Genomic DNA, 237,536 nt, shown 5'->3' with positions numbered 1-237,536 from the left:
ACCCTTACCTCAGTGAACTCTTTCCTGGTGCGTTTATGGGCTCCGTCGCTATTTTCATCTCATATTGCATAGAAAATTAAAAGGTTTGGCCATTCTGTGTTTCACATAGGCCCACGACTAACGACTCACTGATAGTGGAGTTTTACAATCAGGTTCACCACTCACATATCACATCCAGTTTCAAAACACTAAGATGGCAGTGGTGAAAATGCTTAGCTCTGGGCTTTATAAACCAGTGGGTGACTTCATAATGCGTAGATACATCCTTTATAGCGTCTTACAAAATGAAAAATAAATAAATAAAAGTTCCACCATTTAAGTTTGAAACAGAGCCACGCAAAACGTACGAGAAACTCTTAAAAGTAACTCGTGAGCTAAGAAATGACATCTTTAAGTATATATAATCTAAACCTTCAAAACAAAAGAGAAGTCAGAAAGAAATGTAAAAGTTATTTAAATTCTTTAAAGCAATATGATATGATAATAACTAATAAGTGTGAGGTGGGAAATTAAGCAGGTTTCTGGCTGAAAACCTCTCTTTGTTATGGAAGCAGCAGGCAAGACATGCGGTGTTTTAAATGAAACAAGTAAATTTTTAAAATCAATTCTAAAAAGAAAAAAAAAAGAAAAAAAAAGAAAGGGCAGCCATTGAAGAATAATTAAAACTGCTGATAACTGTGGAAGAGTCATTATCGGTACTTCTGCTCATTTATACTAGAACACGGTGCAGCGATTCAATCAGGCAAGTCATTATGAAAAAAGGCAGGGCTAAAAACTGAAAGTCAAAAGCACACCTGTGAAACACCGCCCCCTGGTGGTGGAAGATCGGGTTAAATTGTATAGATAGTATTTACAAAAAGTACCTTTAAAAATAACATTTATTAGATAACAAGTATATTTAAAGTAAGTTTTAACAAATTACACACAACATACAAAGGGCTGTTTTATGTGCATGGCCCACAGACACACTAACTAATGACTATAAATCAATAGTGAGTGAATTTGTTGCATTTCCAAGCCTTTCAATGTGAGGCACAGAAATGTGTGTTTGTTTGGCACAAGTGAGAGGACACTGGTGGATTTGTTGTTTTCTTGAATATCTAAATCTGCAGCCAGCCTCTGTGAGGCAGAGGGAAACACTTGAGAAAGGACTGTGAAAAATAAATAGGGATAAGGCAAAGTTTAATCCCTCTAGCCTGTAGTTTTCCAAAAGCCAGAGCTTTGCAGAAACTGGACCCTAAATTTTGGGGACCATGTCGAGGATACGGCTCCTAAAAAGTCATTGAACCACATTATGGTGACTGACCTCTGATAAATTGAGGTCACCATCCTATACACTAGTCCTGACCTATTATGCCCCTTTCTGGCTGTAAATGAGAGCTCGAATAATACACCAGCCTTATTTCTGTGGTTGCTTGAAATTTGAAGACACTGATCATGCAGGCTGAAATATTTACCCAGATAAGTTAAGCTCTGTGTTTCATGTGCATGCAAAGCTAAAACAAAACACCACGTTTCCAACAGCATCAGAACACAACACCCTTCCCCCCCAGTGTGCATGAAGGCACAATTACTCCATTCATACAGACATGCTTGTGTGTGTGTGTGAGTGTGTGTGTGAGACAGAGAGAGCAGGCTAATATTACCAGAAATCTGTTTCTGCTTTTGCTGAAAATCACAAAGGAAGTAACATTTGTTGATAATTTAAAGTATGAATTAAACAGCAGGTCTGCTCATTGTTAAAAACAAGTAAAAAATAACAATCGAAAGGAACAGCTGCTGCACGTCTCCTGTTATATCTTTGCTGTTATTGATTAACAGACAAGAACTATTAGCAAATAAAACTGTTTCATACTAAACCTGAAAACATGCCCCCTTTAAGAGCTCATTGACAGATAATCAAAACCCCAGGAAATCAAATATTATCACTTTCTATGTTATCCTCTACATAATCAAGCTGCAGTGCACTACAGCATTATATTGATTCATTACTGGTTTTGAGGGCATTTTCTACCCCACAGTGGAGGCTTTGAATTGTACTGCAGACCTTTTATTGTCATCCCTATGATGTAAAAATGTCATATATGCACAAATAGTAGACAAAACTTTGAATGGGAGATCTGAGGAGTTTTTATGCTTAGAGCCAGAGGTAAGCACGCCAGGATGCCTCCAGTATAAACCAAAGCATCTAAACCTCTTGGCTCACACAGTCTTTAGAGGACATGACATGGTCATCGCCCAGCTCACTTCTGATCACACGTAGAGAGAGAAGCCCATCTTATGCTTCTCTACACTGAACCCCAATGATCACCAGTACACCGTTTTGTTTTGTTTTCAATTTAAATTCACATGTTTTATCTCGTATCATGCTGATTCAATCAAAGCGTCTTTACCTCCACTGTGAATCGTCTCTACCGCCGCAGTTATAATGAGGAAAGATTTGCAAAGAGAGGCATCTGCAGCAGAATTCAAACCCGACACTTTTATGGAAGCTTGCAAATTAAATATGAAAACAGATATATGCACCAAACAATATAATTCAGGATTTAATGAGCTCATCTGCCCAGGAGGGGGATGTGTGCAGTTTAAAGCCGGTTACTGCTGTTTGTTTTTGCTAAGCAGATTTATTGCTGCAGTGTGTTCACAGAAAGAGCCCAAACACCTTTTTTTCTAAAGCTAATGCAGACTAAGTCCTGCAGCAAAGCCTGCATTCATGAAGGTTGTAAAGTTCAGTTTTTGGTAAAGCCGTTTAAAGGAGTACTCTTTTCTCTCCTTTAACACTTTAATCTTTACTATGACCTTTGTGTTGTAGAGGGTGTGGATGGGATTGGACAGAGTATTATTTTTCTATTTTGATTTTATTTTTTTGCTGATGTTTGTACACTTTAATCAGGAGTTTTCTGAATAGTCTAATAGCAGCGCTGACTAAAGCTTGTAGTGTAATTTGTCATTCTTTTGAACACTCCATTAAACTACATTAGTTATTACTCTAATTTAAGACAGTTAAGACTATCTTTATCTCCCAAGGTGTCACGTGTTTACATTTTGAATTAGAAGCACAAACCTTACCTGGACTGATCTGGACCTGTTGGAGCGAACCCAGGGCCTCATCCTTCCTCAGCACTGCTCCTTCCTGGTTGAGACTGAGCGCTTCAGTGACCTGAGCCCCTGCAGACTGAGGGCCTGATACTGTAAGGGAAAGGTGAGCAGCACACAGGCACATTCACTGGCATCCCTCGGAGAACAGAGGCAGAGCTGCTGCTGCAACTGCACGCGAATCGATGCTGGAAAGAACAACCAGAGCAGCAGTCCGTATTTCCATGGAGAGCCTGTACTCAACGCAATGTCACAGAGTATACCGGCAGCATTAGTGTTACTGCTCGGTCAGCTGTGCATAAACCTATTAGAGCAAAAAAAAAAAAAAGACAAAAACAAAAGTGAATGTGGAATTGTCGATATATCTAATGGGCTACGGAAAAGGTGGCGGTGGTGGTGTGTGAATGTGTTTCTGTGTGGCGTGATGGGCTTGTTTGTGTGTGTGGATAACAGCTAGTGATTTGTGCTGCTCTGAGCGCATCAGCAGGGATCAATACAGGCGGGGACTCATGCTCGCCCCGAGGGCATCAGAACTACCACAACATCACTCATAACCCAATTGTTTCTCAGTCTTTAACCTACTTCTTATCTTAATCCATAAACCAGTAGATAACCCCCAAGATTTGGAGTCTAGGGTCTAAAGCAAGAAAAAAGACAGAAGGACAAGATAGAAGCACAGTTCTGCAGTCATACAGGCTTCTTTTTGATCCCAAAGGTTAAAGGTGAAATTTCTCATGTTTATATCATCATGGTACGATATCCTTTGAGGAGCACTTTGCAGGAATTCCTTCTGCAGGTGAAGATTTATGTGCTTCTTCTTTTTCTTCTTTCGGCTGCTTCCTTTAGGGCAGGGGTGGGCAACTCCAGGCCTCGAGGGTCTGGTGTCCCTGCAGGTTTTAGGAATTTTTGAACCAACACAGCTGATTTAAATGGCTAAATTAGCTCCTCAACATGTCCTGAAGTTCTCCAGAGGCCCGATAACGAACTAATCATGTGATTCAGGTGTGTTGACCCAAGGTGAGATCTAAAACCTGCAGGACACCGGCCCTCGAGGCCTGGAATTGCCCACCCCTGCTTTAGGGGTTGTCACAGTGGATTATCTATGAACCTCCTCTGAGGTCTTCCTCTTTTCCTCCTGCGATGCAGCTCCATCTTCAACATCCTTTTGTCCCATAAATCTCCAACCTTCCTCTGCACATGTCAAAACCATTTCAGCCTCACCTCTCTAACCTTGTCTCCAGCCTCTCAGCCTGAGCTGTCCCTCTGATGTACTCATTTCTAATCCCGTCCTGTTCACTCCCAATAAAACATTAGCATTTTCATCTGCAGCTCGACCTCCTGTTTTTTTGTCTCCAAATCACACATCATAGCAGGTCTCATTACCATCATCTCCTTCACTCTTGCTGCTATCCTTCTGTCACAAATCACCCCTGACACTCGTCTCCACCCACTTGATCACCTGTCTTGTGCATTGCTCATTGCTTTGTTGGTTGACTCCAGGTATTTAAACTCCTTTAACTTTCTACACTATCTGTGCTCCTTGCATCTCCAACTTCTTCTCAGTCACACATGTATTCTGTCCTGCTTCTACAGACTTTCATTTCTCCTCCCTTCAGAGCATACCTCCACCTCCCCAAACTCTCTTCCACCTGCTCCCTACTCTCACTAAAATGTGATCTGCAAACATCATAGTCAGGACTTTTCTAAGATTAAAAATCAATCAATCAATCAATCAAGTCCAAATTATCTCTTTGAACTTTAAGGCAAAACAGTGTGGAGTTCTTTCTGCAAACCTAAGACTCATTTATACTAAGTACAAACATACACTTTTAAATTAGTGAAAACTGTTTCACTAAATTTGATTATTGTTTTAAAAGAACCCCTAAAATCCACATTGTAACATATAAAATGTATATCATGTAATAACATGTATTATATAAGGTGTATATTATAATATAAATATTTGTTCCTGAGGTGTATTGACAGACTGTACAAAAAGAGAATATTAACAAATGATCAAAAATCAATATTTTAAAAACTGTGAAACTGGGAGGTGTGATTTCTCCCATGTGTGATATGAAAAATATTCAGCCTTCTTTAAATCAGCGTATAAACATTACTGAATAAAATATTTTCCTAAACCTGAAGGCGTTCAAAAAAAAGAAGAACCCAAACATGAGAAGCAAAACAAACAGACTCTCCTTATCTCCTCTTTGGTAGGAAGCCAGCTGTAACAAGTTGTTTCTCTGCCAATCCCCCACACTTCCTCCCACGATACCCTGGACTGTAATCTGGAAGGGATTACAGCCAGTCTGACCTACTGTACAGCCCTGTGGCTGCTCAGGCAGTCGGTGCAGCACGGAGCTCATAGCCAGCTGCTAAATGTGCACACTGACGTCATTTACATGGATTTAAAAGGAGGTACCAATGAAACAATGAAAAGCAGCCACCAGGGAACAACACTGGTCTTTCTCAGTAAATTCACAGAAAGAGCAGTTTTTAACAAGCAGTCACGACAGGCTGAATGTTCTTGTCTGTGAAAAACCCCAAAGAAACCCTGATGATGTAGCTAATGAAGCCCGCTTTCTGCTTTCCCAGAGGGTTAAACAGTTCAAATGTGTTGTGTAGTCTTTGTTTGCAATTAAACCTAAAAGCTAGAGATGAAATGCTGGAAACGTAAGGAAGAATTAAACAGAAAGACACCTCTTCACTCATTTAGGAAAATAACTGAAAATAAAGTTCCCCTCAAAAAGGCGAAAGAGAACTGAAAAGGAACTTTGGACCTACTCTGCAACACTGAGGAGAAATGAGTGCCATCCAAGAAGCTCCATAGATTTATCTGGACTATAATATTAGTTTGTAGCGCCACCTCTTGGCAAAGAGGTGAACATAACAACAACAAAGCCAAACATCTTGAGGATGGTGCAGTTTGCAGCTTTCTTCTAAGTCTCATTGCTCTGTGACGTCCTGCCAGGATAGACAGTAAAAAATAAAATTAAATCTATTCATGAACAGATTAGATGACAGCACAGTTATAGTAAGGCCCAGCAGAGCAACGTGAACATCGGCTTAAATTACTAAATATTGTAATTATTTGTGGGATACCACATCAGCTACACACAAATCTATTCATGAACAGTTAAACTGGATCAGTGGGGGATTATTAATTAATATGACTTAAGACTAAGAGAAACAGTTTTGAATTGATCTCAGATCTGTTTTGGTTTAAGAAACATTTCTTCTGAAAATTATTATATATAATTATTTTCTTTGCATTTCCGCACTTGACTTGAAAGTATTCTTGTTCAAAGGCAACAGAAACTTTAAATTGAATACCTCTTTCAGTAAGGATGTGAAGGCGACGCATGTGTTCCTGTAAAACTGTTTTTTCTGATCAAAAACAAACATATTTCAAGCTCTTTAATCATTAAGAAAGACAAAAAGGAAGCATGTTTACATTTCACTGTTTTATGAATTGAACTCAGTTACAAGGTTGAGTGAATATCATCTCCACAAGAGAAGTTACAAATAAAGTATTTTCACAAAATAATACTTTCAGTCTGTTATGTTCTCAGCACACCGGTTCTTTGTATGCATACAAGGCATTTACGTAGTAACGGTCATCATGTGAGATGATGTTAAAAGAGAAAAAGACAGAAAAGCACTCTTTGAGTTGCACCGTTATAAATATCAGCCGCACAACGAGATCAGACGTCCCATTTTTACACATTATACAGCCCAGATGAGGAATATAATGTAACAGCTGCCCACAGATTACCGCTATACCGAGCACAGAATTTTTTCTAACAGGCCACAGAGTCAAACTGAATGCCTTTAGGCTTTCCATGTATATGTGCGGAAGGACGGGAAGACCTCAAACAGAGCCACAGCGCCAAATATCAATGACTTGCGATCCTATTTCGACAGAACTGTAACTGTGGAAAGTAAAACCGTTCATGCTACCTCTGAAAGCACGAGCACGTGTTGCTCATGCATAGTGAAACTTGCTTGCTTTCACACGTGTGAAAAGGAGCTGTGGTGGTGCTGCACGTGATGCAATGTAAACACAGCCCATCCTCATCGCGAGCACTATCGGTGAGTTGGTACAAATTCACTCACGTTTCAATACAAAATGTGTTCGCTAGGTAAGAAAAGCCAAACTTCAGTCTCCCTGGCAAAGAGCTTTAAATGTTACACTGAGCTGAAGCATCTGGCCCGTCCATCTGCGAGTGAGTCGCGATAACAAGAAATCATTACCAAAGGGCAAAATGCTGCAAAATACTGCAAAATGCCTCGTCTTTAATAAGGATCAGCTGTTTCTGTGGCTCGTTAATACCAACTGTGGTGGTAAAAATCTGCTTTTGGCTTTTCAGTTACATCACGCTGACAAAAGGCAAGAAGCTGAAGATCATTTTGACCCAGGCTTTTCTTAGTTCAGTGATAAATGCACTCACATCAGGAGCTAAAACTCTCTCTGTCCGTTCAGTTTTAACGTTGGAAATGCAATTTGTCAGCTATTCTCACAGACAGATGCTGTAACACTCTTCACATTGTTTTTCCACCATTACAAATTCCACGCCGTATCTACCTGCATCACTTTCTTGGCAGTGACAGAAGAAATCTGGGAAAGCCAGCTTTACAATCACCAAAATCGCTTTCAGTGTTAACTCGGTCCCAGCTAACCTGACTGCAGCTTACAGGAGCTGACATCGCCTCACAGATTAGCTTCAGACATAGAAGCACTTGTGGTCTTTCAGGTTCCTCAGGTAGGAGAAACTCTTGCCGCACTTGTCGCACATGAACTGCTTCTCCCCGGTGTGAATCTGCTGGTGCGCCTTCAGGCTGTTGCCCTGGTTGAAGCTCCGCCCACACGTGTCACAGCTGAACGGCTTCTCCCCCGTGTGGATGCGCTGGTGTCGGTTCAAGTTGCCGGTGTTGCTAAAGCATTTCCCGCAGGTGTCGCAGCTGAAAGGTTTCTCTCCTGTGTGGACCACCTTTGGCAGAGAACATTGAAACAACATGTTTAAATCTTTACTAAATTACCCACAAGGTTCTTTCCACTGCAGCAGACGTGTTCAGCTACAGCTGCTGCAGAAGGTGGAACTGCAACACATCTACACAAAGTGTACTCATAAACATACACATGAAGTTAATCTCAGACCAGGTTGGTATTGCTTAATTCTAACAATCATCTGTCACTTTACGGGGTTACTCAGGGTGTAGCATTTCAATCTGGGCCTCTAACCATACCTTGATTACTGGACCACAAAGCAAAGAGTTATTTTTTATCTCCATCATAACTAATGAATAATGAGCTTCATTATTCTGATGCAGCTGCAGTTCACCCTCGGCTCAAGTATGGGACAAACCATAATCCCAATTATACTTATAACTACTGCAATCTCAATTATTTAACAGCAAATGCACATTTAATGAACTCTGAAAAGCAAAGGGAGAAGGGAAAAATAAGGTTGGTGCGGGTGAAGTTGTCTGGTGGGGACTTAGACCCAGAAGAGTGGTTGTTTTCATCCACAGAACCCATCTCGCAAGGGGCAACCACTGGTCCCTGCCAGCCTGAGATACCACACAATAACGGAAGCAGCAAACCTGCACCTCAGGAGACTGGCACGTTAGCTACGACGAGTCATGGAAAGCCGTTAGTTAACTAGTGCCTTGGATCTGCTGTGCCGAAATCAGACCATATCAGAGATGTTTAAAAGCAGCTGTTAATGATAGCTCTGCTTGGAGAGCAGATTTTTTTTGCAAAAATTAATGCAAAAAAGTAATCACTATATCCTGATCACAGAGTTTTTATAACAGCTGGAAGCCAAAATCATCAAGCACTACTCTCTATCTGAACACTCTTTGCAGCTTAAAGGGCTGGAGTCTGGGTTTCAGACACGCTGACAGATTGCTAAGGTGTCCGTCCTAATGTTGAGGACTTATTTGCATGAATGAGTTTCACCTTGTGCAACAAGCAGCAAAAACCCACCTGATGGGACTTAAGGCTGCTTTGCTGTGTAAACATGCGACCGCAGATGTCGCAGGAGAACGGCTTCTCCCCGCTGTGCGTTTTCAGGTGAATCTTCAGGTAACTGGACGACTTGAAACTCTTGCCGCAGAGCCCGCAGCTGTGAGGCCGGTCCACCGTGTGATGCTGCTGGTGCGAGCGCAGTTCGGTGATGGAGCTGAGCCGCTGGCCGCAGAGCACGCAGGTGCACGGAATAGTCGCCGCGTGCGTCTGGAGGTGTTTGCGCAGCGAGTCGACGCAGGCCACCGTGGTGCCGCACGCGACGCAGGCGAGCGACTTCTCGTCCACGTGAGAGGTCTTCTGGTGCATCTTCAGCGCGCTCTTCTGGATGAAGCGCTTGCCGCAGGTGTCGCAGCTGAAGGGGCGCTCGCCGGTGTGAATCCGCTGGTGGCCTTTCAGAGTGTCGGCCTGGTTGAAGCTTTTGCCGCAAGTCTCGCACCTGAACGGCTTTTCGCCCGTGTGTATGCGCAGGTGGCGCTGCAGGTTTCCTTGTATTGTGAAACGTTTGTTGCAGTACTGGCAGTTATAGGCACGCTCCCCAGTGTGGACCATCTGGTGCATCTTCAGGCCGTGCGCCCGGTAAAAGCTCTTACCGCACTGCTCGCAGCGATATGGCCGCACGTCAGCGTGGAGACGCTGATGGTTTCTCAGGAGCTGCTTCAGGGTGAAACCTTTCCCACAAACATCACAGGTGTGTGGCCTCTCACCTGTATGCAGAAAAGCAAAAACACGCTCACCAACAAACAACGATGAGTAAATTCTGATGTAATTTAAGCAGATTAACCGAATAAGTCTCATTATTCTCATCAGTGTAAAGAAACAATTTTCCAAAAACAGTCACGTGCTTTACATGAGGCATGACCAAACATTTCTGGGAGTCCACAAAAATCAACACACTGATTTAAATTAGCTGTCTAGCCTAGCAACTCCAGTTAAATGTCGGCTGTCTTGTTGTCTCCCTAAGATTTTCTTGATTTTGTAAACTAGCCAATATTAGTTTAACTTAACTTTACCAATACATAATTTCACCAAGAAATAAGAGTGTGTTAGTGATGGACGTCAGTCAGCTTGTGGATTCTTCCTGCTCCAAGTTCATCAACAAACCTGCCTTCACGGTGTGCACGGGTACATCGTACAGACTGTGCCTGCTTTAGTATGAAGGATAAAGCTGGAGCTCACCTGTGTGCAGTAACATGTGAGCACTGAGGCTTCGCTGGAACGCAAAGCCTCGGCCACACTGAGAACACTGGAAGGGCTTTTCCGCGCTCGCCCCGTGGACGGCCTGGTGGGCTTTGAGCTGCAGCAGCTTGGTGAAGGTTTTCCGGCAGTGTTTGCAGCTCAGAGGCTGCTCCTTCTGACTCTCCTTCTTTGCTTGAGCTTGGTGGGACTTTCCCTTTGCAACACGCTTGGATCTGGTGGTGTATCCTGGGTCAGCATCATCTGGATCGTCTGGTTCCGCCTGCCAGAGAAGAAAAGGGATGATTAAATGTTTATTCGTTTAAACGTTGTTGATTGTCAGGTTTAGCTCATCAAATGTTACCTTAGCTCATTCAATTTTATGGGCGATGAATATTGCAGTGAATAAACTAATTGTTTCCAGTGCTTGAAAGGTTTCTGGGTATCATAAATTCTTATTTAAATAAAAGGGTGTTAGTATAAGTGAAGAAATATGCCAAAAAACCCAACTCTGTCTAAAATGTTCATCAGCTGACATTAAATTGGACTTATCTCTTAATACAGTACAACAAAATAAAAACTTGTATCTAAAAGCATATATAAAAGTTATTTTTAAAAGCACATGCAATGAAATAATATAGCTGCAAGGTGAAAAAAGAAACAAGTTAATATAAAAACATATTAATGAAGCCAACCTGGTAGTCAGGGTCGTCCTCATCCTGCCAAAACTCATCTCTGTACTGACCAGAGTCAGACGACATCCGGTCGGCTGAGCACTCAAACCCTTCTTCTTTTATTATAACAGGCTGGATGCTGTCCTGACCAGAAGAAAGGATGAGGACAAATTTAGGTTGGCAGGATCCCTCCACACAGGATGTTCAGCTCTGCTTTATTTTTAAGTTGGTCAGATTTTCTGACTAATCTATGCAATTTGGAAACAGTGAATAAACATGTTCAAGTGATGCGAAGATGAGAAACAGAAATGGGAAGAAGAGGCGGGACAACGCAAGACTTTACATCATATGTTCTGCCTTTCCACAGATGAATTATGGGCGATCTCTTCACTCCGGCGTCCCTGCTAACCACACCTACACAGAACAAAAGACAAACATCAGAACCGGTTTGTGGTCACCTCTGCTTCGTCAAATACAACAGGGACAGAGTGGAGACATCAGGGGGAAAAGGTTAAAAATATTTTCCTTTCAGTCATGAAATTTGAGTTTTAAAACAACACCACAGCTGATTTTGACTTGATGCAGTTTGATTTAAAATATTTTTCTCTAAAAACTTGTGGAATACAAAAGCTAACTAATGTGTTTAAAAGGAAGAACTCCTCACTTCTGCGACTCTTCCTCCCTGAGCGTTGCTCAAGCTGAACAACCTCAACGTCCACCCTCCCCTCCTTTTGCCCGCTGCCTCCCTCCGTCAGCTCCTCCACGTCCTTCTGACGTCCGCTGCCCTCGAGCGCCAGCTTCAACGCCGTCTCCGCGACCTCCAGTCTCCTCTTCAGGTCCTCGATCTCTGCCACACCCTGCGTCACCTACAAAACAAGGACTACTTTAGGATTTCTTGCTGGACTGTTAGTGGGTGGATGAATTAATAAAGCACAAAGGTCGTGTACTTCTAGCCGCAGCGCAGAGGAACATTCATGGAAGAGCTGGCAGATCTTCTCCACAGCTTCTTGAGCCAGAGACGACATGAAGACGCTCAACTGGATCACCTGATGGGAAGAACACAGGCCACTGTCAAATAATGAACCTGATTTAAACTCATTCTGGAAGGTATATTAAATATTCCAAGTTGAAAGATAATCAGAAAATCTGAGACAGCGTTGTTCAGTAATGTAATGAAGTGAAGAGGACATTGCACTTTGTCACGCTGCAAGATGGTAAAACTTTTCCTGTCCTGACCTGAAAAAGCAGGTCTAACACTGATGTGATATATTGATCAGCCAATCAGATCCCGGGATCACAAGTATACAAGGAAAACCCCAAAACCGCACAACAGGGTAACACTATGTGGCAGTCATTATGATCACAGAAGAGTGTGTTATTGATCAGATATCAGCTGATAGATCGATCCTGCGCTCTGTGGAAACCTGTAGCTGAGGCGCTTCTAGACATACACTAGATAGATAAGCCCGGGCCTGCTGCCCAACCCAAAATGGCGCCCAGAGGTGGATTCTCCCAGACTTCGTGCACCAGCCCCTCATATTTACGCGAAGTTTAGCCTAAACACATGCTCCATACAGCAGGACAGCGCGGCACCCTGCTGCCATTTCGCAGCTAACCGGAGCTAACTGCTAGCTCTTCTATTTCTATGCTCGGCCGGTTGTCTGGACGACAGTTGGAGGAAGCGTCGGCTCGGGAGAAACCGGGACCAATGCGGGGACCAGAACCGGCCCGGATACCTGACGACCGTAAACCACCTTGTACCTTATCCTGTACCTTATCCTCCGGGGACCCGTGCGTGTCTTCGGCCACACACGATGTCTCTTGTGGACGCGGAGGATCCGAGGCGCCGATAACTTTGTTCATCTCTGACACCGCCGCGTTCACCATTATCTCCAAAATGGCGCAAACCTGCGGCTCCAGGTCCGCCATGCTGACAGATTGTGATGTTTATTTCGCATCTACAAATGCGTCATAAAACTTCTGCGCTGCCGCACTGTTGTTGTTATGGTGAAAAAAAACTCATGCCGATCATTCACAACACGAAGCCAAGTACTGTTTCCTAGTTCATACTTTTCAGAATAAAATCACGCGTTTCTAATTTGTCTTTTCAGTTTAAATGCTAATGACTGTATATCATTTATCTTATATTGTCAGCTTTAACTGCATTAACTTGCAAGAAACGTGCCACACTAATTTTGTTTGTTTGAATTGTGTTATTTGGATAAAAAAAAAAAAGTAACAAAAATGTATCCATCCTATTTGTTCAATATACCGTATACCATGTTTGATTCTATTGCGAAAAGCCCTAACGGAAACGGTATAGCATCGAGTTTACATTGAACCTCCCTCCAGTGGTCAAAGTGAGTAACTACAACACTTACAATTCCACGATCAGCAGAGACGTTAAAACGTTAAAATTACCCTTTAACAGTCAGAGTATTCACAGTCTGAAGTTAACAGAGTTGTAAACATTTATATAATTCCATGTTATCAAGCTATATTAAGCAAACACGGGTAAGAGGCGGTGGTATGTGCTTCTGATCACACTGTTTTTAATTTCAAAATTTAAAAAAAAGTCAATTGAGAGATTTTTGTTGTCTTGACCATTTTATTCAATACTGTAGGAAAACAGACTTTAAACCAGGTGAAAATATAAATATATAATGTATAAATACAAAATTTTCGTATTTTAAATCGTGCTGAGAGATCACTAAAAGACTGCCAACTATATCACAATCACTGGAAGGCAAAATGGAAGAAAATACAAATCTGAATAATGGCCCAGCCTTGAGCAATGCTCCCAGAATGCATCACTCATCTGGCTCTGTGGACAATGACTGGTTTGCTCGAGTCGACGCCATCAGGACGCTGTGAGTGCGTCCCCCAAAATTTTCTGGAATTTCTCGCTGCAGTTGTGTTTCTTCAGGAGCCTTGAGTCTGAGAATCCAAGTCCACAGCTGCTGCAGGAGTACGGTCTTTCCCCCGTGTGGGTCTGCATGTGAAACTTGACGTGCCCGAGCTGCCTGAACCTCACGCCGCAGACCTCGCACTCATACGGCTTCTCTCCGGTGTGGATCAGCTGATGTCTCTGGTAGTTCGTGTACATGCGGAAGGCCTTGCCGCATTGCTCGCATTTGTGCGGCTTTTCTCCAGAGTGCTGCAGCTTATGGATCTTGAGCGCCTGACGGATGATGAACCTCTTCCCGCACACGTCACACCCGAAGGGCTTCTCTCCCGAGTGGACCCGCTGGTGGTAGTCATAAGTGGCTTTGTAGAAGAAAGACTTCCCGCACGGGTCGCAGCGGTACTGCATGTGACCCGTGTGAATGAGCTCGTGTTTCTTCAGGGAACACGCAGTGTCGAAGCCCTTGTGACAGGTGCCGCAGCTGAACGGCGTCACGTCCACTATCGTCCTGTCCTGCCGGTAGATTACTCTGCGCCTGCCCTGCTCCCGCTCCCGTCTCCTCATGACCTGCCCGTGCTTCTCGTCATGAGTTACGCTCTGGTGTCTCCTCAGGTGGCAGTTGTACAGAAACGTCTTCCCACACAGGTCGCACATGTACGGCTTTGAAGCGCCGTGAAGGAGCATGTGTGCTTTCAGCTTGTTGGCCTGAATGAAACCCTTCCCGCACACCTTACATTTGAACGGCCTCTCGCCCGTGTGGATGTGCATGTGTCTCTTCAGGTTCTGAGGCAGGGTGAAGCCAGCACCGCACGTCTCACAGGTAAACATCTTCCCTCTGTGGACCGCCTGGTGCGTCCTGAGCGATCGTCTCTTTATAAAAACCTTGCCGCACACCGTGCATTTGTACGGGTGCTCTCCAGTGTGGATGCTTCTGTGACACTGAAGGGTGAAGGCGTATTTGAAGCTCTCTCCACACTCGGAGCATTTGTGCGGCTTCTCAGCCGTGTGCACGAGCTGGTGGGACTTTAGGCTGTATTTGGTCTTGAAGCCCTTCCCGCAGGTGGAGCAGGCGAACGGCCTTTCATCCGTGTGCACCACCTGATGCGTCTTCAGCCCCATTTTTGTTTTGAACTTCTTCTGGCAGAGCTCGCACTCGTAGCTGGCATACTTCTTCTCTTCGTGTCGCAGCAGGTGGTACTCAAAAGTCGCTGCGTTCCTGAACTTTCTCGGGCACTGGTCGCAGGTAAAAGGCCGCTGCTCTTTGTGGATGTTCATGTGCTTCATCAGGTGGAAGAGTCGGTTAAAAGTCTTGTTACAGATGTCACACACAAACACTCTGCCTTTCTTCAAAACCTCTGCTTCCAGACGCTTTTGGCTCTCGGTGTATTCGGGCTCCGCTGAGTCCGCGCAGGTACAATCTGCTGTGGCGTCTAAACAAAAGGAAAGATCGAAGTTCACACATATGATGCAGGAGAAGAAGCTCATTTATCATCACTTCTTACTGTGAAATCATCACGGCCAAACATTCGTGATTGATTTGTTAGCTAATGAGCAGACTCTGTATAATCCTCCTGTCTGACGGCAATATGTCTGTGAAGGTTCTCAGTCATCCAGGTCATCGTAGTCTAAGGAGCTTGGAAAGAAAAGCGTCTGGACTTCTTTAAGTTGCTTGAAGACGTTTCACCTCTCATCCGAGAAGCTTCTTCAGTTCTAGGGTCAAATGGTGGAGACGCTTTTCTTTCCAAGCTCCTTAGGCCTCCCGTCTGACTTTAATAATGAGAATAATTTACAAAGTTACCTTCATTTTCTGACCACCTGAAGCTCATAAACGAGGACTTCACTAAAGTCTTTACAGATGTCACAGAGCGGGAAACCCAAGTTTTCCCATTAAGACTAAGTTTTAGCAGCTTGCACACTGGCTTTACTTTTAAGACCCAAAGGCTAATTTAATGCTGTCTAAGGTTAGGATGCCCAGCCCCACAGCATTACAAGTCATCCATCCAGCCATCTAACCATCTTCTACCACCTATCTGGGTGGTAGATAAGCCCAACGATATCCTGTCAGTATCTCCTGACATCATGCACATGCTCCTTTGCTCAGGAGTTGATGTTCCAGGTGCCACAAGGTGATTTTGGAAGCCAGGGATCAGAGAGCCATAACCTCCACCTCCACCCAATCCACAAATCACCAGACCCTACAACCCTTCCTGTCGGCCCCATGGGCTAAAACCAGACCCCTCTACCCCACAAAGGCTCGTGGGTAGGACCACAGTAAACAGGTCCCATGCAGGGTACGCTGGACCTTTTTATACTCAGCACAGGGGATGTCTGAAGATCTGATCTGAACTGCTCTTAGTGTGAACGCTCACCCACGACCAATTTGTCATGTTTCTGGTTATTTTCTAATTTAAAATCTGAAATCACACATTATCGGAGTCTTTGTTAGTTTGTTTTACTGAAAATAATTTCTATATTAACCATTTAAGTTCTCACCCGGTCCATTGCCTGGTAAAGAAACTGCTTCCATCAGCTCCTCCATCGCCTCTCCACCTTCTGAACCTGAAGAATCTATACAGAATGAAAACAAAGACAGATTAACCATGGCTGAAATCAGCTGCAGGTTGAAAATTTGTTTTCCTTTCAAACTGAATTTGTGCAGGAAGCCCGTCTAGCTGGCAGCTGACGAGAGTTGTAAGATTTTCAGGGCTCGTATTTACACCTTGAACCAGGATTTGACACAACAGGCGGCTCAATGTATCTCATCAACAAATGTATCCACCGATCAGCTTTCAGAATGTCAACTGTGAAACAAACTGTCTATTAGCAGGCAATTTCTTTCTTGCTTCACTACCATGTTTTCAAAATAAAATAACAAGGCTTTTCTTGGTGCAGTGGAAAGCAGGAAGTCTGCGGCAATGGTGCAGGACTCCACAGTGCAAGCATTTCACAGGGATTTGTGACTAAAATAGATGTGTGTATACTGGGAAAAGCATTCAGGACCACTTAAAGCTGTGATGAGACAGTGAAGCCTTTTATTGAAAGGACAGCAGCAGCACTTGTTACTGTAATCAACATCAATAAGACTACTTTATCAACGCACCTGTTCAGCAAGTTAAAGGCAAAGCTCCAATCCACCACTGGTCTGTGTCACACAGTGACAAAGCTACAAAATAACAAACAAATATAAAAAATAAAAGCTATCTGATTGGAGATAATGTCCCAACTTACTTTGCTAGGATATTTAAATTTGGGAGATTTTTTATGACCCTTGCTGCAGGCTGAAAACCGCTCTGTGTTTCTAGGAGAGACACCTGCAGCATGCAGGGTGAGTCTGAAGAGCAATATGGGATGTACCACTGAAAAAAAGAAATAACCCATATTTTCATCATCTGGGACCTTTCATGGAAACTTACCAGCATCGTGTCCACCATCCACTTCAGCAGCAGGAGATGATGTGGAGACGCTCTGCACAGCAGCATCAGATGTCTGGTTGACTCTTTGCACTCGTGCAGCAGCAGCAGGAGGTGGTGGTCCTGTGAAACCCTGCACCCCTGGAGGAGCTGCAGAAGCAGGAGGACATATATGACCGACTCTTTGAATTCCAGCAGGAGCTGGTGAAGAACCACTGCCTCCCTCTGCTACTTTATCTGTCCTTATGTTTAACTTCCCCAGTGGCTTCAGGGTAAAGACCTGCCCGCTCTGCTTAAACAGGACTGGGCAGCCATTCAGGACGTTCTCTCTCCACACTCTGGCATTTTCAAAGCTTTCAGTCACGGTCTTTAGCTCACTCTCCAGCTGTCCCACTTTGGCCTTCAGAGTCCTGTTTTCAGCGAGCAGCAGCAAAGACACCTGGGAGAAAACGGTGCTGATCTTTCTTGTTGCCTCACATGCTAACATCTCCAGAGTGCTGTCAAAATCCAGCTGTGAGGATTAAAACAGAGGAAACAAAGTTTATTTAGGAACTAAACCAAAGCACATGTTATCAGTGTAAACACAACATCAGTAGAGCTTGTATGAAGCGTTATGATAAAAACCATAATCACAATTACTTCACTACTTATCCCTGACTGCGTGATAAGTAAATCTTGAAAGAAAAGCGAGAATTATCGCAGCACATCACTGTTTAATCACTACAATCTTGTTTTAAAAACTGCCGGAAGTTAAAGCTAACTGCGCAGCCCTGGAAATATTTGAACAAAGTAAACGCAAAGATTTAAACCTAGTACTATAATCCGGCTCCTGTAATCTTACGATAACATTCACTTTATTTAAAAAAAACAAAAACAAAACAAAAACAACTTTGAGGGCTTTTTTTTTTAAGCTAGCTTCAGCTTGACGAACGTCCGCCATCTTTGTTTTGCTTGGCGTCGTTGCCCTTCGTGATTTTACTCCATCCGTCCACTCTCACCCGAGCACAGCGTCTCTGGCGTTTTTAGCGTATCTGGTGTGCGTTGATAATAAACTAACCGCTGACTTACCTTACGGTTCATAGTCTGTTCCTCTGCGTCATTTTCTACTTTGGAATTTCCAATAACATCGACAGCGACCCGGATAACAGTCTCCATGATACACTTTGTTTCTGAATAAAACACCAAGTTTTCTGACATTTTCCCTCTGAGGTTAAAAACTGTTCGCTACAAGCGCAGAGAACTTGCCTCTGTGTTAGCCCCATTCATTCAGGAAATGGAAGTAGTGCAACTGTAGAAATTTCAAAATAAAACTCATACAAAGCGCTTTGACTGCAAATGTTATTTAATTGCAATTTCGAGCAAGAAAAATAGACATATCTCAGAGAACTGAAATATAAAGTTATTAGAAAGTCACTTTACACTTCGACTTCTATTTTAAAAATGATTACACCTTTCACTGGGATTTTTGGGAATTCACAAAACATAAATTACTACTTTAAGAATTCTTAAAAAAAAAAAAAAAAAAAAAAAAATCAATTAAAATGCCCAAATTTTCACTTAAATTTCAACTGGCAAACTCCCACATTACCTTCAGAACATTTGAAGATGTAATCTACCTTAATATCTCAAATTTTAGGTTTCATACAAGTAACTTTCATGTTTCACCAGATTTTTAAACAGCTGAGGTTAAAGAAACAAAATAATAATACAAAACATAAATGCCACAACAATACTGCTAACCTCTACTGATAAAAAAGCTGATATCGTATTGACAGCTATTAAATCACGCTTAATCATTCCCTTAACTCTAACATCTAAAGGGTGAGAGGTGCCAGTGTTATAGCTGTTTTTCACACCCACTTTCCCCACATCATAAGGACGAATGCACAGATCAGTATCAGCTGATATCAGCAAACACAAGGACAATTATCTACATCAGTGTCTGTCTTACATTATATTAGGCTGGCATAAACCTTTAGTCAAGTTATTTGTTGATGCCCAGATTAGTTAACATTAGTTGGTTTTAACATAGTTGCTGGTCCAGGATTTCACCAAAACTTTAATACCTCTTCAATCACAGGTAACCCTACCAGCTCTCCCAGTACATTTTATTAAGTTATTTCTGTGTCACACTGGAGCCGTTTTCATACATGCACTGCAGCTTGCAACTGATTTCCTAGTTGATTAAACTCGAGAATAGAAGACAACTAGTCAACTAATCTGATGGATGAATATAAACATTAATCTTACAAATGTTGTATTTGTATTAAAGAGCCATTTGAACCAATTATCAAATTATTTAAATGCCACTGAAATGTGTGACACCGTACACCGTGTAAAACTCTGCTCAGTTTTTTTGCAGACTTGCTGCATAAGGATAAGTCAAAAGTTCCTTAACAAAAATTAGTGGGAGGATTTTGCAAAGCCAGAGGTCCAAAGAGCCAATCAACAGCTGTACACCAGCAGCCACATGTGTTTACTCATTACTGTAGCAAATATGTAGTTTAGCATACTTGTGAGTTATATCTAGAGTTACTGTTTGCATTTTGAATCAACTCAGAGCTGTCTGGTAGCAGAAAACAGACTCTGGCTTGAACCCTTGAGCAAACACCGAGCTTGTAAAGCTTTTTGTAGCAATTTTTTTAAAACAGATTTGACAGGTGAGTCAATAAATGTACCTTCAAAATAAAAGCCCAGATTCATCCAGAGGTGGCTGTGAAACCTGTGAAACCATGCCTGTGCAGAATGTGCTTATGCATCGCCCCAGTGAAACAGAGTTTGATCTGACACAACATATAACCGTTCCTGTAGTACAAAGTCGTACAGCAATGTGCTGATTAGCGGGGCTGCCATCCATCTTTCAGTCATAGAGAGACATCAAGAGCTGAAATACAGTGCCGTGTGAGACCCAACAGCTAACTGGCATTAAATGAATAAAAGATAACGTTAGTTTAAATGATTAATATTGCCGGCACCATTTAGAAAGAGCGGCAACATTCAAATGTCTACTCTATTAACCAAGGACATGCCAAGATCAGTACCTCTTCTGGGTACTTTTTGTTATACCCATGTGCAAATTGTAACCAACCTCCAGGGGGCACTGTCTCACTATGCTTTCAGACATGAGCTGCTCTTCTTCTAACTTTCGATATTTCACATTTTCCTCAAGAGGCTTTGCACTTTCAAGGCTGCCACTGCCTCATAATGATTTGCCTGGTTTAGTCGCTGCATCGGCTCATGGTACAAATTCACACTACACAAAAGTACGACCCCAGCTGATCCCTCTTTAACACAGTACTCAGATGTTTCAGACATGAAGTCATAACAGCTGTTTTTTTTAACATTTTGTTAACTGTTCTAGTTGATGTTCGACAGTTTTAACCAAGAATTTACAGAGAGGGCGCTGTTAAAAACCACCAAGGTCACCGCAGAGTTATTTAGCAGTAGGATTAGGGTTAAGCTGCACAAGCATACAGATGTTACAAACTTCAACCCTACCGCTAACCAAAAGCAACGACCAGGTGGTTGAAGAAGAGGTTAACTGATGGAGGTGCTTGATGCAGTCTGTGCAGTATAGAGTCCACATGATGTGTGATGGGGTGCATGTGAGAGAAGAGCAGACAATTGTCCAGTGAATTCACAGCGAGTGAATGGAGGTCAGGCGTCCGGTCTGCTTCACTAAACTGCGAGTTTCTAGAAAAGCGAGGCAAATAATTTCCTGCTCAGTGCTGCAGTTAAACTACAGATGACGCCCCGCCTGATTCTCTGGACTTCATGTATGAAAACAGCTTTGTTCAGCTGAGCAAAATTGTAAGCAAAAAGGCACCGGGCCATGGGTAACTAATGCCTCCATTTCATTTATTAGTCCTACTTGCTATCAGGTGATAGCAGCCCCACGTCACCTACGACCCGTCACAGCTGTGCTTCTTGAGCTGCCGTGAATCAGAGAAGCCTCGGCCACACTGCTGGCAGGAGTAGAGCTTCTGCCCTGTGTGGATTTGCAGGTGGGACTTGAGCTGATTGGACTGGTGGAACTTCCTCTGACAGTACACGCACTCGAACGGCTTCTCCCCCGTGTGGATCCGCATGTGTCTGTAGAAGTTCCCGTCCGTTCTGAAGGCCTTGCCGCACTGGTCACATTTGTACGGCTTCTCACCCGTGTGAATGCGCTCGTGCTGCTTCAGACTCGCGGCGTGGAAAAACCGCTTCCCGCACACGTCGCAAACGAACGGCTTCTCGCCCGTGTGGCTCCGCTGATGATAGCTGAAAGAGTATTTGTTGTGGAAGGACTTCCCACAGATGCCGCAGTTGAACTCCTTGTGCTCGCTGTGGCCTTTTTCATGAAGTTTGAGCGAGCACGCGGCGCTGAAACCTTTCAGGCATATTTTGCAGCTGTACGGTTTAACCAGCGACTTGTTCTGCCGTCGAGTCTGGAAGAAATTCTGCGTGCCGTCCGACTGCTCACTCCTGTCGGCGTGCACGTACCTCTGGTGTATCTGCAGCCTGCAGTTGAAGAGGAAGGTCTTCCCACACAGATCGCACATGAACGGCTTTCTGGCGCCGTGGATGAGCATGTGGGACTTGAGCTTGTTGTTGTCTGAGAAGCTCTTGCCGCACTCCTGGCAGCTGAATGGCTTCTCTCCTGTGTGGATACGAAGATGCCTTTTCAGGTTGTTATTCAAGCTGAACCTCGCTCCACATATGTGACAGGTGAAGGGCTTCTCTCCCGTGTGGACCACACTGTGTCTTTTCAGAGCCGTGCCGGTCCTGTACGACCTGTTGCACACGGAGCACACGAAGGGACTGTCGCCTGTGTGCTTCCTCTTATGCACAGTCAGCGAGTGGGCATATTTGAAGGTCTCCTCACACATTGTGCATTTATACTTTTTGGTGTTTGTGTGAACCATCTGGTGGAAGCGAAGCGTGTCTTTGCTCTTGAACTCCTTCCCGCATGTCACGCAGCTGAAGGGCCTTTCTTCCGAGTGCACGGCCATGTGACACTTGAGCTGAACCGACGTCTTGCAGGTCTTGTCGCAGAGCTGGCACTTCAGCAGCTGCTTCCATTTCTCGTGGCGTAACAGGTGGTTTTCCAGAGACTGCTTGATTCTGAACGTTTTCCCGCACTGATCGCAGGAGAATGGCTTCGGAGGCTTCGACCGCTGGTGACGCTTGAGATGGTTCTGAAGCGACTCCTCTTTCCTGTACGATCGTTTACACTGAGGGCACGGGAAGGGCAGCGGGGCTTTAGTTGCCTCGTGGCGCAAAACGTGATTTTCCAGAGACGCCTTCTCTAGGAAACTCCTGCCACACTGATCGCAAGGAAAAGGCTTCTTGTGGACCTTCATGTGTTTCTTCAGTTCGCCTTTCCAGTGAAAACCGAGGTCGCAGTGCTCACAGAAGAACCGCCTCGCTGTCTGCGAATCCGTCTTTCTCAGTTGTCTGCCAGGCTCTTCAGCTGACTTGCTTTGTTTCTCCTCGCTGCCGTTGTCAACGGAAACTGGAAATTAAGGCGCAAATGTATAGATTGTTATTATCCATTTCCACCCACACAACCCCCTCCTAAATCTCAAATCAACATGTTTATAGTCACATCTGAAAGCAACACCGGTACCTGTTTCACTATTAGCAGGTGCTCTTCTCGTTCGTCTTGTCCTCCCAGAAGCTCCTCCTTCCAAAGACTTCTGTGACACAACAGAATAAATCTGAGTTTGCATGAAAAGACTTTCTAAGCATCTCAACTAAAACATCCTAACACGCTGAATCTGTGAATGCAGCTGACAAGAATTAGGATCTACTGTTTTCCAAATGGAGACATGAATGTGTCAAACAGAAACATCCGACCTTCTCCTGTGTCGAGTCGAGACCGCTGACAGTACTGGAGTCGGGACTGGGGACATTTTGAGGTGTAGAGCCCGGCGAGGCCGCTGGTTTGAGCACGATTGCTGCAGCTCCCGTCGTTTCTGAGACGGCCGATGACTGCGCTACGATTTGGCTGGCACCAACCAACAGCACCGTGGGAGCGGAGCTGACTCTGCCCACGAGCACCATGGGGGCGACCGCAGGTTTGGGGACGGTCACCGATGCAGCCGTGGAGGTGGGGACGACTTCAGCAGCTCCTGCAGAAATGGGCAGCGGGTCTGGATTTGATTCTTCTGCAGCCGATTCTGGGGCGTCTGGACTGGTGGACACTGACAGCACAGGACCTCCTGCATTTAAAGACAAAGTTACACATTGTTATTTAATGAACTCACTTGACTACTTGGCTTCTTCTTCTATGAAATATATGATAATCGACATTATGTTTAACATGTTTATCATCATCCCAAAAACTCTAATTTATTTGTAATTTAGTTGAACTCGAGCTGAGATGACTTGCTAAAGAGGTTCGATCTAGAAGAAGGTTACAATAAGGTTTCCACATCAGGAACAGCTGCCCTTGTAGATGAGCTTTAAAATAAATGTTTACCTACATGATTAACTGGTGTCCCCTCCAAAATTCCCTTTTTCCAACCACATGTTGAGTTCAAAGGGAAGAGACATGGTTTTAAATTCATTAACAGCATAAATAAACAGGCAGAATTATAATCCTGAGATAAATAAACACAAAAAGGAGACAGAATAAAGCCTCGCTACTAAAACTGTGTCTGAGTGGATCAGATGTACAAGTGATTCACTTTTAGAAACCGAATCACTTGGCTTATTGTAAATTGCCATTTTACTGCATATTGCACAATTAATCAGCACACCAATTAAAAAAGGACTCTGCCTCGAGGCCCAGTTTGAAGCTCGTGTGCTAAACTAACAGCATGTGGGGTTAAAACTTTAATCATATGTACACATTTTCAGCTATATCAACTTTTGTCGCAGGAAATTAACTAGACATTAATTCTTTTCTTTCTTTTTTGCCATAATCTTAACCCTATATTTGACAACAGCAAAATAAAACTGGAAATTATGTTTCTGGTGTGCCACCCCAATATTTTTAGTGGCCCCCATCTGGAAAAACGAAACATGAAAAAGAAAATGAGAATGCGTAGCGTGTGTATAGTCATATATCTGGCCCTTGATGTGATCTGAACTTCCCGGGTGAATTTGAGAAAATACCCCCCAACTCAAAGATGATCCTTCAGAAATCAATCTCGATCAGAATGATTGATCGATTAGTTGATATGTGACTGCTTCTCACCCATCACTGAGCCGTCTTGCAGCAGGACGTGAGTCGGGCCCTCGCTGATGGTCTTCAGCTCCTTCTCCAGCTGCTTCATGTCTCTGCCCAGCTGCCCCACTCTGGCCTCCAGCTCCTGCTCGAGCTGCCCGGCTTTCCTCTGGAGCACGTCCTCCAGCTGCTCCACTTTGGCCCGCAGAGCCTCGTTCTCCTCGAATAGCTCCGAGGAGAACTCCGTAAACACTTTGTGGATCTGCACCACCAGAGACTTCTCTATCTCTTGGATCTCACCCATCCTCGCCTTTTCCCACTCCGTGTTTGGCGCCTCTTTCGCCAACACATCCCTGAAGACAGACAGAGTCGCCTGGATGGCCACTTCCACAATCGACGCCACTTCGCTGCCGAATCTCGGCTCCATGTTTGTTCACATGAACTCTCCGCCTGCTGTGTCCGAAACTCCGCAGCGCATTTTGAGCCCCAGTGAGGGGTTAAACCGGGTCCAGCTGGACTCAAAACACAAAACTCCTTCTTCCGTATCAACCGTCCCGTCCTTTCGTTCCCTGTGCACCTTTGAAAACCTTCCGTGTTGCATTTCCGCCTCCGGGGCCACACACGCTTAGAAAATAAAAGCCCCTTCTATCTACTTCTCGTTTATTCAACTAAGATTCTAACTTAAAATAACTAAAATAAAAAGTAGCAGCTTTTTTTAATTAAAAGTTTCAGTGAATTTCCGAGATAATGCTTTTATTAATTCATAATATTCAAGTGAATGTTTTACACTTTTGTGCATAAAAGCCCCAAACACATTCAAATTGAGTGAATGAACTAACATAATTAATCTTTAAAATTTTAAAATAATAACTGTGGGTTTTTTTCGGAACGGTAAAGACCCGAATTCTTAAGTGTATAAAGCATAATCTGTAGTTTCTGATGCCAAAATACGTCTTTTATTTGTATTAGGCTAGTACTCATATTTGTGCATTTTAGGATCTCTCCAAACACATTCAGATATAAAATCATTGTCGAATCACTTACCTCATTTACATATCTTAAAATGATATTTCCTTTTTTAATTCATAAAAAGCACTTTGAAGGCTTAAATTCTGACCACGTCATATTTCCCCACTTTTCCCTTTTCTGCATCAATCTTAGATTTAAAGTGAACTGTACTCATTGATCACTGTGCAGAGAAACAATAAGAAAACCACATTTGGGTCTGTTAACAGTTAAACTTGTTGTTGATGTAAATTTCAAAGGGACACTTACATGTAGTCACTGAAATATGCTGAAGTTGAACCTGAACATCAGAATGTGTTTGGGTGATTTACGTGACTCTGAACATGGCGTGGTTGATGGAGTTAGCTGGGCTGGTCTGAGTATTTCAGAAACTGCTGACTTACTGGGATTTCCCCACACTACCTGCTCTAGAGTTGACAGAGAATGGTCTGAAAAGGAGAAAATGCAGTTTTCTGGGCAAAAATGCCTTTTTGATGTCTGAGGAGATTGGCCAGACTGCTCTGAGCTGATAGGAAGACAACTATAACTAAAATAACCAATCATTAAAAGCAAGATATGAAGAAGAGCATCTATGAATGCTTGGAGCAGATGAGCTACAGAAGCAGAAGACCACACTGGCTGCCACTCCTGTCAGCTATGAACAAGAAACTGATGAAACTGAGATTGGAGAATGATGAAGTCTGATGAATCTCAGACCAGGTGATATTCAGATATAGGGTCAGAATTCGTCAAGAACACTGTGATGAAAGTGTAGATCCATCCTGCTTTGTATTAATGCTTCATGCTGCTGCTGGTGTAATGGTGTGGGGGATATTTCTCGGCACGCTTTGGGCTTTAGTACCAAGTGAGCATTATTTAAACACCGCAGCCTACCTGAGTGTTGCTAACCATGTCCATCCTTTTATGATGACAGCTTACCCGTCTTCTGATGGCTGCTTCTAGCAGGATAATACGTCAGGATGTATCTCATATCATCTCAAACTGGTCACTTGAACATGACAATGAGGAACTTTAGAAATGAAATTAGTCAATATGGCTTTTTTTGTGTCTATAAAACTGACTGACACAGTAGGTAATGCGAATTATACTGACTCTCAGTCATAGTGGAAATAAAATAGGAGCCCCCAGACCTGCTTAAATGACTCACAAAAACACACACACTCACACACACACAAAAGATTATCTTTCAATCTGTACTTTTCAATTCAAAGAAACAACTGTACAGAGTCAGTAATTTGCAGTTGGTTCTGATCATTTTGTACATTATTGGGTCATTTTTTCACCTTTTTTCCATGTCGGTAGTTTGTGTCACCCCTGTATGTTACAGTGATCGTAGAATGGGACTCAAAGACATGCACAGCAGTACTGTAATAGAGACTATGTCATTCATGCAACCTCTTTGTCCTGATCTGTTTGTGTGCAGGAGGTGTACATCACTTTCATCTAGGCTTGTGGCACAAATAAACAGTCACACTTCAAGACAGACTCAGACTCCAAGATTCAACATAGAAAAAGACAAGGGGCGGTTTTCCCAGTGTCACCATGGATAAATTATTTTCACGTCTGTTTTTACAGAAAATACTTCTGAGCAAATAGATTTGTACATTTCCAGGCTGCAGGTTGCAGACAGGCATACAGAGAGACAGGCAGGCTGAGGGCAGACAGACAGTGGTGCTCAGGGGCTCCTGGGAGGGGACACGCTGTGGCAGCAGATCAGCTAAAACACCAATTTATATTCAGTATTTATTATTTTTTATCTTTGGCTGGTGATAAAAAAATGTCACCACATTAATGAGGTGGTCAACAGCACCAAACTAAAGCATAATATTATTCATGACGTGATGATAAAAGTGATCATTTCTAATGAGTATCCCTAAAGAACATCAATAAATTCAACCTCTCGTCCCACCTGAACATCCACTGAACTTAGCAGCCCTGATTGTCCCCGTTTGTGTCTGAGAAAATAACATTTCGCTTCAGTGTACGAGCCCTTTTAATGTCTGCGAGTTTTCTTATGACTTTCTATTCAGGCAGTGTGTTCACGAGGTCCAATTTTTCACCGCTCCTGACGTGGAAACAGAAGCATCAGTGTTTTCCTATCAGAGGCAACATATCAAGATCAACAGTGACACTAGTGGTGATTTTCACCCTTAAAACAATTAATTGTTTGGTCAGTAAAAGACGAGCAAATACACAATCCTCATCATTGTTACTTTGACAAACTTTCATATATTCAGTTAATCCTGTAATAAAAATATTTAAGAAATTTGAGCAAAAGCATGATGGTAGTTTTTTGGTTGTATAGAGAATTAAGACCTAAGTTATAACAGGGCAGTGCAGTGAAGCTAAAGAAAGAAAGAAAGGCGTGTCCAGGTTGGGTAACAAACAGACCATATAAAAGATGGACAAAGCTTTAAACCTGCATTCTTGCTGATGGCCAGCAGAGGGCGACTCCTGTAGTTATAAAAACAGGTGGAGTTGCATGGAAAATGTCCCTCAACTCGACTCCTCTGTGATCTCACTTTCCCGATTAGATTATGGGCTCAATCACTTTTTTTTCCCACTTTTATTCAACACAACAAGATGCCTTTTAAATTTTTTGTGAATTATGAATTATTAAAGTCACACAGTCCGAGTATGTCCAGTGTTGGTTTCACAGCGAGATCCACACCCCTTCTGTGACATCTGGTTTCAAACAACTAAAATAGCAAAGGTTGAAAATATCTTCAGGCTTCAAATCAGAACTTCACTCACTAGTGGCAAAGTCCATCTGTTATATACAGTCTATTTAATAAGTACATAGCACAGTGTTATGTGTCGCTAAATATTAGCTTCTGAACGAAAACAGGACTTCTTCCAGGTTTAATTTTTGCAGTAATGTCACTGAACTTATGTTTCAATATTAATTACAGTCAGTGCTGTCAAAAGAAAAATGTAGTATAACAAAAGTAGTGTTTGTTTAAAGTTTGTTTATAGATTTTTCTATAAAAGGCCGGCTCTGCTGAGAAGGTTCTAGGACCACTCACCAAAACGACGAACTGATTATTAAGCAGTTCGTTCAGTTAAAGGTTTTAGCTCTTGCATAAATGTCCATAAGCTGTACACGAACTTTGAAGATCAAAGTGAATTTCACGCCCTTCTCAAAGCCAAACTGCATGTGACTGAACCTGAAAAGGTCACTCATAATACTTTAATCTTCTCATTTTGGTAACTTTTAACTTGTCCGGGTCTGACGTCCCTCTGCTGGATCCCCAACACCAGTGAACACCAGCCCTCAGCCCTGCAACAGGCCAGCGTCCCTAGTGCAAAGAAAAGGTTGCATAAAGTTCCATTGCTACCACGGACATCATCCTCACCATCATCGGCAACATTAATCCCTGAACACACCGCTCTACAATCCTCATAGACTTCATATTACTGCATACTACTGAGTGCTTTTGGTGTACAAGATGCAACATGTCAAAGTCTGAAGTGTCTGAATGGCATCAGAGAATCTGCACCAGTGTTTCCCTCCGCTTAAAAAACAGTGCGTTTCATTTTTCGGGGCTTTTTTGGCCCCTGATCGTGTAAACAGGAGGAAACACTGATCCAACATGAAACATTTTCAACATCAATGATCTACATTCATTTCCAGGCAGAAAAGAAAACACTTTCAATACATTAACAACAAACCAAAAGGTATTTTTATTTATTACTTCGCGTCTGCCGACAGAATGAGGCTGATGTGAGCACAACAGACAGACGGGCAGGGTATCGGCACACACGCCCAAACCGTCGAGCTTTCATTTGTCCCAGTGTTTACCTTTCATATATTATCTAAATGTTTCTGCTCTCCAAAGTGTAAAGTTATTTGACTTGTTATTGGTTCAGCTGTACCCTGCGCGATCTGTTCTGTGTGTATCAGCAGAAACAAATCATGGAGGTTTATTATGATGCTGGATTCATAATCAGTCAGCCAGCTGGCTCGGTGTCACTTTAAACATGGAACTCTTTTCACTCTTGGTGTGTTTGTTGTGTCTGACATGCATGCAAATGATTGCACTCATGTGGCATTCTCATGAAATAAATTACAAGTTCTAAAGACAAATTTTATGAGAAACAGAAACGAGGTCTGTAGGTCAGGAGGGAATTTAAAATCCAGCAATGAAAACCTAAAATAAATAAATAAATAAATAAGACCCAACACAATCAGTTGACCGATAACCATATCTTTAACAAGCCTTAAATATGAACTCTATCCTAGCAAATATAGACACGAGCTGGATTCTTGGGCTTTACAGCCTTCTTACAAATAAATGTAAATGTTTTCTTGTAAAATATTACTGAAGTTATGTGAAGTCCTTCATGTTTGAGTTAAAAAATAACCTGGTCTATGATTTTAAAAATGTAAGTATTGGAGTGATGCGTCTTTGATGAGCTGGCAGACTCTGTGACATGCAGCAGAAAGGTGAGAGAGCAGGTAAAGTCCATGGGCAGACGGTGTTTTGAAAAGTAAAAACACCAAAAGGCTGCATTCGAAGCTCTGTGAAGCAACTGTGCACTGACCAAAAAATTTAATCAAAAAGAGAAAACACCTTAAAAAAGACAACCTGTTAAGCTCATTTTCAGCTCCATAGTTTTACTCTTGGACTCTAACAGCGTAGCTTTGCATGATTTACATTTATACCGAGCCCCGGTGGAGCCCCTTAGTTTATCTTCTGTCTGAAATAAGCTGTTGTAGCTCTTCTCCCTAAAAGGCCATGCTCTCTTTAGTCCTGATTTCTTTTGAATGGCTGCCGCTGGCAAACAGAAGATAAACATAAGCATTATCTCGATGGCTGAACACAAGCGCTTGTGTTTCCTGTTCTCCACTGTGGCTGCGGGGATTTTTTTTTTTTTTTTTTTTCCTCTTGCATCATTTCCACTTTAGAAGTCATAGTTTGATTGGTTCTAGGCCACAGGTGTGGGTTAAAATGCACCACATATCCTGAAACTGTGCCCACAGCATCAGGGAGCATCAGGAGCTAATGCTCCAAGAAACTAACTTGGACGTGTGCCCTACGAATGAGGCCTTTCTATTTTATCTAGCTTTCTGTTTCACATGCAGTACAGGAGCTGCAAATAATTAATTATTAAAAATAAAATAACAATTATGCAAATGCATTTCAGCTGAACTTTAACAGAGAGCATCAGAAACACGAGAGCTGGAATGAGTTTTCATACAGCAGCGGTGACAATAACGCACTTTAAAAGAAGTTTAAATGCAGTCTGGCCCGCATGCATCTAACGGGGCAGGAAATTAATGCCACCATCCACCGCTGGTGCCTCACAAAGCTGCATTTACCAGATAAACCAAACCGTGATGATTCTCATTTCCTGCTGTTTATGGCATTGTGGTGCGTTACCATGAAATGAAACATATACTTGTAACAAGGATGCTAAACTGCAAAGACGAGCTTCTTTAGATGAGTGATTTCTCTCCAAGAAAAGCATGCAATCTCTCACTTATGAAATATTTTGTCAGTGCCGTGTCAGCTCATTCGCTTTTTTAATTGATCGCTTCAGTCATTTCCACCTGATGACTTTTAAGACTCGTTTATAACCTCTAACATTTTCAGCCTGATGGGTTTTATGTGTGCGTGCGAAGATGTAAGTCTATCTTTGTGAGCGAGGACATATTTCCAGGACCTGAATTTGAAAGACGCTCTGAAAGGTTTATTTGAAGGTTCAGAATCAGGGTTAAATTAAGGGGTGAGGGAATGTAGCATCACAAAGATAGAAGTACAAATGTGTGAATGGGGTGTGTGTAGATGTGTGTTGTGAATGGGACGTATTGTATCCGGAAGACTGAGGCGGCATCTGAGGGGATGAACGTACTGACGAGTGTGAAGCACACACCAACACAAATAACCTGAGAGCTATGGAGACCCTGGGAGCGGAGAGCAGCAGCGCGCGCACACACACACACACACACACACACACACACACACACACACACACACACACACAAGATTTTGTTTTAAACTCTGTATAAAAACAAATTTGTATGTATAATAAATCAAAGAGAATATCCAGTAGTTTGATGTTGTAAGAGAATAAAAGAGTAGATGAGGCCTGTTTTCATCCCTGAAGGCCTCATTCATTAAAAACATGCAGATTTTGTGCTTATGACCAAATCATGAAAAACTGATCTAGATGGTAAAACAAGCAGATGACAATGAATGGTTTCATTTTTATTAGAAATATCAAAAATAAAGATTTTTTCCTATTTTATTCATTAATTTAAGTGGACCTCTTAAACTTAAACCACCACCTGGTAAGGCCAATGATCATACTAGGAATACCCACCTGCCCCGTGTTTAATATGAGCATTTATCTACCACTGTAAAAGTCTATATATGACAGAATATAAATAAAACTACAAGAGGTCCACTTTTAAAATCGTTTTAATGAATGAGGCCCCTGGGAACAAGACTTTTTATTTCTTCTGACCACCTACTGCTCACTAGAAAATCTATAATGCTAAAATAAAATCCTACCCAAGGGAAGGGAAACTGCTGTGTATGCCCTGGGATCTTGATTTGATACATTTCTTCTTGTTTTTTGTGTGCGTAACAAAGTTCTGAAGACCGACGTCTACTCTTCTCTTCTCTTAAACAGAGTCAGCACAAACCTGGAGATCAGTGCTGACTCATCCAGGGCAAGTGCACGCGTGTGTTTACAGTGCAGTTTGTTATCCAAGTAAAACTATTAGAATTTCTACATGTTTTCATGGCCAGACCTCCAGACAGATGGGATACAGCGGAGAAAGTAAAAGAAGGTCTGTAAAACATTTTGGCATAATTTCATTCTGTTTGTATTTCCAAGGAGTAATAAGACGTAGTGTAGGATGTCTCGACTTACAGACAGATATATACAGTAAATAGGACACACAGACGAGAAATACATACAGACGGAGCTCGTCTCATAGAAAAAACAAACATGGAACAGCATGAGCTACGTTTTATCGCTCTACCAGCCGTCAGCCTAACAGCCTTCCCGTTGACCGTGATGCGCGTCCCGTCTCTCTCTCGCGGCGACGCTGCCCGGGGCTCCGCAGCACAAAACGCCACCCTGCTCTCAGGCAGTTCTCCGAAACAGCCGCCAGGGGGCGTCGGTGACTCTGTGCGTTCTCACAGAGACACAGAAGAGAGAGAGAGAGAGATAGAGGGGGAGAGCGAGGGAGGTGTCTCCTGCTCCAAATCAAATCCGTCCCGTCTGTCCTATGAGTGAGCCCGGGTCAAACCTTCGATTTCCATCCAAACACGACTGCTCTGTTGACAGTGTTGGAGGCGAAGAGGAGGAGGGGGGCGTTCGCAACCAGTTTATGGCCCCGCCTCCCAGCCAGAGTTCATACTGTGAGCTTCAATCCCAGCTCCCGTCCAAGCTCATTTTTTCTTACTGGACTTTTCTGATCGTTTTGCGTCCGACTTCCCAGCCCGTTCTGACCTCTCCGACCGTTCGCCCCTCTCCCTCTCCTTCTCTTTATCCCTCTCCTTCTCCTTCTCTCTGTCCCGTTCCTTCTCCTTCTCAGCACGCTCGATTCGGTCACCCCGGTCCGAACGCTCGCCACCGCGCTCTGACCTGTTGTCCACCTTGCTCCCGTCGCGGCGCGTGCCCTCGTCGGTGGATGAGGTAGTTGGTTGGGGCTGACCCCATTTGGCAATCTCCTCGTGCTCTGAAATACTGGCGGTGATATTAGTCACCCACGTTTTGAGGTCGTCCTGCGATGGGAGAGAGGGGTGCACAGATGTCAGCTGGCCGGTTCAGTTGTTAACATGAATATTTTTAAGGTTTTCGATGACGTGCAGATGCACAGTTACAGCTGCTTTCACTATTCTGAGGCGTGCAGGAAACAGAAAAAATGTCTCACCTCATCTTTTGCATGAAACAAAAACTCGCTGCCGTCCTTCGTTCTGCAAAGAGAGAAGAAGAGTTAAACTCAGCCTTAGAGCAGTGGTCCCCAAACTGTGGGGTGGGCCCCATCTGTGAGCCACAGAACTACAGTGTGGAAAAGAGGAAAAGCGCGAGTCATTTGCTACTGCTCTGACTTTTACTTAACTAAAATTCAACTTAGATCAATTTGGAAATCCCCGTGTCTGTGTAGCTTAGACTACTTTAAGTTCTTCTTTAAGATTTGGAAAGATGTTTCACCCTCACTGTATCATGTGTTCTATTTTTAGATTTCTATTTTAGTAAAATATCTTTCTGTAATTATTATGAGGTGTCACACACTTTAAGGCATTTGCTTTTTTAATTTCAGAGAAGAAGTAAACAGCCTACTGATCTCAGTCACCTTTAACCAGCTGCTTCTTAAACACGACTCTCAGCTGTGGTTTAACTACGCTTCTAACGTCTAGTTATCGTCTGTAAACAGGTTCCATCGAGGGAGCTCATCACATCGTGAATCCTTAGCTGACCAATCAGCATGCATCAGCAGGATGCTAACGATTCATGGCCAAAAAAATGGAAGAAAGCGTTGTTTCGTTTCAGTTTGGAAAGAAGTGTCATATTTTTGAAAACTAAAAGAAAATGTGACCTTTTTTGTCTAGAAGCAGGTTTTTAGCTATTGGAACACCAGAATTATGTACAATGGGTTTACTAGATCAAATCTGGGTTTGTGGTTATGACCAAATAAATTACTCACACTGTTTATTTTTACAATGTGCCCAGGCCCTAAAGAGTGAAAACACACTAACGTGAAGCATGAAAGTGCCTGTCTGCAGTACATGTGAGTGCGAAAACAGCCGATTACTTGAGCGTGAAGACGTTCTTCTTCTTCTTGTAGCCATTGGTGACGTCGCAGTGGCAGTGGGAGAGGTTGAGCAGCGGCTCGTTGTTGTAGGGCGTCGTGGTGTTCTTGGCGTCCTTGTAGAAACCCAGCTCCCCTTTATTCAGCACGCAGTACAGGTTGACCCATGATCTGCTGTGGTGGGGGGAGGCGGGAGAGGAAGGGAGGGGAAGAAGAGGAGGGAAAGGTGAGAGGAAAAGAGGAGCATGGGGAAGGAGGTTGGGTGGAGGGGTGGGGGAGGACAGGAGGAGTCAGGAAGAGCTGCAGAATCACAGTCGCTACACTAACACCTCACTCACCTGACCAGAGCAGACAGGTAGGTAGGCGGGATGAAGCAGCCCCAAGAAGGGAAGAGGAAACACACTGCTGAACAAACGCAGACGGACGGACAGACAGACGGAGGAGGTGGGGGGATGGAGGTATGGGGAGGAAGGCTACGTACAGCTTGTGTGCACCTGTGTGCGAGGCTTACATGTGACTTACCTTGGAGGAGACAAGAGGAGCAGCCAGCAGCACCGAGGAAGAGAGGAGAAAAGAGACAGAGGAGTTTGGTTAAAATGCCATTTTGGCAACAACGCGGCTTAAAATCCAGACATGCTCGTTTTCCCTCTGTGAGCGTGTTTACATGCACACAGCATTCCAGTTAATAGCTGACATCGGCAGTACTGTGCACAAGTTTCAGGAACTTGTTTATATTTTTATCTTCAGTCGCCCAGACACACAGTCAGAGTTCTTAAGGGCAACTTTCAGCCACAAGAAGAACAAAGAGTTCTGCAGCAGATGGTGTGGAAGCCAGTGTGAGATTACATAAAGAGACAGCCAGGCTCCACAGATGATCTGTGGCAAATCTCCACAGACCTTAAAAAGAAGTTTCATTTTTGTTTACTTCACTTTGTATTATTTTATTTTAAACATTCTCCTTTTACTTTTAGCAACTAAAACATTTGCACAGTACTGCCAGTATTATTCAGAGCAAGTTTCCGTGTGCAGCTTAATATCCTGATTTCAAACTCAACAGTAGATACACGGGTAAAAAAAACAAAAAAAAAAAACAATGGTGCAAGTGATAAGTGATGTCTGAACTGCTCACAACACCCATTAAAAGTTCATTCTTGAAATGTTTTTCTATTGTTGGCTCTGTGTGATGGCGGGGAGTGCAGATATCCCAGACGTGGTCATCTCCAACCACATCCAGAGCTTTGCTTTGCAAGGCAGAAGAAAAATGGCTTAAAGGAGCGGTAAACTAAAGAGTTAATAAGGAAGAGCCAAAACTGTTGGGAAGAGTTGGAAATGAGCGCAACAGGTTCCCTTTAAAAACACTTGAGCTAAAAAAAATGTTCCTTTTAATATCTCTGTTCCTTGGTGTGGGTTTTTTAATGTATTTTCCTAGTTTACAGTAGCAGATATTACTTTTCTCTTCCTGTACATTATGAACAGGACACCTCGGGAAGAAGTTTAAACTTTTTCAGAGGAAATTTGACATGTGAATGCGCTCACAGCTGTAACCTCAATTTAATGCGAAGCATAGATGTGGAAGTTTGTCGTCCACTTTCATACACCTTTCACAGGCACCATACCCTAACAAGGTACCAGAATATTAATGTGCACATCAACTTACTTAGTGTCTCATCGCGTAGAGATGTAACAGAGACAGGTTGAATCTCAGTCCTTCCCTAAATGCATCCTCGCTTTCTTTCTCGGCATCAACCGCTAACAACGAGGAGCACTTTGGAGATTCACACTTGTCCGGATTTAAGCCATTCGACATTGTGCTTTACCTTGCCATGTACATAACAGGGCATGTACATACGACACACTCATCCATTGCCTTGAGTAGGTGCGTGAGCGGGACTCATCCACAGCTGGGAGGGGATGAGCTTTTAGCTGTGCAAGGTCAGCCCAGCCCTCAGGGGGCAGTGCAGAGAGAGACTTTCTTGCTGGTGTCTCTCTGGAAGAAGCAGGGTGGTCATCAGTGGAGGGCAGGCTGTGTGCATAAGTGTGTGTGTTTGACCAGCAGCTCCATCCCACAGCATTCCTCAGCCAGTCAGTCAGTCTCCTGTGTTTTATTCTGTGGGCTCGCGTTAGATCAGGAGGCATCGTAAGCGTCATGCATGAAGTTTTCACATGCGGTGGGAATCCTGCAGGCCTCTGATCTAATAAAGTGCTCTAATTACATCCTAATAATCAGCACTGACAGACATAATATATTCAGAGGCTGACATAAGATTTACATTAGTGAATCCTTTTCCTGCTTCATGTACTCATCACTGATTTTCTTACTCTTCAGTACAAATTAACAACTGGAGGACTGGGCGATATCTCAGTATCTGCTATGAACGAAGATCTTTATAGCAGAAATGTGCAGTAAGCCTTCAGGTCCTTCACTACATGTGCAGACTTATCAGTATAAAATGCATTTACAAACCATGTCGGACATGGTCATCAGCAAAATGTAAAAGAGCCAAAGTTAGTTTGTATGGTATATTCAGTGTTGGGGAGTAACGGAATACATGTACCTGCGTTACGTATTTAAAATACAAAATATGAGTAACTGTAATCCGTTACAGTTACCATTTAAAAAGGTGGTATTCAGAATACAGTTACTTTGTTGAAATAAAGAAATTACACAGCGGTCTTCTCCTGTTTCATATGTTCGGCTATGCCCTCTCTATTTCTGGTAATTCCATGCTGGCGGAAACCCAAACAAAACACGCATTAGGAGGCTCTAATGTCTGTGTCTCAATCCTGCGGCCCATGTCAGCTCTACTTGAGGCCCGCATAATGACATGAAGAAATATTTTTAAAAATTATTGTTCAAAAATTATTTAATATAAAGGCAATAGGCAGAGTGTTCGGAGCCGCAAACCTGTTTTATATACACGCGGAATAGTTTTAATACGAGATCGCTGCTAAAAGTGCAGCCTTACCTAACGTCCACCCTACTGTTACTCATTTATATTAAGATTGAAACATCTAGTTAGTATTGGTATGGAGAGTAACCTGCAGTAATAGTAATAAACCACACAGCAATAGTACATTCATGTAGTTGTAAAAAGTATGATAATATATTAAGTATTCAGAATACGTTACTCTCATTGAGTAACGTAACGGAATACGTTACAAAATACATTTTGGGGCATGTATTCTGTAATCTGTAGTGGAATACATTTTAAAAGTAACCTTCCCAACACTGGGTATATTTAACCTCCTAGGACCTGGCGTCCACATATGTGGACATCACATTTTGGGTTATTTAGACCAAAATAGTCAATTTTGCTCTACATGGTCCTGATATCCACTTACGAGGACATTATACTACTACTGCTCTATCAAAATTTTAAACAAATATCCTGATATGTGGCTCTTATTTTTCTTAAAAACAAAAATAAGGTAAAAAAAAAATCTTGTAATTCTTTGTTTTTACATTCATTGGGCCCCAATATCCCCAAATATCAAATAGAAATTAAAAATGCATACTGTGGAAGAGTTCGGGTCTTAGGAGGTTAATACATTTTCACCACTATATTTCCAACCCCAGGGAGAATAGCTGCTGTGTTGCTGCAGCTAATGGGGATCTTAATCTATTACACTAAGCTATACCTGCCTTCAGACAGATGTTTCCAGCAAAGAACTACTACTCTTTACCCAGCTGCAATGACCAAAACAGTTATTTACCTTGCAAAACATCTACTGCTACCTAAATTAATTTGTTAGTGTAGCTGTGTGATTATTCTAAAGCTGTAGCTCAGTTTGGCCTCAAAAAGGTAAAAACCCTGTTTTTGAGGTTCTGAAAAGAACATTTTATTGCATGAACTAAGAAGCTTTGATTTGTCTCACATTTTTAACCTTTAGTTAAATAACTCCTTCAGTTTTTATTTTATTATTCATTGTTTGGCAACGCTAACATGACTTCTCCTCGCGGCAGGAAAACCTTAGGAGCAAGCAGAGGTTGCATGCGCGTGCTGACAGGTTAAAAACTCGATATATCGCCCAGCCCTAAACAGCTGTAATCTCCCACTGCCAGGCACAGGCAACACCACAAACTGTGACTACCTCCTCCTTTCCACCACATACAAACACAAGACAGTCTAGAACTTTTTTATTTCAGAGAAAAAGGTAAAAATTCAAACTTCATCTCAATAAAAATATAAAAAGGTAAGATTTCCTGAGAAACGCCAAAGCTCTTCTGAGTATTTTCATGTTGAACACACGATGGAATCAACCTGTGAGCCTGTGTGTGTCATGCATCTGTTCAACATGTCCGTGTGTTAGCCTGTTAGCTCAACATGCTAAAGTCATGCCTCTGTCACTCCTGTTGAATTATTAAATGGAGGAAGCAGCAGTGTCATGAGAAAGTGGTACTTAGAGGGCTGGAAATGCTTTGTTCAAACTAATATTTAAGAATAAGTCGATGAAACAATCATTTTTTCTGCACCTCAATAACCCCTGTGGAACATAAATAGCTTTGAATTGATTAACTGGAATCCCTAAAGTTTGATACTCATGACATCACTGTCCATCCTCCTTCTCTATAACTCCTATCAGGTATCAGGTATCATTATGACCCTGAACACCCACCTATTGGTGCTCTTCTTCAGGCTCTCAATGTCCAGCTTGCGGAAAAGGAAGCCCTCGTGGTGTGCCGTATGTGTGGGCGGTTGGGGGACGATCGGGCTGCTCTGGGCTGGTGCAGATCTGGACCGCCGCGTCGTTTCCCCGGGCTCTTTGGGTCGTGGCCGGCGTCGTGGTTTGGGTCTGTCCCGAGCTCGAGGGCGGTCGGGACGGGAAGACTTTTCTGGTATCCCATTAGGCAGTCGGGGCACCTCACCGCGGGCCTAAGGGTTGGGAGAGGCGATGAATTTGAGTTATGGCTCAAAAGTGAAAAACGTTATTACTTATCCCAGTTTTCTCTTTTTAGGAAGTTTGGTCAAAACTTAGAATTAACCCCTAAACGCCCCCAAATATCACACTCTTTATTTATAAAGACTAAACCCAGACCTGCGCTGCTTCTCTTTCTTGTAGCTGCTCTACGATCTCTGCCATGGTGGACCTCTTGTCTCTGTGGAAAAATACCTACTGTTCACATCACAATTGATTCAACTCCAAAATTGACTACAATAACATTCACTTCTTTTCTGCATAAATATCCACATCCAGATTAAAATGCACTGCAGTACTCTCAGTCTCACCCTCCTGCTGAGCGTCTGTCTGATTGCTCCTTCCCTGTGTCGTGCTCACTGGATTCCTGTCTCTCCAGCCGGTGCCTGTCCCTCTCTCTCCGCCGGCCCTCGTGGCCCCCGTGACCTTCTTGTTCGCTGGAAGTTTGCCTCTCCAACGTCCGTCTCTCCCGCCTCTCAGCCTGTTCCCTCCACACCTCTTGAGGCAGCTCATCCCTGCGCGCCTGGATTAGCTGCTCGCTGGACAGCTGCCGTTCTATCCTGTGGTGATAAGTGTGTGTCTGGCCCTGAGGCTCAGCGTGGCCCAAAGGGTCAGTCCTGGATCCTCGAGGCCCTCTGGTGGGCTCGCTGTGCAGACGCTCCCGGCTCGGCTCCTGAAGCACCACCTCGGCCATCACTGCTACCTCTGCTCTCTCTGTCCCCATCATCATATCTCTCTCCCTCCCCCGCTCTCTTGCCTTCTCCAGCCGGCTGGCCACAATCAGAGGCGTCACAGCATCATCTAAGTGTTTGATTTTGGGTTGCCGGAGATACGGGGAGGATTTTGCCTCAATTTCCCTCGCCGCTTGTGCCGGATGCAGGTGACTCATCACCTTTGCTGTCTGTTCCCTTGCTGTGCTGGCACTTTCTCGTGCCTGGTTGGCTGACACTAGCATCGCTGCTGTGGCTATAGATGCAATCGAGGATGCAGCCGGGCGGCCTAGACCTGCAGCCACACCCACTACGCCTCCATCCCGGACATCCAGAGTGTTTCGGTAGCTGGAGCCGTTCATCACAGGGGTGTAGTTGGCGACTGTTGATCCCAGGCGCCGAGCTGCAGATGATGGAGAAGGTGTTGGGGTGGCCGGCGAGGGAGATGGAGGAGAGCTGGCTTCGTTCTGTTCATATATAGTCTGCCTCATGACGGGGGAGACTGGGAGGCGGGGGAGAGTGGGTGGACTATGTGAGGCATCTTGGGGATCCAGGAAGACTTTACGACCCAGGAGGGGAGTTGGGGGCAGTTTACTTTGCTCTGCTTTTAGCTTTTCTACCTGCAGAAAGAAAACAGAACCAGAGATGAAACTACCAAGTCTTCATCAACAATTTGAGCATGTTTGGAACGTGCTACTGAGTTTGTCTAAACTGAGGACATATTTGCACAGTGAGGATGATGATAATACCGTGGTGAGCCGCCGCAGTGAGCTGAATCGCTCTTCCCAGGTGGCAGCTGCTTTGCGGAAGGCTTCATGTCGACGAATCAGCTGTTCCACCTCATCTACGCTCCCTCCAAGCTCGTTGCTGTTGATAAACGGCTCCTGAGCAGTCAGCCATGCCTCTGCCACCACCGCCTCCTGGGCAAACTGGTGAACCTCCAACACTGCAAACAGGACAAATAAGAACACCAAAAAAGAGAGAAAGCATCTTAATTTACTTCTAAATGCCAGATTCCTGCACATCCCTGTCTTTTTTACTTTTTAAGCCATTGCATCCACTCACATTGCTGCAGGACTTCCCAGTGCTTGTCCCACTTCTCAGACAGCTCACGCTCCTTAGCGATCACTTTGTCCAGCTTCTCTTTGATCTGAGAATAAAGATATCACAATTACATCATGGGTCTGTTTAGCTCTATGGATGCTCAGAAAAAATTGAAATATTATAGGGAATCGATTCCTTCTCACACATAAAATATAAAACCTTATGTTTCTTAACATGCATCTCTAAAGTTTTCTGTCATGCATATACTGTCACATGGGTGCAGTGAGATCAGTGTAATCATTAAGAGGAAAAAGCTCAGGCTTCATTTGGTTTTCCACACTTAGTTTCATTGTATAGCAGGCACATCCTTGCTGGTCAAACCTTCTGTTTGCAAGAGGCAGCCAATTAGAACAATTTTTCCTTAAAGGGGGAGGAGCTATAACAGAGATACAGGATGAATTGAGAAGCTGCACCAAGCCCCAGCACGAAAAACAAGGGTGATTTTAGTGAATCATGTAAAGCCCCTCTAGTAGAGCCTAAAACTAGCAATATGACTCTGCAGAGGAGGCTAATCGACTCGTGAGCCCACTCAACCAGAGTCTTCAAAGTTATAAACAAACTGAGGTTTAGATATCAGTGTTTAAATTGGACTTAAAGTGACAGTCTTTATCATGTTTACTCATCTCACCTCTTCAGCTGCAGGGTTTCTAGCCGCCAGCAGGGTTTTTCCCATCTCAATACACTCCAGGATGCTCTGACTGCGAGCCTCTACTTCACTCTTAAGACTCTGGTGATAGTTCATCAGCACCTCTACTGAGGACACGTCCCTGCAGGAACCACACAGAACCTGAACTCACTGAAGACTTTCACTATGCCCACGAATGCTGACCATCACATGCTATTATAATGAACCATAAAAAGCAAAATGATATTTCATATGTACATTTTTTTTAAAAGAAAATAAATGAGTTTGATCTTAAACAGTGCATGTGGTGAACAGATATTGAGGCTGCTATGCAGGGTGCCACATGCATATGTAGAAGGTATTGTAGATACCTGGGCTTCTCTCCTGTCCCTATCTGACAGATGATCGAGTCCATCCACATGATCTGATCTCGGACCATGCCGAAGAACCTCAGCTTGTCAGTCTCTGTGGTGATCTGCACCCGACACTCTTCGCAGGATGTTAGCAGCTCTTTCCAGCACTGCATCACTTCGTGCTCACGGCACGCGATGGCTTCGGCCTTCTCGCCAGCGTACACCGTCCTCAGCTGGGCTGCGCTCTCTTGCAGCTGACGCACCTGGCAGAGCGTGAAGGCAAGCTTTAGTAAACAGCTCAACTGAACAGGGACGAAACAGAATTGAAAAAAGGAAAGAGAGAGTTTGTTTTCCGAGTGACGCACGAAACACAGCTGCCAAGACAGCTGTGTTTCGTCAGGGCCAAGTGGTGCAGGCTCTGTCACCTGAGTAGGCACAGAACATCTGTGCTTTTGCATCTTTCTTGAGTAGCACTGTTCCTGCTGCCCAGGTGCACGACAGAGACTAGATCAAGCAAAATTAAATGCAGAGTAAGAAGATGGTGTTGCCATGAAAATGGCAGACTCACAAAGAACCAAAAACTTTACTATCCAATGAAATAGATTTTATGTGAATTTGATTTAATTTAAACAAATTCACATAATTTGGTTCAGTTCAGTGTTTTTTATTGGTTATAAAAATGCATTAAAGTCTATCATTTCTGGATTCAGTTTCTGATATACTGATATTCTTTACTTTTTAAATCCACATGGGGGGTCACTGCACCAATTAGGATTACTCAGTTAGCCAGGTAACTTCTAAAATAGCATGCAAAAAATGATTTACACTTTTGTAATCAATATTAACAGTCAATGCTAATGATTAATTTTTTTTCAAATTCCAGATGTTATTCCTTTCACATTTAAACTGTTTGCAGTCAGTAGCACAAATGGCTGTTAGCTACTGTCACGGGCTGCCGGGGCAGACCATGTGGAGAGAGTAGAGGACCCAATTGCAGACAGAGGCGAGGAGACAAAAACTGGACATAACGAAAAGCAAGCCTTTATTTAGGGCTGAAAACTCACGAAAATACAACATGGCTAAAGTGAGGAAAAACCTGAACATAACCTGGGAAACTATGACTCTCACTGTGACTTTATACTATGACGAGACAAGATAACAACTATGACTTGACTGGGAAACTGTGACAATGGGTAGGGAAGGTAACACAGACGATGCGACAATGAACAAAGGGAGACAGAGGACTTTAATACACACATGAGGTGATGAGGGGAAGAGGAGACACACGAGGACACAGTTGACTAGAATGAGACATAATGACAAAGGGGAGAGTAAAACTAAACGTAAAAAACCAAGAACACAAAACTCTTTCAAAATAAAACAGGAAACGTGGACATGACATGAGCAACATGAAAACACACAGACAGAAAATACATGACACAGAAAACTGGGACAGACTCATAACTAAGGCGACGTAAAAGGACCTAAACTATACTGCAACTCAAGACGATAACAAAGCAAACACTTAATATAATTTCAGAATTTCATGAACAGAGCACAATGTAAACATAAGAAAACAATACAAAAATAAGACAAAACGCTGGTTCAGAGACCCAGCCCCTGACAGCTACTCGCCATATTGCATCTGTTATGGATTTACAAATAAAAAAAATCACTAAATAAGTTTCTATAAAGATTCCTGCAGACCAAATATAGATAATATCAATCTTCTTCCTTTAATTCTCCTTTAATTTTTCCTTAAATGAAGATTAGAGGAGGGTCTGTTGATCGATGTGCAGCTGTACCTGTGTGACAAGCAGCTGAATGTCCTGCTCGAAGGTGTGCAGGAGTCTCTGCAGGGTGCTGGTGTTGGAAGTGCTGCCCTGCCGAGCCCGAACCTCTGGCAACCTTCGATGTTTGTCATCAATCTGGGCTAAAACCTGAAAAAAGGCAGTGGAGAAATTTTGCCTGTTTGTAGGGCAGAAATGCTCTATCGGCACCTGATTTACATTTTTCCTATTTTCTTTCTTTTTCAAGCTGTTCTCATCACGAAGGCCAATGTACACTGTGGTGACCCGACATAAAAAAAGATAAAAGTGTGAAATTAAATTAAATGAATCTGCTCTTTATCATATCCGGCATTATATGTGTGTGTGTGTGTCCTTTGGTTTAATTTGTGGCCCGTCTTGGCTTTGCTCCTCTTACCTCTCTGCAGTCGAAGAAGAATTTGTGCAGCTGGTGTGAAGCAGCGAGCATCTGACCGCGGGTCTCCATGAGCTCCAGCAGGTCGGCCCAGGCTTCGTTCACTCCGTCCTTCCATTCGGCGATGGTGGCTGCTTCTGAGTGGCCGTAGTCGATGAGCTCATCCACCATCTGATTGACGGCTGTCACTCGCTCCTGGCCCACGCTGCCCGTTTCTGATGCAAACTCTGTAAACTTCTCCTGTAGGACCTGGAAGTGTGGCATGTTTTATTTACTGCAGCAAATCGGTCTGCTAATTTTAATGTATTCATTCATTCATTCATTCATTCATTCATTCAAGTCAAATAAAGAACATAATTAGACATTACAATCAAATGAAACCCCTTTTGAGATTTTACTTGTAATATTTAAATTTCAGGTAATAAAATCTGTTACCTGAATCTATTATTCATGTGCAGAGGCCATCTGTCGACACACTTACTGTGACATGCTCATAGTCTTGACCCAGTTCAGGCGAGCTGGCGACCACCTCCCTCTGAGCGATCCACTGCTCCAACTCATCCACCTCCCTGTTGAGCTGGTACAGCCAGTACTGCTGCTCCAGACGGCTCTTCCTCTCCTCCACCAGGTCCTTCAGAGACACGTACAGACGGTCTATCTGTGACTGACGCTTGCTGATCTGTTCGCTGTGGAAGAGAGGAGGAAGAGTGTAAGGTAAGGCACAAAAAAAAAAAAAAGCTAGGAGGAGTGTAGCAGTAACTGCTCCCCCAGCTCGAGAGACAGACATCGCTTCTACTTTCAGGATTAGGATTTAAACTTTCCTTTCGGATTATTTATGGATCAGGATCTCGCCATCACTTAGTGCTTCCCCACTCTCCTCTTTTTCTTTCCCCACGTGGTTTTATTCCATTACTGCAAGTCATTAACGTCTACTTTTTGCTGATTGTGTCTGTCTTTTCTCTGCTTTCCTCTCACACCTCCACACGGTGGCAGCAGACGACTGCCCCCGAGCCTCCTCCTTCCTGTTATAACAGAAATCTTTCTCCCCTTCAACAGAGACGATCGTTTTAAGGTTGGTTTTCTTTCTCAGGTTTCTTTACCTCATAACACAAAGCTCTTGTTGTGAAATACTGCTATAAAAATACAACTGAAGTGAATGATGAAAAACCTTTTATAATCCAGAGATTCGGTGCTTTTCTGTATTTAAGATGTTGTGACAGAAATTTCTGTCAGATTTTGTGCATGTGTTTAACTGCTCACCAGTCTGGATGTCCCATCTCCAGCAGCTGCCGGCACTGCTGTGAAAGCAGGCCGATGGTCTCAGCGTAGTCTTCGATGGTCTGTTCTAGGACCAAATGCTTCTTCAGCAGCTGCAGCGTGCTCTGCTCATCCTGGCAGGAGGAGGAAGAACACACGAGAAATGACACTTTAATTTCAGTATACACACACAGAATAAAACTGCATGTAAAAAATCCTGCTCACATTAGAGTCCAACAAACACAGTATCACATATTCAGATGACAATCGCATATTCTGCAGAGAACTGTGTGTGTAAGACGGCTCCTGTGATTTTAAAGAGTTTTTTTTTTTTACTTCAATGATAAATATTTCAGACAAATAATTTTACCTTTCCCTTCTCCTCATTCATCATGTGCAACTCCTGCTCACTCAGCCAGGCCTCGACCTCGGCTGTATCGAAGTAGTACTGCTGGGCCTGGTACATGGCATCCAGGACCAGCTGCCTCCTCTCAGTCTCGGCCCAAAGCAGAGCCCACAGCTGGGACAGCTGGTCGTGACCTGCCCTGATGCAGTCTGCCTCAGGGCTGCGTATGGAGCCAATGATCCCCGCCCTCTCCAGGACATCATCAATTCTGCTCCTGTGGCTCTGCAGCTCCCTCTGAAGATTCTACAGCACAGGCAGAAAGAGCTATTTAGATGTTGAGAGTGTAAACGGATGGATCAGAACTCAGAGGCTGGACATTATCTTTATCACAAGTCATCAGTTATTTAGTGACTTGAGCTCTGCGTTTAAAGCTTTAGGGTGCAGGGGGTCTATCGCGAAGAGGAACGGGACCTCTGTTAAGGTTTCAGGCTAAGGCTGCAGTTTAATTAGCAGCTATTCAGGTTTTCTTACCTGGTTCTTCTTCATTAGCTGCTGCACAGCCTGCAGAGTAGAGCCGTGCTCCTGAGACATGGCCATCGGGAGGCGTTCCTGGACCCACAACTTCAACCGCAATGGTATGACGAAAAGAAATGAATATTTGTACATGTATGAATATGTGAACATGCATGTCCACACCTCATGTACAGATTAAAGAGAAGCCTGGTATATTTCACCTCAATTACAAATAGATAAAAAAGTAACAATAACAAAATTAGAACATGCAATAACACGACTCCTGTGTTTTGTGTAGTGAGTGTGAATCTGGTTGTGTTGTCAGCTCACAATCTCATCCTCCAGGTCTCGCCCAACTTGATGAACTTCCTTGGACGCCAGCAGGATGCGTCGCCTCTCCTTCAGCGGCTCGATCAAACGCACCATCCTGGCCTCCACGGCGGCCTGTCGCTCTGCAACCGTCTCCTTGACCTGCGTCTGCTGCGGGATGGAGGATGCCTGCACCTGAAGCTGCCCTACCTCCTTATACCATTCCTCCATCTGGGTCTCCAGGGTCTGAGGAGGAGGAAGAGGAGAGGGTGAGTGTAGTTACCGGGCAGAAGAATGTAACTGAGGCAGGAGAGAGGAGACAAGAGAAACTGGATGGAAGAAACATGTCATCATGTGAGAGAAGATAAAAATGACATGAGTGAGATGAAAAGAGTGTGGCAGGAAACAAAGTTTACATGATTTTAGTTTTTTTCACTTTAATGTAGTTGTTTTATTCCCTGTAATACTGATTTTATTTAACTTTTTAACTTACCACGTCAAAGTTTATAAAACATCTTTTTAAAAACTGTAATAAATTCAGTAGATTTATATGTATTAAGCAACAGATGGATAAGATGAGACTGAGGATAACCCAAAACAGCACAAGAACAGGTGGTTAACAGACATGAAGTGTAGTGAAGGTTACTGTACCCCTTGCCAGGATGGATGCTGGGTAGTGGAGTTATGATGATGTGGTAAAGCAGTGCTAATGGCGGCCTGTTAAAGGAAGCTGTAAGCGGCATGCTGTGGGAGAGGAGAGCGAGAGATGTCTGGTGAAATGATGAAGCAATGAATGGATGAATCTGTGCGTCAGCCCGGGTCGAACCTGCTGTATAAACGAGTTCCCGCCTTGCCCAAACCACCACGGCTGGAGGGCAAATTGCGAGTTACATCCCAAGATCACACGTTGACTGGCAGATGTAATGCAAGTGTGCCCAAATTTGGATTCTTTTATTGAGGTGACAGACCAAAAAAAGAAAGAAATGCATATTCATCAAACTAGTAACCCAGCTATTTAAGAAGCTCAGGCTCCAGACTTTTCTAAACACTCAGTTTTCTTTCACTCTTGGTTTTGTATGAGGGAATATCTCTAATATGGTTAACAGGTTGCTGACCCCATTTGCAGTTCCTATCCTAAAGGGAGGGGAAAGGAGCTACAACAGTTTTTCTTCAGTGACTAGATGAACAGAGGCGCTTCACCCAGGCCCAGTGTAAGATAAAGGAGGACACATGCAAAGCTTTAACCTTGATCTGATGAACGTTCAGCAATTTGTTCTCTATGCAAACTGTCATGCATGCAACAGGCATTTTTTTTTTACTAGATCTATCGACCAGTCCACAAATGTGAATAAAAATGAGTCCAGTGCTGTAACAGAGACCCGTAAACTGTCTGACTTGCACAAATCTATTTATTTGCGATGTTCCAAATATCACCTGGGTCCTGGTTCATTGACCAAGCGTTTTGGTTTCTTGGGTTTTGTTTATTATTAATGATCCTCGTGGCGATGCTTAGGTTGTTTATTTTTTGCGTACAGCTTTGCCCTGTGTCATGCCTGTGCTCAACCTGTTTTATTTTGGTAGTCTCACGTCTCTTGTTCCCAGTATTAAGCTCCAATAAATACTGATTATGATGGTGTGTCTCCACTCCACACAGGTGTCTCCACTCTGGCCAAATCGCCCTTCAGTGTATTGTATTCTATGTATTGTATTATGTACTGTGTACTGTTTGAGTCTCCTCTTGTGCTTTGTCGAGTGGTCCCTCATTGCTGTAATAATAATAATAATAATAATAAATTTTATTTATGAGCACCTTTCAAGTCACCCAAGGACACTTTACAATAGGATAAAACACTTAGTAAAACAATGGCAGAATAAGAACAATAAAATAAAGCACAAGATAAAATGAACAAACAGTGGATTCACAGTGAATATGCAGATTTGAACAGATGAGTTTTGAGTTGGGATTTAAACTGGGGGAGAGAACCAATATTTCTTATTTCAGGGGGCAGAGAATTCCACAACCTGGGAGCAGAGCAGCTGAAAGCTCTGCTTCCCATGGTGGTGAGGCAGAAGGAAGGTACAGTAAGCTGGACAGAAGAAGAAGAACGAAGTGAACGGGCAGAACAAGTGGTGGTTAACAGGTCAGAAAGGTAAGAAGGAGCGAGGTTATGAAGGGCCTTGAAGGTGAGCAGAAGAAGTTTGAAAATTATCCGGAATTTCACAGGGAGCCAGTGAAGTTCCTGAAGAACAGGGGTGATGTGCTGGTAGGAGGGGGTTCTGGTGATAATGCGAGCAGCAGAGTTCTGAACCAGTTGAAGCTTATGGAGGGATTTTTGGGGGAGACCATGCAGAAGAGAATTGCAGTAGTCAATACGGGAGGTAACAAGACTGTGGGCAAGAATGGACGTAGACTGGGTGGAAAGAGAAGGAAGCAATCTGTTAATGTTACGTAGATGGAAGTAGGCAGAACGGGTGAGGTTATTGATGTGTGATTTATAAGAAAGTGAACTGTCTAGGATGACACCAAGGCTCTTAACCTGAGGAGAAGGGAGAACTGTGGAGTTATCGATGGTGAGTGAGAAATGGTTTGCCTTCAAAAGGTTGGATTTGGTGCCAATAAGGAGGATCTCAGTTTTATCCTCATTGAGCTTTAGAAAATTAGAGGTAAACCAGGATTTTAACTCGGATAGACATTCTGTAAGGGAAGAAGGTGGGAGGGAGGAATCAGGTTTGCAAGAGAGATATAACTGGGTGTCATCAGCAAAACAGTGAAACTGAAGATCAAATTTGCGGAAGATGGTACCTAGAGGGAGGATGTATATTATGAAGAGAAGAGGGCCTAAAACTGAGCCTTGGGGTACACCAGAGGTGATGGGGAATAGACGAGAGCGGAATGATCTTAGTTGAATAAACTGGGAACGGTCGAGGAGATATGATTGAAACCAGGCGAGGGGTGTGTCAGAGATGCCGAGAGAGGAAAGTCTGCTTAGAAGGACAGAGTGAGAAATGGTGTCAAAGGCTGAGCTCAGATCTAAAAGGACGAGAATGGTGAGAAGACCAGAGTCAGCTCCGATTAAGAGATCTGTACCCTTGTTCCATGTTCCTGAACTTCTAATATTCCTGAAATTCTAATGTTTTCTGGACATTTAAAGCCTGCTCTTTATTTTGGATTCTTCTGGACTTTAGCTTTTGCATCAACAGCATTAAAAGCTGATGCTTTGAGGCTAGTTTCTCTGTCCTGCAACTCACTTCTCACACAGCAACACATGACCAGAGTAATTTCACTTTCTTCATGGTAAACCGTGTGTGGACGTCTGCTGCAACACTGGATCTGTTTGCCTTTCTGACTTGCCTTATGAAAAAGATGTGCTACACCGTTCTTCAAATATTTAAAAATACCTGGAGTAAACAGCTACAGTGATACTAGTACTAATAAACGTAACAGGGGTCAACTGAACATTGAAACTTACTAAAGTTAGAGTATATTGTGCTTACAAATAAATAAGCACTAGCTGCATCCACTCACAGATGCCATGTTTATGAATAAGCACAGATTACTATTTTTACTCAATAAAACATCAGTTTTCCCACTACAGAGGGCTTATCTCTCACTCTGATAGAATTATACATGAACCAGATGTCTAGTGTTTAAAATTAAGATAAATGAAGATTAATTATGACCTTAATGCTAGTGTGTGCCATAAATAAATTATAACAAAATAACCAAATACGCGACAAACACAGATTGAGTCCAATAAGTCACAAACAATCAGCCTTTAACCAGGCAGAACAATCAGCATGATACTGGCAACTATATGTGAAAATATTAAAAACTTGTCACCGTCTGTATTTGTAAAATGATCTTGGGATGAGACTTGTGTTAAAGCTCACCTGGTTTGCACGAACACTGACGGCTTACGTTGTGTCCAAAAACCATCAGCGCAAATTAAAGATTAATGCTGGCGCGAACTTATGAGAAGCTGACTTTGCTAAAATGAGATGGAAAGCAAACAGAAAGCTGTGCAGGCGCAGTGAGAAATGTTGCTGTTAGTCATTTTCAAACATGAGGTTTTGTTTGAATATTAATGAGCTGAGGCCATCTCTGTGTAGCGACAATAACGTAAACAGTGATTCACTCTGAGATGGTTCAACATGCAAGGAAGCAAAGATGCAGAATTACGTTAACAGTTTAGGGCAAAACTGGGCTAAAACTACGGAAAAACTAAGAAAAAACCCCAAAACTCCCCAAAAAATCCACCCAAGAATACAGTTATATAAGGATAAACCTCAGTTAATTTGATTTTCAGTTCATTTACAGTTAAATATTTATTATTATCAGGTTAAAATTCAATAAAAGTCTAAACTCTGGAAACCAAGAACTCACTACCTGACAGATGAAACAGAAAAAGCATCTTTGTACAAAGAAATCATAACTTAAGCCACTTCAGAGGTTAGAGGAACGCATCTGTGGGTGAAATGGCTGCAGCAATGTGCCAAAAACCACTTGAATGTTACGTACATGCAGTTTTTTGAGCTGCTTGTTGACGGTGGTGAGGTCCTGTCCCTGGTCGACGTAGGCCAGTTGACCCTCGAGCTGGCCCAGTCTCTGGTCGAGGCTTTCGTAACTCTGCACCAGCAGGTCGGCCTTGTTGGCTTCAAAAAGCTGGCGGGCTTTTGCCTGAGTGGTGCTCTCCAGATCCTGCCAGCACTCCCTGATCTCCTCCAGCTTCTTCCGCACCACCGGGCTGAGCTCCGGCTTCTCCTGGATCAGTTGCTGGCCCTCCTGGATGGACAGGAAATGAGGGGGAACACAGAGGGAGACGGGGGAGAAAATTAAGACCTTTTATGTCTTAATGCGAAAGGATTATTCATTAACATACCGAAAATGTATAATTAGCCCAGAGTACACGTAGATCAGAGGCAAATGTGCAAATAGAACATTTACTACTGAAAACAAAAGGCAATTAAGCTACAAAATGACACTTCATAATCACAAAGGCATTAAAAACACACAACCTATTATGATAATAAGGCCATTATGTAGTTTAATTAACACATCAATCAGTGAATCGACATCTCTAATTAGCACCTGGGGAGTACCAACATAAACGTAAAATCTCTGAGAATATATCGTTTTCATGCAGATCACTTGGTCTGCACCGCTATGCAAATTTTATTTAAGCAAAAATCTAAAATGTTTATGGAGATTGCACTCATAAATCTAAATCTAAAAGTTTATGTCAAGCGGACATTAAAATAGCTTTATGAAAGTGGGGTCGATTTCTCTATTTGTAATAAAAATAATTATTGATCTCTAATCCACTTTTCACAATAAAAGCGTGGTTGAAAATCTGTGCAGTGTAGGATATCAATGACGTTGTACATAAATAAACGAAACTATGAACCTAAAGCATTGAAAATGAAAAAGTCATTAGTATACCAATTTAGTATTCAACCACCAGAAAATTAAATAGTAACAATTTTAAATATTTTTAATAGAAATATCACACTCTTTAGCGTCTTAACTCTTAATTTCATACATTTCTAGCTGTTTATGGGTTTTATAAGTCATTTTTGGAAGCTTTGGACAGACATTTAGAGACTGCACAATAAATTGAGAAAATACTAGTAAACAAGAAAAAATAATAATCATAATCATTACATGGAGATGTGACGTAATAACGTGTAAAAAATAATATATAAAATACAAAACATATAAAAAATGAAGCAGGTATAAATTTATAAATGTGCTTCATCGCATTTACAAGTCTTCCTGTGTTTGAATATTGATTCTGTGGAAATGTTGTGTGTGTGTGTGTGTGTGTGTGTGTGTGTGTGTGTGTGTGTGTGTGTGTGTGTGTGTGTGTGTGTGTGTGTGTGTGTGTAAAACCTCCTCCTACTAAAATACCTCATAAATTACCCCACACGTCCCTTCCCCCATCTCTCTCGCCTTTTCATATTTCTGCCCCTTTTGTACCTCATCCCATTCAGAACCATTACACACACACACACACACACACACACACACACACACACACACACGCACACACGCACACACACTCTGTATGAATATCAATTAGATGGGGGAGGGATTTCACTGAGGAGGCGAAATGAAAAAAGTCTGGGAGCAGGTGAACATGAGGTGCTGGTTTGTGTGTTTATTAGAAAGAAAGGGACCTAAAAACATCCCCCAATATGAACAAAGAACAAAGGATTTCCTATAAACAAACATAGAAAAGCATTAAAAATCTAAGGAATTAACTGTGGGCCAAACTTCCAAAGTCCATTTTAGGAACACGGACTTTAAATTATTTGATATACACTGGAATTAAAATTCCAGCTTAACTTTGAAAAACAACAAACTGGCACTCGTAGCTTGCCAACTTGTCTTTATCAAAAAAATAAAATAAATAATACTTGGTAATGTGTGGATTACTGTGGATGACTGTGCTTTTCTTTGCATCTCAGTTCCTTGGTCAAAAGTTACGGACTGAAGCCTGCTACAAAAACTCCTCTGACCGCTACGGATAATCTCCCTCTTTATAACAACGTAATAACAAATATACAGGGGGTGAATACTTTTATAACTTATTCATTTGTATCCTTTTAGTTACATTAAAGATTACGCTTTATCTGACTAAAACTATGGCTTGCTGTGTGACACAGACCATCCACAAAGCTCTTGCTTTAGTCACGAATTAGCTGATATGTGCATATGTGTGTTGGATGCAGCTTGCTAACATTAGCAGATAACTTTGATGAACAATATATGGTAAATCCTGCATAAAAAATTAACATGCAGTGGCTAAATTGCTAATGTTGAAGCTTCGAAATGCACAGTCCAAAACCAAAAGTTGACATCAAAATGCGTCTATTCTCAGATTATATCTAAAGTCCTTTCAGGTTCCTCCGAGGACCACAAACATGGGTGAAAACCGCACCTGTTGGAGGGCAAAATATGAGACAACCATAGCCTGTAAGGTTCATGTCCAGTTTGAATTTAAAGAATAAGTAAAAAGGGTTAATCGTAAAGATGTGAAAATGTGCAAAACTTTATTTTAGATTTGATTTTACTGTGCAACAGAAACTGAAAGGACGGACATTTTTTAAAAATATTTTTTTGAGTTGTCTGACCTATTTTTCTGAAGAAAAGGTTCAATTTTCCACCATTTGGTTCTTGGTGGGTGGTACTTTTCAGACTGCCTCGAATTTTCACCAGGATGCTAAAGTATCCTTGAGCAGTGACTCATCATCCACAGAGGACAACATCCTGTCTCACTCACTCGAGTTATCATAAAATCTGCAGACATACAGAGCTGCATCATGACTGGAAACTGGAGCCCAGTGATGAGATAAGACAGCTTCCGGTCCAGACACCGAGATAAGCAGGGCAGTTACGGGAACCTCTAGGCAACACCGAGGTGTAAATGTGAGTGAGAGTAGGTCATAAAAACATCACTCACTGAAGGTCAGCCCAAACCAACAATCTACCGAAAAATACATTTTGATGAGGTAACAGTACAAAGCTAGGTTTGATATTTGAAAGTAAAATGTATTGATGAGCCTGGATTTATGAAACAATAATCAGATTTATCTCAATGCTCTACTATTTACTGGTTGTTTGTGCAGCTGTCCATTAAAATATAAAAGTATATTTTAGATCATGCTTAGCAATAACTGCCCAAAGAAGTGCCCGGCGTTTCCCGATGGTTGCTGAGTGGCCAGACTTCCTTCTAGAACTAAGGAGGATGGAAGACAGTATACTGTAGTGCATATGGTACTCTATATCTGCCGTATACACACCATATCTGCAGCTGCTAACTTAATTGCCACTATCTGGGTACAAATGGAGAGGTGAGAAGAAAAAGAAGCAAATATCTTCACACAATCCTGCACTGTTTTTACATCAACACACACAAACACAAAGAAGGAGAAGTGGAATTGTAAGCAGACAGACCACTTTCCGATCCTTTCCACTGCTAGTGCGTTACGTCAGCGTTCATTCTTGTGTGGTGTCCCTCCGGCTGCTGGTGCGTGCCATCCTCTGCGGTGAGTGGGAGGGTTTGTGTGGGCTCGAGCAGCTTCACCCACTAGCTCAGAGCTGCTACTCCACACTACTCATACTGTGTAAACTGAGTCTGCAGTTCAGAGAGGAGCACAGTATTCCACAGCGCATACAGACAGCATCTGTAGACATCCCACGCCAAGCGGGGAAATCTGTGTGAGCCCCACCCCGTACACTGAGCTTGGAGTACCTTTACAAGATGGGTCAACTCACTGTAGAAATACTCAGCCTGTGAAATCAGTTGAATAATGTCTTGTCATTAGATCAGATTACAGATGCCAACAGGAAATAAAGCATTAACCTTTTTTGGAGATTGAGACTTCACGTTAGGATACTGTTGCACTGATGCTAACTATTACTTCTCCCTTTAAGTGAACATCCTTGCTATCAAAAATAATAATTTATTTCAGTAAATAAAATTATAAAATAGTTGTTTTTGAGGAAATATTCCATTACTGAAGGCCGATTAAAACCCCTCAGTCACAGTTAGAGTTAAATCATCTGTTACGCAGCAGCTGCCTTCAGTCTGAGTCAGAACTGTCAGGATATTTTTATTCTGAAAGGACTAAAGTCAGAAATATGTTGCTTATCGTTTTCCTCTTCTTCAGTATTTGCAGTAGTGATTATGGTGTGTCAATGTTTAGCATAGAGAGTGCAATCTCCATAAACATTATTAACAAATATAACATGCCAGCAGGGAGCGTGACAATGAATTATTTAACGTGGAACATTATTATTGTGCCGTGGGGCTTCAGACTCAAATACACAGTGGTACTGCTCCATGTGGGAGGGCCAGTTCACCAGTGACCAAAGCTGCCCATGTGCTGGAAGCTGCCACACAATGTTCATACGTAACTCCCCTCCACAGCCCACAGTGTGTCTTTTTCACACTGAAAACAAAAAGTGGAGATAATTAGGCACTAATATAAAATACAATGACACTATCGGTTGGTTTTCCTCCTGTACTGTTCAGTTCTTTCAGGTCACCACCCACCTCTGCTCTGTTACAAAAAGGCTGAAAAAGGTGTTTAAATGGACATATTTCACTTCTCTTTCATGTCTACTCATCCATAATCTTAACTGCTTTCAAAGCTTAGGGTTGCAGGGCAGCTGGAGACCAACCCAGCTTACATCATATATAGTATATAGCATTACAAATGTTGATACTATTATTATACATACGTTTCAGATAATGAGGGTAGTGTATATACAAGTAATCCAGTCAAAGCCAAAAGCTCACTCTTCAGACTGCTCTAAAGAATTGTTTACTGCTTTTAAAAAGACAGGGGCTCCATGAGATCCACGTATATGGTAAAAATAATTATTTCAAACTAGAGATGGACCGATCCGATATTACGTATCGGTATCGGTCCGATACGGACCTAAATTACTGGATCGGATATCGGAGAGAAATAAAAAATGTAATCCGATCCATTAAATATCAAAAAAGCACCTCACAAAACTTGCGACATGGCATAACTCGGCTCATAACCGTAGCACGTTGGAGCAGTGTGCATCAGGTGATAGAGCGGCTGTGGCGTGCGAGACCTGTCGGTGGTCTGGTTCAGCATTTTGAGCCTCGCTACCAATCCGGCATTTCATCTCCGAGAAAGTGATCCCAGAGAGAAGTGAAGCAAGTGTGTAAGTTCATCTCTGAATGTTTGTAAAGCATTCCAGCTTTAAGCTTAACAACCGAAATATGGAGCGACTACCTCTTCTCTCCCCCTCCCTCTCCCGCTGCTACTTCAATCATGAAACTGATTAATGATCAGCTGATCGGCTTTTCTGTCGCGAGTCCGTCTCTCTTGTTTGTTTATTGCTCACTTTGCGCCAGAAAGAGGAAACCAGCGGCTGAACAACAGCAGCACGTTTAAGCTTGATAAGCTGTTGTTAGAATTTATTTAATATTACTTTCTACTCGAGGATCTTTTTCTACGTAGCTGACGGCTGGTAACTGTGCAGGGGCGGATCTAGCAAAGTTTAGCCAGGGGGGCCGATAGGGCATGAACAGGGAAAAGGGGGCACAAAGACATACTTTTCTTTCTTATTCTCATTTAAAATGTCGAGCTTTTAATGAATAATTATCTGACACCCAAAGTTTTAATCTGATGTAAAATATATAGAAGTCCATTACTGTATATAGTAATTGTTAAGTCTAATATAACCTAGTAAGCTATAGTACTTTTTCCTTTGGGAAGGTACCATCTGTGCAGTCTGCAATTCTGTTGAAGAAAGATGTTGAATCTATTTAATTATTCTTGAAAAAGAATTGATTTCTGTGCATTTTTTTTTCACACTTCATCAAATTAAAGTTGATTACGTCGATTAAGCATCATGAGGTGGAGGGTGGGGGGTGGTTCCCTATTTTTTTTTTTTTTTGCTGGGAGTTTTAGAAGCCTATTAGTTAGGTTGCTTACTCTTTAAAATACCAGAATAGGGAGGATGGAGTAGGCTTAAGTTTATTAGATTGATCAGTGTTGCTGAACTATGAAATATTTTGGGTGCAGTGTATTTTTTGCATACAGGTATAACAGAATAGCTTTAGTGTTTTGTTTTGTTTTTAACTTGAGTTTGAACTTATACAAAATGCAGCAAGATGTTAAAAAAACAGTTTGAATTCATATCAGTATTGGCCGATTTCAAATTTATGATATCGGTGTCGGTCATAAAAAAGTGGTATCGTGCCATCTCTATTTCAAACTACAAGTCACTTTAAAAAGGAAAAATATTGCTTTAAATCTCTTTTTTAACCTCCTAGGACCTGGATGTCCACATGTGGACATCACATTTTGGGCTGTCTAGACCAAAATACTAAATTCTGCTCTACAGGGGCCTGATGTCCACTTACAAGGACATTATACTGTCACTATTGTATTGAAATGTTCTCATATGTGGATCTCATTTTTCTCAGAAACAAAAATCAGGTTAAAAAATAAAAAAATAAAAAAAATAAAAAAAAATCACATAATTCTTTGTTTTTACATTTATCAAAATGCCATGAAAGAGTTCGGGTCTTAGGAGGTTAAAGTACTGATGATGAAAAGCACCATGTTGATGTGATTAAAGATTATTTAAATACTAAGACCCAGAAGGATGTGAGAGAATATGTAAAGTGAAGAAAAACAGGAAGTACAGTCGTGCAGGACAGACAGGGAGAGTCTGATGGAGCACTGATGCTAACAGCAACAGATCATCCTCATTCTGCTGTCTGGTGTGCGCTTCACAGCAGACATCTGCTCCCGAGCCTCCCCTCTGCCGCTCTGTTGGTCAGTGGGTCTGTCACGCTCAGGCCACTGAAGCTACCGTGTCAATATTTACATGTAAAAAAAATCTGCTCGTCCAGCCAAATGGAACTGCTTACTTCAATCCAGGTTGAAGTTTTAATGTCAACTCTTGGTCAACTCTGACATAAGGTAAGAAACCAAACACAGGGTCCAATGAAGTCTAAAGACTGAAAACATATTTATAATATTTGCTACGTGTCCACAGTCTTCAAGGAGATACAACTACAAATCAACATTACTTCTTCAAAAGAAATATCCAATGGCAGCGACCTGGGGTGATGGAAAGAATGTGATGGCTGGTATATATAATATGAAACTGAGGCACTGGTCATGTGATTTTTTGACACCTTGCACTTAAATGGAGACCTGCGTGACCGTCGCAGGGTTTCTGTAGGGTTGCACACTATGCAGAGGGTATATTTTCCTCCAAACTGTAATTGCAGACTCATTTATTCATATCAACACATGATTCCACTACTCATGCTGTTGCTCATAAGAAAAGCTGATGATAAAGGCAGCCTGCTGTGGGGTACTACATGCACTCACTCACACATGCACAAATGTCCACATACCATCCAGAAAATGCACAAATACAGAGAAAGAGGACGGCTGTTCTTCCATCTACCTTAAAAATGCCCCCATTTGTTCCTCTGTGCTGCTGTAAAAGCGTCACTTTGACTGTAGGAAAAGAAGGACTTCATCCATCTGCTGAGTGCCCTTTTGGCTCGAGAGCATTAGAAAGCCAAAAGTGCTCCAGGACTGGGCAGGCACTTAAATTGTATGAACCTAATAAGACTTTACTCAGACTTAACTTGGGTTAGCTACCTGTGTTTCATACATCCTGTATTTTGCTAGTTAGCATTTTAGGTTTATCTTTGCAAACATCCACTTCATAAACAGGAGACGAGAGGAATTAGTAGGACGCTGTTTCAAACCGTTTTGCCTGATGAAAGTCTAACACAGAAACATTAAAAATAAATGCATTTTTTCCCATTTCAGTTACACAGCATGCAGGACTCTGTTTGCTATGTTTGTTCTCACTTAAAAATTAGCTAGCTTCAATCCTTCCTGTCTGCTGTTTTGGAGGTCTTGGAAGTCATTCAGCTACCTCTCCACAAGGTCTTTTTTCTTGTGGTCGGGTGGACTCCAGCTCCACCATGGAGGTCTACAGCAGCTGACAGGAGCCCTTATTCTGCTTTAGAGATGTGATGTGAGCTGGAGGGCTGCTCCAACCACAGAGAACAGGTTTATGTGCTGCTGCAGAGGCTGCAGAGCAGAATAACGACTGTCTCTTGTTACTTATTGCTTATAGTATAAACATGAAGTATGAGTAAGTCATTCAAGAAAACACCTTTGGCATGCACACAAAGATTCAGAGCCACAATAGAAGGATTTTAATCAGAAAATGTAAATAATTCTGATGCATTACTGCTTTCAGACATTTCATATTTGAAAACTTAATTGGACAGTTTTGCTGATTTAGGTTTACACCATCTGCTAGTTGACACAGAGCTGTCTTTGAAGGCTAGGAATATCAGGGTTGCAGTGCAGATAGTGCAGACAGACAGACCCTATGGCTTAGGAGCTCTGTAATGAGCACATAGAAAGACACCTACAACAGGTTCCCTGCAGAAATAAATAAAAAGAAGCTCCACATAGTGATTGTAGGGTCAACATCATCTATCCAGCTGGGCTCTATAATATGAAAACACCTATCTTATACTATCTTTCAGGTCTAGCACCTTCCTCAGCATTATTCTCTGTGTTCAGTTCAGTTCTGTGTGCTTTAATGGGTGCAGCATTGTCTGAACGGTGCATTTAAATATAACTGGAATTGATTGGGTGGAATAAAAATATATACTGTCAGATCTCCATCTTAGCTTAACATCTTGCTCTGAGTGCGAGGGCCTCATTGATGTTTTGCTGCACTTACCCACACACAAACCTGCCCATACTCCCTCATTCACGCACACATTCTCTTATATACTGCAGCACCACAGGTCAGAGCTTAATGCAAACTGTATACTGTATGCAACTCTATATAGTATACAGTTTGCACTCGCATACAGTTATAAGGAAAGTAAAAAGGTGCATCAATGGCCAGACAAAGTCGTATTTTTTGCACAGCTGGTAATTTGTTTTGACTTTTATAAAGCTGTACCGATTGCCACCGAAGCCACACAGATTGTTTTATTCTATGCATTTCAAGCATTCAAACCTAACAGGCAATTTTTAATCAATAACATGCTATCGTTGCTTCCCCACACCCCCTGGACATCCTGGGGAGCATAACATAGTATGTCTTTGGACAGTTTGCACAGGAAGGTTCAAACCTAAAAACCTCTTGATATAACTGTCCGGGTTATATAACTGTGTCGCAGGCAAGACTCGGACCCAAATACAGGACATTAAGGACTTTTACCTTTAATGCTGAACTCTTCCCAGACATACAAAAACACCAATGGTAGCTGAGCGGGAGAATTCAATCCAAGAACTAGGAAACTCCAGTGAAACATGGAAGGAGGTATTATGTCTAATTGTTGAATGTTGTCATTGTGTTTCTTAAATTTGTAAGGTCTGAGTTCAATCTATAGGATCAAGACATTCCTTTGTCTCTGACCACCTCTCCAGCCACTCTGTGCTGGGGGAGGTTTTATTGCAGATACATTCTATCTAGAAGATCTGTTTCTTGTGATGTTGCTTCCTACTTTTATGATCCTTTTCGTGAGCAGGAAGTCATGCAGTGAGACACACACACACACACACACACACACACACACACACACACACACACACACACACACACACAGTGCCTTGTCTTAGAACCATTGGGGGGTTTTACAGAGGGAGGTGCTTTTGCTGTGGTGTGTATTGTGTGAACTGTTTTCCCCAAAAGCAAGAGGAGGCCGTCGTCGGGGTCATTTTGCGGTAGGATTCAGAGTGCTTCCTGAGACACCGGCCGGTGCCTCCCTTGCTAGCAAGTAAAAGATGTTCGTCTTGTTTTTGTCGTTAACGAGAATAAGTTTCTAAACTAGCGGGGATGTGGAAACACAGACCCAACAGGAGGAATCACACAGGTCAATCTATATCTATACACAAGCCAGGTAACGATGGGAGAGGAAACAGGTCAGAAGACTGCTGACACTAATTGGGAAAATGAGACACAGGAAGTGAAATCTAACACAAATCACAGAACAGGGGTCAACCACCTGCCTCCAGCCCAAAGAAACTGATTCAGCCCGCCTTAACTAGAGGGCAAAACAATATAAATGGATAATGGACAACATTTCCATCCTTCTGTTCTTATTCATTGTATTCTTTTAGTCTTTTAGTGCTCATTCTGAGTGCTTAGACCAGTTTGGTCTAAGCTTTCGATACACTGCATGTCATTATCCACTTCTAACATCAACACGACAGTGAAAACACAGAAGAAAACACGAGTCCAAAAAAGCATGCAAGCGTATCGAAAGTGGTTTCTCAATCCTGTAGCCACAATTAAACTTGACTCATAGAGAGAAGTGCACAATACACAAAACAAACCCTGTTTTACTTAACAGGAGATTATAGATTTTCCTGATATTTCTGTTTTATGCTTCAAACAGTGGATGCATCATGACCGGCATCACAGTGACTCAGTGGTTATCACTGTGTAGAGCCCTTCTCTGTGGAGTTTGCATATTCTCCCTGTGCTTGTGAAGCTTTGGTCCAGTTTTGGATCATAGTTCTCCCAGATCCCACCTGCAACCCGCCTCCCCCATTTATCATTATTAATATTTATAGAGTCATTAATTTCTTTATTATTATTACTATTATTGTTATCACTACTACTAGTAGTAGTAGCAGCACTAGTGGTGGTGGTATTATAATTACTGATGGTATTGGTCCTATTATATTGTTGTAATTGTTTGAATTATATGTCTTAAATATCCACATAATGCACATTCACATACATACACATAGAACTCACACATAATTTTCATTAAATATGCAATTATGTACAAATGTTTTGTTGCTGTTGTTATTAGTTTTGAGATTTTCAGCGCACATTTTGTCCTGTCATCTATTCCACAGTTTAAAAAAAAACTTTATCAGTGTACAGTTAAGAATGAGATTCAATATGCAACTTTTCTATACAATGAAATAAAGAGATATAAATGAAATGACAGAAGAGAATAAAAATATGCACTCTAAGAGAAAAACAGGGTACAGTGTGCATATAGTGCAAAAACGTTACTAAAATTGCTCAGGTTATGCAATATTACAGCTGCAGAGCAAGTCTGAAGTGTAGTTAAAACCACACTTAGTTATTTCTCCAACCATATAAAAACAGTGCTTTCTGTGTCGACCCAGGACATAGTGAGATTCTTACTTTTGAGAGTTTTGCTTCACGGTCTAACGTATTTTTTTTTACATTTTGATCTTACTTCAAAGGATGTCAAAGCCGGAACTGCGGGTGAGATATAACACAGGCTACTATTTGACTTTTCTTTGTTTTCTGGTATTTGCAATCTATTGCATTGGTGGATGATTAGTGATTTTTTATTTCTATTGTACTCTTGGTACATTCACCACAAACCAATCAGCTCCAGTCAGCCGTGATGTAACGTAGAGAGTGTGTGAAACTTGGTTCCAGCAGCAGACGCTCAGATTGCCATTCTTAACGAGTTAATGAGGCCAATTAACTGTCAAGGATAATAAGTGACGAGGACAGGATTCAAAAGCCCAGTGGGTTTTGGGCGAGCAACTGGGTGGGTTAAGAGGGTATTTTGACTGTGCATTCACACATCCCCCCCCCACACGCTCACGCACACACTGATAAGCACAATCTGCTGCAACTGAACCAAATCTCCACTAACAGCGAGCAGCCTCTGTTTTGGATCCATCACAGTGAAGCTACATCACAGACATTACAGAATGACTCGGCAGCTCTTTACAAACAGTACATCGTCTTAAAGCGCGCAGATGGCAGTTACATCAATTCTGACCCTGTAAATAGAAAGTCGCAGGTTTTATTTGCAGTCGGAAAGAAGAAACCTGCACTAGTAGCTCAACAAAACCATATTATTACATCTGTGCTCTTTGTTTCTGTTTAGTACACCCCTTTTGTCTTCAAGCTTTCACTTTTAATTGTCACTCAGGCCATCCATTCACAAACTTCACTACAGAGATTATAAGCCACACATATTTAGATTTGTTTATCCGGCCTGTCATCAGGAAGCCCAGTCATCCTGCAGCTACAGTACAGCTATTGATTAGACACTACATTATACATTCAGAACACTGCAAACCTCAGCTTATTAGATTTGGACCTCTATACTACACTACATTAACATCTATTGCAGCAAGCTGAATGCCAGTACACCAAGACCTTTGTGTCTTACACTGAGACTGAGCGAGAGGGAGCTTTACATATGGCTATAATGGCTCGTCCATCTCAGTCGTCTCAGATTTTCTGACATTGACAGAAAGATGGAGGAAGAGGAGACGCAAGAATGGAGTCAGTGTGATTAAGAATTAGGACGTCTTTCTCTCTCCTGAGTCATTTTGAGGAGATGCCACCTGTCAAATGTTTAGAAATGAGAAAAGATGATTGTTTAAACGCAAATGTCTGGCATCTGATTACTGATGCTTCTACACTGACTATGGACATACCGAGGAGTCATGGCAACAAACAATATCATTTGGCAAAAGTATAACCAAAGAAGACAACAAATGCATTTTTTCTTCAGAAGAAGTCATATTTTAAGTTTATATTTGGGGATTCTGGCAAAAGACAAATTCTAAATAATACTTGGAAGGTCAGATTTTTGCCAAATAAACTTTAAATCTCACTCCACCTGAAAACAGTAATTGCATCATGTGTTAACCAGCCAGATGATACCTGTCGGACTGAAAAGCAGCTGCCCACGAGCACTTCAATCCTCCCTTTGTTTATTTTTGAAAGTTAAATCAGAGTATAAATGATATAACCAGAATAAAATCACTTGTGACAGATAGTTCGGTGCCCTTTTACTACTGTTTAAACAGCTAACAATAATAACCACAACTGTAGAAATGTATACAACAGTGAGCTGTGGCATTAAAACTACAGACAGGTGGAGTAAATAACACTGATTATCTGTCAAGTTCCTGATCTATGTTTTTGATTTTTATTATCATTCTCTCTCATGTTTCTTGTATTCATGTCCTTCTGGTGTGTCTTCCATGTTTCCTCGTCCAGTTTCATTTTGTGATTTTTCCCTCCCTTGCATGACTCGTGTGGCCTCTTATTCTTGTTCCACCTGTGTCAGGTTTCCCACTTTTAAACCTTTATCAGTTTGTGTGTCTAATCAGCTTCGTGTGTATTTGTAGTCGCGTCGTTCTCCCTGTCACATTGTTGCCGTGTGTTACTTGTACTTCTGTTTTCTGGGTTTCTGTTTCGGGATCTCCTACTAACAGCAGAGGTGCAGGTGGTTCCTTTTTACTGTCCGCTCTGATCACATCACTCATCCTTAATCTGATTCATATCAGATGGGTGTTGTGAATTACTTTACATGGGATGAATTTGTTTCCTCACTCTGTGCTCTTCATCTCTTATCCAACATTTTAAAAGGATTTAAGCATCCTAAATGATGGTGGACCTCAATCGATTTTCCAGGTCACAAAGCCGCAAAGGCAGACACGAGGAAGCAGAATTAGCAGAACGTAAAGCACCCAGAGTGAGTGAGAAGGGGAGGGATGGAGGGATGACCTTCACACATGAGCTCTACGAGGAGAGGAGGGAAGATGGGGAGAAGTAAGAGGGGACTGGGCAGCAGTTGCTTGGCAACCGTCGCCAGTACAGGAAAGAGGGGACGCATTGCTCCAGTTGCTGCTGGCGGCTTGACGTCACAGCAAGCTGACGAGGCACACAGTGCTTCGTGATGATCTGCTGGGTTATCCCACGTCACCCAGTCGCACATCCAAACTGAAGGAAGATCGATACTTTAGTCTTCATCGAGGTCTTTTCCCACACACACAGTCAAGTCCTGAGTTTTACAAAGATATAATCGCACGGTTTAGTGGTTAAAAACACTTCTAAACTGAAATGCATTGTGGGTGTGTTGCTAAAAGACACACAGAGCTGAGTAAACATCGTTTGACTCATAGAGTTTATTTTTAAAAGTCTTTTCGGGGCTTTTTTAGGCCTAGATTTACTGTCTAAGTGCAGCAAATTAGCAAAAAAGAAAAAAAGAGGATGGGATTGGTGAGCTTCTAACAATAAGTTAATTTATAAACACAGACTCAGCCAATTCATTTCACTAATGACCAATGCAATCTATCAGCAGCACAAATGATCAATTCAGACTTGATGAAGGAGCATCTAATCAGCCAATCAAATGATTACAGTGTAAATCCATGTTTAAACTGCGTGGACACTCAGATCAAGGCAGCTGATGGAAAATCAATATATTTATATTTTAAGGGCAAACTGTTCACTTTCAGGGAGCTGTCTGAGGTCTGAGCACGTCCTGATAACATCTCCCCCTGAAATATCAAATAAATCAAAATTCTGTGTTCTCCCATAAAAGGTTTTGAATAATCAGACCGCATCTTATCTTAAGGACCCAGCAGAGTAGTTTGCTCTCAGATGCTAGTTTAATTGTGGTTCACGTAATATTTAAAAGTAGAATGGGAGGCAGCGCCTTCAGCTTTCAGGCCAAACACCCTCTCTACTTTTAAGATTAGGCTTCAAACTTTTCTTTTCGATAAAGCATATAGTTACTGCTGGATCGGGTGACCCTGGATCCTGGGGGATTCCCATGATGCACATTTTTTCTCTGGCTCTCTTCCACAGCATGCCCCCCTCCCCTCACTGTCAGGCCCTGCCTGAGCATGGTTTTGCCGGAGGTTTCTTCCTGTTCAAAGGGAGTTTGTTCTTCCCACTGTCACTACATGCTTGCTCAGGGGTCATTTGATTGTTAGGATTTTCTCTGTAATAGTGTAGTGTCTTCAACTTTAAATAAAATGTTCCTTGAGGTGACTATTGTTGTAATTTGGTGCTATATGAATGTATTTATTTATTTATTTGTTATTTGTACGTTTATTTTGAACATCCATCCATCCATCCATCCATTTTCTTCCGCTTATCCGGGGCTGGGTCGCGGGGGCAGCAGCCCAAGCAGAGAAGCTCAGACCTCCCTCTCCCCAGCCACCTCCTCCAGCTTATCCGGGGGAACACCAAGGTGTTCCCAGGCCAGCCAAGAGATATAATCTCTCCAGCGTGTCCTGGGTCTGCCCCGGTGGGACATGCCCGGAAAACCTCGCCCATCCTTGTCAGATGCCCGAACCACCTCAACTGGCTCCTTTCGATGTGGAGGAGCAGCGGCTCTACTCTGAACCCCGCCCTATCTCTAAGGGAGAGGCCAGCCACCCTTCGGAGGAAGCCCATTTCCGTCGCTTGTATTCGCGATCTCTTTCTTTCTGTCACTACCCACAGCTCGTGGCCATAGGTGAGGGTAGGGGCGTAGAGCGACCGGTAAATTGAGAGCTTTGCTTTTACACTCAGCGCTCTCTTCACCACAACAGACCGATACAGCGTCCGCATCACTGCAGCCGCTGCACCAATCCGTCTGTCGATCTCCCGCTCCCTTCTCCCATCACAAGACCCCAAGATACTTAAACTCCTCCACTTGGGGCAGGAACTCGTCCCTAATCGGAGTGGGCACTCATGTTCATAATTTGAACATGTTAAAATATAACAACAACAACAACAACAGAGAAAAAAAGAGACCAACAGAGAAAAATAAATAAACAAATAAACAAAATGAATTGAACTGAATTGAATACTGCTTCTATTACAAGCACATATTCATATACTGTGTGTGTTCTTTCAGTCAGAAAACTGGCACTGTGCTTCTTTGGTGCAGCCCAGCTGAAGCTTTTAAATGCTAAAAGAGGTTCTTGCACCATCATAGAACATGTGTCATGGCATGCTTTGACCCTGATGGTAGCAGTAGGAATAAAAAAAGGAAAAAGAGCTGGAAACTTGGCTTTAACCTGCTTTATAGAGGCATGTCAATTTGAAACACGTGATGTAGAACTACCAAAGACTCTCTGCGGCATTTAAGGTGCACAGGTCAGATAACACGTTTTGGGCAGCATTTCAATCCCATGTTAACTGTGCCAACTGAAATACAGACACACACGGCTCCACAGATGGAAGCAACTTAAAAAAAAAAAAAAAAAAGGACACTGTACTTCAGTTCTCTATGACAAAAAAGGGGTGCATAAAATAAGTGCAAAAATAAGCTGCAGAGTCTCAGAGGACCCCACACAGAGACACAATGAGGACACAACCTACAGACTGTTTGGACAGGAAGTACTACAATGAGCTGGAGCACGAAAAGCTTCACGGCATTATAGCTCGTCTTTCCTAAGCTTTCAGCGTATCCTTCTATGCGTCTACTTCTTTGTCTGTTTAAATTGTTTTAAAAATTTCTTGCAAATGTTATTATTCTCTAGACCTTTTTATACAAAGAGAGAATAAAACCTTTCTGGGGGGCTATTTTGCATTGCTTTGACGGTAACTGAGCTGAGGGTATAAAGTGAAGGTGATGACATACAACAGCACTAATAAATTGTACCAGTTAGATGGCATGACTGATAAAGATTAGCCCGGGATGCCTCTAAAACAATATTTTTATTTCTAACACTTGTCAGGAGTGAGTACAAATCCTTATCAGCACTGCCATTTAAAAAAAACAAAGCCAAATACTGAATATTATCTTAAAAAAATGCAAGTTGCTAAGCAACAGCCACTGAGAAGTCTTGTGGGGTGAACATGGCTGCCACATATGACTTCAGAAGCTAAACCCTGTCTATCTGCCAAAAGCTAGACATCCTGGTGTGACTACAGTCTGCTCCTGAAGAGCAAGACTTGGGATACTAGTGCTGATCACGTTGGCATTACACATCACTATCCGACCTAAACTAACATTTCTGACACGTAAACACCTCTTTGAAGAAGCAAAGAAGTGACGATGAGCCAATGAAATGTTTCACACAGCAAAATTTAAGAAGTACAGAAACACAGCAAATGTCTACGGTCTGTTCACTGCAGTGTTTTGCAAGCACTTCTTATATATATAGGTCACACATTTCAACAGCGCTGTGTTTCGAAACACTTCAGGTAAACTACTCTTATATGCTCGCACTGGATTAAAGATGGGTTAAAAACAAAAAGCAGGAACACATGCTGGCTGTTAATGGCAAAAATACAGAAAAGAATTCATTCATATTATTATATTATATTTTTTCCAGCATGCTCAAAGTTGAATTCATTATATTTCTATTTCTATTTTACACTCTTAACCGTCCCGCTAATGAGAAACTGCCAGATTAACCATTGGACATGCTGGAAAGGACTGGAGAGGAGAGGAAAGAGGCTCATCCTGCAGTGTGAACAGGCTTCACAGATGTCTCGCCACACTTTTAATTTAGTTGCATGCTGTCCTGTTGGTCCTGTTTTAGCATATATTATCTTTTTTTTTAGTATATCTATCATTTGGATAGAGAAAATCTAATTTGTAAAATTCAAAGAGAGGAGATGCTGCGAGAGTCTGTAGCTCTCTAGGTTGTTTTGTGTCTCCCGGTGTCGTGTATTATTTGTCCTTACATGTCACTTTTGTGTGTATTTTTAAATCTGCAAAAATAAAACCAAACATGTAGGCTGTTATTGTTCATTACTGACAGCCGGACTACATATTTTCCTCTGAAGATGAAAGCAAAGAAATGCACTTAGCATTATTCTGATACTTCAGCTTGTGGGCGTTAAAACTGCAGAGGACGCTTTTATACATCAAAGTGGTAGCATATGTGGTGTGTCTTAACAACAGCAACATAAGCTACCTTTAAATTGTTTTCCAGTGTAGTCACAGTGTATTTTTTGTCTAATCATTATTTACACTGATTATTTATCCCAGATTGCGTTACAAACACTAACAAAAATACGCTCCATTAGTTTTTTTCCTCGAGGACCCTGGTTTAATATGTGATATCAACTCTAAAAGGTGAGTGACTGGGGCAGAAACATGGTCTCAATTCGCCACTTTTGCTTATTATCAAACAATTCAGAAACTCTCTGTTTCTCATCTGTCTCTTCATCATCTCCTTCTCCATCTGTAAGCATTGTGCAGTAACCTAAATCTACCCTCAGAGCATGTTCCCTAAATGCATGTGACCCCTAAATGTGCAACAGAAAGAGCTCTGTGGTCAGAACATGCAGTGCTGCACCCTCAACAGTGAAGCAGCCCGTGTTATGATATGTTAGGACTCTGCAACCTGGCTCATGTGTATTAGCATATACCAACCTCACAGTTCCCACTGTAGGAGAAGAAAGTAATCAGACAAAATGAGCAGCTTGAAGGACAGAAATATGTGCAGCTGCCTACGTTACCAGCCATCATCCGCTATCTTACATCGAGCTGATTGGACGAGGACACAGACATAATGTAAAATGGTAAATGGCCTGTATTTGTATAGCGCTTTACTAGTCCCTATGGACCCCAAAGCGCTTTACACGTTCAGTCATCCACCGATTCACACACTGGTGATGGCAAGCTACATTGTAGCCACAGCCACCCTGGGGTGCACTGACAGAGGCGAGGCTGCCGGACACTGGCGCCACCGGGCCCTCTGACCACCACCAGTAGGCAACGGGTGAAGTGTCTCGCCCAAGTGTCTCGCCCAAGGACACAACGACCGAGACTGTCCAAGCCGGGGCTCGAACCGGCAACCTTCCGATTACAAGACGAGCTACCAACTCTTGAGCCACGATCGCCCACATGAAACATGAAAGTCACACGACAGCAACAGCATTTTGTTTTTGAACGGTGACCTTTATGGTTGTGCAAATACTACTCATCCCTAACGCTGCGTAAATGCTTTGAGGCTGACTATTGGTTGCTTCTGGACATTCCAGGGCCTGGTTGCCTAGGTAACAATATAATGTATTTACAACTAGGTCATATGTCAATCCATGGTATTCTGTCCTTTCATTGGTGGTCGCTTCAAGTGCTCGCCTGAAAATTTATAAAAGTTTATCTCCGGCCCTTCCTACTTCATGTCGCTGGTGTTATTTCACCCGCAATTGGCGATTTTTATTTTGACAGTCAGTTACTTTTATTAGAGCCCATCCATCCATCTACTTTTGCTTATCCACTTTAGGGTCACAGGGGAGCTGGAGCCTATTCCAGCTGTCACAGGATGAGATGCGGGTAGATCCTGAAATCCTACTCACTATTCAGTAAGATAAGGCAGAGCTACAATTTCTCATATTTCATCAGGTGGAAATTTCAAATAATTTGCATTTTTGTTGGACAGTTATAAGACTAGTTGCCACTTAACTGTCTTTAAACAGATACTTAATCATTTCTGTTCTCGTCCCAACATATCAAGAATTTATGCTTTACAGTACAGTATGTGCACAAATATGAGTGTTGTGCCTTGATTCAGTTCCCTCTGCTTCCTGCAGGGGCGTTCACGTTTAGCCCTGCCCAGTATGACACTGCAGAGGATTGAGCCACTATGCCATGGTCAGTGGTGCCCCTTCATTGTGATGTGATATGACTGAACCACAATACACTCGGCATAGCCTTTTTCAGGTTTCAGTTATCAGCATAAGAGCTCAGACTGATGATAATAAATGTAGTGTCAATGTTGTCGCTTCACTAGAAATACTGTATCTCTCTGTATTTCCTCAGAGCAGATGCACTGCCAGGATTTGTTTATACCATACAGTCCATCAGATATAACTGCAGCCTGCTTACTAAACAGTTGCATGTTTCATTTTCTACAACAGCCCATATGGGTCCATCGATGTCCATGTGTCCTGTCAAATTTCTTTTGGCTGTCATTCTGCAGGGCCATCACATACAATATCTAATTTTCTACTGGCAAGCGCCGAACGCAACCATATACTTGCCCTGATGGTGTTAATAAGCCTCGGTAGATCAGAAGAGTATCAACTTCATCGCAATATCGACCATAATGGATTAAAATGATAATTTCCGGGCACAACAACCCGAAATTAGCATTTTGCATGAGTGATTTCTTTGTCTCAAAGTCACTGTTTTGTTTTGTTTTTTACATAGTGTTTAAACACAGCAGCTCAGCGGTTAGCACCACTGCCTGACAGCGAGCAGATCCTTGTTCCAGACCAGGCAGAGTTCTTCTGTGTGGCATTTGAATTTCTTCGTTTAATCTTCAAAAGTATGGGGAAAAATATGTGTCAGAGATGGTTTTACCTTGGCATTTAATAACACACTAGGTTAACGCTGACCAAAGATATTCCTTATTTCAAGGGTTTCACTTTCTGATTAAATAAAGGTTAAAATAAGAAAAAAGTCTGTGGTCAACATAAGCTGCAAAAACAAAAGTGTCATAACAAAGAAAAGTGTCCGCTGCTGGACTATTGTGGCACTTTGCAAACCAACTTTTCAACTATTCAGCACTCATCGTATGCAGAGTGTCATCATCTCTTTTTGAGGGATTGCATGGAGCATGTCCCCGTAGCCTCTGTGTTTATTGAGTTCGCACAAGCCCAATGCAAGCAGGCACCAATGCAGAACCACAAATTGTGCATGAGTATCATAAACATATTTTACACAGACGATAATCTCTCTGGCTTTTTATCAGAGATGACCAGAGAGATTCCATGTTGGCCGATAAACAAAAAAAGTCATGTCAGTTACTCATATTATTTTTAATTTATCAAGTTTATTGGTAATAATAATAAAAACAAAAAACATAAGAGCAACATAGTGCGATTAAACTGAAAGCTTTCTGTGGTATTACAGCATATTCCAGGATAAACATATGTCTTGAAGTATCACCTTCTTTACTCACAGAAGCACACAAAGTAGTCACAAGGAGCCACTAAACACAGTGATGCGATAGCGACTGCTAAATGATGCATGGACTACAGCTCTACTGACCAGTGCATCCAGATTTATGTCACTGCAGGCAATCAGAGCCCTTAACACAACCGCTCAAAGTCAAACATGTGCAACCTTGACATGCAGCCTGGGAAACACTGGCTAACCCAATTACATCCGCAGCTTTAGACGAGAGGCTGATGTGCTGTATAAATCTCCTTAATACGAAACAGATCGTATCAGGACAGCGAGCAGCACAGAGGGCTGCGGCGCTCCCCTGCCTATTTAAAAACCCCTCTGTAATACTTTCTGCCCTTGCCACAGGCTTCGTTACGCTTTGATTAAGTAAGTTTGTACTTGAGTGTTTAATACAAGGACTAATGCATGAATCAGTTTACAACAAATATGGCATTGAGGGTCATTTTTAATCTTCAAAATGATTCTAATGCATCTGAACCTTCTGCAAAATCCTTTAACGGGTGTTTTTAAAACAGAGATATATCACCAGCTAATACAAGACACACACACACACACACACACACACCTTTTCCTTTGTTCCCATATGTACAGCAGTCTTCATCTTTTGTTCCTAAAAGTTTTTTAAACCGGAGGCTCATTGGTAAAATTGCAAAGAGGCCTAGTTTTCACTTTCCAGAGCAACAAGCTACGTGACAGCAAACAAAACAAGAGCAATTTCCTGGGAATTAGTTCATTATGTCAACCACATTTCTATTATTTACTCATAATCTGAACCATTTTTTTGTTACGTTGGTATATAATTCTACTAAAAATGCCATTTTTATCAAATGTGCATGTTGTATCTGTTCCTGTGTTTAACTTAATCCGACCTACGTACAACAAGCCTGAATTTGGAACCCATCGTTTACATTTCAAAATTAAGATGGAGAGGGAATTTCAGGAACACTTCGAGACAGTTAATTCCTGAATAATTTTCCAAATAAAAATACACACGAAAGATGCCATATTCTGTAGTATAAACAACAGAAAACCATTGATGCCTAAAGAAATTTTAGAAACACAACTCTGTGTAAACATCTGCTTTTCCGGTGTTGCACTGAGAGCATTTGTTCTGCTCTGATGACGGCACGCATCGATGAACGAAAAACGCTCCAATCTTTTCAACTTTCTCACAATTTGCAACTTCCTGTATCCATTATTGTGTAGGTAAGTCATGCTGACTAGAGATTTGACCCTTCTGTCCACCTGCACAGAGATTAGCTGCTCAAACGCTTCCTGAGTAAGGTTTTGCATGTATGGGTAGATGGCTTTCATACATGACATTTGGATAGTATTACGACAATTATGGATACATGTATTGCCATTATTCATATTAAAGTCACACAAATTGTGAGAGAGTCACAAGAGAAAGAGCAAAAGTGCCCCAGGAGATGTTGCTAAGATATTCGAGGAACCCAAGAAAATCACAGGTGTTGTTACATCACTACATCAGTAGGTCAAAGTCCACATGAAATACTCTTTTGTCATTTACTCTGTGTCTATCTTGACTTAGGTCAAAGTCAGACTCTATGCCATAATATTTGCAGTAAATTTCAGAGTTGCACTATAAAAAAAAAATTGAATGGACAAAAAAACAAAACAAAAACAGAGTGACACTGTAAAAGGAAATGTGCCTGCGAGGCTACATCACTGGGACGGCCAGCTGCACTTACCTTTTCAATTTTGTCCAGCCATTCCTTATTCTGGGCCAACTCGGCCATAAAAGCCTGGTGCTTCAGCCATTTCTTATGAAGCTTCTGGGTCTCGTCTCGACTGCTGTCCCTCGCCATTAGCATCTTCTCATACACCCAATCCCCCAGCTGGGTGAGAGACACAGATACAGAAGGAGTTGTCAGTACAGGACAGTTACAGTAAATAACTGAGGAGCTGATGCTGCACAGAGGAATTCCTCACTTTAAAAGACGTGACCAGACCAAAGCATTCATCAGTAGGTATATATATTATTCTAATTCATGCATATATGATTCCATTAATTTGTTATGCAGAAAAACTGAATTATAAATAAGGTGCACTGTAACTAAACAAGGTCAAACACACACACATTAAAATTTAATGATGCACAGCAAGCACATGTAAGCAGACACACGTGTACCAACAAGCATGGCGGCAGGGATCTACATGTGCACAACCCCTCACAGACAGTATCCTCAGCTTCAACACACCCATGCAGAAATCACCCCCCTACACACGCACACCCCCGCTCTCCATCAAAGAGTAAAATGTGTACATTTTCCACACGGGGACCATCTGCGAGAGGCAAACGGTGAAAAAAAAAAAAAAAAAAAAAAGAGCCTCACGCCTGCGCTGAGAGCATCACCAAAATATTCAGGTCAGCATCGGCTCCCTCGTCTCTTCCTCATCAACATTCTCATTCCTGCGTGTAATATTTCCACCTGCACCGCCAGCCCCGCACCTAAACCAGATATGCAAATAGAATAACCAGTTTACCGGCAGTGTTTAAGATCAGCAGCCCACGGGGTTGTGGCAGCTGCAGGCAGCCGCTGGTATCCGCATCCTCGCTCGTCTGCTGTCACACGCATGCAAAGATGCTCTTCACCGCAGAGCCAGAAAGAAAAAAAGAAAAGAGAGGACGGAAAGAGTTGAGGGGTGCCTTCTGCAGAGCCAAATACCCTGGGCAGTGATGCAAAGGTGAAGGGAAAACGCCAGGCAGGAGGGTAAATAACAACAATCCTGGAGAGAAGAGACAGACTGGAGACTTCAAACTGAGGCTGCGCTACCCTCTCTTTCCTCTCGCTCTGTCTCTTTCTTGCACTCAAACAGGAGAGAGAGGAGGGGCGGGGGCAGAACAGTGACGAGGGAAAGAGTGAGGATGACTGAGAGAAGAAGAAAAAGAACCCCTCCTTCCCAAAACAATAAAATGGCAGGCAGCCGAGCCAGTACGCGGGCGCCCCTCCCCTTTCCTCACACCTTCAGCGAGCGGGCAGCTGAGTGAGCGAGTGAGCCAATCGGCTGGTTGGAGAAGAGATGAAGTGTATAAGGAGAGGAGAGGGAGGAGCTAAAGCCTGGGATTAGAATTTTTAGGGGGGCAGGGGGAGCAAAGCCTCCGGGCTCACCGGTCACGGCTAATGATGCCGAGCTGGGGAAGGCGGAGGGGCGGGTGTGGACTTGGTGCACGAAGATGGATGAATGAGAGGGGCTCAAAGCTTTAACTGATTGAAGCCCATCAGTGTGCATTAACAGCTGAGCTCACGACTCTTCTACAGCTGCTTTTGTTTCATCTTCTCCTCCCTCTCCATGTACATCACCTTCTTCTATCATCCCTCTCTTCCTCTCTGCAGCAGTCCCAGGCAGCTGCACTCTCTGTCTCCAGCTTGCCTGACACTGCTGCAGTGGTAAAGCACAGAGAACAGCGAGAGAGAAACAGCAAAGGGACACTAAAAAGAAGGGGGCTGATAATGGGCAGAGAGGTAGGGAACGACTGAATGATATATTTATATGTTTGACGGCTCTACTGCTCCCCTTTCCTTAAACAGGCCACGGTCAGATTTCAGTCCACTTTCCCTCAATCTGTCACATCATCCTTCACCTATCATCACACAGAACAGACAGGTAACAGGCCTCACATATTTGCACACATACATGAATTTGCAGACAGATGTGTGTGTGCCACTTACTTGCAAAGGTCATGGGTGCACACACACACACACACAGACACACACACAGCCTGCAACTATAGCGGTCATGGAGGGTCACAGGCTGATGCCTCTAGAGAGTGTAAATGAAATGAATGAGCAAGGAGGAGGAGAGCTTTTAGGTGCATTGGGGGAAGGATGAATGAACAGCTGACGTAAAAAGCAAAGAGAGGGACGGGGTGGGGCGTAATGGAAGAAAGAAGAGGGTCAAAGGAAGACTCAGAGTCATCATCATGCTATCAGGCTTCATCACTACTTCATCACTGTCCCCTAATTTTCCACTGATAGACATAAAAAAAATGTACATCAGGAAAGCCACCTTGGAAAACTGTGTGTGTGTGTTTAGGTTTTAAAGCAATGGACTTAAGGAGAATGTTTGGATAAAGACTAAAATTACATTTCTATACGTCACACTTTTTCACAAAACACAGGTGTAGCTATGCTGATGTGTGGTAGTGTCTGTGAAGAACCAAAGGCTCGAAGTATCGCTGTTTCTTTTTTCGCCCGCAGATGCTAAATGAAAGGTTATCAGCAGGATGAGCAACACCTGAGGCCCTTTAAAACTTTCCCAATCTCGCAGTCGGTCTCTCTAATGTGATGCCAGTGTCAATGCTGAGGACAAATTTAGAACCAGCTCCACGAATTTTCATCAACAAAGAACTGATAGTGATGTCAATAAGGCGTCACCACAACTTTACTGGAGCTGATGTTGGAACCATGTGACCATAGAAGTGTTTATAGGAGGGATTAATGCTAGAAGCTCTCCACTGACTGACCAATGCCGCTCAAAGATTCTGTCTGCCGTGATCTTCTTCCTTCTAAAGTTAATCCAGCTTCTGCAAGTAATCCTATGTATTTATTCAACTTGTAAAAATATAGTGTTTCTCATTAGACACCAATGCAGATCTGACTCTGCCCTGTCACAGCGTCAGCATAAACAGAGCTTTTGACACTCAGAGGTGTGATTCCTTTTCTGGGCTTGGCTACAGCTGTTGATGTCTTTTTTTGCACTCCAAATACACTGTCACACATTCTAATGTGCCGATTCCTACATGCAATTACAAAATGCATTGCATTGCCCACTTTGTTGATGGCAGAAGACAACAGTGTCATTAAATGAGAAGACCCAATGAGTTCAGGGCTAATGCTAGTTCACTGCAGATATTCTATGAAAGAGACCACAAAAGGCTCAAGATATCAGGAATATCAAACTCAGTACTTTTCCTCCTCAGCATGCAAAAAGTCATCCAATCTAAAAGCCTCTGTGACAAAGCAAAAGCACTGGCAGGCTTGAGGGCATTTACAGAGTAACTTAACATGTGCTACATCTATCTTTATAGATACCCACTATATTTAGCCTGTCAGCCTCTGGGCATACACCTGCTCTTTACTGAGAACAGTTCAGGAAGGGAATCCAGGTGAAAAGCCACTGCATGATCTGTAACTCAGTGTACTTCTTTGGTCCCCTTTTGTCCTGAAGACATTGTTGGACTGTGGAAAAAGTGGAAGAGACAGGCTGATGGGAAACTGTAAAGATGCAAGAGGAGAAAAATCAGCTTTGTTCTTTTCAGCTTTTTTTGGGCTGACGTTGACAACATGCAGCCACTATTTCCTGATACAGTGTCACATGTGCAAGTTCACTGAGGGGCCCACCATCACCACCCTGTAACACCATCTGTCCTGTAGCCCTGCTCCTTTCCATCTCCCCTTCATATGGATTGTCCAGGGTATTTCCAAAATATTCATCAGCCACAACCTCCTAGACTCTACAGGATATTTTAATAAATGCACAAACTTCTGCACCAAAAAAAAAAAAAAAAAAAAGAAGTATATCAATCCTTTAAAGAAATATATTTTTATACGGTCATTTCATGTTGAACTGCTCTGTCCACAAATAAAGTGGTACATGGCTTTGGGGCTGACAGTTGCTAGTAAGCACCTGGTATTATGGGTGATCCTATAAAGTGTTTACCAACCACTCCTAAATCAGTTAGTGGTTTTTTTTTACAAGTCGGAGCAAAAGAGAGGTACTTTGTTTAGTCTCTCACCTCAACGTTAGGTGAGAAGAAAGGAAGTGCTGAAATTCACAGATGGTGAAATAGGTAAAAGCACAAAGAACAAAATCCAGGAACACTCGCTAAAGATCCTGCGGTGCAAGTATGATCAAAGTGCTGAATACAGGGGTGTCCTTCATCTACCCCACCGACCAGACCGAAGCGTTCAGTATAAACTGTATATGTGATGCAATTTTGGATAAAACTATCGGATTTTGTTGTAAATGTGTCAGCCAGTGGATAGAGAGCAGCAGTGAGTAACAGGAAGCACGAACAGAAGAACACACCCTGCTAGCAGAGAGCTCAGGTTCCTACAGACTGACGCAGTGTCACTCATCCACTGTACACACACACACACACTTACGGACACACCGACACACACTCAGCCTCCTTTTGCATGCTGTGTTTCTAGAGATATGCATTCAACGCTTCATGTACACGCATAAACAAGTCGTTGACACACGCACACACGCACACTCATGTATACAGTGAGATACACTCTTCCTCCTTTGAATTAGTGATGAGGGACTGAGCTGCTGAATTATGCAGGAGGCACAAAGAGAGAAAGTTGCTGAAACTACACATGGTTTTGGCCCAGAAGGAGGTGACTCTGCTGGGTGAGAGAGCAAAAACTGCAGGGGCGAGCAGAGGGGAGCCGTGTGCAGCGTAAACACACACACACACACACACACACACACACACACACACACACACACACACACACACACACAGGCAGGAGGTGTGGACCATATCAATGATACTTTCCAACAATAGCAGTATGATTAAAGCGGGCATGCTCAGACTCCATTTGTATCTCCACTCACTGTTAGCATGTGTTTGCACAGCATAAAGCTGCACATAAAGGACATTTTGAGGAACATAACACCTCCCCCAAAAACAAAAATATTTCAATAATTCTTTTTAACCAGTTTTGCTAACCGAGGCTTCATTAGCTAGAGCATAAAATACATTTTTGGCTATGAAATGGTGTGAAATAGCAGGAGAACGCTTTGTTTTCTTTCATAACCCCTCGTCTTTACTGTATGACGGCCATGTGCATAGTCAGCCCCCAAAGGCCCATTCTGAGCCAGCAAAATCTCTGCAGTAACTTGAAGAGATGTTTACTTTTGAATCTAAAGAACAGGGAAGAAACTGATAAACAAACACAGATTTTTGGGGTTTTCCTCTCTATTAACGTAGGGCCTTATCATACAGTATTAAGCGCCTTGAGGAGACTGTTGTGATTTGGCGCTATATAAATAAAGCTGAATTAAATTGAACTGAATTTTTAGCCTTTTACCTCATGACAGTCCTGGAGAAACCTCTGAAGTTCCCACTGGTCATTCAGTTTTTCCAGCCACTGCTGGGCCAGCCCTCTGTTCTTGTTTCCCCTGAAAAAGCAAAGGAAAAGGAGACTTCAGTCAAAATAACTCTGATTTAATTTCAGTTGTTTAGATGTGTGTGTACATTAGAAGCATTAGGTATTTACATCAGATTTAGGCTTAGTGTTACGCATTATAAGAGTGGTTAACTGAGTATGTGCCCAACAATCTCTACGATTGCTGTCGATTATAGAATATTTCACAAGCGTGATCAGTATCAGAGAGACATGGTAATGTTGCTAAAAGAGATCCATGTTTACTGCTGTTAACTGTAGATAAAGTAAAATATAATCACTTTATTTCTAACAAAAGCTAATGCAGTAATTATTATGTGAGCTAAATAAAGTCCATAAATTGCACTGTGCTGTGTTCATTTGTCTGTCTCCAGCACAAAAACAACAACATATGCTTCTTCTCATTTCTATTGTGAGAATACACATAGAAATCTATAGCCACAAATAACCAGCCCCACCCCCCTCACACAACACGCTGCACAATCTCAGCTTTCACAGAGATTTCACGGACGGGTGTCAGTCCTAGACCAAACACACCACACTCTGCTTTCTGTCTTTTGTCTTGCTCTTGCTTTGATTTAAATCCTTTAGCTGCAATTATTCTTTGTATTATGTTAGCGCGGCAGTTTTTGCGCTACGGACCGGTTTATGTCCGACAATATTTTCACGGACCGGCCTTTAAGGTGTCACGGATAAGTACAACAAAATAAAACCAGTACCGGTACAAAAAAAAATAAGATCTATTCATAACAAACGGGAAGAGACCCAGGGAAACGAGTTAATGAGAAAAACAATTAAAAACAAAACAAACAAAAAAGATAAAAACCCTGAAAACCATAAATTTCACACCCGAGCCTCAACTCTCACGGCCCGGTACCGGTCCGTGGCCCGGGGGTTGGGGACCGCTGCTTTAGAACGTACAGCTGGGACTCCGTGTTTACTACAAGTAGCCTGAGGCCTCTTGACAAACAGCAGGTAACTTTTTCAAGTTACCAACTGCTTGAAGTGCTTTCCTGTTTATAATTTGAGATTACTGTTATATACACTATGTAAATATATAACCGGTATAGTTCAATAGAATAAAGCTACACACAAAAATCTTCCAACTTTCATTCATTCTAAATGTGTTCATAGACAGTGTTAGCTGCCAATGAGAGAATTTAAATGTTTTTATGCCTTTTTGATTAACATTAAACCTCAATAATGAAACTGAATCACTGATCATCACCGTCCTCTGTTTCAGAGCTTCTAGTTACAAACTGTCATCAAAAATGTACGGGAACAGTCCCATAAAAGTCTGAACACCTTCCTGATTTCAGTTCGGCTCTTCTCTTGCTCACGATCATCGTCCTGTACCTTTCTGTACCATTTTTCAACCCGGCTGCTATTTTTAGGTCACTGCTCCTGGAAGTACCAAACTCGTGTCACACTTCGGGTGAGTTGCAAGATCAGGATTGTACTCATATTTTTTTCACATTAATGAGATGTTGCAACCAGAATTTGTTCCCCAGGGTCAGACTGACCATGCACAGTTCCGCTGAGCGTGTCAAAACGATCGTGTCATCATGTGCTGGCACACCACGCACAGAAAGTTTTCTTAAGGTCAGTAGTTCTTAAGGTCCTTCTCCACGGCTCCCTCCTCCAGCTTTTTTGGAGGGATACTGAGGCGTTCCCATGCCATCTGGGTCTGCCCCAGGGCCTCCTACAAGCTGGACATGCCCTAACCACCTCAACTGGATCCTTCTGATGTGGAGAGGCACCAGCTACCTCTAAGGCTCATCTCCACTGCTTGTATCCATCAACTCTTTCAGTCTCTACCTATAACTCATGGCCATAGATGATGGTTGAATGTAGATTGACCAGTAAATCAGCAGCTTCCTACCAGCTGCATCACACTGAATGAGTTGAAGGTTTTTACTCAAAGGGAAATTTGGTCCAATTGAAATCAGATCAGGGCTTTGATTTTTTTAATAGACTCCTTTCTGTCGTTTATTTTAATCACACTTCATACTTCAGACTATTAGCACTTACATTTCTTTTCTCTATATTGTTTTGCATGTACAGCACGTGGTACCTGTTGGCAAGAGTGTCGATGCGCTCCTTAATGCGTTCAGAGTAGATGTTGTTCTGGCTGATCAGACTTTCTCCTGCCTCGATCACAGCTTTGATCCTGTGCAGGTTCAGCTCCATGGTGGTGGTGAAGTCCTTGTGTTTCTTTATAGCCGCTTCCACTGTTTCCACTGTGGTGGGCAGCTCCACGTGAGCGAGCGCAGACTCCTAGAAGATAAAGACAGGAGAAGTCACATGATTTCTTTTTTTTCTGGTTCAAGAACTAAAAGTTAAAGTGAAAGAGAACAATAAATGTGATTGATACGAGTTAATATTGTTATTTTCAAATACTGGATTGCCGTTATTTGAATCCACATTCAAGTGTACATCCTTTTAGATAGTCAGCTGATCATACATTATCCATGTTTATCAGAAGGCTATTTTTGAGGATATCTGCGTTAGTGGTATGGTAACATATATATGACCAATCACAGCTCTGATTGGTTAACTGATTTTATAAAGAAAGATAAGAGTAAGAATTCATCTCTTTGTAGAATTATGAAGCAATAACACAAAAATAGGCTGAGAGCAACACAGAAGTTGAGGTGTGTGCAAAAGGAAACACGCAGTAGTTCAGCAAGAGCCACATGAATGTGTGTGCGCTTGAAGTACTTTAATCAGTGAGACTGCAATGAAAAAAAGAACATGTTGGATTTACTTAACACAGTGGTTGCACACAGATGTTTCACTTTGGCAGCAACACAAACAACTGAGTTCAATCAACACAAGTTAGTCATATTTAATAAACTCTGTGCAATTTGTGTTGATAAAACGTGATTGAAACATGTTTAGATGAAGTAAGTTGAGCTCTTGGAATATTTTAATCCTTCACAATTTTCTCACTTTAATCCAACACTATTCAAGTTATTGAATACTCGGTCACTTAAATACTACACGTTATCTTCATATTACATAATGTTCAACAAAGTCTAAAGTGGTTAACATAACATTTTAATAGATTTACAGCAACTTCCACTTCATCCATCCTATTACCTTATCAAGGTTGGGCGGGCCTATCATAGATGTGATAGGGGTACACCCTGGACAGGTCGCCAGTCTATCATAGGGCTAATATGGGGCGATCGTGGCTCAAGAGTTGGGCGTTCGCCTTGTAATCTTGATTGTTGTGTCCTTGGGCAAGACACTGCCTACTCGTGGTGGTCAGAGGGCCCGGGGGCGCCAGTGTCCGGCAGCCTCGCCTCTGTCAGTGCGCCCCAGGGTGGCTGTGGCTACAATGTAGCTTGCCATCACCAGTGTGTGAATGTGTGTGTGAATGGGTGGATGACTGGATGTGTAAAGCGCTTTGGGGTCCTTAGGGACTAGTAAAGCGCTATACAAATACAGGCCATTTAATACATAGAGATCAGAGAGTACCCACTGCAAATTAAAAACCCAGGACCTTCTTGCTGTGAGGCAATAATGCTAACCACTGCGCCACAAAGCTGTCAATCTAGACTTAACAAAAGTAGGAAAGCTATGATTAAAAGGCTTGATGCTGAGTGTGTCTTGTCTGCCTTTTATCCAGGGATTTTCCTGTGGTCTGAAATCTCCTGTGATCTTGTGGATTTCATGAGTCAAGGCAACTAACCACTCTTACTAGATTGTATCATGTGATCTCGACAAGAACAAATCAAGTTGTTGAATTTCATACAGATCCCACATGATTTAATTACGTTCACCATAGAAACAGGAAATTATTTTGTTCAAATTACAAGTTAGACTTTTGTAAATGTAACAACCAATTTCCTTTTTTTGGGGGTGTGGACAACATGACTATAATAATAATAATAATAATAATAATAATAATAATGTGTAACCTATTTGAACCCAGGTAGCAAAGGCGTGAAGCAAAGATGGCAAGTGTATAAAAAAAAGAAGTTCACCTCTTTTCTCAAACATATTCTGCTCCACAGCACGTTAGGTTACAGCATAAAACACCATTTCAATTTATCCTAGTAACAAGTGACCATCTTTTGTAACACAGAAAACTCAGGGTCAACCTAGAAGTTACTTGGTTTACGGCTCATTAGTTTCACCTGTTTGTTTCCACCTGCATCTTCTCATATGTATTTTTTTTGTATATACTTTATATATATAATCATGTCTGTTTTGTTTATTTGCATTGGCTAATTGACCTTTCTCTGCCTCGTGTTCTTTATTTAAATATTTCGTTTGTTTTCCGTTATTTGAACATCTTTAGGTTTTGGTATAATAGTCAGAAACTGAAGCCTTTAAAATTGACTCTGCAGGAAAATGGGTTTGTTTCTTTGCCATTGAGTCAAACAGAATAGAAGAAGAATAGGCTCATTCACTGATAATGAAATTCTTATTTTAACAACTAAACGAGCCCATATTTAAACTCTACAATTTAAAAATGAACATCCTCTGAAATGGGCTGTACCATAAGCAGGAAGGACTATTCCTAAAAGTAATTAGTTTGTTCTGTCAACAGTTTAAGAGCTGATTGAAAGACAACAATTGCATTTCGTCTGTATCGACAGTAGTCTTCACATTCAGAGAAAATAAATCAAACTGAGGAATTAAACAGGGAGATGAAGTCAGAGATCAATGGCCTGGAACATCTTTCACACTTATTGGAAAAAAAATGCTGCTCTCTCTAAATCAACTCCTTCAGGCTAATAAGAAGAGCTGGTCCCTGGTAAAGATTTGTTAGCAAACTGAAAGAGACGTCCCGGCCAACACACACACGGACGCACACACATCCGCGAGCAGACACACACGGTCAGTGTCAGTTTTGCCTGTGACATTTCAGATCGGAAAACTAAACCTTTTTACGTGTAATACAGACACAAATGCTGACTGCAGAGCCAGAACTGACTGTTGGTCTTCACCACGTGGAAAAACTTCACCCGTAGAGCAGTTGAGGCTTTGAAAAAATACTTATAAAGTAATATGAGTATGATGTTTTAATACAGCGCTTTAATACATTATAAAAACAAAAGCCCGGCCATTATTTGGCCATCTGACAATTTCTAAATCTTCTTTTCTCATCACTTTAGAAACACTGATCAAGGTCATATCTTCTGTTTGAAGAAGGGCAGTCAATTAGAATCAAGCTGACTTAAAAGGGAAAAAAAGATGGTTTTAAAGGGGGCGGAGCTTGTTTCACACAGAGGTTGAACTGAGGGGCTTCAACAAGGACAATAAACCACGCAAAGCTACTCTAGCAGAATTTGAGTATAAAAATATGAAGCTGAAAATCAGTTGTCACTTTTATTTTGCTAATGTGCTGAAAAATAAAAGACTGATTTTTGCAAACAAACGCGTAGTTTGTATTTGAAGAAAATCTAGCAAAGTAGAACGTGTATAATTGGCGCAGTCCTATAAATACCACCGTAACATCATATGGTGGTAACACAAAAACAGACATGAGCATCAGAACACTGCCAACATCTCTTCCTCCTACACTTCATCAAGAAGCTAGAAAATACATATAGAATTACTAGAAGCTGCTGCTCCAACACCCCATAACACAGACACACTGCAAGAAGACACCTGCTGACGCACACGTGCACACACACGCACACACACACACCCTCCCTCTCCTCTTTCTTTTGCTGGCCGAGCTTTAGGCCAACGCCCAGGCTAGCTGATGCTCTGCTGCAGTCACCAGGCATTATTAAATCTGTTTACAGAGACTTCAAGTTGTTTTGATGCAATAAAAAGTATAATAACAGAGTTTATTCATTATCATTTAGGCTGACTTAAGGATGAAGTAGTAGTGGTAGACTATTTTCTCATCAGATGCTGACCTCAGTTCTAAGTTTAGCGTATAGTAACATATGTCCATTTCAGCCAACTCTTTCTTTTTCTATTCCTGCTCCTTACTTTGGTTCACTGTTATAAACGCAGAGTAAGTAGGATTTATTTCTGCTGCTCAAAATAAGGATAAACAAATGACGGCATTAGCTGGGCTGCATATTCTTTTTCTTTACTGATTTTGTGTGCTCTATAGAGCTCACTCTGGTCTTGTCACGGTCCTGGATCGGTGACCCGGTGTTTTGAGTTTTGTACTTTGATTTTTGGTGTCATCATGGTTTATCACTGCTAGTGTTTTGGTTTCTGTTTTGTATTTCTAGCTCTCTAGTTCTTCTTTGTTCTGTGACTTCCAGTTCTTAGGTTTTGTTCCTGTGGCCTCATGTTTAGTGTGGGTTTAGTTCTGTCTTCATATTTATTTTCTTGCGCCACAGTCAGTCGTGTCTCATGTCGCAGTTTGTTTCTCCTGTCTCTGTGCTCCCTGTTCCCTCTATTCAGTGTCAAGTTCGTGCCTCTGTGCCTGTCGTGCGTTTCCTGTTTTATTTTGATAGTCCCTGTCCTGTGTGCAGTGTGTCTGGTTTTGAGTCCCCTTGTCTCGTTAGCTCTGATCACTCCCAGCTGTGCTCTCCTTCTGTGTCTCTTTCCCTCGGTGTATTTAAGCCCTGCTCTTTGCTGTGTTTTTCCTCTGTGTTTATGGTAATGTTCAGCGTCTCCTGGTTTTCTAGTTTAGCTTTCTTGTATCTCATGTTAAAGTGGCCCCCCCACACTCCCTAGCAGATCGTTACATGGAGAAACCTTTGGAATACAAGCGCGCTGATCCACACAGGTGTGCACACGGGTGTTCACTGCTCGTAGACCCAAATTACACCTTTCTTGGCTGCTACTTCGAAGCACATCTGTCCTGCGTGCTGCACAACAACATTGAATATTTAGTATTTACTGCTGTTTACACTTAGCTAGATTAATGCGATGGTGTTGTGTTTAGTATGTTGCTTTGTTTTTTGTTTTTTTTGTCTTTTTTGCTTGTTTTCTATTCTTCTCTCAACAGGTGATCCAGGAGATTTTTATTTTTTTTCTCCCCCCCTTTCTCACTGTCCCTCTCCCCTTCTGTTTTTCCTTTCCTTCCTCTTTCTTTCTCCCTTTCCTATCTCTCACTCATGTCTGTCCCGTCTGTAACATCTGAAAATAAAATATAATAAATAATAAAAACAAAGATCGACCAAATGGACCAATACGGCAATGCCACGATGATCCATTTGGCAAAGTAAATCCATTGGGTATCCTTGTTGGTCTTCAGACAACAATTCTGACGGCTAAAGAACCAAATGGGACAGGCGAGAAAAAAAAAATTTTTTTATCCAGCAATAAAACTGCCGCTTTTACTTTATCATTCAGTCTCAGAGTCCTGTGTTTGGGTCCTGCATTCTGCCTGCCACCTTCTGAAGGAAAGATATGATGTCAAGGTAAATAAAAGCACAGCGAATATGATTCGCCCCCTCTGTAGCAGCAGTCTTGAAAGGCTCACCTAAAAGCTGCAGTGTAGAAGCATCGTCTAGGCTTTCTGTGATTGGAGTACTTAAAGAAACTTCATCAAGAACATTAGTCTACTGTACATAAGGTAAATAGTGGAGATTTTCTATTACACAGGGTGTCAGTGCCATAAATAGGGACCCAAATTTCAGGCCAATCCCACTAAAATTTCATTTTGCACCACTGACAGATGAAGTGACGCTGCCACACACACCTGGTTGTTGAGGAAGGATTCGGCCTGTTTGACGTCACGCAGGAATAGATGGAAAATGTGAGCCTGGACCAGAACTTCTCTCCTGCTTTCCCACATCTCCAGCAGCTTGTTCCAGCCGACATCGAGTTTCTGGAGCCACTGCTGCAGGGCGGCCTGTGGGAGAGGAGCCTCCTCGGACTCCAGGAGCTCATTCATGGCTTGCAGGCGCTCGTAGTCCTCTTCGTACCTGCGTGAACAGAGAGCTGCCCAGTTATTCTCTACACAGCCTGAAATAACATCACATAATATATTGTAGAAAACATTCACCTACCGTCCAATCTCTTCCTTGAGAGCAGCGTGCTCGTTGATGAGCTTCTCTGCCTCCTCCAGATTGTTGGGCAGCTGCTCTGAGGCAGCGGCGGTCTGCGTCTGGACCAACCAGGTGAGGAATGAGTCCAGGTCCTGACAAGACAGGGTAAGGAGCATGAATCACAATTCATTAATTATACATTAGTTCATACTCTGGAAGTTTGTGTAGACAGAAAAACTTTCTTTATGACCTCTACACGACATCCGCATGCTGTTTGTACTTTTTCACTCTTGCAATGTGGAATTAAGGACAGCGTGCATTAATTATTTTTATAGCACCCACTTCTCCCCTGCCACTTTCTCAGTAGTATTTATTTATTGTCATTGTCAAGAACAATGAAATTGCGTTTGGGGCTTCCATACAACCCAAAAAAAGAAGAAAATAATAAATACCCCTTAAAACCCAAGTGTACATATTTAACCCAGTGTGACTCCAATGCAATAAGACAATCCTTAGCAATAATGTTCGTAGAAATTCAGACAAAGACCTGAGAAACATGACAAAATACAACAATGCAACCCATTCAATATTATTGTACTGTGAGATATGATATCAGATATGATAGTTATCTATTTAAGAAAGAGGGGGGGGGGGGCAGGAGGGAGAAGAGAATAAAGATATGATGCACCAATGCAGACCAGTTCATTGCTATTAAGAAGTTGGATATGGTTATTGTCCGTGAGAGGGGGGCAGAGAGTTCAGGAGCCTCACAGCCTGTGGATACAGGCTGTTGGCCAGTCTGGATGTTCTGGCCTGTATAGACCTGTACCTTCTCCCTGAGGGCAGCAGATGGAAAAGGTGGCGCGCAGGGTGATGTTGGTCCCGCAGGATACTGTGCACCCTCCTCAGACAGCGAGTGGGGAAGATATTACTGATCTCTGGCAGACTTGTTCCAATAATTCTGCCAGCTTCTTTCACCACCCGCTGGAGTGCTTGCTGATCGGCCTTGGTGCAGCTGGGGAACCACACTAGAAATCCATACGTCAGAACGCTGCTGATGGCACAGTTGTAGAAGTTCAACATCAGAGATCTGGGAATGTGTGCGCTCCGCAGTCTCCTCAGGTAGTAGAGGCGCTGTTGGGCCTTCCGTGCAACTGAGGTGATATGGTTGCCCCAGGACAGGTCCTCGGTCACAGTTACCCCCAAGAATTTAAAACTGCTCACCCTCTCCACCGCCTCACTGCCAATGAAGAGAGGCAGATGGTTGTTATGACCCCTCTTCCGGAAATCTACAATGATCTCCTTGGTCTTTTTGGTGTTTAAGACCAAGTTATTGTCGTGGCACCATGACTCTAGTTGTTGCACCTCTGTCCTATAGTTTGTCTCATCATTGTTGGATATAAGTCCGAGCACTGTAGTGTCATCTGCAAACTTAACAATGAGATTGGACGCGCAGGAGGAAATACAGTCATGGGTGAAGAGAGTGTATAGCAGAGGGCTCAGAACACACCCCTGAGGGGCACCGGTGTTGACCACAAGGGTGGAGGAGGTGTTCTTACCCACTCTGACACTCTGTCTACGGTTAGTGAGGAAGTCCACAATCCAGTTGCACAGAGAGGAGTTAAGTCCCAGTTGGTGGAGTTTGGGACGGAGTTTGTATGGCCGGATGGTATTAAAAGCCGAGCTGTAGTCTACAAAGAGGAGCCGTGCATAGGTGTTCCTGTGTTCCAAGTGCTTCAGTAATGTGTGCAGCACTGTGGCGATCGCATCCTCGGTTGACCGGTTCTCCCTGTATGCAAACTGGTGCGAGTCCAGGGATGGTGGAAAAGCAGCTCTGATGTGTTCACAGTACCGGAAAATGGAGTCAGTTATTCCTTAATAATGACAGGTTGGCTGATAATTAAGCTTGAGGTCCTTTGGCCCTATTTAACTTCTATTCTCTTTGAAACTTTTCAAGTTGGTTTCTTTATTGAGCCCTGCAACAACGCCCTCAGTTTTTATGTAGAAATTATTTATCTAAGAGTTTATAAACATGTTTGGGGTTTAATCGTTCATAAACATAATTTCAGATTTGATTAAAGAGTCAGCAACTGAAAGACAGGCTCTAGAATTTATATCTCTGTAGGATGTTGAAGATGGAGGTGCCAGGAGAAAAAGGGAGGACTGGTGTGACAGAAGAGGATGCTAGAGATGGGATGAGATGGAGGCAGATCATTTGCTGTGGCGAACCCTAAAGGGGCAGCTGAAAGAATAAGAAATATATGTACATGAAGTCTTACCACTGCCTTGGTCTTTGACAGTCTACCCTCCTGCTTGCTCCTTGCTACTGTTCCTGTTCCTTGGAATTGCTCCTGGTGTCTAGTTTTGTTCTTTAAGATTTTTTGTTTACATTTATAGCAAATTTGAATAAAGGTCAAGGTCATAGTGAGGAATAAACCTCACTTTTTGCTCGCTGATGAATTTCAGTAGCAACTGGTGTTCAGAGTCAAACACTTCTTCCTTATTTGTACCTGTATGAAGCTCTGCAGCCTGCTAGCCACCATCAGTGAGTCCTCACATCCCTGCAGGGTCCGTTTGAGCTCCTCCCACTCCACACTGATGCCATCAAACTGCACAAGAACCTCCATTGCCCGAACCGGGTGAGCAGTGGCCAGATGCTCTGCCTCTTCCTGCATCACCAAAGAGAAATGCTATTATATGGTGCTGCTAGCCTACTGATACCTCAGAGTACTTAAAATCATATATACTTTTATACCTATTGTTTGGTTTCTTAAACTCACTTAGCCACTAAAAACATGAGAAAATTAAATCCCTGAAATACAAAAAATCATCTCTACTTGTCCGTTTAGACTCTCCAGTTAAGTGTAAAATATTACTTTTAGGGATAGATTTCAATTCTACAGCTGAAAAACGTCATATAAATGTTTTTTGTGTAAATGTCCTACCTGTAAGTGCAGTAGTTTGGGCTCCAGAACAGACAGGGCTCCCTCCATAGTAGAGAGGCGTCTCTGCAGGGCGAGGACCCCTCCCAAATCACTGCCCACATACTGGGTGGCGTCAATGGCTTTTCTCTTGTCCTGGATCTGGGACTTGATCTCGGCACACTCCAGCAGGTAGTTCTGCAGACGTAACATCGAGTCCAGTTGATCTTTCTTCTGCTCGACCAGCTCCACGATGCTGTTCCACCTGGAGAGGTGTGACAGACGGCGCACAATAAGACTGCAAGTGCACTTCAAGAGAGGCGAGTGTTGTTGTTGTGTGGGGGGAAAAAAACGTGTGATTCACGCCTACCACTTGCTTTTTGTAAAAGATTTGTTTTAGTTGTGGATATTTACTAAGTGTGTAACAGTTTTAGAACTGTTACACACTTAGTAACACGGTTTGATAAGATGACATCCTTAAATCTGGATTACATTTTTACCTAATAAGTCAATATAATCCAAATAAGCAGCAGACATATCAACCACCAATAACATCGAGGTGAAGCGATTCAGATTCAGTCATCTTCGTGTTGATGATGTGACGCTGTTTTCTTTGTAAGTCTATTTCTAACATTTCCTTTGTGTTACTCCTGACTTTGAAAGAACTCGTTGTTATTTTGACCTGATATGACCTGCTCTGATTCACGTGAGACACTTGTTTGTGATCCACTATGCTGCGGCTTCGGCTCAGCCTCACACATCGTCATCCAATATGTTCACCTGAATCTACTCCAGACCAACAGATCTCAGTACACACCCATTCAGCCAAGATACACGCGCGCACACACACTCACGCACATATAAACATATAAACACAAATCCTTGTGACCGTACTGAGGTAATGTCAGACAGAGCGCTCAGCAGGAAAACATCTCAGTGACACTGACCTCAGGGCTGGAAACCTGTTTTAAAAATGTTCAGTGAAAATTTTCATTGAATAAATCTGTTATAGAATTGGAGTAGTTATGTAATTATTAGGGGTGCAACGATACTCGTATCGATATTGAACCGTTCGATACAGTGCTTTCGGTTCGGTACGCATATGTATGAACAATACAAAATTTGTCATTTATTTTATCAACTTTCCTTCTGACGATGCTGTCTGTGTTGAGCGCTCAGTGAATCTGCGTTCGACTACTCCGCCTAGGCTGCGAGCGCAGATCCACTGAGCGTTCAACACACAGGATCATCAGAAGGAAGAGCGCAGGGCAAGCTAGCGAGACAGAAGTTAAGCTCTCCTTGCAACATGGCAAATTGAACCTCCCCCAACCTCATTCAGATCTGGCGTTTGGAATTATTTTGGTTTTCATGTGACGTATGACCCTGAAGGTAAGCGCGTCATGGACTAAAGTAAAACAGTATGTTGGATGTGCCAGGCAATGCTCAATTACATGGGTGGGAACTAGTGTGTTAGCGCAGTTAGCTCGTTAATGTGTTGGCCGTCTAGCCCCATGCACGGGCGATCAGGTGTAGCTCGTTAACGGAGATTTGCCGTGTTGTGGCGTTAACATCATTTCAACGAGATTAACGCTGACAGCACTAGTGGGAACACAACGAATATGACTGCACATTTACACCGACATCATCCTAGTACAAAGACAAGTGGAAGCAGACAAAAACAACAAGCACGCATGCTACAAACTTTAGCCGAGTCATTTAGACAGCCGTTAGCACAGGATTCTCCTTATGGGGACCTGATATGTTTAATATTGTGGCGAGCTCAGACAAGGAGGAGACGGAGGTATCGTTTGGTCTTGCTTCCCGTGAGCTAGCCAGGAAGCACAGCCGTTTATTGACATCTGCAGAAGAACACTGCCGCTAGCTAACTGCTCAGCATGGCAACCGCACAGCAACAACAACAACAACAACACACAGGGCGCCCTCTGACCCCGGAAGGACACACCTTCGCAGCGAGAAGGCGTCACCCGTCACTATGGCAACATAAACAAAACATAACTGTACAAACAGAACCCCGAACAGCCCTGACCCGCTACATAGCCCCCACCTAAGGGGTCAGTCGTCCCCGACGACCCCATTACCCCACACAAAGTCATGCAAATGTCCAGGTGCCTTCCTTTGGCGCACCGGCCGGTCACGACTGGCGGGGGAAAAGTCACTCGGGTCAGAACATGGGGTGCCACCATCATCCCACTTCTGACACCAATGTGGCGAGCTCAGACAACTAGGAGACGGAGGTGTCGTTTGGTCTTGCTTGCCGTTAGCTAGCCAGGGAGCACAGCCGTTTATTGACATCTGCAGAAGAACACTGCCGCTAGCTAACTGCTCAGCGCGGCAACCCCACAGCAACAACAACAACAACACACAGGGCGCCCTCTGACCCCGGAAGGACACACCTTCGCAGCGAGAAGGCGTCACCCGTCACTATGGCAACATAAACAAAACATAACTGTACAAACAGAACCCAGAACAGCCCTGACCCGCTACAATATGCTGCCCAGAAGAAGCGTATAGTATAGCTTTTATTTTGGAAAGAGCCATTTCTCTGTAATAAACTCTCTTTTCCAAAGATGAGTGATTCCTCAATCAGATACAGGGCTCACGAAATCGCTAGCCCGACGTCCTGGGGCTAGCGATTTTTCCAGTCGGGCTACCAAAATCTATCTCTGCCCTGCCCGTCGGGCTATTGTAGGAAGGAAAAATATATGTCAATGCTTTTGCATTCTTTCGGAAATGTAGCTGGGTAATTATGTCATTGGCATCGGTGAGCCACTGCCAATATGTGACATATTGAAATCGCGTTTGAATTTGCGCTTGTTTTTTGCTTTCACTTTGCAATCGCCCGAACTGTGTATAGAGAGCGACAGCACTGATTGGTGAGTGATGATAATTTGCGCACCAATTCCTCTGACATCGTCTTATCAATCGTTAGCTTACTATGCAAACATGACAAGTGAAATCTCCCGCAGCAAGCTTAAACATATGAGAGGTTGATCGCGCAGAGAATCGCTGACCATTATGTGTGTGTGTGTGTGTGTGTGTGTGTGTGTGTGTGTGTGTGTGTGTGTGTGTGTATATAAAAGTAGCAGGATATATATTTCAGTTCTGCTGAGCCAAATAAGACAGGTCAGGGTGAAGAAGTGACAGCCAAAGAAAAGCTTACCACAAAACGGAAAAGTTATGACAAATCAGACTATAAGGCAAAAAGAAAGTGCAGCTTTATGGTTTCATGGACAAAAGAATTTCTGTGGCTGCAACATGACGAGCTATATAACCGGGGCTGCACATAAGTGGTCCGCAGGTGCGTATTTGCTGTCAAAATAAAAAACGCGCACAAGATATGAAGTTGCAACGCGTGTTTGCATACATAAGATTTTCTGGAGGAGGACAGACATTTGTTTAGAACTCTTAAGGATGTCGAAGAAGCTCCTTTAAGCAATTACTTTGTTTGGAGGTGGAGGAACACCAAATGTCAGAAGGAGTCCGAACCACAAAAGAAGCACGTATTCTCGGAAAAGTGGATGCAGGAGGTGAGCTGGCTTCAAACAAATGATGAACGCACAGAGATGTGGTGCAGAATGTGCCGTGAAAATCCCACTCTAGCGGACAAAAACACTGCCTTTTATATGGACGCAAACGCGCGTTGCAACTTCTTATCTGGTGCACGTCTTTTATTTTGACAGCGAATGCGCACATGCGGACCACTTATGTGCACCCGTGTAAATAACATAATGTTCTGCCAGGTGTGTTGTTGATTTTCTCTCGATTTCTGAGTCGACAAGCGTCTTTGTTACTGGGACCAGTCATTTTAAGAAAGGCCCCCATTAGAACCCATGAGAAATGCAAGAAATGCATTATTGCTCAGTCTGCAATATCTTTCCCAGAACAAACACCAATTGCAAATAACATACTAAAAATAAACCTGAAATCTGTTTAGAACAGCGTACTATGTTGCAAAGAGTGAACTACCACTGGCACAATTTAGCAGTCTTTGCAAACTTCAAAAAGCAAATGGCCTCGATCTTGGTTCCACTTGTCACTTACCCGTGACTTCAGTGGAAATTTCAAATTCAGGATCTGACACAGACCGATTCATGTCCTACACAGTTCTTACAAGTTCATAGAAATTTCTGTTCAATTAGAACCAAGTATTTGAGTTGATGATTGTAATTTTTATACAATGTTGTAATTTGTTTTTCAACAATTTTTTGATTAATGTTTTGTTTCCTTTACAATATTATACTTTAATGTATAATATTGTAAAGGAAACAAAACAGGAAACAAAACATCAATCAAAAAATTGCTCTCTTTTTTATTCGGGCTACTTATATTTATTTTGGGCTACCAAAAACTGAAGAGTCCCTGCCCGAAGGGCTACCAGGGATTTTGAAATTTTGAGAGCCCTGAGATATATTTATTTTTTTAATTACTTTTGTTTCAGCAACATTAAATTTAAAAACTGTACTTTTGAGTTAAAGTATATATTTATAATTTTAATAAATGACAAATTAAAAAGGCATGAACATTTTTTTTGTATCGAAAAAATATCGAACCGTGACACCAAAGTATCGAACCGAACCGTGAATTTTGTGTATCGTTGCACCCCTAGTAATTATGTTGTAGTTATAATAACCTGACTGAAAATTAGGTCACTAATACTGCTTTGATTCTGCCATGGTCTTATTTTTTCCTCCTTCTTTCAGCTGCTCCTTTTATTGTTCATCCCAGTGGATCATCTGCTATGCTATCCCTAGCAATCTCCTCTCAAACCAAATCCCTTCATGTCCTCCTTCACTGCATCCACGAATCTCCTCTGAGATCCTCCTATTCCTCCTGTCTGGCAACTCCACCTCCAACATCCTCTCTCCCTCTGATGTACTCATTTCTAATCCCGTCCATCCTGGTCAATCTCAGTGAAAATCCTGATATCTTTAATTCTGCCACGTCTAGCTTAGCCTCCTGTCTTTTAGTCAGTGCTACCATCCCCAAACCTTACACCGTAGCAGGTCTGTAAACCTTCCCTTTCCCTCTATCCTCCTGTCACAAATCACCCCTGACACACGTCTCCACCCACTCCACCCTGCCTGCACGCTGTTCGTCACCTCCATTGGCTGTTGTGTTGGATAGTTGACCTCAGGTGTTTAAACCTTACTACCTCTACTAAAACTAAATTAAAACAGGTATTGTGACGTGTTTTTTAAATACCATATAATCATTTGTAGTAGTGGTGGTAGTATTTATAAAATGTTATTAGCAAGTGTTAAATGTATGTTATGTTAAATATCAGTACTCTTGCTGACTCTTGTTTGGCTTTTTAACAATTTATAGATATATACCAAACTGTAGATATTACATCAGGAATCGTTTTGAAAGACAGAGGGAGTAAAACTGAGTGAGCTGTAAGCACGATAAACGTCAGGAGATTAGACAACCGTGTGCTTTAGAGAGAGAAATACACCTTGAATTTTCCCTCCTACTGTTATAGACTGATGTTCTTTGTGCCACTTAAGCTGGGTAGAGTCGCACTGTGTTTAATATCATCAAATTAAGTTAATATATTATGCATTTAGGCTTTTACTACTGGAACACAATTCTATTAACCAATACAAGTGAAGGCGGTGAATAAATATGACTGCTTGTATGTTTGTTTTTGAATTTGGGACTCTTGGCCAGCCCCGTCTTAAATGAGGAAGCCAACACAGATGGTCACCCCAAGACCGACTCTCCACGTGCCAAGGTCACCGGACTCACGAACACCCGGCTGTCATGGACTCTGCTGCCAGACATAACTGGTCAATGAAGCGGGCTGAGACATTTAAGCAAAAAAACAAAAACACAATCCTATCTCAGGATCTACGTGGACAGAGATCGGAGGGAGGATGGCTCCAAGTTGCTACGATGTAAGAGCTGCATGTCGCATAATTACGATGAGAAGGCAGGTTCAACTCCCAAAGACGGCAATTTAAAAAAAGCTGTTAACAAACCCCACAACAATTCACACTCTTGGTGTTTCTCTTCTTTCCCTGTGTGTCAGCTGACTTCCCTCCACCTTCCTCTCCACCCACCTACTACACCCCTCCTCCTGCCTCTGGTAAAATCAGTAAAATCAAGTCATTTTTCAACAGAGAGCAATCAGTTCGCAAGCTGCTCTCCACAAACATGTTTACGCTGTTAGAGCTCATTTTCTGAAGTTTGAACCTTTACTAATAAATATTGTTTGTCACATATGGCAGTGCTACAGTACTACCATGTATGTTATGTACTACAGCGCTGTACTTTGGTAACTGGGGCTGATTTAAATAATGTAACTTTGACCTTATTCCACTCAATCACATTTTATCTTATTTTTAAACGTTGTACTCTCAATGCCTTAGCAATGAAATTGTACACAGAGAAGTCACAGCACTCCAATCCAACCAACCAACAGCCGACACAGGAACTATATTAACTATATTACTAATATAAGGTTCATCTGTGAGTTGGTAGGCACATCTATTTGTTACTGTGGTAAATGATGCAGCTGTTATCACTTCGATTGTTGCTTTTGTTTCAGTACCTAGAGTTGAGGTGGTCCTGACAACCTCTGACCTCTGTAGAAGATGGATGACCTCCATCCAGGAGCTGCTGAACTATCTGATTAACATCCAGGATCCTTCCCATCAGGCTGTTCATCTCCTGGTCCAGGCTCTCAAATCTGCAACATGAGGGTTGTAGTTTTGAACTGCAAAAGTTGGACTCAGCCAATTCTTGGTAACAGTTTAGACAACAAGACAGACACTGACCACCCAGCTAAGCTTTGGTAGGCCTGAGATGGTAAAGCCAACTGCCTTTAGCCATTCTGTCCTCCTTCCCCTCCTCCTCACCTGTGTGCCACGACATCCACATCCTCCAGTTTTTCTGGGATCTCCATCCTTTCCAGCCACTGCTCCTTCTCGTCAATCCACAGCTCGCAGGCGTTGACCTCGCTGAACATGCGGTACACAGCGAGGGCGTCGTGAAGCCACTGCTGTCTGAGCACTGCGATTTCAGCAACCTCTGTGTACAGCTGCTCCACCTCTCCCATACGAACCTGCACCTCCTGCAGAGAGGAGGATGGAAGAGGAGACAGGACGAGATGGTCGGACAAAAAGTTTATTAAATAATAAAGACATGGGAAGTGAAACATCCTTTTTTTTGTTTGATTGTTGCGCCCGTACCCACCTCCTGTTCACGGTACCGCAGGGGCAGCGCCACCATGTGTTTGCGCAGTGCCACTACATGCAAACGATGTTTGTCAATGGCTTCACTGACCCCTCTGTGTTTCTTTAGCAGCGATTGAGTGGAGTACTCATCGTGTCCAAAGTCTTCACTGGACACCAGGCGGTAAGCGTCCTGCAGCCAGGCCACGACGTCGTCCGTCTCTGTGGAGAACTGGAAGAAGTTGAGCGCCTCCTGCAGGTGGCTGAGATGCTGCGCAGCCTGGTCCTCCAGCCTCTTCCACTCGCCTTTAACCTCCATGATGCGCTCCTGGATCCCCGCTGTGCCAAAGCTCTTCTCACTCAGAATCTGCTTCCCTCGCTTCATGGTGTTCTGGATAGGAGGAAAGATATTTGACTCATTTGAAAAATGGCCACTTCTGGCTTGAGAAAACGCTTGATTTGCATGTGGCTGAAAAACAAACCCTAAAGACCAAGAGACCTGGAGACCCTAGATCTAACATATTCATATTGTTCTCTTTCTTGTTTTCATTAAAAAGACCACCTGGTGCTTCAAAGTAAAGTTAACAAAACAAGGAGAACATGAAATTAATATCAACCAATAGCATATAAAAGCTATTGGCTGATATAGCTTTTAATGTGGGCCAGCAGATACATCCTCAAAACGTGAACTCCAAATGTTCTGTTAGGAGAAGTTGGATGGGTTTTTTTTTTAGATAAACTAAAAGAAATGTATAAATGTAAATGCATAAATTTACTGAAGTCTGTGAAGTTTGGAGAAAAACTCTTACAGCAGTACATTTACCAGGTGCAGAATTGAAAACACGCACCTGCAGCAGTGAGCGGTGAGCCAGCAGTTCCCCAGCCAGAGTCTTGTGCTGTTGCAGTAACCTCAGCACACTGCTCAGGTCCTTCCCGTAGCCCTGAGCTCCCAGGATGGAGCTTTTCTCTCTGATCCAGGCCTCCGACTCTTCCAGCTCCTAATAGGACAAAAGACAAGTTTTAAAGCAGGACAATATTTGTAATGGAAAACTGAACAGGTTTGATGATTGGGTGGGGCGATTGGTGGTGCCTGGCCTGAATCCAGGGTGGGGTCTTTCTGTGTGGAGTTTGCATACTGTCACCATGTCTGTGTGGGGACTCCTGGTTGCTCCCATAGACATGCATGGGGCATAAAAAATGTTCAAAGCTTTCTGAAGCATCCAAGCTCCTCAGATACTGGCTCCTAGGAATAATCCCGGCAAGTTAATCCCGCCATTTTCCCCACAGCCTGCTGACCCATCTCACCTGAAAGAAGGCCCACAGTTTCCTTGACTCCTCGAGCTCAGCACGTCTTTTAGTTGCCAGGTGTTTCAGCTCCTCCAGACAGGAAGAGACATGGTTGACACGGTTACAGATCACCTGTGGGTCACATGGTTGGTAACCTGTAAAAATGAGACGGCATTAAATTTATTAGAACCGTGAGTCAGACACAGGATATCAACCTACTCACACCAAGCCTTAAATACCAATTTTCCAATCATTGCTAAAGACAAATAAAACACTTTCACTGCAACACAATGTGTGTGTACATGCGTGTACCCTCTATTGTGGTGAACTTGAGTGCAGCAGTGTTGAGCGTCTCTACTCTCTCAGCCTGCACAGTAATATCGGCCTCCTGCAGGCCGTGCTTCTGCAGCAGGTCGTCCACCTCTAGTAGATGTTTCCCAAAGTCCCTCGAGAGCAGCTGGACCTGAAAGGAATGAAGCAACGGGAGGGAAGAAAGGCGAGAGAAATTAATGGAAGAAGAAATGATGAAACCAGGGGTTTCAATAATAAATTTTGATATCTGTGTTTATATACACACATGAAAAATCTGAAGTGTATGTAGGACTCTAGTTACAGAGTTTCTTTTGACCCCAGTACTCGTATTTTAGGTGTAGTGTCCTTTTCATTTTGCGTCTCTCACGCTCTCTAGTACCTGCATGTCCTCCATCCAGTCAATCATGTACACCATGTCCTGGAAGGTCTTCTGCAAGGCCAGATTCTTCTCCAGCCGGGTCCTTCTCCCAGCCACCAGCTCCTTCAGCAGACTCCACTGGCCCAGGATATTCTCTTTACGTGCCAAGATACGCCGGATATCGTAGTATCCTTCCACCTCCATCTCTGCTGCGAGTTCCACAACCACGCCAATTCTTTCCTCGTATGAGGCTATGTCTGCCTCGATGGCTTCGTGCTTCTTCATCGCTGCCTCGACTGCTGGTAGGTCATAGCCAAAATTGTCCTGAAGTCGAAGGGGAAAACAAAGAAAGTCGTGATCTTAGATTTAATGAAACAAGTACCAGTAATACACTGAGACATTTGTCCCCCCTACCTGCGATACGAGTCTCTGATTCTCATTGAGCCAGGCTTGCCTCATGGTGGTTTTGTGGTCAAAGCGCTGAGCCAACAGCTCAAGCTTCTCCTGGCGAATCAGCTCCTTCCGTAAAGCTACACCTCTCTCGTGCTCTGCCTTCTCCAATCTCTCCCAGGCCTAGAAGATGAATGACAAACTGATTAACAGTGTTGGAGAAAGGATTAAATGTTGTATATAAAATATAAACAACACAGCTTATGGGTGTATGACCTTGTTAATGTCTGAGATGAGCTTCCCATCATTAGGCACATAGGGTTTCTGGTTATTGGCTCTGAGTTTGCTTTGGATGGTGAAGAGAAGGACCTCGAGATTACCCTTCTCCTGAAACCTGGATGAGAAGCAGGAAGCTTTAGTTGGTGGGTCAGTGTCACAGTATCGCAGTCATCTCAGCAAAAAAATCACTCAAACAGCACGAAAGCTTGTTGACAGACGTGTTTCTGTCTGTTGTCCAGGGTTGTGCTCATTAATTACTCACAGAGAGTCTACATTTAGTCTGAGAACAGTCTTCTATTAAAATATCCACTAATATGTATGCACATCTGCTTATGTGCCAGTTTCACAAGTCAACAGCTGGCTGTGAGCTGCTTAAGTCACCCAGAGCCTAACAAGGCCTATTGTATCATAGCAAGAGTGTGTGTGTGTGTGTGTGTGTGTGTGTGTCTGCGTCTGCTCTGTGGGTATCATTGCTGCTGACAGTACACTCTGAGGTGTCATGAGTCTAGCACTCTACACTTTAGTAGGAGTCACATAAAATTACACTACACAGCTACACACATACACAGCAATCTTATTTTTCTCTAATAGGGTGAAACATAAAACGTATATGGTATAAGCACAACAGTATATTTTTCACAAGACTGGCATAAATTAAATGCATTAATTACATTAATAAATAATAAATTACTTAGTAAAGCAGATATAAGCAACTAATTCTGACACTTGAGAAGCTGTAGATTAACTGTTTTGAATCACAGCTGGTCACACCAGGTTACTGGTAGCGGTCACAAACCGAAGCTTATTTTACTATATGTGATGTGGTACAGTGGTCAGTCGTTTATCGACTGACCACTACACACACTACACACTACACACACTGATCACTACACACTTTATACACTTTTCTCAGACAGGCATGAACATTTTCACAATTTTCTCTCTTGTTTAAACACTCTCAAAGTTCAAACCTTTTTTTTCTACAAAGTGCAGTATTATAGAATGAAACCAAAGGCTACCGTAGTTGTCTTTGATGGCGCAAAACGTTTCGTCGACATTGTTGCGTTTGTTGGGAGAAACCTTACAAACATACGGTAAAGCACTTCAGAGTCACACTGCTAGCGATCAAAGATTTATGTAAATTTGACAAGCTGAACACATTCTGTACTGTACAGGAGACACGGCACCAGATTGATTGACAATGGTCTACAGCCAATCAGGACGCAGAACACAATGCTCTGTTAAAAAATAAATAAATTTAAAAAAAACATGCAAGATTGCACCCAAAAAATCAGTGAAACAGCGAGGCTGCGAAAAGTGAACCGCGTTATAGCAAGCGACCACTGTATTACATATTTACATAATTAGTTGGTGTTGTTCCTCCAGCTGCTTCTTTTTAGTATCACTTTGTTTTCCAGCTTGAAGTTGGCCCCAAGGTTTTGGAGATGCTTTGCTGTCGTCAAATTCTTCCAATTATACCGTTTCTTATGAGTTTAAGACATTTGCAAATCAAATCAAACGTTTTACACAGCGTCACAACTTTTTTGAAATTGGGTTTGTACATGTGGTGTTAAAAAAAATGACAAAATATGTTAATCTGGTATTTTTAAAGAATCATCAAACTTACTTTATGGGCTTCTCTATAGTGCAGTAGGTGGTGAAAGCCTGCAGCTGCTGCTGAACTCCGGTCAGCGAGTTGGCAAACTTCTGGTTGCTGATGACCGCGATGGTCTTCTCTATCCACTCGAGGAGCTCAGATGCCAGAGCGTCATAGCGGTTAACAATCTTCTCTGCCTCAATGCAGTTGTCTAGCACCTGGTTCAGAGAGAAGAAAGTTGCAAGGAGATTCTGAGAGCAAGATTGAGGTATGAGGCTAACAAAAAAAGGCAGGAATAACCAAGAAACCCTTTAAGAATCATAATATTTAAATCCCTCTAAGGTCTGCACGTGCTAGTAAAGTGATATTACAGTGATATTATTTGTTTCAGACTGCCTGCCCTTCATGTTTTAAAGCAATAGTGGCTCATTGATCTCCTCTCTGATGCTGTCAGTATGCAGGTTTTGTAGGCATATTTGGGAGAGCATGTGCGTTACCTTGCCAACGCGCTTCCCCTCCACAATAAGAGCCTTCATCTTAGAGAAGTAGTGGTAATAGGAAACCACGTATGTAATGATGGACTTTTCATCTGGGTTCTCGGTGTTCACATCTGCACAGGAGGGAGGTGATAGAAACGGAAAGATAGAAGAGTTAGCATCACCTTTAAGACCAGCACTCCTTCCTCTTAACATACAAGGATCTGATTGTTTCTAGTATAGATCAGCACCACGGTCACTCGTCCATAAGATTTGAGAGTCTGAGTAAGTCTGAGTAATGGCTCAAGTCTTATTAATACATCAGATCTGTGCATGTCTCTCCTGCATAATTCTGAGTTCACTGTAAGACGTGACTGAAAACAATGTGTGGGAAAAAACATGCTTTCAGCTGCCATCTCATGGCCTCACCCTTCCACACAACTCACAGAAGGAAAAAAAAAAAGCTACATACGTTTAAAAAGCTTTTTTATTGCACACTTGGACAAAGTCTGAGCACATTTTCAGCGCCCACACATTTTAGAAGAGTTAAACATTTTAAACTTCCCTTACATAGCCTTTATCCTTGTCTTTTTAATCCATCATAAAAAGATTATAATGGAATGAGTATATGCATTGGCCTTTCTGGTAAAAATTGAACGTTAGTTCTAGTTTTGGGTACTGTTACATGCTTTATGTTTTAAAATCAGTTAACTTATAATGTTTGAAAGAAGCTGTGAGAACCTTTGAAGCATGAGTTAATCTCACGTCTCCCATTTCTGTGAAAAAGAAAAATGTTGTCTATCTTACTGAGTGCAGCAGGTTTTGCACTGTTTTGGATATTGCAGCATGGAGTGTGGTTTGCATGACTCTCACCCTCAGGGTCCAGGAGTTTCGTGAGGCCCAGGTGCTGCTCAGCGATGTTAAAGGCTTGCTGCAGGTTGTGGGTTGCATTGGATCGTGTCAGCTTGTGGAACTCTATTAGATCAGGTCTGGAGGGCACAACATGAAAAAACAAAAATTTGTGTATGGTTGTGATTTTAAAATTTCATGTCAGTCACACCCGCTTCTCCGTGTTTGTTTAAATGTGTGTGTGAATATTTTTCGTCTTTTTGTTGGTAACGTGTTTGCATCTAAAAACACATACTAACAGTGCTGGTTCTATGCTGTGTACGTGTGTCCTACCTGTGTCTATGTATTAGGGCGTTGAAGGCAAGGCCGTCCCTCCAGCAGGTGGTGAAGTTCTGGATGTTGACCTCAGAGTACCTGCGACATGGAGAAATGCTTTCTAATCATAAAGAGCTCCGAATTACTCTCACTACATTCTGACTAGATATACAGTATAACACCTAAATGATCATGAAATCTGCAGTTTGAGCTTCTAGTTTCTGTGTTTTTATTTCACTGCTCACCCTGCAGTCTTCATCTGGCACCAAAGCAGCAGCGCATCCTTGGCAGAGCGGGTTTCTCTGTTGTCCTCCGTCTCTATTTTGATCACCTGGATCTGAACAGGAAGAAGACGAACCAAGAGTTTAGTGTTTTCTGTCTGTCCCAGAGACTCATATAAACACGCTGCTGCTTCATTTTTGGAAGTATAGGTTCACCTTAAAGACTCCACGTCCTTAATTTTCTCTTACATGTGCACAGTTGTAATGGTGCATTCTCATATTAAACATGGCCAAAGTTTTCCTATGATGGAAACACTCAGGTCTCTGACAAATGCAGTAATCAGGATATCAGAAGCAGAAAAAAGCAGGTTCAAAGTGATGACAGCCCTGAAGGAGAAGAGCTACAACAGTTTGCCTCACACAGATCTGACAGAGTGCACCAAGGCCCAGTACAAGAATCGTGCAAAGCTACTCTAGCAAAGCCTCACTGAATATTTGTTGCTGTGTTCTGGAGTAGTTCAGTGGGTTGAGCAAGAAATCTATATGCCAAAATACCAGTGCAGGGGCCCAGGTTCAATTCTGCTCCAGGCCATTTTATGTGCATTAACCCTTCTGCACTCTCTTCCTGTCATAGCAAAAAAATACTTCAAACAAATCAGTGCCAGAATTAAGCAAAATGGATTCACTTTAATAAAAGTAAATCAAGCTGTAAACAATCAAAAATGCTTCTGAGTGGCCACCAGTTAACCTGATTAAGATAGAGCTGGTTAGCTTATTTCTTGTCCACCTGCAGCTGTACCTCTGATATTTTAAATAAACTTTATGGACACAACTAAGCAGTGAATAAGTAAAATGTGCAAGATGTCAAGTGACAAAGCATGTATGCAAGAAACGAAATGCAGCAAAGGTCTGAGCCCCGACTTTATTCCCGAATGCTGAAAAAGAAACAGCAAAGCAAGAAAAACTACAAGCAAAGGAACAAAGAGAAATATGACATGAGGCGAGGGTTTGGGTGTTAAAAACACACGGCTCTGTGTGCCTCCTGAGGACAACACGCTGGCCGTTACAACGCCTGATGATAGGAGACAGTGACAGCCATTCAACCAATCACATCACAGTGACATGATCCAAGGTAATTGGGGACATGGCACCCTGGAATCAGCTGCTACCCAAGTCATTAGCCGCAACACTGTGCACACACACACACACACACACACACACAACCTTTTTAGTGATTTGTCTGTTGTGATGTAAACTGTGTCTCAATAGTCTGCTTTCTTCTCTAAAAAGGTACTAGAAAGTAAGAAAACACTTATTATCTTTAACATTTCATGCTAAAGATAATATGATTTATAAATTCACATTGAATGTATAAAACATTAGAGCCTGACATTAAATATACCTCCAAACTGTGTCAAATATCATCAGTCAATACCTGAATCTGCATATACGGCCTTTTTATGACAGTAAGTTATTATAAAAAAGGTAAAAGATGGTCAATAAGTCTTGGATCAGATACACTGCCAGTGTGTAAGCTAAGCAGAAAAGCACTGCACACAGTACAATGCCACTCAGCCAACCATATACAGCAACACAACTGAAGTGACAGCAAATAATAAGAGTCTGTTATTATTTGCGTATGGCTCTGTAAATACGGTAGCTTTACCTCTTCCTTCGCCTGTCAGTCCTCTTCCTTCTTTACTGCTTTTCCCTCCCTCTCTCTTTCTGCCTGTGTACAGTTACTGCAGTGGTCTGGCTCTACCTGCTGACTGGGCAAAGCAAACTCTCACTTTCACTGCTGGGGAAAAGGCGGAGATGAGGGCAGAAAAAGTGCAAGAGGAAACGATAACTCAAAGCTACCGTGACAACAGAAACCTCAGCTAACCCTGGACCGCTCTCAGGCCTGCTGACGTTACTCTTAGCACCTAAATGTTTGATTAAATCACCTTACTGATGATCTAAAAGGACCTCTGGATTTGAAATCCAAAAACTATTTTGCAACAGAAAAACTCCCAGTGCTACAACTGCTATTTATTCCCTATTTATTTATTTATTTCCTCGCTGTGTCACTTCCTTTCTTCTAATTTCCACATCACAGATTCCTCGTTTCATTCCTACCTCATTTTCCCAGTTAAGTTCACCTGAATACTCCCCAAAAGTTTAAAGTTTAATTAAAGTTTAAACAGAACCTTAATCTTCATCATTTTAATATGAAAATGAAGGATTAAGTTTAGCTTGTTTTCCTTTTTTTCCAAGTTTAAGACTCCATGTGTGTCTGTTTTTCTTATCTTAAAGACACTTGAGTTTAGAAAAGCAAACCTTAAAAGTTCATATTTATTTCCTGCATCTTATTTTGAGGCCACTGATAACGGATGACTTTCTTGGCTTTAAGATAAAAATGAAAATTGAGAAAAGACAGTCAGGAACTTAAAATGTGGATGAACTCTAAGAAAAGTGTTCTTATTTAAACACGACTAAAAGAAGAGCAATTTTAGAGACATAAATACCGTTTACTTATTACTTTGTAAGTACTGTCAAACTGTTTAATAAATTCATTCATTTTTCATTTTTGCTTCCTGTGAACGTTAAACGTTATTGCTGTGGTTTCTCTGATTTCAGGTTTTTGTCTTTGTTTTGCATTTTTTGCCCCATTGACCTGAAGCAGCTCTTTGTCTGGTTGTCCTACAACTTAAACATGAAGAAGTCTGATAAACTTTACATTATCTTGCAATAACCTTTCTGATTTTATTATTCTAACTGTGACCATAACCATGTGTGAGGTCATCAAGCTCTGAACTTTGATTTCTTCCAAAACGAGATAGTAAAAAAATGTCATGAAACAGTGTGCGATGCTCTTGAGAGCTTTTACTTTGAAAAGACTACAGAGGAATTCAACATAGCCTCTGACTGGATTGTTGTTAGTGAGTTAGGTTGACACATAACTTGTGAGGAAGTGAATCAGACGTACCGTAGCCACTGAGAAAATAACTGTTTCTCTCCTAACATTTTAATTTCAAGTAACATAACAGTTCAATTATTTGCATGCTGTTTTATTTCATTGTGTTATTCATACAGCACTTCATATATTTGTATGCACAGCTGCTCCTGGAAAACGAGGAAGATGTACAAAACAAACCTTTAAAGTCTTTACAAGTTATGATTGTGACTGTATCAAAACTCTTGGACCTAGTTTCTTCAGAAGTGTAGCCTTTTCTTCTGGTTATTGGAGCACAGGTGCTACACCTCAAATATGAAACATGAAGAAATATGTATTTCTAAACCCTGGTTCTCGCCCTGATTTTAATGTGTGTTAATTATTAAGTTCAGGGAACAACCAGCGCTTATTTATCGGAACATCTCTGCTCACCGCTTCCCATCAGCCAGCTATTCTTTCTCTATATGAGTACTTGTCTCATAATTAGACACACACACACACACACACACACACACACACACACACACAGCTGAACAACAGTCTTCTGCACTACTCTCCTTTCTCAGCACATGCAAAATTGAGGAGGCCATCGACTGGTGGCTCATGGGAGCAGGAGCACGGGACAACAGCCGAGCTCACGGCTAATGGTGGGAAATCTAGCAGACAGCTAACACTACAGTGGGGCAAAAAAGTATTTAGCCAGCCACCGATTGTGCAAGTTCCCCCACCTAAAATGATGACAGAGGTCAGTAATTTGCACCTGAGGTACACTTCAACTGTGAGAGACAGAATGTGAAAAAAAAAAATCCATGAATCCACATGGTAGGATTTGTAAAGAATTTATTCGTAAAGTAGGGTGGAAAATAAGTATTTGGTCAATAACAAAAATACAACTCAATACTTTGTAACATAACCTTTGTTGGCAATAACAGAGGTCAAACGTTTACTATAGGTCTTTACCAGGTTTGCACACACAGTAGCTGGTATTTTGGCCCATTCCTCCATGCAGATCTTCTCGAGAGCAGTGATGTTTTGGGGCTGTCGCCGAGCAACACGGACTTTCAACTCCCGCCACAGATTTTCTATGGGGTTGAGGTCTGGAGACTGGCTAGGCCACTCCAGGACTTTCAAATGCTTCTTAGGGAGCCACTCCTTTGTTGCCCGGGCGGTGTGTTTTGGATCATTGTCATGTTGGAAGACCCAGCCTCGTTTCATCTTCAAAGTTCTCACTGATGGAAGGAGGTTTTGGCTCAAAATCTCACGATACATGGCCCCATTCATTCTGTCCTTAACACGGATCAGTCGTCCTGTCCCCTTGGCAGAAAAACAGCCCCATAGCATGATGTTTCCACCCCCATGCTTCACAGTAGGTATGGTGTTCTTGGGATGCAACTCAGTATTCTTCTTCCTCCAAACACGACGAGTTGAGTTTATACCAAAAAGTTCTACTTTGGTTTCATCTGACCACATGACATTCTCCCAATCCTCTGCTGTATCATCCATGTGCTCTCTGGCAAACTTCAGACGGGCCTGGACATGCACTGGCTTCAGCAGCGGAACACGTCTGGCACTGCGGGATTTGATTCCCTGCCGTTGTAGTGTGTTACTGATGGTGACCTTTGTTACTTTGGTCCCAGCTCTCTGCAGGTCATTCACCAGGTCCCCCCGTGTGGTTCTGGGATCTTTGCTCACCGTTCTCATGATCATTTTGACCCCACGGGATGAGATCTTGCGTGGAGCCCCAGATCGAGGGAGATTATCAGTGGTCTTGTATGTCTTCCATTTTCTGATGATTGCTCCCACAGTTGATTTGTTCACACCAAGCTGCTTGCCTATTGTAGATTCACTCTTCCCAGTCTGGTGCAGGTCTACAATACTTTTCCTGGTGTCCTTCGAAAGCTCTTTGGTCTTGGCCATGGCGGAGTTTGGAGTCTGACTGTTTGAGGCTGTGGACAGGTGTCTTTTATACAGATGATGAGTTCAAACAGGTGCCATTCATACAGGTAACGAGTGGGGGACAGAAAAGCTTCTTACAGAAGACGTTACAGGTCTGTGAGAGCCAGAGATTTTCCTTGTTTGAGGTAACCAAATACTTATTTTCCACCCTAATTTACGAATAAATTCTTTACAAATCCTACCATGTGAATTCATGGATTTTTTTTTCACATTCTGTCTCTCACAGTTGAAGTGTACCTCTGGTGCAAATTACTGACCTCTGTCATCATTTTAAGTGGGGGAACTTGCACAATCGGTGGCTGACTAAATACTTTTTTGCCCCACTGTATAGTAGCCTAAACTGTACAGATTCAGCTGGTCGGGTATATTCAGAAAGCACGTAAGGAGTAAGTCTACTGAACAAATTAGCTTATAAATATGAGCTAAGTTTTCGTGAAAAATACTTCTCTCTGTGATTTAGCATATGCAACGTTCACATGACCTTCTCATAAGCTTATGCTTCTTCCTGCTCCTTTTTGAACATGAAAGTTATTTGGAGTTGTGGTTGCTCGTTTTCCTTTTGTTTTGCTTTGTTCATTTGTCTCTTTTAATTCTATGTTGTTGTACTTTTTCAACATGTTCAAAATAAAGATTCAGTCAATCAATCAAACCTTGTTGTGTCTGTGGTCTTCACAGCATGGCAAAACAAACAGGACAAGGTAATGAAGCTAGGCAACGTAGAATAGCACCAGACACGTACGCGTGTCCTGCATGTCCACATGCTGCAAGACAATTTCTGCTTTTTTTCCTTTTGTATTATTGTGATGGTTGAATTCACATAGAAGCTGAAAAACTAAAAAAAAATGCATTTACAGCAATATATCTTTAATTCTCAACATCAAAATTTCATTTTTATATGTCATGTTGTAAAACAAACTTAAACTGTATTAAAAACAGCTTTTATTTATTTTTTTCTTTTTGTTTAAACAAACTTTTAATCAACTTATACAACTATATCTGGCTCATGACATAATTCACATTTCACATAGACTGATATAAGTGAATCCTTATAAATAGCCTGAATTGATGGTTAAATTAACAGTTTTGCCAAGAAGCACTCAAACAGCACAAACCTCTGCCAGAGCAGCTCCCTCTCTGCACTGTATTTACTTTTAAGGGAACATTATTATATTTCATATACATTTCTCTCTCTCATATTTGTATTTAAACATACAAACAAGAGGTTTGCAGTGCAGTAAAATCATTATGCACTAGCAAGTGTTGGATAATTGGTATGGATTTGTAAAATAATAAACATGAATATCTTGAGTTGATTGCAAAAAAATTATACTACAGTATGTTTCTAAAAAAACTAAGCTGCTCGTTCTCCTTCTCATCACAATGCGTTTTCAAAGATATAATGCATTTTGGGGGCAATTTGAACATACAAGTTCCACTTGTTGTTTTAACCATATTTAAAGATGAAGGGATTTTATGAAGGTTTGGTTTTATCTGACGTTGAACAAGGTCAGAGGTCCAAAGCGACATTTAGAATCCCCATATATATAACTCCCAATATTCCTATATGTTGTACTGTCGACATGCTGACAGTACACACCACACTTATTACAAACATAGTTTCGAAGTTATGAGGCTTTTTCATCAATTTGCAACCAAGAAATCATTAAGCTGACCTTGGAGACCTTGTTGGATGTTGGGCAAATTAGTTAATGGATTGCTAACATGACCCCCTGTCTCTACACCCCTACAAATTTTATCAGAATTCTTTCAAAAGGTCATGTTAGCACTTACAAATAGGATGACATGCACGTACAGTGGGGCAAAAAAGTATTTAGTCAGCCACCGATTGTGCAAGTTCCCCCACTTAAAATGATGACAGAGGTCAGTAATTTGCACCAGAGGTACACTTCAACTGTGAGAGACAGAATGTGAAAAAAAAAAATCCATGAATCCACATGGTAGGATTTGTAAAGAATTTATTCGTAAATCAGGGTGGAAAATAAGTATTTGGTCACCTCAAACATGGAAAATCTCTGGCTCTCACAGACCTGTAACGTCTTCTGTAAGAAGCTTTTCTGTCCCCCACTCGTTACCTGTATGAATGGCACCTGTTTGAACTCATCATCTGTATAAAAGACACCTGTCCACAGCCTCAAACAGTCAGACTCCAAACTCCGCCATGGCCAAGACCAAAGAGCTTTCGAAGGACACCAGGAAAAGTATTGTAGACCTGCACCAGACTGGGAAGAGTGAATCTACAATAGGCAAGCAGCTTGGTGTGAAAAAATCAACTGTGGGAGCAATCATCAGAAAATGGAAGACATACAAGACCACTGATAATCTCCCTCGATCTGGGGCTCCACGCAAGATCTCATCCCGTGAGGTCAAAATGATCATGAGAACGGTGAGCAAAGATCCCAGAACCACACGGGGGGACCTGGTGAATGACCTGCAGAGAGCTGGGACCAAAGTAACAAAGGTCACCATCAGTAACACACTACAACGGCAGGGAATCAAATCCCGCAGTGCCAGACGTGTTCCGCTGCTGAAGCCAGTGCATGTCCAGGCCCGTCTGAAGTTTGCCAGAGAGCACATGGATGATACAGCAGAGGATTGGGAGAATGTCATGTGGTCAGATGAAACCAAAGTAGAACTTTTTGGTATAAACTCAACTCGTCGTGTTTGGAGGAAGAAGAATACTGAGTTGCATCCCAAGAACACCATACCTACTGTGAAGCATGGGGGTGGAAACATCATGCTATGGGGCTGTTTTTCTGCCAAGGGGACAGGACGACTGATCCGTGTTAAGGACAGAATGAATGGGGCCATGTATCGTGAGATTTTGAGCCAAAACCTCCTTCCATCAGTGAGAACTTTGAAGATGAAACGAGGCTGGGTCTTCCAACATGACAATGATCCAAAACACACCGCCCGGGCAACAAAGGAGTGGCTCCGTAAGAAGCATTTGAAAGTCCTGGAGTGGCCTAGCCAGTCTCCAGACCTCAACCCCATAGAAATCTGTGGCGGGAGTTGAAAGTCCGTGTTGCTCGGCGACAGCCCCAAAACATCACTGCTCTCGAGAAGATCTGCATGGAGGAATGGGCCAAAATACCAGCTACTGTGTGTGCAAACCTGGTAAAGACCTATAGTAAACGTTTGACCTCTGTTATTGCCAACAAAGGTTATGTTACAAAGTATTGAGTTGTATTTTTGTTATTGACCAAATACTTATTTTCCACCCTGATTTACGAATAAATTCTTTACAAATCCTACCATGTGGATTCATGGATTTTTTTTTCACATTCTGTCTCTCACAGTTGAAGTGTACCTCAGGTGCAAATTACTGACCTCTGTCATCATTTTAGGTGGGGGAACTTGCACAATCGGTGGCTGACTAAATACTTTTTTGCCCCACTGTATGTAAACGCTACCAAAAACACAACCATCACGCGGTAATAATCAGCGTACATCAACACACTTATTGATTTCTGTATCTGCAGATTTCTGTATCAGTGAGCTGTCTTGCACACAGTGAACGTTGATCCTCTCTGTCTCATGAGCATGGCCTGCAGAGGGTTGCACACGCTGCAAGATAATTCTATTAGCAGTGCTGGCAAATGTGCTTTGTGGTGGGTAGCCAGGTCTAGCATGACAATACTCAGTCCCAGGAGAAAAGCTGATAGGCGACTGTGCACCGTGAATGTTACAGAGGCATCAGAATAATGTCATGTTAGCAGTGTGAGCCAATGCCACGCTGTAGCACTGAAGCAATATAAAGAGAAGCCATAGATTTCTGCTGTACTTACAGGGAAGAAGGTGATCCTGTATCACTGCTGCTGAGGCCTGGAACCCTGTGTGTGAGTGTGTGCATGTGTGTGGTATGTACATGCCAGAGGGTGTGCGATGAGACAGATGAAAGCCGGCTCAGGTAAGGTAGATAAAACAGTGTGCCCGTGTGTCCTTGCTGAAGAGCAGACTGGAAGGCGACTGCTGCCGGTCAGACACTGAGTGACATTAAGGCTTCATCCACTAAACACGGCTGTCGCACACTGGTGACGCAGCGCATGTGACAGCCTTCCCCAAACCACCAAGAGATAAACGATGCACTGCTGATCACAGCAACTTTGCACAGCAAGTTTCCGCAAAACCAGCATTCAAATATTACATCCGTAAAGAAACACTTCATATCCTGGAATACAATAAAAGCACCTTTTCTCTATACAGTGACAAAGTTGGCTCATCAGATGTCCACACTGCTATAATCTGTCACGATGAATCTGTGTTTTAAATTTACCTGAAAGCGAAGGATGATGGTCCAGATAAGGCCCAGGGTAAGGCGATGGTTTCCATCCACAATGTCATGGGAACCGACGTTTTCCAGGTGAACCCTCTGCTCTTTAAGAAACTGCAGTGCTTTGTCGACGTTCTCCAGGCAGTGGATCCGCATTCGACCTCGTGTGGGCCTCGGCTGTGGCAGGAAGAAGAGTTTGAGTACTTTTAATAAGATAACTGTTATTATTGACATACTACATGTGGGACTATAGCAAACATTGTTAAAATAATAACAAAGACAGTCAAAAGGTTGGATTTACTTTTAGAAATGACAGAAGTAAAAACCACTGAGGAGAATCTGGGGATATTTTTAGCACAAGGGCAAGTCCTTTCTTACAAATGCCCCCACTGTGAAATAAAGGAAAACTTAAGGAGACATCATATACCAGGCAAAGTGGTAACTGACTGGTAACAAACAGACAGACAAACAAAGACAGAACCGATTACATGCTCCCTCCTTTCAAGTGGAAAATAACCAGAAAAGGGTTTTCTGCAGAGCCAAAGACCCTGGACACTATGGGTCATAGGATTTTTTTTTTTAAATGTTCTAATCTCTGAAGTTTACAGACGCCCTTCAAATTTCTTTATTCAATTTTTTAAAAGTCCGTCAATGAGGGCAAATATTCAGTCAAAATGAAATCAGTCAGAAAGAAACTGACAGAATGAACAAAAATGAAGGATTACAAAACTAAAACCATGACGGCTCCTACCAGCAGCTCTCCACTGAGGACCTCCAGCAGTCTGGTGAGCATGTATCCATCCCTCAGGTCGTTGTAAAGGTCAGATATGCGACAGGACACCCTGGCTAAATGAGAGTTGACCCACTTTGTAAAAGTCTTCTTTTGCACTGCATCTCGTTCATCTGAGGGAAATTAGGAAAGACATTTTAAGTTAAAGGAACAGATACAATAATATCAGCTTTATATATGTGAAATGATTAGATCGGAATCACTTCAAATGGCCCTGAAAGACCTTTTGTTGCTTTCAGCTGCATGCACGCTCATGCTTGCCCCTTGCCTGACAAAGTCGATCTAATACTTTATGAAATATTTTCTTCAAATACCTAAAATACAAGGTGCACATAATTCACTATTAAACAGTTAAGAGATGAAAAATCTAAAAATATAAAGCACTTTGAAGCAACTGTTGTTGTGACTGGGTGCTATATAAATTACATTTTATTAAATTGCATTTGATTAATTGTTTAAAAATGCCCTGAAAGTAGGTATTATTCATTTTGTATATGAACAGATAATACGGTCAAATGTCTGCATTTGTGTAAATGTGAGTAAGCATGTGCACTGATCTGCTTGTGACCTCTGACCTGCCAGGGCCTTGATGCGGGAGCACTCGAACAGTTTGGAGCTGGTACACTCTGTCTCCCAGAAGCCAGAGCCGATTGGTCGGTTGTTGTTGTTAAGCTGGCGCTGGGCTTCCGCGTTGTCCAGGTCTGGAGAGGCATTAGCCATCGCGCCCGACGCCCTGCGAAAAATCAAATGCTGTCATAATATCTGATATCAACCTGTGTGTGAAATAAAGGATGGGATAAAGTCTTCCTGGTAACATATAAAAATGAAATTGGAAAAAATCATCTGTACAGTCATGCTTGATGAAATATGTTTTGAATGAGCCAATATAAATATCAGTGGATTTGCTTTAATGCGCTACTCACATACAAAAATGCATATATATGTATGTGAGCACACTGGCACATGCAGAGGAGAGAAAAAGAAGTGCCATTGCTCCATCCCCACAGGTGAAGAGCCTTTCGCACCTGATAATTAAATTAAATTAAACTAAACTGACTTCACACGTCCTTATTAGATATCTCTTAACCCTTATTCAACCGCACAAGTTTAGCCAGCAAAGAAATTCAGACTCAAAATTCATGGTTTAATAAGGAGACTTCTGCAGAAATAAGGAGTCAATAGGTCCTTTCCTGTTCATGAATGATGCAGTACCTGTCCTTGGCATCAAAGCATTTTACAATAGCAAAGCTTAAAATAGACTTAAAATGATTTGGGCATCTCATCTCTTCAGCCCGTCCCTTTGACAGCTGAAAGCAGGTACATAAAAATAGCTTCTAAACCTCTGCATGAAATCACACTGTGCTGAGAGTTAAGAAACAGAAACATTCGAAACAACAACAATGAAAAACCTCCTGTTCAATTTTCTGATATTCATCAGCTTCCGCTGCATTCATTTGAAGAGCTCACAGAGATGTTTGATATCAGTTAGAGGCTTCAATTAAAATTAAAATGAAACCTTAACAGTGAGCACTGGATAATGTGGTGTAAATAGTCTGCTTCGAGCAATGCACGGTTCGGTTTGTGGCACTCGTGACAGAATTCAGAGCGCACATTAAAAATCAGCAGACTGGGTGAAAACTTAAACGCATCTCTGCTAGAACAGCTTGGAGGCTCTGAAATAAAAATTTGGGTTTTTCCAAATTAAGGCACCAAAAAGATGGTACTGTCTGTTTCAGCCTTCTTCATACACACCCTCTTCAAATTTTTTAAATGCTTTCTTTAACATATAAAGGATGTGTCATGCAAAAAATAGATGGTACCTCCTGTCTTTTCCTGAATTTGACAGTTTGTTGTTTTCAGTGTGCGTGTGTGTGTGTGTGTGTGTGTGTGTGTGTATATACACATGTTTAGACATCTTTGTGAGGACACAAAATTGGCATGCTACTATACTTGTGGGGACTAAATGCCCGTCCCCACTAGTTTGAAGGCATTTTTGAGGCTCAAAATGTGGTTTTAGTGTCAGGAGTACAATTAGGTTATGGTTAGGTTTAGGCTGAAGGTTAGAGTTCGCATTGATTTTTAATGGTTAGGCTTAGGGTAGGAACTGGTCAGATGGACTGGTCTGACAATTTCAGAAAGTGCTGAACTGCTGAGATCTTCCCACACAAACCATCTCCACGGAACATGGTTTAAGAAAGAGAAAATATCTAATGAGTAGATACCATAGGTCAGAGGCAAATTGCCAGACTACTTCAAGCTGTCAGGAAGGCAACAATAGCTCAAATAACCACGTGTTACCACCAAGGTATGGAGAAGAGGGACTCTGAACACACAACACACTGACCCTTCAAACTGAACAAGAATCTGAGGGTACAGTTTATACTCACCAAACGATATAAAGAATGTTGCCTGGTCTCCGTTTCTGTGACATTCAGATGGTAGGGCCAGTCTTTAGCACAAACAACATGAAAGGATGGATCCATCCTATCTTGTATCAGCGATTCAGCCTGGTGCTGGTGTGTGGGGATATAATCTTGGCAAACTTTGGGCCCCTTGATACCATCTGAACACGTTTTGTGATCATAGTGTGCCCATCTTCTGCAGGATAGCACACCATGTCACAAAGCTCAAATCATCTTTCACATGACAGTGAGTTCACTGTATGGGCTCTACAGTCAGCTGATCTATGCATCACTGTGCGATGCTATGATGCCAACATGGACCTCAAGTCTTTCAGGAATGTGTCCAGCACCTTACTGAACCTCCACAGTGACGAATTAAGGCTGCTCTTAATTCTTCATGTTATTAAGCACTTGCCAGGTGTACCTAATAAAGTGACCAGGGATTGTACGCATCACAACAGGCATTAGAAATATAAAAGCTTGTGTCGGTAATGATGTATAGAGCAGTGCACTGGACATTAAATAAATCATAAATATTTTAGATGCACATTGGGAATCTAATAAGAATTCCCAGGTAAATACAGCATCGTTAGTTTTCTCATGTTCTCACTCTTTGTGTTACACACACGATGAATGGAAAATACATGCAATGGTTTCTCTTGGTGAGGAGCAGATGTGCCTACGGATATAAAAGATGCCATTTGGTGCTCTTCTCCAAGGCTGCTAACAAAGGGGAGGGAGGGGGAAGAATACATGTTTGTTTCCATGGCCCCACTGGGAATCAAACCCACAGCCAACTAGGCTTTTACACATGTGGGTTCAAGGGGAAAGACTGATGATAGAAATGTATTCTCTGTACATTTATCCAGAGGGCTTCTTTTGTCATACACTTATTTCTCTTTAAACTTCTTACAAAGATAGAAAGTGATGTTTAAAAAACTGCTGGCTCATTTTTGTGGCTACATTGTTTCAGTATGGTTGGTTTTTTTTAGCAGATACAGCAGTATGTTTGGTGGTCATCCTTCAGCATCCTAAAATCATCGGCCTTTCCAGTGTGCACTCATTAAAACCCCTGTCCTTGAAATGCCTCACAAGATAACACAGAATGAAAAATGTTCTCCCCCCTTTCCCCTCCCAATCCCCTCCCCCATTTCTCCCTATACCCTTCTTTCAACACATAGGAAGAATACACCCAACAGTTACATGCCCTGAATTTGTATTGTTACTTTTTAGTTAATGTTAGTAACACTATACTCACCCATTAAGTTCAATTTATGTGAATGAAGATTTCAAGTAAATAAAAGGTCAAATAAGCATTTGATGTTACTGTTTAGGAAGGTTTCTCTGAAGATTCCTGCCTCAGACTTTTTCCCTTTTCTCTGTAATCTCTTTTTCCTCTCCTCATCTGGCCCCTTTTTCCTGGCCTCCTCCTCCCTCTGCAACAAAAACCCAAGCTCACGGTTGTCACTATACCTAAACCACTGGAAAAACAACATAGCCATATCGAGTAAATGTCAGCGTGCCCTGCAAGACAGAAAGAGAAGAAGTAGCTGTGCACATGCACTTAGCTGTCCTCCCTGGAGAGGATAAATATTATAGAGCTTTCTATCTGGTGATGATGCAGAAAGAGGACTGCAGTGAAATCCAACAAAGTGAAGCCTACAGTAAATCAGATAAATTTATAGGTAACCTGAGTGAATGAAAAGACAACAATACAAAATGTTCTTTTCAATTAACTTTAACCTTTAAATAACAAAATACTAATAGAATTGTTTTGGAAATGTAAAAAAAGAGATAAAATTAAGCCCAACCTTTCAATAGATACATCTTCTCTACTTTATACAGTACATTTTATACAGTACATTTTATTCCTCAACTCATCGTTATCTTAAAAAAAAAAAAAAAAAAAAAAAAATACAATTTGTGAGAAATAAAAATCATGAAAATGCTGTATTCTTTGAACATTTGGATACTTCTAATGAAGGATTTGTTTATAATATATTGCCAGGTTTATTCTGTTTTCAAAGAAGAACAAATGAGTCAAATGCATATGTTTACATTTATACTACAATAATTAAACAGTTGGGTTGCAAAGGTCATTCCTACTACAATCCTTCCAAGCTCTTGCATGACTGCTGAATATTAGTGCAAACTGATGGCTCGGGACAAAAGCCTTTTCTTTTTTCTCGACACCAAAGCGCGACCTTTCCTGTTAAACATCCCTAAAACACGGGCTCTCCCTTTACGGCCGCACTAAGAACATCACGCAGCGCTCTATTTTGTGATTAGTTTTCAGATGAGTGGCAGCTGATGGTGTGATCTCAGATGTTGTAAATGAGCTAGCCCCTTGTTTAATGTCCCTAAATCCCTGTACAGTTTTCACTCTAATCCCCCGTGTGGACTAAAGTCACTCGCCAGCATTTTCCTTCAGAACGTGTGAGAGCCACCTTTGAGGTTGGCTGCAGAGTCCCACCATGCTCTGTACTGACTGATATCGCAAGCCATGAAGCCAGCAGGCTCATGTGAATGTTTAGACAGAAACACCCCAGAAAGAACCAGGAGTACTAACATGGGGACCTTCACTGAGAAATATCTGTGGCCAGACTGATGTAATGACTATAAAGCAACAGAAGAGGCCTGCAGGTGAATCGTGTATCTGCAGAAAAGAGGTCCAATGTCTAACGTGTCAATAGTTTATCTTTTGATTGCAGTTTTTACTTAATTTTTGCCCATTTGCAGCATTTAGACTGATCATGAGATCTGCAGGGTTTTTTTTTTAAACTGAATTTCAACCAGATTTAATATCAGCCGATATTAGTTCTTTATAGACTTACTGATGTTAGCATTTAAAACAGACAACAATTTGCTTTATTTAGGTAAAGGAAAGAAATAATCTTCAAACATGAGCTCTGGTGTTCCATCAGAAGGCTCTCTGCACCGACACATGTTCGGAGCACCACAAACCAGCAGTCAGCCAGATTAAGTTCTCCACAACTGTGCTGCCACTGTATCTTATTAAGGCTCAGAAGTAACAACACATAACAAATGTTAGCGAGATCTGCTTACGTTTGTGTATTGGATTTTTAAATCACCACACATTAGTATCAGTCTGAAACCCCCCCACTTATATCAGCTAGGCTCTGATTTTAACTCACCTCTATCACCGCATTAGGTACTTTCATGCAATCCAAAAAATAGTGTTGCTGTTTCTGTTTCATATCTAGCTCGTTTATGACGTAGGCCAAGTTTCTTTCAAAGATGTTTGCTTTCTAAGTGCCTCCTTAGCTTGTGGCAGCATGCTAGCATTAGCCCTCCTGACATATGACCCACTTTGACTGAGGGCTGCTAACATCCACAGTCCAGCTAAAAGCTAAAAGACTTGTAACTTTATAGATACATTTTCTTCACATGGTGGATCATCCAACAAGCTTTCCCCTTTATTAACCTCTTGTTGTGTCTTTCTCTCATAATTCTTACCATTTGATGATGACTAAATGAAGCTGGTTGTGAAAATTATCCTGTATCCAAACTGTGTTAGGTTACCTGTGGTGGACGTTTAAAACCTCTTTAGTTGATGACGACTGCAGGAAAAAACCTGTAACTGTATATTTTTGTAGGGCGATAAAACAAACTGAAATACGGATTAAAGCCGGTGATTGGATTGGAAAAGTTGAACCACAACAAAAGTCCGCATCAGTCAAACTGCAGCCAAAATACATGACTGCTGTATCTGCGCGTGTGTATGTGCGCGCGCACGCACGCGTGCCCTCTATTCTCCTTGCCTTGTTCTTTGCCGAACCTCAACCACCTGGTGTCCTAAAATCAATCAAATCAAACACAAGGCTGCTCTGGTGTGTGTGTGTGTGTGTGTGTTATCACCTTTATTCTAATAATCAGACTCAGCTGTTCAGGAATCAGTCAGCCGTAGGCAGTCACACACACACACACACACTGCTGGCTATCTGTTTTATGCTCTGTTTTGACACACTGAACACAGCCTGCAGGAAAGTTTAAAAAAAAATGTGACCGCAAACTTTCATCTGTATTCATACTTGTGTAACACTAAATTCATTCTAATATTGGCAACAACAACAACAACAATAATAATAATAATAATAATAATATCAAACTTCTTTAACATCATTCTGGAAAAACAGTTAATGTCCATGAGATCTTAAGATATTGTGTGATGTGTCTTTGTTGAAGAACCAGGAAAATATGGAAATATATTTGGGGGACATGGTGGATTTTAACTCCCCAAAAAAGCTGAGGTGCCTACTGTGGAGTGTACATGCAAACATACACGTGTTACTACTTGTCCTAAGTCCACAGGCAGCAATCCTGTGCTTCACTTGAATGAGAATCAGAGTCATGTATGATAACGTGACCCGATTCTGTGCTGTCTGCAGGTGTGAATGTGAGCATGAATGGTCATCTGTCTGTTTATGTTAGCCCTGTGATGGACTGGCGACATGTCCAGGGTGTACCCCGCCTCTCATACAGCAACAGCTGAGTTAGGCTCCAGCCACCCCCTGACCATGAATTAGATGAGCGGTTAAGAATGATTTAATAAATGACTGACTGTGTCACAGAGTAGCAGAGCTTCACGGATAGTAACACCACTGTTTTCTGTCATTGTACATTCGTCTCCTTTTCCTTGTCCAACTTCAGGGAAAAATACCACTGTGGGCAGTAAGCTAGAAGGATCACCACCCCCCTTTCTTTGTCTGTATGAAGTATAAAATCAAAAAGCAGAACAAGCTCACAAGCAGGAGAGACAAAGAAAACAGCTTTATTATTACTTCTGACATCTGTTGTTTTTCTGCTGTAATACATTTTAGTGCTCAAATCAGATGCATCTTCATCAACTATTGATGTGGACTCCATCGACATCTCTCTACATCACTGCATATCAAATATTTTTGTCACCAGGTTTTTTTTAAAGCTGCTTTTGGTGCTTCTTTGACTATGATCCAACTCAGAATATGTTATGGTTTAATGGTTTTACTAACCACTATATTAAGAACACTTTAACTACCAGGAGTGTCGTGATAACATCAGATGCTACTGGACAAACAGAAGACACATTTAAACTACTACAGCTTCAAAATAGTTCTGAAAATAATGAAAATCAAATCAGAACAGGTGCCGATGTTGCCTGGTGAAGTTAGCATGTCACAAGTCCATATAATTACGCACAGTCATGTCCCAGCAGGTGCAGGGGGGGGGGGGGAGAGTCAGATGAACCTGGTGGATCCTGAACAGTTGATGCTGATCAGGGCTGGTGAGCTTCAAAATGAAAGTGCTGAGTAATACTGCTGATGATCTTTCATTCAGCCACATAAATACAAAACACCTCCAAATGTTTTATTCTGAGAAGGCGACGACAGAAGCGAGTCCACCATAGTGTTTCACACTGCATTCAGCGCACATGCAGACATCTATTAATCTGACCGCACTGGTAATTCAGCAAATATAATTTCAGTAGTTTAAAAAAAAAACCTGTTAAAAACAACAAACTTGGACCAGAAAGTTTTGATAAATAAAATCAAAAACACAGATTCAGAACGGGGATCTTGCTCTGATGTTTATGTTGAACTCTCGGGGTTACAGAGTTCGTAGGAGGCAGCTGTGCCAACACCGAAAGATCAAACCTTTAAACAGCAGCGTCCTCTCTGAACTCTCCATGGTGTTGGAAGAAAGAGCATGAATTGCATCTGTGGCCGTGTGTTCTCTTTGACATCTTCCATATATTGTTAAAGCCCAGTAGATGCAGTGGAAAACCGCACAAATAAAACCAAACACTGTCATATTTACGTATGGAACCTGATAATATGAAAGAAGTTATACAAAATAAAACACTCGCGTTTGGTAAGTTTTTACTGCTTAAATAATTTGTTACAGAGTGACATGTCCTATTTTATTTTGTAAATATTTTTATATTAAAATATATTATTTCATTCCAATGTCAAGATCTGCCTGTTTCACAGTAAACTAAATTATCTCAGTAAGTCACCTTGAACTTGGCAACCTGTGATGATAATACTGAAACAAATGAAATTAGCGCTGGTAAAGACAGGACAGCAAAAATGGGAACTTTGCCCAGAGATATCTTCTCATCTCTCACTTTTAGGAGAGAATCTAGATCATATGAAGCTTTTCTGTTTTTCTCCAGGTGGACCTGAACCCTATATCACTGTGGTTTATAGGACAGCATCTAAAAGGAAATGTTCTACATCCAGGGTGGCCATCTCTGTTTCTCCCCAGGTGGTTTGAGTGTGTTTACGTGACTGCGTTTCAGCTCAGTCGTGACTCTTTTAGCTGTTCTCTTTACTTTGAGGTTTTATCATCCAGACTTGTATCTGTCAGTCTTATTGACATGGGTATGAGAGATTGTGTCTCAGTTTTTCCTGTACATTTAAACAAGCTTTTGAACGTTAACCCTTAATCGGTTCTTTTAAGACATGCCTGTCACATTTCAGTTGATTTCTTTTGCTTAATCAATAGCCTAGAATCCACAGCTATCCATTAGGGCTGTTTGAGTAGAGCAGAAATGAAAACCACAATTAATTCGGTCAATATTGAGATTATGATCTTTTAATACAACTGCTCGTAGAATTCATTTCTTGGGAGTAAATTTTCTTGAACTTTCATCCAAAGATAAAAAAAGAAAGATTTTGAATTAAACCCTCCACAGCCTGGTAGTCGGTAAATTTAGAGAGTACCAAAAGCAAAGTAAGAACCAAGCACAATAATCATATAATCATATAATCTCAGAGATTTTGTTTTGATAATCACTGGAAGCCAAAATTGTAACTGAAGCTTAAAATCTGACTAAATGCACAGGCATATTATCCCATTAAAACAAAAACATAAGCTGAATATCTGCACAGAACTGCACTCTTTTTGACAAAAAAACTCTAAATGGATTTATTCTGCTCACTTCCAACTCTATTTTCTTTCTTTCTTTTTTGTCTTTTTTTTTTTGCTTTTAAAGTAGCACTGCGTGGTTCGCAGTTTTCTTGCGCTAAGCCTCGATGCATCCACCGCTGTCTGAAACATGCAGTTTTAGCTCTCCTCCCTTTAAGATGACTTTCTTCTGACTGGCTTAAAAAGCAGGTGGGAGGGGCTTCTGTGCCACAGCCAGACTCGTTTGCCTGAGATGACCATATTTGGAATATCTGCACTCACTGACCATATTAGAGACAAGATTTGTATTTTTTTATTTTTACAAATGTTGGAACCTGAGTTTTTGGCTTACAGAAACTACTTGAAAATGTGTTCAAGTTTATTATAAACTTCCATTATTGTAACAATATACAGCCATGGTAAAGAGACAGCATAACTCTTTTATGTTCTAGGGTTTTACATATCAAGATACAAATAAAAATAATCTCACAAAGTCAACCATGACTTAGTTTGTCACTGTTGCAGTTATTGTTACACATAAAAAACAAGTTGTTTGAAGTTTACTTTAAACAATGTATTATTGGTCAGAGTTATCATTCATAAGTTTCCTGTTGCTTTGTTATTCAGGGATCATCTAATAGTGTAATTACTACTGCATGTCTACATCCATACATGTGTGAGATTGCAGAAATGTCAGTCGTTACATCTTCTCCTCTAAACCACTCAGTGTTATTATGGCCTTCTCTCACTAGCTATGCTGCTGAAGTGAGCCACCACAATAAATCACAGTTTCACCAGCGACGTAATGTAAACACCCCCACGCCCCTTGCCCCGCCTCCCTGCTCTCTCCTTTTATTATCCTTCACACTTTTGCAGTTGTCCTCTCTCTATTCCCACCGCTCCCTGTGTCCTAACCTCTCATCCTCTTTGTCTGGCTTCCACAACTTGTGTTTTGGCAATTAGTATCTGACACTGATGCCTCTAAACTAACTAAAGAATGACCATAGTCTAAATGCTAACCACCCGGTGTCCTTGAAACATACACTTAACCCTGAAATGCTGCATTGAAGCAGTTCCGTCATCAATGGTAATGTACAGCATGCAGTGACCACAGAATGATGGTAACGTGAACGAGTGCTAATATAAACTGTGTGACTGTGGAGCTGAAAGAAGAGCTGATGGATCCCATGAGCTTCTCTGGGTCGAATGTTTATCCCATCATTACTAGTCTGTAAATTATATACAAGTTTAATTAAGTCTACTTCCAGTTTCAGTCACGTATTCCAAAACCAGGACAAGAGTTTAAATGTCATTGTACTTTTTAAACTTTACCACTTAGTTGAGTCTTGAGTGTAATTTTACAGCCATCTGTAAAACTCGGTGGAGGCACTGATCTTTAACATTACTGAAGCAGTGTGAGATCAGCTTGACAGAAAACAGAACAAAAGTCCTTCCAGAAGCCAGGAGAACTATTTCTAAAGACAACATAAAGAACTGACAAGAAAGCTGACAACTTATTTCCCATTTTCCTTGGAAGACATAAAGAAATAAGGGATGGCTCTAGCACCTACTGCCCACCACTGTTCTCTTTTATACCATTATACTTTTTTTACTATCTTTTTTCCCATCTTTCCCAATGCATGTGTAACAGGGGCACCAACCAGTCATATAATATGTACCCACAATGCAGTTTAACAAAGCCAGTTTTACCCAGCTAGCTGCTTGTGACTCCTCTGATCATATAAAATAGGATGATAGCTCATGATGTTCTCCTCCATTCTGATGTTGATAAAAAAAAAGAAATGTCTATAGTGTTCTTGTTCATCTACTGCAAATATGTGGCTCATTGTGATTTTAACAGTTTTGGAAGGGGGGATTAAGTTATATCAGGCATTTGCTACACACATATATAGTGGAACAAATTAAAACTGCAATATTAATTTACATGGGTACATTTTCCACAGAGCATGTCGACAGAAACTTCATAAACTTCCCACTAAAACACTACCTCAGATCTTGCGTATGGATCAATACGGCTCCCGTGCAATGATGAATTCTCCAGTCAGCAATTTCTTCTCTTTATATTACTCCACCAGTGATCCAAGAATAGCTTAAAGTACCTCACGGATGCAGGACTGTCCATCTCTTTTGATATAGAAGTTAAATTTAGAGATAGAGAGAATGAGGGAGAGACAAATATATAACCAGACGAGGTGAGAAGACAATAAACTAGAAAGATGAAAATGAAGTGTGATATTGTGGAATATAGATGTTAGAGAGATAAAGGAAGGAAAATATGGAAAAAGAAGTGAAATAGAAAGACAGTGGGAAAATAAAGAAACTGATCTGAGACAGATATAGGGGCATATCACCAGAAAGATGAGTCGAGTAAGAAAGAGAGACAGCTGCCAGTGTTAATCAGTCAGCGGCAGCAGCTCTGTGTCTCTAAGGCTTAATCTGGACCAGACCCTCAGTGCACCCCCTCCCCTCTTTTCTTTAGTCTTCATCAATATCGTCACATACACATCATTTGGGGACATTAATCACAGCCTCTCCTAGCTCGCTGATATCCCATCTGCCTATTGACAATTGTGAGGAGAACGCTCGGTTACTAAAACGTCTAAAGATTGATTAAGTGATTAAGTGTCAGACTTTGGAGGGTTCGAGAAAAGTTCAAGACGCCACATTATTCTCCATTAAAACATAACTTTGTCAAAAAACGCCAAAGTTAAAGCGTTTTTACAGTTTTACAAGCATTATTTTATCAGTATGAAAGAACATCCCATCAACCACTGCCAATAAAATCAATTTTCTGTGTGATCACAGCCATCAAATCAACAGGAAGCAAGATGTGAGCATGTTCATGTTGAACATGAACATGTGAACAGAGTGAACTCAATTCTACCAATTGTAGTAGCTAAATCGCACTAATTCAGCTGTCTGTACAGGAGCAACAATGATGGCTCGTTTAAGATCAGATTAGATTTAAATGCCTATTGTAAACACTACTGTCTTTTAATACTATTACAATAACCCTGAAATTAAATAATAGCACTCACCTGTGCTTTAAAGATTAAGAATTTCTTGTCCTTTATCTCCACGTTGGTAGAATTGTTGAGTCATTGTCTTATATTTCTGTTTGTATGTTCTTGTTTTTACTATTGATCTAACTCAGTTTACTTGTTTCATGCAAAGACTGTATTTAAAAGATGATGCCACCCATTCATTAGTGAAGTCGAAAGCTACGACTTGAGGATTTGTTGGTGTTTCTACGTGCGAAGGGTGAATCATGACGCTCCTTTCTGAAACCTAGAATAGCCAAAATTGACAAAATGGACTTCGTCTTTTACTTATTATAACCTGAAATGAGCGACTGAGCCCATAACCCTATGGCAAAAATGTTTACAGAGGTCACGTTTAAGGTAAGTTTTTTTTCGTTTTCCTTTTTCTGTAAACCTGGAAGTTTTTTTGCAGCCACAGGAATCAAGAGGAACGCAGGAACTTTCACATTTGGCTTCACTTTTCAGACCCGGAAGCTACGTCCATCTTTTATGCTCTCTGAGTGTTAAAGTGCTGGTGGAAAACTGGGACATGTGAACTTTCAGAGCATTCATGTGTTGTTTCAAACAGGAAAAATGTTTGCTGCCTCGTGACTATAACAGATACATAGCAGTTATAGAGTCAGTGCAATAGCTTGTAAATGTTCATTTAAAGTTTATAGCTACAGCTACATTTGGACATTTTTCTGCTGGAAAACCGCCAGTGAGTGCACGGTTGCAAATGATAGAATGCTGACACTCAGCCTTATTTCCCCTTGTAATTTCATATTTTCTGTACAATTTTCATCCTTTTGCTGCAGTCAGGTTTCTGTTATTGATCTGTGTACAAACTCAAATGTGTAGCAATAATGTTCTACAGCTCTTACATTAACATTTAACAGTGAACCGAACATTGAATATTTAATCCAATCTAACTTTACGTTTGACTGTCATTCTGACCCAAACATGACCCCAGGTTTAATCCCAAACTTTATCCACACTGATATTACCTGACAAAATATATGGAATCTGGATCATTCTTTGAGGGAGTGATGCTGTCTCTCCTTTTCTCCTTCACACTCACTCACACACACACACACACACAAGATCCTTCACTGTGACGTCACACAGTACGCACTTTACACACTGCACTGAGTCACTTTGAGTCACTTCACCTCAGCACAGTGAACCCGCATCTGTAAGCAAGGGCAGCAACCACACCCAAATTCTGAGTCGACAAGAACACGCCTCTTAAAACAGTGACCTTGTGGTCTGATAAACAGCAGAGAGCTTCAGTATCCTAAAGATGCTGTTGATCATCCAGAGAAGACAGGGACAACAAGAAGAGTAATTCTATCTAGCTGAGAAACACCATAAATGTATACAATATTCACACTGCTGTGCAAAGATTTTAGACATGGTGTTCAAATATGATTCCATCGTGCAATACAAACGTAGAAGCAAGCTTGCTCTGCAGCAAACAAAGTCCTCAAAACATGCAGCCAAGCACAAAAAGAACAAGTTGTGCTCCCAGTCGCTGATCCCAGCCCTGAAGTCTGAAGTCTAGGGTTACGGGAATAGACACAGGAACCACGATAAGTCCTCTTGGATGATTGGAACAATCCCCCAACAAGTCCCCGAAGAAACCTGAACAACCTGTGCCATTTTAAAGGTAAAGTGTTTTAAATATTTAAAATACATGAAGTAATCTTGCTTACCACCACATGTTTTGTTCACTTTGAAATGGGATCTAGCTGGGTTCAAACTGTTAAACTTTTGTATTACATGAGTGACTCAAGACAAACTGAAATACCACAAAATGCAATGGATTCAGGTTATAGAAACCTGCTGAGCACCACATGTGGTATGAAAAGGTTCACAGTACTGTGTGCAACATAAACCCACTGAGAGACACTGGAGTAAGGGGCTCAAATGGGTCCAAAAAAGTCACAAAACTTACAGTAAGTACCGTTAGCAGTTTGGTATTAATGATTAAATGAATTCAGATAACCGCATACCTCTGTTCACTTCTTCCCTCTTCTTTTATTCATGTTGTTCCAGTACAGTCACAAAGTAGAGATAACCAACTAACTCCCACCTGCATGCAAACTTCAGATCAAGACAGAAAGGACAAACAATGGCCCGTGACATGTCTCCGTGCACAACAGGGGTTGTAGTCACTTTTTTTGCAGCAGTGATCAAACAGACATTAGACAGGCTGCACTGCATCTCCTACTTGTGTTGCTGAAGCAGTGTATGCTGCTTCAGGCCTTGTCAAACTAAAGCATGAATTGAGTCAATCTACAACCACCCCTTCCAAGACAGCAAAATCCCTCCAGGATTTGGGAAGAAAGGTGCAGAAAAGCGAGAGTAATGTAAAGTCACATAAGGAGACCACAGGCACATTTTAACTTCCTACTAAAATACTGCATAGAGCATTACTGTCGATATTTATTCTTGTGAAGTTCTGCTGCAGTGTGCATACGGGTACAGTGTGCAGTCTGTAGCTAGAAACCAAATAAATGATCTCTAATTTAAAGTAAAGGTTACACAGAAGCTAAAACATGCAACCGCGTACCATAGCCCACAAAAAAACTAGGCCGCTTTCTGTTTCTCAGCTCATTTCTCCTTTTAAATTAGACAATCAGATCCAGCAGGCATCATAAGCACCTTTCCAGGCATGCATCACGTACACATGTAAGTGGAAATAAGACACGAAACGGTGCGTCCCTTTGCCGGATCACTGCGGTACCCTGCACCCAAATGCAGGCCGGCATCCCGGCAAAAAAGGAGGAAAAAAATCCCATGCATCTCGACTCCTTGCTCTCACACGGGGAATGAGACGACAACCAAGGGAAAAGGAAGCATCTTTTTGCGTTTTTATCGGCCTTACCTTTAGCCTCAGTGTCAGTTTTTTGGTTTGGTTTCGTCCTCCTCCACCAAGACGTCGCTGGCTCGAATCGATGAGGAGCGCGGTTTATCAATGGAGGAGACTGACGCTCCGCTTTTATTCCAGCAGGGTTTTTCCCTCGATTAGTCCCTATTACACGAGGAAGCGGCTGGTTTGGGTAATTACTGAAGCACCGCGGGGGGTGTGCACTGTGCAAAAACTGCGCCTTAGCGCACGTTAAGAGCGCTGCGTGCCTGCAGCGCTGACCGCCGGCCGGGAGATGCTGAGGTTCAGTGCCGGTGGAGGGTGATGGTGATATCCATAGAGGTCCCAGTTTCCACCTGACACAACCTCTCCTTCCTCCTCCTCCTCCTCCTCTCCGCTGGTGATGCTGAGGAGAAATATCAGCATCAATGGCAGAGAGAGAGAGAGAACGGGAGAGAGAGAGAGAGACGCTGACGGTGACGAATTTTAACGGATAACCACAAGAGGCCGCGTTTCAGCAAATTGATTCAAAGGCTAAAGAAGAACAAAAAAGAAATATCACAAAAGTTAGAAATACCAGCACATAATACATCTATGCGAATTTCTCTTTGAGATCAATATTCTTATTCTTATCTGAAAACACTGGTAAATATTTTTAATTAATACACATTTAGGAAGAAAGTCCAAGTTAGCTGTTGATTTTTCCTTTTTTAAAACTCCCTTTTAACTTTTATTCTCTTTTTTCAAATAACCTTTTTTTAAGACATTGTCACATGAAATAAGGACGTTATTTCATGTCTTTTAAGCGTGACGAAGGCTACATATAAAAAAAATTAAAAGAGTTGCAGTACACCTGCAAAATGTTCCTCTTCCTTTTTTCATTTGCTCTCTTTAAGTGTCACCACATAATCAGGCTCCATCTTGTTTTAAAGAGCCCATAGGGCTTACTTGTGGTTCCTGGGAATTTTAAAAGTAGAATGGGAGGAAGAGCCTTCAGCTTTCAGGTCCGTCTCTATGGAACCAGCTCCCAGTTTGGATTCAGGAGACAGACACTGTCTCTTCTTTCAAGATTAGGCTTCAAACTTTCCTTTTATATAAAGTTAGTTAGGGCTGGATCAGGTGAACTTGAATCCTCCCTTAGTTATGCTGCAATGGGTCTAGGATGCTGGGTGATTCCCATGATGCACTGAATGCGATTTGGTGCAATATAAATAAAATGTAATTGATTCGAAAAGCATAGCAGATCATCTACCTCCATCTCATTTAGTGTCTTGCATCCTGACACTCAAACTCTTTGCATGTCCTCCTTTGCTACATCCATACACATTCTCTGAGGTCTTCCTCTTTTCACCCTCCCTGTCCTATCCTATGTCCAGTATATCCACTATTCCTCCTCTGCTCATGTCCTAACTTTGTTTCCAATCTGAACAGTCATTCTGATATACTCATTTCTAATTGTATTCATTCTGGTAACCTCCAACAGAAATCTTAAACTTTTTAACTCTGCCACCACCAGCTTTAACTTTCATGGTTTCTAAAACTATTAGGAATAAATCAAACTAGGTATATCAACTATAGCTCACACAGATAGCTCACTGCAGAGTCACAGGTGGGAAAAAAATGTGAATTATACTTCCACCTATTAGTGATTCTGATTGGCTAATTTATACGTAATGAACTGTCTCACCTTCATTTTAAGATCGAATATATTTTGTAAATCTTTATCTTTATCTAAAAACATTTTAAAAATGTCTCTTTCATGGTAGTGGTTGCTATTCCTGCCCTGGAGTGACGCGCAGGAGCTGAACGGCTCCATATAGGCGGAGTCTAAGATGCGGAAGTGCCTTCCTGTCAAGCCAAAGAGGCGTTTCGTTAAAGGCCAGATGTATTTTTAAGTGAATGCATCTCCTACTCCGGACACTCTTCAGCTGACCAGGTGTTGCTGTCTCGTGGATCCCGCTTATTAAGAACGATGTCGGACTCCATTAAAAACGTCGCGATATTTGGAGCCACGGGAATGACCGGGCTGGCGACCCTGCCGATAGCAGTAGCTGCAGGTGAGGAATAAGAGTAATAAAAATAAGTTACAGACGAAATAGAAGAGATCATGTATTTGTGTAACCGTGCGGGAGTCACACTGGGGTCTCTCAGGTGGGTTTCAGTAGGCTTTTCATGCATTGTTACTGTTGGAGTTAAAGTTGGAGTTTTCCGCACAGGCAAAACAAACTTTGATGCTTCAGACTGTTTTCTGAGCGTCCTCGTGCACCTGTAACAGGGTAGTTACACGTCCACCTGTGGAGGTCACAATAGGGTGATAAACATGAGGTCACGGGATTCCCTTGCGTAATAACCACATCTTAACTGTAACAGTTTCACAAAAAGCTGGTAGAAATGTTCCTCAGCCTGTTAAAATCAGAAGTTTCGCATGAATATTTATGACATAATTATTTTTTTTATATCACATGTATTTGGTCAAGTTTTGTTAATTTTTTTAAAGGGTTGAATGAACTGAATGAACACATTTCAAGGCCTGATTTGTAAACTGTAAACTGTAATCCCCGATGAATGTCACTCTCTGCTCTAACTTTCTGTAACCCCCATTAGAAGTACAGCTGCAATAACCCACTGCTCCTCTCACAAAATCCCTTACACAAACACACTGTGTCATATGATTCATTCGATTTAGCAACATTTCTATTTCCTTTCCTTTTGCTCACCCATGGCAAAAAAAAGTCGACTCATGTTTAACGGCACAGGCAGCGTTTTGCTGAGTCACGGCAGTTTGTGACACAGAGAGCTGATAGTAAAAAGCTGTTTGCTATCTTGCCCCCACAGTAAAGGGTGGGATCTCTCCTGAAGCTGTCACAGAGTCACCAGTCAACCTGCATTTGTATAGCACCAATTAAACAAATTAAATTAAAAGTACAGGGAAGACTAGAATACTGCTAAAAACTACAAAATTACATAGGAACACATTAAAAAACAGTACAAGCAACAAAAGCTTCTGAAGCAGTTTGTTGCTAGCAGTTTCTGCACAGTAACCAAACAGGAGAAAGTGACATCTTGAGTGTGCTGGTTGGCACCCAGGTGAGATGATCTGTTGTCATTGTGTCACCAAGACAAGTCCCTGCTCCTTTGATAAAAACAACACATTTCCATGACTGTAAGATCCTGCAACATGCACAGAAACCAATGACTTCAATACAAAACAAAAAGCACAGTATGCTATAAGTGAAAGTGTTTCATAATTAGGTGTTTATGGTCGAAGTTTAGTTTAATTTCCATGGGGTTTTTTTCTCTCTCTTTTTTTTTTAGGATACAATGTGACGGTGCTGGTGCGTGACCCCGCCAAGCTGCCTGATGACCACAAGGCATCCAGAGTGGTGGTGGGAGATGTGCTCAAGAAAGACGATGTAAAGAAGACGTTGGAGGGCCAGGATGCTGTTATTATCATCTTAGGCACCAGGAATGACCTCAGTAAGGCTGAAGAATTGCACATACAAGCAAATATAATAAGACATTAAATCAAAATGCACTCTTGCAATCATATCGCCAGCCTACCTGAACTCAAGAGGACTTATTTCAATGCTTAAATTAATACCAATGGAACTGCATGGATTTAAGTTTATGTGGTTTCATGTATTCATAGTAATTGTAATTGCATGCAGTCACTGAATCTTAAAATTCAGTTTCCTTACTTACATGTTCACCTTTCAGGAGAAAGACTATATATTTCAGTGATGTAATGATGTAAAACACTCACTAGAGGTCACCAAAGCATTCTTATTACATGTAAAACGTGACATTGGGTCAGTTTGACATAATCGAAAAGACACAGTATAGAGATGAATGAGAATTATAGCATAAAACTAAATAACATATGCATAGCTTATTGAATAATTTAATAAATTAAGGACTGTATAGAAACTACTAACTCTATAAAAACTGGAGAAGTCTCTCCCCTCCAGGGCTGAACATTTCCTCCACAACATGCATGAACTGAGTCCTTGGATCCAGGGGATGTTTGGCTCTGGATTACTTTTTGATATATTCATCAAGATAGTGTTTCTCAACTTTTTACTATTTCCTATTTCACATCGGTAAAGAAGTCTTTCAAATATCCCTGGATGCAGATGTGCATCAAGCCAAAATATTGTATCACTTCAAATTTGGACCAAAGCCCACCTCTGGGAACAATTTTCATGCAAATCTATCTACGACCTTTGGGTAATCCTGCTAACGGACAGACAAGCCGAACAATCACATAAACAACATTTAATTGACTAATTTCTCACCAAAAACAAGACATTTCTTTTAAATTTTAAATTAATATTAACTTATAAGATCAATTAACTCACGTTATTGATCTTTTAAATCATCAGTTAAGTCACTAAAGCACATAATAGAGATTTGAGTTTATATTTATGGTGCTCTCTAAAACATTGGATTTACTTTTACCCAGTGGAGCATCTGTAGGAATGAAGCAAAACAACAATCAAGTACTGTTCTGCAGTTGTGTGTGTGTGTGTGTGTGTGTGTGTGTGTGTGTGTGTGTGTGTGTGTGTGTGTGTGTGTGTGTGTGTGTGTGTGTGTGTGTGTGTGTGTGTAATATCTCTAATCTAACTTGTATTCATTAGGCCCAACTACCATGATGTCTGAGGGCACAAAGAACATAGTGGAAGCTATGAAGGCGCGTGGAATCCGCAAAGTGATCGGCTGCATGTCAGGTATGCCTCGCTGCGTTAAAAAAAAGGAAGTTGAAGAGCTCATCGAAGTCTGTACAATCAATCATTTTTCTCATCTCTTTTCTTCCCAGCCTTCCTTCTGTGGGATCGCTCTAAAGTGCCGCCACGTCTGGTTCCTGTGACGGAGGACCACGACAGGATGTACACCGTGCTGAAGACATCAGGGCTGGACTATGTGGCTGTCATGCCTCCTCACATTGGAGGTCAGTAGTAAGAGGAAGCCAAGAGTTTTGGTTGCAAAGGTCCATTTTTCAGCTTTATTCAATCTGGAAAAAATTGAAACCAGCTAAAAAGAAAGTCCAGAAAAACAGTTTCTGGTATAGTTCAATATAATTTTAACCTTTATGTTAAAACTTATAACTCATCTGTCTGTACATAAAAATATAATACTAGGTTGGCAGCACAATTATACCAAAACTTCCTTGTTAAATGCTGCCCTCTTGTGGTGAATTCTTGTACTGAATTTTGCAGACGGGTTTTACAAAAGGTGTCTTTAATCGTGGCCTTGCCTACTACAACGAAGTGAGACGATTAAGGAAAGGAGTTACTTTTCTACACACATGTCAGACTGCTCATAATCTCTTTTCTAAATCAATGGTTAAAGTAAATATCGTCAGAATGGACTTGTACTCATTTACACTCAATGAAGGGAAGATTTTCGAGTTTGTTCATCCGGCTGTTACTTAGCGGTTTTGCTCTTCAAGCCCATTTGAGATAGAATGGGACAGTATGTGGGTCGTGGTCTAAAATGAGTGCAGCGTCTCTGCTGCAAATCAGGAGAGCGTTCATACATTCTCTTAAATTAAATGTTTTGTTCTGCCCTCATCTCCAGGTGACCTTCCTCTGACAGAGAATTACGTGGTGACAGAGAACATGCTAAAGGGAAGAGCCATCTCTAAACACGATCTGGGACATTTCTTCGTCAAGTGTCTCTCCACGTCGGAGTGGGACGGCAAGACTGTTGGAGTGTGCGGAGAGTACAAATAGTCCTGTAGTGCACACTGCTTATGCCCCGTTTAAAATCACTTCCTGTTATTGATGTTGAGCGATGAATGAAGGGAAGAGTTTTGTGTTGAACTGCTAATGTGTGGGGGTTTTTTTTGTCCTTGCTTCAGTCTTTTCTATTCCCTTTTGTAATTATGATTTAGCATCTTTTGCTTGGTGTTCCTTTCTTATATTTTCTTTCATTATTAGCTGCATATATGGTCATCTTTTTTTCAAAAAAATAAAGTGCCAAACCTGTAGTGTTACTTCAGCTCTTTAATTGCTTCTTTCTTCTTCTGCATTTCAATCATTACATCATGAGATGAGTCTTACTGTTCTCACCATTGTCCTAAAAATAAAAGACTTTACTGTACTAAAAGTTGTGTTGAACTTTACCACATTTTCACATTTAAAAGAGAACTAAATCTGTTTTCCACTCCTCGACTCATGTTCGAGCGGGTGAAGTGGTAGGGTGTATTTTAAGCCGAAATGGTTACAGTCTCCCTTGTGTGTGTCCTGCAGAAAAGACAACCAAGCATATCTAGATTTTGCACAGTTCTCTGACCAAGCTGTACCAAATTCACCGTGAAGAGGCTGCACAAATAAGGAAATCTTTTCACTTCAAAAATAAACTGGGTGTTTAAAAAAAAAAAAAGAAAAGTGAGGCGTGAATACGCCTTTTTACACCGTTTCTAGTTTCACACATTTTACAGCGCACAGCAGTTCCACTCATTGACATTTATAATGCAAAGGTTATATTCAGGCACATTAGATTATAAAAAGAAGGGACTTGGGATTCAAAGAATCCCACTTTAATACTCCTGGATTATAACCTGTGAATTACAAACAATACTTAAAAAGTAACTGCCTGCAAGGATTCAAGGATGGCTGCCAAGTGGGAAGACATTTCTAGCAGGACTTTAATATAATTTAATTTCTTATTAACTGAAAACTGTAAGTGATCACTTTGAAACTTGATATATACTATCCATTGATTTTTTATTTTTTTTTTAACACTATGAGGTCTTAAGTAATCTTTGACGATGACCCCAGCCACTCCCCCACCCTGACCCTTTATTTTGAAGAGAATCAAATACATACATAGATTTTTTTTTTAATCCCCAAACTTTACCCGAGACTAGGGAGAACAAATAACAGAACTGCATATTTTCAGTGTGTAGAGTTATGATTAGGCTTGACAGGGGGGAGGACTTTGGTTTTATTTTGAAAGCCACAACCGGAACTTACTTTATATTTCGAGCACGTCATGCTTCTCAGTGCAGAAGCAGAGGAGCAGCTACAGCTGTCCTTTTAAAGTTGACTATCCGGTTCTTCATGTGACTGAAAGTCGGGTGTTACAATTAAAATCGAAACCATAAAAACATAAACGCTCGTGATCTGGGGCAGTAGAGTGGGGCCTTCACTGACGGTCGCTTTCAGGTAAATAACTCTCATCTGCTTTGAAGAAGACTGATTCAAACTAATTAATTTTACTGGGCTTAAAATGACCTTTGCTGTGTATGACAGGTACATGTGGGATCCATACGTATTTTCCTTTTCGTTTATTCTTTCTTGTTTTGATTTTTCAGTGCCATGCTCAGAAATGTGTAGACATTTATGTGTATACATTTTAAAATTCTGAATTGGATATAAAATCAATCTACTGGAATCATTTCAATCTTGAAAGTCTAGCATTTAACTTAAAACACAGATGAATTAGAACTCGCTGAATTTTAAGTTTATTCAGCAAGTATTATTCCAGTTTTCTTCTTCTTTTAATAAAAGAGTCTGTACTAAAGCCAGTATAAGGACTGGAATCCAACTTCACTTGGTGATGTAATCATTTAGGAATTAGTGCAAAGAATATTATATAATAAGAATTTAAACAAACTGGTAATTGCAGCAGGGGTTAATTTACACTATTTCCAAGTTTAATAAATGTAAACTTTAGAATATATTAGCCGTACAGCTCGTTTAGCGTGTATTTAATGCGTTTCGTACATGGAAACTACTCTGGTGGAATGTAACGTATAAAAACTCCATTACCCACAATGCCTTCCTATAGCCAACCCCCAACTCTGAACCTCTTGGTATGAAACTCAAATCACGGGCGGGAGAAGGCGAAGGCAGACTTGAAGCTAACGACGTAAGAGCGTTTGGGGATTTTTAAATTAGAACAAGAGTTTTAAATCGATGTTTAATCGTTAACTTATTTATGAATGAACCGAGTAAAACTTAAGGGTAAATTTGCCAGTTCAGGTCGAAGCGAAGGCAGCAAAAGCATTGACGACTAAACTCACGGCGGAGAGACGGGAAGTGATTCAACAGGTTGGTTTGCTTAAAACAACTCTTATTTCCCACATGTGTTTGATCGCGAACTTATTGTTTGGTGGGCTAATTAAGATCGGTTTTAACTCCGTTCAGTCGATTATTTCGACTGTAAGTCGAATTAATTTGTATTTTTACCCGATGGCCTCGGGCGAGACTGTTTCCCTCCTACGCGGTGAAACCAGAGTTACAACCCCCACTCTCCATTTAAAGTACCCACATTGTTATGCTCATTTACAGGCTCACCATTTTAGTCTGAGCTCTACAAGGGCAGGTCCTGAGATTCTTTTAACTGTTATTTTAAAAATCCATGTGTTTCCAAACTTTATCCAGGGGTGTAGTGTTACGGATCGTCTCATTAATTAGCATTTTTACTAAAAGACTGCAATTTGGTGGTGTGGCGATTCCCACACAAGACTGAGACATGGTTTGAAAAGCTGTTTTACACCTAGATAAGTTGTTTGGATTATAAAAATGAATTGTCTAGTTTAATGCAGCAGTTTTCTCCACTGGCCTAGAATTTTTACAGTAGTCAAATGTAAAGGCGAAAGGCTGAGATTCTTCGAAAATTGCCCCACTTTTTGCATCTTAACAGGCATCACCTGGTTTGTAAAATCAGTTGTGGGGTAAACAAAAAGCTTAAAAAAGGAAGCCAGTCAGAATTTTTAGACTCCTGTATTGTTATACCTGACAATCAAAATGTATTTTATGTACTAGTAATTTAACTGTAGTAATTAAATATAAATTATTTGCAATTTTTTTGTATTGAGATCGAACTTTGTAATAAATTAGTAGTTAAAGCTTTAAAATACATTTACTGGAGTAAGTGCTTTCTTTAGGCTTGCCCCTGTGCTGTTATCCTTCAGCAAAGGGTACAGAAAAATCAGTCACATTTATAGGATTTATTTTATGATCTTATAACAACTATATTATAAACTAAAGAGTTTATCTGCATACAGATAACTTTAATTTTTGCTTCTTCTTGATTTGCACAGTAAACTATCTCAGCAGATATTTTGATAAAGGATATGGTTAATTTAGTCGGTTTGCTTCCGAGGTGATGTGAACAGCCAACACACTTTTTACTGGGGACATCAAGACAGGGACAGTGGTTATGTTGAACCCTGCTAGTTACAGAAACTCTGTATGTCCATATGTAAATATAAAGGTGAGAGGCTGAGATACTGCACTCTGTTTTGCATCTTAACATCGTTCGGGCATCATCTGGTTTGTAATATCATTTTTGCGGTAAACAAGAAATGACACCTTTTGTTGTCTGGCACATTTTTTAAAAGTGGGGTGAATTTAAGCAGATCTTTCGCAGGCTTGTGGTTTGAGTTTGTTTGTTTTTTGTTTTGTTTTTTCAAACATAAGGCCCGAGGGCCAGAATCGACCTGGCCAAGACTCCAATCTGGCCTATGTCCGGTTTTGGAAAATGTGAGGGTGGGGATAGATTGTGTAAATTTATTTTGGTATATGGTGTAGTATTACTAAAAAAATGATTTTTTTCCCACCGTCTACTTTTGAAATTATTATTAGTTGTTTTTCTCAGTGGGTTCATGGGGAGAGAAAATAGAAATAGTCTGTGAATAAATGTGAATGAGCAGTGAGCTACTGGAAAATGTTCTGTAATTTGACACATTTATTTATTTGTGTTGACAGATTTGCTACAGTAGCATTTCTTTGTCATGTAGAAAAGCTGAGGGGAGGCGTGCTGGTTGAAATGTCACTTCTTTTTCTTACATTAAACGTCTAGTTAAATATCTTCACTTCTACAGAAGGAAGAGTTTCGCTGGCTCGGCCCATTTAAGATCAACGTGGCTCACAACCATAATGAACTTGGCATCCCTGGTCTAAATAGTCTCTGTTAGTGAAATTCAATCTTCACAAAAATCCTACTAATTTCTCTAAATATTTACTGTCTTAGACCATATATCTGGTCCTCAATTGTACCTTTTTTAATTTAAAATACATTATAATAAATAAATGCTTACCACAGCCCCCAAACTAAAACAAAATCCTGTAGTTCTTTTTTTATTGATGAATGCTGGTCGATTACTTTGTTGGTGGTTGCAGCATTTTGATATTATTCTTTTGCAGCTTCAGTTTTTGAATTCAAGTGATTCTAAATGTAAAAACCACAAAATATGACCTGTGATATATTTATTACAACCCAGTAACATTTGTGCCTTATTTTGCAGCTTAATGACGATGATGATGCCGAAGGGGCAGAAGCGCAAACTATCCATAGAGGAGGAGGCTTCAGACTACAGAGCTCCCACCTGGGAGAGCCAGCAGCAGTTTCTGCTCACAGTTTCCCTCAACAAGTATCAGTTCTCCCAGCAGCTACGTGAGCCCAGCCTGCGACGGTCCGTCCTGATAGCCAACACCCTGCGGCAGATCAGCCTGCAGATGTCTATGGTACCATCAGTCAACGTGGAGGTGTCAGAACCTCCAGGTATTGCTTCATCTGCACTGACAGCAAGTATTGCCGCTGCAGCAAAACGTCATTCTGCTGTAACGGTTGACAGCTGCTCAGCTCTGGCCACCTGCCCCATGGTTTCCTTAAATTACTCACCAAATTCTACTGAAAAGACAAACTACTCGAGTGAATCAAATTTCCATATCAGTATAGAGGATGATGAGGACTGGGGATCGATGTCCACTGATACTGATTCATCTCTTTCAGCTGTCATTTCCTCTATTCTTGCCGCACTGGACTCTACTATAGACGGGAATCCTCAGCCACCTCCACGGATACCCCTCAGGCCCTTGGAGAACATGTCCAAGCCCTATGAGGGAAGCGTGGCCTTGGTAAATCACGGTCTCAGAGATCCCGGTGACTGCAGGGAGCAGCAGGAAGACGGCAGCATGGAGGTAATGAGGTCCAGCTACCTTGGGGATTTCACTGTGGAGGACTTGTTCCAGGATATAGACACATCCCTGGTAGACATAGACATGGGAGTGATTGGGCACAGAAGCACTGAAGGTGGACACACAGCTGGGGATGACCTGTTTATGTACCTGCCACCTTTCTCCCCCCACTCCCCTTTCTCACCACACTCTATAACACCCACCTCCCAAAATGCCCAGCCTGCTCTGATTGGCCAGTTGGCATGATGAATACAAGGCAACACTTATTATGTATAGTGACTGTTGTAAGCCCCCTAAGAGCTGTCGACCGCCTTTAAAACAGTATCTTTGGGTTAACTGTGGAGCGACTACTTGTTTAAAAAAACATTTTGTGAAATGTGGCCCTCATTTAAGAATTTTGATGTTGTTATTTTTGTGTATGAATTTTTAAATTCAGCTATCCTTTACACAAAACTACAGCGCTCCTAAAGTCCTGTAAAGGTTCTTTCTTTCTTTTATTAAAATCCTGTGTGCACAAGCTTTTTTAAAAATGTGCAAACAGGACAAATAAGTCGCTGGACTAATGTTAAAAAAGAGGAGGAAAGAAATCACCTCACTGGACTTTAAGGTGTCTGTACAACACTGAGAAAAATAACAATTATGGATTTAATCCATTTTAAGTACAAATTAATGGTTTGTACATTACTTCGCAGTCTAATGATGATCCCGAGGGGGCAGAAGCATAAACCCTCCCCCTCAATCCAAGTCTGATGTACCCATCTTCACTCTCCACCAGCATCTGCTTCAGTCTCTTATCAAAATCTTGTGAGGGGAAGGAATTAGCTCGAGCATCTTTATCATAAACTCTGGTAGAGTTTATAAAAACGGCTTGCGTGCATGAACACCCTTCACTTGCCATCTGCTCTGTCCTCTGTCGATCATTACACAGCCTTTAACCGCGGGGACAGGTAAAGGTCTGTGCACTGTCTCAGCACAGCTCTGCCAGTTAATGTTGAGGACATTCAGGCCTGCAGTGCATGTGTGAGCTACTGTGTTTTCAGTAAAGCTCTGGGTACATCCACATTAATACAATTTAGTTTTAAACTGTAACCTTAACTGTGTTTGGACCTAACAATCACACCGCTATAGAAGACGCCTAACACTGAGAGTTTTTAAAAATGCAGTCTGAGCTTGGATTATTTTTTTTAATGGTCGGCGGTGATGGAGCAGGCAGACATGCTTGTTTTCTAATGCGTCAGAAACGCGTGTCTGCACGGAGATCTTTTTCCTTTTAAAGGACCATTTTAAGATTTGCATTAGTCCTCGGTGTGCCTTCTTTCTCTTTACACCGACGCAGGCTTGCTCAGTTTACCTGAGCAGTCAGCATGCTAGTTTAGACGAGTGGTTCTCAAACTGCGTGGCATTGACAACAGGGTGAAAAATTCTAATGAAACTGATGTTTTTTTCCCCTTTGTTGGGTGGAGGAATACGTTTGATGCTGTTGCACTGATGATATGCACCTTGTATAAGTAAAATCCAACTTTTTTCCCCCCCTTTTGTTATTTGTTAGGGATTGGGGTGTTTTTTTTTTGGCTTCTGAAGTGGGGTATGCCATAAAAAGTTTGAGAACCACTGGTTTGGAGAGATTTATAAAAACTGCTAAAACAATCAGAACGGAGATCATTTTCATTTAAAAAGTGTTAGTGTGGATGTAAGAAAAGGCAGCTTTCAGTCATGCACTGGTGTTCATCCATGCAGCGATTTGACTGTCAGGGCAGCACATGAGACAACTCCTTGTTACCACAAATGTAAAGTGTGAGCTCTGAGATTTGATTTGACTGATATTGGATGGAGAGGATGGCTGAAACACTAATGTTATAGGTCAAATCTTCAGTAGAGAAATCACTTAACCTCTTTTTTTTATTAATGTCAGGATTTCAAACAGTAAAAATGGGCAGGAATCAAAGATTATCATCAAAAGTATTGATCGGGTGGATTGGCTAAAAGATGTTCACAGAAACAGCATTTAGTTCATTAACAAAATAGTTACCGCGTTTGGTGGATTTTGGCGTTTCACGCAGAGACTGAAAAGCGTGAAAGCAGAATTAGTCTCGTCTGAAGAGTTTCCTGAGTGCAGCTGTGGCTCAGGAAATGATGTGACAGATGGTGGTTGTGAACCGCTCTGTGCACTGTTGTATTTTAGTTTTTCTTTTTTTCCTTTAAAAAGATGTTTTAGAGCCTTTACAGTACTGTGATGATATACAAAGCATCCTCACCCACTCAAGCGTGACAGTCCAAAGCCACTGGTCACGTCACCTCGGGTATCTGCAGCTGTTATGCAACAGCACTTTGTTGTTCAGATGTATTATTGATCAGGTGATTGAGTCCAGATGGTGCTGACTTCCACGCTGTGAGCAGTTCATGAATCAGGTCAGTTTCTGCCAGTTTTAGCAGGCTTCACTTTCTCAGTGGTTTCTTTTGTGGCAGTTTTGTCATAATATGGATTCATAAGTTTGTTCAACTAACAGTATTTATTTTAGAAAAGGTGACATTTCAGGGAACAAGTTCATTTTCAGTTCTGTTAGATGTTACTGTAGGAACATGTAGGAATTTATACCAACTTTGCTAAAATACCCGACGGGATGAAATGTTTGAGGAAGCACCCCAAGTGCTGGTTTTTGTATTTTTATATCCAGGTTATGTATTGAAGTTGCTTTCTATGCATACGTCCTTTCTGAGTAGCTGGCTTGCAACTCCAAAATATTTATGAATGACTCGTTTTGTCAACAGTGAGTAATTTATTATCGTATCACACTGACATATTACTAATGGTATATTAAAATACCGTCATGGCAGTTATTTTATTTACTTTTTTCCTCTACGCTTTAGAGATTTGTAAGATGTTTTAAAGTGTAGGGCAGAATGCCCAGATACTGTGTATTTTTGACAACCTGTTTACCTGTACTGATGTTTTGTAATAAAATATGCAACTGTGTAAAGAAAAAAAAAAAAGACTCTAATTTCATTATCTTTGTGCATCACATACCAGAGTTTTTTTTATGTTAAACTTGTGTAAGAGTGCAGGGAACTTGTTGTCATAAAGAAACCAGTTTGGACATGATAAGCGACAATACTCAGGCTGTGGTGTTTAAATGCCCTCAGTTGATACTAGCAGGCAAATGTCCGACACCAACAACCACACAACATTCAAAGTCTCTTGAATCTTTTGTTCCATATTCTCATGCTTGAACTTCAGCAGGTCACTATAACCTCGTCTACATGCCTTGATGCAGGGTATCGAACTCCAGCCCTTGAGGGCCAGTGTCCTGAAACTTAAATGTGTCCCTGCTGCAACACATCTGAATAAATTAGGTCATTAGTAAGACTATAGACCTTGACTGCATGCTGAGGGGGCAACCTCTAACTATAAGTGTTTGGAAAAATGTACTTTTATCCATGTTCATTCACTCATGAGCTGCTGTAATGTGAATCAAATGCCCGAATTGCCACCTCAGCATGCAGTCAAGACTCTACAGTCTAGGTCTAATTTTATTCAGGTGTGTTGCAGCAGGGACACATTTAAAAGTTTCAGGACACCGGCCCTCGAGGGCTGGAGTTTGACACCCGTGCCTTAACGCATCGAGCTGCTGCCGTGCGATTGGCTGATATTTGCATGAACAAGCAGATGAGCAGGTTTACGGTACAAAGTGGCCCCATGAATGCACATGGAAATAAGATTATGTAAGCTGGCCAACTACCAGTTCAGCATACCAGTAACTGAACTTAAAATGGATTCTAATGCATTCACACACTTCAGTAAAACACACACTATACCCAAAAGGAAACTGGCACAAATCCAATGTTTGGCTTTGCTCTCACTTAAACTCTGAGTGAAACAGTTGAAATGAAACTAGTTGGGCATTAAAGCAGACCTGATATTTTCATTTCCAGCATCATATTTTCCACTTTGACCTTTACTAAAATAGCTTTGCATGACTCTCAGGTCAAAAATAAACTTACCTTATTCTAGGCTTTGGTGCAAACGCTCAGTTGCTTTAACACAAGGGTGGCGGAACTCCAGACTTCAAGGGCTGGTGTCCTGCAGGTTTTAGATATCATCCTGGGTCAATACACCCGAATCAAAGGATTAGTTGATTACCAGGCCTCTGGAGCACTTCAAGACATGTTGAGGAGGTAATTTAGCCATTTAAATCAGCCATGTTGGATTAAGGACACATCTAACACCTGCAGGCCACCATCCCTTGAGGCCTGGAGTTCCCCACTCCTGCTTTAACTCATCTACCTTAAGTCAGATGATTTGGTTTTTGATTGGCTGTCCCTTAAAAAACAGGGTTGAACAGCAGACAACACAAAACAGCTTTTAGCTGATTATTTGCACATATTAATCTTGCACCGTTACACACGTAAAGCTTTTAAACATCACCCTCATTTAGTAGCGCCCAACCTTGTAACAGTAAGGCAAAATAAGAATCAGTTATCCTTTAAATAATGACTTGAGGTTTTTTTTTTGTAACTTCTACAGTTCTTATATGTAACATTTTAAGATTCTGAAAAGGTACAAATGCTGTGAATTGAAGAATAAAAAGACAAACATGGCAACACATTACAAAGTTTCTTTAATTTACAACTTTTCATAGTGAATACAAGCTACATTTTACTACACTACAACACACACACAACTTATTTTACAGTATCGGATAACTTCACTACTTTTAACTTTACTGTTCACATCAGTTTTACTATTAAAGTGCATTTCAAGTGTTTCTCTGATGGACACCATTCCAGATGTTTGAAGTCACAGATGTGGACAGGTTTTTGTTTGAAAATTTGGTTCTCTCTTAAAATTATTCACCACAATTAAACGCTCAGTTTTATTTATCTGGTGTCATTTTCTTTTCTTCATCCTTTGTTCACTCCCTCCATTCTTATGTTGAACATTTAAAGACATAATTATCAATGTTGCATTACATACAGGCAGACGCTAGGGGGCAGCAGCATAAAGCAGGAGGTAAACTGCTCATCTGTGGCTTCCTTGCTCTTCATGACCTACCCACATAAAAACGACTACTTAAACAATGTCTGATTAAATAAGATTCCCCTTAACGCTCCTGCTGCTTCAAATACTCAATCTGAGGTAATGATCTCAAGCTTTAATAAGTTTAATTTATTGCAGTTGTGATCATTTGTGGTGTAAAGATAGAAAGGTTCAAACTAGCTCAAGTCTGACAGTGCTATGAACATAGATGGATGAATAGGTGGGAGGTGTTTTGACCAGGAAGAAGAATAAGGAGATAAACAATGAATGCACCCACATAAAAATGTAAAATATTCAGCTTCAGCACAAATACATTAAAGACAATATTTGTTTGTCAGTGAGACAAACCTGTCGCAGAAAAGCAAGAAGACCAAAGAGGAAACAAAAAAGGTAAAAAAACAAAACAAAAACAACAACAACAACTAAACTGTATCAGAAGTTTTAGGCCGAAGCCCATCATGTGCAATCCTGACTGTAAACAGCACAGTTACACTGGTGTGTCAGAGGGAGATGTTTTCCTTTTAGCCCTGGTTGGGAGAATCTGTCCCTGTGTGCAACACGAGGTGCAATACCCACTCCTAAACTCTTTGGTGGCCCTCTATTTCTCAAATACTCAATCCTGAAACTCATCTCAATCCTCCTTAATGTTTCCTCCAATGGATTTTTTTAAATGAGTTGAAAAGGAAGAAAATAAACAAGAAGAAGGAAAAAAAAGAAAAGAATTCAGAATCAGCCCACCAAGTCCTCATGTTCCATCAGTGGTTCAAGACGTAAGGATTTGTGAGAGATGGAGCTTCTTTCCCTTTTCTCTCCGTCCTCACAGCTCAGCCCCTGTTGATGGTGTTGTAGGACACCTGTGATCCCGGCTCAAGGTGATTGCTGGCACCCTTTTCTGTCTGCCTCTGGGGACTCTCGCCGTGATCCACGATGGGCTCTCTGTCCTCATCCGGGTCAGAATCTTCACAGCGAGGCAGCTGTAGCATGGTAGTCAGGCCATGCACATCAGACATCTTGTGGAAGGTGCGTAGCAAGAGGTACATCATCATCAGACCCAAGAACAGGTACACTGGAGACAGAGAGAGAGAAGCCAGGAGGGAAGGGATGGATTTTTTTAAATGCAAGGATATTTAACAGAATTTGACTGGTGATTAATTTCGATAAATGTTTCAGCCTTTCTGCTGTGGCTCCAAATACCACATAAAACCACATGTAGGTATTCTCTCTTTGACTGTGCTGGTGATCTGTTTATTATGCAACACTGAGGTTGGAAAAAGCAATACTGCAGCAGGTGTGATACTAAATCTATCAGCTTATGAAAACCAGCAGGTTATGAAAATGTTAAAGCTCTTTACAGCTTTTAGGCATTGGTACACTACCAGTACATGCAACCACAAATAGCTGTGTGGTGCATTATGTGCAGAATTTAAAGTATATTATTTGTTGGTATTAATTAAAAATAAATACTACAAAGATGCATGGTTACTTTATGATCTTAGACAAGCAAGAAACTTACAAACTCATGTAGCTGGTAAAGAGAAAATAAGTCCGAATACACTTGACTAACAACCAATTTTTAAACATTCATTTAACCAAAAGGAGAACAAAAGTGCCCTCAAGGTGGCAAAGGTGAAAATAAAATCTCAACCTTTGTTACTTCTGCTCTGATTCTTGCGAGTGCCTTAAAGAAATCCGTGTGGTTTTACTGTGTAATGTGTGCATTAAGCGGAGTTCAGGCCATGAGCAGCAGTCACTCACAGCACAAGCAGGCCAGCTCTAAGAAAACATCATTCGATGTTACAAATGTAACGCATGTTTCATATGAATTAGTCTGACTAGGAGTTTGAATCTTGTTCTCACAGACTATAAAACTCATCATGGTTAAAAACAGCAGCTGGTGATGAGTTTAAGATTGGTTTAAACTCCAAACTTCCCAGAAGATTTACCTCTCACTGTATCTGTGTAGGTTGCCAGTCATTCAGGTTATGGTAGTTTTATTTAAAGGCTAGCAAGACTTGTTTTTTAGGTTCGGGGATTCCCGGGTATTTATTTGCAGTGCAGTGGAAGAGCCCTGCAGCAGTTGGCGAGTTGTTTTGACTTGTTCTTACTTAGGCAGCGATCAGTCTCTTCAGTTTGCAAGTTAATAGGGTCAAGCTGGCAGCTACGATCAGTTTGTGATTATAGATGTTATTGGTATAAGTTGCCAAAAGGTTGTGCTTATTGGTGCAAACTAACTCAGACTGATTGCCAACATACTGGGAATCAATCTGTTTTTAAAGTAGACAGCAATTACTTGCAAACAGTCACAAATCAGAGAGCGATTCCAGTCAGTCACCGTGACTGTTTGGAGAAAGTTTGTCTCCCACCAGGCAACCTGTGCATAAGGTTAACAAGGTTGTTCTTCTTCAACTAACCAAGGTGCATATTTATCCAGCATGTCCTGGGTCTGTCCCAGGATTTCCTCCTACTTGGACATGCCTGACACCCAAGTATGAGGGTATTAGGCCAAACTAAGGTTTTGTTTGCTCTAGAACATCGTTTCTACAACTTGACTGCAGTCGACCAGTCGATTGGACATGATTTGGAAAGGCACGCACACACACGCACACACAGAATAAGTTAGCAAAAACTGATGTATTCAACTGTACAAAATACGTTTCAACATGTCTGAAGCCTTTAAATAGCATAGCTTTGTAGTAAACTTCATTGTACGTATTGCATTCAACCTTAATTTCACACAATCCTGCAAAGAATGACTTAAATACCATCAGCAGGAGCGATGGAAAACTCATAATTCTCATAATGCTCAAGAAAATGGCACGACGACTGAAAATGATAGAAACGTCTTTGCTAACAGAAAACTGCTTAAGCACCCTGTCCAGAAGATTACCTACTCTCATTTACCACATCTGCATTATTTTCTGAGTTATACATAAATATATATAGTTGTATACAAACGGCAAATGTAAAGTGACAGAACACAGTCCTATAGCATGCAAACGTAGGTCTGCAACGCTCTTCAAAGCACCTACACTGCTACCAATGCATAACCATGACAGCATATTTAGAAGGAAGAGGAGCTAAAGTAGTTTTTCAGTTTTCAAAATAGGTTCCTTTTCAATTTTACCACACAGCACTTCGGCTGAGGAACAATGCATCAGGCTGCAGTCTGTCACTAATCCTCTCCAGAACCACCAGGGGCTGTTTGGGTTAATCTGACTCGACCTACACTGTTATATAAAGCAGCCTGAGGGACAAGAGAGCAACATCGCCGGTCCCTGTGAGCTACTCCACTCTGCCTCCTTCCAACCTGAAGTCAAGGGATTAGCTGTGGGCAACACGAAAGAAAACACAGCTTTCAGCAGAGCTCCTGAGCTCCTCATCAAAATGAAACACGTTAACAGGTGAGATCAAAGGAGTTAAAGTACTACAGGGTGAATTTTCCTTCCTAGTTAAGTTGCTGGAGGGCTCTGAGGAAAATTAAAGAAACTGTGTGAAATGCTGCATTCTCTCAATCCTGTAAACAGCAGAGCTCATTCATCCCAGTGTGTGTCTGTCAGATATTCACTGTAGATATTCACTCTGACCGAGCCCACAGAAAAACAAAAACAAACAGCAAGCCTGCTTTTAGACACAAAGGTCATTCCAGCTCTGACTCGATTACCGAAAGGAAGCCCACAAAGAAGCTGAACAACAACAGCCGACTATGGAAATAACCTCCATCATGTGATAACAGAGTTTTTTTGATTGCCAGAAAAAACAGACGGGCATCTAAGTAAGGTTTTAAACACGACGCACACATGCACATTTGACTCATATGGGAATACCCTCCTACACAGCGGTGGGCAATTGAGAAACGGGGACTGTCGTGACAGAACTCAATTCTGCTCATAATTATCTCTTTATAAGCTTATTAGTGCAGCCCTCTCACAAATACCCCTTCCATAATATCATACACTAATAAACATGTTATGGAAATGCACTCTATAAAGAGCACAGTCTTCATTTACTAATAAAACAAACAGTTTAGAAGCTCGACTTTAACTGATAACTGTTAACATCAGCCTGTTAAAATGCTCAGAGAGCCTTAACATGCAGATGTTAAGTGTGTATTGATCACCACAGTCACCTCCTTATTTTAGCTGCACTGTAAAGTATGGCGAGTGTTGGTGCAGAATGAAAAGGATTTGAATGCATGCACCAGAGTTCATAATTATCCCAATAATTACAGCGATTTTCAGACACAATTGGGAGATGTTGGTCAAAGTCAGAGAAATGAAAACCCTCCAGAAGGCGAGGCAGTCTTAATGCTCATAAGTAACCTTCAAACACCTGTGAGCATTTATCTGTCATTTTTATAGCATTACCTAAATTAACTTTTATTTCATTGGGTCACAAGAAAAAAAATGCACGCATAGAATAATAGATTTCAATTCAACTCCATCCTGAAGACAAGAGCTCTTTGTTTCCTATGCTTGGCATGGACATGGATGTCTATATACCACTAAACAAAAAGGTCTTCCGGGGTTACGTGGGCTATAATTACAGCCGATGATTGATCTAAGCACTTACGCCCGACTTCACAGTCTGAGTGCTGTTGCACTTACCGAAGAACAAACGTCAAAGTCAGATATCACTTTATTTTGTTTTTGTGCGATTCTCCTCAAAGTCAGCTCAACTTCAAACGAGCTACACAGAAGAGTGAACTTCAATTTACAATTTATGAGGAACCGCCAACCTGTCAACCCTGACTTGGTAGCGAGAAAAAGGCAGCGAGAGGTGTTACTTCTCACATCAGAGGTGAGAATGAAGACAAAGCCACAAAGGTCAACTTCTGTCAGAGCAGCAGGACAAAAAAAGATTCAAGAGATTTTAATTATCTGTGAGTGTAGAACATATTGCCAATATGTTCTACACTCACAGATCTCAATGCATCTCATGCAGTTCCTTTCATTGCATTGAATCCAGTTCTCTTTTTAAAAAAATACTATCAACTTTTCGGCCCCCAGTACTTCTCTCTTTAATGATTTTTGGAAAGACCGCCCTCCTCTCACTCTGTGCTTCTGCAGGTGTTTCAGATATTGTGGTGGACCTGCTCCCCTTTACAGCTCTGCAGGCATGTAGCAGCTACGTGTGACCCTCACAAGCAAACCACAGCAACCTCGGCGTGTGCCATGTACCCAGGTTATCAACCATTGCTACCACACCCACAGGTGCAGTGGAGTTTCAGCTATATTCTTAGCCATCATCAACATCAAAGCACAAACACCATGAAACAACCGGCTTTCTATCATGCTGGAACAAATTTAATGTTTTATTTTAATTTATGTTAGAGGTAAATAAATGATACCTTTTCTTTTTAGTGCAAGTCACAGGTCACATACAGTGTGTTTGGTGGTTAGTTACAGGAGCTGTCCAGGTTAAAAACCTGGTTGCTCCCATGTATTTACTCATCTTTAGTCACCACAGTTCAAACAATGCGTGGAGATTTTCCAGTAAATAAAAGGTTCACATTCAAAGCACACTGTACTGGATGTATTATTCTATCCATGATTACCTTCTTCCCCACCTCTCTTTGTGTATTTCATTTCACCCTATTCTTAGCATACTACTGTGCAAAATTTTAAAGCAGAGTTAAAATTTTGGCTGGACTGTGTGCGGCATCACAGGCACGCATATCCTCGTGCACATGCAAGTTTTTATACAGAAATTTCAGACATGAATATAGTCACCTAAGCACTGAACCCCAACTCAGAAGGTTGCTTTTACTTATTTATGATACATTTACTGTGAGATTAGGACTAAGATTAAAAATGGTGGTATGCAATTTTAAAGCATGTTTGTAAGACCCGACTCTGAGCTTAAACATGCACTGATATGAGCTCTGCTGTGCTCTGGGACATGATGAGACAACACCTTCTTCTCAAAAATACAGATAAGCAGTCTTAAAGAAGAGGTGTGTTAGCCTGGGACTGTGACTTCAGGGCCATGTTGTTACTAATGACTTCCACATAAGTTGATCCACTAAAGTGAAGTGGATCAGCGAGCAACTTTGGATAGAATAAATCCACTTAAAACATAGTTGGACAGCTTGCACTTCACTTGTGTTAGCATAAAATCCAAACCAAATAAAAGCTTCACTTTCAGACCATAAATGAAAGATTGAAGCAGTTGCCATAGCACCAAATATTAGTTTTGAATTCAGCATCTTAAAACCTCGCTCCTCACAGCCAGAGGTGACCGTATTTGGATGAAAAGGTGGAGTAATACGTTACAGACTAGAGCTAAATTGTAGTAGTGTCTGCTAATCAGTGCCAAGTAATAAGGGTGCACAGCTGATAGAAATATAGTCTTGATCAAGATAATCATCTTGATATCATCTGCTGTTAGGAATGATCTTCTTGTGGCCACTAGATGAGCTGCAGTTTTCAGCTCTTTGATTGATTTTTTCAGAATCAGATTATGTTCATCTGTACACAAAGAATTTGTCTGTGTCATTACAAAATTAGCTTTCTATTAGCTTAACTTAACCTTAGTCTGCTTCCTCCTAACTGTGGTTATCAGCAGTATACTAAGTGGATTCACATCAGTTTTTGTTTTTTTCCATTATTATTTTATGTTAGAATCTGGCTGATCTGATGATATTACAGATTCATTTCTCTTTTTCTAAGCCAACTTTCCTAACTCTGTGTCCTAACTCAAATTTGACCTGAGCCCCTTACACAGAAATTATACATGAATTGTTAAGCGTTAATGCGTTATGTTTTAATAACAGGCAAGTCTGACATGATCAATGAGAAAATCTGTGTCTGTGAAAGTAATGCTTCTAATCAAACCGATGTTACAAGTCCCCCGCCTGTAAGAAAAAGAGCCAAAAATTACTTTAACAATGTGGTTTATCTGAGCTGTAAGCTGGTTCAGCCCGTGGCTGCACTCTAATTGAGTGCACTGGATGAATGCATTTCTAGTCTACAAACAAACGGACTCACCCATGACAGCACCAAGATACAGTGTCCTATACTTCTGCTCTGGCTGCATCCCTGGCACAAAATCCCCCAGTCCAATGGTGCACAGAGAGATGAAACAGAAGTAGACGCCATCCAAAAAGCTCCAGGACTCCTCCAACTTGGTGAAGATGGCTGCTGGCACCACAAAAAAGCACAGCACCACCAGAAACAGCAGCAACACAAAGTGGACAGCAGTGGCGGGCCGAGGCTCCAGGCCTGATCTCTGAAGCAGGCTCACCGGAGCGAGGACCAGAGGGTACAGGAGCCTCTGGACACAGGCGGTGAGCACCAGCATGGTAAAGGGAACTCCTAACAAGGCGTAGAAGATGGAGAAAGCTTTCCCAGTGTCAGACAGAGGAGTGGATTGACCATAACCTGGAGGAACAGCAACATGACAAGTTTTAGAGGAAGTGGGAAATTAGATGAGATGATAGAAAAGACACGATAGAAATTGTTGTGCTTTTTCTTTACGAGAGTCATTCAATAAATCTAAATGTAATTTAATTAAAAACATTAATGTAACACTTTAAAATATTTGAGCTGTATTGTGATTTTGCAAGCTGCTATTTCTGGTGCTGTTGAACTGTATTGGATTACAAAAAAGGGATCTTATGTATTTTGTCCTTACTGATATAACTCAGATGCACAAAAACAATATATAAACAGTATAATGCAGTCAAATCAGCAGCCTCCACATTGATCATCAGCACTCAAGTCAATACAGCTCCAAAGCTTTCTAGCAAAAATGGAGCATTATAACATTAATGAGTTACTGGACAGCTGTAGAGCATAAAAATAGATTAATGTGCTAATGAGCACACTGATGTTACAGAGTCAGGTAGAGTTATTGGCTGCAACAGCAGCACGTAATTTGCCCCAGACTTTTTAACTTGAAGCTACAGAAAAACAGCAGCTTTAGTCAATGTCAGGGTACCAGTGCTGGTAGGAAGAAAATAAAATTCAGACTCCAGCATAAGCAACTCACTGAGGATCTGTCACAACTGCCTACAGGGATTATCTACCAGCAGAAGTGAAACTACTGCAAATGAATCTTCTGCTGGAGCTTTAACCTGGTGGCGTGATATAAAAGCTTTACAGCAACACAAAGGATAGGAACGAAAACAACAGCTGAGTGCAGTTAAAAGTACCTCAGACTGAAAACACTGACGCACAGAGTACTGACCAGAGAAAGATAAGACCAGAAAGGACTGTATCCTGTAAAACTGTTTATACAGTGTAAATATATATGTAAATAATCCGCCAGGGTGGGGGTTAGGAAGTTCCTTTATATTTGGTTTGTGCAAACAGCACACCATCTGCTGTATGTGATCACAAAACATTAGGTTACTACACAAACGCCAGAAAACAGCTTTCATTTTAAAATGGAGCTATAAAACAACCATCCAGCCCACCGCCTGTGCAGAACATCTGTAGCCCTTTAAATTACAGCTGTTTGAGAAAAAGTCTGAATTCTGCCTGCATTTATTTAAATAGTATTTTTAGCCTGTAAAAGAATGACACAAACATTCCTGAGTAATAAAGAAAACATTATTATCCACTCCTGCCATAATAACGTTATCCAAATCACTGGCCACATTTGGATGATGTGTTTACAAAGGTGCTGCCGGGTGTTCAAAGTACAAAGCTGTCTTTGTCAAAATCATCTCCAAAGGACATGAGCTGTGTGTAAAGTGTACGACTACAAAAACCTGGGCAAATGTTTCTATTGCCACAGACTGGTCTGCTGTCTGCAGCGTGAACGTGGTCACAATGTTGATGAGACAATGTTGATGTGCACGCTAAGAACGAGCACAGCCTTTGTTTTCTAGGGGGTCGTGAACTCATGCTTTAAAAACATGACGTGTTTCACAAACTAAAGATTTGATGTCACTTTGACTACAGAGCAGCTGAGATGACGACACAATCTCCTGTCAGTTAAACCGAAGCCTTCGGGCGTTTAACAGAGTTCAGCGTGAGCTCTCTTTCAAAGCAAGCACAGGTTCAAGGCAGATGTAGCTAAAGTTACTGTGACGTTACACACACGCGCACACATATGCAGTGGACTATACTCATCCAGACAGCAGCAAATACCATAGAAAGTACCATTTCCCACTTTTAGTGTAAACTGGAGGGCTTGATAACGGACACATGGAACCGTTTATCTCTGCTGATGAAATCTGCATCACTCTGACCGAAGCAGACCGCTCCACACGATGATGCCCAGTGCTGATATTGCCCGTTGGTTTGATGTATTTGGCTTTGATCTGACTTTGCAGTTGTCACTTCAGTAGTTGTCACAAATAGATTACATTGAATTAACACCCTTTTACCCTGTTATGCCTCTGACACTACCAAAGCTCCACTTAGAGCCTCAGTGAGATTATCTGAACTAAAGTTTCTATCCAGGGGCATATTCAGTGCAAAGGGTACACAAAATTAGATAAGACAAATACATTTCAAGTTCAAGTTCAAGGTTCTTTATTTGTCACATGCATATTTAAAGCCATGGCATGGTCGGAGATAACGTTTCTCATATTTTTTTAAAACCAGCAAAACACAGGAGCTTACAGGCCTGTCTTAGTGTGGAGCTATTGTTCTTTGTGTTGTTTGTATTGCATATATACACACACAAACATTAGAAGACTGAATCAAGAATGTAAACAAATCAGGGTAAAAAGTATCGCCCTGTAAAATGGATTTGGGAAATTGAAAATTTTGCTTCTCTTTGTGATCGTTTTCCATGTTTTATGATCATTGCACAGTTATTAGCACCTCGCTCCTTTTTTTGGTAGCTTCTTGATAGCGCTGCAGTTTTGATGTAGATCTGTGGCCATCTTTCTGTCACACCTTAGTAGTTTGTGTTCCTGGTCACTTTGTCCTTGTCATTTCTGCTCTTATCTTCAATGCTTTTGTGTCCCTGGGTGTGTGCGCAGAGTGTTTGATCAATGATGTCAGCCTCTGACTAGAAGGCATGTAAAATCACATGGAAGCTGTTGTTTGGCGTTTAAAATCTGACAATATGCCATTTATCCAATGTGCAGTGTAACATTTCATCCACTCGGTCCCAGCTATACCGGCTCATCAGCTGTTAGCTGCCTGCAGACTTTTTAGTAAGTCCCCCTCCCACCTTTGCTCTGTCCAAAAGTTCAACAGTGACACTGACAAACATTACAAAGAACATGAGCTGGAGGTTTTCTCCCTGCTGTTAGGGACACATGTCAGTCACTAAAGCTTAAATCTAGACGTGGTGTGTGGTAAAGCAGGTTGAAATTTTTTTTAATTACTCCCCAAAATGTCCACTGATCGTAAAAAAACAAACAAACTATTGTTCCTTCTACTCAACATACTTGTTGGAGTGAGAGACTATAAATTTCACTATCTAAGTGCATCTGCTGCTTCCTCTTTTTGCCTTGAATTGAGTACCGGCATGTTAAAAAAAAAAAAACTCAGTGAGATCATAACGCAGCTAAACACGTTACACCATTTAAGGAAGTGTCACCCAGCCTCTGCTGAACACAAAGGGCCATTCTGTTCTGCTTCATGCATGAATTTGCATTTCTTCAGCGATCATGCGCCAGTGTCATTTATAACAGCAAGCCTGTGAATGTGACCGCCTTCGCAGCAGTTTGCCAACACAGCGGAGCAGCAGTGCAATAAGAGCGGCACGAAGACAGCTGCTGCAGATGTTTGATTGTGACAGTCGTCAAAAACTGTCAAGCTCAAGTCGCCAACTTGACAGCTAATTTCTTACAGTTTTATCTTAAACAGTTAGTTTACTCTTTAGGTTGGTTATACACACAGAGACACTGGGAAGACTCAAACATGAGGGCGTAGCAGACACATCGTTTGCTCTGTAGTTTGACCTTCGCCCATTATTTTCTAGTCATTGATACATGCATACTCTTTCTGTAACTTTAAAGCTAGAATTAAAATCTAAGTGTACAGGTTTGTATCTAGTATGTCTTTAACATTAATTCAGATTTGCCACCACATCACAAGCTAGTGTGAGACAGTGGCAATATACTGCAATATCTTTGAAGTATAGCACAAAGGGAGGCAATATTGCCATGTTAATATTGAATAATAATGATAATTCGCACAAAGATACAGCAATGATAGATAATTCCAGCTTTTTTGGGGTATTTATTTATTTTTCAGTTACAAAGATATCATGATATACTGTGCATAATTGTTTTGCAATGTATCACAGAGTCACTGGATTGTCTGACCATACCGTGATAATAACATGTCACGAGTTAATCTGAGTCCTACCCCTAGTCTCATCAGAAATACCCTGAGTATTCAATTCAATTTTATTTCATTCATAAAGCGGTAAATCACAACAACAGCTGCCCCGAGGTGCTTTATATTGTAAAATAGAGCCTCTACAATAATAGAGAGAAATCCCAACAAGCAAACAAGCCCCTTTGAGCAAGTATCAGTTAACAGTGGGAAGGAAGGCTCCTTTTTAACAGAACCGGGCTCAGGGAGGGGCAGTTATCTGGACTGAAAATCTGTCACAGTTCCTACACTATACAGAGGCACAGCAGTGAGTGTTTAAAACCTATCTGTAAAACACAGTGGAGACTCTGTCATGGTTTAGATCTGCATTTCAGCCACAGATGTTGGCGATCTTGTCACAATTGATGGAATTACGAATGCAGAAAAGTACCGTCAGACTTTTATCAACCATGCAGTGCCATCTGGAAACAGTCATTCCAAACACACTAACAGTACAAAAAAAGCACACAAAGCTAGTTTTCCATTGTGTTTTTCTCCATCAGTCATAGGTTGGCACCATCAGCGCCTGGACCTTAACATAATGCATTTCAATTCTACTGTGTATCACATATGGTGATTCAAAGGGCTTCACATGCATAATTAAAATAAATAAATAAATAAATAAATAAATTGTCCACATATAAAAATTCAAAAACTGCAACAGATGGATCCCCAATTTTTCTGTCAGGAGTACTGAACAGATTACAGTTTGGCAGTGGAGGAGCTAAAAGGGCATGTTGGACTATGAGGAGACAAAATGTCAGATATGCAACATTGTACAAGTTCAAGTAAGATTTTATATATATGAGTATTTTAACTTTAGTTCTGTAGGATACCACAAGCCAGTGTAGCTGAGACTGGACCAATACACTGTGTTTTATAACACAGAGATTTGCAAAACAGTTGCTAAAGAAACTGTAAGCACCAAAGTCCATCATTTTACATAAGCTGGTCTGAGTGGAGAATAACAATTCTTTCTTCCCAAACTGATAACTGCAATACCATGAGGATAGAGTGGCAGTTAGTGGAGCAGTGTGACAGAATAGAGCAAATAAGCACTAAATATCCAAACAGGAGCTTTAAATGTCCTCCAAGAAGCCTGAAGAACTGATCCTGAGACTAATTAAAGAAATTACAAGAAAGCGTGGCTAAGAGAGTTCAGGCTGTGCTGGCGATTAAAGGCGATCAGACCGAATGTTGACTCTCAGGTTCATCAGAATTGTACAAACTCCGCTTTTGCTTTATGCACTGAATTTACATTTATGTTTGCACAGGTTTCAATAAAACATTGCATTCCCATTTTCCTGGCAAAATTAAGAAATAAGGACAGGCTTGAGACTTTTGCACAGCACTGTACTTCACAGCAATTAAAAATCAAAACAAAAAGTATGACCTGAATGCCATCTCATTACAAACCGCCCATCTGGCTTGGCTTGTTTTTCTAGTCATTTTTCTTTCAGCTGAGGTTAATTACGTGGCTGAAACTGCAGCTTTAATCACAGACACGAGAACGTTGTGACAAACATTTTTCCTTCCTGTTACTTAACATCTCAGAACATGCCTTGCTGGCAGGCCCACCATGCACTGCTTTTGCATTTTGCCTCAACATCCTGTTTAAACAGGAAATACATAAAATTAAGTGCACATTGTACCATTTTACTGGGTGTTGAAAAAATGTAGGTAAATGTGCATTTTTAATGGCAATAACTAAACCGGCTGAGAAGCTCTGGAAGCAGAGCGTGAATTTGTACCTCTGAACGACAGACAGCTCTGCGGCTCAGCTGAGAGCGTCCCACAGAGGCCCAGTGTGTCTAATTAAATGTCAAGGGTGTTGTTTTATGACACTGTGTATCCACAGCAAACCCTCACTGGATATTTTCGACAACACGAGGAGCTATTTGGTAAAAATGCATGAAAAATAAAACGAAATGTGTAGAATGAAGGGCTTTTTAAATGCAGGATTTTGTTAATCCATGTTTAGCTGCCCAGACAAGGATCGAACCAATCTTTGCTCAAACCTTTTTTCAGCGGAAGTTTTCAATGAATTTTTTTCCCCCCAGCCTGGGACCAGAAAACCTACTGATAATGTACAGTCATGTGAAAAAGGAAGTTTTCACTGGTCTCTGCACAATCTGGTCAGAGCATTTGAGCATTTGTGTCAACAATTTCACCAGATTCCCAGGAAGCATGTGGAATTGTTAACATCCCTGCAAACTCACCCCAAGGTCAGACTGTGCAATGCCCAACAACTACATCTGAGACTCCACAGGCCCCAGAGTGGGTGGCTTCACAAAGATGTGAGGGACTGCTAATTATACAGAAAACCTTTAAGTTACTGAATCACTTAGTTTTCTTTTCTTTTCTTTTTTTTAAAGAAACAAGAGTCCTTTGAATACTCTTTTTCACATGATTGTATATTTAACTCCCGTGATTGCAATGACACCATAGAATAATTTGCCAAATTTTAAGGTTATTTGTAATGAAATTCTTGCATTGTCACTTAACTTCTCTCATAAAGTAGCAGGACTTAAGAGGAAGCCTAAACCCTCTGTTTTAATGTGAAATGATCTGATCCTACATTTCCCATCATGCAGCAGTATCTACTCTGGTTCTGTCATAAGCTCTCCAGTTATGACTTTAAAGTCTCCAAGCCCATTTCCAACACACGGACACCGCTGATATGAATTTTGCGTGTACAGAATACCATTTTCCCTCCAGCCTAAAGCCTGAAAAACAAAGCAAATATATAAACAACTAAACTAATCGTATCACCAAACACTTAAGTAACTAGGATTTGGTGCAATGTGCTTTATATTTGGGCCTGCAGGTAAGTGAGTCGTTCAAGGCCAGCAGAACACCACAAAGAACCCAGTGTGGACAACCTGGCTGGTCCCACAAAAACCTCTGTGATGTATTCTGCTCTCACCTTCACTTCCTGTAACATCCAGGTCAGGCTGCTACATACCGAACACCGAGCAGGTGCTCAGATCGCACAAGACCCACGAATATTTTGGTAACATCACCGATGTATGATAATCAATTTATGATAATCAATTTCCCCTTTTCTTAAATACCTGCTTTCATACTTTCAAAGTAAGACCAGAAATAAATCACATGATGAGGGAATTTCCCTCATCTACACGCAGATTTGGGAATTTTACAGATTTACAGATTAAAAGGAAACAACGTATAGTGGAAACTTTTTTCTCCCCTGAGGTCGATACATCGGTTTGCGTTTAGATCTTAAATAGCTCAAGCTTTGAGTCACAGCTACAACATCCATAACACGTGGCAACATAACTCCAGAAAACTGCCACCTGCATTTAACCCAGCATTGTTTTTGTGTTTCCCTCCTCACACTAAAGCCACAGACGTCCCCTCAATGGACTGCAGACTTTCTTTGGTTCAGCCTGTTTGCAGTTTACGGTAACGCGTAACACTGCCGAGGCTCCACTGTGCGCAAAAACGCCCTCAGGTGTTTCCTCGCCAAACTTTCTTCACTTTTGTTTGCACTCACCGACAGTGGTGACCAGAGTGTTAGCGAAGAACATGGACGATGCCAGGTCCCAGTTTGAGGTAGCGGAGGCGTTTCTGATGAGGAAGACGCCGTACTTGTTGGCCGCCAGCACTTTGAGCAGAAAGTTTTCGAGGGACGCGGCGCTGACGCAGCTCTGGTTCAGAAACTCCTTCTTCAGAACTTCCATATCATGTCGCAGCTTGTCCTCCATCGGCCGCTCGATGGTGGAGAAAATCAGGGCTCCGAAAAGCAGGTAGATGACATAAAACAATATAAAGCCTACGAGCAACAGCCACGACCTGCCTACTAAAGCCATGTCTTAGGTTTAGTTCTGGAGCTACTCACTCTGTTCCTCTCTTTTCCTCTTTGTGTGAAAACTATTCGGGGGCTGTCCTAATTGAACTTGAACCCCTCCTTGTCACTGCATCCTCCTCCCACAGCAGGAACAGGGGGTGTGTTCAGCTCAGAGTCCGTTGTGCATCCTGGGTCCTGCACGAATCCAGGTGCGTTTATTCGTTTATTAGACTTAAATGATCACATCTTTCCCGTGATACACCCGTCCCTAATTTCAAGAAAAGCCTGAAAAATATTACCACTGTTCTTAAGAATCGCCAGAAAAAAAAAAAACTCTGTGCTTGTAATAAAAAACGCCTGAAAAGAAAGAAAGAAAAAAAAAGAAAAACTAGAATAATAGCGTCTTTTGGCTTTTGGAATTGAACTCAGGACCTTCTTGCTGTGCGGCGACAGTGCTAACCACCGTGCTGCCTTACTTACGGAACAGTAATACCGTTTTTTTCTTGCGTATTACGGCCCAAAGTGTTTTTGCTTTTATTTCGCATGTTTTGGGCTCAGAGGAAGTCCACACCCTTCCACACATTTAGCCCTCCTGTGTCCTCCTCTGAATGTGCCATTCAATATTTTGATAAGCAGAAGAAAAGTCATTCTGGATCCTGATGATGATAAGAAGAAAACACCCTATGAAATCCGCTAAATTCTTCCAGTGTTCATATCTTTGTTCAGTAGTTCTTCATGTAAACTGAGTCTATTCTGCCACGGAGGAATTCTGGTCAGTTTCCATGATATCCATGATCATCCCACTGCCTTTCCACAGCATTTTTAATGCTCACATGGACAAAAGATGTATGATGATTTATTCTTGGACTATATTAGAACTGTTTATCTTGATTTAAAATTCAAAATAATCTTTATTTGTCTTACACTGGGCCTTTGTGTGGCACCTCAGTTCATCCTCTATCTGAAAGGTTGTTTTACTACCTTTACCCCTCCCTTTAAGAAAGTTTTTCGTTTTGCTGCTGATCAACTGCTGCTCACTGAACAACACCTGAACAACAGGTGGGTGGAGCTGTTGTGCTTGAGCTGACCAGGTACTGATGCCATCATAGAGAGCCAGGGAGAGAAAAACCCCCAAAACTGTTTGAAGCAGGAGCTTTTGGCTCAAAGGGATTGCTTGTACATTCATTGGTCTTATTTTTCAAAACTTCATGTCTCATCCATCCATCCATCTCTTCTGCTTATTCAATTCAGGGTCACAGCCTTTCCAAGCTACCATAGTGGGGGACATCCTGGACAGCTCGTGACCATTACAGGTCCCCTTTAATTAAAAGTCCCTTCAGCAGCTACAAGTGTGAGTGTAGTAATTTTATCTCTAAGTACACCATGTTACAAAAACATAATTTGTTCCATTTGTTTATTTGAATCTATAGAAACTGCAAGTTAGTCAATGTTTTGGGAAAAACAAAAGTTCAATTATCTGAAATTCATGTCCTTAAAGGGGAAAAAATCCTGCAAAGACCTGACACAGGCCTGAGAGACACATCTGGCCCTTCGGTTGATCCAGCTGTTCATGAAGCCTCAGCAGAAATGGTCACAGTGTAAGGGAGGCTGTCAAGAAGCCCGTCTTAAGGAAGGGAACAGAGAGAAATATGCCAGATTACACTAGAACTGGACTGAAACTGGTCTTATACCGCGATTAAGCCAAATTTAGTCCTAACCCCACCATCATTAGAGCAGCGTGGAATCATCATGACAGAGAACAAGCTGCAAAGAAGCGCTTTGAATGTCCTTCAAGAAGCCTGGACAGCTATGCATGTCATCTGTACTGTATTTCCCACAAATGTTGGACTTCCCCTTTAACTCAAGTTGGCGGAAACTTAACTGATCTGCCGCTTCATGTGAAGGTCAGATGGGAGTTCCTGGGCTGTTCGGCTCTTACCCAGCGGTTACTAGGTACAACAAAACACTCTCACTGTGCTCTGTTTGCTTCTCCTGGAAGTAATCGCTGGCTTGTCTGTGCTGTTTATGCATAAGGCCAGCTGACTCATGCGGTGTAAACGGTGAGGTCAGGGCAGTCTGCTGCTCATCTGCCTGTTTTCTACCCTGCAGTATAAAGCTCTGTTATGATAGCACAGCGGGCAGGCAGCTGCTCTGACTCAGCAAATAAAGTGCTTAACTCTCTCTGCGCCACTGATCTCGGAAAGAGGTGATGGTGACATGCCACACAGGATAATCTCGCTAATACTGGATTATTTATCACGTTAAAAAGTGAACCAGTCCATGTCTTCAGCTTCTGATAAAATAAAATAGAATTTATTAGGCGATAGTGCTGCTAAAGCTGAAATAAGATATGATCTTCTATAAATATGAAAAAATTCCTTTACGTTGTATTCACAGGCATCTGTATGCAGTGATTTTGTGAATCACTTCAGCCCCTCTCGCAGTCTGCAACATGAATTATTACATGCAAGAACGCAGCTTGATATTTTACACGCTGTTTTCCTCACACAATGTCCCAGTTGGTTATCACAATGTGCACTATGTCCTTGTATTAATAGTCAGGCTGTGATGGTAAACAGCCAACAGGCCAGAAATCTTTTGCCGTGTGACCAGCAGCTTTTTACCAGTTCAGCAGCTGTTATCAAGTTTGTTTTTTTTGAAGCCACATTTAAAACACAGGCCATCAAGTTTAGCAGACGTTTGGCTTGTTTTCTGATGTTCCACACGGTTTTGCATATGTTACAGAAGCAGCATTAAGTGTCATTAATCCTGCAGAAGTTGATGACTGTTCACATATTCAATACCAGGGATTTTATTCTAAAGTAGACATTTACAGATTTTACTTTTCCTGATGATGTAATATTTTCTAAAAATCAACATAATGCAATGTTTTTGCATGACAGAGTCAAAGTGAGACTAATTTTAATTGCTTTGCAGGTAATTAACTGAATTCTGCCCTGTAGACTAATGAAATCTTTGACCTACTGGAGGGTACGTGACAGTAAAAGGCAGATATAACAAAATGCATTAGGCTCTATGTGCAACAAATATTTAATGAAAATCAATTAAATAGATGTTATTAAAAGCCAACATTAAATGGTGCTAGAATAAAAGCAGGGACATTATCATCAGTCCTTCAAACATGGCCTGCAGCTCTGAACTTTTCTCAACACCGCCCAACAGTGGTGACCATCACACGGTGTTTAACTCTCCAGTTCCCAAAATACGACAGATTATGAAACTGTGAGGACAGAGCAGTAAATATTTACAGCTAGTGAGAGGAGATGTGTGTTACGCCCCCTGTCGGTGCAGCTCCTTTGCCTTGAACCATGTGGAGTATCTCCAGAGGTGGAGACATGTTTGAAGCTAAATGTGAAACAGGATGATTGCGGAAAATATCGTGACCTTATTCTCCTCAAACTTCCTCAAGTGAAAGTGTGAAAATGACAGTCTATTAAATGTTTGGTCAGTTTTTAACCAAAGCAGAAAAATTTGTTTCTATTTTGGTTTCACAGTTAATTTTCAGAATTTTCTTGTTTCAGTTTAGTTTACAGCTTCTGTTTGTCAGGCGCACAACAGTTTCTATTCTCGAGAAACATTCGTATCAAAGCCTCTTCAGGTTAAGTTGTCTTGATAAATTATATCAATGGCTTTCACAAAGACGAGACATATTTTCTGTATCTATATATTTCCTGTATAAGTATAAGAAACATGGACCAAAGTTATGGACTTATGAACAAAGTCCCACGCTAATCCATAGAGCAATAAAGTAGATATGTGCTAATATATTAATTAGAATAATGTGCAGCAATTTTGGCAAAGAGTAAACCTAAAACATATTTATGTTCATTAATTGTTTGGTCGGATTCCAGAAATCTGAGGATAGGTCATCACCCACTGACAGCTGGTAACCGTGAATCTGATAAGTGGTTAGGAAAAAAGATGGATGGGTTTGAATGTTTTTCATGACAAGCTCAATGAAAAACCTTCATTGACTCCATGAGACGTCAGGTCTGACTTCTTCTTGGTCTGTCTGGAAAATATTTGTTCGTTTCGTAATATTTACAAAGGTTGAGTGAGTGGATTTCAAAATGTTCAAACATGGCCCAGAAGAGCAGACCATGTGATGATTTTATCCGAGTTACTAGTCAGCCAGTGGTTCCCTCTTCATGAAATCAACAGGTCACATAATTCTGCATGTCAGGAGGAAGCATTAGCCAGCACGCAGTATCATTTTATTACATCAGTCAACAAGGTGACAGCTGGATCCTCCTCATTGTGACAGAAAATATCCAATTTTTTCAAGAATTTGAATGTTGTATAAATGGCGCACACACACACACACACACACACACACACACACACACACACACACGACTGATTCTGAATTTCATCACAGATGACAGAGTTAACAATTGAAATACACAACAGAGCGACTTAAAGTTTTCTGAGGTGACACAAATTAGAAACGCGGCGCATGATCGGCATAATGTGAACAATATTCTCATAAAATATCATTTTGACTGGCAGCTAAATTCAAGTTTTGCCCATGAAGTGGACTCGACTACAGAACAGCGCTGAACTAAAACGAATGTACTGAAACATTCGGCAGACAAGAAGCGAGACAGAAAGACAAAGAAAGAAAAAGGTGGAACATCACATGCTTTTGTTGAGTCCACTTCAGTGTGTTTGAGAAACAAGACAAACATTTCCTCCTGAAATCACTTCCGTAACCTCGTAAACATTGGCACTTTCTCTGTTGGCACTAACTGGAAGACAAACTTGTTTCTCTGAGGAACCAGAACAAAGTTGAGACCTGTTCCTGTCACTGGCTTTTCAGTAGCAAATACACAATGAAAGCACATGCATCAAAATGTCAAATGTAAACAAAATTAAAACAAAAAGTCTTGATCTTTCTTTAGTACTCATTATTATATCTGCTCTAGGCTTTTGAAAAAAATAACAATGCTCAACTTTGATCTTCTGTGTGATGACACGACTAGACAAAAGGTTTTTCTGTTACTTCTACTGAACGTGTGCATGAATCCAGGTGATGGTGACATCTGTAGAGGTGCTACAGACAGGAAAACTGAGGAGGAGTGAAGCTGTTACAAAGGGTCAGGCCACCACATTAATGGAGCTACAGAACAAAAACAAGCATCGTGTCATCGAGTCTTCTTCTCTAATTAAACCCAGAGATCTTTTCCGGGAGGAAGACTGGAACTTTATGCTACTTTCATAAAACGTGGCTGGAAATATAACTACAAATCTAGTTTTCTGGATAGTTCCCATTTACCTGACTTGGCACTCAATAATACAGACATGTATGCCTCCATCACAATCGCTTATTAGTCCAATTTGAAATAGCTGAAAAGTACAGATGCTTGGGTAATTTAAAATGTCATGTTGACACAGTTTGTCTTGTACCTGTTCTGCTCATTCAAAATTCACACTGGCCATTGATGCAGCCGCCCAGCTCATACTCCGTCTGAAAGCTGTATTAGAGCCTCTCCTGATTGGTTTGAACACAGGTAGGCGGGGCTTTAGTGCTCACAGCCACACCTGTGTGACTGAAATGATATGTAGGAAAAAAGTAGAAAAAAAAGTGTGTTTGGAGTAGTCTGACGTCAGAGCTTTAGGCTCAATATTTGAACCCATGTTTAACACGAGCATCCATCAATGTAAGAGTATATACATGACAGGAAATAAGGAGAAGCCTTAAAGGCCCCTTGCATGAAGTAAAGCTGTGTCTTCATGAGTTATAAATGGCTTGAAACTTAACCAATAACCCCAGATGTTTTTCCCCTTTCAGCCTGACATATTCTATGAATATGCTTACAGTATACAGCATATAGTATATGAAGAATGCCATTTTTTCAGAACTGGGATTTTCCTACTTAATAAAAAATCTATTTCAAATTTAAACTGTAGTGTAGTGCAATATTATTTTGTTTGACTGTTAGATCAGCAACACTGGAGGCAATAACTTTTTGCCCCAATTACACTCTTCCATATCTGCACGACAAAAAACGAGAGACTGCAAATGAAAGCTAAACAACCGGCATGTTAGAGTTCCAAAATCATGAATAACAGGGCCGCCAATGTGTGTAAAACGTTGTCTTATATACCCCAAAAGGTTGATTCTGTTCATCTGGACGTAGCGATTTCAGTGGGAGAAACGTTTCGTCACTCATCAAAGTGACTTCTTCTGCCTTAAATATTTATTTTTATTATTTAAGTTCACCCCATGTGAGTTTTATCTCCTTTATATTTATTCTACCCTTGAGACAAAAAGCAGTGGTACTTCAGATCTATTTCTGTTTATGGAGGAAAAAATTAGAGTGCCTTTAAGGTGGCGGCGTGTACCTTGTAACGGGTCACAATGCTCCAAAGAATCTCAGTAGATAAGGTGGAGACTTAATGGGTGGTAGTGGTGATAGTGAACAAGGTGATGAACACGTGATATAAAAAAAACCACTCCCCCAGTATACATCAGCAGGTGGTGGAGGAGACACCAGCTCTCCTCACTGTCTCAGGCTTAAATAACCAGGAAGTGTGCAAAGAGTCAGCAGGTCGATGAGTGCTTGACTTGCAGTTTAACATGCTGTGAATCCGGAGCCTCGGGAAACATGTTAAAGCCTGGAGTCCTTCATTGTGAATGCTGACAGCCAAACCAGAGCTGAGGTCCACAGAGTTACTCCATGATGTTCCTGTTGTAGTCATAGGACAGCCGTCGCTTAGCAGCGGCATGTTGAGCATGCTGATTGGCTGAGGGGAGGCCAGGGGAGAGGCGGCAGTTTGCTGTCGAGGAAGCAGGTCTGCTTTCCTGCAAAGATAAAAACTAAAATCAGCAACACAGCTGACTATAGCGTAGTTTATCAACTAGCCAGAGAGAAGGTTACAACAAATATGAACAAATGATAAAATCAAATCCATAATTATAGAATTATTGACTTGTCGTAGGCTCAAAGCCCACAGTGCCATTAGCTCTGATTAGGATGACACAGCAGATGTGAGCGTGGTTTCCCTGCGGATCTTACAATGAAGACCAATTATCAGAACTGTGAGGTGTGAGCCCAGACGAGGAGGGGGAGCACTGACAACCTTGTAGAAAAAACACCTCACACTCCCCTCTCTCTTTCAGGACGCCTGATCTGTAAATAAACTGAGATTTCTAATGTGAGAGTTGAACTGGACTCTGCCTCCTTATAACAAAACTTCCATTTGGATCTGCAAACGCACACATAAACACACAAATCTGGAAAACATCAACATCACCGGATCGTACCCAGAATTCTGCTGGTGCAAGTGTCCTCAGCTATGCTGCCACCTGCTACTTTTCCCTTTGTTATCTTGAATCTATTGTTTGAGTCTGTCCTTTTTCCTTGTCAGATTGTCCCTCATGGCCGTGCATCTCCTTGTTCTGTGTCTCCTTGAAGTTTGCTAGTATTTGAATTCTTTGCTCTTGCTTTAGGTTTTGTATTAATATGAATATTCAGTTTTAAAACTGTTTTTTTTTAAAGTTCATTCCTGTTTCCAGTTGTTCTGAGTTTGCGTCCACAACCTGCTTGTCACATAGCCATCATATAACACACGATATGTGAGCAAGGGAAGTTATCTGAAAAATATGGAAAAAGACATTCCTGTGCCAAACAGAGCCATCTATCAGGAAAATCTAGGTAACGCTAACAAGGGAGCCGAAGAGACAGCAAACATCCCCTCTGACAGAAACGTGGCCTACTTCAAAAGAGCACTCGATCTGAACCAGAGGCAGCGAGACTGCTGAAGGTACTGCGTTAGGTCCAGATGCTGCAAAAGTGCCTGCAATCAAAAGACATACTGACAACATTTCAGACTATTTTCTGCAGAAATAAACAAAATAAAAGTTCACCTTCAAATTTTGGCTTGCACTAAACACCCGACAGCTGAAACACCACCCTACTTCATCCTGTCCTCCACTGTTGTCGCCTGCGTAAACAATATCACTTTGACCTTCAGTGAACATTTGATTTGTGCATGCTTTATCATTGCTGCACAGCCAGTACGACACATGTAAACATCTATTGTCTGATAAACTGTAGGCCCCCATGTCAGCGCTGCACGTTTGCACATCTGGATATAACCCAGATTTCAAATATACTACCTCAAGTCCCGTCTCTTTTCAGCCGAGGGCATCTTTAACCTTAAACAGCAACACTTTGCTTCTCCTTTTTTTGGTCATTCCTTCCAATTACCTTAAATCTCCACACCTCTTTTGTTTGTTTTCTCAATGTGTCTAACAATATTCCTCTATTATAGCCCATCCCGGTGGTAATTTCTTGTAGCTTGTATCAATAACCTTGGCTATTTTGTTAATCTGCAGAGGTTTTAGCTTTTGTAGTTCCTAGCTTAGCATAATTTTATCGTACCAGTCTCAATTTGATTTTTTTTTAAATCAGTTACCTTTCTTTAAAAATTCAAAACATCATAAACGTTATCACAGAACTATTCTCAGTCTTCTATCTTTATGTCTGAATTGTTAATTAGAAAGGTTACTGAAGACTTTATAATTTAATAATTGCTCGATTAGAAAATAACACCCCAGTCAAATGATAATGAAAACCAAAAAGTGGTATTTTCACACCACATTCAGTAGCAAAGTAATTAAACAGCAATAACTTATATTTGAATTTATGTAGAGTGAAAGATGCAGCATTGTGGAAAAATTAACGACGAAGACTATAATTGAGTAAAATAAGACCTTTGTGATGAGATGATTTATCTGCTGCTGCAAATTGGCCCTCTGCTGTAACCCAGTTTAAAATATAACGAAGCAGGGACAAGTGAAAAAAGAAGCATAGATAAAATGATCATTAAATTCACATTTCATGCACTGTGATAATGTTGATTGCTGCTTCTGGCCTGTAGCAAGCAGTCACACAGTGGACGGGTAAACCCCACACTTGCATATTTTGAAGGTGCCTTGTAGCTTTCTGATGTGACTCGGTTCAGCAGCGCGCCCGGGGCTGTTCGTGTACTGAGCGTTCTGCATAAAACAGCAGTCGCATCATTTGAATGAGGCTGCAGGTTTCAAGGCTATCGGTCAAACAGCACTATCAGTTCGTGTTACATGTTAAGGCTGTGTTGACGAATTCAATTTAACAACCGCGAAGCTTCACAAATTGAAAGTGAACACTAAGTGCTCTGTGCTAATTCCCCTGCAGCAAATTATGAGTAAAGAGACGGAACATTTGCTGTAAAATTTGATTTCTTAAGTGTTTTCTATCAGATTGTGAACACTGAAACATGTCCGCAGCGAGCGATTAAGACGCACTCGTCTCCAAAGCTGCTGGGCTCGCATTTCCATGTGCATGGTGTCGGTCTTTACTCACAGTGTGCGGCTGCTCCAGGTGTAAAGTCTTCAGCAGCAGGTTACGAGACACGCCGTTGGCTCTCTTATATCTCTGGCCGATCATTTTGTTCAAGTCATGGAAACTGTCCAACAGCCTAAAGGTTCAAAGACACAGACACACGATTTCATGCACAAGAAGAACATTTGTTTTAAATGACTGCTTTTCAAAGATTCAAGATCAAGATTCTGTATAGGAGTCAAAAGCTCAGGGGTCACAAGCCTGGATAAAGAGGAGGGTATGTGGTGTAAAACTTCTACACAATCCAATATGGATGCAATCTGCTGTGGCGAACCTTTGGGATAGAAGTACGTTTCTTTCTCTGTCCTATGTGACAGTGTGGTCAGCATGGTCATCTTTGTTTGTGACCACAGAAGGTGGTTTTACGACCACTAGAATAGTTCCCAGGTTTTTTCAAGGGTAGCTGCACAGGCAGAGAGCACCCTCACCAACCCAGTCATTTTGTTCTGTAAGCATATCTGAAATTCAAGGGTTGCTCCTATTAGGCTGTCCAGGGGTACAAATTCTAACAGTTCCTTGAAATGTAGTTGCACTTCACACAGTCACCACTAGGTGGCCACATTTTCTTTCAACTTGTCAACGTATAGTGTTTTATCTCGTAAAACCACCGACACCATAAAAGAACATCAAATTATGCATTTTGTATTCATTCCTGTTTGACTCGAGTAAAATGACACAAATGATTTAGAGAAATTCAGTGTTGGAGGGACAAGGAGGTAATTTTGTGAATAATTCCATTAAAAAAGGACTTGTATGTATAATGATATATTTTTTTAAATGAACCCCATACAGATTGTTTAAAATGAAAGTTTCCCTGAATGATAGTTTTTGGTAATTGTTACAAGTATTTTCTTTAAAAACAAGTATGAATATTTAAGAAAAAGAGTCAACATTATGTAAGGAAAACACAGTATTTCTGTTAAAATGGTGAATTTATGGAATAGTTTTATGAAGAAGAAAAAGTTCAATATTTATGAGAAAGATCTAAAAAGATCTTGTTGTTCTCTTTTATCAAATCAATTTGGAGTTTGGTGAAGGATGACAATCTGTCAAAATACAATCATAAAAATTTGCAGGAGTAAAACTGAGTCTGATGATTTTGGGGGTCTGATCCATTCAGTATAGAGTACTTATGCAACAATATAGAAATCAAAACAGAATTTATGACTGGTTTCATTAGCCCTGAATCACAGCCTACTTTATCATCCTTCTAGACACTAGTGGGAAACATCCCATCTAATCTCTTCTGCTTATCCTTGTGGGAAATGGTGGGAGAAACACGTTACTAAATTAAACTTGTGCTGTCTTTGGTGAAAGCTGAAACTAATGATTGAAACCAGGAAAGTGTTTACTGATGGCATGGATAAAGAGAGCTGAAGAATGTACATTGAAGGTACTTGTGCACAGACTTCACTCAGGTTCTTAGGTTTATTCCCATCCATCTTTTATCTAGAGTCATCGCTACACATGATGGCCTTCGTCAGCACGGTTCACCTACCCCTGGTCGTGGCTTGCTCCGCCTCTGAGGAGCTGGCTCAGTGTGGGAACAGTACTGAGGTCACAGGAGTCACTTGAGGATGAACCAGTAAATGAGGGGAAGGCTTCAGCAAAGACAGCCGCCTGCAGTAAATACAGAGAGAGCTCATCAAATACAGCTTGAGAGCTCAGCACACCGCAAGAAAACAGTCAAAACACAAGCATCAAAAACACATTTGCAGCATTTAGGAAAAAATATGCATTTATGGTTCATTACATGAAAAGTTAATACTTTATTTTCATAAAGGTCTCCTTGTGGCACCACAGGCACATGAACCAACTTATTTAAAAACAGCCAGTCTCCTCTCACTCTGCTTCACTGCAGTTTTGGGCAGGGCTCATTTTTCATCTGCATCTTTGCACTGTGCTTAATGTCCACTGGGAGACTCTCCCCGCAGTGCTGACTTCTTATTTTTAAATTTTATTTTTAAGGAGAAAAAAAAAAAGAAGCTGGGGTAATGTGAGTTATAACGCTGGAGAAAATACTGATTAATTTTTACTCATAAAACTTAGTCACTCCTCCTGCAGGGTTACATCAGGGTGAGCCGTGTTTCCATGGTAATGGCACAGCCAACTGAGAAAAAGGGGGAAATTTTAGGTACAGACATATACACTTTCAACTGGATAAAAATTAGTGACCCACACAGATAACACTAAAATCACCCCATCTCTCACCAAAAAACAAATCCTGCATGAACAGAGATTTGGACGTGAAACTAAACTCCTTCTCTAAGTTATAGCCAAGATACAATACACACACGAAGGTTTTTGTACATTTCACCCAGGGCCAGCTATATCTACCAGACACTAAGAATAGCAGATGGAGCAAATAATGCATAGATTTAAACTTGAATAATTCTTTTCTACTGCATGATCCACAGGGGACTGAGTAACTACACAAATAACTCCCTGAATCCACCGAGCATCCCTGATCGATGGTACAGGAAGTGCAAACAGAGGTTAGAGTCACAGAGACAAACCACGCAAGACAGAAATTCAATGCTGTGACACAAATGAACCAATCCTGAGGAGTTTGTGGACTCAGTGAAGTGGATGTAATGGCCACTTTAGCTCTTACTGAACAAACAGAACCGTTTTTATAGCAGTTACTGAAGGACAACTGTACCAGGTTCTGATTGGCTGAGAGTCTGTCTCTCCTCTCCTCCACAGCACTGGCTGGCCACCACTGCTCCACAACGTCTCCACCTTCATCTGATGAATCCTGAGGGAAGGCTGTCCAAGTGTCGCCTGACTGGTGGAACGAGCTGTCCGTCTTGCCTGGCGTCCAGAGGGTCGACTCACTGGTGATAACATGCTTCCCAAGTGCTGTTATCAAACACACACACAGGCACATGCACATTAAGTCTTAGTACATACAGGGAGTGCAGAATTATTAGGCAAATGAGTATTTTGTCCACATCATCCTCTTCGTGCATGTTGTCTTACTCCAAGCTGTATAGGCTCGAAAGCCTACTACCAATTAAGCATATTAGGTGATGTGCATCTCTGTAATGAGAAGGGGTGTGGTCTAATGACATCAACACCCTATATCAGGTGTGCATAATTATTAGGCAACGTCCTTTCCTTTGGCAAAATGGGTCAAAAGAAGGACTTGACAGGCTCAGAAAAGTCAAAAATAGTGAGATATCTTGCAGAGGGATGCAGCAGTCTCAAAATTGCAAAGCTTCTGCAGCGTGATCATCGAACAATCAAGCGTTTCATTCAAAATAGTCAACAGGGTCACAAGAAGCGTGTGGAAAAACCAAGGCACAAAATAACTGCCCATGAACTGAGAAAAGTCAAGCGTGCAGCTGCCAAGATGCCACTTGCCACCAGTTTGGCCATATTTCAGAGCTGCAACGTCACTGGAGTGCCCAAAAGCACAAGGTGTGCAATACTCAGAGACATGGCCAAGGTAAGAAAGGCTGAAAGACGACCACCACTGAACAAGACACACAAGCTGAAACGTCAAGACTGGGCCAAGAAATATCTCAAGACTGGTTTTTCTAAGGTTTTATGGACTGATGAAATGAGAGTGAGTCTTGATGGGCCAGATGGATGGGCCCGTGGCTGGATTGGTAAAGGGCAGAGAGCTCCAGTCCGACTCAGACGCCAGCAAGGTGGAGGTGGAGTACTGGTTTGGGCTGGTATCATCAAAGATGAGCTTGTGGGGCCTTTTCGGGTTGAGGATGGAGTCAAGCTCAACTCCCAGTCCTACTACCAGTTTCTGGAAGACACCTTCTTCAAGCAGTGGTACAGGAAGAAGTCTGCATCCTTCAAGAAAAACATGATTTTCATGCAGGACAATGCTCCATCACACGCGTCCAAGTACTCCACAGCGTGGCTGGCAAGAAAGGGTATAAAAGAAGAAAAACTAATGACATGGCCTCCTTGTTCACCTGATCTGAACCCCATTGAGAACCTGTGGTCCATCATCAAATGTGAGATTTACAAGGAGGGAAAACAGTACACCTCTCTGAACAGTGTCTGGGAGGCTGTGGTTGCTGCTGCACGCAATGTTGATGGTGAACAGATCAAAACACTGACAGAATCCATGGATGGCAGGCTTTTGAGTGTCCTTGCAAAGAAAGGTGGCTATATTGGTCGCTGATTTGTTTTTGTTTTGTTTTTGAATGTCAGAAATGTATATTTGTGAATGTGGAGATGTTATATTGGTTTCACTGGTAAAAATAAATAATTGAAATGGGTATATATTTGTTTTTTGTTAAGTTGCCTAATAATTATGCACAGTAATAGTCACCTGCACACACAGATATCCCCCTAAAATAGCTAAAACTAAAAACAAACTAAAAACTACTTCCACAAACATTCAGCTTTGATATTAATGAGTTTTCTGGGTTCATTGAGAACATGGTTGTCTTTCAATAATAAAATTATTCCTCAAAAATACAACTTGCCTAATAATTCTGCACTCCCTGTAGTATGTGCTTTCGATGCTCTTAAAGGACAATAATGGGCATTAACCCTGTATTATAATACAGCAACAGCAGCATTGGTGCTAAAGGTGACAATAATTACTAGGACGGCTTCCAAACGGGGCCAGTTTATCCAAATGAATGAAGAATCCCAATAACTGTTTTGTACAAATGTCCACAATCGTTTTTAAATGCTGGAAAATTAAATTAAATTCTACAGACCCTACAACACATCCAACTAATAATTTAAGAAATCTCTGTCTGATCTTTGCATATCTTCACTAACTGTTTATTCAGTCTACTTAAACCTTGACAAGTTTCTAAGATGCTTTAGATGGTTTCAATTCATGGAGTCTTACTGTTGCAGACTAAGCCGTTCCTGTCGTCCTCACGTGCTCTGTGCAGATGGATGCAGCTAACCTATAAAATAGACCTGATGCTTTTTAAAGGGAGGTACAGTATTTTTCATGCGACACCTGGAACAGACTTTAGTCTTCTGTGACCAAGAACTGGAAAAGCAGTTCAGAAGATGGATGGACAGACAATATGTGCATCCAAAATACTGTTGACCAGTCCTGTCCTGTCCAGTGCTGCCCCTCCCTTCCACTGGAGGGTTCTTCCTGTTAAAAGGGAGTTTTTCCTTCCCACTGTTTCCCAGTTCTTGTTAATAGGAGGTCGTCTGATTGATGGGGAGTTCCTTTTTCCACCGAATGTAACATCCAAAGCAAACTTTGTTTTTCTTGCATGTGATGCATTTAGGGGACACCTGTAAATCTTGGTTACGGAGGCACCATGCTAATATTTTAAATTATTATTAGATGTGCCAGAATTAAAACCCACAGTTTTAGTAGCTCTTCAGCTTTCTATTTGTCAGCAGCACAGCAAGACAACTTGCATTTATTATTCTGTTAATCACCTTGTTGTATCATTGTGTTGTCTATGGCTGTGACTGCTTCCTGCTGTTGCTTAAAAAGTTGCCTGCTGTACCAGACTCTGCGGGACTCTTTGAGTTTGTATGTTGGACTTTAATCTCACCGCGACATCTCACTGTGTGGAAACATTTCAGCGAATATTTGTATCTCTCTTCGATCCCTGCTGCTTTGACACATCTACACGTCGCTCTCCATTGCTCGGTGTATTTATCCGACGATGTATCTATCAGACACTTGTCTGTGAGACTGTTTCCTTTTCACCCGTTGCCCAATAACCTGAGGCTAACAGGAGAGCTCACTGGCCTGTTTGCTTCCTCCCCCTCTCTTAGCTCGACTCTGAATGATTAATACCGTGTAGTGAGACGGGGAGATCAGTTAGGAATCCAGGTCAGGACAAACTACAGTCTTATTTCCACTGTGCTGGTAAGTGATGCCTACCAAGGCAAGAAAGAACTCTGCATATTTATCACAAGATTAAAAGTACTACTGGTCAACAACTTATTTACGTCATCTAAGTTACAGCATGTGTTTTAGCTGTATGATTATCAGGCTGCCTTACTTTAACTCTTTACCCCCATTTCAGGCCTGTTTACAGAACAAATTGACTAAGTTTGCGTCACATGTTAGTGAGGGTGGTCGCTGCCTTTGCAGGTACCCTTCAAACGGCATCTTTATTGATATACACTGAGGGATCAAATGTATCATTATGGAGGAATGAGTTAAAACAATCTGTTCCGGAACACACTTCCAATCAAATGTTTTTCCATGTTTTTTCTGCCTCTCACTACTTTTATTTCAAGCTATTTTTTTCAACCTTGTTGTTATATTCAGTGTAGATTTATAATATGTATTTTCCCAGATTTCACACAGGCACAGCCAGACCTCTGTTTGCAAATGCTATGAAAGGTGTTTGTTACACTCATTCTTGTCTGTTGAAGTTTCTGTCTCCATCTTAGTACTGTAGCTATTTACTAAAAGACTTTTGGGTCATGGTGAACTACTTCACTTTATCCACTGTGTGAAACAAGTAGATTTATCTCCTCCTCCTTTTAAGCCAGCATTTTCCTGATTGGCTGGCCCTCATTGAGATGCTTAAACAGAATGTGGGTGGGGCTTCAGTGCCTGAGATTGCCTTATTAGGGATGCCCATCATAAGTGACATCATACAGAGCCACAGATAGAAAAAAACAACTTCAGCCATGTTTAATATGAACATTTGCTACTGTAACTCACATGTTTATTGAAAGCCCATTTTAATTACTAATAATTAAAACCAAAATAAACTAAAAGGCCAGATAAGTGTGAAAATATGCATAAGTAATGTGGGTGAAGCAAGCCTTTAGGTTTTATAGCTGGTCCTTTAATTTTTGCCCTTTTACATACATCAGTCCCTCTGATGATAAATGTTAAGACTGATAAGCCATCAGCAACATGTTAAAATAAACAGAAATACTTTTCAGTAGAACAGACTGAGACATAATTATGCACCAACCTTAGCACAGCCTCATTTAGCCCCCCTGTGGAAACTGGGCTTAACATGATTTAGGTGATTAGCTAAACGGAGCAGAATGAGGGATCATTACGACTGATTAACACCGGCTGTGAGAGAAAAACAACGAGGCGCAAGGAGTAAAAGATCTGACATACCTGCGCGTGTCTGCTTCAAGAGTGTAGCAGATAAGAGCCATCATACTGTCAGACTACTAATTAAATTCATTTATTTATGATTCAGGTACTAGCACTGCTTTATTTTGTTCATCATACAGTTCTTTAAAAAATCCAATAAAAATATTTTCTTCTCAATTACCTTCTTGCACTGAATGATGGTGTCCAATATTTTTTAATTCCACGTACCCAGGAAGCTTTGAGATGGGTTTGTTAGCAGGATTAGTCGAAAAGAATCAGGTAGATTTGTATGAAAAGTTGTACCAAAGATAAGGAAGGGCCCAACTGCTTTTTGGAGTTGATCTCAGTCCAGTGTTTTTATTTTATTTTTTTGAATGGATCTTTTGAGGGCGACAATATTAAAAACCTGCAAAATATCTTGATGTTCTCTATAAAACACTAACTTAGATCCAGATAATTAGATCTCAATTCTTGAGGAGGGAGTTAACAAACAGTAAAAATTAAGTCTGCAGTATTTAAATAGTACATAGTAATGCAGTTTAAGTAAGGACTTCCAGCTGCTTTATCCCCGCAAACACATCTTCATAAAATAGAAACTATAACAGCAGCAGGATTTTGGAAAGATAAAAGTAAATACCCACTTGTGCATAACTACTTGTGCGCTTCTTGAAAACAGATTGTGTACACTTGCATTCCTCAAAGTGTACAAAAGGTTAAAAATGCACTAATTCTCTGAGGGAGTCGTTGCCATTCACTCTTTGTTTCCCCAACACAACACAAAGAGTGTTAAAGAGTCTAAATCTGCACATTTCTGACTTTTTTCTGAAAATCTCTGAAGCCTTTCTGTGTCAGCCTTGTTGTCCAGGACCAACAGATCCAAGCCTACAGCACACAGAAAGGCAAATTTACCAAAGATCCCAAAGGAGTGAAAGAGATACTAAAATGAGAGGAAAGCCTGGCTCGTAAACACAGAAAGGGACAGAGAATGAACAACCACGAGACTCACCAACACTCTCTCTGCTCCCACAAGGCACTGAGGCAGACATGGTGAACTCCTCGCTCCAGGCTGGCTCTCCCTCCGCCTGCATGAACACTCCAAACTCATCTTCCTCCTCCTCCTTCCTCCCTTCGTCAGTGGCCACGGTGGAGCCACTCTCCACCTCACCCTGCTCCTCCAGCTCTCTTCTCTTCCCTTCTTGGCCTCCTTCTCTGTCTCCTGCTGTTGCACTGACTGCCTCCTCCTCCTCCTCCCTCTCCTGACAGGGCAGGCCGGTTGCCATGGATCCCAGGGTGGGCAGGGAAGGGGCAGGATTAGCCTGGGAGAGCGCAGGGGAGGTGGGGAGATTGGTGCAGGCAGTGTTAGTGATGTTAGTCTCTCCACTTGGTTCAACAGGGGCATTGCTTGTTTGTGCACAGGTGTATCCATCCTCCTCCTCCCACTTCCTGTGTTCATCTTCAACCTCCTGTAACCTCCAGTCTTCCTCTGAAGCACGGTTTATCTCTGTCCCTTCATAACTATCTTTGAGTGTGACTTCTCCTTTACATTCATCCGACTTCCGAATTTCCCCAGGTCCGTCTCCATGTTCAGGATTGAGGCTCTCTTCTAAATTTCCTTCTTCTGACTCCAGCTCATCTTTCGTCCCACATTTGCTGCTCTTGTCTGCCACAATCCTCTCGCCTGACTCAGAGATGGAATGATCTCCATCTGTGAGGGGTGAAGGTAACACTTCCTCCTCATTTTTAAACACAGATTGAGGTTTATTATGCAATACCTCATTCACAGTGGTTTTCTCATTGGCCTGTTCTTCTACCTCAGAGTTTTCTTCCTCTTGCTCATACCCCTCAACGTGATTCTCCTGCTCAGCCTGAACCCAACAAGTTTCACGGTCAGCACTGCAGACGCTGCCCTCTATGGGTGCGGCTGACTTGTTAAAAGTGAGGGAGACTGCAGTGCTGCTGGAGGCAGGCGTAAAGACTGCACACCAGCTGGAGAATTCATCAAGAGCCTCGCTGATGTTCTCCTTTTCATCTTTAACATCTGCACACTCAGCCCTTTTCTCTGATTCTTCACCTGCTTCATCGAGATCAGAAAATCCGTTTACATTAGCCCCTTCTTCTTCTTCTTCACGGGGACATTCACTTGGTTTTCTCTCAGTAACACTGTTCTTATGTCTTAAATTATCAGTCAACCCAGAATGTTCATGGGTGACGATATTTCCTTCAGTGTATCTGTCCCCTTGTTCCTCTGAATAGCCATCCTTGCTCTGAGAAGCTTGTGTCTTCTGCCCCTCGCTGCTCTCAGTTTCTCTTGTTTCTCCCACATCGCAGCTGTCGTGGGAGTCACTGTAAGAACGGGTAGATTCTAGGTCAGGGTTTAGTTCAGTCAAAACAGAGCTGGAAGACTCTAACTTGCCGAGGCCTCCCTTATCCTCCTCTTCATTCTTTTGCCTTTCCTTCCTCATTCCCGTCACCTCACTGTTCAGCCTGTTTGGGATGCCTCCCTCGTGTCCATCCTGGCTTTTCCTCCTCTGTGCTCTCCTTCCACACTGGACGCAGGATTTAGGAGAAACGCTGTGGCTGCATCTGGCTCGCCGGCTGTCCTGCTGTGGGGTGGGAAACTGTTTACAGTCCAGGCCTCCTTTGTCTTGCTCTTCCTGCCTTTCTTCCACAGCGATTTCACCAGCAGGAACTTCCCTGCTCCTCTGCTGCCTCTCTCTGCTCACGCCTGTTTTCTCCCGGCACGCTGCATTGCCAGACTTCCTCCATCTCCGCCCCGATCGCACCCTAACCCGGTTTGCTCCAGTCTGTGCCGGTGGAGTTGGCCCAGCTGGAGTGTCTCTGCGTCCTCCTCCTACTCCAGTCTTTCCTCTCAGCCATCCTCCGACCACACTGGATGCTGCACTGGTTGTCACTCCAGAGTTGGGCTTAGCTGCTGAATACAAACAGCTTCCTTTCTCAGTCCGGAGGAACAAACACTGAGTCTGAGTCTTCCCGCTGCCCTCTGAGGTCTTCAGAGTGGCAACTGTTACCAAAGCTCCGATTCCAGCCTGCCTACTGTCCACCCCGAGCGGAAGCCCATATCCCATGCGACTCCACTCGCCACTCAGGCAAACATCTGCAGGCCTGGGGCAGGACGCTGAACTTCCTCGACCTGCAGGAGGAGCTGTGGGTGCTTGTCCTCCCAGCAGATTAGCAGTCTTGTGGCGATTCCTGGAACACAGGGCCCAGGCTCGGAGACCCCGAATGAGCGGCAGATCGGCCAGTCCCAGCTCCAGTCGGCTGGGGAAGGGCAGAGAGGCTCTGGAGCATTTCTGGAGCATCTCCCGGCTAGAGCCTGACATGCTCAGGCACGGGTAGTTGTTGTTGTTATTCTGCTGGAGCATAGTGCTTGTTGTGGGCCTCATCTATGTTTTATTGGTTGGTTTTTGCTTATCCTTTATTAAAATGCAGCCTGTCGGCTCAAGTTCAATTCTCATTTGTGAGAGGGAGCGCTGCCACAATCAAGAATCTATTCTTGATTCACAGCCTGACAGCTCAAAGGTAAAAAGATCATCATTTATAAAAACATCACTGGGCACTATGAAACAGCTAAAACAAATTTCTCACTGATTAATTCTGACAGTGGTACCGAAGACGATGTTTCCTAACATGGCCGGAGGGAGATGAATCTCCTTGTAATCTCATATTTTAGCAGATTATTCTGACTGCATCTGAAGACAGAATCAGTTGTTTTTCTGACGGGCGACCTGCCACTGTTTGCATCTATAACTCCTCAACTTAGAAAGTCTCCTGATGATAAAGAGAAACATGCAGGTGTGATGTCCAGCTGTCAATGCTGATGAGAGCAAGGGAAATGAGAAGTTTGTTTTCTTCCAGGCTGACGCTCAGTGACGCTGTCTCCAGAGCTTCGCCGCCCTCCCCGTTCACTGTCCTCTCCTCACTGAGGACTGACTCAGCTGTCACAGAGCACCCTGCAGGGGAATGGGTAAAATAAATAAAACAAACATGGAAATTAAAGACTCATAGTGCAGACTTATTATAAGGTAGTGTGATATGATTAAAGAGCAAGGATCCCGCCAAGAGGAGGCCCAATCCAGCAAATAAATAAAAAGCTTAAATATTAAAATTATTTAATGCTGACTTCACTTTGGTTTGGCTCAATGGGTTGCAGCTGTAAGTCAGTGTGGGAGGTGTGAGTCTGTCAGAGGTCATGCATTTGAATCCAAAGTGACTTCTTTTCCCACTACTCCGACCCAAACAGGCTCTTTTATATATATGAAAATGGGAACTGACACCATTTGCATTGTGGTGAGAATTAGATTAGTTGTTGCATCAGCCACACACAATCATCCAGTAGACTAAAAACGAAACACAGGTGGCCATAAACCCATAAATCCACTTCTCCTGCCCACACAGCTTAAAGGATTTACCCGAAGAGCATCAATAACCCGCCACATAAGCGACGAAAATAGGTTTGAGCCACGTATGTCATACTTAGCCTACTCCTATCAGCACCACTGTGATGAAGATGAGCCACGTCAAACCACACAGTGTACCAGCACTACCTGTGTTCCCAGCCAGCATGTCCTGAGAGGGATGCCCACAGCCGAGTGCTCATTGTTTCTTACCTTTTTCGAAGCCCCGGGGTCTCAGGTCCAGGCTCTGGATTAAGTGTCCTTTACTTAATGCCCCTCTGCTTCCTTATTGTTTACAGACGAAGCCTATTCCCCCTCCTCTCGGGCTCTGGAGCATCCTAAAGTGGAATCAGCGCCGCCTCATCTTTCTACTCGGCCTGCACCACAAACGTTACAAATCGCTCGAACATCCATTCAGTCCTGTCCCATCGTTTAAATCAGAGCACAGCCTCTTTTTTTTCGCTCTCTCCTCCCGACTCGTTCAGCCATTGCGCATCATCTCATCCGCCGCGGCTCGGCATCGTGCGCCGCCGCATCTTACCGCAGTAGCCTCCGGTGTGCACAGCGAGCAGGATGACGAAGAGCTAATTTGACTTACAGCCCACTCACTGATAGGAGGCGTGATTCGTGCCACACAGAGCAGGGAGAGGTGAGGCGAGCGGAAGTGTATGGAGGGTTCGTGATGCCACACTTAGGGAGAAAGAACACACTGGTCTAAAATAGAACAAACAGAATCTATTTGTTTGCTACTGGGAGCTTCAGACCTAGATCTAGAATTTAATACAATATTTATCATATGTACGTTGATTTCTGACATTTTCAGAGGTGAATATAACATGTAATAAAAACACAGTGTCTGGAATTTTAACCATTCCCCATTAAAATAGTTTAAATGTGTTTATTCTGAAAAAACAACCAAACAAAATGGGACATTTTAGACGAAATGTGTTTTTTAAGTACAAGTGAAAGAATCCCAGTAGCAAAATTATTATTGACTGGTGAGTTAATTAATATAACTATTAGAAAAAGTAACAAATCACAGAAAAATATGGCTACTTTTGCTTTTTCTGGGCACACTCCCGGTTTCTCTGATGTATTCCTGAGATATGACAAGCAGCTTTCTCTGAAAATACTTAACAATAAAATTAGTTGATTTTTTTTCAGTGTGCAGCAGAAAAATATACACAAGAGAAACAGTTACGGAAAGTGAAAATGTCACCCACAGGTCACCTATGAAAGTATTTGTGTTCTCTCCATATTTCTATAAGCTTTTGAAATAAAGGAGTAAATATTCTGAAATTTTAGAGGTCATTTTTTATATTACTTGTTAGCTTAATTTGCCAAAATTACCAGTAGACTAGCCACAGGTGTCTGTGTTTACATAAGTCACTTGGTCTACAGTGCTACTGTTTATGTAATGGTTGAGTTTCATTGCATTAATAACTGTTTATTTTTCTACTCACTGTATTATCTACATTATCTATATTAGGACAGTGAGTTAGTCACCTATCAGGGAGCCAGTACCTGTGCTTGTTGTAGTAAAAGTGCAGACTAGATGCTACTTTCACCCATTGTTTATGATTTTACCATTTTTTTGTGTGTGACAGCATATTGGATATTAAGGTACAGTGTGGAGTATGTTTAAATTGTTATGACACCATCTAAGAGGCGCTGATTTTAGTTTCAGTGATTAAAATTCTAGTAATTTATGTTTCCATTGCTTAGCATTAGCATTTACCTTGCTAACCTCTTGCTAACGGAACTTGCAAGGATTCATCCAAATATGGTTAATTCCGGCTCCAAACAAATACAACAACAACAAAAACACCCTGGTATTAGCCAAAAGAAACTTTATTTTAAAAGGGATGAAATTATGAGATTTTAAAAATGCTGAAATTGTTCAGTGAACTGAAAACAGTAAGTTTGTAGCTGGTGATGCTGCACTTTCCCCTGTCTCTGCTTCATGGCATTGTTTACTCCTCATACAGCATTAGTGTAGCCTCACATACTCTCACCAGAGAGCCTACGTTTTCACAGCATCATCACAGCAGCAGATGAGTAGATTGGGAGACACACACAGACACACACACACATAGAAAGAAGACGTCATACATCCATGTGCACAATTTACTTTTTCCCTCCAAAGTCCTCCTCTCCAGACATTTTCAATAAGCCTCATTCGTGTGCTATGGATCTTTTTCATAACTCTAATATAAACAGGCCAGTAAAACCGAGCTTTGGTATCATATAGTCAAAATATTCAAAAAGAAATACATTAAAGATTATTAAGAGTCTTAATTATTTTTCTGGATTTAAATGGGCTTCCAGACCACTGCGTTTCTTATATTAGGAATTTAAAATGTACATGTTGTGCTTTGTTCATATGTTCTGTCATACTCTTAAATGGTGTATGCTTATATTAAATAAAGTGGTTTTCAAATAATGAGGCAAGTATACACACACCATAAATTGCTATAAACTGCTTTAAATAGCCTTTTCAGTCATTTTTTTTATACCCTTGGCTAGGGATGATGTCATAGAGGGAGGATCTCCCTAATATGGTCAATTAAGGCACAAAGTGCTACACACAAGCTCCACCTACCCGTTGCCCCTGTGAGGGGCATCGATTCAGGGGGCAGTTGGTTTATGAAAGTTGGGTGGCCTTAAAGTGAAGATCTAAAAACAGCTTGTTTCAGACATTTAAGGAAGTGAGGATCTGCACCAAGGCCCAGCTTATGATGAAGAATAACTCTGAGATGAGAATTATGCAATATAAAAATATGGAGTAGGAAATAATGTTGTCTCTTTGAAAATTTCACTGAAATTTATTTAAAATTTGACTACAGGACAGAAGACTTTTTGTGTGAATATTACTTTATTTAAGTAACATCTTTACAAACATTCTTTCAATGCAGCTCTGACAAAACACTTGCCACTGAAACCCTTAGAATCAAAAAGAAATTCGAAGACCTTGTTAAACCAGAAAGTTAAAAATCTCTCTGCATGTACATCCTGCCTCAGTGCGCGTTACCTTCACATGTCACTACTCGTCTCAGCTTTTTTTAAAGTTCTAGTTCTCAGCTGCAAAAAAAGGCACTGTGCTAAACGTTGTTAATGAGACAACTCTTTTATGGATTCATGCATTTTACCACGCAGCTTCATTCCATCAGTCAGCCAAATAAAGGAAACATAAAAGTGTTTATTCTTAAATGTTTTACATCTACTTGAAAATAGAAAACCGTTCAAAAAGCCTGATTGGTGTATCCTTTAAGGTAGGACGTTTTAACAGAATACCAGAAAAATTACAAACATGTTTATAAATGGTAAGTTCTTTGTTTATAAATTAAACTTAAATATCAAAATTTAGAGACATAAAAACTGATATTCAAGAAGATTATTCCATTTTAAAACAGTTTATACATTAAATAGTAGATACATTGTTTAAATTGTACTGGGTAAAGGCACTTAAAGTTTCAATCTCTCCGACAGTAATTTTTGGTGTTTTTAGAAATATTTATAACTCTGTTTTCTGGCCTTTTTTTCTAACACGATTGCTTTGCAACAAGATCAAGACACGCCACCCCCACTAGTCTCACTCTAGCAGCCTTTTAGCAACTTGGATCAACAGAATAAACTTTACAGTTTCCTCTCTAAAATTTCTGAATTTCTGGTTTAAATCCCCAAATTTCCGTCCAGCTCACTGCTGATGTTTTGAAACGCAACAATACTTAACAGCCGAGCTTCAGAAATATCAGTGTATTTTAAAGCTACAGCCTCATTCACAAAAAATACAGTGGTGCCCTTTTTTTTGGCATTGTACAGTAAAAACATTAATAAAAAATATATTAGCAGCAGGTTGGGCTAAATATTTGAGAGCAACCTATAACCAGATAGTCACAGGTTTGATCCCCACAGCAGATAAAGAGTCCAGAGCGTCCTGCTTACTCACTGACCGTCTCTGGGAAAAAAAAAAAGCACAGGCTAAATGTGCTAATATATAAAACTATGGCAAAAAAAGCCCATAATCTCAGAAAGTTCACACTTTTTCTTCAAGATAAACAAAACATTGTTTCAGGTCAAAACAATATCATTTATGCTTTGGTAAATATGAAAATACATTTTGAACTGAAAAGGAAACAGCTTCAAAAAATCAATTATATTGTTTTATTTACATAAATATTCCTCTGGCCTACGTTGTGATGGTTATAATGAAATATTTTTAAATGATCATGGAACTGAATCATGAACCATGAAGTCGATGTGAGTAAAAGACTCTTTCCAGCGCATTTCAAACACAAAACAAAAATAAATAATGAAACAGTCCGACATGTTTACATTCAGAGTGAAACCTTTAAAAACCAAACAAAATCGGATAAATAATTTGGACTAAACTAACAAACCGTAACAAAAAAAGTCGTCACATGTAAGATGAGAGAAGGAAATATATAGCAATCTTTAGCTATAATAATGACAATAATACTGCTTGATGTAATGTTATTGTAGTTCATCACATTCATACATCATCTATGAAAATATAATATAATTTTTTTTGTTAAGGCACAGATGAACCCCAAATTAATATACACGGTGTTCCTCTGGGCTATGTTACTATTTATCCATCTAAATTGATTTGGTTAGAGTTGCCCAGTTTTGGCGATATTAGCTGGAGAAATGATGCGTGGAGCCCACAAATAATCAGTTCAAAAAAGTTCAGTAGATAAACAGCACTACAGGTCAGAAGAAAAAACTAATGTATCACTAATTTGGGGATGAATTGTCCTTTTATTAGAGGTTTACTTTATATTAACACGGCAACCTCACAAAAAAACTAAACAACAATAACAAGAAAAGTAAAATACATTAAAGATACCATTCCAGCATCTTCAGTACTTTGACACCTGGTGAGCTGCTGTTGTTGTCTTTGTTGTTGCTGTGGTCGTTGAAGACTCGTCTGTTCGTGTTTCAGCCAGGTGGGTGATTCTGGTGGTCTTTGTCACCATGGTGACAGTTCCCTCCTCGGAGGAAGAGATTTGGTGCTCTTCGGTCATTTGCGAGGTGGTGAAGTCGAGCCCTGAGGTGTGGAGGCAGAAAGACCCCGAGACATCTGCCTCACCCCCTACCTCACCTTTCTGCTGGGCCTGAGGAGAACTCTCTGGAGTTATCTGGAGGAAGCCTGCAGTAGGTAGGCCAGGAAATAAGAGAAATGAAAGAAAAAGAGGAGGATAGGTGAAGAAATCAAGAGGGAAAAGAAACTTAGTCTTATGTAGAAGAGACAAAACAAGAGTATATAGATTAGTGATTTATTTACCAGGAACACAAAAAAATATACAAAAAACATCAAAGGTAGCAGCAAGAATAAAGTATAGATAGTGTAAAGTATATTCTAATAAATCCTGTGGTAATATAGTGAAAAAACCCAGTAAAATCCAGACATAACATATGAGAACCACATGCAAAATTGATTAAACATCATTTTTGAATGTGTAGACTTTTACAGTTTTTCATTTTCTCATTTATATGCTTTATTTTCTCATTTCTCATAATGCAACTAAACGGGCAAATTTAATAGACGGGGTAGATACAAATTTAGATTTTTCTAAATTTTCAATGTAGTGCTTTGATAAAAAAATCTCTATTTTCTTGTCCTTACTATATCTATTAAAATATATAAGAGCTCAGGCTATGCATTTTTCTTAAAGAAACATGAAACACTGGATGACTAGTCTTTTAGTGTGGCAATGCACAGTGATTCAAATGAATGCAGAAGAATTTAAAGCTGACTGGGTTGGGTTCAAAACCTGCACTAAAACTTTCTGGTAAAATGCTGCCATCTTGTGGTGAAGTTTTTAATTAAATATCTCAGAGGGTTTTTACAAAAAGCGGCTTTAATAATAACATTAACAGCAGTATTGACGTAATGCCAGCCCAATCCGGTTGTTCAGTGATGACGCGACGAATCCTACTTCCGGGTCTAAAGTAGTCTGCGTTTAATATGGCTTTTGTGTTGTTAACATGTTTAATGTTATGTATTTTCTTCTATTTGATCTCAAAAAGCTCCTAAAACAGTCAGTGATCACTGTTGACCTCCCTCGGCTTTTATTACCACTAATCATTTATTTAAGCTCAGCTTTTAAAACCTTAGGATGTAACTACAGCCCAGCCCATGCAGCAGTATATGAATGACTAACCTCGTATTGTGGATGGATTATCTCAGTTGTTCTCCTGGCTGAAGTTTGGTCCTTTTACAGCATCCTGCCATGCGATTACATTTGTTCCTGACCACCGAGAACACTCATGTTAACTTTTATTGAGTGGAAAAAAAGTTAGCTTGTTTATATTATGCTAACATAGCTGTGTCGCTAGCGGTCACGTAGCACATCATTATATACCAGCTAACCCAACTTCAGTAACCCTACAAACGTCACTGCTGTTTAGTTTTCTGTCTTCATTAATGCTGGAAGTGATAGCAGAGCTGTACGTTTTAATTTGTTTCCAAAACCCCGCAGTCAGGACATGCTATATTGTATTTAGATAGAAGCTAGCGAGCTAACTCCTGCTAACTTCTAACTCCGTTAGATGTCATAAATTCCGTTTTCATGGATGCCTGGATGTTAAACTCAATTGTTACACCTGGTAGAGCAGAACGCTGATCATTTTATTAAAGATGAAAGACTTTAGACAGTTTTTCAACTCTCAGTAATGCCATAGTGATCGTTTGATATATGGACCTGCAGCGGAGTTTAGACCCAGACACGGCTAGTGACGTCAGACTGAACAATCGGATAGCATCTCCTTTAGCCTTACCTGTGGCATGTGGCTTCAAGGTGACCTTTGGGACCTTAAACCATGAGGAAGACTCTCTCTCTTCTGATTCCCTGCTTTTGCTCTCCACCTTGCTCCAAGCTTGAAACTTTGTTGAGGTGAACTCTGTGGCAAAACCAGAAGGGGACTCTGAGCTGTCCCTGTCCAGCATTTCTGTTCTGGCACGAGAAGACACCAAATCCTTCAAAGGCTCCTCAGTGAAACCCCCTGGTAACATTGTGCTTGATTGTACTTCTTCTGGTGATGAATGCTTTCCCAGTTCCCCACTTGTTTCCATGTCTGCTCCTCTTGCACCCGTCTTCCCATATAGACTGGTGAACTCCACCTTTGGGAGTTTGATTTTACCACTGAATGCCACCTTCTCTTCCTTGGAGCCCTTGTGAGGGCTTTCACCATTGAGACTTGAACTTGAACCTTCTCTTTTGACAGTGTCACCACCAAATGATGCAGATTTGCCAGACGAAAACGACACTTTAGGCATCTTTATTCTTCCCCCCTTTGACTTTTCTTCTTCTGCCCCTTCTTTTTCTGCACTTGCAGCAGCTGACTTTTCTTTGGACTTTCCAAAGCTTGGCTTCTTTTTGATTTTGGGCATCTTCACTTTGACAGTCTCTGTCTCAGCCTCAGCCATTGCTTCCCCTTTTAAGGGACTTGTGCTTGTAGCAGGCTTATTTGTTGGAGGAGTGTCTACCAAGACAAAAACCGCTTTCTTTACTTTAGGCATTTTAGGGCCCTCATACTGAATTTCTGGCCCATGGACATTCACACTTTCCTCTGGTGAGGATAGGGAGGGTAATGGGACGCCAAACTTAGGGATTTTGATTTTCTTGCCTTTTTCTGTTTTGCTGTTATCTCCATCTTGAGATGAGCCAATATCAAACTCTATGTCTGGTATTTTGGGGACTCTGATTCCTGCATGTGGAGATGAGGAGCCACCCTCTCCTTTCACTTCTGTTTTTAGACTTACACTTGGTAATGTAACTTCTGGTACTGGATGGTTAACACGATTTTTGTCATCTTTATGACCATTCTGGGTTTCAACTTCAAAATACTCAAATCTTTCTCCACCGTTTTTCTTTTTTGGCATTCCAATCTTGAATTTTGTTCCTTTGACTTTAGGCCCTTTTACTTTGCTGCTGGTTTCTGTAGTGACATCTAAGTCAGGTAGATCAACTTTTTTCCTGTCCTTTTTGCCCTCCCCTTTGTGAAGTCCAGTATCAAGTTCTAAGCCTCCTTTTGGACCTTTGATATCTATTGTCGGGACTTTTAATTTTAGGCCTTTGTGCTCACCCTCAAAATGCAAATCAGCTTCTCCAAGAGCCCCAGTGTCCAGATCAGCCTTACCACTTGGTAAGTTAATCTCTGCTTCAGTGGTTTTAGCCATTGGCAGTAGTATTTCTCCCTCTGGAACTTTAATATCAGAACTGGTTACTTTCATCTCTACAACAGATACCTCACTACCTTTACTTTTGCCTTTCGGGAGTGAAATATCAACTTTTGGCATCTTGATATCTGGCAGTTTGATGATTCCTCCCTCTGTCTCCATTTTCTCTGCTGGTGTATCAATGTTTACTTTTCCCTTGGGAAGTGATATGCCCACATTTGGCATCTTGAACTCTCCTCTATCTCCCCTGATATCTGCCTCAGGACCTTGCACTGAAGGTTTTCCTTTAGGAAGAGAAATGTCAACTTTTGGCATCCTGAATATTCCTCCCTCACCCTTAATTGTAGCGTTGGCACCTTCAGTCTCTCCCGTTGGAAGTGAAATATTGACTGAAGGCACTGTCATATGTGGCATTTTGCTGCCATCTCCCTCAATTTCAATCTCTCCTTTAATTTTGCCAGCTTTTCCTTTGGGTAGAGAGACGTTAAAACCTGGCATTTTGACCTGAGGCATTCTGATCCCCCCCCCTGCACCTCCTTCCAGCTCGATCTCTGCACCTTCTGTTTTTCCTTTAGGTAGTGAAATATCAACTGAAGGCATATTGATGTGGGGCATCTTGAATTTTCCAGCTTCTCCTTTGATCTCCACATCTCGAACTCCTGGACTTTCAACTTTTCTTTTAGGTAGAGAAACATCAACATTCATTTCGATATCTGCACCTTCAATCTTTCCCTTGGGTGCTGAAATATCAACTGAAGGCATTTTCATTTGTGGTGTTTTGAATTTCGCTCTTTCATTTCCTTCTGTTTCAGTCTCTGCATCTCCAGTCTTTCCGCTGGGCAGTGAAATATCAACAGAGGGCATGCTTAGATGTGGTATCTTAAATTTCCCACCTTCCCCCTTTAACTCCACTTCTGGACCTTCAATCTGTCCTTTGGTTAGAGAGATATCAACATCTGGCTTTTTCCAGTGAGGCATCTTAAAATTTCCTTTGCCATGTCCTTCTACTTCAACATCTGGACCTCCAATCTTCCCTTTGGGCAATGAAATATCAACAGAAGGCATGCTTAGATGTGGCATCTTGAATTTTCCACCTTCTCCTTGAATCTCTATCTCTGGACCTTCAATATGACCTTTAGGCAGAGAAACATCAGCATTGGGCATTTTCAGATAAGGTGTTTTGACTTTTGCTTCTCCTTGTCCATCCACTTCTATTTCTGCCTCAGTATCTTTGAGTTTTCCTTTAGGAAGCGATATGTCAATGTTGGGCATTTTTATGTGAGGCATTTTTAACTTTCCCTCTGTAGTCTCCTTCATTTCTAAATCTGGTGAATCAGTCTTTGCTTTTGGAAGTGAAATATCAAGTGCAGGCATATTAAAATGAGGCCTTTTGAATTTTCCGTCACCCCCTTTTAGCTCCAGGTCTGGTCCTTCAATCTTTGGAGACTTTCCTCTGGGCAAGGACACATCAAGGTCTAATTTGGGGAGAGAAACATCAATCGTTGGCATTTTGGGAATTTTAAGGTTTCCCTCATAACCTCTTATATCAGCCTCTGTAACATCAACTTCTGCTTTTGGGAGAAGAACCTCAGTCTCTGGTGTTTTAGCTGCTGGTAACGAGAGCTCAACAGAAGGCATCTTGACCTTGGTTTTAGCTTCAAGGTCACCACTTGGCTTACCTAGGTCTTTTTCCTTAGAGACAAAGCCTGGGATAGAAAACTTTGGCAGTTTTAAAGAGACGTCAGGTGCATGGAAGCCACCTTTTGCCTCTACATCTGCATCCAGTTTTGCTTCAACTTTTTCCTCTGGGAGTTCACTTTTGGGTGATGATATTTTTAACTTGGGAAATTTCATTTTGTATTTTGACATGTCATCTGAGTTGTCAACATTGATATCTGGTTGATGAATGTCAATTTTTCCCCTTTTCCCTTTAACATCAACATCAGGACAAGAGACTGATACATCTGCAGCCTTCTTGGACATGCCAAATGAGGGCAGTTTGATTTTAGGTTTTTTCACCTTGACTTTTCCACCTCCATCAAACTCCACCGACGGTGCTCTGATCTCTCCTTCTACATGTGGTGAACTGAGTGAAGTATCTCCCTTAGGTACTGGTATTTCCAAGTTACAGCTCTTTGTCTTTCCCCCAAACCTAGGAAGAGTGAAACTAGGTACTTTGAGGAAAACAGGTAGATCAAAGCTGCCCCCTGAAGAAGGCCTCCCTCCTTCTGCTTTCAGAAGTTCTACTTCCACATCATCACCTTTGGGTTTTGTAAGGCCAAAATTGAGATCCATCTTTGGAGCTGAGATGTCAACTGTTGGTAGTTTTACTGTGGGAAGTTTTAGGGATGCACCTGGACCTTCTAGACCACCTGTCTCTATATCTTCATTCTTAACTTCCAATTTGGCAGGATTAAGGCCTCCTGTAAGACCAGACATCTCCAAATCTCCAGATGCATCAGGACTTAGAGTATCAACTTTGAAGCCTTTAGCTTTTACACCAGAGGGCAGGCTGAGGTCAAGGTCAAATTTGGGCAGATTTATGTCAAGACTTGGCATATGGAATCCACCTCCTTTTTTATCAACTTCAACCTTCGGGATATCAAACCTTCCTTTTTCAGAGAGTCCTTCAATATTGATATCTCCCTCTACTGTACCCTCTGGAACTGTAACCTTTTCTCCCTTCACGTTGGGTCCTTCCACTTTGATATCACCTTCTGGGAAGTTCATCTTTGGAAGTGAAATATCAACTTTGGGCATTGTGAATTTGCGTCCTTTATTGCCAGGACCTTCGATGTTGAGGTCAACTTCAGCTTTTCCTTCAGGTAGTAAAATCTCAAACCCTGGATGTGCACCTTCTATGTTGAATTGAGGTCCCGTTGCTTTGATTTTAGGAAGAGAGACAGATGGCATATGAAACCTTCCACCCTTTTCAGCGTGCCCGTCAATTTCTCCGTGTGCTTTTGCTTTAGGGAGTGAAATATCAATTTCGGGTATCTCAGTTTTCCCACCTTTAGTATCATGGCCCTTTATTTTTACACCACCTTCTGGGAGACTGAGTTTAGGCAAAGAAACATCAAATTTTGGCATTTTGAATTTGCCCCCTTTCATCTCAGGGCCTTCGATATTTATGTCACCCTCAACCTTTCCTTTAGGAAGTGAAACATCAACAGATGGAATTTTGATGTTCCCTCCCTTGACATCAGGACCCTCAAGAGTGACATCAACATCTGGAGACTTCATTTTGGGTAGTGAGAGATCCAATGATGGCATGTCGACAGTGGGCAATTTAAATTTCCCCCCTTTAATATCTGGACCTTGGAGGCTTATATCTACCTCTGGAGACTTGATTTTAGGGAGTGACATATCACCTCTGACTTCAGGCCCTTGGATATCAACATCAAGTCCCTTTGCTTTGATTTTAGGAAGAGAAATATCAACTGAAGGCATGTGAAACTTGCCACCTTTACCAGTTTTTCCTTCAATGTTAATATCCACATCTGCTTTTCCCTTTGGAAGAGAGATATCAGCAGTGGGCATTTGAAGTTTCCCTTTGAAATCTGGTCCTTCAACATCGACTCCAGCCTTTGGGAGACTGACTTTAGGCAAAGAAACATCAAATTTTGGCATTTTGAATTTGCCCCCTTTCATGTCAGGGCCTTCGATATTTATGTCACCCTCAACCTTTCCTTTAGGAAGTGAAACATCAACAGATGGAATTTTGATGTTCCCTCCCTTGACATCAGGACCCTCAAGAGTGACATCAACATCTGGAGACTTCATTTTGGGTAGTGAGAGATCCAATGATGGCATGTCGACAGTGGGCAATTTAAATTTCCCCCCTTTAATATCTGGACCTTGGAGGCTTATATCTACCTCTGGAGACTTGATTTTAGGGAGTGACATATCACCTCTGACTTCAGGCCCTTGGATATCAACATCAAGTCCCTTTGCTTTGATTTTAGGAAGAGAAATATCAACTGAAGGCATGTGAAACTTGCCACCTTTACCAGTTTTTCCTTCAATGTCAATATCCACATCTGCTTTTCCCTTTGGAAGAGAGATATCAGCAGTGGGCATTTGAAGTTTCCCTTTGAAATCTGGTCCTTCAACATCGACTCCAGCCTTTGGGAGACTGACTTTAGGCAAAGAAACATCAAATTTTGGCATTTTGAATTTGCCCCCTTTCATCTCAGGCCCTTCGATATTTATGTCACCCTCAACCTTTCCTTTAGGAAGTGAAACATCAACAGATGGAATTTTGATGTTCCCTCCCTTGACATCAGGACCCTCAAGAGTGACATCTACATCTGGAGACTTCATTTTGGGTAGTGAGAGATCCAATGATGGCATGTCGACAGTGGGCAATTTAAATTTCCCCCCTTTAATATCTGGACCTTGGAGGTTGATATCTACCTCTGGAGACTTGATTTTAGGGAGTGACATATCACCTTTGACTTCAGGTCCTTGGATATCAACATCAAGTCCCTTTGCTTTGATTTTAGGAAGAGAAATATCAACTGAAGGCATGTGAAACTTGCCACCTTTACCAGTTTTTCCTTCAATGTCAATATCCACATCGGCTTTTCCCTTTGGAAGAGAGATATCAGCAGTGGGCATTTGAAGTTTCCCTTTGAAATCTGGTCCTTCAACATCGACTCCAGCCTTTGGGAGACTGACTTTAGGCAAAGAAACATCAAATTTTGGCATTTTGAATTTGCCCCCTTTCATCTCAGGGCCTTCGATATTTATGTCACCCTCAACCTTTCCTTTAGGAAGTGAAACATCAACAGATGGAATTTTGATGTTCCCTCCCTTGACATCAGGACCCTCAAGAGTGACATCTACATCTGGAGACTTCATTTTGGGTAGTGAGAGATCCAATGATGGCATGTCGACAGTGGGCAATTTAAATTTCCCCCCTTTAATATCTGGACCTTGGAGGTTGATATCTACCTCTGGAGACTTGATTTTAGGGAGTGACATATCACCTTTGACTTCAGGTCCTTGGATATCAACATCAAGTCCCTTTGCTTTGATTTTAGGAAGAGAAATATCAACTGAAGGCATGTGAAACTTGCCACCTTTACCAGTTTTTCCTTCAATGTCAATATCCACATCTGCTTTTCCCTTTGGAAGAGAGATATCAGCAGTGGGCATTTGAAGTTTCCCTTTGAAATCTGGTCCTTCAACATCGACTCCAGCCTTTGGGAGACTGACTTTAGGCAAAGAAACATCAAATTTTGGCATTTTGAATTTGCCCCCTTTCATGTCAGGGCCTTCGATATTTATGTCACCCTCAACCTTTCCTTTAGGAAGTGAAACATCAACAGATGGAATTTTGATGTTCCCTCCCTTGACATCAGGACCCTCAAGAGTGACATCAACATCTGGAGACTTCATTTTGGGTAGTGAGAGATCCAATGATGGCATGTCGACAGTGGGCAATTTAAATTTCCCCCCTTTAATATCTGGACCTTGGAGGCTTATATCTACCTCTGGAGACTTGATTTTAGGGAGTGACATATCACCTCTGACTTCAGGCCCTTGGATATCAACATCAAGTCCCTTTGCTTTGATTTTAGGAAGAGAAATATCAACTGAAGGCATGTGAAACTTGCCACCTTTACCAGTTTTTCCTTCAATGTCAATATCCACATCTGCTTTTCCCTTTGGAAGAGAGATATCAGCAGTGGGCATTTGAAGTTTCCCTTTGAAATCTGGTCCTTCAACATCGACTCCAGCCTTTGGGAGACTGACTTTAGGCAAAGAAACATCAAATTTTGGCATTTTGAATTTGCCCCCTTTCATCTCGGGCCCTTCGATATTTATGTCACCCTCAACCTTTCCTTTAGGAAGTGAAACATCAACAGATGGAATTTTGATGTTCCCTCCCTTGACATCAGGACCCTCAAGAGTGACATCAACATCTGGAGACTTCATTTTGGGTAGTGAGAGATCCAATGATGGCATGTCGACAGTGGGCAATTTAAATTTCCCCCCTTTAATATCTGGACCTTGGAGGCTTATATCTACCTCTGGAGACTTGATTTTAGGGAGTGACATATCACCTCTGACTTCAGGCCCTTGGATATCAACATCAAGTCCCTTTGCTTTGATTTTAGGAAGAGAAATATCAACTGAAGGCATGTGAAACTTGCCACCTTTCCCAGTTTTTCCTTCAATGTCAATATCCACATCTGCTTTTCCCTTTGGAAGAGAGATATCAGCAGTGGGCATTTGAAGTTTCCCTTTGAAATCTGGTCCTTCAACATCGACTCCAGCCTTTGGGAGACTGACTTTAGGCAAAGAAACATCAAATTTTGGCATTTTGAATTTGCCCCCTTTCATCTCAGGCCCTTCGATATTTATGTCACCCTCAACCTTTCCTTTAGGAAGTGAAACATCAACAGATGGAATTTTGATGTTCCCTCCCTTGACATCAGGACCCTCAAGAGTGACATCTACATCTGGAGACTTCATTTTGGGTAGTGAGAGATCCAATGATGGCATGTCGACAGTGGGCAATTTAAATTTCCCCCCTTTAATATCTGGACCTTGGAGGTTGATATCTACCTCTGGAGACTTGATTTTAGGGAGTGACATATCACCTTTGACTTCAGGTCCTTGGATATCAACATCAAGTCCCTTTGCTTTGATTTTAGGAAGAGAAATATCAACTGAAGGCATGTGAAACTTGCCACCTTTACCAGTTTTTCCTTCAATGTCAATATCCACATCTGCTTTTCCCTTTGGAAGAGAGATATCAGCAGTGGGCATTTGAAGTTTCCCTTTGAAATCTGGTCCTTCAACATCGACTCCAGCCTTTGGGAGACTGACTTTAGGCAAAGAAACATCAAATTTTGGCATTTTGAATTTGCCCCCTTTCATCTCAGGGCCTTCGATATTTATGTCACCCTCAACCTTTCCTTTAGGAAGTGAAACATCAACAGATGGAATTTTGATGTTCCCTCCCTTGACATCAGGACCCTCAAGAGTGACATCTACATCTGGAGATTTCATTTTGGGTAGCGAAACATCAAGGGATGGTATATTTAGCTTCCCACCTTCAACCTGAGGGCCTTCGACATTAATTTCAGGTCCCTTGGCTTTGATTTTAGGAAAAGACAGGTCAATAGATGGCATGTGGAACTTTCCACCTTTTCCAATATCTCCTTCAATTTTTCCTTTTGCTTTTCCTTTGGGGAGTGAAATATCGATGTCTGGCATCTCAATCTTTCCAGTTTTAATGTCAGGACCTTTTATTTTGACACCACCTTCTGGAAGACTCTCTTTTGGTAAAGAAATATCAAATTTTGGCATTTTAAACTTGTCACCCTTCACTTCAGGGCCCTCAACATCAAGGCTGCCCTCAACCTTTCCTTTAGGAAGTGAAACATCAACAGATGGAATTTTGATGTTCCCTCCCTTGACATCAGGACCCTCAAGAGTGACATCAACATCTGGAGACTTCATTTTGGGTAGTGAGAGATCCAATGATGGCATGTTGACAGTGGGCAATTTAAATTTCCCCCCTTTAATATCTGGACCTTGGAGGTTGATATCTACCTCTGGAGACTTGATTTTAGGGAGTGACATATCACCTCTGACTTCAGGCCCTTGGATATCAACATCAAGTCCCTTTGCTTTGATTTTAGGAAGAGAAATATCAGCTGAAGGCATGTGAAACTTGCCACCTTTACCAGTTTTTCCTTCAATGTCAATATCCACATCGGCTTTTCCCTTTGGAAGAGAGATATCAGCAGTGGGCATTTGAAGTTTCCCTTTGAAATCTGGTCCTTCAACATCGACTCCAGCCTTTGGGAGACTGACTTTAGGCAAAGAAACATCAAATTTTGGCATTTTGAATTTGCCCCCTTTCATCTCAGGGCCTTCGATATTTATGTCACCCTCAACCTTTCCTTTAGGAAGTGAAACATCAACAGATGGAATTTTGATGTTCCCTCCCTTGACATCAGGACCCTCAAGAGTGACATCAACATCTGGAGACTTCATTTTGGGTAGTGAGAGATCCAATGATGGCATGTCGACAGTGGGCAATTTAAATTTCCCCCCTTTAATATCTGGACCTTGGAGGCTGATATCTACCTCTGGAGACTTGATTTTAGGGAGTGACATATCACCTCTGACTTCAGGTCCTTGGATATCAACATCAAGTCCCTTTGCTTTGATTTTAGGAAGAGAAATATCAACTGAAGGCATGTGAAACTTGCCACCTTTACCAGTTTTTCCTTCAATGTCAATATCAACATCTGCTTTTCCCTTTGGAAGAGAGATATCAGCAGTGGGCATTTGAAGTTTCCCTTTGAAATCTGGTCCTTCAACATCGACTCCAGCCTTTGGGAGACTGACTTTAGGCAAAGAAACATCAAATTTTGGCATTTTGAATTTGCCCCCTTTCATCTCAGGGCCTTCGATATTTATGTCACCCTCAACCTTTCCTTTAGGAAGTGAAACATCAACAGATGGAATTTTGATGTTCCCTCCCTTGACATCAGGACCCTCAAGAGTGACATCTACATCTGGAGATTTCATTTTGGGTAGCGAAACATCAAGGGATGGTATATTTAGCTTCCCACCTTCAACCTGAGGGCCTTCAACATTAACTTCAGGACCTTTGGCTTTGATTTTAGGAAAAGACAGGTCAATAGATGGCATGTGGAACTTTCCACCTTTTCCAATATCTCCTTCAATTTTTCCTTTTGCTTTTCCTTTGGGGAGTGAAATATCGATGTCTGGCATCTCAATCTTTCCAGTTTTAATGTCAGGACCTTTTATTTTGACACCACCTTCTGGAAGACTCTCTTTTGGTAAAGAAATATCACATTTTGGCATTTTAAACTTGTCACCCTTCACTTCAGGGCCCTCAACATCAAGGCTGCCCTCAACCTTTCCTTTAGGAAGTGAAACATCAACAGATGGAATTTTGATGTTCCCTCCCTTGACATCAGGACCCTCAAGAGTGACATCAACTTCTGGAGACTTCATTTTGGGTAGTGAGAGATCCAATGATGGCATGTCGACAGTGGGCAATTTAAATTTCCCCCCTTTAATATCTGGACCTTGGAGGTTGATATCTACCTCTGGAGACTTGATTTTAGGGAGTGACATATCACCTCTGACTTCAGGCCCTTGGATATCAACATCAAGTCCCTTTGCTTTGATTTTAGGAAGAGAAATATCAACTGAAGGCATGTGAAACTTGCCACCTTTCCCAGTTTTTCCTTCAATGTCAATATCCACATCTGCTTTTCCCTTTGGAAGAGAAATATCAGCAGTGGGCATTTGAAGTTTCCCTTTGAAATCTGGTCCTTCAACATCGACTCCAGCCTTTGGGAGACTGACTTTAGGCAAAGAAACATCAAATTTTGGCATTTTGAATTTGCCCCCTTTCATCTCAGGCCCTTCGATATTTATGTCACCCTCAACCTTTCCTTTAGGAAGTGAAACATCAACAGATGGAATTTTGATCTTCCCTCCCTTGACGTCAGGACCCTCAAGAGTGACATCTACATCTGGAGATTTCATTTTGGGTAGCGAAACATCAAGGGATGGTATATTTAGCTTCCCACCTTCAACCTGAGGGCCTTCAACATTAACTTCAGGACCTTTGGCTTTGATTTTAGGAAAAGACAGGTCAATAGATGGCATGTGGAACTTTCCGCCTTTTCCAATATCTCCTTCAATTTTTCCTTTTGCTTTTCCTTTGGGGAGTGAAATATCGATGTCTGGCATCTCAATCTTTCCAGTTTTAATGTCAGGACCTTTTATTTTGACACCACCTTCTGGAAGACTCTCTTTTGGTAAAGAAATATCAAATTTTGGCATTTTAAACTTGTCACCCTTCACTTCAGGGCCCTCAACATCAAGGCTGCCCTCAACCTTTCCTTTAGGAAGTGAAACATCAACAGATGGAATTTTGATGTTCCCTCCCTTGACATCAGGACCCTCAAGATTAATATCTACATCTGGAGACTTCATTTTGGGTAGTGAGAGATCCAATGATGGCATGTCGACAGTGGGCAATTTAAATCTCCCCCCTTTAATATCTGGACCTTGGAGGCTGATATCTACCTCAGGAGACTTGATTTTAGGGAGTGACATATCACCTTTGACTTCAGGTCCTTGGATATCAACATCAAGTCCTGTTGCTTTGATTTTAGGAAGAGAAATATCAACTGAAGGCATGTGAAACTTGCCACCTTTACCAGTTTTTCCTTCAATGTCAATATCCACATCTGCTTTTCCCTTTGGAAGAGAGATATCAGCAGTGGGCATTTGAAGTTTCCCTTTGAAATCTGGTCCTTCAACATCGACTCCAGCCTTTGGGAGACTGACTTTAGGCAAAGAAACATCAAATTTTGGCATTTTGAATTTGCCCCCTTTCATGTCAGGGCCTTCGATATTTATGTCACCCTCAACCTTTCCTTTAGGAAGTGAAACATCAACAGATGGAATTTTGATGTTCCCTCCCTTGACATCAGGACCCTCAAGAGTGACATCAACATCTGGAGACTTCATTTTGGGTAGTGAAAGATCCAATGATGGCATGTCGACAGTGGGCAATTTAAATTTCCCCCCTTTAATATCTGGACCTTGGAGGTTGATATCTACCTCTGGAGACTTGATTTTAGGGAGTGACATATCACCTCTGACTTCAGGCCCTTGGATATCAACATCAAGTCCCTTTGCTTTGATTTTAGGAAGAGAAATATCAACTGAAGGCATGTGAAACTTGCCACCTTTCCCAGTTTTTCCTTCAATGTCAATATCAACATCTGCTTTTCCCTTTGGAAGAGAGATATCAGCAGTGGGCATTTGAAGTTTCCCTTTGAAATCTGGTCCTTCAACATCGACTCCAGCCTTTGGGAGACTGACTTTAGGCAAAGAAACATCAAATTTTGGCATTTTGAATTTGCCCCCTTTCATGTCAGGGCCTTCGATATTTATGTCACCCTCAACCTTTCCTTTAGGAAGTGAAACATCAACAGATGGAATTTTGATGTTCCCTCCCTTGACATCAGGACCCTCAAGCGCGACATCTACATCCTGAGATTTTATATTAGGTGTAGAAAGATCTATGGATGGCATGTTTGGTTTTCCACCTCTGACTTGAGGACCTTCAGTATCTATATCTGGTCTTTTAGATTTTATTTTAGGGAGAGAGATGTTAATAGAGGGCATGTTGAACTTGTTGCCTTTGCCAGTGTGCCCTTCAATTTCCCCCCCTACTTTTCCTTTGGGGAGTGATATGTCAATATCTGGCATTTCAATCTTTCTTCCCTTTGTTTCAGGTCCTTTTAATTTGACATCACCCTCAGGAAAATTTACCTTTGGTAAAGAAATGTCAAATTTTGGCAGTGTTATCTTTCCTCCTCTACCTTCAGGCCCTTCAGTGTTTATGTCAATGCCAGTGTCAACTTCTCCCTCTTCTTTACCTTTTGGAAGTGAAATATCAACAGTCGGCATTTTTACAACAGGAAGATCAATGTCAACAGATGGCAAATTGAATTTGCCTCCTTTCCCATTACCTTCAAAGGTAATTTCTGGTCCTTCAACATTTATATCACCTTGCTTTGATTTAATTTGAGGTAGAGAAACATCAACTGAAGGGATTTGAAAAGGTTCTCCTTTACTTTTTACTTGTATGTCACCCTCTGCTTTTCCTTTTGCTTTTCCCTTTGGAGGAGAGATGTCAAGAGAAGGTCCTTCTAGGACAAGATTTCCCTCAGGCATCTTCATCTTTGGTAGTGAGACATCCAAAGAAGGCATCTGGAATTTTCTTCCTTTGACTTCAGGGCTCTCAATCTTTACCTCTCCCTCTGGTGATTTCATTACAGGAAGAGCGAAGTCAAGTGATGGGACGTTGAACTTTGCTCCTCCTTTTGCTTTAGATTCAATATCAAATTCCCCTTCTTTGGTGGGCACCTTTGGAAGTGAGATATCAAAAGTTGGGAGCTGGAACTTGCTACCCCCACTGCCACTGAGCTCCACATTGGCCTCAATGTTTGGCTTGGATAGTGAAAAGTCAACACCTGGAAGTTCTGGTCCTTCAAGTTTGACATCAGGGTCAGGTAGCTTTATTTTTGGAGGAGAAATGTCTACAGTGGGCATGGTGAGTTTGCCTCCTTTTACTTCACTCCCTTCTAAAACAACCTCTTTTTCAGATGGCTTCAGTTTTGGTAGGGATATATTACATGAAGGCATTTTAAAATTGCTTCCTTTTCCATCAGTTTCAGCCCCTCCCTTGTCTTTTGACAGAGAAACATCTATTGATGGCAGTTCAATTTTCCCTCCTTTGATATCAGAACCATGTAAATTAGCCTCAGTTTCAGATGTTCCCATCTTAGGGAGTCTGACATCAAGTGAAGGCATTTTGAATCGTCCTTTAGCAGAGGGAGCCTCCATTTCAATTTTGCCCTTTGCCCTTCCCTTTTCAAGAGAAATATCAACAGAGGGTATCTGCATTTCACTTGGTGGTAAATGAAAATTTCCTTCCCCTTCAACATCAGTCACTCCTGCTTTGCCTTTGGGAAGGATCAGGTCCACTTTGGGTAACTTGAATTCCCCTTCCACACCTTGTCCCCTTATGTTTACTTCTCCTGGTTGAGAAATGTCAAAATCAGGCATTTTGAATTTTCCATCACCACCAACATAGTAGTCCATATGGACATCTCCACTGTCTGATTGGACCTTTGGGAGTGAGAGCTCAACAGAAGGTAGAGAGAATTTTCCTTCCACTTCTGGGCACTCAGTGTCCACCGATGATCCCATCTTAGGTAGTGAGATATCAACCTTTGGCATAGAGATCTTGGGCCCTTTAAAAGTGCCCTCGACCTCATCAGGAATTCTCCGTCCGCTGTCTAATTCCAAATCAATATCAGCTACAGAGATGTCACTGGCAGGCATGTTGATTGCAGTCTTCCTAATTCCTTCGTGATCTTTGATCAATATGTCAGTCTTTCCCTTCACTTTAGGCAAAGAAATATCAACAGAGGGAAGACCGATCTGCCCATCTCCTTTGATTTCTACCTCTGGAGGTTTTATGTCAGTATGAGGCATTTTGATGCCTCCAGCTTTTACCTTGATGTCACCATCAATTTCATCTGAATGGTGTGAGAGTCTAACTTTGGGTAGTTTCAACTTTGGCATTCTGACCTTTTTATCTCCTTTGTCTGCATCTACATGAACTTTTCCTTCAGCTGTTTCAGCTCTTCCTTTGATGTCCATTTCAGGAGCTTTGATTTTGGCCGTTCCCTTCACACTGGGCAAAGATGTCTCAGCTTTTCCTGAAGGGAGAGCAAACTCCACATCAGGTAGGCTAACTTTAGATGCTCCCTTCTCCACATCTTTATTAGCAGACAAACTGAACTCCACAGATGGCGGCTGGATGTTTACCCCCGGAGGCTTCAGCTCCACAGATCCAGTTTCCAAAGTAGAGCCTGACTTTGTGTGTTTGCTTGTAGGAAAGGTGATGCCAAACTTGTGTCCTTTTCCTTTGCTTTTCACTTTAGCTCCAGGCATTTCAGATGGGGAAATATTCACTTGTCCTTCAAACCGTCCTGTCTCCACTTTTGCTCCTTTTTGCGGGAACCTTGGAAAACAGTGTTTTAGAGAGGAAAAAAGGAAATAGGAAAGAACATTGTAATATTTCCCCAAAAGATTATATCTAATTTAAAGCACAACATTACAATAGATATAATTTAATGTTGTGCAATTTAATGTACAACAAGCATTGCATTGTAGTATTATTTGGAACTACCAAAGAGAAAGAAACAAACAAAAAAGGCCAACCTCATCCTCTTCTTTGCCTTCCTCTCAACTGCTGCTCCTCTGGCTTCCTCTACTTCAACTTTTGGACTTTTCCTTTGTTTGAATTTGGGAAGAGAAAACTCTACATCACTCATCTCCAGCCTGGGAGGTGTTCCCTCTACCACCAGCTCCTCTCTTCGCTTCTCTTTTAGCCTTTTCAGACCAAAACGTCCACCTCGTTTCTTCTGAGTCTTGAATGGTTTGGTCCCCTTCACACTCTGAAAGAAACACGTGTGACAAGAGCATCAGTCAACAACATTTAAAGACCTGCATCTATCTGTACTAGTTGATCACTCACAATATATTTTTTCAGCACAATGGCTTTCAGGATTAAAAGTGATTACAATAAATTGATAAAGCTACTTTACCATTTTGCCCATCTTGACTTTGGGACCTTTGACCTCCACACTGGGAACCTTTGGGCGCACGCTGCCATCCGCTCCAGGGATGGTTCGCTTAAGCTGGAAGCTGACCCTATATGGCTCTGCGCACTGAAGGATTTTTAAAGCGTCTTCATACCTCACATTGTCAAAGTAGACTTTGGCACTTAGCAGCTGGTCACCTTCATACAGAAAAACAGTATGAACAATATATTCATGTACATCAGTTTGTGATGTATATTTAGTATAGGATGCATTTAGTGGAAAAAGTAGAAAAAGTAAAAGTGATTTATTAAATAAAGTTTGATTAGAGACACAGTTAAGCATTTTGCAATTTTGCACAATTTTAAAAAGTTTAAATTTGTTCAGAATTGAACAGCAGAAATGAGGCTTTCTTGTCGGAAGTAAGCAAAAAACCCCAAAACAAACCAAAACGAAAAAAAAAACAAGCAAACAGCGGCCGACACCTAAGACTGGTGGGTAAGTAAGCGACTAATGCAGAAAACAGAGATTTTTAAATGGGAAACTGTTCTTGAAGTGAGTCAGGAAGTGTGATTTTTATCGTGGTGGAAGCAAAACAGCAAAAGTAAGAGGAAATTCGTGACGATGTTTATGTGAAGCGAAATGTGAAGCGTAGTTTGGATCTTCTTTTGCTGCTGGTTCAGTCAGTATTGTTTGGAGAGAGATAAAACCTGCAGCTTCAGAATCTAGCACAAAAAGCACAGAAACACAAAGCGCCCGCCGACGCTTCAAAATCAGTGAGCAGTCGGCTTTCAGCCCCGACGGCGTGTCCGTGTCTGCGTATGTGCTGTCGGGTGAAAAGGCGACATCTCACTGATTCAGATGTGTTGGGTTGTGTTTGTGTTTACGTCTTCGTGCAGAATCCGTGTACCTGCTCTCATTTACTGTTTCAGCTGTTTGGTGGTTGTAGAAATTTTGTGAGGTTTAACCTGAGATTCTGGCGTTTCGGGCAAAATAAATTTATATTTAAAAATCGATTCAGGATTTTAATGAATCGATATCACGTTATCCAAGCCAGAATCGTTTTTAATCGATAAATCGATAATCCCCCCCCCCCTAATGACAACGTCATCAGAATAAATGCATTTAAAAAAAAGTGGGTTAGAGTTTGTTAACTCTTTGGAAATTGCAGACTCCCTGATGAGTCAGGAAGTGTTTAATCAATATTTGAAGATTTTTACAAAAATTCTGCAAAATTCTGCAACAAAAATAGGCGTCAACTGTTGTTGGAATTTGTAGATTTCCACCTTCTGGGTCAAGACTTGTCCTATTATCTTCTATTGATATCATGTTACATTAGATTTTTTTCCCCTTTTAACTTCAACTTAATTTCACCTTAATTTTATTTGCTTTATTTGGCCCCAACTTTTTGGCTTTTTGTTTCATATTTCATTATATTACTGAAGCAATTCATGAACTCTATTTTTAAAGGTGGGATATAAACAAAGCTGATATGAAATAAAATGAGAACAGATGATGTGGAAAATGTAATATTGGGCTTTCCCCCCAAATAATAAAGTTTTCTGTGCAAACTCCTTAAAAGAAGTCTAAATATCTTTTTAATTACCTTTTAAATCTTATATAAATGTTATGTATGTTAGTAGTGCTTTCTAAATGAATCAGGTGTGCTTGCAGGCACCTTGCTGTAGACTGAGGTGTTTAGCAGCTGGAGAGTCTTTGAGGACGTCTTTTACAAAGATCCCTCGTTCTCCTCCACCAGTCACACTGTAGCCGCTGGCTCCAGCCCCTGCCTCTGTCTCCACCACAATCTCCACAGATTTAGAGGCTTCCTCCACACTCTGCGACACACAGACACCAACACAAAACTTCGGTTATCCACGAGATTCTTTTTTTGTTTTATTATTACCAATACTAGTTTAGTAATAGCAAAAATATAGTTAAACACAAAATACTAGTCATTATTTCAGTCTTTTAAAAGAAGTTAGTCAGTGCATAAATCCTGTGGTTTTGTCAGCCTGCATCACACTACTGCATCAGAATTGAATAGCAGGTCAAAGGCAAGTAAAAAATTGCTAAAACGACTTTTCGGTCTTGAATTTTAATTATTTTTGGGCTCCAATGCTGAGTAAAATTTTGCACTTGTTTGAGTAGGTGCATGTTTTACTGTACTGTTCTCAACTTTACTTCAAAGTTCATTTTATCCATGAAGCTGTCGCAGAAGAAAGGTCATTCTATTCTTAGACTACATTCACTTTTCCACAGGCTGAAAAGAGGAAGTAAAATGCAGGAAAAAGTTAACAGTTTTCTGTGTTTAGCTGTGCATCACCTGGCACATTACAGCTTTAAGCCATTGATACATAGAAAGGTAACATATTTCAGCCTGAAAAGTCAGACTTCTGCTTACTGTCTGTTCATTTGCTGGCTCAGAGTCCATCTCTGGTTGGGCCAGCTGGCAGGTCGACTCTCTCAGATGACTTCTCTTCTGGCTCAGTACCTGCTTCAGCTCGGCATGGAGCTTCTCCTTCTGCACCTGCAACAGCACAGATGACAGGGGTTGAGGTGCCATATCATGATGCAGCAAAAAAAGAAGAAAGAAAAACACCAAAGTGGATTTGTTATGCTTTTCCTTGTTTTCTTAGTTTGTTATTTATGTTTTTTGTTTTCATGTGCTTTGAACTTCAAATTCTTACTTCCAGGTTCTGTTTGTAAGTTGTCACTTGCATTCCCTTCCTCCCTGCATCCTCCGATGTGTGAAAGTTCAAATCTCTACATCTCCTGTGTCAGTTATTGTCACTCACTTCCTGATTTATTTTGGTAGTTCAACTGTGCTGGTAGATGGAAGGAGAAGCGTTTCCATCTACCTGACATCTGCCTTCATGTGTAGAAACAGTCTGTCTTTATTCTAGCCTTTGTTGTCTTTTCAGCATAAGTCTCTGTAGTCCTGTTTATAGCCTTTTGGGAACCAGCTTCATATAATCTTGGATTACACTTTATTTTTTCCCTTCCTGGACTAAAGCTATCAGCTTTGGAATAAAGCTTACCTTTTGTTTGTCAGCCAACAAACAAACATTTGTTTGTCTGTTGCTTAAACTTTGCAGTTCATGACACTCTACTGTATATCCCAAATTTTGCCTTCAGAGTGCCTTAAATCTTCAGTTTTAGACATTTTTCTCACGGCATTTTAGACCCACCACCTTTTCAAACTACTAGTTAACTTCTGGCAGCCATAATAAGAAAGCTGACTCAAAGTGTGAGGGCTTAAAATGACTTATCATGCATAGCTACTTCAGTAATGGAAAGAATAATTGTGTAAATCTTTGACATAAATATAGTTTAACAGTTTATTGTGTTACTTTCAAGCCTTTGGAAAAAATAAAGGACAAAACTGTAAAATAACTGAAAGCTAAAAGATAACTAATATTATTGTTTAATGTAATACCTGTAGATGGTAATCAAGGAAAATAAACTTAAAATCAATGAAATTTTAAATAAAGAAAAAAACCTTAATTAATTGGATACATTTGTTATAAGGCACCCACTTTTGTTTTTGTATAGACTGTCTTGTTAATTGATAATTACATAAGAATGCAAATTTACAACATTACACATCTAAATGTGAAAAATAAGAACTGAATTTTAATTACATGCATTGTTCAAACTACATATTTAACCATGTAACTAAAAATATCACCTAGCTAATATTCAAATAATTTTGGCTAATTGATCCCGCCCCCCCGTCCTTCCAGCTGTTGTTGTTCCCACATGATAACAAAATATATCCCATTCACCTTGTTAGCAATGCAGACAAATGGGCACAAAATAACTGCAACCAGTATGTGTTACTGTCTGGTCCCATCCAACAGCAACCGCCTTTTGCAAAATCCTCCTAAAAGTCCTCCTTCTAAAGTTGCTAACATTCTAGTTTGTGCGTTGGGGTGTTTACAGAGTCCCAGCACCTGCACTGTCACTTCAGCTTCATCATATTTAGACATTTTGTTGTTCATTTTGCGTCCAGTGGCTGGCGGTCACCTGCTGCCGCATGAAAAGACTGTGGAGTGACATTCCTGCTGAGCTGGGAGAAATGAGAGCTTGTTTACGTGTGGGACAATGACCTCAGCATATCTGTCCTGGGCTATTGTATTCCAGTTTGAATGGTCCTGGTTAGTGTCCAGGTCAGGAGGTCAGTCACCTCTCTGCTCTGAATATATCTATATACCAACATAGTTTTTTTTAAATAGACATTTTCTGAACGTGAGTGGAGCTGCGATGGCTTTGATCCAAATCAAGGAAATCATAAACAAATATGAACCTAGCTAATAAAATTAGTGTTACTTAAAAACTCCCAGAGAGCAGCCATTTGGCTTTTCTACCTTTAAAACCCGGAGAGCAGCCAAATGGCTGGTAGGCTTTTAGCTAAGCTTTAGCTTCAGCCAAGTGGAAGCTAAATTGGCTAGTCATTCATATGTATATTAGGTTGTTACCTGGGAATTCTGGAGGGAGGGGAGTGGGGGTGTGTGATTGAGGGGGTGGGGGAGCTGCTAAAAGCTGTGAACTTCCTTTTGTGTTTCATCTTGATGCATTCTCAATCATCCAGGGAAATAAATCTCCAAAAGTCACCAACTTGGATTGTTTCAGTTTGCCATCTTAGGGAGAAATCAACACACATGGGTGTATGTCCTTTGTTGCTGAGATTTATTGATAAAAGCAGTACAAAAAACCAACCATTTGTACACATATTTACAAATGGCCTGCTGAGTGGTGCATGGAGCATGTTCATTGGTTCATGGACCTCCCTGAACTAATGGCATTTATTGCAATTGTCATCTTGCGGGGGGTTAACAGGGTTCCATCTCTAAATGACTGCTGGTCAGCAAACCTGGGAAACCCACAGATAATTGGAATTATGGCACGAAACCGCTTCCAAGACATCATGCAACACCTACGCTTTGATGACAAGTCCACCCGCAGTGATCGAGCAAAGACTGATAAGTTCGCTGCAATTTCTAGTGTGTGGGGATCATTTGTCACCAACTGCATCACGTGCTACAACCCTGGTCTACATATCACCGTTGATGAACAGCTTTTCCCATCAAAGACTCGGTGCTGTTTCCTGCAGTATATTGCAAGTAAACCTGACAAGTTTGGGATCAAGTTTTGGGTGGCTTGCGACCTAAAATCCAAGTACATTTGCAATGTCTTCCCATATCTTGGCAAGGACCCCAATCGTCCCACTGGGGAGAGACTTTCTGAAAATGTAGTAATGAGGCTGATGGAACCATTCCTAGACAAGGGCAGAAATGTTACCACGGACAATTTTTTCACATCGCTTTCACTTGCGCAAAAACTTCTTAGACGGAAAACCACCATCCTCGGCACAGTCAACAAGATTCGCAGGGAAATTCCTCAATCCACTCAAACCCCCACTCCCCTCCCTCCAGAATTCCCAGGTAACAACCTAATATACATATGAATGACTAGCCAATTTAGCTTCCACTTGGCTGAAGCTAAAGCTTAGCTAAAAGCCTACCAGCCATTTGGCTGCTCTCCAGGTTTTAAAGGTAGAAAGGTAGAAGCCTGGGGATGCTACTGTTAACTGAAATAAAGCAAAAACTAACTAAACTGATACTGTGTATAAGCTAAATAAATAAAGATTTTTTGTTTTTTTGGTTAAATTTATAACACTAGCATTGAGAATCTGATATTTACATGACTGATCAGAACCCTTTACACACACAGAAAGCTCCACAGCTGAAAAACGTTAATATTTAAATGGCTGTCAGTTCCTTCAGCAGCCACTAAAGGCTGGCTCCAAAGGTAAATCAGTTCCCGCTAATCAAATTTAATTCAATTTATTTTTATTTATATAGAGCCACATCACAACAGCAATTACTGCAAGGTACGTTATTTTGTACGGTAAAGACCAATTCTGTAAAATTCATAAAGCTAGTGTAAAATATTGCCTGGTAGGAAGTGGCATTTGTTATACTGATCACAATAAGATGGATTACCTAAAAGTCTTTTCAGATACACTTTAACCTCCTAAGACCCGAACTCTTCCACAGCATGCATTTTTAATTTCTCTTTGATATTTGGGCTGATTGGGACCTGATGAATGTAAAAACAAAGAATTACTAAAAAATTTTTTTTACCCAATTTTTGTTTCTGAGAAAAATGAGAGCCACTTATGAGGATATTCGTTTAAAATTTCGATAGAACAGTAGCAGCATAAAGTCCTCATAAGTGGATATCAGGCCCTTGTAGAGCAAAATTGAGTATTTTGGTCTAAATAACCCAAAATGTGATGTCCACATATGTGGACGCCAGGTCCTAGGAGGTTAAAATGACCCAATGTTTTTACCTTTTATGAAAAATGGATGAAAAAGATGATTTGTCAGCGCTGTTGCTTTTCAGACAACCTTTTTTTTTTCTTTATTGACAATTAGATTTGTAAACACCTTTATTCTGACACATGGATGCATGGCAGTAAAACTCAGTTTATGCATGAAACCTTCATGTGCATCCTATCATTGCAGGTCATTTTCTGTGTCTCACCACTCTCTCAGGGCTCTCCTGTTCCTCTGTGGAGCCGCTGTGGTGAGGGTTGCGCTGGGGGGCGGAGGGGGATCTGGAAGACGGGGGTGACCGCCTCTTATCTTTTACCTGCCCAGACAACAGAAAGTGAGATGTTTGAGCGCGTGAGGCAGCAGTTTCTGGTGGTTTTACCCTTTAACTCAATTAATAAGATTATTTTGGGCCTGTGAACAGCTCTGCAGTGGAAGCTGTGGGAAAAATCTTAAGAACAGGGAGACGTATGTTTTAAATTTTAACACATATTGACATTTCTTTCTCTGCTGCTCCAGTGAAGCTGTTTAACAGAGGAAAACTGTACTGGGAATCTCCCAGATGTGAAAAATGTAAGCTACAGTGTGCATGTCCAGCTCAGCAAACGTCCTCTGCATGAGTAAAATAAGATTTACAGTACAAGCTGTAGTCTTGTTACGTTTCTGACTCTGTGTGCTAGTCATGCTTCAGTACCATCCAGTATCAGGATGAAAATCACAGTATTAAAAAGTGATGCAGGTTTTATTGCAAACAGTATTTGCAAAATACAGAAGCATTGTGAAATTTTTTTTCTGAAGCAGCTACATTTTTAATGTCCCCCAGATGACTGGTGATCCTGTTGTTTGCATTGGCTGTGTTCTCCTATTGAAGCAGGTTTTTCAGAGACAGCTGCAAGAAAAGATGAAGGTATTTTCTTTCAGGTGACTGTTAACCACTATAAATTGAATTATGAAATAAACTCTTTGTGATCTACTTTATAATTTCATTTTTTCTGATTAAATCCACCACGACATATTGTTGTTATTCTGCTGCTGCCTCTAATTTGCAAAGAATATTTTTTCTTGGACTGAAACGGTGTTTCTCCCCAAGACTAATTTTAGACTAAGTCAAAGTTAAAAATGGGGGCATTTACCTCTCGCCCCCTTTTCTAGAGGAAGCACACCATGTCCAACCCTCCTATATCTCCTTCCTCTGCTTGTGACATGAACTCTTGCACAGATGATCTTGTCAAAACATTATGTTCCAACACTTTGACAGTGTAACCTCTGACACAAACTATAAATTCCCAGCACACAGTGAAAGCTGAATGCCTGTGATAATAGATCTTATAATTGTTCCCATTAGAAGAATTCAGTTTGAAACCATTTTGCTTACCAAATGTAATATTCCTGAAAGCTGTCTTACCATGCTCATGTCTTTAGTGCTCACCCCGCAAGCTGCTTGTTCAAAGATATATAAATACACACATTTCCTCTCACAGAAACACAGCAGTCAGCAGGCATAAAACTTAAAGCTGTAATGACTTAGTGCTCTGTTTATGAGGTGCTACGCCACTAGAGATAATGTGCAGCTCGCTTCATAAAGTGCAATAATGCACTACATTTAAAATAGATTTGATTAGAGCAAATGAACAGCCACAGTAAAATACACGGCTGTGCAACATGACAAACAGTCACGTCTGTCGACGCTCGTTTCAGTTAAACAGCAGTCGCATAAAAGAATCGCTCCACTGACTGAAAGTGTCCCCTGGGTACTTAGAGCTGAAATGCTGCATGTTTTTTATAGTTACAGAATCATTATTATTATTATTATTATTATTATTATTATTATTATATACAGTCAAATGGAAATTGCTCAACTTTTTTCTTTGTGTATTGGGATAAGCAAACAGTTGATTCTTGGTCAAACACTGCAGTTACTTAATTAAACAGTAATATACTATTTTTGTTTTTTATGTTGTAATCTAAAGGCGACCTGTTCAGCTCATTTCCAGTATCGGATTTTTGTTGTTGGACAAAAAGTCACATTGCATGATTTTTTGTGCAAAATCACCATTATTTATTTAAGACTGATTCCTTGGTTTCCTTTTTAAGGTCAGCTTTCTTCTGATTTGCTGCTTCTTGTAAACAGAGGGTTTAAATGGCAGGTGGGCGGGACATCTGTGGTGACAGCCACAGCTGTTTGCCTGATATGACCACATGCCTTCACTATGACATCATACAAATCCAAAAGCAGAAAAAAATGCATGAAACTGAGCATTTGGTGGAGTCTGAATTATTATTATTTTTACTTAATGTTTGAGTTTCTGGTGGCCGTGTTTCACATGATCATCGACATTGTGGACAGAAAACAAGAAAAGGGTATAAAAAAAAAAAAACAACAACCCAAAACTGTCTAATGGAGAAGTGAATATTCCTTATATTTATCATGCCTAAAAATCTATATAACTTTAAAATCACAATAACCTTTATGTATGAGATTATTTGCCACTGATTAGGGAATGATCTGTTTAAATCTCTTGCATCTCAGCTCTGTATTTTTAAGAATTCATGAATTTATGCCAAGATCTAAAGAAAGTCTGGTACAGGTTTTTAAACCTTTTTGACACCAGGGACCCTTTCGTGCACATAGATATCATGAATTAGTTGCCATTTCTGTCTCTAAATGAAGGATGCATGTGCACTTTTAAAACCTAAACATGATAATTTCTGCGTGCACCAAGATAGTTTAGCTTTTGTTTGGTTGTTTATGTGCAGATCTGCACATTTTAAAGTGACAGCTCAGTTTGTACATACACCTTATTTAGAGTAAATTCCAAATTTCATTCATGCAGGTAACTCTTGGTACTGTTCGTATCAAACATTTTCTCTGTAACACCTGTAACATGACTTATGGGTGTGTTTGCATGAGCAGGAAGAAGGCTGTGTACTTACGGCTGGATCTCTGGTCTGGTTGAAAACATGGCTGTCCTCTTGGTCTCTGTCTAAAACATTAAAAGAAAACAACTCCTTGTTAATTTGTTAATTCATTGATTATCAATCAGTGATGAACAGAATGTCTTTGGTATTATCTTTAGATACGGAGCATGTTAGTGATTTGTTGAGCGGCATAAAGAATGAGAGTGGAAGGACATTTCCTGAATTTATTCAGCCAATTTTCCTGCATTTGAAAGACGATAAACAAGGAAGAATGCAATTGTGCAATTACCTCAAGTTTCGTTAGAAAAAAAATGAAGATGGTTCAGAGGTGAGTTCATTTTCATGTATAAATCAAAAGCAATGAAAGGGTGGATGCTTGGGAAAATTTGCCCAGCAAAAAGAGCAGAATAAAACTAGAACAAAAAACGCCTAGTAATTGTTGTTTCAGTGGACATTTGGTGACATAAAGCACTTTCTTTGAGACAGCAGGACACCACTCACTATTCACATGCCATCGAAATATAACAGCATCATGTAACAGTAAATTAGCCCCGGTAGTGCTCTTGAGAAAATGAACATCTGGTATTCATGTCAGGTTTAAGTATATGGAGTTAGAGGCTCTGATATAGTGACACAGCTGTCAGTCTGAAGCTTCTGGAAGGGTTTACATTCTTTCCATAGTCTCAGTTATTGCTCTGCACTGATTGCCCGAGCCCAGCCATCTGCACAAACTGTCCATTCACACCTTTAGGAAACCAGTGGTCCCAACAAGCCTAAACTAGTGTCTTATAAATATTCTGTAGAAATACTAAAATGCCAAAATTGTTTATTTTGGTAACTTTTCATGTCAGCAGCTGCTCCGAGGTGATGCACACCACTATGCTCCCTGAAGGCTGATAAAATTATACTACCGCAGTGGCAATATGCAAAGTTTGGAATAATGGTAGGAAAGAACTGACCTTCTTACAGGTGCACTGTCTGACTCTACTCACCACAAGAGTTAAAATGGATGATAAAGCAGGGCATTTTTTTCATGTGACACTGCAAGCTTCTAGCCTATGAGAGTGCAGCGTTTCTTGGTTTTTGAGTTATATAAACTGTTCACATGGCACAAATGAACTTCATTAAACAAAGGTGATGTCCTAGAGACTGCAGTGCAGATACAAGCATGACAAATCAAGCTGTTTGTAGGTCAAATAGTAAAATACAGGTTTAGGTTTGTGCGTGTTTAAAATGAGGATTGATCAAGGCAAGAATACTTCCACTGCTTGTTTTAACCCTGTGCATCCTGAACCTTTCTGTTTATCCAGTGTAACTTGGCTGACCCTATGTGAAAAAGTGCCTAAAGTACCACCCTTGGCGGCAAGAAGTGCAATCAGGCATTTGCAATACTGGAAGGTTTTTCAGCATGAACAGTCTGTTTAAAGTCATGCCAAAGCTGTTCAATTGGATAAATCCAGACTTTCAAAACGATCTTGGCATGTTTTGGATCATTGTCCTGCTGTATAATCCAAGTGCTCTTGAGCTTCACAGCACAAACTGATGCCCGAACATTTTCCTTCCGGATTTTCTGGTACAGAGCAGATTTTATGGTTCCATCAATTATGACATATGGTCCAGGTCATGAAGCAGCAAAGCACTTCCAGAACATCACTGGCGCCCACAAGTTTGACTGTTGGTGTGATGATCTCTTTTTGAGATACTTTGTTAGTTTTACACCAGATAAAACAGGAATCAAATCTTCTAAATAGTTCAACTTTTGTCCCATTAGTCTACAGAGTCCTTTTAACAAATGTGAGATGTGCCTTTGTTCTTTTTGGTAGCAATGATCTTCTCCTCTGAACTCTCTCATGGATGCCATTTTTGCCAAGTCTTTTTCTTATTGCTGAATCATGAACTGTGACCTTAACTGGAGCATGTAAGGCCTGCAGTTCTTTACAAGTTATTCTGGGCTGACTTGTCAATGCACTATTTTTGAAATTTTGGTAGGCCAGCCACTCCTAGGAAAGTTCACCGCTGTTCCAAGTTGTGGATGAAACCTCTCACTATGGTTCGCCTTAGAAATGGTTTTGTAACTCTGAGTTTCTTTAGATCACGGCACGATGTGTTGCTTTTTGAGATCTTTTAGACTCCTTTGGTTTGTCAGACATGTTCTCTTTAAGCGTGGCTAGAGAAATTTGTCTCAGCTTTGCAAAAGCTGTTGCTAATCAGAGTCAATTAATGATTGAAGGAGGGTCAGGTAGGTTTGATTAGTTTTTGTTCCCACACTGTATTCACTCATGTTAAGATTACTTTGATGATCTGAAACATTTAAGTGAGACAAATATGGAAGAAACAAATAAACGAAGAAATCAGGAAGTGGGCTAATATTTTGCCCCTGTGCACAGTGCATCTGCTGGACAAAGTTTGGTTTGTTGGAAATATTTTTAAGAACGTTCTTGAATTCATGGACTTGCCAACAACAGCACAAGTCTGCAGGAATCACCTCTGTTTCTCTGCAATCATGTGGTTACTTTTCGGTGCCTCAGCTCAGCTATGTGCGTGTGTGTGTGAATTTGAGTGCGTGTGTTTGGGCGTGTGGTGTCAGCGTGGATGCCGTGCCTGTTTGGGTGGGTAGGGGGTATCTGGTGTCTAGCGGGTCACAGGAACACATAACATACATTCGCTGCATCCCAGCCGTCAGTGTATCAGTCACGGAGGAGCAGGGACACGAATTAATGGAACAGAACAACATTTTGAAGAGACCGATGCTTTTAAAAGATCCGCGGAGACATCAGAACCATCCCAGAGTACCTGCTAATTCACTGAATGGTGCTCTAGTAGAGACAGAGACCTCACCCTCACACATGTTTATTCTTCAAGGTTTTAAGACAATTATCTAAAGAATAATGATCTACTTTTAGACACTGAGCTCTGGAATAAGATGTTTTCACTCTCTGGTGTTTTCACGTGCATTTGAATATAGTTTAAACTTAAAATCAGACACAGACTAAAGACAAAATATGATCTTTAGAAATAGAATATTTTTATTTAGGATATTCTAACCCTTTCTGACTTGTTTTTGTGCTACTGAGAGGGACTATTTATCAAGTGCAGCGGCAATAGCAGGTGTACCCACTGCACTGCTGAACTAATGGCCCATAAGTGGCGTCAGAGTCTAAATGAGCAGTTGTTACTGAAATGTTTTATTAAACTAAAGTAGGCATAACGGTGACAGAAATTTCCAGCGAGTGATGTAATTTTTAAATGTATATACAAACTATATAGAAATCTGTTCAATTATTGAAACTGTAATAAACAAAATAAAAATAAAAGACACTTAAAACACATGTTTACATTTCCTGATCTGTGAAATTAGAAAAGTGAAGAAACATTTTCAGGTGAGAATATTACAGTGAAAGTGTAAACATGCAGATGACTGGGGATTGTTAAGCTGCTGTAGGTTTTCACCTACAGCAGCTTTAAACTGCAGCTCTGTGCTGCAGATGGACAGCAACAGGTGGAGGAGGTGGCACTCCCTGGATGGAGCTAAGGAATGGAGGCATGGCAGTGGAGGAGGAGGAGAAGATTTGAAATGCCTCACAGAGTGGTCTTATTATAGATCAGACTCACATCTGCAGGCCCCCACACGCCTCACGACTGCCCCACAGACACCCCAGCATGTGTAGGTGTAAAGTAGTGAAGTGGGAGGTATTTTTACCCACAGTTTAAAACTTCCTTCAATGAAAAGTGGATGTTAGAAAAGTATCATTCCTCATACCTGACTACATTACTGCTTGATTGCCTCTTTGCTGCTGCTCTGATTAGTAAACAACCAGGTAAAATAGAGACATAACACTCGATTTATGCAGTCACCTTGATGCCAGCTTTCGGGTGACGACACCCTGGAGCTCAGCTATGTATCCCCTATGTATAAGAACCAGAACCAACTCGTTCAGGAAGGCGTTACACGATGCAGTTTTATTTTCATATTTTTCATAGTAATTCACACAAATTACTTTCTGATTATTAGTTTTTCTGCCAATGTGAGTCTAGTTGGAGCAATATCAGCAGAATTACAAGGAAATTACCGAGCAGAGTTTCATGAAACATGCTGAGGACCTGGAGGGTGAGCAAAAGGATCCTTTACATACCATCAGGAAGTGTTCAGAAAGCCAGCAGAGTATAATTTGCGGTAAATAACACAAAAACGTGACCTGAAAACACAGGAACTAACAAACAACTAACAGAGTATGGCTGTTTACTGGTTTCAAACTGATTCCCAAAATGTTGACTGACCCTCATCCTTTCAATTTTAATGCAACTATGGCCAGTGGGAATATATTTAAAGCTAACCACACAAGTTGTTCAATTTGCACTGCAATGTTAAAGGGGACACTGCAATCAAAAATAACAATAAGATGCTGGATGTTCACCCTCTCAGGGGTCGGGAGTGCATGAAGACTCGTGTGTCCAATGTCACAGCCAATAACAGCATCTCTATGCTTTGGTTGTCCCTGAGAAAGATTACAGTTGGCAAAAGCAGCACTGCAGAGGGAGACTGCATGGCAGCTGTTCATTCATTTTTGAGGGAGTGCCAAACTACTTTGCATGATACCCGCTAGGTGGATATTATGTAAAATTGGTACATAGTGGTGCAGATAAATCAAGAAAAATGTGGACTGCAAAAAAAAAAAGAAAAGCTATCTGGGGCAGTTTAGAAGACCTGTTTTCTTTGGGAGAAAACTTCCTTGATTAGGACTTTGAAAATTTGTGGCACTCATAAAAATGTTAAAAGTAGCCTCTTTTAACAGTGTTCTACAAAGCATTTAAAGTAATATTTACATAAAACAGGCCAGGGTGTGCACGAGTAAAGCAGCTTTGTAGTATTGTAACTGTATTAGTTTAGTTATAACTGCAAGTATTGCAACCATACTTACTGCTCGTTCGTGTAAATAACTATTCTGCTGCATCACAGGATCCACTCTTTTATTTTTCCTCAAGGCAGAAAAACTTTCATTTTTCATATCACAGGGTATGGACTGAAACAACAGCCCAGGCTGGGAATTTGACTCATCTCCAGACCACTGTGTTCCTGTAAACTACCAGACTGCCGGTTTTGCAGTCTAACCCTCTGTTACCCTTTTTTGGGTTCCCAGAAGACTTCTACATTTCTACTTAAAACTACGAGAGGAAAAGGTTAAAGCGGATCAGTGTGTTTGCTGTAGCTCACACAAATATACGAGGCTCAGCACACAGACCAGTCACACAAACCAATCTGCCTACACAGATGAGGTGGAAATATTAATGATTGCATTAACAAGCAAACCATCAAACATACTGAAGCGTTCTAAAACTTCAGGTACAATCATTTCTTGAAATTGAAAACTACAGGCCAGAACAACCCTCGGGCCAGCGGGAAATGTTCAACATTATAACAGCAGCTGGAAGCCATTCAGGGATAACTCTCCTGGTTAAGACTAAGCATGTGTGTACGGTTCTCCTTCACACTCATCTCCTCTCTACACTGTTGATTTCACGGCCACTGAAGTGAAGACAACACACAGAGAGCATAATGAAACTGTAATGCATTTTTTTAAAAACAACATGTAAATGTAATCATGGCCACAGCTTTGAATTTGGAGATGCACATTATGCAGGTGGTCTGGTGTTTTCTGTATTCTGGTGAATTTTCAGGCAGTTTATTTAAAATTTCGAGTCCCTGACCTTTAGCGCAGATGGCCTGAGGTATGAAGTGAATGTTTAAAGTTTCTGAAGTGAGTGAAAACAAAATGAACAGGAAATACTTCCTTAAATTAAACCTGAAAAACTATTGTCCATCTATACATTTACTCCCATTCTGCCTCCACCACACATCCGGGTCTGGGTGGTGGAGCTAGCACTCTAAAGAAAGACCCCAAGACCTCCCTCTCCCTGATCAGCTTGTAAAGCTCGTCTGGAGGGAAACAAAGATCTTCCCAAGCCAGCTGAGAGATGTACTTGTGTATGTACAAAATATCCAGGAGGCTACAATTAAGCCGAAACGTGTACAGTCGTATAATTTCTAAGCAACATGTCCAAGACAGATACAGTAATATGTATTTAATAGTCTTATTCCTTGGTGCCTGACTGTTCTTACGATGGGCCCTGAATCTGAGGAAAAACTTGAAAGCCAAAGAGTGCGTTGCTGCTGTCAGCCACTCTGCATTTTGCCAAACAGGAGCTGGATTAAGTTGTCTAAAGTAGATTTGATGGTGTGGGTGGGTTTATTTATGAAGTCAGAGTGGAAAAAAACTTAAACGGGGCCTGACAGTACTTCACAGCTTCACTGCTAAGTTTGAGCAAAAAGCTTCTTTGCCAGTTTCACATGTAAATCGTTATGCAGTGTTTATCAAAGTATGCTGGGATTAAGTGGATTTATATGCTAACTACAGCTCTGCAACATTTCTATGTCGCTGTAGGTCAGTGCGCAGTAAAAACTCTGAGGGATGGATGCAGCCTTTCCTGAATGGAGAGCGTTACTTGGTTCGTCTTTACCTGTTGCACCAATATGATCAAGTATTCACACCAATAAGAGAGATGTCCTCTCAGAGAAAGATACCGGAACTATTTTTCTATTTTTCTAGTGTTTGCATTAAAGAAGCAACAAATTCTCATGTCCCTTAAAATGCAGTGGTATTGTGTTGTTTGTGAAGTAATCATTTCAGTAAAATATATTGACCCCAATCACCTCCTGAGATGATCCATTCTTTCAGTTTAACTGTCAGTGAGCTGCAAGGAGAGCAAGGAGTTAGTCTTGTTCGTCACAGCTTTTCTGGCTTCGGAGTCTACACAGTACGGAAGTGAGTGATTTGGTGGACAAATCTTTTAAACAAATGTGTTTAATGGTCTGTGAACTCCAGTGATAGAGAAAAGAACTGCTTTCCATATTAGCCATGGTACATGTAAACATTTGGACGTCAGTGATGCTGAGCTCTCTGACACCCTGCTGCCTGATTTTCACATATTTTAAAACCCTCCAGCTTTTTTTAATATTTAAGGATTAGACTTTCTGCACCTACATTTTTTCCAGAACATTAAATGAACAAAGTTGGGATATTATGGGAGTGGGAGACATTAAACTTAAAAAAGTCCTTAGTAGAAATCTGTGGGAGAATTCTGCAACTGCAAAGATGGTTGTTCCACTCTTAACGCTTAACACGGACCACACATCAACCAGTCACACTGCTCCACTGACATGTGTGGGAGAGGTTCACGCCTGTTTCTGAAGCAAAGACTGGCTAAAATAAACGACTGGCTTTTAGAAAGGTTTTGCCCAAAATCAAAAACTTCCCGGAAGATTCCTAAAATACCACATAAGCATCTTTAGCATTTACTTCCAAGGCTTAGTTAGATGGACTAGGATTTAATGGGTGTTCTATGATGTCCCTGGGATTTCCCTGGGTCTTTCTTGTGTATTTTATGAATAAATCTTCTTTTTTTGGGTACCAGTACTGGTTTTATTTTGTTGTATTTATCCGCGACACCTTAAAGGCTGGTCCGTGAAAATATTGTCGGACATAAACCGGTCCGTAGCGCAAAAAAGGTTGGGGACTGCTGTCCAACACTAGGAACAGTATTAACCCATTCACACCAATTCATACAAGACCTTACTTTACGCATTTTAAATGGTTATTTTTTTCAATCATGTACATGGGCAGAGTGTTTAGCTGGTAGGAGCCTTAGTATCAGCATCCAAAGACATATGGGATAGCCTCCAAGCTACCCCGTGACACTGAACTGGATACCCAGTTAAGAAAATGGATAAATGGGCATTCATGGGACACCATATCTGTTTTGAGTTATGCAGAACTGAGCTCCAGTTCAGCTCCCCAGGTTACCACGACTCAACACATACCCATGTACCACTTTACACCACAGGTAAACGCGGTTGAATTAGACATTTTGTCCTCACAACCCATTGATTTCTTTTTCTATCACTTTAACAATGTACAGCTGCAAGAAGGCACTTGTCTGAACAACCAGTATCACTTGTCTGCTGTCAGTGTGTGACTGATAGCTGTGATTCCTCGCACTAGTTTGGACATCCATCATGAATTGTGATGATGTGATGTCAGCTGAATCGTTTTTGTTGTCCCGCAGTGCCTTAAAGACGAAGCCTCATGAAACTGACCCTGCTGCTCTAATCCTGTTCAGCGGCTGCTTTAAGCCTATTAAAGATGGACAAGTTAATGATGTTATAGTTGGCTCAATGACGGCTGGACTTGAGCATCAGGTGTCAACGCAAAGAAAACAAGTCTGCCCTTTAAAAAGTTGATAACATGTCTTTGACGTAACACATTACATAGCGCCTGACAAACAGCTGAGGATGTGTTTGTGATTTATTTCTAGAGAGGAGTATTATCAGCACAGGTCACATATACTCTAGATAAAAATATTTTTTCTCCTCACACACTTACGCAAGAGTTCACACACAGAGGAAATACCGCCATACCGCCACACTTTTTTACAATTGGTGGGAGACTGAGCAGATAACACAAAACTTACTGGGTCTAAATTTAGGACAGAGAGCAAAGGAAGGAAGCTGTTTCTATTCCAGTCCCCAGACTGACTGTAAATACTTCAAAAAACATCAGCTCTTAAAAAAAGGAAAACAATGAAATCTGTGATTCAGCATCACTGGTTTGTTCTGACACAGTCTGTTCACAGACCTGATGTATGAAGTTGAAGTGGATCTACTTAGTCTAAACCAGGGGTGGGCAATCTCAGTCCACGAGGGCCGGTGTCCCTGCAGGTTTTAGATGTGTCCTCGAACCAACACAGCTGATTTAAATGGCTAAATTAGCTCCTCAACATGTCCTGAAGTTCTCCAGAGGCCTGGTAACGAACTAATTATGTGATTCAGGTGTGTTGACCCAAGGTGAGATCTAAAACCTGCAGGGACACCGGCCCTCGTGGACTGAGATTGTTTAGACCAGGGGTGGGCAATTTCTTTCAAATGTTTAATAACCATAAGGCACAACAGATTATAAGGCGCATTAAGCGAAACAAAACAGTCAGATAATTCAAACTTTACTTAACTCATTCTTCTTGCTTCTTTTACTTCTGTACCATTGATTCATTGATGTTGAATTCTCTCGCAGCTGCTCTATTCCCAGGTTCTGAACCTGAAACCAGGGTTTGATCTTTGGTTTCATTCTATAATACTGTTTTGTCTCATGTCATAGCGTTTGCTCTGAATCTACAAGCCACTTTGCAACCCACCTCTGATACAGCTCCTTCGTGTCTGATGCCACTGATGTTTGCTTTATTTTGTCCTCACTATTTTTCTGCACATGTGAACGAAGAATCTGAGATGTCCCAGAACAGCACCATGGTGCCAAATGTAAATTACTGCAGATGGAAATAATCTTCATTCGATTGTTTTTAGGGAAATGGATGTTTGTCTTGGGGAGTGATAACAAACCTTCCGTTTGCCTGTATCATGACTTATGTACTGGACTCTAATACCGAGTTGACTCTACTGGTATGTTGGAGCTGCAGGTGGAAAATCAGAAGAAATGCATGATGTAAGTGAGTAATTAAGTATTAGCAAAGAGTACAAGTTCTCCCTGACATGTTTAACAATAATTTAAAACAAATGCCATACTTTTTGTTCAGGGTGTGTTACATACAATGTTTTTCATATATCTTTTTTCCCATAATATCTAACTCCCTTCATCTATGGCAAGGACTCCAGACCATTACAGACTACAGGACCACCAAACCCTCCCCCGCATCCTCTGATGTCTCCTTCCTCAACGAGCTCAACAACTTTTATGCTCGTTTTGAGCGAGGGAACCCCACAACCACAACCAAAGCAGACATGACGCCAGACCACCAACCTCTGACTCTCTCCCCCACCGATGTAGGAGCGGTGCTGAGCAGGATCAATGTCCACAAGGCTGCAGGTCCAGATGGCATCCCCGGGCGTGTTCTCAGAGCGTGTTCTGGGGAGCTTGCAGGAGTGCTGACAGACATATTCAACCTGTCCTTGGCCCACGCTGTGGTACCGGCCTGCTTCAAATCCACCTCCATCGTCCCGATACCCAAAAACTCCAACCCATCTTGCCTCAATGACTACCGCCCAGTAGCACTCACCCCCATCATCACTAAGTGCTTAGAGCAGCTGGTCCTAGCACACTTCAAATCCTGTCTCCCCCCCACCCTGGACCCCCACCAATTCGCATACCGCCAGAACAGGAGCACAGAGGATGCAGTCTCCATCGCACTGCACTCTGTCCTCTCACACCTGGACAACAACAACACCTACGCCAGAATGCTGTTTATAGACTTCAGTTCAGCATTCAACACAATCCACCCCTCACAACTCATCAGGAAACTGACAGACCTGGGCATCAGCTCCCTCATCTGCAAATGGTTACTGGACTTCCTGACCAACCGCCCCCAACATGTCCGGCTGGATAACCACTGCTCATCTACCATCACAATGAACACCGGTGTACCACAAGGCTGTGTGATGAGCCCTTTCCTCTACTCCCTCTTCACCCACGACTGCAGACCTGCTGATGGTTCCAACACCATCATTAAGTTTGCAGATGACACCACGGTGATTGGCCTCATCAGTGACAACGATGAGGCCGCCTACAGGGAGGAGGTGGATCGTCTGGCTGAGTGGTGCGACACAAACAACCTGCTGCTTAACACCGAGAAGACCAAGGAGCTCATCGTGGACTACAGGAGGAATGCTGACCCACATCCACCCATCCACATTAAGGGGACGGCTGTGGAGCGTGTGAGCAGCTTCAAGTTCCTGGGAGTCCACATCTCCGAGGATCTCACCTGGACGACCAACTGCTCCAAGCTGGTCAAGAAGGCTCACCAGCGCCTCTTCTTCTTGAGGACTCTGAGGAAGAACCACCTGTCCTCAGACATCCTGGTGAACTTCTATCGTTGCACCATCGAGAGCATCCTGACCAACTGTATAACAGTCTGGTACGGGAACTGCTCTGCCTCGGACCGGAAGGCGTTGCAGAGGGTCGTGAAAACTGCCCAGCGCATCGCCGGAGCACCACTTCCTGCCATAAAAGACATCTACAGGAAGCGGTGTCTGAAAAGGGCTGGGAAAATCATCAGAGACCCCAGTCACCCATCACATGGACTCTTCACCCTCCTGCCCTCTGGGAGGCGCCACAGGAGCCTCTGGACTAAGACCACCAGGTACCGGAACAGCTTCTTCCCCACAGCTGTCAGACTCCTGAACTCTGCCTCCTGACATCTGACCCACGTTAAACACATGGACTGAACATACACACACCCACAATGGACAACTGTACCCTCAAACACAATAATAACATGGACTGAACCACCACTCACAACCACTAGCACTTTATATAGCCTCTGTAGAAACTATCTACACCCTCACTTACCTTAACTGCACTACTGTATAGCTCTGTGTAAATAATCATTCTGTACATTCGATAATCTTTAATCCTACAACTGTTTACAACTTGCATAGTTCCCATTTCTGTATAGCTGTATATCTCAGATTTCTGTAAAGTTATTTATTTCATATTCTGTATAGTTTTTCATATTTATATCCTGTTCATAGCCTGTACATAGCTTGTACTCACTACAGCCTTTACATACTTAGTTATAGAATATTCACAACATACTTCATACCGTGTACATTATAACATACCATAATAGACCCATTTCTGTAGTATACTTACATATCTATACTATTGCTAATATATATTGTAATATACCTATATCACTAAAGCACTTCTGGATGGATGCAAACTGCATTTCGTTGCCCTGTACCTGTGCATGTGCAATGACAATAAAGTTGAATTCTATTCTATTCTATGATGCTTATACTGAATGTCATCTGCATACACCGTAAATTCCTCATTTTGAAACAAATGGTATGTGAAAATGGAATATATCAGAAATTCAAAATATGACAATTTAGAAGTGATGCAACAAACAGACAAAGGGGAGTGATGTGACGCTCATACATTAGCGCTATATCATGCAAGCCCACACTGCGTTGATTTTATTTCAACTTGCACGCAAGCCAGTGAAGCACTGTCCCAGAAACACATATTGGCAACAAACAGTGAACAGTGAACAGTATTAAACAGATTATTGTCATGGTTGGCTGTGTGGCAGGCAGGCAAGCAGGAGTGGTGGAACCAAAATGCAGGACTCAGACACAGAAGTTCAACTTAAAGCGCAGCTTTATTGCTGGGAAAACCTCTTACTAAACTAAACTCACCAAAGGACAACAAAAACGCTGGTGGACTAAAACACTGAAGCAGAAATACTGAACTGGAGCTAGAGCTGGAAACAAAACACTGGTAACACGGAGGCAAAACACACACAGCTTGTTGAGGGTACGACGCAACACAGGGACTAAATACACTGGGAAGTAACGAGGAGAATGAGACACAGAAGGAGAGCACAGCTGGGGGAAATTAGAACTGATGAGACAAGCAAAGCAGGACACATTCACATAAGACACGGACCTACAAAGTAAAACAGGAAGGATCACACAGAGACGCAAACTTGACACAGTGGAGACAGCAACTAGGAAACACAGAGACATAAACCATAAGGCAGAGGACTCTAAGAACCGAGAGGCACAGAGGGGAACTCAAACATGCAGACACAGACTTACACAGAACAGAGGGGACATAGAGAAACATGAAGGGCAAGGGATCGAAACTAGAAACTCACACCAAGTACAATAATACAAAAATCACAAAGAACTAAAACGCTGGGTCAGGAGACCCAGGACCCTGACAATTATAGTGAGAGGGTCACTTCAACCACATTCAAAACAAAAGTTTCCCACCTAAAATATCAGCACTTGTACGTGCAGAGAGTTTTGATGCTTGGATATGTGCAGCTCTGTGTTTTTATGAGGGACTCTGGATTAGTACCTGCAGTATAATACACACTGGAGTGTTTATAATGAGGCTTGTCATCATTCAATCTAATAAGGACATTGTTTTAGGAAAGATGCTCCACTGGTTTTAATTTACAGATAAAGGTTAGTTTACAGCTTAGCTATTTTATCGCCTGTCTAAATGTTACATAATATCTTTTCCACTGGAAGTCTGCAGAATACGTCAGTGGTGGACTTTGCTACTGGTAACAATATGGAAAATGTACAATTTAGCATTTTAACACCCAAGAAATGCTCCAGCTTTTTTTTGTCCTGTTGGATATTGAACATTGATTGTAAAAAGACTGATTACCTGAATCTTAAACCTGTAATTCGTTACAACAATCTGGAGCCAAAAGGGAAAATGGTCTTCAACAGGTAAATTTAAATGCACTGTGATTGGGTGACTATGTGCTGTCCTGTTTGAATAAGAAGACAGAAACTGTGGAGCTCAGTGGCCTCTAAACCACGGGTGGCCCCGAATCCCACCGGGTCTTTTCCAACTGCAAATTTCGGAAGTGTTGCCGCCGTGCGCCACTTTAGATAAAAGCACCAAGCAAACAGCATCATGTCCAAACCATTGAAGATGAGAGAGATAGATCCCAGTGTGTTTCCTGCCCCTTTGAGACATCAGATGGGCAAAACAAGGCACACCCGGAGGCGTTAGCCTCTGGACAGGAAATGCCTCTTATAAACAGAAGTTTGTTTTTATTTTAAACGATTGAATTTTCACATAGTGAAAGACAGTCACGGCTCAGGTTAGCTTAGGATAAAACACACAAACTATAAGCATCTTATAATTTGAACAAACTGACACAGTTTAAAAAGATGTAAAATAGTAGAGGTAGTTTTTGCAGGGAAGGAAGGAACAAAGAAAGGTTTTGATTGGATGTCTCACCAATTATTTATACTTATTTTCTATTTTTGATTTTTTTTAATGTATATATAGATGCATGTGCATGTATATGTATTTATAAGTGTGCGTATCTATGCATACCTATTTCTATCTGTGCGTCTTTTTGGTGTGTTATTGGGCTTATACAATAAATTTATAGAAAGAAGAATGTAAACAAGGATTTATGAGCGAGAAGGAAAAAAACAGGAAGTAAAGTTACTAAATATTGAAGATGGGGTGTGATTAAATAACCTTGTGCTTCTCCCCACTCCTTCCTTATGTTTTATTGTGTTATTTTACCATGTTTAAAATAAAGCCTCAAAGAAAAGAAAAGCAAAGCAAAACAAGTGTACTTTCAGGTCTTTTGTTTACAGGAGTCTTCCTTCCTGTAACATCCTCTCAGCTCTCTGCGTGCACCAGAGGAAGTTCACCCTGCATGTACGTCAAGTGGTGTTTCCTCATGAGGTCTCCCCCATGAACTACCCCGTCAGCTCTTAACCCCACTTGACCCCTTAAATGCCGGTCTAAAACTGACCCCACCCATAACTGCAACCACCACCCAAAATCTGTCGCCAGGAAACTGCTATCATCATCCATCATTTCATTTCTGACGTCATTTATTCTCAGTTCAGTGTGGACACACACATCCACACACAGTAAATGTGTTCACCTAAACCAGTGGAAAAATGAAACCATTTTAACCTTTAACCTTTAGGGCGCTGGTGCAAATGTTGCTGGAAAGAAGAATCTGCCTTCTGGTTTCGCTGGTCTATTTTGGTGTTGTTGTCAAAGATGTAGCTTTTATCGCCTAAAAATGTCCAGTGCATGCATTATGTAATCCAGAGGGACTTATTTGTTTGTGATCTTCAATCACAGAGTGGGTGTGCTTTGGCTGTGATACCTCTGTACCCACTTTAAGCCAGCGTACATACCAGGCTGGTAAGCGGTGAAGTTGGACCTGGGGGCCAAACAGATCCTGTGACCGTCACACTGCAGCTGTCACTGTGTGTAACATTAAGACAGGGACTACTGGAAATGACTGCGTGCTCTGCAGCATAAAGACGTACTAGTGCGTACACCAGGAGCTTGGTCACTTGGTGTTTTTACAAAAAAACCTTGCTGGGACATGAGTAGTTTACTGACAGTTGTTTAAAAGAGCAGTAAACTACTTACAATGTTGAGTGGTTTATTTATGATGAGGGCACTCTGTTATGTGGGCTGAACAAATGGCACTGCCAGATACACAGTTAAAATAAGTGCTCTGATTAATTTTCAAGTGTTATTTCTCTTGGGTCTCTTGACAAAACTCCCTTATAAACTTGGAGCATAACGACATGTCATGCTGCAAATAGTTACCATAAACCTCAGTGAATACTCGAGTGTTTGTAACCAGCAACTGGCATGTTGGAATAAACACTAGCAGCAGCTGTCTTACTAAAACTGTCTTTGCATTTAAACAGCACACTATTGTTATGCTCTCCAATGTCAGCAAACTGGAGTCTGCAGGCAGCTCCATAAACTATTCTGCCCAGCTCTCAGCAGCTCCTGAGCTGCCAAATGTTAAACCAACCTTTCAGAAAGACAACAATGTGTTTTCAGGCAGATTTATAGCTAAATTATACAGACGCAGAGCAAAAAAAAGGGAAAAAAAACACTGCTGCTATTCCATAACACAGAGTATCAGGAACACATGCTTTCATATTTGCTCTAACCAGCAAAAATCTTCCCCATCTTTTAGCACATTTTCCTACACAGCAACAGACTGGTATCCACAGACTGCAGTGTTGCATGAGCACAGACTTTATTAAACCACATCCACACAGCCTACCTTAATTTTCAACCTCAGCGTGTCCTCAAAGGTGACAGGCCCTCCACCTGCAGCAGCAGCAGCAACAGAAGCAGAGCTTCACTCTCAGGCTCGTCCTCTTCTCTTGTTCTTATGACTCTTTCACACTCACTTCGTGTTGGTCGGCTGCTGTCATTAATTTGTTGTTGGTACTTTTTTCTCTTTTCCCCCTCTCTTTGCTTTAAACGTTTGCCCCTTGTCACCAGCCAGCCTGTTGCTCCCCTCACTGAAAGCTCAGGCCTGGCCAGTGCCCCATCTCGAGGAGGGATGCATGCAGCCACCCGATTGGCTGGAGGGTAGAGATATGCCCCCATATTAGGGCACCTGGAGGTGGGGCTGAACGACCATAGTAATAAAGGAGGGAGGAGAAGAAGATAACAAAGTTTGTGTCATAGTAGACTGCAGGAGCAGCGAGTGTTTCTCTGTCTCTCAGTGCCTGCTGCAAGCTATTAAGACAGTGAATGAGAAGAATTGGAAAGATGAACTTTATCATCTTAAATCTAAAAATGAGAACTTGTTAAAGCTTGCAGAATACATGATGCCAATTATTTATAATTATGATGCCAAGGCGATAAGCAGACTTAACTCTTAGCTTCTATAGAGAGACCCCTTTACTTGTTTTAAAGAGGAATGTAAATAATGCCTATAACAATACTGAGTTAATGATATATCATTTCTGAAACACAGACAACAGGCTATAAAACAAAAGCTCAAAGGTCACTCTTTTTACTTTGAAAATGCTCCTCCTACTCATCTGCTATCCAACTGCACATTGCTGAGCTTACAAAATATGCCAGAGTCATTGATCTTCCAATAAGTTATAATGACTTAATATGCAAGAAAAATGGGACTGTTTCCAAAGAAAAGTGTATTGAGTTTGTGTAAGCGCCTGCTGTGTGACATCTGAAAGGTGGATTTTCTTTCCAGCAAGACGCCAACTGTTGGTTGCTTCGGTGTTTCAGCTGAGCCAATATAAACAAGAAAACAGCTCTAATAAAAACTCAGCTCGTCTTTGCTTCCAGTAAGTATCAGGATGAATTTATCAGTGAGTGATGTTTCTCCCTAGAAGCTATTTTTATCCCAAGTGGCTGAAAATAGGAACAGCAGGCCTTGGATCTTGTTTTAGAGAAAGTGTGATGTATTTCAAGGAAGCAGCTGCTGTTGTGAGCTGGATGTTGTGTGTGTATTTATATATGCTTGTCTCTGTGTATTCCTGCCTGAATTTGAGCATTGCCGTGTGTGTATGTCTGTATGTCTCTGTATGCTTCCTTGAATTCACTGATGATTTGCAGTAATCCAGCTGGTTGCAGAATTTATACATGCCAGCTGGCGAGCCAAAGTCCTCTCAACTGTCATCTAGAAACCAAAAGATTACCTGCTGCTAAACTCTCTTTTCCTTTACACCCACTGAGCTGTTTGGGATTCAAGGATCTTCAACACTGTGGATGTTGTCCAAATATTAATGCAGTGGCACTGGGAATGTTTTTCTCCTCTCCTTTCAGAAGCATTAAAACATCTACATCTACACTGACATTTTCTAAATAAATCATTAACAGTATTATATAAAAAAGTTCATATTCACTCCATATTTCCTTCCCTTGACATCCCCACTCATTTGAGAACTTGCATGTTAGTGTATACAAACTCATACTTGGCAGCTGCCATTTACAGAAGAGATCCAAGGTGGCACTCGTGCAAACCAAAACACAACCAACAACTTCACACTCACTGAGGTGAAACGAAGTGGAGAGGCGCTCACTCCAGTGGAAGTAACTCAGCTGCATAAAAGGAATTTGATCCTGGAAAGTAAACAACTTCATCAACCATAGCTGCAGGTTCCACTCCTAAATGCTTAGCGGTATGTAGGATAATTATGCAGATCATCACAGCTAAACTCTCCAGAGAAGGTGCTCCTACCCAAAGCATTCATAGTGAATATATTAAATGGACTGGTTCTGATATGCGCTTTTGCACTCAAAGTGCTTTATGCAGCATGTTCATTAACCTATTCACACACATTCATTTGTAAGCAACTCCGATGAATGCATTGGGAGCAACTCAAGGTTCAACATCCAGTCCCATGAAGACTGGAGCAGCCAGGGATCGAACTGACAACCTTCCAATTAGAATATGACCCGCTTCCTGTGCCAAAGCCACCATATAATATTGTTTAGTCCAAAGACATGGGCTACTGAAAGAATGTGAAAAGGGATCACGTAGTGAATAGATGAAAAGTTAAAAAGTAAAAAGACATGCTCATGGTTTACTCACATGAAAAAGGAATTCATTTTCAGTAACTGCATGGCTAAATAACCCAAGGAGCAGAGAAGGAGGGATACTGTCCATACCAAATAATCAGCAATAACAAAGTATGTGAAGAAAACTTTGGATTTAATTTACAACATGTAGAAACAGGCATCTTGCTGTACCACCTCCAAAAACATTTCTTGCCAAGCCTTCTTTTGTCCCAGAAGGTGAATTAGTTTCACTTGTAAACAAAAGGGTCTCACCCTCTAGTGAACTTTGTATAGTAGAATTATTAATTGGAAATGCTAAAGGTGTCTTCAACCAAAGTTTATGTTTTCTCTGCCTATGCTCCTCCTCTTCACCAAGTTTCAAGAAATTTAGTTTAGTGATTTGTACAATTCTCTGCTTACACACAAAGACAAGCAAAAACACTGAGAGCATAATGCTCAGCCTTGGCTCAGGTGGAGCAATTTAAAAACGAAAATGTTTTGGTGAACCGATGAAGTTCATGGATACTTGAATAATACAGTCCCTGCACACCTGCAGGGCAGCTACACACCTCTGCTCTGGACTGTGGATATGACCACACAGCATTGGGCTGACATCTTTTTAATTAGCCAAAAAAACAAAATACAACTGAAAACACCTGCAGACCATTTAAACCTCCACTCAAAGCCCAGAGCTTTATAACCCATCACCTGCACACCAACCACGTAACCCCCATAGAGCCGACCCAACCAACCAGCCCATAGCCCTGCAGATGAGCAATAGCTATCTGCATTTCCAGTAAGCCAAGCAGAGGTGGGGTTGAGGGGGGGCTTGCTGTCAGCGCAGATCAGACAGCCAACACTGTGTCAGCTAACATGGTCATTGTTGCATTTCAGCTCCAACACAAAGCCAGGATTTAGATACAGAGAAGGCCGGGGATCCTGAATCAAGGGCAGGGCCAGACAATAGCGGGATGAAGGCTGAGAGAGAAAGAAAGTGGAAGGTATCTGTAGGTATTTTACTTTGTAGTAACCCGGTCTGAAGGATTACATAGTCCTATGTCAGAAGTATCACTGAGTAAAACACATATTTCTCCTAATTTCAGCAGAAGCTTTTCATAAAACAGCAACGATCTGCTGATATGATTTTATGTTATTTGGACTGAGGGATCAGATAGAGGAGAGCAAACACGGGAGTGAGGAGCGGTGCTTCTAGAGTGGGATGGGGGTGGAGGAGGCGAGACGGGGCGAGGTGTGGCACTGGGCACGAGGTCCCACCAGACCCACAGTTATGCCCTCGTCAGCGCTTAAATGGGCCAGGAAACTGGAGCAGGCAGTGTGTAGGTATGTGTGTGTGTCAGTGTGTGTCACGGTAAAAACATCGTCTAACAGCCTGTCTGCGTGCATGGGGGTGGGGTGCTGGGTGATATCATAGCTACCACTTCTCAGAGGTTATTACTTTTTAATTTATGCCTGCTGCGGCTGCTGAAAATACCAGTTTCTGATTGGCTGGAAGTCATCCATGCACATTATACATCTTATTGCCTTAAATACAGTTCTGTTTAGCAGTTCAGCTGCCATTAGAGCATAAAAACATGATATGGCTTGAAATTTAAGTAACAGTTTAAAAATACATTAACATATCAATACAAGTGAAAACTATTCTCAACAGACATTTCTGCTTGAGGTTAGATGTTCTTCCAGGTGGACACGATAAACATAACCCAACCTGACCTTCAGAGTGAAGATGCAGTCTGACAACAAGAACATTTATTTTAGATACATTTTGCAGGACTTTCAGACAGATGTAGCTGTATGTGTTAGAAGATTGTTATTGCCTATTTCTATTTCTATCTGCCACCGTGTCTCTTTCTTGGTATGTCCCATGGACAGTAGCAGAAAGTCCCCCACACAGAACAAAACAGGCATCAGTGACAACAGATATGACATCGATTAAGTCAGTTACAGCATGAAAAGAGGTGGCTTGCATATACAGAGCAAACGTGTGCTCAATGCGATACCCAACTGGATGAGAAGAAGGGTATCGTCTCAGTCTGCCTGGACTTACGTCATGCTGGATTATATGTCTTGGAAACACACAGAGGAAGCAGATTGTTGCTGTTCTCTCTCTCCTACATGTACACACTTCATCAGCATGAGCAGATAAACTAAACAGCAACTGGAAAATGTTATCAGTGACAAAATGCTCACTTCCTTCCCTCAGCTTCACCTTAACTTGTGACCTGATGACCTTTCACCGCACTGACCTGACCTGAGGGTATTAATAGAGATGGGTGTGAAGGATTCAGCAGCCTTTGAATTGCATTTTGACAAAGATTGATTGTTGGATGTTTTTATGACATTTTATGAATAGGTGGATCTGCAAAAAAAAAAAGAAGAAAGAAAAAGAAAAAAATAGAAATGTGTTTTTGTTGGAATGTTCATCTTCTGTGTTTACAGGTAAAACAAAAACTTGGTTGGGGCTGTTCAATGCACAAAGTATAAGCGGTAGTGGGTACTTCATAGCCCAAAATTAATGTAATCATTTACAACTTTTATCATATGAAAATTGATAAAAGCAAGTAGTGTACAAACAAAATGGCAACTACATTACAAAAGAAAACTTGTCAAGTGACACAAAGATCTCAAACAACTGTTAGACTTCATTCATCAAATGCTTACATTACTGTGATCTTGGCACATATGAATGTATCAGGTTAAAGATATTGTTATTCTATTACTAGTTTCTTCTGCTTATCTTCCCTCTAATTTGTTATTATGTAAAAGAAAAAATACATCTGACTAAAATTTTTATTCTAATTAGGATAATTTTGCAAGTAAAGCAAAATCTGCTGATTGTGAAGATCCAAAAATGTAAAACAGTCTTGCGAGTCTAACTAGAAAGTACGTACGTAATTGTTTGTAACAAGGCTGATTCTAATAATGTGCAGAATACAGTGTGAATGAAACAGAGTTACATGTAACAGGATACATTTTGACTTGCTGCCTGGCAGATCTACTAACAGCCAATGAGTCACTATCAGCTTGTCAAGCTGACATCATTTTTGTTATTTTTACAGCGATTTACAATGGACAACAACAATTTTGTGACCAAGCTTTGGCCAAAGTATCACCAAATACTGAACAAGAACAAAGACCAAATCACCATGCAGCCCACATCTTACGACTAAAAATCCAGAAAGAGCGATTCCTGTTTCAAACAGCATGCAGCAGAGGCTTATAACTTGAAATCAACCCTCAATATTTTTAAAATTTAAGCCAAAGTACAATATTTTCATTAATCACAAACCAGTTCTGATGAACTTCAAGGTAGGTCCAAGATAAGATGAACTAAATTCATCCCAAAAGTGGTAAAAAATCTTATAAACAAAGACAATAAAAAAGCAGAAAAGTAAAACCACGGAAGAGGATGTTAATCCATGGTAATGAGCCTCAATTTCATTATCATAATTTACTCCAGATATTTCTTTAAACTAAAGTGAATGAAGTGGACAATTCTTTTTCCAAATGTAACTTTTTTATTTTAACCTACTCACAGCCGGAGATGGTCCTAAAGCTTAACAGAAACAGTAGAGAATCATTCCTTTGATGATGAGCAAATGTAATTTAGTATAAAATACATTTTTTGCATCAAATACAAAGTTTGCAAAATATTTCCAGGGAGCTTGTGTTTCTCTGGGCAGTAAAGCAACACATAACTGATTCATCCTGACCTGCATCGGAGGAAGGTGTCCAGGTGACTCTGAATATTCCACGCAGACACTCACACATGGTCCACAGTGGGAATCCGAAGGAGGAAACACACCGGTGGAGCAGCCCAAGCGCAGGCTGCGGGATTGGAAGAGCTGGGAGGCAGAGCTGGGGGAGGCAGGTGAATGTTGGAGTTTATCCAGGGGTCCTTTTGACTGTTTGGGCCCGAGGGAGACTGAGCTACACGCTCGGCATCGACCACAAACAGAAAGAGAGCAATTGAGAGAGGGTGGAGAGGTCTGAGGGCTGGGAGATGGATGGATGGGTGGAGAGATGGATGGATGAATCTATGGATGGATGGTAAATGGATAGATAGTGAATGGTGAATGGAGCTACAGGAGTATAGAGGGGCCATCTTAGTGTATGGACTTATAAATGTAACGATGGCTAAAATCCCTTTTTCTTCTGCAAACCACTGCAAAGATGGGAAATAGATGTTGAATATGCACATATGTGTAAGTGTGTGTGCATGTGTTTGTGAAGGAAGAGTGACACCACTGAGATAAGACAGAATAGGGGCGTATTAGCACTAGTGGACAGTCAGCAGTTTGCTTCGACCCATCATAAAGCCCTGCTCCATTGTTTGTGGTGCTGGAGGCTTTAGTTGTGGCCCAGCAGGGCCTTGTTACTGGGCTTAGAGGGGCTGGACACTGGATACCAGTCAGACACAACGACACACAGTCAGTTGGACAACATGACCTCTGCTTATAGCAGTTCATTACGGAGTGGTCAGGAAACTCACTTAAAAGCTAAAGGTAGTTATTGCATACTGCAGATATATACAAGATATATGGTAAGCGGGTGATGGGTTTATTTCTTAACTTATCATTAATAGCACTCTTTTGTATATTTATATACCAATACTAGCTTTATTTTTCTTAAGAGGACAGACACATAGAAGCTAATTGGGAAGATGTCCTCAGAGCGTCTTGTAATGACAAATGATACACAGGACACAGGAGACAATAATAAAATCCAAATCTTAAATAAAAAAGTTCATGGTGGTCGGGTGGCAAACTAACCAGCTGATGGACAGAGAAAAAAGACAGGCAGAAGGTTATTTGTGCAGAGAACATAATGAAGCAAAATAAACAAAAAAAGTATGGCCCAAAAAACATTGAAACTCAAGAAACTGCTGAAATACCTCAACATCTGGTTGTAACAACCCAATCTGGTCAGTGACAGGGAAACACCGAGGGGAGAATGTTTACTGGGGAGAGGGATTAACTGATTGGGAGCAGGTGGTGCAGAAGGTGGGAAAACTACCATAGCAAGGAAGGGAAATTGAAAGCAGTATGAAATAAAACAGGAACACTATTACCTTCAAAACAATTACATATATGTGTAACTACTCATAATGGTGCTTAAGGTGACACAAAGAGAATTACAGAGCAGTGAATGTGTTTGGATCAGAGGTAAAAACTCTCAAAGAAAATGAGTAAGATTGACTTATAGATAATTATAAACTACTTTTGATCCTAACATAATATGTTCAAGCTCGTTCTTTAGTAAACTGTTATTATCAGAAATCAATATTTCCGAGTACTACCAGCTACAGACAAGAGTTAGTGGGATTTGGGAGGTGGGAAAAGCTACATAGGCGGAGTTTACATGTGCCATTAAAGCTGAAAAGTGGATGATAAACTTATATTCAAAATGATAAAGTCTCTTTACATGTCAGCTATATCGAAACACATCCAATGGCTTATAGTTACAGTTATTTTGAAGCATTATCTTTCACTTCAAAGTTCAACTACACATAAAAATGCCATGCACAGGATATTCAGTCAAATCTGATACAGATTGCTAAAAAGTTTGCTGACTTTGCAAGGTTTTAAAAGCTTCCCCTCTGATAGTTCCCCCACTTACTTTCTATCCAAAATTTTCTCATAAATGTTAATTCAGAACTGAGTGCCCAGTCTCTCTCTCTTATAATGTCCCTGGTGCTTCCCAGGGCCAAAGATACCAAAGCGGGCCCTGCACCTGTCCAACATAGTCTCACACTGTAATCTGGAACACAACACTGCAAACTATCCAGTTTAACCTGCACTTAGTGTCTAGTCTGAATAACATGGAATTATCATTATTTAATTTCCTTAAAAAATAGATTAAGAAACATCCAGATGACTTCAGCAACACATCATGTACAGCTCTAACACCTTATTAGTGAATCTAAAATGAACTATAACATTAACTTACAGTGCCAGAATGCCATTCCGCCCACTTTAACCTCTGGCTATGGATTGCAAGTTATTAGGAAACCACTAATGAACAACGATTAAGCTGTTAAGCTGCTCCTGATTCCTTCCTCACTCACTCTTTATTAATATTAATCAATTTTGTGTTCCTACTAAGAAAGTGCAAGCATTCTTTTTTCTTTTCTGACTGAAAATGAGAGTGTCTCCTTCCACAGAGACCATCTCTCACTGAAGCAGTTGTTGATTCAACCTGTGAGACTCGTGATGAAATTCTTGCAAAGAACAAGAAGCTATGTTTTTGTCTGTAGTGGCTCCTCATCTGTGGAGCCTGTTAGTCCAAACATTGTTTCTAGGCCGAGTCATTACCTCTCTCCACTGTCTCTCCTGTCTCCTGCTTATTGTACAGTCCTGCCCGCCCTCTGACTAATCAGGGGAAGATCATTACTCAGTCTGAGCCTTCTCCAGCTCCCTGGCTGCAGCACTGCAAGCTCCTGCTGCTTGAGGGTATTTTATATTGATGATGTATCGTGAGCTCAAGAAGAGAAGTTTCTTCGTCATCTCAGCTTCAGACTTTATGTTAAAGTGATCTACAATCTATCCATATGTGTGATTTTAAAGTTTGGTCAAAGTCAGGTTTTCTTGCATATACTGTGCTGGCTGAACAACACACTTTAATGCTTTTTATGCTGTACCACTGGCACAAGTGTGTGCTGCACAACTGTCAAGTACAACGAAAAATACTGTTTGAACTTATCTAGTACGAGCTCCCCCCAACCCAATTTGAAAATCACTCCTTCAACAAGAAACCAGCCCCTAGTCTCCTGCTGTGGATTGATTGAGCACTTGAGAACATTTCTTGAATCTAAACCAGAACTCTTTTGTAGAATCTTCTGAAATGATTGAAGCTCTGTTTTTTTTCTCAGGTTTTTTTTACCAGTATTGATCCCATAATTATTATGCATACTTTTGGCGGAGGTCATCACAGCTTTCGACCATCTGAGTGTTCTGTGTCTCATCCCAGCTTCACTTACATGCAAGGTGAATGTGTCAACCACTACACCAAGGAGATACTCGAAATACTAAGGACAACGGTGGCAGATATAAAAGGACAAATATACCAAATTTGATCCCCATCCCAGTTTGGACAAAGAGAAAGACACCTGAGCTACTCTATGTATTTTATAATAAATTTTTCAAATGCACCCCCCTCAGTCACTTTTTCGTACAAAGTCTGATTTTATTCACTACTTCAAACAATTTTTTGGTTGAGTGCTTCTTTTTGAAAGGTGGTCGACTGCAATTTAAGAAAATTGTGATTTCTGCCTCACAGAGAGTATGCAATGCTTGTCAGCTTTCAGGGTGATAAATGCAGTTTCCGTACTCATTAGAAACAACATTTGTCTGCCACATGCCTCCGTTAATCCCTACAAAGTGCAGAGCAGTTGAGAGCTGAGTCATCGAGGGTGGAGTGGTGAACGCACACACTTTGACTTCACACAAAGCTGAGAATCCTGTGGGTTTAACCGAAAGCAACTCAGAAGGATCACACAGGTTTTCTCCTCCCCATTCCTACTCACAGCTCAGCTCTTTAATCTTAAGAATTCCACTGACAGCACTCCTTTGCTTTCCCACCATTCAGACAGAGGAATCATTTGTTTTGAGCCATGAATCCTTATTGTCTGCTGCTGTCAGAAGAGGAATAACAACACAAAGAAACCAGAGCACTGTTATTTAGTTCAGTCCAATTCCGTTGTATGTGCATAGTGTCTATTCACAACGAAATTGCTTCAAGGTTGTTGAT

The 237,536-nt window shown here is 41.4% G+C and overlaps 9 protein-coding genes across 17 annotated transcripts; 2 read left to right on the top strand and 7 right to left on the bottom strand.

Annotated features, from left to right (window-relative positions):
• Positions 1-6,542: 6,542 nt before the first annotated feature.
• Positions 6,543-13,035, bottom strand: LOC146560247 (uncharacterized). Of its 3 annotated transcripts, none has more exons than XM_085244195.1 (8): positions 12,739-13,035; positions 11,925-12,023; positions 11,642-11,843; positions 11,321-11,391; positions 10,999-11,121; positions 10,307-10,586; positions 9,089-9,834; positions 6,543-8,090 (listed from the first exon to the last, which is right to left on the bottom strand). In XM_085244195.1, the coding sequence occupies exons 1-8, from the start codon at positions 12,904-12,906 to the stop codon at positions 7,824-7,826; spliced, it is 1,956 nt and encodes a 651-aa protein (XP_085100321.1). In that variant the 5' UTR covers positions 12,907-13,035; the 3' UTR covers positions 6,543-7,823. The 3 variants fall into 3 exon arrangements, with proteins under 3 accessions (XP_085100321.1, XP_085100322.1, XP_085100324.1); XM_085244196.1 differs by having other exon boundaries at positions 12,751-13,035; XM_085244198.1 differs by having other exon boundaries at positions 12,214-12,742.
• Positions 13,036-13,575: 540 nt separating this feature from the next.
• On the bottom strand, positions 13,576-18,557 carry LOC146560246 (uncharacterized). 2 transcript variants are annotated; one of them, XM_085244193.1, is made up of 4 exons: positions 18,361-18,557; positions 17,296-17,803; positions 16,376-16,450; positions 13,576-15,312 (listed from the first exon to the last, which is right to left on the bottom strand). In XM_085244193.1, the coding sequence occupies exons 1-4, from the start codon at positions 18,487-18,489 to the stop codon at positions 13,838-13,840; spliced, it is 2,187 nt and encodes a 728-aa protein (XP_085100319.1). In that variant the 5' UTR covers positions 18,490-18,557; the 3' UTR covers positions 13,576-13,837. The 2 variants fall into 2 exon arrangements, with proteins under 2 accessions (XP_085100319.1, XP_085100320.1); XM_085244194.1 differs by lacking the exon at positions 18,361-18,557 and adding an exon at positions 17,932-18,286.
• A 101-nt stretch (positions 18,558-18,658) lies between these two features.
• On the bottom strand, positions 18,659-25,055 carry LOC146560245 (uncharacterized). Its single transcript, XM_085244192.1, has 4 exons — positions 24,479-25,055; positions 23,134-23,498; positions 22,904-22,973; positions 18,659-22,789 (listed from the first exon to the last, which is right to left on the bottom strand). The coding sequence occupies exons 1-4, from the start codon at positions 24,873-24,875 to the stop codon at positions 21,195-21,197; spliced, it is 2,427 nt and encodes an 808-aa protein (XP_085100318.1). The 5' UTR covers positions 24,876-25,055; the 3' UTR covers positions 18,659-21,194.
• A 1,587-nt stretch (positions 25,056-26,642) lies between these two features.
• On the bottom strand, positions 26,643-128,672 carry sptbn4b (spectrin, beta, non-erythrocytic 4b). Of its 4 annotated transcripts, none has more exons than XM_085244188.1 (43): positions 128,301-128,672; positions 113,634-113,791; positions 113,020-113,171; positions 112,272-112,445; positions 103,111-103,202; positions 102,884-102,964; positions 102,575-102,690; positions 101,723-101,835; positions 101,256-101,443; positions 99,626-99,743; positions 99,374-99,532; positions 98,981-99,283; positions 98,602-98,752; positions 98,308-98,444; positions 97,851-98,000; positions 97,025-97,393; positions 96,688-96,902; positions 96,381-96,518; positions 89,831-90,071; positions 89,396-89,554; positions 86,907-87,037; positions 86,597-86,822; positions 81,041-81,243; positions 78,871-78,961; positions 73,516-73,662; positions 51,100-51,363; positions 46,602-46,826; positions 46,290-46,379; positions 45,783-46,061; positions 45,416-45,546; positions 44,637-44,841; positions 44,159-44,404; positions 43,759-43,893; positions 41,972-42,216; positions 41,604-41,742; positions 40,937-41,021; positions 40,621-40,817; positions 39,473-40,491; positions 39,282-39,342; positions 38,862-39,118; positions 34,248-34,418; positions 33,366-33,408; positions 26,643-33,216 (listed from the first exon to the last, which is right to left on the bottom strand). In XM_085244188.1, the coding sequence occupies exons 2-43, from the start codon at positions 113,776-113,778 to the stop codon at positions 32,881-32,883; spliced, it is 8,127 nt and encodes a 2,708-aa protein (XP_085100314.1). In that variant the 5' UTR covers positions 113,779-113,791; positions 128,301-128,672; the 3' UTR covers positions 26,643-32,880. The 4 variants fall into 4 exon arrangements, 3 of the variants coding, with proteins under 3 accessions (XP_085100314.1, XP_085100316.1, XP_085100315.1); XM_085244190.1 differs by having other exon boundaries at positions 34,248-34,415; XM_085244189.1 differs by lacking the exon at positions 128,301-128,672 and adding an exon at positions 118,938-118,969.
• A 1,449-nt stretch (positions 128,673-130,121) lies between these two features.
• On the top strand, positions 130,122-134,390 carry blvrb (biliverdin reductase B). Its single transcript, XM_085244191.1, has 5 exons — positions 130,122-130,339; positions 131,598-131,759; positions 132,920-133,009; positions 133,099-133,230; positions 133,860-134,390. The coding sequence occupies exons 1-5, from the start codon at positions 130,255-130,257 to the stop codon at positions 134,012-134,014; spliced, it is 624 nt and encodes a 207-aa protein (XP_085100317.1). The 5' UTR covers positions 130,122-130,254; the 3' UTR covers positions 134,015-134,390.
• A 924-nt stretch (positions 134,391-135,314) lies between these two features.
• Positions 135,315-142,204, top strand: sertad3 (SERTA domain containing 3). Of its 3 annotated transcripts, XM_085244187.1 has the most exons (3): positions 136,087-136,339; positions 138,541-138,797; positions 139,029-142,204. In XM_085244187.1, the coding sequence occupies exons 2-3, from the start codon at positions 138,545-138,547 to the stop codon at positions 139,457-139,459; spliced, it is 684 nt and encodes a 227-aa protein (XP_085100313.1). In that variant the 5' UTR covers positions 136,087-136,339; positions 138,541-138,544; the 3' UTR covers positions 139,460-142,204. The 3 variants fall into 3 exon arrangements, with proteins under 3 accessions (XP_085100312.1, XP_085100313.1, XP_085100311.1); XM_085244186.1 differs by lacking the exon at positions 136,087-136,339 and adding an exon at positions 135,315-135,451 and having other exon boundaries at positions 138,541-142,204; XM_085244185.1 differs by having other exon boundaries at positions 138,541-142,204.
• A 1,602-nt stretch (positions 142,205-143,806) lies between these two features.
• On the bottom strand, positions 143,807-159,710 carry kcnk6 (potassium channel, subfamily K, member 6). Its single transcript, XM_085244183.1, has 3 exons — positions 159,051-159,710; positions 151,235-151,627; positions 143,807-145,314 (listed from the first exon to the last, which is right to left on the bottom strand). Exons 1-3 carry the CDS (start codon positions 159,364-159,366, stop codon positions 145,073-145,075), a joined length of 951 nt encoding a protein of 316 aa, XP_085100309.1. The 5' UTR covers positions 159,367-159,710; the 3' UTR covers positions 143,807-145,072.
• A 3,825-nt stretch (positions 159,711-163,535) lies between these two features.
• Positions 163,536-180,806, bottom strand: LOC146560240 (uncharacterized). Its single transcript, XM_085244182.1, has 6 exons — positions 180,413-180,806; positions 176,791-179,755; positions 171,417-171,616; positions 170,253-170,374; positions 168,716-168,830; positions 163,536-166,170 (listed from the first exon to the last, which is right to left on the bottom strand). The coding sequence occupies exons 2-6, from the start codon at positions 179,186-179,188 to the stop codon at positions 166,039-166,041; spliced, it is 2,967 nt and encodes a 988-aa protein (XP_085100308.1). The 5' UTR covers positions 179,189-179,755; positions 180,413-180,806; the 3' UTR covers positions 163,536-166,038.
• A 2,255-nt stretch (positions 180,807-183,061) lies between these two features.
• Positions 183,062-205,173, bottom strand: prx (periaxin). Its single transcript, XM_085244181.1, has 7 exons — positions 205,005-205,173; positions 204,279-204,438; positions 202,607-202,800; positions 202,221-202,456; positions 194,982-202,020; positions 187,004-194,882; positions 183,062-185,372 (listed from the first exon to the last, which is right to left on the bottom strand). Exons 1-7 carry the CDS (start codon positions 205,164-205,166, stop codon positions 185,083-185,085), a joined length of 15,960 nt encoding a protein of 5,319 aa, XP_085100307.1. The 5' UTR covers positions 205,167-205,173; the 3' UTR covers positions 183,062-185,082.
• Between the last annotated feature and the right edge of the window lie 32,363 nt (positions 205,174-237,536).

This window comes from Mchenga conophoros, linkage group LG14 (genome assembly GCF_057382185.1).
Source record: "Mchenga conophoros isolate Kocher_MC1m ecotype Shallow Benthic linkage group LG14, M_conophoros_male_GT1.1, whole genome shotgun sequence".
Taxonomy (NCBI): Eukaryota; Metazoa; Chordata; class Actinopteri; order Cichliformes; family Cichlidae; genus Mchenga; species Mchenga conophoros.
The sequence above is the reverse complement of the archived record's forward strand: the minus strand, read 5'-3'. Positions and strand labels throughout refer to the sequence as shown.

Excerpts from the sequence above, each read along its gene's own strand:
- LOC146560245 (XM_085244192.1), bottom strand. The coding sequence starts at position 24,875 with ATGGAGCCGAGATTCGGCAGCGAAGTGGCGTCGATTGTGGAAGTGGCC. Across the intron at positions 23,499-24,478 it reads GCAAGACGGCTCAGTGATGG|GAGGTCCTGTGCTGTCAGTG; the intron begins GTGAGAAGCAGT and ends CTTTAAATGCAG. Across the intron at positions 22,974-23,133 it reads TCGACTCGACACAGGAGAAG|AAGTCTTTGGAAGGAGGAGC; the intron begins GTCGGATGTTTC and ends GTTGTGTCACAG.
- blvrb (XM_085244191.1), top strand. The coding sequence starts at position 130,255 with ATGTCGGACTCCATTAAAAACGTCGCGATATTTGGAGCCACGGGAATG. Across the intron at positions 130,340-131,597 it reads GCCGATAGCAGTAGCTGCAG|GATACAATGTGACGGTGCTG; the intron begins GTGAGGAATAAG and ends TTTTTTTTTTAG. Across the intron at positions 133,010-133,098 it reads AGTGATCGGCTGCATGTCAG|CCTTCCTTCTGTGGGATCGC; the intron begins GTATGCCTCGCT and ends TTTTCTTCCCAG.
- LOC146560246 (XM_085244193.1), bottom strand. The coding sequence starts at position 18,489 with ATGTCAGAAAACTTGGTGTTTTATTCAGAAACAAAGTGTATCATGGAG. Across the intron at positions 17,804-18,360 it reads AACAGACTATGAACCGTAAG|CTGGATTTTGACAGCACTCT; the intron begins GTAAGTCAGCGG and ends TAATCCTCACAG. Across the intron at positions 16,451-17,295 it reads GGATGGTGGACACGATGCTG|ATTCTTCAGGTTCAGAAGGT; the intron begins GTAAGTTTCCAT and ends CATTCTGTATAG.
- kcnk6 (XM_085244183.1), bottom strand. The coding sequence starts at position 159,366 with ATGGCTTTAGTAGGCAGGTCGTGGCTGTTGCTCGTAGGCTTTATATTG. Across the intron at positions 151,628-159,050 it reads CACTCTGGTCACCACTGTCG|GTTATGGTCAATCCACTCCT; the intron begins GTGAGTGCAAAC and ends CTGTTCCTCCAG. Across the intron at positions 145,315-151,234 it reads GTATCTTGGTGCTGTCATGG|TGTACCTGTTCTTGGGTCTG; the intron begins GTGAGTCCGTTT and ends CTCTGTCTCCAG.
- sptbn4b (XM_085244188.1), bottom strand. The coding sequence starts at position 113,778 with ATGGCTAATGCCTCTCCAGACCTGGACAACGCGGAAGCCCAGCGCCAG. Across the intron at positions 98,753-98,980 it reads ACTGGATGGAGGACATGCAG|GTCCAGCTGCTCTCGAGGGA; the intron begins GTACTAGAGAGC and ends CATTCCTTTCAG. Across the intron at positions 33,409-34,247 it reads AAGAACGTCTTCACGCTCAA|AACGAAGGACGGCAGCGAGT; the intron begins GTAATCGGCTGT and ends CTCTCTTTGCAG.
- prx (XM_085244181.1), bottom strand. The coding sequence starts at position 205,166 with ATGGCACCTCAACCCCTGTCATCTGTGCTGTTGCAGGTGCAGAAGGAG. Across the intron at positions 204,439-205,004 it reads AGCCAGCAAATGAACAGACA|AGTGTGGAGGAAGCCTCTAA; the intron begins GTAAGCAGAAGT and ends TGTGTGTCGCAG. Across the intron at positions 185,373-187,003 it reads CTTGAAGCCACATGCCACAG|GCTTCCTCCAGATAACTCCA; the intron begins GTAAGGCTAAAG and ends TACCTACTGCAG.
- LOC146560247 (XM_085244195.1), bottom strand. The coding sequence starts at position 12,906 with ATGGCGGACCTGGAGCCGCAGGTTTGCGCCATTTTGGAGATAATGGTG. Across the intron at positions 12,024-12,738 it reads AGGATAAGGTACAGGATAAG|GTGATCCAGTTGAGCGTCTT; the intron begins GTACAAGGTGGT and ends TCTTCCCATCAG. Across the intron at positions 11,844-11,924 it reads CCTCTGCGCTGCGGCTAGAA|GTGACGCAGGGTGTGGCAGA; the intron begins GTACACGACCTT and ends CTTGTTTTGTAG.
- LOC146560240 (XM_085244182.1), bottom strand. The coding sequence starts at position 179,188 with ATGAGGCCCACAACAAGCACTATGCTCCAGCAGAATAACAACAACAAC. Across the intron at positions 171,617-176,790 it reads TGGGAGCAGAGAGAGTGTTG|CACTTGGGAAGCATGTTATC; the intron begins GTGAGTCTCGTG and ends GTTTGATAACAG. Across the intron at positions 168,831-170,252 it reads GGAGCAAGCCACGACCAGGG|GCTGTTGGACAGTTTCCATG; the intron begins GTAGGTGAACCG and ends TTGAACCTTTAG.
- sertad3 (XM_085244186.1), top strand. The coding sequence starts at position 138,545 with ATGACGATGATGATGCCGAAGGGGCAGAAGCGCAAACTATCCATAGAG.